At 37.1% G+C, this 257,504-nt stretch overlaps 3 protein-coding genes across 13 annotated transcripts; 1 reads left to right on the plus strand and 2 right to left on the minus strand.

The window, feature by feature from the left end:
* Positions 1-2,057: 2,057 nt before the first annotated feature.
* Positions 2,058-161,739, minus strand: PPP2R5E (protein phosphatase 2 regulatory subunit B'epsilon). 7 transcript variants are annotated; one of them, XM_072629421.1, is made up of 14 exons: positions 161,609-161,739; positions 159,090-159,253; positions 80,383-80,579; positions 42,632-42,733; positions 39,593-39,685; positions 28,681-28,811; positions 28,505-28,564; positions 27,361-27,469; positions 24,788-24,841; positions 24,638-24,688; positions 23,392-23,511; positions 16,690-16,817; positions 13,878-13,979; positions 2,058-6,654 (listed from the first exon to the last, which is right to left on the minus strand). In XM_072629421.1, the coding sequence occupies exons 2-14, from the start codon at positions 159,244-159,246 to the stop codon at positions 6,555-6,557; spliced, it is 1,404 nt and encodes a 467-aa protein (XP_072485522.1). In that variant the 5' UTR covers positions 159,247-159,253; positions 161,609-161,739; the 3' UTR covers positions 2,058-6,554. The 7 variants fall into 7 exon arrangements, with proteins under 7 accessions (XP_072485522.1, XP_072485516.1, XP_072485519.1 ...); XM_072629415.1 differs by having other exon boundaries at positions 159,090-159,250; positions 161,609-161,734; XM_072629418.1 differs by lacking the exons at positions 159,090-159,253; positions 161,609-161,739 and adding an exon at positions 125,269-125,529.
* Positions 161,250-229,791, plus strand: LOC140517833 (uncharacterized). 5 transcript variants are annotated; one of them, XM_072629426.1, is made up of 3 exons: positions 161,250-163,135; positions 223,801-223,992; positions 227,591-229,791. In XM_072629426.1, exon 1 carries the CDS (start codon positions 161,474-161,476, stop codon positions 162,164-162,166), a length of 693 nt encoding a protein of 230 aa, XP_072485527.1. In that variant the 5' UTR covers positions 161,250-161,473; the 3' UTR covers positions 162,167-163,135; positions 223,801-223,992; positions 227,591-229,791. The 5 variants fall into 5 exon arrangements, with proteins under 5 accessions (XP_072485527.1, XP_072485525.1, XP_072485526.1 ...); XM_072629424.1 differs by having other exon boundaries at positions 229,514-229,791; XM_072629425.1 differs by having other exon boundaries at positions 223,805-223,992; positions 229,514-229,791.
* WDR89 (WD repeat domain 89) lies at positions 211,657-213,041 on the minus strand. Its single transcript, XM_072629422.1, has one exon. The coding sequence runs from the start codon at positions 213,039-213,041 to the stop codon at positions 211,872-211,874; it is 1,170 nt and encodes a 389-aa protein (XP_072485523.1). The 3' UTR covers positions 211,657-211,871.
* Positions 229,792-257,504: the final 27,713 nt, after the last annotated feature.

Raw genomic sequence — 257,504 nt, forward strand, 5'->3', positions numbered from 1 at the left:
GTATGGTTGTATTTTTATCCCCAGCACTTTGGAATGTCTAGCACACAGTGATCAATAAAGTTTTTATCTAACTAAGCAGATTAGCTCTGTAAAACGAAGCCCAAACTATCCCAGTGGGGTTCATCTAAGGTTTCCCACATGCCAAGAATATGAGGACCTGTACCTGTATCAAGGTCTCCCACCTCCATCTGCATGACAGGAAATTACAAACATCTACTAGAGAAATAAACTGATATGCCCTGGTGCCAGATCCCAGCCTCATGCCTTGATACTACAGAAACCAAAGGCCATTTTTCGGTTGACTTTTAAAGTATTTTCTAGCCTGCTTTAGGTAAGCAACAGAATACTTCCCCTTCGGACACACAGTATGGCACTCAATTTTAAAAGGTTTTGCCTTAAGAGACAATAAATGGCACACATAAAAACATGTGAACCTGACCCAACTTGATGTCTATACCTTACGCCATCAGCAGCATGTGCAATATGGGTTACAGCATATGGCTCTAAAAAAGGATACCTGGATTTGGCTCTGGGGTTAACTGTTCAAGATAGGAAACATTCTAACTCTGAAAATAAATCCGTTTCTACGATAATCTTTAGAGCCAGAAAAGACCACCAACGTCAGCTGGAGTAACCTCATCATTTTTCAGATGAGAACACAGGGATCCAGGGAGGTGAAGTCACTTGAACAAGGTCACACAGGTCACAAGTGGCAGAGTTGGGATGTGAGTTCAGTTCCTCTGACTCAAAAACACCCCTCTTTTCACATATTATGCTGACTTTAGTAAATTACCTTGCCCTTATGTAAAGTTTCTCTTTTTAAATCACTCCGAGCTGTTGTCATTGAACATTACAAATAGCAATGTCTGAAAACAAATACTTAATAGTTTAGAACTGAACATAAGACAACTTCATTAGTAAGTTTTCTCCTCCCAAATGATTAGACTGAAAACAGGACACAAAAAATATGAAATAGGATTAGTCCTAACAGGTGCCTGTTGGAGCTTGGGGTACAATTAAAATTGGCAAAAAGTCAAGTTCATCCTAAATTGGAAAGAGTTAGAAAGGGAATGAGCAGGTATTAAGCACCATGTGTCAGGCATTGTGCTCATTTTTACAAGTTTTCTCCTTTGAGCCTCACATGAGCATGTATTAAGCACCTGCTGTTTTTCCCAGGAATTGTGCTGAGCACTTTTACAAATATCTCATTTGATCATCACATGAGCATGCAAATAGTTAGGGAACCACTACTAATACAAGCCAGGAGCAGCTAGGTATTGCAATGGATAGGATGCTGGGTCAGGAGTCAGAAAGCAAATCTGGCTGGGCAAGTCCCTTAATCCTATTTGCCTCTGTGAAGGATATGGCAAACCACTTCATTATCTTGGGCCAAAAGAACCCAAATGGTGTCAGAAAGAATCAGGCAGGGCTGAAAATGACCGAACGATGATCAAAAAACGTGTCACACACTGTGCTGAGTGCTTTTACAAGTATTATCTTATGGGACTCTTATATGAACATGCATTAACCACCAACTACATGCCACGTTGAGTGTTATTACAAATGTTTTCTCATTCGATCCTCACATAAGTACGTGTTCAGCACCTACTATACGTTCCAGGCACTGTGCTGTGCACTTTTACAAGTGTTACCTCATTCGAGTCACACAACAGTCATTCGAGATAGGCACTATTATATCCCCCTCGCCCATTTTAGAATTTAGGAAGCTGAGGCAAACAGAGGCTGAAATGATTTTCCCTGGGTCACAAGGCTAAGAAGTGTCTGAGGCAAGATTTGAACTCATGACTCCTGACTCCAGGCCACAAGCTTTAGTCCTTCACTGTGCCACCACCAAAGGTGAGAGTATGAGCTCAGGGCAAGGCTCCCCCCACAAATTTGCCCAACGGTCCCCAGCTAGGTCTCATCTCCAGAGCAACCACCTCACCCAAATCATTGGATCCTGCCATGAGAACATTGCAGAATAACACCCCCCACCCCCGACACACACACATACACACACACAACCTCGTCACACAGGAACAAAACCAGCCAAGCAGTTGGAAACTCGTCATTGCTTCTTTATTTCGATGCACCCACAGTACAGAGCCCTCCACACACGCGTGAAAGGAGAAGGTTACATGGATATTTGGGAGCACCAGTCATTTTGTCCTTGTTACCACCTTGAAGAAAGTAAATCACTTCCAAAGAATGACATTTCGGAATCCCCTGGGTTTAAACACTCAGCTTGCCCTTGGTTGTCAGTCTCAGGAGGAAGTAGCATACATACTTTAGCTGGAGCTGGAAGATTGTTCTGTGGCGTTTTCTATTAACGTTTCATGAGGAACAGAAGATTTTCGCTGTCTGGTCAGGCCAGTCTCTATTTTCATATGCAACTTTTCATATCAAAAAAAGTTTCATTTTATTTCTACCCACAAATAGATGAAGTTTAAAAAAAAAACCTAACAGACCACAGCAATTCTAAGGGGAAAATGAACTTTTGCTGCCCTCTCCTGCTGAAACAATGAAATGCTAACATACCAAAAGATAAAGCTAATGCTAAATCCTTTAACCAAAGCATGAACATGTCATTCTTTATACTACAATCAAAAATAGGACAAGAAATTTATTGATAATATTTATATTTGAAAACTCCTCATTGGTACATGAGGTTTGGATTACAACTTATTTACAGTAAGCAATCAAAAAAAGGAAACCTATATTCATACAAATCATGATATAGGATGTTTGTTTCTAAACAGATAATCGCTGCTTCTACGGACAAAGAAGCAGTCTGTGAACTGACATTCTTTTAAATTGAAATTTGCTCAATTTTGCCTCCACGTTGTACGTCCTTTGAGACTTTCAAAACTAAATATTGAGGAATATAAAATTCATTGCCAATACCTACTAGAAAAATCCTTTGTGGCTCACTTCTTATCTCCATTAGGAGAACTGGTTGAACCAGAATATAAAAATAAAAATATCCATGTGCAAATAAAACATCATTTGATCATGTCTAGCCGTCACCTTCTTTTTGCTATTAGGTGACTGTCACTTTGTGATGACATTGGTAATAGCGTTGAAAGAGAGATAACTCCACTTTCTGGGACAAGTTGATGCACCCAATTTGGAAAATTAAAATTAAAAACAGAAAAAAAAATTAACCTGAACCAAACATGTTTTTACATGCTAATAAACATCCATACATCTTCCCTTGACCCTACCCCACCCCCCACAAAAAAATAAAAAAGCTTTTAAAGCTCTAAATATACTTTTTTTTTCTTTTCATAGTGTGATTGAGCCTGCTCTATACTCAACAGGTACAGCAGGTGCAAATGCAAGCAATTCCTGGCTCTGCACCCTGGACTGATTCCACATATAGAAGGAGGTACAAAATAAATTAAACCCTTCTATTTATGCAAACAAGTCCAAGATGAACTGAATGTAACCCTGCTCGTGAGTATCCAGCGGCATTAAGAGTATTTTTAATTCATTTATTTTTAATTTTTAATTTTATTTTTTACAAAAAAAAAAGCCAAAAAACAAAACAAAACAAGAAAACCAACCCACTCAAATGCTTGGGAGACAAAAACAAAAACAAAAAAAATACCCCAAAGTGACAGGAAAACAAGTGGGAAAAATTGCCAAGATGTGAAAAGGAATGCATGCTTGATTCAGTGTGAGACGGGAATATTCACGGGTATGGTTTTTCTATGCCCACAATCTAATGCCTTTTTATCTAGGCCACAGTCCTCCTCTGAAGACACTCTTAACCCTCGCCCTGAAACCAATATGGTAGGAACAAGGGAGTGAGTGACCACTCGCTAACTACGATATTTGCTCTTTAAAAAATATATTTATATATAGTTCTGGAAATTATGAAGCAAACAAAAGTATGAGATGCGTTCATCACAACTGAGTTGCAGCAAAGATCAGGACTGTGGGAAGGGACAAGGAAGGCTGCTGCAAATGCAGCAAGTACGTCCTTAAGTATGTCACATAGTGCAACAGTCGGGTGACCTCAGTTATTCTGCGTCATTGGACACAACATGACAAAGGTCACATTGTCTCTTTCAGTTTAAAAAAAAAAGTGAAAAGATAGTGTTTCTTCTCAGAAATTGCCCTAGGAGTTTTAGATGTGCTGCCACTTAAAGGCAGCAGGTTAACGTGACCAACTCTTCAGGTAGGTCTAATATTCGGCTCCGGTTTTCTCAGCGTGGGTTTCAACATAGAAAGTTGACACTGAGAATCATCCGTACAAAGTCATCACCTATGGTGCAAGAAAGGTTCCTTGCCTTTTAAAGTTTCAAATGACTGCGTTTCATTTCAGTGGGCAAAGTTTATTAGTTCATTCATCCATGAATGTAACGTCCTCAGTCTTCAAAGGCATGTTAACTGTAAATGTGAGATTACGCTACCAAAAATAATCATAATGCATAGTAGAAATCAAAGGGGTTGAGGGAGATGGTTTGTTGTAAATTTCTTTTTATCTTTAGTATTTGAGCTTGCACCTTTTCTCCAGTATTTTAAAAGTTGTATAATCTTTGGCAGCCTCGGCCAAATTTCTATCAATCTCCCATCAATTTCTTTAAAAAAAAAAAAAACTTCTCTAGTAATCCCATTAAACCATGTTATTTTTGGTGTTGCTAATGACTAGTTCACTGCAATTTCATTTTCAGAATTAACATGGTCAAGTTTTTACAAAATTACTGAGATGACAAGATTCATATGAGGCTGACTCATGTATGAACTATGACCTGATAATCCTGAAACATTTAACCTGGGAGGGAGGATAGGGCTCCCCTCTCCATCCATTCCCCACTCCTTTTTTTTTTTTTTGGCTTGGAAACAAGAAAATTATCTTCTACTACATACTTAAAATGGAGGGAGGAAAATCTACAAGCCCACATTTATACTGTATTCCTATTAAAGGTCAACAGTTCATGTGTTCATGTTTGTAACTATCACAATTAGATGCATGAACACAGAATCTGCTCTATATCATAAATACTGCTGGGACCAATCATTGAGGATTATCATGTTTGTAACAGATCAAGAGTCCTGGAAAAAAAAAAAGTCCTGCAATACATACCTTTAGGTATATATTAATGCCATCGTATTAGCTAAATATATACTGTGCATGAGTCTTATCAGCATTTTACCTACCAAAGATGTAAGATTTCACTTTTAAGTACAAAGCAGACAGCCAATGATGTATACTTTGTGATACAGCCCTCATTTTTTTTGTTGTTATTTTTCCTTAAACAATTTGGTCACAATGCACCTTTGATATAAAAGCATTTTTAAACTTTATTATTAATACTCAGGACATAAGGAATTTCCAGATTTTTTTTCAGTAGCATTTGTAGAACCACTTTTGGTAACAAATACAGTAGTTTAGGAATAAGCATCTGATTCAGAATGCATGTTAATGTTATCCTGAATCCTTTCCAGCTAAAAACAGGGCTGACGCTGGGATGAGAAATTCAACTAGAGTCTACAAAAACACTGTAACATTTTTCCAGAGGCTACATCCTCTTTTGCTGGAATACTTTATAAATACATATTAAAAAGTAAGGCAACAACTCCAAACAGTCCAAACTGTTTGCTCAACTCTTGTCCCAATTAGATCTGCAATCCCTGGAGATCAATTTCACGGTTGTACTGTTTAGTGTTTGTCTTTATTATTTCAAAGTGGTCCAAAAAGATGTATTTCAGTCATTACTAAAACAGCTCTGGTATATGTGTTCAATGATACACATAACTAATACTGATTAGGTACTGAAGTCTGTGGTGTAACAGTGCCCGTTTTCAAAAGGATTCAAGACAATGATTTGGATCCATCATAAACTGACGCATGAATCCAAAATTCCCTTCCCTACCATGTTTATCACCTCTCTGTAATTTACTCCTGATGTGAAAACTGAAGGAGTATGAGGGCTAGCCTGGTCACTGGAAAGATGCTCGCTCACACCAGTCAACGAAACCTTTGCAGGGACCTGTGTATTCACGGCCCTGTTCTTTGTGGACATTCAACTTATGAAAATGTGCAAAAGGAAAAGATGTCAAGTTACAGTAAAGTTATCCAGAGAAGGAGGATGTTACACAAACTTATAAGGAAATGACAGTCTTTGTTTTCCTTTTACTATAAATACATTTAACAACTTAGCAGAAAGACAAGCTAAATTTAAGATTGTTCACATTTGAAAATTGTATCATACTCTCTGCTAATGATAAATAAGGAACTCCTGACAATGGAATTGTAACAGCAATTTTATCAACAGATCTCTGAAGACTGCTTTTAAAGTAGGGTTAGAACAATGATTATGTTTGCAAAGTTCTGAGAAGTCCATCTACTGTCCAAACTTTGGATTTAAGTCCTTATTTTTTTTTCCTTTACTTAGAGACAGGTATATACAGTGCTGTTGTAATAATGAAACAAATGTGAAATCTACTGTAAAGTTGCACAATACAGAAAACTGTTGCTCCATCTTCTACTACATAAATGTGTGACTCCACAGGTTAATAATGCTGTTGTCATCTTGTTGTGGTTGTTAAGTTGGAATTATTCCATCACGTCTAAGACCTCTCTTTAACTCCAGGTCCTCCAGTTTTTTCCACAATTCTTCACGTTCTTTTTCTTTCTTTTTCTCACTGGTAGAAGAAACAGAATTCAGTGTAAACGATGGAGAAGTTTTAAAGACATTAGAATCCCCCACCCTGCCACACATACATACATTTTAAATTCTGAGAACAGTTTGGAATTAAGCTTGTCGTTTCTTGGTTTTCCACACTCAGACACAAAAATAGTATTAACTGAACAAGTAGGAGATGACAAGGATATTTTAAGATTCTTTTTCACATGAATATTCCTCTATGCTCAGTCTCTTAGAGAAACACTGCTATCTAAACTCAGAAAAACAAAGGGGATCATTTGTCTGGATCAGTTGTTCAATAGTCAGGAGCACCTTGGTGATTTTTTGGAGGAGTGTTGGGGGTGGTGAGGATAAGTTTATTCTTATTTAGTCAAAAGAAAATACCACTGCTTTCAAAAGGGAGTCTAGAAATATTCTAAATGCTGAGCTATAGGAAGGCAAAAATATCTAGCCATTCTATCCCTTCATTTTTCTCTCTCCTAACACATATAATATGGTCTGTCTATGAACTTAAGTAAGCAGTAAGCCACATGGTTCAGGATTCTCTTATTTAACTCTGCATATCCTTAAAAAATAAATTAAATAAAGAGCTTCCAATGACTTCTAAGGTTTCAGGTTCCCTGAGTTTACATGGTAGTAGTTTGGATGGACTTTGCACTCCTTATTGCAAATGAAACACTTAATTTCCTCAACAGAAATTCTACTTTTGTTAGCTGCCAATTAGATCACCTAACTATAAACCAGGGAATTTTTCGCCCCAGGTGAAAAAGGGATGTGCCTTTTGGGTCACCTAACCAATCCTATAAGTAACAACTCCTTAGCCACATACAGATAATATACATGGGCTAATTAAAAATTACCAAGACGCTAGTATAATACTATAGCTATGACTTAAAATTTCTTCTATCCTTTTGTATTGCATTGCATAGTCTCTCTGGAAATAACATAGGAATTTAAGGAGTCTTGTTCCTGCTGTATAATTTAGGTTACATTTCCATTTTAATCCAACTATAACAAATATACCTAAGCTGAAGTACTACTTCAATGTATTCAGGGGAATGTTATCTGCATATACCACAGTTTCAGAAAACATCCCTATAAAATCCCGGGGTTAGTTAACCTATTCAGCTTTGGAAAGCCCGTACCTTGGGTCTTGTTGCTTGGACCGTTAAGTGGACATAAACTCAACTAACCTACTAAATCTCTCTAGCCACAGGCCCCAGATACCATCCTCACACCATATAAAGATGTACCATTCCTCCTCCCAACAACATGCACCTCCACCTCCTCTTGCCTGCTCTCAGCACAAAAATCTGATCAGCACTAAGAATGGTATTGGAGTTGGCTTGCTAATCAGCCTCTCTGGGATTCCCCAGACACATCCTTCCTTAGCCACCATTCCTAAACACTATGTACTGTCTTTCACTGTGAGCATGTAAACTTAAAGTGAGGGAATAGCTGACTTTCATATCTGTACTCCCAGAATTTAGCATAGAGCCTGGGACTGGGGACAGGGACAAGGACTGGACACAGGATTTCACCGATTTAGGGAACTTTCAGATGAGGCAACTTCCTACACCAATACAGGTTGACACTGTGTCTGCTGTGGAACCCACACCTGGTACAAAGTAAGCAGTTAATGAATTTTTATTAATTTACCCATAGGTGAAAATTGCATCATACTCTCTGCTAATGATAAATAAGGAACTCCTGATAATGGAATTGTAACAGCAATTTTAGCAACAGATCTCTGAAAACTGCTTTTAAAGTAGGGTTAGAACTATGATTGTTTACAAAGTTCTGAGAAGTCCATCTACTGTCCAAACTTTGGATTTAAGTCCTTATTTTTTTTCCTTTACTTAGAGACAGGTATATATCAATGAAACTATGGAGCCTTGAAGTACTGAAGCAAGTAACAACCTGAAGTTCATTCACTGCTCAATTATTTTATCCTACCCCAGATAAGCTACAGACATTGGTTCACTCAGTTAAGTAGTGACATACTTCCTCAAAACTCATCTACTTCCCTATTCATTTCAACCTCTATCAGCCATTGCCCAGAATCTGGAAAACCAAATTAAATACGAGAACAGCCTAGGCATTTGGGGGAGCAGCACAGTTTAGGAGAAAAGCCACTAGACAGAGTCAGAAGTCCTAGATTTGAATCCTGGCCCTGATCTTTCACTACCTGCTACAACTTTGGGCACATCCTCCTCCTTTGGTCCAACTCAAAATGAACGGTTCATCTAGATAATCTTTAAGGTAGTACTAACTGCATGATCCTCTGACCTTACGGTAGAGATCTCTTACTAATGGCTTCTTAGCAGCCTAAATTAATTCAGTTTGAGACCTGAAAAAATGTTATCTGCAAGTTCCTAATATTGGATTTAATATAACTCAAAATCTATTTGGTGTCTAAAGAACTTTGAACATTGTCTTATGTTTTAAGAGGGCAGAAATCACAATATCATGAATCATGTTTAGGTAAAATGCACAATTTTTATATTTGGGAAGAAGAGTGGAAGAGCCTGACCTAGTGCTTTTAGGATATTCCTAAATCAAAAACAGTTGGAACATCAAGTCAGGTTCATATCTTCCTAATTTGAAATGAAATAAGAAAAGAAGACATTACTAAAACATTCAACTTTATTTTATGCTTTAGGAGCTAATTCATCCTGTCAAATAGTATCATATATATGTCAACTATGGCATTCTCGGTATTGATCCCCAAAAATCTTCTTTTCCAGATATGGAATTAACATGCATTTCATATTGACAACTTTCATTGCCAAATCTCTAAATACTTCTGATATGTTAATGTCACCTACATTCTTCCTCATTATTTCCAACAGGAATATCCCATAGAAATGAATTTTAAAATACTACCAACTTGGGTGCTATCACATTCTCTTCCAGTTCCAATATGAAATAGCACTAATATTGACATATGAACTAACTGTAACCATTGTAAGTGCTTGGGTCATCCACAACTCTCAGCAAGCATTAATTAACCCTTGGCATTCCATGACTGTGGTTCTCCTTACAACCCTTCTTCAAAGACATCAAATATGGCAGAACCAACTTTGTACTCATAATTTGACATATTAATTCCCTTGCTTCCTTACACCTTGTAAGCTCTATTTTTTTCTACGGAGTCTAATGTGAATCAATTCAATAATAAAAAAAAGTCTACTTTCATAAAACTACCTATCCTAGAACCCCAAGGCAAAGCAATGCCCTTCCTTTCCCTAAGGATATTCCTGTCTTTTTTTTATAAGAAGCTATTTGCAATTTGCCCTGTACATTCAGCACATTTCTGAAGCCAAATAGTAATGACGAGGTCATATTTAGTACTAAACTCTTATACTTATAGAATATTAAATCTTTTTCCTAGGCTTTTCCATAAAATAATCCCCTATAGGTTAATATTATTAAAACTTCTGCTGAGGTTGATAACATATTCCATGCTGCAATGATACATCTTAATATTCATATGAATTAAAATTTTTAAACAGCAAGAAAAAAAACTATTTTGTTTATGGCACAGGATATAATCGTAGATTTAAGAGCTTGAATTATTTTAATTCAAAGCACCCTTAAAAACATCATTCAACTTCCTGATATGACAGAGGTTGGCCTCTCCTGACTACAGATGGCAAGAAAACCTATACCAATTTTATAATCAAATTACTTTTCAAGAAACTCACTGTCTTTAAGAGTGAAAATAAATCCTCTAAATTAGGTGGCTCTTTGAAAAAAAAGTTCTCCACTTGATTTTTCTCATTTATAAAATACAATTAACAGAATTAAAATTAAGCAAAGCAAAGCAAAACAAAGCAGGTCATAGTTAAGAATATTCTAATAAAATTTAGGAGACCCAAAGAAACTACAGTTTTATGATACACAGTACTTGGCATTTTGTTTGCAGGGGCCCAAAATGAAACCAAAGGCCCAACGCAATTACTAAAATTAATTAATTACTTGTGTTCAATTACTAAAAGTTCTAAGACTCTTTTTTTCAGTTTTTCCATGTTCTTCTTTAGAAAATTAGAAATTTGGAAAAGAAACACACTCAAATTAGAAAATTATGCATATAAAATGAAAAAACATGTTCCTAGGCCAAATTCAACTACATTTCATTTGGTTCTAATACTCAGATGGTCTTAAAACATATCAGATTTCTTAAATGAGAAACAACAAAGCCTAAAATAACACTTTGATTAGGAAAGTAGGATCATCCATCATCATCATCATCATCATCATCATGAAAGTGTCGTTCAACTAAACAAGGTAGTTTATCAACCATGTCCTTCATCTCATCTTAATTTTATTTCTAAGTCTTATTATATCCTTTAGAATACGGGTATGAAGCCATGTGTTCGTCCTTCATTGCCAAAGAAGACTACGGCATCAGAGAAATAATGACATGACTTGCACTGGACTTTGTTTTGAGTGAGGGAGGGCTGTGCAGGTCACCAGCCTCACTTCTCCTCCAGAGCCATCTGAATGCAGTGACCAGATGGGTATGAAGCCACCCTTTTCACAAAACAAAGTGTTCTGAAAAGCTTCTTCCCATCTCCTCATGTGGAAATAAGCATAAAATCAGCCCAACTGTATAGGTACTAATGTAGAATGAGATAAACTAAGTATTTCATTACACTCATTTCAAGCCAATTCAGTTTAAAAAATAGTTATGAAATGCCTACTACGTACAAAGGCACTGTGCAAGATGCTGGGGTTACAAAGAAAAAAATGAAAAACAGTTTTTGCCTTGAAGGAACTTTCCTTCTAGTGAGGGTTATAATGTGTGAAGAGTTATAAACACAAGATAATCTGAAAATGAAGTGAACATTAACTGGAGAAATCAGAAAAGGGTTTCTATAGAATAGGGAATGCACTCTAGGCATGAAGTGGATAAGATGTGCACTATCATGGAGGAGGGAGGCAGAATTTCAAGTTCAAGGAACACCAAATGGATCACTCTGGTATGAAGTAGAGTGCCTGCAGAGAAGGAATGTTTATTAAGACTGGAAAGGCAGGTTAAAGGGCCTTGAAATTACAAGCTAAGGAGTCTGTATTTTCATTTAGAGTCAATAAGAAGCCATAGGTGGCTCTAGGCTGGAGAAGACTGAGAAGAAATGTTCAGACATGTGGGAGAAAACCAGGAGGCAGAGTGGCACTGTGGAAGCTGAGAAATAAGATGGCATCCAAATGGAAGGGATAGCTGACGTTGTCAAATGCCGCCAGAAGATCAAGAAGGATGAAGCCAGAAAAGGAGGAAATGTTGAAAAGGGCAACATCTGCAAGAAAAAAGAAGGAAATGGAATCAAGAGCATAAAGTAGAGCCTTTGTAAGGAGAAGGACTATCCATCTCAGGAATGAAAGAAATAATGAAAAGGTTGGGGCAACTAGAAAGCTTTTGATGTATGAAATAGATGAGTGAATGGAATTCATGACTAAGGCCTCAATTTTCTAAGTAAAGTAGGAGCTGAGGCAGAAAAGGTGTGTGTGTGTGTATGTGTGTGCGTGTGCACATGCATATATATGTGTGTGTATACACACACACACACACACAACACATACAACTGAAATTAATAATAAATTTGTAGCCTCAGTCAGCAGAATTGTGTGATGTTCCTCATAGGCATTTAGCAGCAAGTGAGTAGAAGCACAGAAAGAAAATGGTGTAGGTTACCATGGTGCAAGTTTGCTGATACGTGGGAGGCAATAGGCCAATGGAACAAGGAAGTTAAAAGAAGAGCGAATTGTAGAGGTGAACTGGTCAACAGTGCCCAGACTGAAGGAAGGAGAGTGAGGTCAGAGCACTGATAGATGAGAAAAAGGATGGGAGCTCTCTGAGGAGAGAGACTGCTTCTGTTTTGTCTTTGTATCCCCAACACCTGGCATATAGCAGGTGTTTAATAAATAAATGCTCGCTGGATTGAATTCAGTTACTGTCACTGAAAAAATTAAGAATAATTTTAGGAAGGGTAAGGCAGAGAAAGAAATGAGAGAATAGGAAGATCAGAAAAGAATTTCAGCATTCTAGAAGAAAAACAGGTGATGGTAAGATCAGGGATATATGACCGCTCCATCTTGTGGCGATAGCAGAACAAACTGTACAGGCAATCGGAGTCTGCTGAACTATGAGACCAGAATGTTTCAAGGAAAATGAATGTATCAGGTCAGAGTTTGAAGCAGAGAAGAAGACAGAGCTAGGTTCCAAACCCTTTGAGAAAAATGGGAGAATGACCTGGGTGTGGCTTAAGAAGTAAGGCAGTGCAATAAGAATATAAACTATGTAATAAATACAGATGGAATAAACCTCAAAGGAATAGTATTTGTTAAGTAATAGAGGCAGAGGGCTCATCTTGAAGTAGCAAGAATTAAGGAATAGGCCTACTTCAACAGTCCCAATGTGTGGGGATAATAGTCAAAGTGGAAGGAATGAAAAAAGGTGTACCTAAAACTGCAGAGGATAGACAAGGATGAACTGAACATCTTCTGGAGAAATCAAATTTCTACGACTGCAAGAGGACAGACTGAGAGGAAGAAGTCTTAAAACAAAGGGAAATTTGTTAATGATAAAGAATAGGGGGTCATAGAAAACAGTGGAAAGGAAAGGGAAGGCAGAGCAACACAGGTAGTCTAAAGGGTAGGGCTGAGGCAGACAGGGATTAGAGAGAAGTGGGTAGTAATGTAAGAAAGGTTTTTTCCTCAACAAATAGCAATTCTGAATGAAAAGGATTTGAAGCCTGTCTATAGGCCCTCAAAAAGGACAGGATGAGGTGCCCAACACCTCAGGGCAGCCCAAGAACCAAACTGCCTGAAACTTCTGAGATGGAATGACCAATATACACAGCAGAATATTACAAAGGGGGTCTATTCCATGGTCATGACCTTGGGGCTAAATGAAAACCTAACAGGAGGGTAGAATTTACTGCATTTAGCTCTCTGTCAAACTAAGGGCTAAAAAAAAAAAAAGCCTACGACAGATTATATATCCGCAAACCTGAGGACAGGTACTGTATTTCATAGAGCATAAAACACATCAATGCATGATATTATTTGACATCCCACAAGTACAAAGCTAATGAACATGCCAAAAAAAAAAGTGCTGCATTTCACTGTAAGTTAAATCAGGCAATCTAAGCAAAGAATAAGGCAAGAACTAAATAGGGAACCTTATGCACAGTTGACAAAAAAGCTTTAAAGAGTTACCGCTGGCGATCTGACTTGTAAGTGGCTGTTAACTCGTCAAACATGGTGCTGTTCATTTCCATAAATGCCTTCAATACATTGTACACTAAAGCCACAATCGCCCTGAAAAATACAGAGGAGAGAGGATTTGTTAATTGGTCTTATTTAATACTGTGATAAATGAATCCAGAGAAATACTTGAATTTGAATGAGCTTTTTAAATTTATATCTCTTTGTCTCCATCACGGGCGCAACTAGAAGTGATCTACAATTCTGCCCTTCCCTATCTGAGGAAAGAACTCACTCATCTAGGAGCTAATAAAATCACCCTACAGACCTGGTAAGTAAGAGAATTTCATGTGTGAGTCCTCCATGCCAAGAAATGGAATGTTCCTAGGAAGACATGGAGTGTAAATCTACACATGTGGGCACTTAGTAACATAAGACAAATACTGACATTAAATAATTTCCTCCGAAAAAAAAGCCTTCAAATAATATTTGCAGAATTTCAAAAAATTAAGACACTCCCATAAAGACAAGATTCAAAAAGATCAGTGAATATGCCATCTCAGTGATGACGGTGCTGACATCGTGTCAGCGGGGTATAAGCATGAGTTTTATAGGGATGGCAATGGATTGGCTCCAATCCACCTGCTCTTGTCTCATCTCCTCCTTTGTGACCCAATGACATATGTTTGTGAGATACCCAGCCAAGATTCAGATTGCTGCCTGTGGTCAGGCAACATTAAGGCTAGCTGGCTTATATTATGTGCTAACAAAATTGGGACCTAAACACAAACAGCTTTAGCATCAATATACAATATCTAAAATAAAATTTCTAAATTCCAACAATAATATCAAAGAAAAATGTACTGCCATAAACTAATCTAGGAAGTTAGCTGGTATAATGGATGGAAAATGGCTGCAGAGACAGAAAGATCTGAGTTAAAATCCTGCCTCAGATATTTACTGTACAATCTTGGGAAAAATGACTTAATCTCTCATAGCCTCAGTTGAATATAATAAAAGCACCTACCTCCCAGGAATGTTGTATCAAATGAGATAATAGATTTATATACAGCACTTTGCAGACTGCTATGTAAATGTCTGCCATTACCATTAATTAATGTGCTAAATGAACGCACCATCCAATTTCGACTTTTTACTTCTAAATGTCTAGGTGCTAAGCTTTTGCTTCTTTGTACTTCAAAGAGACATTAGCTGTCTGGTTCTGAAGAATATTCTAGTCTAGGTCCAGAGCAATGGAGGAAAAGGAACATACATGCGTGCTGCCCCAAACTTATCACTATGATGAACAAGCAAGTATTCAAGGGGAGAAACCAGAAATTCAACTAATTTCTAACAAATTAGGAATTCTGCTCTGAATGTCCCCAGTCCTAAAAGAGGAAGGAAGACTTGAGCTGCAGAACTTGGATAAGCTACTTCATGAGGCCTCACTTTTCTCACTGGGTAAATGAAGTTAGAAAAGATACGTTAGGTTTCTTGGAGCTCTAAAATCCTAAAATGTCACTATAAAAGTGACATGTGTGGATTTTTTTGCTAGCAGAGCACCAGACCTGTAGTCAGGAAGACCTAGGTTCAACTTCTGCCTCAGACACTTACTAGCTGCACAACCCTGGGGAAGTCATTTAAACCTGCCTTAATTATCTCATCTGTAAAATGGAGACAATAAAGTAACCTCTCAGGTCGTTGTGAGGATCAAATGAGACAGTATCTGTAAAGCGCTTTGCAAACCTTAAAGCACGACATAAATGCTAGTGTCACAGCTATTGTTATCTTATAAAGCAAGTTTTATAAATGTAACCTATTAAGTGTATACAAGGGAAAATGGGATTAAGGAAATTTACGTGTGAAAACTCCTAAAGACATGCTATGAACGCCCCAAATGATTTTCTTAATATGTTGATTCTTATTTCTATATATGGTGATTTTCTTTTTTTTAAATGCTATAATTAGTGATTAACTACCACCAAGTGAGATGTTTTCATGGCATGAAATTGGTTTAAATTCAAATATGAAGGTTAATAAAAATCGAACCTGGTTTTTACTTATACCCAACTGAATTTTAAATCTATATTTGAATATTTTACATCATAATTTTACCCCTATAGAATTTCCAAAAGGACTGAATGCAGGAGGCTTTTAAAGTCAATCAAATTCAACAAAAATGTATTAAGTGCCCACTGTGTGCTGAGTATGGTTCTACAGTACTCGGGCAGGGGGAGAAGATGTGCAAGGCTTATATAACACCATCTCTCCCATAACAGAGGTTATTATCTAATAGGGAGACGTGACACATACACAAAAAAACCTCTAATTCCAAACAATACATGACAGACACATGAGAGAGGTACAAAGTGCTTTAAGGGGTGGGAGTGGGAAAAAGGTTATTACTGACTGGCAGTGGGGAGGGGGCAGAAGATCAAGGACATATGTCATGGAGCAATAGAATCCGAGTTGAGTTTTAAAGGATGGGCAGGAACTGAACAGGGAAAAAAGGGGAAGTGAGGGCATCAGAAGCCTGGGAATAATAAGAACCAAGGCAATGAGGCAGGAAAACACAAGCAATGTCCAAGGATAGACAACGTCCAGTGTAGCTAAACCATATAGTAAATGCAGTGGAACAGCATGAGATAAGGCTGGAAAGGGTGGGTGGCACCAGGCTAGAGAAGGAGGGTCTCGAATGCCAGGCAAAAAAAAGATTTTGGACTTTATTTGATAATGGAAAGCCACTGAGTTTTTCTGAGATAAGGAGTAACATAATCAGCTCTTAAAGGAAATGAAAAAAACAAAAGCCTGAACTAAAACTTACGGGTTCCAATGTTCTTTGGAAATCCTATAGAGACTGGAAAACATGATGGGAAGGATGACGTTGGAGTTTTCCTCTATCAAACTCATGATGTATTCATTATTCCAATAATACAATGCCCTCTCTGCCACCTTTGAAGAAAGGGGGAAAATAAAATAAATATCTAAGAAAAAAATCAACTAATGACTTTGCAAAAGACCAGGGTAAAACAAAATGTTATCATTTCTAAGTACTTAAAACATGTCTTAAGTGGTCATTTTCTTTTTCTTGCTAAAAAATCAAATCAATGATATTTAAAGCAGATACAAAAGTAAATATTAACAACATTTTATTTCACTGAGGAATGTATTTTAAATGTCTCTGAAAATTCCTAAATGGTTCCTGAATTTTAGAAGAAAAATAGGATTTTGTACCTATCTTCACATTATCCTCCATGTTATTATTGTGTAAAACTCTTTGGCCTCAAATGCCATTTATCCTACTTCTAAACTCTTTATAATCTTCAAAATAACTCAATTGCACTCTTCAAACTGTTGCCCTGTACTCATTTACCCCCTCTTTCTTACACATCTCTACCCACTACAAGTTGATCACCTGTCCCAATCTGAGAATTCATTTGGGGCAGTCATACTTCATTATCTACACAGTGGAACTGAGTGGGGGAAAAAAAATGCTGACTTCCTGCTCTCATACAAATTAGCGACAACTATCAATATGAACAAAATACTGGGGTGCGGTGGACTAGCAATTTGTTCATATTTCTCAGGCTTTAATGCCACCCTCCTGCCATCTCTGTCCATCTCCCCCACCAGAGTCTAAAGAATTAAAAAAATGTTTTTTAGTATACAGAATCCTGAAGTTATCATTGGGGAATTCGAGGGAGAAAAGAAGAGCCACTAAGACAAAACAGGAAACTAGCAATTCCTTAAGTCTAATTCTGATTACGGTTATAACCTGCAAATTGGCTCTGGGAAAGCTCCTCTGTCTCTTTATTTCCTTTTCTCCACATGGTAATCACATTTGGGCAATGATAATTAATATCTATAAAAGTTCTCTGAAGAAAAAAGGCAATACCTAAAAACTAAGATTAGTAACTGAGAGTATGTTTAAAAAAAAAAAAGGTAACTACCCTCTTGGATCCACAATGTGTTTAACTATGGTATCTGAGGCATTTTATCATTTTCTAAAATAGACATTCTCTCATTCCTTTTCTTTTTCTACAATCAATCATTCCCATCTTTGCATTTACCCAGATTCAGCACTGGACTTGGAGTAAAAAGACTTGGAATAACATTATTTACTGGCTGTGTGACCTTAAGCAAGACACGTAACCTCTAAAATTCAGTTTTCACATATATGCAATAGGGATGATAAAACCTGTACTATCCACATCAGGGGTTTATTGGGGAGAAAGTGCTTTGTCATCCATAAAACGTTATATAAATGTGAGTCATTATTCATTCAACTGAGTATCTACTATATGCAAGGCATTAAATACAGTAAGAACACAGATTTAAGGAAAGTCTCTTGACTTATTAAACTTATGATCTACTAAGGAAGTTAAAACTAATATAAAAAGAATCATATACAAATTAGGACTGCATTTAAAAGTACTAATGCACAGGAGTATATAAAAAGAACAAGATGTTGTATTTGAGATTACTTTCAGCTGCTGTAATCTATGAACATTATTTAAATACATGCCACCCTCAACCGCTACTCTCCAATCCCCATCCCCAGCTCAGATCTCCAAGGATAGAGAGGATCTCAGAGGTCAACTAGTCTAATCCTTATCTGAAAAAGAAATTCCTGTACAATATACCTAAAAAATGTCATCTAGCCCTTTGTTTAAGGACCTAACTCCAGGGAAAGGAAATTCATTAATTCCCTAAGTGGCCAATTAAGTTTTTCTTTACATCAAACTTCTTAGCATCTTCCACCCTTCATTAACCCTAGTTCCACCCTCTTGGGGGACAAGTAGCACTAGGTTAATCCCTCTTCTGAGTGACAGCCCTTCCAACACCTGGATACATCGAACATCTCTCCAAAGTCTTATAATTTTCCAAGCTAGCTATTCCCATTTAGTTCCTTTTAACTGATCACAAAGTGGTATGAACTTAAGAGATTTCACATTCCTGATTGCCCAATTCTGAAGGTTCTCAAAATCATTGATGCTCTTCCTAAAATATAATGTGCAGAACTAACCACAAAATACTACATGTGGCCTGGTCAAGGAATAGGCAAATGTGACTGTGGGTATTCCTGGACACTATGCTTCTTTTAAAATAGCCTAGGATTACAATGACAATCTTGGGGTATCATATTACATTCATGATTCTTAATGAACCCCCAGGGTTTTTTCTGACAAACTGATACACAGACAAGCCTTCTTCATTCTTGTAACTGTGAAGTTGATTTTTTTTACCTAAGCATAAGATTTTAATTTGTCCCTATTAAATTTCTTCCTATTAGATTTGGCCAAACATTCCTACTGACTCAGTCGTAAAACATTAGCTGCTTCTCCCCGTTCTGAATCATCTGCAAAGTTGGTAAGTATACCGCACATGTCCTGAACCAAGTTACTGATAAAAATGTTAAGTATCACACTGTTAAGCCCAGCTGCCCAGGATATTCTACTAGAGACTTCCTGCCAAGATGACATCAAGCCATTAATGATTACTAATTTGACTCTTGCAATTCAACCTATTAAATTCCCCCAACTGTGCCTAGCCTGTATCACTCATCTTCTTCACAAGAATACTTACCATAAGAAATTTTGTCAACTGCTTTGCTAAAATTAGGGAAACTATATTATCCTCTTGATCTCCCTAGTCAAAAAGGAAATAAGGTTTGTCCAAATCAATTCTTTGTGACCACTGCTTCTTTTTCTCTATGTTCACTGATTATCCTTTTCATAATAAATAGTTTCTTTTTAAAAAACTATTTTGTTTTAAACAGTCAAGATCTATCTTTTCACCTTCCTATTTCCCCTTCTAAATGAGAGCACAAGAAAAACAAAACTCTTTACAAACACGTGTAAGTCAATCAAAACAAACTTCCACGTTGGTCATTTTCAAAAAAAATTGTCACATTCTGTATTCTAAGTCTTCCACTTCTCTGTCATGAGATGGGCAGCATGTTTTATAGTAAGTACTTTGGAATCCCAGTTGGTTGGTAGGCTACAAATTCAGCACAATAGTATTCTATCACATTTATCTACCATAACTTATCTGATCTTATGCCCATCTATCTCCTAGTTTATGGGCACCCCCTCAGATTCTCATGCTTTGCCACTTCAAAAAGAGTTATAAATACTTTTATGCATCCTTGGAGTTGGTTTTGATTAGGACTAATCTGTCCCTTAACTCACCATTCCTCTAGTTCCCCCTCTCTCTTTTCCCCTTTCCCTTCTCTTTCCCTGTTAAATGTATTTTTGCTCCCAATGTGTGTTTGTATGTATGTGGGGGTGGGGGGGGTGGGAATTCCTCTTTACCAGTTCAGATGAGATTGAGGTTCAGGGATCAGCTGTTCCCCTCCACCCCTTCCTCCTTGTTTCTACAGATGTCTACTTCTAAATCCTGGTTACTCGGCTCCTGTGTACTTGAATTTTTTTTTTCTGGCTGCTTGCAGCATTTTTCCTTTGATGCTCTGGATTTTGACTATGAAATTTCAGGCAATTTTCAGTTAGGGGTTTCTTTTAGAAGGTGACTAGAGGATTCTATTTCCATTTTGCCTTCTGATTCCAAAAGATCTGGACAGCTTTTTTTTAAGGTTTCTTGAAATAAGATGTCTGGGTTCTTTTTTCCTTTGGTCTTGGCATTCAGAAAGTTCAATGATTTTTAAATTTCTTCTCCTCAATCTGTTTTCTATGTCAGTTCATTTTGTTATAAGATACCTTATATTTTCTTCTATCTTTTCAACCACTTGACGTTAATATATGTTGCCTCATGGAGTCATTGGCTTGTAATTGTTTCATTTTAATTTTCAGGCACTTTGTTACTTGGATGAGTTTTCTTATCTCTTGTGTTAAGCATTTACTTCCCATCCCAATTCTTTCTCCCACAGTTCTCATTTCTAACTTTTTCCTCAAGAGTTCTCACTCCATTTATAAAAACATTCTTAAACTCTTTGAAAACTATCTCTTTCAGGAAGTCTAGCCCAGTGTGTGTCTGAGATGTGTTTTTCTCTGAGGCACTCCTTTGTAGACGTTGTGGACTCCTCTTGTTCATTTGTGTCTTGAGCATCTGTCCCCACAATTCCAGCTTACTTCCTGACTTCAGACCTGATGTTAGGCCTGACCTCTGCCATACTTCTGCAAGGAAGGTCTGGACTGGCCCTGTTACTATTTGTCTTATTCCAGGATCTCAGGGACAGGCTGGGGACCTGTCAGCATTCAATACTTCCAAAGTAGTCTGATCTAGGACAACATCTGATTGCTTGCTCCTCCTCTGCCCCCCATACCTCATCTGAGTCCTGCAAGTTCCTAGCCTGGGCTTGGATCTATGCAGGAGTGGATTGCTGCTACACTCTAACCCTATTGGCTGGAAAGCTCTGTTGGTTCAGAGCAGTTCTGTGTGCTCCCCTTTCTTCTCGAATTCCTGCGTTGGTTATTCTCTGCAGCTTGAGTTAGATGCTTTAAATGAAACCCCGCTCTACACCTGTCTGAGCTACATCACGGCTTCTGCTGTTGGTTTCAGAATTTCCTCCTTTCTCTGTACACAACTCAGGGTCTCCCTAATTGGAACATCACTTCTCTGTGAAGTCTCCTTCTGACCACCCTGGATCTGTGACCCACAACTGGATAATGGGTGACAAAGCTTCACGTTTATACTTGTCCATCACAGAGGCCCAGTACAAATCTGGAAGTGCCTTTGGAAAGAACTGGGCCTCCCTTTGTTCTAGTGCACAGCCTCTCTCTTGGTCTTGGAGTATTTACACGTGGACTGATCCCATTCTCAGTCAACAGATCCCTCTTCTGTTTCACAATGCTGGGCTGTACGCACTGTGACTTTTTTTGGATTTCCCCATCAAGATTCAGTCTGGTACATTTTCTACATCTGTTTGAAGAAGAGTTTCTAACACTGGTTCCTACCATAATACTTCTTAGAATTTTTCCATGAATTGAAGTCAAATTCAATGGCCTACAGTTTGCTGACTTCATTCTCTTCCTATTCTGAAAGTAGGGTATTTACCTTTCTCTAATCTTACTGTATTTTCCCCAATCTCTACAGTCTTTCAAAGGTTACTGGCAATGCTTCAATAATAGCATCTGTCAGTTCCTTCAATACTCTAGAGATGTAGTTCCTCTGAATCTGGTGACATGAATATGATTGGCAGCTAGATATTCTCTTATCACCTACATTTCTTGAATACTGACATCCTGCTGGCCATTTTTGTTCTGCCTCTACCAATTCAAAGACTGTTCTCCATGGCAAGGAGAAAGGCAAATATGAATTAAACAACTCTACCTTCTCTTGATGATCAGTTTCATCTATACCAAGTAACAGACTTCTTCCTTCTTTGATCCCCTTCTTTTACCCCAAAATGAAGGGGGGAAAATCAGTAATACCTCCCTTCCCCCTCACCAACTGGCTTTCTTATTGTCCTTTTTTTCCTAACAAACCTCAAAACTAACTCTGAATGTTAGTCCTCTAGACACTTGCACTAACAGATAGCTAACTCATCTACAGATGTAGTAGTACTCATAATTCTGACAAAAACTGAAAAATTCTGTCCAAAATCCAGATTTATAATCTATACAGCCACATATCTGACAAATCTATTTTCATCTGGATTATTAGGTAGACCAGTATTATTATACTGTCCCTATGCACACCTTACTATTGTGCTATGATCTTATCATAAGATGGCATAAATACACTGTCTTCTGAGTACCCCAATGAAAAATAAAATTCTAATTGTTAATTATAATACCTCCAATTTGGGAAGAATGGTAGAAGTTAAAGAAAAGAGAATCTCTCTTAGAGCTGTTATGCTATGAAACAAATACATAATTAATATGATTTATAAAGGGAGTCAATCTTTGTCAAGTTTGTGAGTTTGAAATATAAGTGTCTTTTGCCCAATTTTAAGGCAGGGCAAAGTAACAGAAAGAACACAAGCATCAGAGAACACCAGGACAACCTAGGTTTGAATCCCTCCCCCACTTCTGTTTCTTAACTCTCCAGATAACCTAGATCACTTAACCTGCCTGGGAAGGTTAAGTCTCCTAAACTATAAACAGAGTGAGGAATAGAAAATGATTTCTAAGGTTTCGCTTAGCTCTAAATTGTATGAAATAAGCAACAAAGCCCAACACTTTATCAGTCAAGAAAGAACTTTATCACAAATCTGTTTTCCAACAATATTCTTTGTTCAAACTAAAAGCCTAGATGGCGCTCTAGTAAGTTTCTATTGCTCTCCATTCCCTAGCATATGGCCCCCCAAAGATTTTAGTAAGTGTTGTTTTTCCTACTGAATGCGGCTATATACTGTATGAGCTTTAATTGATCTTTTCACTGATCTAACTGCCTACACAGACAAAAAATGTCAATCAAATCATTTTTTAAAATTTATTCTACTTCTATCTAACAGAAGGGAAACTTAACCAAAACAATTCCACTGTCTACAGGTCACTGGATATTATGGCTTGTTGTTAAAAACAAACAAACAAGAAACAAGAAGTGGGTCCTGTCCATCACTGACCTGAAAGTGAGGGCTAGATACACACTTGGCAATTTGTTTAAACAATGGTTCTTGAATTTTAACAAACTGTGAAGGTTCAATAACATCCAAAATTTCTTCCAGCTCCCCAAGGAACATGACCTAGAAAACAACAAGTACAGGCTAAATACAAAATTTCAAGATCTTTATATTGAATCTTACTAGATGTTGAGAATGTAATTACACAAATGGTCTGTTTAAGAAAATCGTATGTATTAAAACTTTTGTGAAAAAAAAGAAAAAAACACTAAAGCATATGACATGTGTATTTTACTTTACAAAGTATTTGACATAGGATGCCTTTTCAAATTAGGCTAATACTTTGCAAATGATTTGCCAGAAAAAAGAACAATATGTGAAACATTTCAGTGGGCACACACTGCCAGAGGACCTTTACTAGCTGTCATCACATCATCTTCTTTTGTCACCAGATCAGGGCACTACAACATGTGGCATGTATGTGTGAATTATCATGAGGACATTTTTTGAGAGGTGCTAGACAGTTTTAAAGGAGGCTGCTCTAAGGAATGAGAAATGTATACATACATTCATATAAACTCTGAAAGGCATTAAATCTAGTAAAAATATCTACAGTCTGAAATACACACACACACACACACACACACACACACACACACACACACACACTGAGAATTTGCAGTGGTCAGTGAGTCTCCTAGTAGTAGCATCACATAAGCTATGTATTTGTACTTATTCTGTATACATATATATATATATATATATATATATATGTATATATATATATATATATATATATATAAGCACGTCTCCCTCAGCAGGGATCCTTTCACATGTTTGTTTCTGTATCTCCCTCACCAAATATAGTGCCTGATCCATGTTAGAAACTTAATAAATGCTTGTTGATTGCTAAACTATGCAAAAAGGCACTTAGATACTTAGGTACAAAGATAACTGTTAAATGACATGAATTAGACATCTTTAATATAACTTCAAAGGAAAATATGAAATTACTTGAAAGGGAGAGTAAATTAAAATGTAATGTCTATGAGAATCCTTTCATTATGACATAACAAATTTTCTGCATATTTGTGAACTCTTTTTGAAGGGGGACATATACTTCAGATCCTATGGTAACATTAAGAATTCTGTCAAAAAAACACACCTACAAGTAAAGGCAAAGCCATCACAGATATGTCATAAGGCCTGACTTAGGACTATGAAACTTACATTACTGATAAGAACTTACCTCCTTTTGACTACATGTTTTGGGCCAGAATTTCATTAACCCTCTAATAACCTAAATGGGAGGAGAAGAAAAAGAATACTTCATTTTTCAAATCCACAGAAATCAAGAAAAGGAATTTCAAATTGCCAAAAGTACCAAAGTAATATTTACTGGCTCTGTGAGTGAAGGATCTTTCTCCAAAAACTGTACTATGCAATATGCCAACTGAAAGAAAAGGAAAAGACCAGATTACAAGTATTCTTTACTAAGAAATCCACAAAGTTCTTTTTGAGACTTAAAAAAGTACACAGTTCATGCTCTGTTGACTAAATTTTACCTTAACTCAATATAGGAAAATTCCAAAATGAAAACCACTTTTAAAAACAAGACACTTTTATTACTAGACTTTAGTAGAAAGAAAGTTATAGTCATTTGCATCTTAAGATAAGAAGAAGACTTATAAATATCACTTTCTTTTACAGATAAGGAAACTGAGATCCAACACAGTGGAACAAATTAATGAGTTTGTGGCAGAAAAAAAGGACACGTATACAAGCCTTACTAATTTCCAGGCCACATGATAGGTTCAATCTTTCCATCTACAAGCATGTATTGAGGACCTACAATATGAGTGCTGGGCACTGTGCTATGTGCAGGAAACATAAATACAAAGTATGGGATGATCCCTACATTTTAACTGGACAATCAGCATGTAAATATGTAAGTATTAACAAATTTAATACAAAGTAGTTAAATAAAAGATTGAGAGAGATGTGGAAGATGGTGCTTAGGCTGTGTCTTGAAGGAAGAAAGGGATTCTATAATGTAGAATTCAGGTATTGCATTCTAGGCAGGGGGGTCATTCAGTGCAAAGGTGCAGAGATGGGAGATGTAGCATTATGTATGAGGAATAGACAGAAGGCCAGGTGACTAATCACAGAATTTGAGATGAAAAGAGGAAGAGTAGTGTCCAATGTAGGCTAAAAAGAGGATCCCTATGGTCCTCCTATTTGTGCTTAAGGATAATTGCTTTGATAGCAGTGTGTTAGGATGGACTGGGGCAGGGAAAAGTTGGAAATAATTAAAAAAAAAAAACTGAACCAAAATGGTCACTATGTAAGTGGAGAGGAAGGGTAGAATGAAAGAAATATCATGGAGGTAAGATGCAACAAGATCTGAAAACTAACTGGATATGACAGGTTAATGCTAATGAGGAGTCAATACAGAGGTTACAAAGCTTGAAACACTGGAAAAATGGTGATGCCCTTGACAAAAATAGAATAGTGTGGAATGAGAGGAGTTTAAGCCTACAAGGGCAGGGAACCTGCAGCCTCAAGGGCTGGTAGGAGGAAACACCGTAAGTTGTTTTGAACGTGCCAAGTTTGAGACGTCTCAGGGACACACCATTTGAAATATCAAATAAGCAGGTCTGAAGCTGAGGGGAGACTGAGGCTAGGTAGATACTGAGTCATCTAAATCAAGATAACTAAACCCATGGCAGCTAATGTGGTCACTAAGAGAAAGTGCAGAAAGAGAAGAGAAGAGGACCCAGGACAGAGCTTTAGGGAGCATCTATAATAAGGGTACTGGTTACAGTTTATGTAATAAAAAAAAGAAAAAGAAAGTCATATTCCAGTTAATTTTTAAATTCTCTGAACTTTATCTGAGAGATCTTTTTAGAACAAAGATTCTGCAACAGTGCCCCTTTGCTATCTCTGGCAACACCAGCAAAACAGTAATTTGTTTTGGTACCAAAATAACATGATAGTAATGGGAACTTGCTAAAAATGTCACTGACCAACATAAGCAAAATTCTATCCCACTGGTATGCAGAAAAACGAAGCATAGATAGAACCTGACGAGATCTTGAGCTCTGAGTCTGAAGTAAATTCATTTAGGGTAAACATTCTTTTATATGCTTACTAAATGTGATTTTATGTTCCAAAGACAAAAAAACAAGATTTGCAGGAAGGGCTTATAAAAAATTTTGGAAAGCAAACATCCTTGTGAAACAACATTTAAAGATATATTAAAAACACATAGGGGGCTAGAATTTCCTTGATATAGGGGTTTAAACATTTGAAGAAGAAAAGTGCTTGGAAAAATGTATTATATATTTAGTCAAACTCAAATATGGGGGAGGGGGAGAGAAAGTAGAATTTTGATACAGAATTAAAATGCTACTAAGATTAGCAACCCCTTTAGTGACATGCTGAGTAGGAAAAATTGCTTAGGAAATAAATTAGAAGATGTAGAAGACAGATAATGAGAGGAGGTGACTTCTGAAAGTGATAAAAGTAGGACAAAAACGAGAGGGAGACAGACTGAAGATCAAAGAGCATTTGTGGCTGCAAACGTCCTTGCAGAGAGGAAGTGAAATAGTTAGGTAACAAAAAGGTAGGACAGAAACACATGCTGAAGAATACTATTGGGGCATTTAAGACTGAGAGATCCATTTATGCACACAAGTTGTAATATGACAGTCTCAGTGTTTAATAAGCAACTGTATGACTTCAAAGATCACAATTACTTACTCTGTTGTCTCAGTGTCTTGCAAAATGAGGGAACTGCACTAGGCCATCTCTCAGGTTCTTTCAAAGCACTAAAAAATTCTAGGATTCCGATATAGCTACAACTAATTTTCCAGTAAAATTTTAGCAAGCTTTTTAAGTGACCGCATTGTTTTTTTAAATTTCAAGAAATTCTTTTGTAACCACATGAAACACCACTTTAAAATATTTTACCTGTGCATGGAAGAGAGATAAGCTCCTTACTGTATGTAAAGGAATCAACACCTTCACCAGAAACTGTTTATGTTCTGCCTTAAGAGGTAAAGCAAAGCCATTGATAATACTAGGAAAAAAGGAGAGAAATAAAAATTAGCAATGTCACCACAACAAATTAAGTTATCTACCAAATAATAAGAATGAATCAGTTTCATTTGTAAAAATACAAACAATGCAAAAAAAAAGCACTAAAATTCAAGATTAAGCAAATTCTTCTTCATCAGTAAGAAAGACTCATATAGAATAAAAGACAATGATTTGTTCTTGATTCTACAGAAAAGTTTCTCTATCTAATTGCTAGATTCCAAATGTTTTTTTCACCAAAAGATCCCTTATTCCCCATTTACCTTCCCCATTCCCTTCCTTCAAAGAATGACTTGTGTTGCTCATTTCCCCTCTGATTCTGTCCCTCTCAATTCATACTTTCTCCCTCTTTCACACATCCTGTTGTTTCCTCTCTTTCCATCTCATTAATACCTTTACTGTTCATGGGTCACAGTGGGTAACAAGACCTCAAACTAAAATAAACCCCACATTAGACCACACGTATTTTGTCCTAATGTGAATGGGAAAAGTCAATTATATTATCCAGTTTAAAAACAACAACAAAAACACAGATAAAGTACATTGATATGCTTTAAGAAACCTTTTTAACACCTGTAATTAACAAATGCATTCCACAACTGCGGACAGCTGTTCAAGAGCTACTTGTGGGCAGATTATTCCTTTGAGAATAGCAATCTTTTTTATTTTTTTATTTATATGTGACCTTTAATTTCTCAACGAATGTGTCAAGAGAAAAGCTAGCCCCAAAATTAACAAGAATAAGATGCTCTTTGACAAATAAAGAGACCATTGGTTAGATAGCTGTCACTACAATAAAGTAAAATACCTGTTTTCATCACTCAAGTGAAATTATCATCACTAAAACTGTAGGGCAAAGTGATTAAGAAAAAATATTTGATATTAGTCAAGCTTAATACAAACAAGAAGTAATTTACAGCAAGATTTATCTAAATCAGCACTTCAGTTTTGCCACTTGACTCTAATTTTTAGAACAGCTATTCAACTGAGATTAGCAATTAAATCAAAAAGTGCTTACCTTCCTAATATTTCCAGCAGTTCAGCTACTCCATTGAAGTGTTCAGTTTCATAAACAAACCTACAATAGAAAAAAAAATACCATTCTTAGGCTAACTAGCTAACTGTGTTAAGTTTACTTAACAGTTCTACTAAAACCCTAAACTCTTCTTCCTTCTCTTTCCCCTTACTACTTACCGTAGAAAAATATTGTTAATCTGTTTTCGGATAAATGCTCTAAGACCAAGAAACTTGCCATAAATTCTGTGTAAGACTGTTTTTAGGTAGTCTCGTTCTCGAGGGTCTTCACTGTCAAATAGTTCCAAAAGCTATTGTGGAAAACACACAAACATATCACACATGTTATTTAACAATAAATAAAAATTCATGCACTAACTTAATTTCAGGAAATGCTGATGAGCTGAACCATACTCATGTCTAAAGTCTACATCACCACTCTAAAAAAAAAGCACTAACTGGTATACCTTTCTGAGAAAGTTTTCAGGCAAATAAAATAATCAAAAGTATTAAGTAAAAAAGGCACAGATTATTTATTTGCAAGGGAGTATTATAGAATCTTCATACATGATCACAGGATTCAGGGCCAGGCAGACTTAACAATAATCTAGTCAAATCACCATTTACTAATGAGAAAACTGAGGCCCAGAGTAGTAAATTTAACTTGATTTAGGTCGCAGAGATTTTTAAGTAGCAAAACGAGCAAAATGAGGAACTGAAACCAAGGCTTCTAGTCTAGCCCCAGGCTACTGACTATTTTTAATCTGGCCAATGATATTCTTTGAATACTTTGAGGCTAACATATTTGAAGGTTTTTGTATGTAAGTCTATAATCTGTGAACAAACCTAATTAAATGTGCAGGGGTAAAATCACCAGTTCATCCATGACATGATTACATTTTTCTGGCCAAACCAACCTAGGAAAGGTACCCCAATCCAAAAAAAGGAAAATACAAAATGGCTAAAGTGTTGAAAAACCTAAACATCTGGCCAGATTTAATTGTCTGAGACTACCCTAGCTAATCAAAAGCTGGTAGCCCTAACAAAATTTCAGTTGTCATATGAATACAATGGTTTTTCCTCACTTAACTGAAAGGTTAAGGTTATCATTCTTGTTGTTTGAGTAAAACATTAAAGAAATTTTCATTCTCTTACATGTATAATATTAGAAAGGCTAGAAAAAACAAAGTCAATATCACATAATATGACATAATCATGGAATACTTGAAAAGATCATCTTGGCAGAAAGCAATCGAAACAGGAAGGTGTGATTTTTGGTGTAGCAGTGGCAGTGTCACAGACATCAAATGGTGCCATAAACAATGGTGGCAACTGCAAAACCAATGCAAGCAAACGGAAAAAAGAACAAGTGGCATTCTCTCTCTTCCACACAAACACACACAGGTAATAAACGATATTATTAGCCACTGCATCTTGAAATATAAAAAGAAGCCACAAAGCTATGTTCACAAAGTCTGAAATACTGTTGCCCAGGAATAAAAACTACTCCACGGGCAAGTACGCTCTTCTTGCCTCATCCTTTGCTCTGTGATTTGTATACTCTGCTACATACTCACACTTGTATTAACTCCATCGATCTATCATATTACTCATTAATAGAAAGAACGGATTTTTCCCCTCATTTTTGGTCCTGTTGCTATTTTAAGTCTTATAAAGCAGTTTCATGAGTAATTCACAATCATGCATAAAGGAAGGCGGGGGAGGAGGTTATAAAGCTTGAGTCAACAATGGTTACATATGGTTAATCATGAAACCAGTTCATGAAAACCTAATCATTAACTAATGGTTGGAGTAGACCCTCAAAAATAGATGACCGGGTGCCTTCCTTTAGTCCTATGGGAAGATGTATTTTGAAAAATACATCTTTTAGAAAAATAAAATAAAAAAATGAATCATAGTTCAATCAGATGCTTTTCATCTGCTTGATGAAGCAAAAAAGAAGAATTAAGGTACATCTTAGGGTAGCCTTTAACGTAACGAAGAGATGAAGATAAAAGAGTCACAGACTAGAACAGACTTTTGGCATCATTTAGTCCAATTCGTTCATCTTACAGATGAGGAAAATGACCCAAAGGAAGTAAGTGATTTGCTCAAGATCACAGAGGCAGTAGTAACTGGCAAAGTCAAAATTATGTATCTAATCAGATGGAAAAAATAAAGAACAGTGACACGTGAAATAAAGTAACTGCATATCTACACACATACAAAAGGATTGAGAAAAATGATTCCACTTGTTTAAATGTAGAATACAGAAAACAGATAGGCTACTGTCAAACCAGGGATAGCTAGGTGGCACAGTGGATAGAGTGCTGTGCCTGGAGTTCAAATCTGGCCTTAGACATTTACTAGCTGTGTGACCCTGGGCAAGTCACTTCAGTTTCCTCATCTGTAAAATGAAGCTGGAAAAGAAAATGGCAAACCCCTCCAATATCTTTGGCAAGAAATTACTGAAAATGACTAACAACAACAAACTGTCAAACTAAAAACATGATCAAGCTGCCAAGGTGAATACAGAATAGAATGATCTGTCAAAGTGCTAACCCCAAAGTTAACATTAACTTTAAAACTTTAAAACAAGGCTAAAGAGTTTAATTAAAAGACCCTGTTCTGAATCTAACAGAATAAATCTAAAGTGAAAGTGGTATAGAATCAAAAATCTAAAGTAAGGCCCTTAGCTGCAATCTACCACAAGAGAAAGAAATATTTTCCATTTATTGCTAGATTTTAGTGAATGTTTGAAGAAAAAATTTATTAGATTCCACTGACCCCTGCCTTGACCAGCATAAAAGACTTGAGACTGGACACCTGCCTTGTTATACACTGCCATGTATACACTTCCACATTTTCCCCCAGGACTAATCATCAAATTAATGTTACCTTTGCTACCACGAAGGAGATAAGGGCTTACTGGGCCTCCAACTCAGGATCCCTGTGATTTTGAGGTATAACCTGTCCAGATTGAAGCCCCTTTCCCTGAACACCACCACTCCTTGCTCCTTTATACCCAGCTATGTACACTACATGCCTCTTGTGTTTCTATTTCAATTCTTATTTTTCTGTTTTGGCCTCTGGAAACTGTTCTATTGCTAATAAACAGCCCTCTATATTAAATTGCTTTGTATATATTCTATATATTGTATTTGGAGAGTATGAGATATTCAGGAAGACTAGCTCATTTGGTGTGACGGCTTACTGAGATCTTTTCAGGGCTATTCATCTAACTTAGATGTCCATCTGATTCATCCAACTCTCACCTGTGGTTCCAAGAAGTTGTAGCATGCCCAACAGCCACACATTAGGGGCTAAACCAGATTAAGGGTAACCAACAGGTTTCAAAGCTGTCAGTGAATTAGGGGGAGGTTTACCTCAAGCATATAAGGAATTAGGGAAATATCTACACCAAGCACGTGAAAACTTTCCCTGGAAGAATGGATAGATGAGAACAATTTGTTCCAACGGCCATGAAGGTGGCTGAAGCCAGTGCTGTGGAGCTCTTATTAGAGACTAGTCAGTCATCAAAGACACCAAGGTCATCCACTTTAGCACAGACCTCTGCCATCCGTCTTAACTTTTGTCCTGCCACTGGACTTCAATGACTTAAGAAGAGAGAGTGAGGCTGATAACTTTGTGCAATTCGGCTTCACTTAAATCCAATTCACATGCAGGTCAAAATATGACCCAGGATGTCACTGGTTCTTTTTGAAAATGAAGGATAAACAACAATATATTGTGTTTACTTATAGAATTTTTACTGCATGTATCACTTTCCTCCCAATAGGATGTTAGGGCACAGGCTATTGTTTCTTTGTATGCCGAGTGCCTGGCAAAGTGCCTTGAACATGAGAATAGGTGATAATAAATACTTGTACAATTGAGTTAAAGAAACTCAAGTGGAACCTTTTTCCACTGCTGTCATAAATCTTCACAGAGGCCTAACTGCTGGTCCACACATAGTGTTTGTGCAATACGAATTAATCAGTCAAATAAATGTTAGCTTTAAGTAAATCTTATCCTAATATTAAATAATGTTTACAATAAGTTAATGTGAAGAAAACAGTTTAATACCAAATAAGGTCAAAAATAACCAAAACCAATCCTTAACTTCCCTAATTAGCTAGCATATATGATGTATTACCCAATAAGGTTTTGTCACACATGAAAACAAAACACAGAAGAAAAAAAAGACTGATTAGATTTACGACCACAAATATCCTAGCAATCAGTTATAAGACGCACCTACATTTTGCATCTCTACAAGGAACTAATTGCCTCATCAATGTTTGTTGAACTGTACTCAGTTTCAGATCTTCCTTCTTCTTGAAGGATGCTCTGCAATAAGGCCCAACACTGTGGGGGAGTCAGGTTCTTAAGATGCCTGGTAATTTCACTCTAGTGCATAGTATTTAAGAGGGGTCATATGGGAAAGGGTAAGAAACACATCCCATCAAGGCAGAAGGGTATTATTTGAGGAGGTAGAAAAAAGGAAAAAAAGGTATGGTTATTGTCGCTTTTCCCAGGGAAGTTGGAGGACAAACATTTAGACAAGATATGTGGAAGCCAAAGCAGACATCTACTCCCTGTGCTTTATCCCAATCCAGGAAGCAGCATCCTGCTCAGGCAATTTTTTTCTCCTATGGTACGGTCTCTTCTATCTCAACAGGTAAAGAAGACTTCAAATGCTACAAAATATATTGTGTGTATTTAAAATATGACATTTTATGTTCATTTTTAGATAAATATAAACTGTACCCTTTGCAAGTAGCACATGAGAATTTTTGTGTTCCTCTGTGTGTGCAGGTGAGTGCACATGCATGTGTATGTGTATTTACCACTGTTAACATTTAATACACTACCTAAAAGCTGAAAAATTTACCTCACGCTTACATTTTTTCATCTGCTAGATGCAAAGTAAATTTGTTTTAGAGATTCACTTATAAAGTAATTTGGTAAACTTTAATAGATGATATTTACTGTGCTGGGATGGTCTAAATTAGACTAATAATTCACTAAGACTGAAGTTATCTATCTCTTTAATTATACAATCTATAAACCTTTAAGGTTGGTTTATTTATAAATGTAGGCAATGCTCAGCTACCACCATATTGTTCAGATTTTTGAACATTACTTTTTAAATATGATTGAATTATCAGTGTTATTCAATGTTAATGTAGACTATAACCTTAGTTCCTTTACATTCAAACAGGAAAGGGTTTTATATCCCTGGTATGAATGGGAGAATGTGGTTGAAAAAAACTTCTGAGGAGACTGTTCAATTCATATCACACAAAAGAGGAAGTAAAGGGAAAGTGCAGGCTGAAAATAGAACCTGACTAAATTTCTTCTCTTCATTAACTTTTGGAATATACTACACTGGGGACAAAGATATCACTATGATTTTTCCGCTTTCTAATATTCAGTTACAGATTGTTCAAAGTCCCTTCTGTGGCTTGCTGATGCACTGAATTATCCCGATTACATTATCTGAGGAATGGAAGGCAGCAGCTATCTTAATGGATAAAGAGACAGAGAATAGGACTTGTAGTTAAGAAGATCTGAATTCACATTCTGCCTCAGACCCTCAACAACCCTGTGACACTTGGAAAGCTATTTAACTTCTCTCAGCCACAGTTTTCTCATCTATAAAATGGGTATAATAGTAACATCTACCAACCAGAGTTGTGAGGATCAAATGAGATATTTGTAAGGCACTTTGCAAACCTCACAGTGCTCTATAATAGCTAGTTATTATTGCAATTTATCTTAGGGACTTAGGGATTCCTACAGGAATCAAAAGAACTTATATCTTCACCAACATTAGGAAATCTTCAGGGCTCTAAATCAGGCAATGCACAACTTTACAGTTAACATTTTCCAATATTTCTCCCCAAATTACACCTTTTGCCACTTTAACTCCAGCAAGCCAGTTGACACACAATTTTTCTGCTTAATTCCAGTAAGACGCAGCATGAGACACTGGAAACAACCCTAGATCTGGAGTTAGAGAGTTTATGTCCAAAACCCTAAATAGGGGAGTCACCTGGGTGACGCTGGAAAAAAAATCACTCTAACCGTAATGATAATAGCTAGCTACTTTTTGTGATATCAGGAAACTAAAAACCAAGCAGATGGCCATCAACTGAGAAGTAGCTTAACAGACTTCTGTCCAACAAAGTGATGGGATATTGCTGTGCTAGAAGAAATGCCCAATGTAATAACTTCAGAGGCCTAGAGAGATGGAATGAAGGAGGCAGAGTCAGGAGGGCCACATACACAAGGACAGCAGCAGGTGAAAAGAGCACATACACACAAATCAAAAGTGAGAGTTTCAAAGATGAAAAGAAGAGGCATCTCTACAAGGAAGAGATAAGAGAAGACACTCCCACGCCACTCTTTGGCAGATACAAGACATTCACAGATGTGATACACTTCATGTTTCCAAACTTTTTCAATGTAGTCATTAGTTCTGCTGATTTCTTATTTTTTTTTCTTTAAAAAATGCAATTTGTTATATGAGATGGCTCTCTGGGAAAGGGAGGAGGTAGTATATTGGGAGAATATGTGTTAATATAAAAAAAAAAAAAAGACCAATAAAAATTTACTTAATCAGAGCTAACATTGATATAGTACAACAAGGTTTGCAAAGATTTTTACAAATAATGTCTTACTTTATCTTCAACAAACCCATTAGTATTCCCATTTTACAGATGAGGAAACAGACACACAGAGGTTATGTGGCTCACCCAGGATAACACAGCTAGCAAATAACTGATGCAGAATTTAAACTCAGGTTTTCCTTATATGAGCCCAATGAACCCTATCTACTCCACCACCTAGCCGCTTCTGGGATTCTTCAGTTTCATTATCTGTAAAATGGTTGGACTAGATTGACTACAAAATCCATAAAATCTATGATACTAGGAAATAACTTTGTTATTAGAGTTCTTTCTTTCTTTTTTAAACAAATCATGAATTCTGTCAGCTGCCCATGAAAGATTAAGAGAAATGAACGTTATGCTTGAACAAGGATGAAAGGGATTTGGTGAGTTTGCTTTTATGGGTGGAGTAGCGGGAAGAAGTTTATTTAATTAGTAATGATTATCTGATAAGTTCCATATAAGAATGCATCAATTTTTAATTTGCTCTAGGGCCCTTTTATACTCTTAAAAAATACTGAGGAGCCTCCCTCCACCAAGATATATTTTTAGTGGCCATATTCAAAATTAAAACATCTTAGTATAAAGAACAGCTAGGTGGTGCAGTGGACAGAGCCCTAGGGCTTGGAATCAGAAAGACTCATCTTTGTGAGTTCAAATCTGGCCTCAGATACTTAGTGGGTATGTGACCTTGGGCAAGTTACTTAACCATGTTTATCTCATTTTCCTCACTGGTAAAATGAGCTGGAGAAGGAAACACTACAGTTTCTTTGCCAAGAAAACCCCAAATGAGGTCACAAACAATCAGACATAACTGAACAACAAAATAGAATGAAAAGTTTTGACTGCCCAGACCTTCAGAAAGGGTCTCACCTTCAGAACTGTTACTCTAAGTAATACCATTCTCAAGGACAAAAGGCAAAATATTTTAAGAAGTATTGAATGATTTTGAAAATATTTCTTCTTTAAAGCTGGAGTATTTATGATCCATTTCAAGTCAGAACCTGAAATGCAATGGTTGATTTCTATCTTATCTAATACATTTTGAGGTTTTAAAACATAATAACAAAAGGTCACTTATAAGGATAGGCCAAGTGATCTGCATAATTTGCATGATAATTATGGCACCTTTTTGCTAAATATAACTTTCAACGTGAAATACAAATTACTAAATAGCAATCCAAAGCAGTAGATATGCTTACGGGGGCACTTGAGCAGTATGTCTCTTAGCAACCACTAGCATTCTAGCCTTGCAGACTTGATGAAGACAGTCTTTAGAAATACTTTAAATGTATTTAAATGTACTCTTACAACAATAAAATCCCTAGTGATTAAAAAAAATGTGCTGCCAAACTTGCATCATTTAAACTAATACAGAATAAAGTCAAAATAAAGGATAAACTAATTCATATATTCATACACAAAAAGTACTGCTGAAATTCTCTCCATTCTCCTCCATATGGTTTTCCTTCATCTTCTCAGTCAGAAATGATTCTTCTACCCCGTGAGCTCTGTGGTCTCTCTATCTGTGCTTTCATGCACAAATTTTCTATGCACAGATTTATATGTATAGATGTGTACAAATTTTGAAGCACTAAATAAATGTTCCTTGAATTCAAATGAACTGCACCCTGCCATAGCCAGAAAATTTCCCAACCTCAAAAGTCCTAAAAATTTTGCTCATACCTATCCTCTGCATCTGTCATATTCAACCACGTATTATAATTATTTGCATATATATATTATGTGTGTGTGTGTCTATACTTATTAAAGATATGGGTCCATTTCCTATTCATTTAATGTCCTTAAAGGAATAACAACAGAATCTAACGCAAAGGCAGTTTAGTTTTATGCTCATGGGAAATCAATAACCCAGGTTGGATCGTAAGCATATGTATTTCACTTTATGGGAGGAGAAACCTGCATGAAGAAGTGGTTCATTAGTACTGATCCTTGATTCTCCGCTAAACTGTTTTTCAAAAAAGATTCAAGCTTTTTTCCTGGAAGAATGAACAAGTTCCTTCAGGTCAGTACTTAAAAGGTGTGTCTGTGTCTGTGTGTGTATGTGTATGTGTGTACATGGACATATTTAACAAATGATTTTGGTTTGGTCTAGATCTATGATTTAATTCATGCAGAAATCTCCCAGGATAGAAATTCCTATCAATGCAGAACTGTTCTGAACTTCAAGTCTTAAAAGAGTTGCACAGAAGCACTGAGAGGTGAAGGAATTTTCAAGGCCACCAGACAACCAGTATGTTTCTAGATGAGCCTGGAACCCTGATCTTCCTGATTCTGAGGCAGTAATAAAAACAGCAGTAAACTAAGGTAACATGATCCCCATTTTACAAATAAAGAAAGTGTAGGTCTGAGAGTAAGTAAATCCAACTCGACATGTCCAAAAGTAATTCAGTATCCTTCCTCCAAAACCCTCCTCTCCTCCACATATGTACTTTATTCAAAAGCATCACTTTTCCATTCTCCTATGTTCACAACTCAGCATGCTCCTCAGCTCCTCAATCTCTCTCACCAAATACATGCAACAAATTGCCAAGTCTGGCCATTTCTACCTTTACAGTATCTCTCCATCTCTACCCCCTTTCTCTCTACTCTCAAAGCTACCATCTTAGTTCAGGTCCTCCTCACCTTTCACTTATATTAATGCAGCAAACTCTCTGCCTTGAATTTTTCACCAATCAAGTCTATCCTACACACTGCTGCCAAAATAATTTTCCTTAAGTGAAGATGTGGCCATGTGTCTCTCCTACTAGATCAACTCCAATGGCTTCCTACTGTGTCTAAGATAAAATAGAAACTTTGCTGTTTAGCTGCTAAAGCTCTACACAACTTGGTTCCAACCTATCCTTCCAGTCTTCATGGCTGTCACTCATAGACACCCCACTCCCAACCTCCAAGCAATCTGTAATGTAGAGACAAGTATCTCTTGTGCCTGTGCCTTTGCAGGGTTCAGTACTTATGCCTGGAAGGTACTCTCTCCTTATCTTGACCTCAGAGTCTTTCTCTTCCTTTAAGATACAGTTTAAGCACCATCTTCTACATATTTTTACACACACACACACACACACACACACACACACACACACACACACACACACACACACACACACTCTTTCCCCTTGGGAGCTCCTCAAGAATAGGGATTGTTTCATTCTCTGCATTTTTGCCCTCAATGCCTAACATAACAGACGCTTACAAATATTTGTTTACTGTTATCAAGGTTTGTACATATAAAATTCTGATGCTTTATAGTGAAGAGTATCTGTTCTTTTCTAAATACTGTATCCAATTTGCCCTTTTTCTAAGAGGAGAAAATTATTTACAAAGGACCTCACTATAACATAAATGACACTTTTTGTTAGGCAGGGGCCTAAAATAAAATAACTGGCCCAGAACTGTTAAGAGTACCAAGATAAGGATAAATAGGAAGAAATAGCCTGAAGTTATAGGACCTGGACCCCAAAAGTCTGCAAAAATGCAATCTAAAATTTTTAAATAGTTTTTCTGAAAAAAATTTATTGATATTTTTCATTTTATGTCATGTTTGTTTCCAAGTATATCCCATATTCCTCCCCACCCAGTGGGCCTCCTCTTATAATAAGGATTAAAAAAGGGAAAAAAATTCAGCAAAGCCAACCAACACAATGAACATGTCTGACAGAATATACATTATCTCATTCCCACAGGCTCCCACCTTTAGGTAGGGAGATGGATTTTCATAACTCTTCTTTGGAGCCAAACTTGGTCATTATAATTTATAAAGTATTAAGTTTTACAGCCAAAGATTTCTAACCGCCCAAGTGAGGGTTAATCCCTCCAAGGAGACTGCCAAAGGTTTATAACTTTGCCTCCTACCAGGAAGGTGTGCTGCTTCCTAAAAGGAAAAAGGAACTTTACTTATAAGGTTTAGCACAGCTTCAACTCCTATTATAAGACCTTTATTTATGCTCTGTAGTCAAACATGGAAGATCAAATGTTGAGTTTCAAGGGACCCACATAAAAGCACTTTAAGAATCCTTATTTGAATAACAGGTTTTAAAATAACAAAGGTCCATGAGAAACTAGAGCTGTATGTGAGAAATTATAATTAAACAACCTATACAAGAATACTGCAGAAATTCAAGGATTTGCATTCTCTACTGGCCATGAGTTAGAGGAGATGCCACAATGAATAGAATATAATGGAAATTCACGTGTGTGTGTTTATATATACACACATATGTATATATACAGATACATATGTATGCATGTATGTATGTACTGAGGTAGAATAATTAGTTGATATCCCCCTGCCTGTCCTTAATAAAATTTTGACTATTTACCCATACAAGATAGCAAAGAAATAAAACTCAACTGAGCGACAAATACATATAATCAATCTGAAGAAATAGTTTTCTTACCTGTAATACAAATTTCTGATCTATGTATTTTTTGGCAATGCTGGGTTGGAATTCTTGGCTTTCCAAAAATCGTATGAAAAATTCATATACAAGCTGCAACAGATAGAGTACAATGAGTTCTGAAATAAGATATACTAAACAAAGAAAAATGTAAGCAGCACGGCACAATGAATGAACTGAAACTGGAACTGGGATTTAGAGCTCCAAATATGCTGGAAGAGGATCGCATCGTTTTTTTTCTTATGATTGGTTTTCTTACCAGCACAGAAGTGACATTAAATCAACTCCTCACAAAGCTGCTCTGTGAGGGATCTAAGACACACACAATAAATTGGGATTAAGATGTTACACTATATTCTGAGGTGTTTAACATTCCACTACAGCATCTGTGATTTCTGACTTTGTTCAATTAAAACCTATAGACAGGCACACAGCCACCCATGTTTCCAGCTCCCTTTCCACACGTGACTAAGAGCAGTAGTATCAGTCCTGACCTGGAAACAAGGAAGGGAGTTTTACAGCAACTTGCAGTATTCAGGAGTCTTAAGGAACTTAAATATTGTACTAATATATACACATGGAAGTCTTATTCTATTTTGGCAACAAAATCCAATTTTCCCCTATCTCCAATTTTCCATAAGTTAAGAGCTTCTCTCCTAAGCTCCTCTTCACCACCACCCCAGTAGTCTAGGCTTTTTTGTCCGAATGTCGTCATGCTAATATACAAAAATGCCTCCAGGTCTCAACACTTCAAAGGAAAAAACATTCTTTGATTCATTATACTATAATCTTTGAACAACTATTAATTATGCAAAAATAAGTCAGCCTGTTCAAGTGACCCTAATAAGGCCAGTTTCATCGTTTGCCAACTCCCACGCTCTCATCTTGTAACGTTTACTCACTGGTTGGTAAGGCTTTCTAGTATAATTGGAAATGCATTCTCTCGGCCCTCTGGTTCCCTGAAATCAATTATGATTTTTAATAGTTTGGTGGAAGGTTGGCTATATTTATTAATACATACAAAAAAATATTTGCACTTAAGCAGTAAAAAAGGTGCCTAAGAACCTCAAAAGCAAATCTTCATGTTTTCAGACAGAAAGACAGAACCAAAAAATAAATTATGTTTTCAAAGTACCATATGAATATTCCATGCCAAACTAAGAGAAAGACTCCAGGATCTCTTAGTCTTAATCTTAAACCTGAACCAGAAAGGGCTCGCTTAATTAAGTGTAAGGAGAAGTCATTCAAAAAATTTTTTACTATTTGAAATGCTAAGCCCTATTTAGCACAAGACTCTAATTTGCAAACTTAGTCTCTCTCCTCGGGAGGTGGAAGAGAGGTGGGGACAGAATGGAAGAAGGAACACACACTCAAAATGCAAACTACCTAGCCAAAGAAAGAAATCTTCTCATTTCTTTTAGCCTCTGTCAACACATTAGAGAGCAAGTTGGCTCAGCAATTTGTGAACCTGTTTCAAAAGTGGGAAGGATGAGAATCATTTTGAAGTCATTAATTCAGAGGAATATTTAAAAAGCTGAGCAAAAGGAACACACAGGACTTCTCTGGAGGAAGAAAAAGCTATAAAATAAAGCTTTCCACTTCAATGCAGTAAAAGGAGCTGTTCCAATCTTAGTTCCAATCTTCATTCTTCTTAATAGCTGTGGGACAATGGGCAAAATATTTATATGCTCTGGGCCTGTTTCCTAATCCATAAAACGGAGTGGGAGGACTAAGTGACCTCTAAGGTCCTTTCCAGTTTTAAATCTGCAATCAAGATTCTTCCCAAAGGATTAGCCTTTTAAAGAAGTCCTTTCCAAAGAAAGTAAAATAGGAAAGCAGTACAAAACATCAGACTGAGACTTGGCAAAAACAATAACAAGAATAATAATATCCCCCTGAGACCCTAATACACATGTACCAGGCACCCCACTTAGGGTTTGTTTTTTTTTTTACAATTCAGGAAGCACCTATGGAAAAGGCTAGGAAGCCCAAAGGGTATCTCTCTGGAAATTTTGTTATTACTGGGAAAATAATATGGCTGAATTCTTGCAAAAAAATATGAAACTTGTTCAAAAGAGACAGATATGTAAATTTATGTAAAAATTTATTAAATTAAAAGCAGCAATATTCTTAACATTTTTCTTTCTCTAAATTTTTAAGTACTTCCCAAACAACACATCAGGACTTTTTAGGTCACTATGGAGGTGTCTTAACAGCATCTTAATTTCCTTACTCCATGACTTTTTGTAAATGTAGAAGGCCAAGGAAACCAGGATGGAAAAGGAATACAGAATGACTGGTATACATGTACACATATAAGCTACACCAACATATAATGTGGGGAAATATGCTATCTGAAAGAGGGTGAAAGGGAATATACTGGAGGGGTAACATAATGATTCAGTTTTAGTATTGCAGACTGAAAAAGATTAGGAAACACTTCCCAAATGGTAGAAAAGAGGGAAGAGAACTCATATATCCTGTTGTCACTCATTTCTTCCTCTTTCTAGTGAGACTATGAAAGGAATACCACCAGGATCTGTTAAAAAAAAAATAGTCTAGAGATCCCAGAAAGCAAATTTCTTTACGATTTTTCTTTAATAATTCGGGTGCACCTGTGGTAAAAATGGATTCTATGACCTGTGACATTTAATGAATACATCTTGTCATGTTCAAATAAGTGCTAATGTGAAAATAGTTTTATTCCAATTTGAGGCTCTGGTGCATCACACTGAGTCACTTGAAAACAAAATGCTTAGAACCTACAATTTGATAATACTGAAGCTACTAGAGCAGAGAGGTTTTTGACTCACTCTGCAAGAACAAGAAGACTCAAACTATAGTCCTGAAAAAAAACAAGAAATATTAATTTTATTCTCTTAGAAATCTTATTAAGAATGAAAAACAAGTAAATAATCTACCTGTTAAATGAACAAGCAGTAACTAAATCTTGATGAACAAAAACTGAAAAGGATATGGATATTCATCAACTAAAGAAATAACGAACCTGCTCCTATATCTTTTTATGCAATGAAATACCTGTAAATGTGGCCATGATGCCTCAAGGGTAGGTTCATCTTCTTCTGGATCAAATTCATTGCTGTCACTAGGAGGGAGAGTTCTGAATATATTGCAAGATACCTTAAAAAAAAAAAATCAGTAAAGTAAGTTAAAAACAGTTTCCAAAAGAGCTCTGTACATACAAACTTGGCACTGGATAGAATGTCTACTTTCCAAAGATTAGTTTGCTTAGGTTCAGAAAGACCTGTGGATCATAGCAAATCATGGAACAAGGAAAATATAAAATGGCCCTCAATCCCATGCTGCTCCGTCCTGTTTCTACAGTGGTAATAAAATGGCCAAAAATGGGTCAAAGTGTGCTAAGAACTGTGTGATTGATTTTTTTGACTATCTCAGCATTAATTTAGGTGTTGGTAATATGCAGGATCCTGCTGCAACATCCAAGAAATAAACATAATACACAAAGAATTGAATCAAATAAATTTTGACATCCTCACTATAAATGAAACCAAAGAAAAAGGAAGCCATAGGAAAGAATGGAGCCAAAATGGCAAGAGTGGACAGAATGATCACAGGATCTCTTCAGAGAAGCAAATGACACTGTCATCAGTGCTCATGTTATTGTGTATCCAAGAGCAACAAGAAACATCATTTAAAATGACAGTGATTGGTGATCACACTCCGCAGTGCACATGATAAGTATTTTCAACAGACAACTGTAAAAATAACTGTTGCTTATGCACCCGTGTCTGTTGGAGAGAATGAGACAGTAGAGAAATTCAAAAAAGAACAAGAAAAGGCCTTTTCAAATGAAATCAAAATATATTTTGATACTTGGCAACTTCAAGTCAAGTATAAGGGAAGATGGTGAAAAATACTTTTAAAAATATAGCTCAGAAGTAAGAAATACAAGGCCATAGATTACTCTGAAACTCTTCACATAAAGGGAGGTGTTGGATATATAGTAAACACCAAATAACATCACAAAAATAAATTAGTTATATTTCAACAGGAAAAAAAATGACTAACTATTGACGTAGAAGCTATTTCCAAACCAGGCATGTATACAGTTAGGTAACAGAGCAAAGAACAAAACTGATACCAATATTAGAATAAAAATGAGAAAATATGGCCCCCAACTGATACAACTCCAATATGATACAAATCCAATCAGCAAGGTGATGATGCTAAAAAAAAAAATAGATATGAATTTTTAAGACTTTAAGATAGTCTATCACCATTTCCTGAGCACATTAAACATTTAAAAATAAATTATTACAAGAGACAAAAAAGACCTACAATCAGTTAACAAAACTTGGATTTCCTTACCCAAGTAGAGAATTATGAGAAAATATGAATTTAGAATATTAATTCATTTATAAAGCCTTATAAAGGAGCATGGTTAAAGATGATAAAGAATATTAACACATAAAATTCTCCAATGCAAGTGGCATGGAGAAAAAAAGGGAATTTATGAAAAATTTGGTGAGAAACTCCAACTAACCAAACTCCTCTGGAGGAATTTTAAAATTGAAGAATAAAAGGAGGGTAATAAATAAACCACAAATGTAAAAGATTTGTGTTAAGATTTTCATTCACTCTTATTTTTTTTGTCATCAATTACAGTGTGGAGCTAAGAAGAAAACGACCTAGATTTTGAGAAAGCATTTGATAAAGCAATTTCACATTAGTCTAGAAAAGATGGAGAGAGAAACTGGAGGGTAATACAATTAGAAAGATTCAGACTTTCCTGATGTCTGGACTCCAAAGAGTAATCACTAATTGTGCAATATCAATGTGGCAGGAGGTGTCTAATGGAATATCCCAAGGATTTTGTGCTTGACTGTGTCCTATTTAACATGTTCATCAATCACTTGGATAAAGACGTAGTTTGTGTGCTTATCAAATTCTTAGAAGATATAAGGCTGAGAGAAGTGGCTTATACACTGAATGACAGAGTTAGGATCCAAAAAGATCTTGACAGACTAAAAAACTAAACTACATATAGAAAGATGAAATTCAACAAACACAAATGTAAAAACATACTCAGATTCAAAAAATCAACTGCACAAATACAGGAAGGGAGGAGACATTCAGACAACAGTCTGTTCAGAAAAAAAAAAGTTAGGGATTTTGATAGACTACAAACTCAATATGTAAAGCAGTGTTCAAACATTTGCAGAGTCTATCATGTAAGAAAGATTGCAGTTGTATCACTTGTTCTGTTTGGCCCCAGAGGGCAGAATCACAAGCAAAAGACAGAAGCTGTAAAGACAATAATTCCTACACAAAAGTAGAATGGGCTGCTTTGGGAGTGATGGACTGTCCATCATGAAGGTCTTTGAAGAGAAGCTAGATGATCATTTGCTATATATGTTATAATAGAAATTCCTTCTAGTATGGATTGAATTAGATAGTTCTACAGTCCCCTTTCAATTCTAAAATTCTGTGATTCTGTGCAATTCAGTAACAGAAAAACTTTGTTTGAAGACCCTCTGACTTATAAGTCATAAAACAGAGAGATACAGGTTTACCAATGGTGAGTGCCACCATTACACAGGACATCCAGAACAGGGGTCAGGAAGATTAAATAACTTGCCCGTGGTCACAGGGGTGTCAAGGGTCAGTGGTGGGCTTTGCTCTTTCCACTGTACATACTGTCTCAGTATATGTCCTGGACAGAAACTGAAAATGTACAATGTACAATAAACCAGTGACCCAGAAATGAACAAATGGATGAACAGAAGCTGGATTACCTTTGAGAAACTGTTCAGTACTTTAAAAAAAAAAAAAAAAGACTGGGCCCCCTATACTGTCCAGGCTGGAAATGCAAGGATTACTCACAGGCCCCATCCCAGGTTGACTGTACTGAAGCTTTGGCCTTCTCTGTTCTGACTTGGGCCAGTTCACTCCTTTTCAGGTCAACTGGTGACCTTGGGAACTCACTGTATTAAAGTCAAGCTTAATTCAGACACAGAATCAATCTCTCCTGAACTCAAAAAATTCTACAGCTTCAGCCTCCTGTTAGCAGGATTATATACATGTACTAGGCCCACATTACAGTACTTTTAATGACCTTAAAATTCTCCTTGAAACAAAACTACAACTTTTTAACATGGATGTTCTTTTGATGATGTTTTAAGGCTGCAAATAATGGAGTACCACAGTTCCTATGCCACTAGAAGTTGTGCATCATCCTAAGGACAACGGAATTGAACAGGAGAAGCAGTGTAAAGAATTCTTCAGAGAAATGCATGAAAGGTAGGGGAAAAAAGAGGCACAAGACATGGAGTGACGGCGAGAAATAACAGATAGCCCGAGGCTCCACTGATATCCCTGTAATATCAAGAGAGGGAAAGGATGGCCCTGGGTAGATACTCTGTATTAGTTTTATGACAAAACTGTCCAGTGTGTCCAAACTGAACTCATTATTTTTCCTCCTAAACCCTTCTCTCCTAACTTTGCTATTACAGTGGAGGGCAACACCACTCTCCCAGTCCCCCAGGCTCACAACCTAGGTGTCATCCTATACCCCATATCCAACTTGATGCAAAGACCTGCTGATTTCACCTTTGCAACAACTCTCCAACACACCCCACTTCTCTGACACTGCCACCACTCTAGTACAGACTCTTATCAACTCAAACCTAGACTACTGCAATAGCCTGCTAAGTAGAGTCTGCCTGCCTCAAATTCTCTCCCTACTCCATTCTCCATTCAGCCATCAAAGTGATGTTTCTAGGGCACAAATCTTGATCATATCCCTCCACCCCCAACTCAACCAATAAACTTCAGTGGCTAACCAGAGCCTTCAGGATCAAGGACAAAATATTCTACTTGGTGTTCGAGGTCCTTCGTAACCACCCTCTCTCCTACCTTTCTAGTTTTCTTATATCTTATTCCCTAGCAAGTATTCTTCAATCTAGTGACACCAACCTACTTGTCACTCTTCAAATAAGACACTTCATCTCTCTACTCCAGGCATCTTCTCTGGCTGTCCTTCGGGGCCTAGGATGCTCTCCCCCCTCCACATCTCTGCCTCCTGGCTTCCTTGGCTTCCTTCAAGCACCAACTAAAACCTCATCTTCTCTAAGAATCACTTACTAACCTTTTTTTAATCCTAATGCTTTTTCTCTTATAATTATTTTTTATTTTTCCCGTATAAAACTTGTTTCTATGTACTTGTTTGCTTGTTGTCTCTGCCATTAGATTTTAAACTCCTTGAGGGCAAGGACTATTTTTTGCCTCTTTTTGTATCTCCACAGTTTATTTAGCCTGGTACCTAGCACACAGCAGGTGCATTATATATTTTTGTAACTACCCATCCATTTTTCTTATATCCTCAGTTTTCTGGGCATATAGCATATATCAAAACGAAACAAAATCTAATATTTATTGACTAACTGATAAAACAAAGAAGAGGTTCATGCAGGTCTGATTAGACTGAGATTTGCATTGTTGAGGAAGAACAAACATCAGTGAGGTCACATACTCATCAAAATACCAAATAAGTTATCTGCCACCAACCTCTAAATTCAACGCTGCTTTACTTTGGGGGTGGTGCAGTGGATAGAGCACCAGTGCAGGAGTCAGGAGGACCTGAGTTCAAATCTCACCTCAGACACTTGACACTCACTAGCTGTGTGACCTTGGGCAAGTCACTTAACCCCAACTGCCTCATCCTGGGTCATCTCCAGTCATCCTGATGAATATCTGGTCACTGGATTCAGAGGGCTCTGGAGGAGAAATGAGGCTTTCCCTCACTCAAAACAAGGTCAAGTGCAAGTCATGTCATTATTCCTCTGACGGCATGGTCTTCTCTGGCAACGAAGGACAAACACACACTAACCTGGCCCAAGAGGGTCACATTTGAATGTTCTCTCTTTGACTGGTAACAACATGACTTGCTGTGACATCTCCTTTTTTGTGCTTTCAAATGAAAATGGGAAAACTTGTAACTACTCAAATAATTCTAAATCTATTATCTCCCTGCAATCAGGCATCTACAATTCAGGCAGATGAGACTGCAAAGCTTCCTTCTCCTGAATTTCTTCTCTATGTAGTATTACAGGATTATCTACACCAGAGGCGGGGAACCTGCAGCCTCAAGGCCTCATGTGGCCTTCTATGTCCTTGGGTGTGGTTTTTTGACTGAGTCCAAGTTTTACAGAACAAATCCTTTTATTAGGGGGATTTGTTCTGAGAAGTTTGAATTCAGTCAAATGGCCACACTTGAGGACCTAGAGAGCCACATGTGGAACTCAAGGTTGCAGATTTCCCACCCCTGGTCTATACCAAGAAAGGCCCTAAAACAGTCTGGAAGAATGACCAGGATTATAAAATACAATGAGAATATTTACAAAGAAATTAAGTACCTCATTTATCCAAATATTTCAGGGACTGAGATGAAATGTTAACTAAGTATTTAGTTTGTAGTAACAATCTTAATCTAGACATCTCAATCACCTGAAAATTCCGTTCTGACCCCTCAGTTGTCAGTCTAAGAATCCTTTCTGCCAATTAACGCATCCTAAGATCCACTAGCTTCAGCGAAGAGCCTCAGAGACTGAATGACACCTGTTACACAACAGAGGAACTCACCCTAGGACACATGATCTTTTAGCTCTGCTCCCAGGGCACAAGCCCCTCCGTACAATAGTGAGGCAGAATAAAATATAAGTGAGGGATTATTGGATTGCCATCCATCCAATAATCTAATACACACTCCCATCTATAGAAAGTACAACTAGGAGGTTTGCCAATTCAGGCTGCACAAAGGAGAGGCCCTTCCATGGGCAGAAATAGCTAGAATGACTTGATGGTGATCACAACTACAACGAATGAGCACCAAAATATTTTTCAAAGTTGTATGTACAGCTTGCTCTAACTTATTCATGGCTGATGTACTGGATCATGTTTATCTCAGACAGGTATACTCATTTGTAAAGGGCTCCAGTTCCCTTTGTCATCCTGAGTATAAAAGTTTAAGCTCAAGCAGCTTCTCAGGTGAGTCTTCAGTACTGTGAGAGGTGACCAGCTCCCAAGTGGACCTCAAGTATGTATGACGAGGTGACTGTGTCACAGATTGCATCTGTCCTCATGTACCTTTCTTTTAATATCAAGAAATTCTAAGCACCTTCCCTGTGAAAATCAACTGTGTTTCAGGCCCAGACCAGATTGCTATCCATCTTACATAAATGCAATAGCAATTTAAATTTTTGGATCATTTTATTGCAATATGCCATTGATCCTTGCAGCACATCGTATTAGGGTAGAAAGTACAAGTATTATTATTTCATTTTACAGATGAGGAAACCGGAACATAAAGAAATTATGTAAACTCAAAGTCACAAAGCTATTAAGTGTTAAAGCTCAAACCCAAGCTTTTGGAACCCAGGTTTTCTGATGTCAAGTCTGACATTCATTCTATTGCCTTCTGCAGCCTCTATAATATTATATCTTTGGTTTCAAGATAAGGTCTGTGCTACCTGAAAACTATTTTACAAAGACAGCTAAGGACTATTATCCAACCTGGCCATTTGTCAATCAATAAAATGAAATTAAGTGAACGAAAAATAATTAATTTTGCTGTCTAACCAACAATCTAAGTGATAAACTTGTAGGTACTGCTTCTTCCTCTATGAAACCCTGTTCTGTCACTGTTGGCTGCCTTTGATTTATATCTCAGGTTTAAGTGGATTATCAAATAAGTAATGACAGCTCTGTGCTTATCCAGGATGTATGATCTCAACCCCTCCCCCTTTCTACCCTAAACCTCTCTATTCCTGACCCTCCCTGGAGTTCATTAAGAGACAGATGGCTAAGATAAAATGAGAGTTGAAAGCTCTTACCCTTTTAGCTGATCATTTCAGGGGGGGAAAAGTATTACCAGAAATAAATAAAATTTTCAAAACAAATTTATAATTATATTTTCAATAATATTCATAAAATAACCAAAAACAATTCAGAATAGAGAGGACTTCAGAGATCACTTAGGACATATAAAATTCGAGAAGCAGTGTGGTATTCAAGAAAAAGTCATGAACCAAAATAAACAGATCCTAGGGGGAAGCCCTAGTTCTTCCACCTACTAGCTGTATAACCTTAAACAAATCACCTAACTTTTTGGTGTCTCTGGCTCTTCATCTGTAAATTGAGGGGGTTAGACTAGACCCTTTCAAAGTCTCTTCCAACTCCAAAAAGTATGCAATTCTATGCAAACCAAATGTAGCACCAAAATTATAATTGAAAATGGCTTTCAAAAGCTATCACAATTTTTATTTATATTAAAGGTTTTGTAATAAACAGCAGAGAAAGATAAATCAAGTTAAAGGTGAGAACTGCAATGTGCACCAAAAAGTTAACTGCCAGAAAAATATAAAAACAAGAAAAAATGGAGACTAGAAATATTAATGGGGTATACAGTAGAAAAGTAGCAGATGGTATTTTTATTATCACAAGGGGGCGCAATTCACTGTACAGACAGAGGCAACCATCACTTGCCACTGAGTTTGCTCTTAGAATTTCAAGGTGATTTAAGATTAACAGAGTTTGAAGGGGTCTCAGAGATCATTACCACTAACACCAGCCTACAGAAAAGGAAACTGAGGCACAGCACACTTAGAAGACTTGCCCAAAGTTACACAGCTCTAGAGGTACAGTCAGATCCCCTGCTACTAGTTCACCATTCTTTCCTTTACACCATGTTGCCTTGCACTGAGAAAAGTGTCATTAATTTGGCTATTCCCCATATATTTCTTTTATGTTTCTAACAGTTTTATTTCTACACTGCAATTCACCAAACTAGGCTCTGGAAAAAGATATAAAGATAAATTAAGACAGTTCTTGACTTTAATTCCATTCAACTTCAGTTTCCTTTGTACTTTTCACCTCATAGTGAGGTTAAGATCATGGAATCTCAGAATTGGAAAGAACCTCCCAGGTTGGCCAGTTCAATCCCCACTTGGAACGAAACCTTCTTTACAAGCAGACATCCGGGCTCTCCTGGAAGACCTCATTAATGATGGGGAACACACCAACACTTGTGCCTTCCAAAATTCTTGTTATGTTTTTCCTCATACAGAACAAAATTTGCCCCTCTGTAACTTCTACCTGTTAATCCTAATTATATCTCCTGGGACCTTAGTCCACTCCAAGGGTGGAGAATCTGCAGCCACGAGGCCACATTGTGACCCTATAGATCCTCAAATATGGCCCTTTGACTGAACCCAAACTTCACGGAACAAGCAAACTTCTATGAAGTTTGGATTCAGTCAAAGGGTCACAGTTGAGAACCTAGAGGGCCTAGAGACTGCAGGTTCCCCACTCCTAGTAATCACCAAAGCTAGAGATATGCCTTGGCAAGCAACAGAAAAGGCATCCTCAAATTAACTTTTTAAAGTTAAAAAAAAAAAAATGAGTTGGGGTGTAGGAGAGTGGAAGGTGGGACTCAGACTTCAGGGCACAAGTCCCAGCCCAGAGTGGCCATGGATACCAGCCCTTGTTACAGAAGCCTCCTAAAATGACTGAGGTCACCCCTAGACAGGGAGGATGGTAAGGCTAGGACAGGTAAGAACATGGCATTGGATAGCTTTCTATTTTAAGGAGCTATTCTTGTTAACTAGGTGCTAAACTCAGTTGTTTCTACCTGCTGATGAAGCACAAATCCTGTCAAAGACCTAAATTTCAAGGAACCTTGGTGTTTTAAACCCAGTTGTTCTACCTTACTGCTCTAATTCCTCTTCCAAATAAAAGCCTTTCAAACTATAAACAGCGAGAGAGAAAAAGCAAAAAGTATATTCTGAAGAGATTTTGGAAATTACCTAGTTCAGTCTTTCACTCTAGAGGTGACCTGCTAGTGAATGACAGACTGAAACCCCTGAAACGTAAGGAGTTGAGATCATACTACAGGTTAGGGGGTCAGCAAACTAATCCAAGTGCCAAACTGAGACCAATTTTATTTAAAAATGTAAAAATCATTTTTAGCTTGAAGACCCTACAAAGGGTAGAAAATGAAAAGATCTCTTTCATTTCACAGAGGAAAGAATTGAAACTAAAGAAGTCAGGGGGCTTATTCATACCGTAATACATTTATGACTGCAGTCCAACTGGCTGAATGAAGCAAACTCTCTCTCTCTCTCTCTCTCTCTCTCTCTCTCTCTCTCCCTCCCTCCCTCCCTCCCTCCCTCTCTCTCTCTCATTCTCTCTCTCCCTCTCTCTCATTCTCCCTCTTTCTCTCTCTTCCCCTCTCTCCTCATATTTTAACATTTTCTTTATCCTCTAACTCCTTTCCCCTTTTCCTAATCCCCTTTTCTTTCGCCTAAGCTAAGGAGCCAACAGTAACACTCAGTGACATTAAAGGATCTGCGCAATTAGCCAAAGAATGACAGAATTTAGAGCTGGAAGAGAACTTAGAAATCATCTAAACCAGTTCTCTCATTGTACAAATAAGTCAGATGAAGTTGGAAGGAATAAAGTGACTTGCCCAAGGTCGCACTGGTGGTCTCAGAGTCAGGATTAGACTTTAAGGTTCTCAGAGCCCAAATCTTTTTTTTTTTTTTAAATACATCAAACTGCTTCAAGAGGGAATAAGGACTTGGAGAGATAAAGACTCTAGAGGACCCCACTAGAGGACACCATGAGTATAAAGTCTGTGGTTATCTATTCTAAATCAACTTTAACTGAAACTACAGGCATCAACATAAATTAAAATTTGTACAAATGGGGGAGGGGGAGAGAAACCAAAAACATATCTAGAGTTTATAAAAAGAGAAGCATTTTGCCAAAATCCAAATTTCTATACAATTCACCTAGAAGAAAAATATACTTGCTCTCCCTCATGATAGTAATGGTCATTTTTAAGGCCCTTCATAAAAAACTTCTTTGGTCCAATCTCTACTAATAGAAGAAACAGGAAAATTACATACATGTAGAGACCATGTAACTCCTGGCCCATGATGAAGATAACATGTGTATAGCATTTCAAAGTTTGCAAAGAGTACTTCTAGGTCATATGACAAGATGGAGGACTAGACATTCTTTCTACTCCTCATGGCCTCTCAAACTTTTCCAAAATAAGAATTAATGTATCAAAGGAAAAGCAACTGCAGCTTTCTCCATGGTTGAACCACATTAAGAACCCTACTGAGGTAACAATCGATGAATATCAAAATAAGACTTAGCCCTCTAGTGTTCGCTCCATACCCCTCCCCCACCAGCTCCCCCATCCTGGCAGGGCAGCTCAATCCACTTCATGAGCTTATGCTCTGGGATCCACTGAGCAATTCTCTGACAGCTGATTAGAGTCTCTGCCAACTAATCCCCACCCCCCACTCTGGCTCCCACTCTACCATTCTGAGGCAACAAGCAACAGAACTCAATTGTGCCCTCCCCAACTTCTAAGCCTGTGCAAGGGAAGTAGAGGCAGAGGAAAGTAGAAGCAAGCTCTGGCAGGGACAGCCACGTCCCTAATGTGGCATAGCAGTATTGAACCAGAGAAATAACAACAAGAAGGAATGAGGCTGACTGCCATAGCATTGGGGGTGGGGGGTGGGGGGGGGGGCGGGGAGAAGAGTTAAACACTTTGCTTAAAGAGAAAGGGACTGGTGCTGACCTAGCTTTGAGGCACAACCCTTACGAAACTATCATGAAAGTGGATTAAGTAAAAAGTGAGCAAGGAAATCTAAGGGAAAAAAAGATTGGAATTACCAAAGATCTCAGTTAAAAATCTTTAGTACAAGCCAATACTTATTATATATCAATAGAAAAGGCATTAACAGAGGCATAACATTATGGTCTCCATATCATCTAAACAAGTCCAACCACCTCTGAATAAATATTGTAAGACAAAGAAAAATGAATTAATTGCTGAAAATGGAGAGGATCCTATGGATCCCCAAGAGAATATGGAAACTCAGCAAGATGTTCCCATCAAAAGAGAAATAAAAATTGTCAAAGAAGAATTTATCACCTTCACAGCAAAAATAATCAGCAGAAGAAAAAACCTTAAATATATGGAGGCAATTCTTACTAACAAAACAAAGGAGAAAACAACTGATTGGGAATATGAAGGCAAGCTAGAAAAAGAGAAGCAAAAAAAGAATAATGTTAAGAGAAAACATTGTCTCTGCATTGTTGCAAAACACGTTGATCTTGAAGGCAGGACACAACTTAAGGAGTTTAGACATCCAATAATGCAAGAAATAATGGCACAAAACTGTTCAGAACTTCTGAATACAGAATATAAAATCAAAAGAACCCACAGATCACCTACAGAAGAAAACCCTATGCCAGAAACTCCAAGACACACAGTGGTTAAACTGAGTAATTCTGAAAACAAATAACAACTTCTATAAGAAACCAGGAGAAAGACCTTCATATATATAAGGAATGGAAATTCAACTGACACAAGCCAATTCTATACCCCCCAGAAACCTCAGAAGTGAAATGGAATAATATATCATGACTTGACAAGGAGCTCAAGCTGCAACTCAAAAGTGACATACTCGCAACCCTGAGCTTAATCTTAAATGAAAAAAGATGGACACTCAATAAAAGGCATTTGAAATATTCCTAAAAGACAAAGACTAAAAACTAATTTTCTCTGCAAGCACCCTGGGCAATAGAAGGGTAAACAAATACAATAACTAAGGATATCACAATTAATGAAATACCACAAATTAATGAAATCCCCCCAAAAAAGGTGAGAAAAAAAATAAGAACAGAAACACTGACAACAGAGGGACTATTAAGAGATAGCTTTCAAAACTGGAAAAGTACATTATATGTATTATTTTATTTAATCTTCAAAACTCTATGAGATAATCCACATTGTACAGATGAGGAAACTGAGTCTCTGAAAAGTAAAATGACTTGTCCATAGTCACACACCTAGCAAGTATCAGAGGCAGAATTTGAACTTGAGTTTCCATGACCCCAAATGAACCATCTATCCACTACTTCATGTTGCTTCAGATAGCACATATATCACTTTACAATTCTTGAGCATTTTATATACATTCTTTCATTTTATCTGAACAACTCTGTAGGGCAGTTTTATGATCCCCCTTTTCAAGATGAGGAAACTTAGCCTCAAAGATCTGAGATCCATTAACTTTACAGCTCTAAAGCTTCAAGGGATCCCGGAATCCTTTAGTCCACTGAAACTCAGGGAAAGATAACAATTTGTCCTAAGATGCACAGGCCATTTGTATCCAAGGTGGGATTTAAACCTAAGGTCTTGACGCCAGAGCTGGTGCTACTTCTACTGAACCACAAAGCTTTGTTTGACTGAGGTCACAGAACTGACTGGTTTCAAAAACTACAATGTGAAAACAAAACTTCTGATGCAAAGTTCAGTGTTCTCTCAACTACACTAATTATTGTAATAATGACTCAATTGACTGATTCATCACTTCTGCATTAGGCAGCAGGTTTTTAACTGACAAGGTTTACATCTTTCTTAAAACAAGGCAGAAGATGGAGCAGCTGACTTCAAATCTACTCCAGCCAATGTGCCTCAAAAATGATTATTTCTTGAAATCATACAACAGAGCAGATCAACTGAGAATATATCAAACTGTTACCATGGCTTCAAAGTGCATTATTTTTTAAACAAAGAAAATATGGAGTAGCACAATATATGAAGAATTGTCAGAAAAGGGAGGAGTTCTAATTACTCTAAAGAAAGCTGCATACCAGGACCTCAACAACCTTATCTATCTGCCTAAGTTTCACCATCTAGAAAAAGGAAGCTATAAAGAGAACATAACAGCACTTAAGAGAGCTTACTCACTCTCTCTCACTCTCTCACACTCTCTCTCTCTCTCTCTCTCTCTCTCTCTCTCTCTCTCTCTCTCTCTCTCTCTCTCTCTCTCTCTGATAGAAACAAGTACTACTCAGCTAGCTAATAGGAAAAAGAAATTCACCAAATAATAATGTAGAACTGTGGTAACATGGGTGAGCAAGTGAATGCTCCCCTTTCATCACCGCAAAAGAGCAATAAATGAAGCTCCAAAGTGAAAGAAATGCTTACAGTGAAACCTTCACCTGGAAACCCTCACAGGAAAAGTAAACAGAGAAGGTAAAGAAATGAATAATCAAAAAAAAAAAAGAAAAAGAAGCAGCAGCAGCCCCCATATGGTAATTAAATGCCAAGGAGTAAAACAAAGCAAGGCAAAATCTCCAGAAGAAAATAACAGTAACTTTAAAAAAAAAAAGAGAGAGAGAGAGAAGGAACTTTACCATAAGATTCTCATGTGAATTAGAAACACCAGAGACACAAAAGAAGAACTGGCATCTTTAAGTATGGAAATGAGATTTTTGGAAGAACAATACAAAAATATATATGAAGATCAATAGCTTGGACAAGACAGTGGAAAATCTCAATAAATCAGTAGAGTAGGTTCTCTGAGAATTGGAATGGTCCAAATGGGAATACAAAAATGCAAGAATGACAAAAAAAAATTTTTTAAAGCAGCATAACTGGAAGATGACTTCAGATTTCTGCGAAACAAAGTAACAGAACTAAAGACCACAGCTGAGTAAGATGATCTGAGAATTTTTTGGTCACCCAGAAAACTATGAAGAAACACAATCTGAATAACACATTACTAGAAAATCAAACAAGAAAAATGCCTGGTAGTATTGGAAACAGAGAGTAAAGTGCAAATCTATAGACCCCCTAAGACACCAATTTTGTGGAATACTGAGCTTAACTTAACCAAATTTGCAGTAATCAAATTTCAGAGCTTAAAAAGAGAGAATCTTTCAAACAACAGAGAAGAAAAACAATTTATATCAAAAAAACACAAATTTAAATCACATCAGATTATCCAACAACAATAAGAAATAAAAGAAACAACCTAGAATTTGGTATATCAAAAAATAAGGGAAATCAATTTAGTTTATCAAATTGCCTATGATACAAAAATTGAATATAATACACCACAGGAAAAGAACCATAGTTAAATCTCATGTAAGGAAACTACACATAGATGCCACCAACAGAAACAGTTGGGAATGTATACTGATTAACAACACTCTATATAAATAAAAAACATCAACACGAACTCTTATGCTCCAAATGGTATAAGAACTGCATAAAGAACGACAATAAGGACTTAAATTAGGTAGTGTTACTTTATCAAAACCTGACAAAACAAGTAAAAAGATAAACAAGGGAACTGCAGATGTCAATAAATTTGAAAAAAAACTCATCTGATTGTTCTATCAGACTAATGAATGAAAATCTTTGACCATATAAATTATTTTTCAGGTTCATAGTTTAAAAACTGACAACATACAAGGGCATAAAAATTCATAAAGTAAAATGCAAAGAAGCAGAAAATAAAAAACTGGTCCAACCATTCAGGAAAATAAATTGAATGAAAGTATATCCTTCACTCAATAACCCTAAGGAGATATAGAATCATTGGTACAAATATGTTCACAGCAGCAACATTCATAACAGCAAAAAATGGGAAACCTATATGTACAAAAATTGGGGAATAGCTGAGCAAAATGCAGTTTTTGTCTGTTGTACATTTTCCTCTGTCATATCCCCTTATACTGTTTCCTCTTTTCTTCCTGGCACTGTCTTTACAAAGAAAAGGAAGCTGATCCACACTACTGTTGCAGTGGTCTGTTCCTTCTCCTTTTCTCCCTCCTTTCTTTACTAACTTCAGATCCTGATTGGTTTCTTACACTTCTTACTCTTTTTCTTCTTCCCTTTTTCAATCAACATTGAAATTGAAATGTATCATGCTTATGCCAAATCATTCCCTGACTCTACCCTTTCTCTTATACTTCATCTCCCCCTTCCCTTCTCCAGTTCCTGGTCATTTACTGCATATCTATGCCAAATTGGTCCGGGGTGGGGAAGCTGTGGCCTGGAGGCCACGTGACAGCCCTTTTATTGAATCCAAACTTCACGTAACAAATCCTCTTAATAAAAAGTTCTGGAAAACTTGAACTCTATCAAAAGGCTGTACTCGTGGACCTAGGAGGTCAACTCATCTTTATCAAGTTCAGATGAAAGTGAGGATGTGAGAAACTCTTCCACCAACGCCTCTTTCCACCATATTTATAAACTTACTGCTCTTCTAGCACACAGTATTTAGGCAAAAGGTTCCTCTTCTTCCTTATCTCTTCCTTTATCTCTTTCTCTTTTCTTTCTTAAATCCAACACACAAATCAGTCCTCGCTATGTCTTATTTAGCTACCTTTATGAACTCTGAAGACAAAACATAATGAAGGGACATTTGTCTCTTCTTCCCATATTATAATGTAAGAATTTCATCATCGTTTAGCCCCTTTCAATTGCTCAAATCTATTTACCTTTCTAGGGTTTCTCTTTAGTCCAAAGTTTCTATTCAACTCTGATCTTTTCATTAGAAATGCCTGAAAGTTCTCTTTATTATTAAAGATCCATTTTTTTTCCCTGTAGGATTATAGTCAGTTTTGCAAGGTAAGTTATTCTTGGTTGCAAACTTTAATCTTTTGCCTCTTGGAATACTATATTCCAAGATTTTCTTTCCTTTAGGTAGCTTCAGCATAGCCTTTATGTGATTCTCTCTGTGGCTTTTGAGTATTTAAACTGCGTGAAATATTTTTCCTTTGATTTGGAACCTCTGGATGTAGGCTATGACACTCCTTAGTATATTCCTATAAGAAAGTGATGGGTAGATTCTTTCTCTTTCCACTCTGCCCTCTGATTCTAAGCTTTCCCTTATGGTTTCTTGAAATATGCTGTCCAAGTTTTTTGTTCACTTATGGTTTTCAAGAGGAGTGTGATGAATTTTAAATGGCCTCTCCTCAAACTAGTAGACAACCTATATTCTAATTTTTTTAAATCATGTGACTTGATTCTAATATTCCTTATCTAATGAAGTCACTGTTTTTCAGGCAGTCCCCTACTTGGATAGTTTTCCACTTTCTGTTTTAATTTATTAATTTTACTTTCATTTTTTCCCTGTCTCATTCCTCATTTCATTTTTTATCTTCTCTTTAATGTCTTTCAGTTACTCCTATAATACTTATGGCAACTGATTGCCCTCCCCCTCCAAAGCATTGCTTGTAGCTGTGGAAGTTACATTTTTCTTCTGTGTTTTATCCCTTTAGCTTCTCATCCCATATTCTTTTTTTCACTTTGGTGTCTTCTGTTTACTCATATTTTCAGTTTGGATTTGGATTCAGTTTGGGGATTTGGATTTTAAGTTAGTCTCCTCTGGGCTTAGGTGGGTCAGATAGGTCTTGTTTGGTCTTCTCCCTTAAATGTAGATGTCACTGCCATTGTTAATCTGCATGGGGTGGTTAGAATTAGGCTCAATCTTTCGCCGTAATACCCAGCTTCTGCCTCAGTCTCTTGGATTACTACAGGTTCAGGCCTTGGCTACACTCTTTTTCCTTCTTTTTACATGATCCAGTCAGGAATTGGATCCCTCCTCTGCTGTGGCCTTACCAGGCCCTAAAAAGATACTGGGTTATTAGACCTCCTACACATTTTTCCTGACACTGACTCTTAGGAGATGAGTTGAACTTGTCTCCTGTGAACCTCTAGTGTCTTGAGAAGTACAGTTATGACCTATCTCTCTGTGAAGTAACCTATCAGGGTTAGTCCTATACCCTATTTCTGTTCTGACAGGCCAGGGTTGGGATGACTTCAGGGACTCTATTATTAGAACTGTTACGGTCTTGTGATACCACTGTCCAGAGTACTGAAAGTTTCAAGTCCATTTTCAGAAGTCTGCCCAAGCTTCCTCTCTATCCCATCCTCTGTTAGCTTTCGGTCCAGATATTAGAGTGGATAGTTCAACCTCTTCAGCAGCCTTCATTGTTTCTAGGACTACCTGAGCTGGCACTGATTTCCCTGGTCTGATCACTCTACCCTGTTCTGGACATCTTCCTGTGCTGGACTAAATGAACGAACTTCATTCTATGTCTTTTTTCACCAGATTTCTTTAGCACTGGTCTTTCTATGGCCACTTTAAGATATACTTGGGGGTTTCTGTGTGAAAGGTGGTGGCTGTTATTCTTCACTCTCGAAGAGAACCAAAATGACATCACCATGATAAAGCCCAATTTTAGTGTGTTAGTGTGTTCGACTGTGGCTGATCAGATCAATGTGAACTTGGAATGCTCTACCACAGATTGGACACAGATAATCCATATGAACATTTGGGGTGGTTACTCCAAATGTGCGCATCCTTTCCTTTGTGCTGTCTCAATTCTGCTTTGCTCATAGAGCACAGCACCCTTTCTGATGTGGGCACACCATGCTAAGTGGTCCTGTGCCAGTGTCTGTCATGTCACACAATCAAATCCAAACTTCCTGAGACCTTGAAAGTGACCTTGTATCACTTCTTCTGACCACCACGTACCTGCCCCATGTGAATTCTCCATAAAATAGTCTTTTTGGTAAGGGTACATTCTGCATTCAAACAACGTAATCAGTCCATCAGAGTTGTGCTCTCTGAAACATAGTTTGAATGCCTGGCAGTGTAGTTCCAGCAAGGACCTCAGTGTCTGGTACCTTATCCTACCAGATAATCTTCCTAATACAGTTCAAATGGAAGCAATTCAGTTTCCTGGCACGGCGCTGGTAGACTGTCCATGTTTCACAGGCATATAACAATGAGGTCAGCACAACAGCTCTGTAAACTTTCAGTTTGATAATCAGTCTAATACCGGGCAGCTAGGCAGTACAGTGGACAGAGCACCAGTGCAGGAGTCAGGAGGACCTGAGTTCAAATCTCACCTCAGACACTTGACACTCTCTAGCTGTGTGACCTTGGGCAAGTCACTTAACCCCAACTGCCTCATCCTAGGTCATCTCCAGTCATCTTGATGAATATTGGTCACTGGATTCAGATGGCTCTGGAGGAGAAGTTAGGCTGGTGACCTCCCACTCACTCTAAACAAAGTCAAGTGCAAGTCATGTCGTTATTTCTCTGATGGCATGGTCTTCTTCAGCAATGAAGGACGAACACACACAGTCTAATGCCTCTTCTCTTCCATACTTTTCTTTGGAGCCTCCCAAATACTGAGCTAGCTCTGGCAATGCATGTGTCAATCTCATTATCAATGTGTACACTCCTGGAAAGTACACTAAAAAGGTATGTGAACTTATCCACAGTGTTCAAAATTTCTCCATTTGTTGTAACCGATGGTTTCATGTATGGATGGTGTGGTGGTGGCTGATGAAGCACCTGTGTTTTCTTGGTATTAATTATTAGGCCAAAATTAGCACAGGTAGCAGAGAATTAATCCATACTTTGGAGAGGTAGACAGTTCGACAGCTTTCCAATTCAACCTGAAGTTCCCCTTAATTTGTTTTGATAATAATTTTAATCTAGCAAAAGACAGAAGTAAGGAGGGAAACTAGTATGCTGGTCCTGACTCTAACCAAAAACAAAAAAAACAGGTCACAGAGAAAGAAATAACTAGAACCTTGAGAAGTGACTGGGCCATCCTAGAGTTAGTGATAGATAAGGAAAGGAACACTAAGCACATCTGATTTGCAGTCAAGATTACAGAAAAAGATTTCTAAGAGTTCAGAAAAAGAATAAAGTAGTATCGTGTAGTTCAAAATTCTGTAGCACAGATAACCAGCTCAAGAGGGATGGGAATGCACTTCTGGGCATATATCCCAAGGAAATAAAAAGCAGAAAGATCCTCCACTTACCAAAATATTGATAGCAAGTAGAAACAAAGTGGGTGACTACTGATTGTAGGAAGAATGAAGAAACTAGCGTAGGAAGACAATAGCAGATAGTTGCTCTGAGAAGAAATAACTAATATAAGGAATTCAGTTAGCATGAGAAAATTTGTATAGACTGACAAAGATTGAGTTTCTACCCTTCAATCTGGGAAAACATTATGTGCCTAGTAAGAATTTTTTTTTAAAAAAAGGTAATTTGTGGGGTGGATGTCAGTCAGGCAAGAGGGGACGAGACAAGAGAGAAAGATCTCATATAGAATTTTGTGGCTCTTGGGGGGAGCTTTGAAGAAAACAAGAAATTCTAATGGCCAAAGGTAAGAAAGAAATGCATTAGAGAAGTGGGAACTACCCAGTTACAAAGGTTGAGAGATGAAAGATGAAGCAACATACGTGAAAAGGGCAAAATGGTCAATCTGGCTGAACTGGGATAAAAGAAAACGTATAAAATATTAGAAAGGATGATTGAGGTCAGATTGTGAAGAACTTTAAAAAAACAAACAGGTTCATAGTGGATAAAGGTAACGGGGAGTTACTGTAGTTTACTAGAAAGAAGAATGCTTTGCAAAAATCACTTTAGCAGGTATGTGAAGGACAGACTGGAGTAAAATAGGGTGCTGGCTCACCAGAACCTAAGAGGAAATCTGGAGAATGTAGATTTTTTTCAGCTGGTTGAATATTTGAGGTGAGAAGAGGTGTATCATTCATGAGACTAGTTTTAGGACTTAAAAGAAGTGACTCCAGAAGCAAAAGAACAAACTGATTCCAATTTTACAAAGTGGAGAATCAGACCAACAAATACTTATAAATCATTCTGATCTAGAAAGTGTCTCAGAAGTAACCACTGTGCCCAAGTCCTTGTCTTTTTTTTAATGTTATAAGAAACAGTAGCCTAAAGTAAGGCAGAGATAAATGATGCATTTGCATTCAGAGACAATGACTCCAAATTCCACATTCTTTCCACAGCCTCTTGGGAGTAACATCCATTGCCTTCATAACATCTAAGCTCTAGAGCTGAAAGAGCCCTCAGTGGCAATCTAATGGCAATCAATTCCTTATTTTACTTGAGAAAACTTGGAACCAGGGAGTTTTTAAAGAACTTCTGACCCAAGTCACACAAGATGGAGGAATAAGAAGCAAAATTAGAATGCATATCCTTGGACTGTAGGGGCAGTGTCCTTTCCTTCTCTGCCTGTTTAACCATGGGAAATTCCCTTAATCTTTTCATGCCTGAGCAAATCTCAAAAACTATAAATCATACAGCAGTTGCTATTTTGCATCAGTAGAGGAAGTTTCTTCATTAGGAATCCTCTACACCACTGAAATCACAAGTACAGAAATGACCAAAAAAAAAGGAAAGTAAGACTAAAGGAAGGTATAGTTAGCCATATTTGGGATTCACTGAAGGAGAGCTCTGATCAAGTATGACAAGACTCAATTATATTCAGCACTTCTGCTTATGAATTTTTGTCATCGTTTTTCATTCATTTCAGTTGTGTCCAACTCTGTGAATCCATTTGGGGTTTTCTTGGCAAAGATACTAGAGTGGTTTGTCATTTTCTTTTTCAGCTCATTTTACAGATGAGGATCTGAGGCAAACAGTCAAGTCAGGCAAGTACAGCTTTAACAATAGACATACAAACTCTTACGTGATCTGTCCCTATCTGCTAGCTATATCTCTTCCTTTTTTGTGGTTAAACATGAGAAAGCTATGTATAATAGGTGCCTCCACTTTCTTTCTTCTCATTCTCTTCCTTAATCTCTCCAAGCTGGCTTTTGATCTCATCATTCAACTGAATTTGCTCTCCCCAAAGCTAAGTCATCCCTTAATTGCCAAGCTTGGGGGTCTTTTCTCAATCTTCAAACTTCTATATCTCTCTTCTGCCTTTAACACTATCATTCAATCTCTTCTCCTTGATAATTTCTTCCCTCTAGGTTTTCATGACATTATTCTTGTTCTCCTCCTCTCTGACTCTTCTTTCTCAATTTCCTTTGCTAGATCTTTATCCAGGTCATGTTTGTTAATGCTCACTGTCCCCAAAGGCTCTATCTTGGGTCCTCTTCTCTTCAAATACTACAGTGTTATACTTGGTGATCTCATCAATTCACATGGATTCAATTATTATCTCTCTACTGAGAATTTTCAAATCTACTTATCCAGCCCTAACCTTGTTGCTAACCTCCAGACTAGCCATCTTCACCTGCCCATTGATCATCTGGATTGGATGTCCTACAGCCATTCTAACCTCAACATATCCAAAACAGAATTCATTATTTTTCCCCCAAGCCCTCTTCTCTTCCTATCTTTTCTATTACTGTTGAGGACATTACCATTCTCTCAGTCACCAAGGCTTTCAACCTTGAGTGTCATCCTTGACTTTTCTCTCACATTTGTACCATTCTCTCACATTTGTACCATTCTCTCCAATCACAAATCTACATCTCTAGTTCAAGAATTCATCACTTCACTCCCAGACTTCTGTAACAATCAACCTGCCTCAAATCCCTTCTCACTGCAATCCATCCTTCCTTCCGCTGCAAAAGTGATTTTCCTACAGTATAGTCTGTCTCTCTCTCTCTCCTACTCAAGCTCTAGTAGCTCTCTATCATTTCCAGGATGAAGTATAAAACCCTCTGTCTGCCATTTAAAGCGCAAGTTTACTACCCTCCACAAACTCTAAATACAGTTGTAAAATTGATCTACATACTGATCTTCAGACATATCCACTCCATATCCTAATACAGTGCCTTTAAACTGGTTGTCCCCCATGCCTGGAATGTTTTCTCTTATCACTTCCATCTCCTGGTTTCCTTCAAAACTCTGCTCAAATTCTACTTTCTTTCCCAATCTTTTCCCATCCATCCATTTTTACACAGCCTTCACTCAATATTACCTTATATTTTCATTGTATACATCTTGTAGATATACAGAATTTTTGCACGTGGTATCCCTCATCAGAACATAAGCTCCTTCAGAGAATTCAGAATCATGTTCAAGAAGGCAAAGAATAAACTTAAAGCCAAGAAAAAAAAATCAACTGGACGAGTACAGAAGGCATTGCTAGACAAAAATTTACATGTAAAAAACCAGGGATATATAATAGATTGCAGACTCCAAACGAGTCAGTATTGGTAGTCCAACAGTCCAAAAAGCTAATGGAATCAGGTCGTCTTATAGCAGTACTTATTTAGAAGAAGCCTGGCATTCAAGGTGCTCCACATTTCTAGGCTTATTTCAAAATACTTCATCTCACAAACTATATGTGCTCCAACCAAATCAATCAACAAACATATTATTATGTGCCCGGAAGTATAAATACAAAGACAAACATGAAACAACCTTTATCCTTAAGTAGTAGGGCAGGAGGCACAGAGATACATGTCATTATCATTGTTGTACAGAGATATATATTATTGTTGTTGTTACCACTGTTGGGTGATTTCAGTCACGTCTGACTCTTTGCGACCCTGTGGACCTCTATCTATGAAGCTTTCTTTGCAAAGATACTAGAGTGATTTGCCATTTCCTTCTCCAGCGACAAACAAAGGTTAAGCGACTTGCCCCATGTCACAGAGCTAGGAAGATTCTAAGGTGGATTTGAATTCAGGTCTTTCTGATTCCGAGCCCAGCACTGGATCCATTGCACCACCTAGGTGCCTCAGAGATATATGATATGCACATAAGTAAGGACAAATAAAATATAGGAATAGGTATGGAAATTTAGAGAAAAATTTAAAGTGTACCTGCATCACTCTCCTTCCTCACCTTCACATTGGGGAATCTTTCTCTTCAATTAAGCTCAAGTATTTCCTTCTTCAAGAAGCCCTTCCTGGTTTTCCTAGCAGGTAGTGCCTCCCCTCTGAAATTACCTTCCATCTACTCTGCATATGTAAATTCATGTAATTCATTATATGCTACTCCATCCACAAAAGAGCAGGGGCCACTTCTGCTTTTGTGTTCCCAACATTTCTACAGTGCTTGTGTTACACATTTTATTTGGTTTTTTCAAAACTACCTCTTCCATTCTTTGACCATGTGTCTATCGGGGGAATGGCTTTTGTTCTTACATATTTGAATAAGTTTCCCTCTATATCTTAGATATCATACTTGTATCACATAATTTTGTAAGAAAAAATGTTCCTTCTCTCCAATTTTTAACTGTACCAGTTCTGTTTGGGCAAAATTTGCCTATTTTATCACCAGTGATTGTTATATTTTTTAATATTTAACTCTATCAAAGGTTTTATTCTGTAACAACTAACATAATATGATTGTTTTTTTATTATTAATATGATCTATTATGTTTTCCCAATACTGAAGTAACGCAGCATTCCTAGTTTAAATCCAGCCTGGTCATACTGTATAATCCTTTTGGTATGTTGCTATAAAGTCTCCAACTGGTACCAATTCAATATTTTTGTGTCAATATTGATTAGGAATATTGGGCTATTGTCAAGTTTTTATACTATATTTTTTTCTGTAAGTATATTCAAGGAATAATAAGATTTATTGCATATTTGAATATGTTTAATAAAAGGATCAATTATAATAGGTCTCCTGGCTCTAAGTTCAAATACAAATTCCTATGATTATTCAAAGTCCTTCACAAGCATGGGCCATGTCCAGTCATCCTGATCTCTATCTGGCCACTGAACGCAGATGGCTTGATATAACATCATTCAACCTTGTTATTAGTCCTATTCCCTCCCTTTCCCCACCCCCACAAAACAGACACTTAATAAATACTGCTGACCAAGTCTCATCCTGCCATAACTTTTCTTCATGTTTTTCTACAGAGAGAAGTACATCTACTAGTAATATCAAGTGACTACTTTACAAAACGGTTTCTTAACCTGGGGTCCATGGATAGACTTCAGGGTTAAAAGATTAACTTGAGTGTAAAAAAAAAAAAAAAATTACACCTTTATTTTCACTAACCCACTAACTGAAACTTAGCATTTCCTTCAATTATCTAAAAATATTATTGTAACAGTCCAGAGGCTTTACTAGGCTGCCAAAGGAGTCTACAGCATACAAAACGATTAAAAAATCCTACCTTTGGACATTATTACTTTGATAATTATTTGGAAAAATGCATAATTCATCTTTCCATTGCTATTCAAAAATTTATTCTACAGACTTAGTAAATACTTATTGAAGTAAAAATGTTGAAGAATGAAGCTTATCTCTTAAAGAATTTTATTCTAATAACTTCCCCCCCAACAAGATAGCTTCTACTGATATGACAGGTGTGGTATTTGGTAAAGGAGGTTATACCTTTCAAAGATCCGTCTTTACACTGTCCCTTGGGTCGAACAAAGATGCTTTTTTGCTTTCTCCCTATTCTGTAATCCATGATGGATCAGTCCTCTTTCTTCCCTATAGCCTAAAGAAATTGATGTGTTGTGGAGAATTAAATAGGGTAAATAAGGAGAAGATCTGGGAAATAAAGGAAGTAAGAATATAAGGGCTTAATCACTTATGTGAATAATACAATTGAAAAAAAAATTATTACTAAAGAAAATAGTAGTCAGTTCTCAGCCCTGACAAGAAAATGCCCACAAATACACTCTATTTTGGATATTCTGCTGTCCCTCAAACTCAACATGGTTGAAACTAAACTCACTCTCATTCTCTCTCTCTCTCAGGAATTTTCTTCTTCAAAATGTTTATTCATTCATTCTTTGGCATTTTCTCAGCTATACTACCTTGGTATGAGCCCTTAGTTTACAGTGACTGGTTAATTCAATAGTCTTCACTTCTTACCTAAAATCTAGCCCATATGTGGTTGCTTGCCAGATTAAGAGAACATAATTTTAATTATGCTCAAAACCCTACAAGTGCCTACAGGCTAAAAGTTAAACTGCACAGCCCTGCTTCATAATCTGAACACACTGCATTGTCCCCAGTACATTACCACTCACACTATCTATTCAAGCCAGGGCTGTATGTCCGGTTTCCATTTTAGGAACAAGAATTTCATTCATGTACACACACACACACACACACACACACACACACCACATGCACACACATATGCACATGCGCATATACACACAGCAAATAGAATTTCAGGCAATTTCTACCGGTTGAGAAGATGACAACTAATTCCATAAAAATAATTTCTCTTTCTAGTCTGTTTTCTCAGTACAGAACCATCAGGGAAGCATTACTTCACATACACAAACAATCTTAAAGCAACTGCATCCAAAATTGGAAATAGAGCAGTGAATCCAGCACTGATGTTTGCAGATATTAAATCCTAGAGTCCAAAAATAGAGGTGTAAACTCTGTAATAGTCATGGCACTACTAATACATCTAGATACTACGGGGCCCCTTCAGGGTAGCTTTTGGAGGAAAGGATCATACACTGACTTTACAGAATAACCATGCAATACCAGGATTTTATGTGCATTGAATTCAATTCAATCATCTCTCAGAGAAGATATAGTTTGAATCATTATTTTATACAAATTCATGTAAAAATAAATTATTATGAAACACTATCCAAATATTTCTTTCCTCACAGATAATTAAGTTTTAAATAAAATCATTGCTGCAATTAAGGTATTCTGAATGTAATAAAATAGCCTTTGAAAAGTCATGTTTCAGTCCCTGTTCTGGACATGTTTTTAACCCATCAGTTGATGTGATTTCACTGTGAGAAATTATAAGATAAAACTTGAAAATTTCCATCTCAAAAATAAGGACATGTTGATTATAATTACAAAGATATTAAGAGAAAAATGTACACTCCACCTAAATTTCAAATTTAAAAAAAACTTAAACCTCCTGTATTTTATACAGGTATTTTATATAAGGTAGGTATTTTATATAAGATTCAGAACATAACCAAAAATTAATCAGAACAATAAAAGTGCTTTTCTTTTTGGCTGCTATTCTTTGTGAAGACTATTCTATTCACAGTGACCCTTTAATAGTATAACAAATCCCCAGGTTATATGACAAAGCAACTAAAAATAAAACTCACTTTATCCACGTGTGTTCTATGATCCTATGAGGGCGTTTGCCATCTGTCTGTATATAGTTATCATTCCTTGCCCCTGATCAGACTATTTCACAATAAGCTGGATAACTGTCCAGGATGGAGTTCCTGGCAACAGGCCAGGCAGGGGTGGCTTTCTAGTTTACCAGGCTATAATGAGCCTAAAAGGTATGTTTTGTTGTTCTGTTTTTGAACTGGTGTTATTGACACTGATTTGGAGAAGGGTAGAGAAACAGAGTGAGGGCACTCAAGTCAAGAAGCTGACCCTCAAATCCAATAATTGGTATTTTTTTTAAAAGTAAACTTGAGTTTCTAAACATCTGAACACTTTCAGTATAACATTTGACCCAATTTTCCCCCCAAATAAGCAAAACAACTAGTCCTCTAAAAACAAAAAAGTTTATCCACTTTGGTATTAAAGACCAATCTTAAACTGATTTCATCTTTACTGCATCTGAGGTTATTGAATTTTTATCCAGATTTTTTTTAAAAAAAAAAAGTTTACTACGGAAAAATTCCACAAGATACAGAATTTTAGAAATGGAAGCTATCTGGATCATATCCTTATCCTCTGGGTCACACTGTTCCAAATTCAACTTACACCTTAAGTTATATCTAGCCTTCTCTTTCCGCACTCCCCCCCACCAAAAAAGCCCCCAGCATTCCTTATTCCTCAGTCATACTTCCTTCAAAAGACTCCAGACTCCTCATCTTATCCTCACTCATTTCCACTGACTGATGTTTTTCTTTTACCAACTCAAAAAACAATCTTCTTTCCCTCTCATCACATAAGTAAATTTTACTTGCTATTGTATATATAACATATATATTACACGTGTACATATGTAGATATATATACACAGATATACACACACATATATGTACATATGTATAACATAATCTGATTGGCATTTATTTCCTGAATTGGTCAATTGTCAACAACCCCATTAGAGGTTACCTGCTCTCCTTTTTCCCCTTCCAATTTTCTATTTTAATAATCAATGTTTTTATGAAAAATATATGCAAGACATTATCATTTTCTCCACTTTCTTTAGCTGACAGCATCTTCTGATACCATAGTTTCTTTCAGAGACTAAACTCACCAGGCATCATTCATATTGTTGACTCAACAATCATCTGAAAGCCATGTGCAAACCAGTATTTAACCCAACGCCTGGTAATTGGTAGGCACTTAATAAATGCTAGCTGACTGACTGACTTATGATATGGACTAAGACATAGGTCAAATAGATAACAAAGTTTCACATTCTGGAAAACACTCCCTACAATTCTGCACATCATTTTTTTTTTTTCAGTTATTTGAAAAATGTTTTGCTCTAGAAGCTTTCTATTACACTCAAGTCCTCCAAATATCTCTAAATGACACTTTCAAAGAGTGAGAGAGACAGACACTAAGGGCTTCAATTGAAATACTGTAACAGATCTGATTAAAATTCTATTGCCAGCTAGTGGAAAAAAAGTATTCACATTACAGCGAGATGAAAGATACTATTGGACAGTTATATATCATAGGCAGAGAGGTCACAGCTGTCAACATTTTTAAGTACACAGAAAAACCCAGAAAAATCTTTCCAACAGTTAAGCTGTAAGCCTAGGTTTGCAAATGAAGTAAATGGCATTACAGCTCAATTGTTCCCTGGATAAACACTATACTTTTCTTAAAAATCAGAACTGAAGCAAAATCTCTAGATGAGATTGGATATGAAAAACTCATGGACAGAGAAAACTTCTTAGGAAAACAGCAAATTGCGGACATGTGCAAATGGTCATCTTATGCAGAAAAAATGATCAAGAGGGAAAAATTAAGAGTTTAAAGTACAGCATCTGAGAATTAATGGTTTCATTTCATGTCCTTTTATAGATTCAAAAGAACTTTTAAAAACATGTCATGAGCAAATAAAATAAATTATCACACTTCCTGATTAATCAACAATAACATGAATAATATGAAAGTTGGATAAACTATATATCTGATACAAACAAGTTTGCCTAGTATGAGAAAGGTTTTAATGAATAACCACAGTGTAATTTTATGATATAAAATAAACAGGTGCTAAGTTTAATAAAGAGTTGCCTTAAGAAGTCTTCTAGAAAAAGATACAGGTAGTTTCTGAATTAGTTGACTAACCAAACCAAAAAGAGCGGTGATTAACAGATAATCATAGAGCGTAAATATCTAGTGGCATACCAGGGTTCTGTGCTATTCAAATTTTAGTAAGTGACCTGTATGAAAACACAGATGGCATGCTAATCAGCTTTTCAGATGATGCGAAGCTGAAAGGTATGGATAATACATTGGGTGACAGAATCAGGATACGTAAAAATTCTTGATAGAATGACAGTGGGGGTAGGAGGGCAGTTAAACCTAACAAGACAAAATTTGACAGCATTAAACGTTAAATCCTAAATTGAAGCTTCCAAAAAAAAATAAAATCTATACAAGTTCTGGATGGGAGGGATGTAACTAGAAGGCAGTTAATGTGAAAAAGGGCAGGTAATTTGAGTAGACCACAAACTCACTAAGTGTGACCTATACCACTATGCCCCCAAAAAGCCAATGAGATCTTAGGCTATATCTAGAGTAAGAATGGTGGTAGACAACATCTAGCGCAATTTCTAGTTCTGGAAATTCGGGAAAGGATAATGAAAATCTAGAACACATTCCAAGTCAGGTGATGAAGATAGTGAGGTTACCTGAAAATATGCTACATGAAGGAGAATAGAAAGAATTAGGAACAGAACTGAAAACAAAGAAGTGACTAATCATGAATTGAGGAAGGGTTGAACAAATTATCGCATATGAATATAATGGAATATTACTATGCTATAACGTGGGAAAACCTGTATGAATCTATAGATAAAATGAGCAGCTACACCAGGAGAACAATTTACTCAAACACCACGAAGCAAAACAACTTTGAAGAACTTAAGAACTTAGTTTAAACCCTGATAAAAGCAATAAGCAAGCATTCGAGAACTATTTATAAAGCTCTAACCTCTCTACTGACCTCTAGTCTAGCATGTAGATAGTCCCCTAAACAGCTAGATGGCGCAGTGGACAGAGTGCCTGGCCTGGAATTAGGAAAACATCTCTCTGGGTTCAACTCTGACCTCAGATAACTTCCTAGCTATATGACTGCATGACTGTAGGTTAAGTCACTTAATCCTGTTTGCCTCAGTTTCCTCAACTGTAAAATGAACTGGAGAAGGAAATGGTAAACCACTCCAGTATCTTTGCCAAGCAAACCCCAAATGGGGTCAAAGAAGAGTTGGATGTGACCAAAAAAGAACGAACAAGATAAACTCAACATGTCCAAACTTGAACTCATTATCTTTCCCCCAAAAACCCTTCTATGCTTTCCAAACATTTCCCAGACTTCCCTTTTATTGTAAAGGTCACCACCATCTTCCCAAGTCACCCAGGTTCATAGCGCTGAAGGGTTATCAGTCCAAATCACTCCCTAAAGCCATATGCTCAAACCGTTGCCAACTCCTATTGATTCTACCACTGTAATATCTCTTGTATATGTTGTCTTCTCTCTCACATGGCAACTACCTTGGAACAGGTCCTAATCACTTCATGGATGCATTATTACAATAGCCTCCTGGTTGTCTTCCTGCTTCAAGTCTCCCCACTTCAATCCATCCTCTACATGGCTAACAGTGATCTTCCTAAGTACAGATCTAATGTCACAGTTCCCCCAAACTCAGTAAAGTTCAGTGGCTCCCTATTACCTCCAGGTTCAAACATAAAATCCTCAGTTTGGATTTTAAAACTCTTTCTAACCTGGCTCCTTCTTATCCTTCCAATCTTCCAATCTACTTTACTCTCCCCCATGTACTCTGATCCAGTAACCCTGGCCTCCTTGCTATTCTTTGCACAAAGCACTTTCTCTCCTCACTCTGGCTGTCCCCCATGCTTTGAAAGCTCTCCCTCATCATCCTGGTTTCCCAGGTTTCCTTCATGTCTCAACTAAAACTCCATCTCCTGCAAGAAGCCTTTCCTAGTCACCCTTATAGCTTTTCCCTGTGAGAGTGTACCTTGTTATTTATTTGCACGTTGTCTCTTTGTCCATTTGGCCTTTCTTTATATCTCAGCACTTAGCACAGTGCCTGGTACACAGTAGGTGCTTAAGAAATGCTTGCAGACTGGCTGACTCTAGAAGACTGATGATGCATATATACCAACTCTTGGCAGAAAGACAAAGCATAACGTAACAGGTTTTTACATTGAACTATGAATTTTTTTGCTTAGCTATATTTAACTGTTAAAAAGTAGGGGTTTTATTTTGAGTGGGCTAGGGATACAGAGTGGAGAGTGTTAATAGAGGAAGTAGTGAAAGGAGAAGCAATAAAAAAATTTTTTTAAAGATTGTCAGTGAAACTTTTCTAAGAATGCAAAAAACAAGAAATTTCAAAAGGTGACAGAAAGCACGTCAGTATTACATATAACATTTAACATATTACTACTATACTAAATATAATATGTACTGAAAAAGAAAACAATCTATATGTAATAAAATTAATGGATTAAAACACAATTTTTTCTTTTCCTTCTACAGGAAAAATAAATGAACAGGCATACTCTGCATTGTAGGTACATGTGCCAGAAATTTATTTTTTATTAATTCTAAATCTAAGCATTGTTCAACCTGATAAAGAAACCTATAAATTGGAAGATGTCCCTCACAACCTCAGACAATTCTCTCTAACAGAAAACATTTCTAAAGTAACATTTATGGGAATCTTGAGCAAGAAAATTTTGACAATATTATGAAATGTATTTACACAACTGAAGGTAAGGCAAAAATGAACATTCTGCTCTACCAATTCAGAACAAGTCACTTAATCTTGGAGAATCATTTTCCTAGGACTATTCAATTCCTCTAAGACTACTCCCCTCTAGGCCTCTTCCCTCCAGTTAGTCATAAGTGGCCAAAAGTAATCAAAAACATGCTTTTTCTCCCTTAATTTGTATCGTTATCCCAATTCCTTCAAAGCATCAGGAAAAAGTCTTAAGACTTAGGTGGGTCAAAATCCCTTTACTCTGATTCTTATCCAATCACCACCTAATTAATTACTCTAAAAGAGGAGTGTTTTCCGGGTTGATTATATCCTAGTCATTTCTATCCACTGGGAGAAGGGAGTCAGAGAAGAAAATAAGGTTTGCGATACCTTCTAGGGGGAGCGAAATAAGAGAATAAATAAGAGAGGGATTAAAGGACTGCTTTCTATTATGAAGGAGCAGTTATGGCTGGTTAACATAAATTCATAATATCTAAGATGTCCAACAAGTAGATGGGGTTGCAGGACTAAAGATCAGCAAAGAGATCTGGCAGTCGTATGAATATAGATAGCAATAAAACTAAATAGTATTTGATGATGTTCCCAAGAGAATAAGTATAGATGGCTAGAGCCATAATTAGGAGACATAATATAGTTGATGAAGCCGGAAAGATGAGGTTAGACAGGAAGAAACAAAATCATGAAGGAGTAGTATCAGAAGAACAGAGAGAGGAGAGGATATCCATAAAGAATACCCATAAAGCTGGTCAACAGTATCAAATGCAGGTCAAGCAGGATGAGAGCTATAAAATCAACCAACCAACCACGTCAGATTTGGCAAATACCACAAGAGATCACTGGTAACTTTAGAGAAAATTATTTCAGTTGAAAATAAGTTTGAAGACCAGATTGCCAAGGGATTGAGAAATGAATGAGAGAAGTAAAGGCAACAAGTATAAATGACTTTTTCCGGGAGTTTACATGACAACAGCTGATAACAGAGTCTTGTAAAGGTTGTTCTAAGGATGGAGGGGGTTGAGGTGGGGGATGGGGGTTGGGAGAGAGGAGACTTGGGCAAGTTTGAAGAGGGTAGGAGAGGAAGAAGTAAAGTGGGTGAGCTTGAAGATTACAGGTTGGGGAGGACCCAGGGGGCAATCTGTTTGAGAAAACAGGAGGACATGGGTTGAAGGGTACATGTAGTTTTTGGGAGTTTGCTTTGGTAAGGAAAAGGGACACCTCTTCATCAGAGACTGAAAAGAGGAAAAAGTGACATTAGGGAGTTTTGAGAAAAAAGGGCCAGGGAAGGGAAGGAGCATCACTGGGAATGTTTTCAATTTTCTTAGAGAAGTTAACAGCAGATCCTCGGGAAGCAAAGTAGGATCTTTTGCTGTTTTGGTTTTAGTATAATCAAGAAGTATAATGCCTCTGATTGAATCTTGCCTTTATCAACCAAGAGTCTTTACTAGGAGTAAAGTACAGAAACAAGAGTTTCTTTAATTAGAAATAATATATGTATTTGCATTGTTAATGTGATCAAAGATCTTCCCCACACATTAATGGGCCTGCCCATTAAGCGGAGTTTGATTAAGGAAGGTTTGTAGGAAAGCCCACACCTTTTGTTAACCAGGTACTGGTTCTCAAGGGTTGGGATGTCCTCTGGCTCTAAAAAAGGTATAAATACTCTGAGGGTGAGGTTTTACTTTGGGGCTTAATTTTTGGAAGAAAGTTTGTGTGCCAGATGAGACTCTGGGAAGCTGACAAGCAGCCACCCCTGCCCCCATCAGCTTTGAAAACCCAGATGTTGGTGCTTCCCTCTCTGGCCACTATGGTCAGACAGTTGGACCAGCCTGTTGATTTGTGATATATGTACTGCTTATGTGAGACAGTTTGGAAGAGCTGTCTGTTAATTTCTTGAATTAAGTGAATGACATATGTGCTTGATTAAAGGAGATTGTTAACCCCTCAAAAGTTGCCTTTCCTTTTATAAATGCAGATATAAAAACCTGTGATAGCAGGCCCCCCTGTGTATGTTGAGGTGCTTACTGTTACAATCCTATGCAGAAAAAGTAGAAGAAAAGGTATCAAAGGCATGAGGAGAGAAGAGACTTGGAATATTTAGCTTCTATGAGAATGAAAAAGGGAATCTATAGGAGAGGAATAAAAGGATTGCCATGATGCAGTGAGGCCCCATTTGAAGTTGGACAACAATCAATTTGTATGAAAAAGCACTCTGCAAACTCTAAAGTGGTATGAAAATGTTGGCTATTATTATTTTTGTTAGAGGGAAAAGATCCTATGATAGATTCAATGGTTCTCAAAGCAAGATCCACAGACTGCTCTCTTTTAGCACTAATGTTCATAATATGTCTATTTGTTGTTCAATCATTTCAGTTATGTCCAACTCTTCATGATCTCATTCTGAGATTTTCTTGGAAAAGATACAGGAATGGTTTGCCTTTTCCTTCTCCAGTTCATTTTACAAATGAGAAAACTGAGGCAAACTGGGATAAATTACTTGCCCTGAGTCACAGAGCCAGTAAGTGTCTGAGGCTAGATTTGAATTCATGAAGATGAGTCTTCCTGATTCTCAGCCCAGTGCTCTATCCACTGCACCACCTAGATATCCTTGGGTCTATGACATGGATAACATTTAACATAGACCGGACAACAATTCATTGGTATTTCATTGAAAGCTGCATCATTTTACCCAGGTAAAATGGTGGCAGTTGCTGATTGTGAGAAAGATAAGAATCTAGCTTACAATCATTGTGCAAACAATGTTCTAGACTTTGCCAATAACCAATTTAACATATAAACCAGATAAGGTACTTCTCTGTGCCTCAATTTTCCTCTCTAAAAAATGAGACAGTGACACTTTCTTCACAGAAGGACGTCAGTACTAAGGCAACATTATGTAAACCACTTTGCTGCCTAAGGAAATGTGTCTTCATACCAGTAGGAAGCTCCATTTTCTCAAACTGGGAGGTGGAAAGTAGAGGAGAAGCTGGTGGAGAATATGGTGGGGGTTGGTATGTTAATCCTAAATAGAGCTTACCATCTGAGGAAAGACAGAAAACAAAAGAAAGAACAGAGCACAAGAAGTGCTTAGGTGATGTGCTCTGGTCATAACCAGTTCCATCCTTCCCATTTTAGGAAACTTTCATAATGTAATGGCACTACTGTTTTCTTTTTCTTCTTTCCAAGTGTCTTAGCTCTCCTAAGTATTTGACAAAAGCAGTAGAGTTCACATATAACATTTTAAGGCTTATCATTCACGTTTTTCTCACAATGTTCCACTTAAGTGTACAGGGAAAGCTTTATATATCCCGATTTTACAGAGGAAGTACTACTGTTCTGAGGAGTTAAAGTGACTTGCCTGCCCAGGTATGGACACCTTACATGTGAAAAGACCAAAACTGGAACCCAGGTCTTGTGACTCCAAGACCAATGTTTTTCTATGACACCATGCAGCTCTTTGATTTATCTAATAAAAAAATGCATCATACATTGGAGACCACTACATTTAAGTAAATAAATGAATGGCATAACTCCCAGTAGTAGCATCAGGTCTCTAGGTACCTCCTGGGAAAGATCAACTATATTAAAAAGGGAAGCAACGTGGCAGAGCAGACAGAGCAGTACCCTAAAAGGTAGGAACTTGGATTTAAATTCCATCTTTGACACTTACTGTTACCTCAGGAAACTCATGAACTTCTCTCAGTCTCCATTTCCTCATCAGAAAAGTGAGATAAAAATGCGTATACCTTCTACTTCCTAGGGTTGTTGTGGTAAAAGCATTCTGTAAACCTTAAAGCACTCAACCAATGTAAGTTATTTTTAACAAAAACTGCATACACACACATGCCACTGGTCAAAACTTATTTCTTCTCTTTCCTTTCTAAAAAGAAATTGTTCTCTTTTCTGCTGGAGTTCCTTTTATATCAAAGGCAAAAGAATAATCATATTTTGGCGGTGCTAAAATGATAAATATGAAAGTTTGGATGCAATCACAGTTTTCAGCAAACAATTTGAACCTGAAGAATCTTAAAGATAATTATCTTCCCACGAAACTGAAAGCCAGAGAGGGGAAGGAATTGGAACAGAAAAATCAGGAAGTGAATCCAGTTCTTTTGACTCCAGACCCCTTCTAACCATACTACACTTACTTCTGTCAACCTTTCAAGTAATTAGCTTCAGTATCTGAGGATTTGAAGAACAATTTCAAGCTCACTCTATTCTCACATTTCAAAATGTTTTTCACTTGGATGGTAACTCCTCTCTGCCTATCATTTCAACTTTTTTCCTCCCTATCGTTAGATGTTTCTACCATGTTTCTTACCTTCTCAAGAATCTTCACTGTTTCTACTGCTCTGCAATAAAATATAAACTCCTTAGCTTGGGACCTAAAATTCTTTTCAATTTAGATACAGCCTACTTTTCCAGGTATACCACCCTATTCATTTTCTGTTCCCAAAATTTAATAACTTATTTCTTGCTGTGACCAAAATCCAGCATTTCATGACTTCGCACTGTATCCCCCATGCCTGGGATACAAGTCTTGCTTACCTCCACTTTTTACAATTTCCAGCTTCCTTCAAGGCTCAGGTCCTTTCCCCTGTGTGGTCCTTTCCCCAATCAGGTCCTGTCCTGTCTTCTCCCAAAACCTTAAACCTACTGCACTCTGTAGCTGGGATGCCAATGGGCCCCTGCCTAAGGGCTCCTCTTGACCCTCCTAGCTTTAGAAGAGAGATTATCAGTGGTAACTTGCTGTTTCCCTCCCAGCCTGAAGTCTTTCTTTTTCTGGGCCTCATTAAAGGGGCCATGCCCTGGCTACTTCTTAAAGAGACCTATTCACTGAATGGGCGTTACCTCACCCTAAGTGAGTACCTGCATAGACCACGGCCTAAAGGGCCCAAGGTCTCCTAGTGCATTCTGGGTCATCTCCAGTCATCCTGATGAATATCTGGTTCTTGGATTCAGATGGCTCTGGAGAAGTGAGGCTGGTGACCTGCATAGCCCTCCCTCACTCAAAACAAAGTCAAGTGCAAGTCTGAAGGACAAACACAACAACAACAATCATTCCCTCTGGGGCAGTTAGATGGTGCATTGGATAAAGCAATGGCCCTGAAGACAGAGAGACCTGAGTTCAAAACTAGTCTCAGACATTTAATAGTTCTGTGATCCTGGGCAAGTCATGTAACCCTGTTTGCCCCAGTTCTCATCTGTTAAATGGGCTGGAGAAGGAAATGGCAAATCACTCTGGCATCTTTACCAAGAAAACCCCAAATTGGGTCATAGAGAGTGGGACACGACTGAAATGACTCAACAACAAAAAATTATCTTCCACAGTAGAAAGTTTTTTCTGACGCCCTAATTGTTAGTGATCACCTACTCCTCTGGAACTGATTGCCAAATACTTATCAGTTTAAATGCTGTATTGCCTCCTTTTTCCTGTGTTTTTCTCATATCTTGTGCATAGTAATTGTCTGATAAATGCTGGTGGGATTGGATAACTCTGGAGATAAATAGCTTGAAAGTCGCACAAATCAGTAACTAAAGAGGGAATTCGCCCATTCGTTCAATAAATACTTATCAACTGCTACGTACTTATTGTTATGCTAGAAGTTATGGTAGATACAAATATAGGGAGTAAAGGCATGGTACTTATCCTATGGGAACTAATGATTTGAAAGGCTTTTTTTTTTAATTCCTTAACAGCAAGTTAAAGAATGAAAAGTAGTATATGAATAAGTTTCAAATAAATAGTACAAACAGAAAGTGCTACAGTCCTGAAGAGGAAGAGACTACCCCGGGCTAATGTGCTTGGAGAAGGTTGTATCTGAAGTTAGGCCTTGAAGGATAGGCATAATTTAGACAGGGAGAAAGCAGGAGGGTATTTCAGAAAAGGGCAGGTACAATCTCAGCAGTCATAAAGATAGCAAAGAGCAAGGAATACTCAAGGTCAATGGGGAGACCGACTTAGTTGAAGCACAGGTTTTTTGCTGAGCTAGAAAGTTGGATGATGATCCTTGAATGCCAGATTAAGAAGCATCTTCAACAAGTAAATTCTTAAGGTTATGATTATAAGAAATGTAAATCACTGATCCCACAGATAAGTTTTTAATAACTTTTCTATGGACTAGCAACAAAAATAAAATATAGTAGGATGGAACTTAAATTTTATTGACTGAGATAACCTTCATAAATCACCCACTGCCTCTTCAACTGTGAGTGACAGAATCATCTCAAACTAAAAACACTTTTAAAACCACACCTTCACAAACTTTTTCTCCTCCTACACCCTTTTATTATAAATGTATAATCTAGATATTTGTAAAATCTAAGTACATATTTAGAAGTAAATCTTTGGTCAATATCCACAAAGCACAGTGGGTCAGATCCTCCCAATGGTGTAAAATCAGCTACTTTTATAAAAGGTATATTAAATCCCTCAAGCCACTGCAGTATCACTTCAAATTAGTTTAATTAGAATAACATGAGTGTACGGTGCCTTCTTGAGTACCAAGGAAAGCACTAACTCTATAGAAATCTACCAAAGAAACAAATATTGACAGTAGTTAAATGACTGTTTATGTCATGAAGTAGCCGATATGTTAATTACTTTTGCTTCACTCTACTTCTTTGTTAAATGGGCCCAATGAGATCAGTGGGAAGTAACAGCAATAATTGGTAAGAAAAGATTAAATAAAACTTTTTTTAAAAAGCTCATGACAGTCAGTTCAGTGACTATAAAACTAACTGATCACAAAGGTAGGATTTTAGATTCCCCAAATTAGAATTTTATTAAAAACTTAAAAATGCTTTCCTTCTCCGCAATTAAGAGAAAAAAATAAGATATCGAAAACTTGGAACATTGTTCAAATAAAGACTTAAAATGTTCAATGGTCCTCCTCTCCTTGCCTTTTCTTTAAAAACACACATTTATACACACACACACACACAGCCGTGCACATACATACACATACAAACATGGTACTGGAAGTCGTGGTTTCAAATGTAAAGTTATTAATCTTTCATCACTTTTATGGTATAAGAAGTTGTGGATTTTATCCTCATACAATGCCCTTCAGATATCACAGTGACTAGTTTTGCTTAGTTACAGAGAGAGAAGGATGTATCTAATTTTCGGAAGCAACTTCACTGCTTACACAATAAACACCTGTGGATAACTATGGAAGGAGCTGAAGAGTGTCCGCGATGTGGAAAAAAAAAAACTCACCATTCTAACTACTTCAGGGTAAGTCTGTTCTGTCAAACAGCCTCTGCTTATTGTAATGTAGTCCACCAGTTCATTAAGAGTGGAGCGCTTGTATTCTTTCATTTTAAGATCTGATAGCGTGTCCATGAAGTCAAAAATTACACAGCACTGCTGAAGTTTCTTTAGGAACAGTTCAGGCTGCTCTGAGGATGGAACGTCTAAGAAACAAAAAAGGAAATGTAAGTCTGTCATCAATTTCCAGGTAACAGGAATTCTCTGTTAAAGTTAGTTATTTCAAAAGAATGCTCAAAATAGAGTTCATATGAAACAGTGGTTTTGTAGTGTTTAAAAAAACCCAATTAGACATTTCTGGGACATCTTATCTACTATGTGATTTATAACTTCGGCAACAATATTGTACCAATAACAAATTTATATCATTTCCTATTGAAAAGTAAAAGATTTAACAAACTCCCAAGAGCAATTAGAAAGTTTGAATACATTTCAACCAAATATATACATCTTCATCCCCGATGCCCAAATTTTAACATGGGTTACATAAACTGAGCAATTCAACTTTCAACAATATAGAAGGGCAAGAAAGTTTCACTGTTGTTTTAAAATTAGTCCCACTAAAAAAAAAAATTTAAGCAAAAATGTTGGTCCATTCATGTTAATCCATGCTTACATCCTTGGTATTTAAATCAAATGTTTTTTGGCTTATAGCCTACAAAAGTCAGATTTCAAAAGATTGAAACAATATCATAATTCAAAAAGAAAAAAAGTCAGCCTGGGAAAGCATATATACTTCACAAAGATTCTAAACATTACACAGAATTTTCAGGTTCATCAATTCTACACACAAAAATGGAATCTGGTACTCTATAAAACAAATCAGCTTCCCAAGAAAGGCTGACAAAATTGCTGCTGTCATCCAAGGAGTTTAACTCAGTAATTGTCAAATCATCCCTCAAAAATATGCAGATGATATTATCATTATTATTATTCTCCTCTTTACAAGTGGAAAATTAAAGTGTCATTAAGATCATACAATGAACTAAATCTTTAGCCACTTGACCCTCTGCATTACACACAAAGGATTCTAATATTCTATTTTCAGTCATTTTAACCATTCTCTCAGTCATGCCCAGTAATCACACAGAATGAGGTCAACTGATCATTAAAGTAAGAGAAACATGTTAATGACTACTTCTGTCTTTGCTACTATCAACATCATTATACACAAAAAAAAAAAAAGATCAAGAAAAAACTGATAAAAAGAGGAATTCCATTTGTAAAAACAAATATCTTTAAAAAAACATGAAGAATTAACCTACCTACATGTAACCAATATAATACATATGACCAATAAAGACAACTATATAACTATCATGATTGAAATCAAGGAAGCTCTAAATAATACTGGAGGGGCATGGACGGGTCACATTAACACAGTAAAAATGACCACCCTCCCCAAAGAACCTAACATATTGAATGCAGTACCAATCAAAACACCAAGGAGTTTCATTACGAAACAGGATAAAATTATAATAAAATTTTTATTACATATTTTTATATACTGATATACTTTTAAAAATCGGAAAATTCAAAATAACTAAAGAAGGTATAAAATATTTCGGAGTATATCTACCAAGACTCACCAAAGAAACATATGAATCCATGTATAAAACACTCTTTGCAGAAATAAAGACAGACCTAAGTAACTAAGGATAGACTGACAGCTCAGTGACATTAAGCTAGTATAATAAAAATAGTGATACTCCCTAAATCAATTTAATTATTCACTGACATGTCAAACAACCAAAGGATTCTTTTATAGAGCTAAAAAAAATTTGTAACAAAATCAATGGAAGATACAAGGTCATGAATGGTAATAATAAAAAATGGAAAGAAAGAGAGCCTAGCAGTAGCAAATCTCAAACTAAATCATAAAACAGTAATCATTAAGACAATTTAGTAGTGCTTAAAAAAATAGAGAGGCTGATCAGTGGAATCAAAATTTAGAAATTTAACTTTAAAAAATATAGAAGCAAATCAACAGAATAGGATAGTGTTTGACAAACACAAAGGTTACCAGGTACCAGGTAAGGACTCGCTATCTGACAAAAACTGCAGGAAAAACTAGAAAGTAGTTTGGCAGAAATTAGGTATAGATCAACATCTCATATCATATGCTAAGATTAATGATAAGTAGATACAGGACTTAGATGTATAAGGTAACATTGTAAGTAAATTGTTGGAGCAGGGGAAGAGGTCAAGATTAAATAAGCAAAAGAGAGGATCATGGAAGGTAAATAGAAATACTGATTACATATGTTTAAAAAGATTTTGCACCAAGTTTCTCTGATAAAGATCTCATAAATACATGAGGAACTGATTCAAGTTCATTAGATCAAGAGTCATTCCCCATTAGATAAATGGTCAAAGGATTTCCAAGCTAACAACAACCATATTAAAAAAAAGTTCCAAAGCACTAATAGAGAAGTACAAATGAACACATCTATGAGGTTCTTCTACCTCACACCCATCAGACTGGTGAAGATGACCAAAGAGGAAAACGACACATACTGGAAAAACTGCTGGAAAATAGGCGCCTGTCTGCTCTTTTGGTAGAGATCTGAAGTTATGGTATTATCATTATTATTATTCTCCCCTTTACAAGTGGAAAATTAAAGTGTCATTAACCTAGCTATCCTGAAAAGCAATTTGGAACCATGCCCCCATATTTGTCTTTAACACAAAGATACTACTAATAGGCTTATACCTATAAATACCACCTGTAAGGACAATACCTGGCACATAGTAGGAGCTTTGACTAGAAAAGGACCTATATGGAACAAAAATATTAGCAGCCTCTCTTTTCACAATAACCTCAAACTGGAAAATAAAAATAAATCCACCTATTAGGCATGGTTAAAAAAAAACTACATAGGAGTATAATAGAATATTATTGTGCCCTGAGAAATGATGAAATGGACAGTTCCAGAGGAAAAGTGGGGAGACCTGTACAAACTAATGCAGAATGAGGGGAGCAGGACGAAGACAAGATTAATATAAAGACAACAACTTTGAAAGCCTTTAGAACTATGATCAATACAATGATAAACCATGAGCACAAAAGACTGAAGATGAAACAGGTCACCTACCTCTGGCCAGAGAGAGGATGAGCTCAAAATGTACAACAGGACAAACTCTTTAGACTTGGCCGACGTCAGAATTTATCTTGTTTACCTATACAGAGTTTTCTTTTTACGGTTCAAGAGGAAGAGAGAGGAAAGAGGTGTGGCAATAGGAGGGAGAGATAAGTAATCACAAAAGTAAAAAAAATGGGAGGGGGCGTGGATAGCTGGAGAGAATGGTGAGCCTGGAGCCAGGAAGACCTGGGTACAAATCCTGCCTCAGACACTTATTAGCTGTGTGACCTTGTGTAGGTCACTCAACCCTGTTTGCCTCCATTCTTCAATTGTAAAATGAATTGGGGAAGAAAATGGCAAACCACTGTAGTATCTTTGCCAAGAAAACTCCAAAGGGGTCATGAAGAGTCAGACATGACTGAAAACTACTAAACAAAAATAAATTTTTAAAAACAAATAAGTAAGAACATAAAGTAACACCATGGGGTGAGGATGGAGGGAAAACTGATGAAGGTTAATTAGTACTTCCAAACTTCAAAATATATTATGAGTAGTTAACCTCAAAACTAATGGACATTAGCATGTTTTTTTTTTTAAAAAGCAACAGAAAAATAAAAAAACAAGAAATGGATTGACAGAAGAAAAGAGAAATACCAGAAATGCAACCAAATAACTCCAAAAAAAATCAACTTAGAGAATATGAAAACTGGTGAAAAAAATCATTATTTAACAAATATACTGGAGAACCTGGTTAGTACTGGATGGGAAATTAATTTTAGATCTATACCTCATACATATATCAGTGGGTTTTAGCTGCATATTGAACTCAAAATATACAAAGTACATAATAAACGCGAAGAAATGAAATGATTATAATCTCAATTATGGAAAGATGACTTTTTTCTATTAAGGAAGTGTAATTTTTAGGGACATGATAAGTGTGCTAGACAACAGTGATGAAAATCTCAGCGATAGCTAGCAGAACTACTACTAGCCAGCACTATCTTTTTAGAAAGCGATCAGAAAAGAAACAAAGTTGAAAATTAAATCATACTACTTAACATTATCATTTAATTATTTGCAGTACACCCTGAAAAGTCTTTATGTTAAAAAGCTATCTGTTCAGAAGAATTTTATACCAACTTCTGTAACTGAGAACAAGTTATAAGCCACTACAACATTACACAATAAATGGTTTAATAAACTGGGGCACTTTAATGTAATGGAATACATAATTGTTTATATTAATTGGATTAAGTAAATAAATCATGAAATAATACCCCCCAAAAAAGCAAAACGGGAAGAACAAAGTATAACTAAATACAACTTCATAAAACAAAATTAACAAAGACAACTGATGGAGTCATGACATTTTATACAATGAAATCCACAAATAACTTTAAAGCAAATTTAATTGATCTACAGATCACAGAATCAGAGATATAGAACTCGAAAGACCCTTTGAAAGCCATATAATCCAACACCTCATTTTACTTATGAGGAAACTGAAGCCAAGAAAGGCTAAGGAATTTGCCCAAAGTCATAGAGACAGGAAGAAGGAAAGATTTAAATCTATATCCTTTGACTCCAGACCCAATACTCTCTCCACTAAGTCATACTAAATGTGATGTTTAATATTAAGTTTATAAAAACCTCTTAGGTGAAGCATTTTTAGCTCTTTATGTCTCAACTGTTATTTTATGCCACTGTAGAGCCCCACCTCCACACACATACTTCTACCTCATCATTCAATGCCAGTCAACATTATTTGAGGAAAGGAAACTAAGGGGATAGAGACTGGACCTGTGGTTGTATAGGTATAGGGAATTCCCAGGTGAGGAAAACTTCCTCTACCAATGTAAAGCACTGGAATAGGAGTCAGGGAGAGCTAAGTTCAAATCCCTCCTCAAACACTAGTTAAATGATCCTGGGTAAGGCATTTCTCTCCCTGAGTTTCTTTATCTGTAAAATGGGGTATTTATAGCACCTACCTTGCATGGATATTGTGAGGATCATGTAAAAACATTTTGCAAACCTTAAGGAGTCATATAAAGATAGTTATTGTTAGGAACTTTTGATAGAGTTCCGTCATGGGCTCAGAGGTTGTGTCACACACAGTCACAAGGCAAGTTATATGTCAGAAGGAGACTTGAACCCAGGTCTTCTCGGCCCCAACAACAGCTTTCTATACACTATGCCATTCTCTCTCTTTCTCTCTCTCTCTCTCTCTCTCCCTTTCCTTCTCTCCTTCCAAGCTTCTCCCCACACAGATAAAATGAAGCACCAATATGTGAATCTGATTTCTCAAATGAAATCATGAACACCATAAAATCCAAGTAAATATGGGCCTTGTGACTTCTTCTAATAGTAAATGGTCCCTCATAATAATAACCACTAATGTTTAGTTGTTTAACTTTAAGGTTGATCTCATTTGATCCTCACAACCACCCTGGGAAATAGGGTCAATGATTATTCCCATTTTACACAGGAGGAAACAGAGGTTAACTGACTTGCCCATGGTCATTTAACAATGCCTATAATTTATAAATTTTATGAAACTGAATTGGTCTGTAGTAAAGAGCCAGTACATAAAGCACAAAGAACACTAGACAAACTAAGAAAACATGAATATGAGCCCTGAATGCAATCATTACCTAGCTACCTGACTGTTAGCAAGTAACAACCATTTTCACTAACTGTCTCCCACACCTAAAGTACTTTTCCTCTTCATCTCTAATTCCTGGATTCTCCGTCTTCTTTCAAGAATCAACTAAAATCGGGGCAGCTGGGTGGCACAGTGACTAGAGCACTGGACCTGGAATCAGAAGGACCCGAGTTCAAATCTAGCCTCAGACACTTGACAATCACTAGCTATGTAACCTTAGCCTTGGGTTAAGTCACTTAACCCCAAATGGCTTGGCCTTCTCCCCTTAAAAAAAAAAATCAAGTAAAATCCCAGCTTTACCCAGTATCCCTGCTTCCCCTTAATGCTAACGCATTCCCTCCACTGATTACCTCCAATCCGGCCCATATATATCTTGTTTGCTCACAGCTGTTTGCCATGTTCTCCTCCACGAGAACATGAGCTCTTCTAGGTCAGGGACTGTTTTGTCTTTCCTTAAATAACAACAATAACAACAACAACTTTTATGCAGTGCTTACTACAATTATTATATCATTTGATCCTCAAAATAATCCTCTGAGGTAAGTACTGCTATTATCCCCTTTTTATAGTTGAGGAAACTGAGGCAAGCGTGGCTCAGTGAATTGCCCAGGGTTACCCAATCTAAACTCCTATCTTTCCAGCTTCAGTTCTGGTGCTCTATCCACAGCACCAACTCGCTGTCCCATACTGGTGCTTAATTAACAGGCTTCCTCTGCCAATTTTCTCACCTAAAAACTAAAATACTATTTAATACTACATACTTACCCAAGTTTCGGTAAAAAATCCAACAAAATAATATATGTGGAAACTTTATGTACAACAGGTGGTAACAGACATTAATTTGAACTTCTCTAAAATAGCTGTGTAATTACTACTCTTCCTCTTCTACTTCATTCACCATCTTTTTTTTTTCCCCAAAGGCTTATATCTACATCACGCTCTACTAGTATGCTCTTTAAAGTTTGTATATTCTATGGACTTCAAGCTTCCAAATTCAGATGTGTATGGTAGAATGGAAAAACACTGAGAAACATTCTGCTGGGGCCTTCACAGCCCAAGAATGCAAGAGTCAAAAAGAGAAAGGGGTCCAGTTCATGTTAATGAATCATTGCTGGGCCTCTCAAAGGCAATATACATGCTATCGGCCAATGAAAAACATTTTCAGGCTTAAAGATGTTTGTTTTAAAATATGCAAAACAAAGCTTACTCTATTTTATTCATCAGCTTCAGTTACTCCTGAACTAACCACAGTAAGAGAGTCATGGCCCTGCCATGTTGTAAAGCTTTTCCAAAGATAACACCTGAAAACTTTGGGTCTAGAACTGTACATCAAATTTGTCAGAAGTTATGAACAAATAAAATGGCATAAGGCAAAGATAAGATAACAAATGTACTCTTTAAACATCTGAAAGTGTTCAATATTCCAAGGTCCTATAAATAATATAAAATACAATACACTCTAAAAGCACACAAAGTTGTACTCGTGTATTCAAAGAATAAAACTGGATGCAAAATGAATGTTATTTATAACATTAAACAGCTATTATTGATAATTTTGTTTAACTTCTTAGAATGGTTGAGGAGGAAAGAGATAATTTGGACAGCCCAGGTCATAACAAAAGAACTGTCTGAAGAAGCATGATTTGACAGCATCTTTTTCTCCTGATAAATGCTCACAGAGCAGAGATATTCAAAACCTGACCTCAAAGACAAGAACTGATAAAAGATTCTTCCCCTTCATTTTCCCCTCCCTCCTGAGTTTATTCACTCAGTTAAAAACCATTTATTAAATGCCTGTTATGTGCCAGCCAATAAACAGCACCTCTAGGTAACAAAGTGTTGCTAAACCATTCTTTCAGATTTTACTATTTCTTGGAAGTAAAACTTTGACCACAGAGAGCTCTTTATTAGGTTTAGCATATTTTAAAAGAGCTTTTATCTGTCAAAATTGCTGACAGGTAACATATGTATTCAGATTATACCCTTACGGTGTGGTTGTTAGTGTTATAAACAGACACTACTGAATCAAAATTATTGAATTATACCAAGTAGATAAGAGAGGAGAAACAGGTTCTTGAGGTTTCTCCCTGGGAGATTGGTGGGAGAAAAATGGGAAGATGAAAGAAGGCCTTGAATAGAATAAGGAGAACGAAATTATGTGGGTTACTTGGAGAAGTCTGAACTAATTAAGAACGTCAAATTGAATTTGGGGAGGCAAAATCTGACAAAATTTTGGAGAAATGGAGGAAAATCCAAAGAACAATTAATTACCAGGCCCAGATACTGATCAGGTTTCTACTTCTGGTAGAAGGGTCAAGGAGAACTCTGGAATAGAATATGAAAAGGTACTAAAATGGAGAAGGATAAGATAATTGGCAATATAAGGCAACATTAAGTAAGAAATAAATGGGGAAAGTGAAACAAATACAGGGTTAATCAAATAGAATGGTTGGAGAAGACAAATTGGTGAGACAAAGAGGATGTTAGTGAAAGGCAGAGGGGAAGGTGGGTGTGATTTTTGATGAGACAAAAGAAAAGGAATTCTTAGGGGACTCAAACTATCAAGAGGTGCTAATTGACTGTAAAAATTTAACCAGATGATTAGGGTTAAGGTATAACAACCTGCAAGTAGTTCAAAGAAATAAGGCTTAAAATCTCAAGCATTATGAAGAATAGAGGGAATTGTGCAGCGACGCATCTTGCAAAAAGTTTGTGTTCTTATCATATTAGGGTAAGTGTTATCTGCTCTAAATTTAAAGTGATCTCTCTCCTAGAGGAACTGGTGAGAGAACACTTCTATACAGGCCAGGCTGTAAGACAAAGGAGAAGGGAACAACGTGCCAAGCACTGTGCTAAATGCTTTGAAAATATTTCAGGTGATCCTCACAACAACCCTGGGAGGTAGAGTGCTATTATAAACCCCATTTTACTGTCGTGGAAACTGAGGCAGACAGCTGTTAAGTGACTTGTCTAGGATCAAACTGCTTCTAAGTGCCTGAGGTGAAATTTTAACTCAGAACCAGTCTTAATGACTCTATCCCCTGTACCACCTAACTATAAGGAAGAATGCAGTGTTCCCAGAGTAGTTAACCTTTTTTGTGTCATGGACCCCTTTGCAGTCTGGTGAAGCCTATTCTGAACTAGTTGGCTGGCCAGTTTGAAGAATCAGCTAATGGTTCAATGTCAACGAGGCTAGAGGTTTGCTGTGGAATGTAACAGGGATCTGAACTATTTATTTAGCCTTTTTATCACTGCCTTGGATAAAAACATAAATGGTATGCTAACCAAATCTGCTGCTGACAATCATGTAGGGAGGGCTACCTAACAGACAGAAAGAAAAAAAATCAAAATCCAAAAGGATCTTTATGGCTAGTGCACTGGGCTGATGAAGAATCTGAAGAAGATAAAATTCATTAAGGATAAAGGGAAATTCTTTCATGTGGGTACAAAAACAGCTTTATAAGTAGAAGATGGTGGAGACATGATTAGACAGCAGTTGTTCTGAAAATGATCAGGAGTAAAACTTAGTTCAATGAGTCAACAGTTTGACATGGCAGCCAAATCAGCCTAATGCAGGCTTGCGCTGCATTAAGATGGGGACAACTTCCAAGAATAAGGGAGGTGATTGTCCCTTGTCAGATCTCATCTGTCATATTGTGTTCAATTATGGGTACCATGCTTTCAGAAGGACATTGATGAGAGTGTTCAGAGAAGGGTAAGCAGAATGGTTGGCGAAGGGCCTTAAACTAATGTTGTATAGGTATTGGTTGAAGGCACTCAGCACGTTTAACTTGGAGAAAACTCGGAGGGAATATGACAACTGATTTCAAGTATATGTTAAGGCTGTCATGTGGAGAATTTTTTCTGTTTGTCTCCAAAGGATAGATCCAGAGTCAATGCATAGAAGTTGCAGAGTCCAATTCAGACTTGATGTCAGGACAAAAACTTTCTAGAGCAAGGCAACAAACATTTACCAAGCAATTACTATATGCTAGGCACTATGTTTAGGGCTGCAGGTACAAATACAAGCAAAAAAGACAGCCCCTGCCCTCAAACAGCTTACATTCTAATGTGGAAACATAATACCTAAAAGGGAGCTGAAAAGCTAAGTGGAAGGAAGGGAAAGGGCCCTCACAGAGAGGCATGATAGCAAAGTCTAGATAAGTCAGAAACACAGCAAGTAGGGGAATGAAACACGACCATCCTGAGCTCATCTTTAAGACAAAGTCCTAAATGGCAAACAGGCTGCCTCAAAAGGTAGGGGAGTCCTTCTCTTTGGAGGTCTTCAATCAGAGGCATTCTGATACTTGGTTGGATATCTTTTAGTGAGCATTCTTCTAGTCATATACTGGGATAGTCATATCTAGTCATAACTCAGGGATGTATTGGAGGCTTCTAGGCCTACCTCAAGAGAGTCAATTATTAAATTCTCAGTGTACCCTGGAAATCAGTAAATCATGAACTGATTTATTATTTTGTTGAGAGTCTACACCAAGGGTCAGCAAACTACAGTTCCTTAGGCTAAATCCAGCCTGTGCCTATTTTTATACAGTCTGAAGTGTTTGGATTTTTTTTTTTACATTCTTTAAAATAAAGTTTTTGTTGTATTTAAAAATGTAAGAAACTTGTACTCCTCCAAGGACATACAAAAATATGCCTGATTTGGTCCTCCACCCATAGTGTGCTAACCCCTGGTCTAGATTTACTAAAGTGGGAAAATGTTACTAATGTATATCCAACTTAAAAGTCTACCATATGTACATATTCCCCCTCCCCTGAGAGACAGTTGTAAACGTTTACTGACACACTACTAGTTGGACTGGATGGTCACTCAAGTCCCTTCCAACTCTCAAATTCTGTGACTCTGAATCAGTCTATGAAGATCATAACACTCCAGAGCCAAGAGGAAAAGTTTTCACTGTCCTGAAGAAAAAAGATTTGTAGGAAAAAACCCATTGATACCACCCTAAAAGTTTACTACTGACGACCTTGGGGTATTGAGTAACTATATCCTTGCTGGAGAATTTGAGGAGAAAGAGGGAATTACACTTTATAGTTCTATATATGGATGCAGAAAATGTTTTACTATTTGATCTCCTCCCATGCTATCTATATTGTGTCAAGACTTAAGTAAATGATTGTGTATCAGAACAAAAAAAGTTGAAGAATTATAATGTACTTAATATTTCCATATCAAAATCAACAAACAACAATTACCAAATTCATTAATTAAAGCTGTGTTTACACATGCACTGTCAAGGGTAATGATTTAGTTGTTTTAGATCAGATTTGTACCAGATGTAAATGAAAATGAGCAGAATTTTCTACAAGTGTTATAATTAGGATCCTGTGTTTCATAGTAAGATACCTCAAATCAATATAGAGTATCACAACTCATGAATTCTCCAACTGTTCTTTCCAGTTCTGACTATCAGCACTTGTGATTACTATTTTATATGGAGCTCTATTCTGGCTTTTCTCAAAAGCTGACAAGTATCTCTCTCAGGCTTGTATGTAAGGTATACATATCAATCTGCATATGTGCCATGTGTAAATCCAGCACAAAGCACACTATCTGGCACATAGTAGGTGTTTAACAAATGTCTGTGGACTTGGGTAGACTAGATATTTTGGTAACAGTAAAATTACATGATTTAAGGTTTAAAATTATTTTATTCCATTTCCTACTGAAGATGGGGGATGAGGGTAACGTAGAAGAGAAAACCAACTTTTTATTTTAATTTAGTGATGCATTTTGCTTTGGTACAATAGACTTCATCCAGCAAATACTCAAATCTGCAAACACATGTCCTAAAAACAAAAGACTGCGTATCAACAGAAAGGATACGTTCTCTGACAGTATACTAACAATGTATTGATTTTTACCAGAATTTTATTTCCCTTCATCTTCACTTTATTTGATTATGGCAGTCATTGCATACAGACTCTTTTTCCTCTACTTTCTTCTCTGCATCATTTTATATACATTTTCCTGTTTTTTTCTAAAATGTTCATATTCATTACTTCTAATGACAAGGTAATATTCTATAACACTCACAAGCCACAATTTATTCAGTCATTCCCCAATCATTTGGCACACATTTTGTTTCTAGTGTTTTGTTATTATTAATAATGCAGCTAGGAATATTTATCTGTGGTACATCTTTTCTTGCTGTTAAACTCCTTGAGATGGATACTGATCACCATAGAGAAGCTCCATGTATCTAAAATGAGTGTTTATAGAATTTATAAATCAAGGAACTGCTTTTCAAAATGTTATACCTAAAACTGACACTTTCTCACTATTTAGATAAATATTCCAAAATTATATGTCTCTATTAATTCATTCGTATAGCTTTCTGAGTTGTCTCTGCTGGATATCTGCTGCTTCTTTCAGCCTCAAACAATCTGTTCATTTCTTAAAGCCTGTATTTTCTGCAAAGTGTTAGACTACAAGATGTGAACACCCAAAGAAAGAATATTATTTTACCGTAGAATCCTGCAGTATTGATGGAAACCAAGTGACTTTTTCATAAGGTTTGTATTGTTCAGTTGACTGTTATTGACTTTTCTTTTTGCTAATAAACTTATTATAAGCAAGTAAAATATCCCTAACTTCTTTATATTGAACGATTAATTTTTAAAATCGTCCACCCTACTCTGATACTCCTTATGGTATGAAAGTTACCCAGGGTTCTTGTGGACTATACCTATGTAACATCACATCACAGGCCTTTTCAAATATAAAAATACTTTTCAAAGTATGCTACTGGAATGGAGTCTTAATATAATTATTCAAATGGATCTGTGATCTTAATGATTTACAAATTCCCTCCAATCATGTAGATGCTGTGCAGGCTTACCCATCAGTATCTACATTTACATTAACATTTCTTATAAACATACAATAGCCATAAAAATAGCTCCAAGAAAATCAACTGTAAAGGCAAGTATATATCAATATTACTAGCAAAATTATGTCCTAAAATAAGTGATTATCAACAATTCATAAATATGTGATACCAGTATAAGATAGTACAACTTTAATGAACTAGAACTAACCTAATTGAAATTCTTTAAACAATCACAATATTTTTCCAAACTAGATTTTTAGCGGGGGGGGAAAAAAAGAAAATCATTAGTAAGTTAATTTTTTTTTTAATTTTAAACAAAAACCTTTCAGAATATACACTCAGATCACAAGGGACATCCAGCGCTATAAGAGCAATGAACAAGGAAGGAGGAGGTAGACCTAATTCCAAACTGGATCTAAGGCCTTACTAGTCACACAATCCTCAGTTTCCTCTTCTCTAACAGGATAATAATAGTATCTGCTTCACTGAGTGGTTGTAAGACTCAAATGAGGCAAAGCATTCTAAGACTTTTCTAAATGTAAATTATTTTCAAATTTTGAAAAATTAAATCATAGCTGTATTCTACTGCCACTGAACATAACCTAATAAGTTTTTAAACTTTTCCTGATTTCACTTTTAAATACCGGTATCACATTCATTTTTAAAGTATACCTTCCCACGTCCCACACCTAGTAACTCCTCCCTTGTAATAAAGATTTCAAAATAAAAACATTTCAAAAAATAATCTCATCCATGACAACCGATTTAACATTCCAGTCTACCTAATAAAAGGAGGAAAGGTACATTTTTCTCATCTCTTCTCTAGTGCCAAACTTGTTCAAGTTAGTGAATTTTAGAAAGACTTTTAATGGCCAATAAAAACAAAAACAAATTCTACATATCTTTTCAGTTAAGCAGAAAATTCAATGAACAGAATACACATTTCTCAAGGATGAGGCAGCTAGGTTACCGCAGTAAATAGAACACTGCGCTTGGAGTCAGAAAGCCCTGAATTCAAATCTAGCCTCAGAAACTTACTAGTTGTGTGACCCTCAACAAGTCACGTAACCTGTCTGCCTCCATTTCCTCATCGGTAAAATGGGGATAATAATAGCACCAGCACTGCAGGGTTGCTGTGAGGATCTGATGAGATAATGATTGTCAAGTGGTTAGCCCTGTGTGTGGTACCTAGTGTCATATAAATATTAGCCTTTTGCGTTTGTTTTCAATCAGGCGGTAGGTAGTGTGGTACAGTTGAAGAGCTCTGGCTATTGAGTCAAAGAATTTGGGCTCAAATCCTGCCTCAGACAACTTACTACCTCAGTAACTAGCTTTCACTGTCCTCGTCTGTAAAATGATTAGGGTTGGACCGACCACAATAATTCCCTGCTTTCTTCAATATTCAAGTTTTTATTGTAACTACTAAAGGGATAAAAAAAAAAAAGTTCACTTCGTATTTATTTTCAGGACCAACACTGACACAATTAAAATTCTGAATCAACTAGCAGCTATTTAATTTCAGCTCTACCTTCACATCATCTCTCTTCTACATTCCCTTCCCTCCACTCGCATAAGCACAATCCTCACAGATGCCCCTCATCACCTATGCCTGGACTATTCTGAAAGCCAGCTGCACACTTCTCCCTCTAGCCCATCCTCCACCCAGCTGCAGCAGTGATGTTCCTGGCACTCAAGTCCAATCACATCACCCTTACCCAATACTTCCCAAGGGCTTCCTACTATCCACAGAATCAAATGTTTGGTTTTTATAGCCCTTCTTTACTACATCGCTAGCCTTCTTCCATATAATGTATGAACCAGCTTTAGCTAGACTGAGGTTCCCACGGGACACTCCATCTCCTGATTCTGGATTTTTTTACTGGTTGTCTGTTCCTCATGGCGGCAATGCCAACCCTCCTCACTTCCACCTCCTCCTGGCTTCCTTGATTTTCCTCAAAACTCAGTTCAAATACCACCTATTGTAGTACGCTTTTCTAAGTATCCCACCCCTCTTTATGGCTCTGTTTAAAATCTCACATTTTATATGTACATAGTTCTTTGCAAGTAGTCCCATATAGTAGAATGGGAGCTTTTGAAAGATGGCACCACGGTTTGTTTGGGGTTTTTTGTCTTGTTTTTTGGGTTTGGGGTTTTTTGTTTGCTTGTTTTTGTTTTTTACCATGTTTTATACTTAAGGTTAGCACAGTTCCTGGAACACAGTAAAAGCTTACAAACTGTTGGTGATTATTGTTGATTTTAAAGACTCACAAACATTTACTACTTAATAAGGGGCAAAAAAATCTGACTTCAGGAACATTGTACCTTGTAATTGATGCCAAAACACTCAGGAGAAAAGTTAATACAGTTATCCCTTCTATATCATGACTTTCACCATTGTAGTTTGTCAATATATCACAAGTTGGCATAAAAAATAAAATAGAAATTTGGGAGGGAGTTTGGCAGAAATCATAGATGACATCTGAAGACCAGCTGGTGACATAAAGACCAGAAGACATGATCAAATACTTAATCCAAATTTTACAATAAGGTACTGTAAATACCCCATGAAAGAAAAAGAAAAAATTCCGACTTCTTCTTTGGTATAAAGGGAGGGCCAAAAAATTTTACTTGGATTTTCCAGATCTCAGAGGCGCCACACCACTAAACCCTGGTGATGTGGGATAACTGTACTGCATAACTAAAAGATACCAAACCTGTTTTTAAAATGTTATTTCTGAATCTCAGTTGGGCAATTTTAATATTGGATCCCAAATTCTCAAAACAGTGAACTAAGTAGATGGTCTGTGAATCATGTATGTAATTAGCACCCTGGTTCACATAGTATGCACAGAAATTCATGATACTGAGAACTGAAAAGGCCTTTAGAGATCATTTAACCCAATCCCTTCATTTTACCTATGAAAAAAGTGAGATCCAAGTCAGTCAAGTCAAATGTTTGTCAACTGACTACCAAAGATCGCACAGCTAATAAGCCAAAGAGTCAGGCTTCCAAATGACACCTTCTGACGCAAAGTACGATCTCCTTACCACTTTGGTACTTCTCTCATTTTCTTTACAGTAAATAATAACATTTTATACAAAATAAACAGGGACAACTAGGTGGTGCAGTAAATGGAGTGCTGGCCCTGGAGCCAGAAAGACTCATTGTTCAAAGCTCAAATCTGTCCTCAGATACTTCCCAGCTGTGTGACCTTGAACAAGTCACTTCACCCTGTTTACTTCAGTTTCCTCATCTGTAAAATGAGCTGGAGAAGACAACGGTAAACCACTCTAGTAACTTTGCCAAGAAAACCCCAAATGGGGTCGTGAAAAGTCAAATAACTGAAAAACGGCTGAAAACAAAATGAATGCTATTTCAAAATTACACTGAAATGAATGTAAAAACAAACTAGATATAAAAATTCTGCACACATAATTTGTACATATTATGTTAGCAATATGTTCAATAAAGAATAATCACACTTAAAAATCAAAATTCAGTTTCCCTTAGAATCCCTACAGTATCTCCTTAGGGAATTCTACTTCCCAGTGAGCCTAACGATAATACTTTATGTGATACTTTAAATAAAAGTGATTATAAAGTATATTTATCCCAAAATCCCAACAATCTGCTGTGCATAAACATATACATGCACATACACATAGTCCCATAACATTACATACATACATACATAGACATATTTTGTAGTTATGCCTCAGTTTCCTCATCTATATAATGAAGACAATAATTGTTATATTTTTACATTAAAAGATTTTCTAAATCTTTTCATCTAAATCTTTAAAAAAGATTTTTCTAAAAAAAATTTTCTAAAACTTAGCTCACAACACATAGATCTTGCAAACTTCAAAGTACCACAAAAATATCAGCTCTTAATCTTCATATTCAAATAGTCAAGAGTAGCACTTTATTATTCTTAAAAAATTAGTGCAGCATTGGGGGGATGGAGTGGACTTTGTTCGAAGAGACAGAAAAAAATATTTCAAGGCACTGGAGTTACAAATGAATTTGGATTTTTTGCTATTTTATGTTAACTTTTATGAGCTTTATAACTATAAAAATAAGTATTCCCTTCCCATCCTTACTAACTTCCTGATGATAAAAGGTTATTTGAGCACCAGGGCAAGGTAGAAAAGATTTATTGGCAACCATTTATATAATGTAAATAAAACCAGGTATGTACATACTGAACGTGAGGTTTCCACACTCTTTGATCAGTATCAGTAACCCAGTGTTCAACTACGCATGCTGCTGCACATGCAAAGGTCTTCTTTTTAAAACGCGCTTTCAAAACTGGTTTTGTTTCTACAAATGCCTTGCATAACTGTACTTTCTCCTTAAAGTACATCTTATTCGACAAATAAGATCTGGCTTCAGAAAGTACAATACAGTGACTACTAACTGGAAAACAAAGTTTTATATTGCAAGTTTTTTAGTTGCAATTCACCAATAATGTCACAAGCCGAAACATAAAACAAAGTTACAGACAGACGTTGCCAAACATGCCAAGCTATCATATACCATGTCAACTAAAAGCAAAACAGCTTCAAGGTTATTCTCAAGGGTGTAAAGAGCATATAAATTTAGTATATGAACTATAAATAATCAAATATAACCACAAAAACTCACATCACCTGTGCTCATAAGGTTTTTTTCTATTTTTTGGTTTATCCAGTTAGTATATGAATTAATCACAATAGGACAGATTAACTTTCAGCAAAAAGCTTATGAAAACCCTCAATAATCTAGAAAAGTAGTTTCAATACAGAGACAAGCCTGGCTAACAATAAAACACTCCTAAAATAATCTGGGATAAGCACACTGAAGAAAGCAGGTTAGCATGTAAGTCAACACCCAATGAAATCAGGGTTCAACAATGGCAAAAGTATCCACTAAAATGAGGGAGCTGTACTAAATCAGCAGTCTCAAACTCAAATACAAACTATCTGTTCAGGCTCTATATGGCCTTAGAAAAACACAAATTAACATTATCTATGTTGTATTGTATTTATTTGGTTAAACACTTCCAAATTACATTTTAATCTGGTTCAGACAGCACTCCACAGCAATAAATTTGACACCTCTTTATTAGATGACCTTTACCACTCTAAATCTGTGATACTCTATAGGATTATCTTCACTAGAACATCCTTCAAGCACTGTACTTTGTCAAAATATTTTGCAAAACTAAATTTTAATTTCTTTAAAAATTAAAGACCTGAAGACCTCACTACTAATGCTATAAATTTTTACAGGTCACTCAAGGTTTCAAGCTTAATATAAAAGAACTGATTCTCTTAATTGGGTAGAACCAGTTTTGAACTCCCCTTAATCCTGTGGTCATCCTCCTAAGGCCACCAATTAAGCAGCACAGCAGCTATTAAGCACTACAAAGGATAAAGGAGAAACAGAAAATATGGCAACTGCCCTCAAATAATTCCCAAAGTAGGAGGGAAGGAAAACCATCTCATTAAAACAATATAGAAAAATAGAAACACAAAGGAAGACAAGAGGGTACAGTGGGAAGATTGCTGAATTTGAAGTCAAGAGAATTTAGATTCAAATCTCACCCAGCTAAAGTTACTTGGGCAAATAATTGAGCCTTTTTAGATTCTGTTTTCTTAACTCTGAAAGGAGGAATTAGAGCTCTTTAATCCCTTCCGACTCTACATCTATGATACCAAGAGTAGATTGTGAATATTAAGTCAGAAGGAGATCGATGAGGGCTGAAGCAATTATAAAACAAGCATTAATTAAACATCCACTAATTAAACCTCATGCACGATGGATACAAAGACAAAAAGGAAGTAATCTATGTTCCCCAAAAGCTTCTGTTCTATTACAGACTAACATGTGTATACATAACAATACACTGTATATATCTGTGTACATGTGTGCATGCGTATGTGCACATACGCATGCACACATACATACACACAAGATAATTATCACAAGGCAGTTACTAACCTCTGAGAGGAAGGAAAAGAATCCAGAAAGGCTCATAATACTGAAAATGACATTTAAGTTTACGTTCTGAAGGAAACTAGGGATTCTAAAAGGTAGAAGTGAGGGAGGCCATTCCTGGCATAGGGAGCAGTCTGTGAAAAGGGTCAGATATTCGAGTTGGAATGTCCTGTGTGAAAACTGCATGAAGGGTAGTGTGTTTAGATTGCAAAATGCATAAAAGGGACTGACATATGCATAATAAACCTGGAAAAGTAGGTTGAAGTCTGGTTGTAAAGACCTTTACCTGACAAAGAGAAGAGTTTGTAGCTGATCTTAGGGACAAGGGGGAGTGACAATGCCTCAGGCCTGCACTGTGGAATAGCACTTGGGCAGCTCTATGGAGGATATTTAGGAAGGAAAGAGATTTGAAGCAGTTAGGCCAATTATGAGACTGTAACATCGGTCTAAGTGAAAGGAAATCACAGCCTGAACTAAAGTGGTAGCTGGTCCAGGGAGGAGAGAGAAGATGGACAGAATGGACTTTGCAAAAGTATAACTGACTTTGGCAACAGACTGGATTGTACGGGATGAGAAAAAGTGAAGAGTGCTGAATGACTACGGTTTTCAAATCTATACCAGTGAAATTATGAGAGAAAAGGGGGAAGAGAAGTATCCTAGGAAAAACCTATATAATACTAATGAAACTTAGAGGCCATCACTATAAGACAGCTACATAAAGATAACACTTCCTCAACAACAACAAAAAATAAACAGGTCAGAAGACTACAGATATGCTTTTTGAATAAGCACAACTCACTTTAGCAAGCATTAGTAAAGGGTGATAATAGGTATACACAATTGGATTTGTTAAATATAACTGTAAGTGGCTTAACTCCAGGCAGAGCCTAAGAAACAGTGGAATCTAAAGGCTGTCCATGTACAACATTCACTCAAACTCAGCCAAGAATATGTCAATAAAGAAGCAAACCAGCAGGTGAGTCACACCAATCTGTTTTTGGAAAGAGAAAGGTTTATGATGGTAATTCAGCAAAGATCATTGCACCAAGGAATAGTAAAGGATTATAACAGACGTGATTGATTTAGCAAATGTAACTGAAATTGGTTTAACTCTGGTTGAAGTCTATGAAATAGTTAAAGTCCCAAATGTGGAATCTATGATGGGACTCATTATTTACTAATGCTTCCCTGATATAACTTCTTTCCTACCACCCATAACATGTGATACACCCAGGTCTCTCTTCCTTCTCTCCTTTTACAGTGATTAAAAGGAAATAAAATTGTCCCTGGGACCAGACAGGCCTCACCTTCCCCATTGTGACTTCTTAGGCGCCTCTGGGCACAAAAAGTCCAGTAAGCCTCTGACTGTGCATTTCTAAAGGCCACTCACCTCATCATATCCTGCCCAAATGTCCAAAAACATTTGCATATGGAGATGAGAAGAACCACTGTATCCCCATGGCATATCCTTGCTGTGTTGGGCAATGTAAACCTCTTTTTGTTAACTGTTTAATGACTTGCAAGTGCCTCATTTTGTCCCAACATTGTAGCTGAACAATGTTCTGGCACTAGAGCCACCTCCAAATCACTCTGTGGATAACATCCCCAAGATTTTAACCCATATGTTCACAAAGAAGCCGCAAACAAACGATTCATACAGATTTCCAGAAAACGAGGGGTTTGTGAGAGAACTCATGATCAAGTCAGTACCACTAGAAATTACAGGAGGGTTTAAGAAGCCCACTGTGCAACATAGCAGCAGGGTGCAAAATTTAGCAACTGCCAGATAACTAAAAAGACATGATAAGGTGGCTAGCAGCTAACGACACCAGGCACTTGCTATCCTTTATTAATGAAGAGATAACAAATTCCTATACTATAAATTTTGTTGTGTTGTTGTTGTCAACAAAATGTACTGGAACTGAAGCATCATTATAAACAAAACTGCTGCTCACAACTACTCACCCAGACATAACACGTCAAAAAAAATTTAAGAACAATACTTTTAATTGATGTCATCACACCAAATACTCATAAATCTACAAACTAAGTGGAATAAAAGGCTTTCTAAATATGGAGAACTAGTGAAAGAAATTAAAACCATGGGGGAATATGATAAAATATATAGCATCATTACTGTCTTGTCTGCTACTATAACTTTCCTGATGGTGCTTTCAGTATGCCTTCAGAAGGCAAATTTGTATCTAAATATTCTTATGTAATTACAAAAATCATTTTTTATTCACCTGTGCAATAGCTTACATAACATTAAATAGATAAGATAGAGAACAATGGAAGTCCAACTTATCCTAGACCATATCTACCCGAACCTCTTCAAAAAAGAAGACTGAGAAGAGTGAGCGTAACAGTCTGGTGTCACTCCAACCAGACCAGCCACCACATGACACAACGCCACCCTATATATCTAAGGAATGGAGAGGTGACCCAGTAGGCTGACCTTACTCAAAATCATTGTTGACAATCAGTTTAGCCCGAACAACAGCAAAGTCATTTGTGTTCCTTAGGTTCTGGTACCACCAGAAGGCAAGATACAATAATTTAACAGACATGCTAATATCCCTACTTCCTGAAAATGCATGTGTTCAGATACTCTTAACCACTAAACTGAGGCACACTGTAAGTGAAATGTACTGCTTTATTTATGTACCAGTACCATATCATAATAAAATTGGAAACGCTTTACCGGCTATAGCCAAGGACTTCAGATCTCTTTTTGTACATAATATCCTTAGCTCCAAGTTACAAAATAATGTATTGGAGATCAATGCTGGGAAATCGTAGGAAATTACTATATTCTGAAATTAAAGTGGAAATTTAGGAAATACTTACATCCAAAGAGGAAAAAGCTGAAGAGGCACTGAAATTTTATATTTACCGCATTACTAGGTACAAGTGTTAACCTAATAATGAAATGGATGGTAAAAAATGCCATTGTGTAGAATGACTTAGAAAGGAGATGGACATTTTAAAAACATGTCAAAAAAAAGGCTCTTTTTGAGTTTGGAGACATAAATCCAACTAATAAACCAACACTATCAACAAAGAATAATTTTTCAAAAGCTGACATCAGCAGTAACCATAACAAAGAAATACATTATCCCACGATATTTGACAAAGAGTCTACAAACTTTTCAGGATCTGCACACGTTTAGCTATGTTGTAGTGAAGACCATAGAAGAAATGCTGTAGTGATGACTCTTAAAGACAGGTATCAAATAAGGTCAGGAGTCAAATAAAACTGTGGCAAAAGCTACTTGAGAAAACTACTTAAGACCTAAAGACACTGGAAATAATTACAGCTGGTAGGTGCCATAGAAACCCAGATCACCACCCCACCCAAATAAAAGCAACCAAAAAGATACCTGTAGACTGGAATCCAGAAAACAGTTGCTCAAAAATACTTGATATATTTAATCAACAACTGACCTCAAAGAGTTCGTAGTCCTAAAGGGGAAGATCTACAAACAACTCTGAAGTATCTACAGAGTATAAATGGGAGTTAATCTCAGAGAAAGGCAAAAGAACTAAAACGAACCAGAAAAGCCCTCCAGCAGAAGGTGGGTTTTGAGCTGGGTCTTGAAGAAAATAACCAGACGGTTAGGATGAAAACAATGTGAGAGCACTGTCACAAAAAAAAACTAGATTAAAAGGTAATTAGTGCTAAAGTTTACAGAGAGAAGTCAAGAAGAATGAGGACTGAGAAAAAGCAAGTAGATCACTGGTAACTTAATGAGTGAGTAGCAGTTTCAGAAGCCACTACACAGGATTTAAAAGAGGGTGAGAGGAAAGAAAAGTGAAACCACTGGTTGTAATTCCACTTGGCTATAAAAGGGTTAAGACAACAGCTAGTCATGCTGTTTAGAGTAAGTGAATGTTTTTTAGGGAAATGTGGACTTGTTTGTAGGCAGCAAGGAGGCAGCCAGTAGACTGGAAAAAAACTGAGGATTAGAGAGAAAGTGAAGAGGACATTTAGTCACTTTCGCAGCACAATTCTAAGCTGCTTTCCAGAATGGCAGGATGAAGTCACAGGTCTAACAATACAGAATTATACTGCCCATCTTTCCACAATGTCTCAACACTGACCACTAATCATATTTTGTGATCTTTGCCTATTTGCTGGAATTTTTTATTTTGCACTTTTCTTTTTAGTAGTATTTGGAGCATACTTTCATATAGCTGTGAACAGTGTGCATCCTTTTGAGAACGGTTCATTCACAATCCTTTGGGGCTTATATATTTCTGCAAATTGCCTTTATATCTTGGATATCAGAGATAGTTGATTTATATTTCCCTACTGACCACTTCCCTTCTTAGTATAAATGCATTTTATTCATACAGAAGTTTTAAATTGCACACAGTCCTGATTATCTATTCTATCAATTCAAGAGTTCTCTCCAAGATGGAGGCAACTTATCCAGGCCTACTAATCCTATCCAAAATTCTCTACAAAAGTGCTGCATGTGTTCTACCCAACATCCTAGAGACCTTCCTTGCTTTCTCCTAACATGCTAGGGTCCCACGTGGAGTACACTGGTCACTCTAGCCCAATGACCAATTTATCCTCTTTCTGTCAAACAATTCTTTGATGATCCTGTTCTTCCAAAATCCTCACTGGTTATATGCTGCAGTCTGCTCCCATCTACCATGTGCCTTTCTGTTGCTCTTTGTGTGACACTTAACTTTAGTTCTTCAGAGGCAGTGATATTCCAGGTCTTGCTAACATTTGCCAACCTGTAAAATGTCTGTATTGAAAAGATGGGCTTTGGCTTTTTACCTGAAGTCATTAAAAATATTCCGCAATTTTCCAAAAGCAATCTACCCCACTCTCCTCCTTTTCAGCTCATTCCCCATCTGGGTCTTTCCCAAACATTTGAACAAACTCTCTATCTTGTCCATTCAGATACATGTTGAAATCTAGACAGAAATTTTTTATCTACATGGACTTTCCTGAGGGGATAGCGAGGCCAAATGCCTTTGAATAATTATAGAACTCTTCAAGGAGGCTCTGCAATGTTTTAGAGCTTGATGTAATCAACACAATATTACCTGCAAATGAGAGCATCTGGAGGACTCCTGTAGATGGTAAGATCCTTCAGATGTTTCCATTGAGAGACAACAATGTGTTTCGGAGGATTTACATTTTAAAAATGGAAAGGGAAAAGAATCAGGGGAATTAACAGGGACTAAAGAAATGATAAACAAGAGACAAAGGTAGATGACATGACAGTTAAGAAATGAATGAGGACTAATACCTCCATTGCTATAAAAGGCAAAGCTGTATGAAAAATTTTTTTTAATAATTTCCCTATACATTAGAGCATTTTAAGAAACATCCTCAGTGAAAGAAGGAAATTCCTCGGTGTCTCAACACTGAACGTCTTCAAGTCCCCCAAACCACTACCCACTTACTAGAACTGTTCTATGACATCCAAAAGAGTAAACATCTGATTTTAGGCTAATAAAACTTGACATGTGGTTTTAATTGAAGTATTCTAGCTTTGCCCAATATTAAATTTTAATTTGTAACATTTTAAGAACAAATAATGAAAACCAGACCCAAGTTAGAATATTAAAAACTAAGCATCAGTGACAGGATGATACCTGCCAAGGGCTCTACTGGTTCCAAGAACATATTATCACCTCAAAAGAGCCACCAAGAGTACCCTCAGCTCAGTGCACTCACTAGAAAGTATCTCCCATGCAGACCAAATGTCTCATCCTATATGAGATAACAGTTCCAAGGATCTTAAGCGATATGAAAATCACAAGGCAGAATTCATACTAAGGTCCCTCTTGTTCTAAAAGTAGATCACAACAGAACACTACCTTCATTTCAAAAAGTTTGTAATTTCATTTGCCTGGATGCTCCTTCTACCCACATAAAACCCATTGCAAATCATAATAAAATCTTATTTACTGTGCTGACTTATTGTGGCTAAAGAAATTCACCTCATGGTGGTCAAGCCAGAAACGTTGAAGCTCTATCAATTTACATGAGATGGGCCTTAGATGACAAACATGCAGCTCATCCACAGTATCACACATGAGGCCTTTCAGGCTACATAGGGTCTGTCAGAACTTCTGTCTCATGGGAGCCTCTGACAGTTCAAAATATCTCATGTCACATTCAGGTAACATAAAAGAGGCTTATGAAAACGAATATAAGCAACTCTCAAAACTTTTTGATAAAGTTTTGTAAAATACATCAATAAAGGCACATAAAATATCCTCCATCCTTTCTCCACTGGAGAAACAAGGGGAAAAAAGCATCTCACCAAAAAACATTCAGATTCTATCACTGTGAACCAAAGCAAAGCTAAACTGAAATTTGAAAGCATCCAAAAGAAAGTTAATAATGGAAATTCTGACAGTCTTAACTGTACTATCAAGAACAATACTGCTCTCATATACATATGGCTATAAATCTAGACACAAATACACACTTCATTTCAGTCTAAAATCATAAAAACCCTTTATTAGATATTGATTTAATGTTAAAGAAACCAAAAACGAGTTTTAAATAAGGACTATATTGTACTGCCCAAACCAGAATCTTACATTCCAAGTTAGATGTAATAATAATAGAAATGTGTGTATACACACCCATACACACACACACACACACACACACACACACTCACACACACGGTACCATTCCAAAATGTGTTCACATATATGTTAGCTCATTTGATCCTCATAAAAACAACTGACTAGGGTTTCTAGTTACTATTAACAGTTACTATTCACCCCATTTTAGAAATGGAAGAAAATGAGAAACAGAAAGTTGAAGCAGCTTCTATCTGCTATCACGAGTAAATAGTAAAGCAAGAACTCATCTCTCAAGCCTGATTCCTAATCCATGCTCCTTTCACTATACATGGCTAATATAATAAATATACTAAACTATATAGAGTTTCTAAGTCACCGAAACGATTAATCCAACTTTATTCTGATTTCTAAACCAGATGTAGTAACTCAGGCAACAGAAATACTAGAATTGTCATTGTTTCTACCTGCTCACTACCAAAAAGATCAATCAAGACAAATCAAATCATTCATGTTTCCCAATGGGAAGACTAAAGCCATTAGATAATTCTATTATGTAATGTACCTCCCTCCCAGGGTGGTTGTAAAGATCAAAGGAAATCATATTTGTAAAATGCAGAGGACAGAACCTGGAAGATAGTAAATGCTTAGTAAATGCTCATTCCAGCTTTCTTCCCTATTATTCACGGTCTTCTTCCTTTCTAAGGAGCCCCAAAGCTGTCAAGTCCATTAAGAACTGAGAGCCATGAAACCAATGAATGTTACTTGCTCGAGACTACAAATTCATGTAATTAGAAAACTGACTGGGAAGTCAATTATTCAAATGTTTCAAATTTTACCTGACCAAAACAACCTCAAGACTAAGGCAAGGGTGGATCATTTTGAGACAGCTTTAGAATTCTTATTTCCTTAGAATGTTTTTGATTGGGACATTGCAATAAATAAATCTCTATTCTTAAATCTCAAATTATTTCCACATTAGTGATATTTATAGAATCTCTTTACTTGATCTAATGTGCCTTGAAATAAGCATGACTTTTTAAAAGGTTACTTTAACAAACATTTTCCAACGACTGCTTTGGATATTTTTATAACAGAAAAGAATCTGTATGTTAGAAAGGACTTTAGAAATCACCTAATCTAACCAATAAGTGCTTAGAAAACACATATTTACCTGACTTGATAAAGTAGAATGAGCAGAACCTGAGGTTAAGTCACCACCTAAGTCGACATTTCCTCACCTATAAAAGGGAGATAATATTTGCACTACAGACCTCACAGGGTTGTTATAAGAAAAGTGTTTTGTCTAAGAATCTTAAAATACTAGTATGTTACATTATTTCCAAAATGAGGAAATGAAAGGTCAAAGAAGTGAGTCCACTTGAAAGGACGTAAATATCCCATGCCTCCTGTTTCCCATTCCAGATGATTTCTGATAATGTAGCTTCCCCTTAAGGCAAACAAACTTAAAACATGCTGAAAACATAGAAGATGGGATTGTTTAGCCAGAAGAAAACAAAACTATAAAACGTGGGCGTGGGAAGGATAGGATCATTAAGTTCAAGTGTTTGAAGAGTTTTCATGTGCAAGAATTTGACTTATTATGGTCTCAAAAGGAAGAACGAGGAACAGTAGGCAGAAACTATGAAGAGGAAAACTTAGGTTTGGTGTCGGGAAAAACTTCATAATAATTAGAACGTCAAAAAGTAGAATACCTGGTAGATGTCTGAAGGTGTGTGCCTGTAGGTGTACATGTATGTGTCATGTGCATCCTATGCAGCTCAATTCAGCTATGTGCAGTTTTCCACGTACACACAGTTTCTCATAGATGAAATCATGCATAAACAAACTCCAAATTCACCTTATACTCAAACTGTTCCCTGATACATCAATAGTATTAGAACAAATTTGAGTTCAAGAACAAGTGTTTTGGCAGAATTGACAAAAGGTATTCCAATACCACTCCCTGTATTCACAGAGCCACCATGATAGTTCAGGCCCTCACCACCTCTCAGCTAGGCTATGACAAGAGCCTTAGAATCAGTCTCTCCCTACACCAGTCCATCTCTATCTACTCTGCTGCCCAAAAAATTATTCTAAAGTTTAAGTCTGACTGTAACACTGCCTTCTCAAGAAACTCCGCTGGGTCCTTAGGAATTCCAGGATCAAATATAATTATGTCCTTGGCTTGGCATTTAAAACTTTTCAAAACTGGGCCACTTCTTACCTTCCTATTCCTATACTTTACTCTCCTCCACAAACTCCACAACAACAATAGCTAGCATTCATGTAGTAGTTTGAAGTTTGCAAAGCACTTGTAACATGTTATTTCATACAATATACTTACTCTAAGGTCTACACTTCTTTATGCACACTATTCCATCTCCCATCTCTGTGGCTCTGCACTGCCTGCTCCTGGTAACTGGAATGATCTCCCCCCTCCCTTTCACCTCCTAAGTTTCCCTGACTTCTTTCAAATCTCAGATCAACTCTCCCCTTCTCCAAAGGCCTTTCTCACCAACACCCCAACCCCACATCCCCAGCTGCTAGTGCCTTCCCCTTTAAGATTACTCTATATTTATCTCTTGTATATACCGAATTATTTTCATGTTTGCCTTCTTCATTAGAATAGTTCGTTGAGGGTGGGAACTAGTTTTTGTCATTCTTTGTATTCCTAGTGCTAAACATCATGGTTGGCACACAATAAACGCTCCATGAACATTTACTGACCATGACCAAGCACAATTCTAGAACTCTTATGATGAAGCATGCTACCCACTAACTGACAAAGAGTTAAAGGATTCAAGGTGCAAAATGATACGTGCATTTTTGGATGTGATCAAAATGGTAAATTTGTTTTGTTTCACTATGCATGTTTGTTACAAGGATCTTTTTTTTTTTTTTTTTTTTGCCAGAGTACGTTAGGGAGAAGGAAGGGAGGGAGGAAAGGGGGGAGGGAAAGAGAGAAGGGGTCAATGAAGCATTTCTCAAATTACACAAAAGGGAAGAGGGGAGAAGGAAACCCAGAGAAGCAAGCAGGGCAGCTTTGAAAGCTGCATGCTTATTTCATTAATATAAGTGAGCTGTATGCAATGAGGTTTGAGGTCTCATGTATAATCCTCTTTTTCTGTTCTACTTTGTATATGGAAATACTCATTGTATTTAACATTTATTTAATGTTACGTTTGGGAAAAAAAATATTTTTAGAAAAAAAAATTTAGCTCCTGACATCTAAAGCAACCTCTTATATTCTAAATAACCAAACACAAGTTAATTTGTTTACCATGGCCTCAAAAGAAACCTACAAACAGAAAATAGCAACTACTTGCTAAACTCTCTTTACCTGCTACATCTGAAAAATTTATATTGACTAATATCACTACAGTTCACAAAAGGAAACTGTGCTCTGGGCAAGTTTTTTATTTTAATTCTTTTTTCCAAAGCATTTAATTACTTTACTTCTGAATGAAAAGTACTGTTAATTTCTTTAAATATCACTTGTTTTGGTAAAACTATGCAGAACAGGACATCTTTTCCTTTCACACAACTTCAGCCTGATTTCTCTCACAGTCACAGCAGAAATGGTCTATTTTAAAAAGATATAAAGGTTATACAAAGGTATAAGAAAAAAAGGAAATCCACAGCCTCTTTACTGTTTATTTTCCAGTTTTTATGGGGAGAAAAAAGCCAAAAATTCTACAAATCTTTTCATTTTTCATACTATGTAACTTTGTGTTCATTTGTTAGTCTATGTGGCTCTACATACAATAGCAAACTGATAAGTCTTACCCAAAAAAAAAAAATGCTTACCAAAATACTTATTTTTATCCCTCTCTCAACTTTACTCCACCACACACAAAACATTTCCACTAACTAATATTTTCTCTGTGACACACAGAAACATTTACACAAATGGTGGGTTGCTCTTACACTAACTTCTTACCAAAGAATTAAAAATCACCAAGGTATCATGGTACATGAAGTATTAGATCTGCAGTCAGGACAACCTAAGTTCAAATTCTGACTATCACACTTTACTAGCTGTGTGACCCACCTGCCCCCAAACACTAACTCCTTTGAGCCTCTGTTTCTTCCTGTATAAAATGGGAGTTGTAACAACTCTAATAATTTCAAAGAGAACTATTGTGATGACCAAATGAAAAGTTAAAGTGTTCTGCAAATTTTTAAGTACAACATCAGTTATTATTACTGATATTTTCTGGAAAAAATGGTTACATGAATAACTAATAATTTTCTTGCTTATGAACACAAATTAAATTTCAAAAGTCAATTATATAGAAAGCCCTGAAAGACCATGAATATTTTTAATCAATTTAGTTTTAATTTTCACACTCATTTCTATAAAATTTTGAGTTCTAAATTTCCCCCCCCTCTACTCTCCTCTCACCAAGACAGCATTCAATCTGATATACGCTATACATGTATGATCATATTAAACATATTTCCACATTAGTTGTGTTGTAAAAAAGAATCAGAACAAAAGAGGAAAACCATAAGAAAGAAAAAACAAAAAACAAAAGAAAGAGAAAATAGCATACTTTGATCTGCAGACTCCAAATTTTCCATCCTGAGTCTTTTAAGATCTTAGATCACTGCATTGTTCAGAAGAATTAAATCTAATAAAGTTGGTCATCACACAGTGTGGCTGTTATTTTGTACAATGTTCTGCTCACTTCACTGATCATCAGTTCATGCAAGTCTTTCCAGGATTTTCTGAAGTCTGTCTGCTCACCATTTCTTATGGAACAACAGTATTCCATTACATTCATATATCAGAACTTGCTCAGCCATTCCCCAACTGACAGGCATTCCCTCAATTTCCAATTCTTTGTCACCACAAGAAAAGAACTGCTGTAAATATTTTTGTACATGTGAGTCCTTTTGCTTTTTTTTATTATTTTTTTGGCACACAGATCTAGTAGCGGTATTGCTAGATCCAAGTATGTGCAGTTTTATAGCCCTTTGGGCATAGTTCCAAATTGCTCTCCAGAATGGTTGGTTCAGTTTTACAACTCCATCAACAATGCATTAGTGTTCTAATTTTCCCACATCTTCTCCAACATTTATTATCTTCCTGTTTTTGTCATGTTAGCCAATCTGATAGGTGTGATGTGGTACCACAGAGTTGTTTTGATTTGCACTCTTATCAACAGTGATTTAGAGCATTTTTTATATGATTATCAATAGCTTTAGTTTCTTCATCTGAAAACTGCCTGTTCGTGTCCTTTGACCTTTTATCAAATGGAGAATGACTTCTATTCTTATAGATTTGACTCAGTTCTCTCTATATTTTAGAAATGAGAGCTTAATCAGAGATACTGGCTGTAAAATTGTTTCCCAGCTTTCTGCTTCCCTTCTAATCTTGGTTGAATTGGGTTTTTTTGTGCAAAAATGTTATGTAATCAAAATTATCCATTTTGTATTTCATAATGTTCTCTTATCTCTTATTTAGTCATAAATTTTTCCATTCTCCGTAAATCTTACAGGTAAACTTTTCCTTGCTCTATTAATTTGTTTATAGTTGGACTGTTCATGTGTAAATCATGTGCCCATTTTGACCTTATCTTGCCATACAGGGTAAAATGTTGAAGACAATGAATTTTAATTCCAGAATTTCAAGTCAGAAGGAATTTTAGAGGTGATTAGCAAAGTCTGTAGCAAAATAGGAATCCTCTTTACAACATCCCAGAGAAGTAGACATCTAGGCTCCCATAGAAGACCTAACAAGGGGTGGGGAACCTGCGGTCTTGAGGCCATGTGTGGTCCTCTATGTCCTCAAGTGCATCCCTCTGACTGAATCCAAACTTCACAGAACAAATCCTCTTAATAAAAGGATTTGTTCTATAAAACTTGGACTCAGTCAAAGCCATATTCCAAGGACCCAGAAGGTCACATGTGGCCTCAAAGACGCAGGTTCCCCACCTGTGAAATCAACTACTTCCTGAACCAGCCCATTCCACCAGTTAGTTCTATCTGTTAAGAAGCTTTTCTTTTTATCAAACTTAGCTCTGACTCTACAATTTCTTCCCCACTACTGCTTGGATGTTTATTTCTGGAACCAAGCTAAAGAAATCAACCTCTTTTTCACACTGCAACTCTTGAGAAAATAAGTACTGATAGAAGACAGTGTAGAATGTTAAGAGTTGGAAGAGACTTGAAAGAATAACTCACCTAGTTACATACAGACGTCATGTGTGACTACTTAAGAGAACTAGGCCAAGATTACAGGTCTTTCCAAAAGTCTTAATGAGGATTTAAAGTTATCAGAGCTTCTATATTACTTTATCATTACTATGATCATCAACACTTCACAATTATATAGCATTCTTTTAAGTTTACCAATTTAAATGCTTTCCCTACATATATTTATATATCACACACACACACATATATACATATATGTGTATACAGACTTCAAGCTAAAAGTCCATGGTTATATGCCCAATGCCCCATTTTTGCTGTAAAAATTATAGACAGATATGTTCCTTGCCCTCAAACACCTGCAGTAGAATAACATTTAATTTGTTTTTGCAACAAATGTTTTACTTAGTAAAGAGCTTACTAAAACATAGATACTCTTAACAAACACAAATCTAGCAAATGAAGAAATCGGAGAAATAATCTGTCTAAGATAACTAACAGTTAACTGTAAAGCCAATAGCTGAATACATTTTCCCCGGATGGTTTCCAAGTGATGCCCAAAACCTGGCATATGTAGTTCAACGATGAAAATAGGCAATATCCCACATGACTAAACCTTTGGAAAGAAAACAAAACGAAGCAAAACCATGTAAACCTAGTGTTCATGAGGCTATGAAACCAAAATGAATATCAGGCTGTGGAACTAAAATGAATTTCCTCGACTAAACTTTTTTTTTAATCCTCCACTTCATCCTTGTCCAGAACACTTACATGTGTTTATTAGAAGCAGCCGTTGTTCTTTCTCTAGCTTAGTGTTAAAGGATCGAGGTAAGGATAGCTAGAATGTCAAGCCTCCCTTCCTTCTTTGCACACATATGGATCATTTCACATACTTTCTAACTTAGTAGATAAGTTGGTTAGTTTACCTGAAATACTTTTTTTTTTCCTTTCCTTTTTATTCTTTGCTATAAGGGATGGTTTACTGGGCAGGGGGGAGTGAGGGGAAGCAAATATATATTCAGAAATGAATGTAATATAGTATCACTAATAAAAACTTTTTTAAAGAATGCAGAGCAGTAGCTTGGCAAATATGGCCAAAATTTTTTTAGTACATCTAATATATTTGGTGGGGGGGTTAATGATATCCCTATGCTTTGGGGAATCTTTACATTTGTGTTTTTAAATAAAACAAAAAATAAAGGTCAGATAAGATGCAAGCAAATTCTGACAGAGCTTGCTAAAAGAATCCAACCTTTCTACCACCCATCTAATTTCTTTTTTAAATAATTATTATAAATTTCATCCCATTTGCTACAGAAACAAACAAAATGAAGGAAAAACGGAACCACAAATTCTATGCTACTTACTTTTTGACAAAATCAAAAATAAACTTTAATACTTTGTTTATTCTGTGTATCCCTCCAATTTCTTTTCTGTGTTCTTCAAAGACATTTTTTTGGTTTTTTTTAAAAATTGGCTTACTTAAATAAGGACATATGTTGTAGTCTACATTACTTTTTATAGATCTTCTATAATTCTTTCTGATTTTCATATGTTTCTTTTTTTATGGGGCAGTAATTGTCCATTATATCAATACGCCCAGATTCATTCAGTCACTCCCCAACTGGAAGCATAAGCTGTTTCTGGTTCTTGCTATTACAAATATGGCACAGCAGAGGATGCAGTGGTTATGTGGGACCTGGAGTCAGGAAGACTCATCTTCCTAAGTTCAAATCTGGTCTCAGACACTAACTAGCTGTGTGGCCCTGGGCAAGTCATTTAACCCTGTTTGTCTCAGTTTCCTCATCTGTAATATGAGCTAGAGAAGGAAACGTCAAACCATTCCGGCATCTTTGCCAAGAAAACCCCAAATGGGGTCATGAAGAATTGGACAAAACTGAAACAACTGAACCACAAAAGGTGCAAATATAGCAACTATAAATATTGTTTCATAAATGGGTCTTTCTCCCCTTTCGTTAACATCCTTAATAAACATCTTTAGTAGTGGAATAATGGGGTCAACAAACAGGATCAGTTTCTAATCATTTAATTATAATTCTCTCATTCAATTGTCTCTGATTCACTCTGTATATATAAATTAATACATGTCAGTGTTTTCATGGCAGTTTCAGCCTCAGGTCTCATCCCATTTTCATTCCTTTCCAACACTTGCTTTCCCTCTCCACATCACCCCTTCTCATCTGTACATTCCTTTTACCCTCAAATCTTAAGAGTTTCCTCCGCTCTCTAGGTCAATGGTTCTCAAAGTAGGAAGGAACTTGGGTGAAAGGTCTAGAGCTCAAGGTCAAAACTATTTTTATAATAATACTAAGATATTTTCATGTCTAATACAGTAACTATCAATAGCTATAACCCACATAAACCAAAGTTTCTGGGTCTTCAATAATTCTTAAGAGTATAAAGGGCCCAGACACCAAAAAGCTTGAGCACTACTGCTCTAGACAAATACTTCCTCTGCTTTTAATTCCATTCTGAAAAACTTCTAATAAAACCTTTAAATGATAACATACCTTTCTTCTGTCTCTGGCTACCAAACACAAACCAGAAACATCTTAGATTTCTGGCTTGTGCATTAGTGCATTAGTGCACTAATTGTGCATTAGTGTACTGCAGATTTGACCTGTTGTCAACCATAAAACAAAGGCAGGTCAATAACATTTTTATGTTTTCTACAGCATCGAAAACAACATCAACATTAAACAATAAAATTCTTAATTCTAGTCCAGTTTCTTAATGAGAGTAAATCTTATCATCTACATTAAGCAAAAAAAAATTTTCTTTTTTCTTTTAAAAAAAATGGCATTTTCTTGGTTATATCTCATAAAGAACACATTTTCATTACACTTAGAAGATGAGTACTAGTCAAAGCAATGAACTACAATGACCTGAAAACACTCAGGTAAATCATATTTCTAATGCAAGGTGATATCACAGACCAGCTAATCAAATGAATGTTTCCATTTTCAATAAAAAAATAGCAGAATACACTTTTTATTCTTCCCTCAATTGTCCATACTTTTCTTGGACATTTCATTGAATTTGTGTTCTCATTAATATAAGTTTTACCTCTCCCACAGATTAAAGCCCTTCCACTCCTACTCATTCTACAATAATTCTCATCCACATCCTTCCATTAATTCCCATTAAAGGATATAACTAATGAATTACAAGGCTTTTCTCTAGTTCTTTTAATAACTTGTGGATTAACTAGTCATACTCAAGCTGGCTGACTGTCTACCTGATATCCCTTATTCTTCCTTCATGCCTACCTTACTTTCTTTTCAGGTCATAGAGGATACTTCTAGCATGCAAATCTTCACTGCCTATGTATTATCAAGGCACTCTTGTAACTAACAAAATAAAATAATCTTCTATTAAACTGAAAGAAAAGTGGAAACAGATGATCTCACCCCAACACTGAGGTTTAAGAGTCAGCACCAGAAAAACCTAGACCTTCTGACCTCTGAAGCTTCATAAACTCTCATCAGGAAGAAAAAAAAATGTATGTATATTATATATATATATATATATATATGTCTTCATAATACAGCCTCTGAAAAATCATTACAAAATAAGCAAAAAAAAAACTGGCAAATTTTAACTGCAACCTGACTGAAATTATTCATGTGCTCCATAAGAGTAGAGATAATAAAAACTGTTTTGACAAGGAGCGAGAAGTGGATAATCTCTCGTTTTCCAACTGGGGTTTGCTTTTATCCCAAAGAAAATGCTATCATAATGGCCTTTTCCCCAAACTACTTTTCTGGTGACATAGGAAATTTGATCAAATAGAATGGTCTTTTAGAAAGGCTCTTCTTTCAGCAGAAAAGATGGTCAATATTTTGGCTTGGACAAAAGTTCCTAGAATGATTATAAAAAATCTAAATAACTCCTGTTAGCAATATGAAAAGAATCTGATAATTTTAAAGGACAATTCTAACAACGTAATAACTAAAAGCATTCCTCTGGGTTTTCTCACCTCCTTTACTCGTAATTCAGGGAAGACCGTCCTACACCTTCAGGTTCTTTTTATGCTAGTCAATTGCAAACTTGAGAAATGAGTCCAGGATAACTTCTTTTAGGCCCTCCCTACCTAATTTATTTTATATCTGTATTTTTAGTGGGAAGGAGGTTGTTTTATTTTTAACCATTTGTTTAATTTAAATGATGGATGGAGCCAAGGCTTTCTAAGCTAGAATCCAAAGCAGAAGTTTCACAAGAAGCATACACTGTGAACAACCACAGGGTAGCAACAACAACAGGATACCAGAATATATCTGTCTGCCTTTCTCACTTCTGATTCAATCATGCAAGAAGGGAGTGGTAGCAGCCACACTGAGCCTCAAAAAACACTAAAGGCAGCCAGAAACACCTATTTGTCACCATCACCACAAAATGTTGGCAAAAGGAAGGCCAGCCTAGCATGCAGCAATAACAAATGGGGTGGGCCTATTTAAACAAAGTGATCAAGCACCTTGCCAAGTCAAGAAGTAGAGCTACAAAAGCCCAAGAGAAACCTGAAAACTGCTGCTACAGCTATTAAGTGAGAGTCTTAACAAAGATTAGAGGCTTTTAGAAAAGGCAGGTGGGCCTACCTAGACCTATGAATAGAAACATCCATCATTAACTTCACCTTCGGATATGGATGCCAGATGCATGGAATATTCGGAGGGCATTTAACAAGACAGCCTCAAGGTGATATACTGGATGGGTACAAAAAGAGGTCATACTTTCCCCCAAAATATGACATGTAGAAAAATCTTAATCTTTCAGTCTAAGCTTAGACATTTTTTTCAAAGCTCTCATTTCAAGGTAATAACCTACATTCAGACCAATACAGTAGTTCTCCCTTGCTTCATTCAGGCAATGGTTTCATTTGTAAACATTTTTAATTTCTTTCCATTCAATTTTCTTTGCTAGCTTAAAAAAAATTATGATAAATTATTTACAGCCTTATAATTCCTAAGTTGTCCTCCAAATTATTTATCTAAATTAATAAAATAAAAAATAAAATTTTTCTTCACCTGTACATAAAATGTCAGACTTTTTGCCGTGTTAGCTTCACTGAACTGTTTTTCTACTTTCTTATTCTTCATTAAGAGACAGCTCTCTGGGAGAAATGATTCATACACACAGACAACTACAAAATACGATAACCACATAAAAGACTGCTATGTGGAATTGGGGAGGAGAGGAGATCTTGCAAACTTGAGAGTAGGAGAAGCTTCCTGGAGATTGTGGCATTCTGCATTGGGTTTTAAGCAAAGAAGTCAATCTTTCTTATTCCTAACTTTGTGGACATACACATGCAAAACAAAGCATAGGATCAGGTCCTCAGAGTTAAGTAAGAGCTCCGACCTTCAACAGCTCTAACTAACTTACCCATTCTTAAAGAGAATATAGCAAACAGCTAAGAACAAATTACATCTAATTTCCTTCTGCTGTTTTTCTCCCTTTTTCATCATTGTATCTTTGACCTCTTTTAATGTATTCACTTTTACAAATGTGCAACACTCATATAATATACTTCTAAATGGAGTTGGGGGTAACCTCATAACTGAGGAGTTCGACATGTTTCTTCTCTTTGAAAGTTAAAAAGAGTTTAAAAAGTTAAAAAGAATTAGATCTTTGGACACCTAGTATCACTCTAATTCGGTACAACTAAGCCTAAATAAAAAAGCTGACATTTTCCTTTGTGGCTACAGAGCCCTATCACTAACCATATAGTTACTCCTCATAATAACAAGGACTATCATACTTAATGATTAAACTATTATATGTGGGCCTGAATTAACAGACTAAGAAAGTATCAATAGTTTAGGCTATTAAAACTTCTCATCACACACTGAAGTCCATCTCTTTTCACAAGCACAAGTGCGGTGATTCTGGTAGAAACAAAAAAGTTAATATTTCCTGCCTAGAACCATCATTCACTGGATGTGCCATAAACATTTCATGTGTTTTCATAAATTTTATTAAAATGTTTTCTGAAATTATAACAACTGCTGGTACATATGGCTTTATCCACACAGGTCATCATGTGTATTCTTCAACCCCACAGCAGTCAAATGTGTGGAATTTCGCACTTTGAAATCTGGCTTGACATTTAGAATACACTTTGATGTTTACCAACCACTTTGAATACATTAGCTCATCTGATCCTTACAAACCCTGTCAGGTAGATACCAGAGATAGGATTTGCCCCATTTTACAAACAAACTGAAGCTCACGAGGTAAAATAGTTTTTCTCTGGCCTGCACAGTTACTAATGTTTAGGATCTGAACCCAAGTCCTGTGCTCTTTCCACTGTAGTGTTCTGCCACCTTTCACCCTATCAATCAAGTGACTGACAAGCATTTATTAAACACCTATTGTATGCAAGGCATTAAACTAAGCTAAACTAAACTAAGAGAAAAGTGAAACAATCCACTACCAAAGAGCTTACATTTTAATTGGAGATAACATATACGTACATATGAGCATGTATGCGTATATACATATATTTTATATGTACACAGAGAGACATACCCTCTTAGTCTTAGCTCCTCCACCTCCACACTAAAATTCTAAAGTAGCTGCCAGCAATCAAGGGGTACTTTCTCCTCCCTGAAACAGAGGGTGTGAACTTACTACCCTTGGTCAAATAGAATAAATTCAACAAAATCAGGGCAAATAGATGTAAGACATAGGGGAGGCAGGTTTCAGCCTAACATTGTTCTTTCTAAAAATGAGTATTGTCCTAAAAGTTGCCTTGGGAAAGTAGGATCCTAAATGACTGAAGGTCTTAATGTACAGTGACTAAATGACCTGTCAGGGATGTTATACGATTTTAAGCTTCTGTTAGGATACGATCTAAATGACCTCCAAGGCCCTTTCTGAAGCTAAGAGTCTGACACAGTATAATACAAGATGATTGTAAAGTAACAGTTATACAAAAGAAGCTAAGAAGGAAATCTGAGAGATGCCTGAGAGAAACTCACTGTAAGATAACCCACTCTCCCCTACTGTATTTCTCTTGCCTAAAGCTACAATACTGGGAAGCCTGACACTAGGCAAGCTCACTTCTATAGTTCTGATAAAGTATCCAGTCTGTGTATCTAATGTTGTACCTTGACTACATTGCCAAGTATCGTCAGTCAATACACTTGGTGACTATATTAGAAATGAAGTTTAGCACTTCTTTAACAGTTCCCTTATTAATGACAAAGAAACATGCTTTGTGAAACCGTATATCCCAACCCTATTTATTATTAAGGGAAAAGTGAAGGATAATTTGTATTACTGAAGCTATACATTTAAAAAAATCAACTCTAGATGGTTCTTCTAGGCATCTAGGTCATAAATTTCACTAAGTGTTGGACACATGGGGAACACCCAACATGGCTACTTAAACAGTGAAATTCCCTGAGGTTGGCAAGATATCTTAATGAAGAAATGTTGTACTTTAACATATAATCACAGAATTATAAAATCAGAGTACAAGGAGACATTAGAAGTCATTCAATCCAGCCTCTATCCCAATACAACCAAATCTTGAGGCTAAACTATGTACCGATATTAAATTACACACCTCTGCTTTCAAATGAATATCACAAGAAAAAAATGTACTGATTGTCCATTTCACTAACTTCTTGCAATCTCAAAGAATAGTAAATATCCCAACATTATATAATCAAAAGGAAAGAACGGCTGGTGTTGAACTGATGGGTCAATTATCATTTGTTGTATATCAGGAACCCATATTTTTTCCTGTGAGAACACATATCTAAATTACAATAAAACAATATCTTATCAAAAATTACCACATATAAGTATCCATATAACTTTCTAGAAATGCATCTAATTAAAAAAGATGTAGAACTACACACATGGACAACTTACACTTAAACAATTGATCAACAAGAATTTATTAAACATTTATTAAGGGCCAGACACTATGCTAGCACTGATGATACAAAGAAAGGAAAAAACAGTTTCTGTTCTCAAGAAGCTCACATACCATTGAGGGAAATAACATGTAGACAAACAGGTACACACAAGACCCACAGAGTAGATGGAAGGTAACATTAGAGGGGAAGGCTCCAGTAGCGGCCAAGAGTAGTGAGAAATAAATTCTAATGCTACAAACCAAGATTAATAGCAACTTCAACCACAACAGTTTTTAAAATGTTATTTGTATTAGAATTAGCCAACATTTAAAAAAATGTCACTTTGTGGAAAATGCTTCAAAAAAGTTAAAAGAACTTTATCAAATCAATGGCTTCGCGCTGCTCACTTTCCAGGTCTTATTACAACACTCATATCCACCCATATAAACAGAAAAACAAGTCCTTTCCATGTTTTATGTAATCTGAAATTGAAGGAATCAAACAAAAGTTTAAAAAGCACATGCATAAAGAGAACTGAACAGAATCAAAAGAGTGAGCATTTAGTACAAGGACACTGTGCCGGGTGCAGCGCAGGATGCGAAAAGCACGAGATAATACTGCCTGCTCTCAAGTTTACAATATAATTGTAGGAAAAACAGATGTGGAAAACAAAAAGTCAACACAAGTTATTCTAAAAGTACTAAATAATTGGAACAGTGAGTAGTATGAGGTCGGTCAGTCAGTCAACAAACAGGTACTGTGCTGTGCACTAGAGATAACAAAAAGCAGCAAAAGATAGTCTCGGCACTTGGGAAGCCATAATCTAAAGGGAAATAAGCTGTATAAAGGATAAGTGGGAAATAATCAACAGAGGGAAGGCAACAGAATTAAAAAAGAATCAGGAAGGCTTCCTATAGAAAGCAGGACAGCACAGAACTTTAAGGAAGCCAGGAGGCTGAGATGGGGAAGGGCAGCATCATAGGTAAGGGGCAGGGCCGTGCAGCCAATAAAAATGACCAGAGTCAGGAGATACAGTGTTCCATCTTATTCCAAGAAGAACAAAGGAAACCAGCATCACTGAGTTAAAGAACGTGTGTGTGTATTGGGGGATGGAGGAGCAAGTGTTGTGTCTTTTTTGGGGTGGGGTGGGGAGTAAGTATGGTATAAGAAGACTGAAAAATTGGTTGTGCAGGCCAAGTCATGAAGGGCTTTGACAAACACAAGATTTTATATTTGAATAGTGTAGATGTGAGGAAGCCACTGAAATTTATTGAGTAGCAGAGTGACATGGTTGCTTCTGCACTTTAGGAAAATCATTTTGATAGCTGAGTGGAGGTTGGGTTGGCCTGGGGAGAGACTTGGGGCAGGAAGGTCAACCATCAGGCTACTGAAATAGTACAGGTGTGAAGTGATGAGGGCCTGCACGTCACTGAGGTGCAAGAGGTGTAGAAGAGAAGAGGAGGGTATTCATTACTAAGGTAAAATCAATAGATTAGATATGGCAAGTGAGAGAAAGTGAGGGGTCAAGGATGACAACTTAATTTGTGAGACTGGGAGGAGGGTGGTGCCCCTTGACAATAATAGAGAAGTTTGGAAGGGGGAAAGGTTTGAGTAGATAGTCAGGGTAGGAGGCACAGAGGAACTAAAATCTGAAGGACAGACAGGTTTCAGACAGAAGAGATAAGGTACTCTAGGCTAGGTAAAAGAGAACTTAGTAACCAACAATAGCATATTCAAGGCTGCAGTGAATAGGAATGCGTGGGAGGCACAGAAGATGAATATTGAAGAACAGAAAATGATAAAATTAAAGTCAAATTATAGAAGATTTTGACTGCTAGCCTTAGCAATTTAAATTTGTAGGCAATGGGGAACCATGGAAGATTTTTGGACACAGGAATAACAATTAAAAAGGCAAAATAAAATATTCTAAAATCACTATTTAAGTACTGTACTTTTAAAAGATAGTTTTAAATCTCAACCTTGAAGGAAAAAAATCATCTCATATCTTACAAGTTTAATATATACTTAGAAAACTAACTCATTCATATATTACAGTTTACAAAGTATTTTCCTCATGACCACTCTAAATATGGACGAGTATTATTATCTCCATTTTAGAGATGAAGAAAATGAGGCTGTAAGGGTTAGCTTATAGAATATAAAGATTAAAACGGATAGAGGTGAAGAAGGTGTTAGAAACTAGGGGTGAAAAATTTAACTCTAAACCAAAAGAATGTTAAGAATATTTTACCTCAAAAGGCAACAGTTGGTTGGAAAATTCTGAGGTCTGGATTTATTTACTCAGCAATACCAAATTTACATGTCAATTACCACAGATCAGGGAAGGCTCAATTTCAAAATGCTTTTTATATACCACAACCTAATAAATAATAAAATGCTTCCCACTTCTCTTCCAAAATGAATGGTGACAGCATAATATAATGAAATGACGATTGGATTTGGAGCTGATGACCTAGTAAGGGCTCTCACTAATTGTGCAACTTTGAGCAAGCTAATTATTTTCTCTTAGTCTCAGAATCTTCATCTAGCAAAACTGAAATAATGATAAAAGAATCTGTCATAAGGAAAGAACTTTGTATACTATAAAACATAGGTATCACGATAGGCAAATACAGATTATTTTCAACATGCAACTTTGATTAGACGCTATTTTTAGACAATAATTTGATCAGACAATAGCATAATGATCAAATGGCTCATTTCTCTATAAACCTCCTCAGTTTTTTCTTGGCAAAGAGAGTTCTTAAAAGTCAACAGATCTCCACTGACGCAATTAATATTATATTTGTTGAGCACCCACAATGATCAAGTAACTGAGTTTGGGGCTGTCTCTGCGTATAGAGAAAATATGTGTTTCTCGCCCTCTTGGGTCTGTAATTTAGTCCAGATCAGAAGACAAACACAAATGAAATGACATCAAAGTATGTGATTTCTTGAATTAAAATCCCATGATATATGAGGGAAAGATCCCCAAGTCTGAAGCAATCAGAAATCCAACTCCTCTGCATCTTCTACCTATGGCACCTAGTACTAACCATGTCTAGTAACTCTTTCACATGACAGCACTTCACAAATATGAAACTATCACTAGCACTTCTTAAGGGCTGTTGTTGGTCAAGTATGGATTGGATTAAGCTTCTAAAGCCTTTACAAGTCTGACATTCGCTGCACTAAGAAGGTGAGATTTTTCTCAATAGAACTTTAAAGCTGGACATCACCTAAGACTTTTCAACCCAAAGGTCTAAAAAGGGAACAAAAGTACATTCAAATACATAGAATCCTAGAAATAAAAGGAATCTTGGGAGTCATTTGGTCCAACCCACACTTAAAACGCAAATCCACTCTACAATATCCCCAACCAGGGGTCAAATCTTTGCCTAAAAGGCCTCCAATGACAGGGAAATTCACTATCCCCTAAAATTCTCATTTTAGATAGCTCTAATTATTATGGAAATCTTCTTCCTTTGATCTTCTAACTAGTTCTGCCTTCAGAAACCCAACTATCTACTACATAAGAAGAGACCTTTTTTCTCCTTAACAACGCTTCAAATATTTGAAAACAGATTGGTAGTTCCTAGAGACTTCTCTCTGGTTTCTTGGCTAAATAAAAAACCCCAGTCCATTGTATGGCACTGTTTCAACCCTCCTCACCATATTGGTCACTTTTTTTTAATCAATACTCCAACTTATCAATGTCTCTCCTAAATGAGGTACTCAGAATTGTAACTCTAGATCTGGTCCAACTAGGGCAGAATATAGCCAAACTACAACCTTTCTCATTCTAGATTTTTATCTATATATACAAATATACATATTTTTTAAAATTTATTGTGTCACCTCTGCACCTTCATCTCCTCAACCAGAAACACACAGGTCCTCATCACCTCACAGCGATATTACTTCAGTATCTTGCTGGTGCTCCGCCTGCCATAAGCCTCCCCACTCCAATCCATTTTAAAATCACAGTCATTTTCGAATATATTCCTCCTGATTTCCCTACCTATCAAGACTTCCTTTACAACAAAGATTTTTTTTTTAAATAAGAAAAACAGTTCAGCAAAACCAACCAATACTTCCACCATAACTGACCCATTACACACTATTCCATATCCAAAGTTGCCCACCTTTGCAATGAAGAGAAAGAAGTATATTTTCTCAACTCTTCTCTGAGGCCAGCCTTATAAATGCCATCTTTTTATTAACATGACCTATATATGCATTACCTCTTTTTGGTTATCACATCCCACTGTTCATTTGTCTTGTATTTTTTGTCTTCTAAAGCCCGTGGGTCTTTTTCACATGAACACTACCCTCTCAGTGCTTAGGTTCAAAAACTTTAGGTACAGAGATTGAACATTTGTCTCTATACAATTCCATCTAATTAACTTATACCCATCATTCTCATCTCTAGAGATATCTCTGGATCCCAAGTATGTTTCCTTTAACCTTTAAAAGGATGCCCTGTGGTCTGTTCCATGCTGTTCAGTCTCCCTCCCCCACACCCTTTATGTCCCAGGAGGCCAAATGGAAAAATGGCAACAGCAGTCAATAACTCCATGGAGACAGAGGTTACACAGGGCTGTGATTGGAGGAAGTGCTCCCGATGTAAAAGGGGTTAATCTTGGAACCAGCCTCTCTTCCTTGGATTATCCCCTATACCAAAAAATGCCTTGCACTCTGCTCATCTCAACATTTAGACAAGAGTATATATTTTTCTGAGGATCTTTATGTAGACCCACAGCAGCCCATATTTGGGTTGCAACTTGAGGGAGAAAACCAATTCTCCAGCCCAACACTGTCATTTTACAAATGAGAAAATTGAGGCCTAGAGAAATATATAATGGGATATTTTATTCAAGGTCATACAACAGTTAGTAGCAGAGTAGGAACTGGAAATAGGTCTCTTGGACCCATTTTTTCTACTATATAACGCTAAAGATTGGGTAGGATTTTCAAGAGTTAGAAAGATAAGGGACCTCTAGACAAAAGAGCCAAAAGAATAAATATGTATGAAATGAAGTGAACAGATGGAACTGACTAAAGCATAAAGCTTTGCAGATAATAGTGTGAAAAAGTAATGGATATAGAAGAATAAGTCCAGATTATGAAGGTTTCAAAAGTCAGGTAGAAGAACTTAGACTTGATATGATGGATTGGCAAATGGGAACCAGTGAAGACTTGAGGAATAGGGCTGACATAACAAAGGCCACTCCTGGAGTCAAGAAGAACTAGATTAAATTCTGCCTTTGACACATTATGTGACCATGGGCAAGTCACTAAACTTCTCAATGCCCAAAGAGACTTCACTTCTCGAAAAATAGGAATACTCCCCTACAGAATTATCACGTATGTTAACGATGAATTTTTTTTCATTTTTTTTTATTTTTACGTAGGCAGTGTGGTATAATGGAAAAAGCTCAGGAAAGATAAGGGTTCAAGCCCTGCCTCTGACATGCTACAGAACAGCACCATGGTTTTTAAGAGAAAATTATTACAGTTATAGTCAAGAAGACTTAGATTCAAATCATGCCTATGACAGTTGGTAGTTGTATCTCCACAGTCAAGTTAATATCCTTATCAGTAAGAAGAGAATGATACCTGTAGTACATACCTCATTAGGTTGTTGTGAAGCTCAAATGAAAATGTCTAAAAAGCATTATATAAATGTCCACTATTATTAGTATCATTATCTATGTAACTCTGGGCAAAAGCACAAAGGGCTGCTATGCTCCATTGTGACATGGAGATGAACCTGGATTCTTGAAGGGTATGGGAGAGGAACACACACTCTGGAAGGCCCTCCAATGCTGGCAAGGCTTGGAGGTCCATCCTAGCAATAGTCTATGTCTGCCTTCCAAGGACCAATCTAATTAAAGCCAGAGAGGCTCATCATCACAGTAGGATGGACACTTAGGCAAAATCTTGGCCACTGTAACTCATGAAACCAAAACAATAGACATAAAATAGTCCACTCACAATCCTATGGGGCATCCTTTCACTTCAACAGTAACTGCAACAATGTGCGTTAAGAACGACTGTTCCAAGTTGGCTGATATAACCCTAAAAGTTGGATCCTTATTAACACAAACTAGCATAATCCTAGAGAAACTGAATTGTGTCAATCTAAACATAAAATTAATCATAATCTAATCATGAAAAACAAAATACTAACTATATAAAACAAATTATAAAAGAAAGTAATGCAGGAGGAGAGGAAAAAAGGAGCATTAGAAGAAAAATTTTACATCAAATATCTGACCAAAAAAATGTTGTTATAAACAAAACCAGAAGAAAAAAGGTGCAGATAAATTGAAATTATTGAATAAAGAGTTTAGTAGCAATGGTAATATCCAATAACAACAAAAAACACTAATTTGTGGAGAACCTGGTCATCTCCTATTCTGGTGCTAATGGTAAGCATTTGTTTAAAAAAAACTCACAATGAAGATAATTAAAACTTAAGCAGAGGATGAGGAAATAAAACAAATTCTACAAAAAATAGGACCTCCAAATTAAAACAACACATTTAATACTCTGACTTCTATTCAAAGATAAGCATCAGGAATATGGTAATAAAGAAATAAATGAATGAATGAATGAATAAACAAACAAATGAGTGAGTGAATGAGTGGATAATTAAATAAACTGAAAATATGGTTCACGAGTAAGAAATATGAAAGACCAGAGACTTTGCAGACTACAAGAAAGCTTCATAGCCATATGCAATGAATACTTTCATCAAGAAGAGATAAGGGCTGCTAGTCATGAAGAGCACTGAACATCACCAAAAAATAAAATTGATATTTTAAATAAATGGGAAGTAATGAGTTAGCAATCTGAGAGTAATTTCTGACTTAGCCACCCGTGTACAATCAGACCATCAACATCCTAGAGCAGAGACCAAACTATAACCCAATTAGAAGAAAAGAAAATAGAAGCAATGTCAGTAGTGTTATTAAAGACAAGAGGAGGAAAAAGAGTATCCTGGAGGAAAGGGTAGTCAAGCAGAGGAAACAAGCCCAGGAAAGTAAAGAACTTGCCACTGATTAGCAAAATTAGGATTTGAACCCAGACCCTCTGATTCCAGATCCAAATGCAGAAGATAGGTCAAGAAGGAGACTAAGAAAAGACCATCAGATTTGGCACTAGCAACTTTGGAGAGAGCAGTTTCGGTTGATTTCATGATGAGGTTGGAAATGGAACTTCAAAGAGTAAAGCAAAGGGGGGGCAGAATAGTGAATACAGATAGTTTTATCTAGACATTTGACTGAAAAAGAGAAGAGAGATACGTGACAGCTTGAAGTGATGGTAGTTTTTTAAAGATAGGAGACACTTGGCCATGTTTGAAGGCATCAAAATCACTTTGTGAGAAAGGTAGTAAGTTAGTAAAATTATGATTAACTCCATTTTACACTAAAGAAAAATTATTTTCTGAAAGGTTAGGTGATTTGTTCACAGGTATTGTATTAGTAATTGGCACATCAAAGATATGAATCCAGGTTTTCTTATTTTAATTACTGTTTCTTCTTTAAGGAAAAAAAAAATTTAGTCTTTTTTAAATATTATTTCCCTGTGTTTTTTCTACCACATCATGTTGACTCTTCAGGACCAAGTGGGATTAATCTGGTAAAACTTTGTCAAGGATAATGGGAGGGTTATGAGTGAGAAGAATGGAGAAAATGTGACATCTCTGAAGTAGCAAAAGGAAGAGTGGGGGACATCTGCCCGCCTGAAGTAAAAAGTCTAAGCTGAAAATATATAGTGTGTAAGGGTGGAGAAAAACGGTGTTGACGCAGAGTCAACAGTCAACATGAGCTTCCATCAGTGATCAGGAGTTGCTACAGATTCTTAAAATAACACCACCTGAAATCATGCTTGAGGAACACTCTTCTTTGATGTTAAATACTGTGATAGGACAAATGAAAAAAAAAAACTTCAGGAGGAAAAGTCATTATTGCATTCATCCAGGTATATGGTAATTAAGGTTGAGACTTTTACAGTAATGTAAGCACAAGATGGGTAGTGTTGTAGATACACAGGGGATGAAAGACATTCAATATGGGAGAAAGCCATGTGCTTTTTTCTCACAGCAAGATAGAGCCTCTTTTTCCTGTCCTACTCATAATCATTCTCAAAGGTGATATTTATATAGCATTTTAAAAGCATTCAGAAGACTTTACACATATTGTCTCATCTGAACCTCACACTAACTCTGTGAAGTACGTACTCAAAGTACTTCTTATCCTCTTTTTACAGAGGGGGAAAGGTTCAGTGACTTATCCAGGGTCACAGAGCTATTATACACTACTGGAGATATGAGCATACGTTCATATGATCATAGATGGAAAGTGTCTTTTGAACTCATCTGGTCCCATCTTCACTTAAGAAGCAGAGGAAACTGAAGTCCAGGAAAGTAAAGAGACTTGCCACTGATTAGTAGAATTAGGATTTGAACCCAGGTCCTTTGATTCCAAAACCAGCACTCTTTGCCCTGAAAGAACTTTTTGGCATTCTGACTCCTGCACGATACTATACTTCACTGCCTTTACTTTTTATAAGCCTTAAGTTTTTGTGGGGGTTTTTTGACAGGGAAACCCTTTTATAAACTCCACGAAGGGCTCTTACTTTTACCCAATGTTCATAACTAATTTTCCCTGGCTTCACTCCCAGCTTCCAGTAGGGGAAGGAACAAGAATGGTGACTCACTGGGCAACTGGATAAATTATGCATGTTTGTTTTGCCCCCAACAATGCTAATTATACATTTACTTTTTCTTCAATTTCTTGACTAATATGTGGTATTAATCAACCTAATAATAACGTTCCACTAAAATCCTACTGCCATACCTTATTACGGCATGGAGGTTAGTGTCAATAGAGCCATAGCTCTTGGCTTGGCCTACAAAGCTGAAAAGGTTTCCAGTATAGGCCAAGCAAACTGTTGGGGGTGTGGGAGAGGCTAGGAATGGTTGTATATTTTGTTGATCAAAGCCTAGCAAAAATCTGAAGGGCTCAATCCCCATAAGGCTGCCTACCAGGTTATGCCTAACCCTGCCCATAAGGGTTGGGTCTTCTCAATTCTCAAAAGAAATTCAGCTAAGGAGACATTTGTTGATTGTTGGATGACCAAAATAAACACTGGCAAAATGAAACCTCAAAGCACTATATCAATTAATCCCCTCCAATTTCTGACCTTTTCTACCTAATAGAGTATGTGTGTAACAACACATTTTCCCTATTTGGGAAGGGGAGCACGCGCACGCACACACACACACACACACACACACACACACACACACACACACACACACACACACACACACACACGGTTTCTTCTTTGTTTGTTTGAATTTGGTGAAGAACCTTTCCAAATGTATCTGATCTAGAACAGCACAGCAGAAAAACACCCCAACCCTGGAGTTTGAATCATGGTTGTGTCACTTACTGTCTGCGTGACCTTAACAGCTTGAGAACTCTTTGTGTCCCAGTTTACTCAGTTTTAATATGGAGAGATAACATCAGGATTACTGTACAAAAAGAGTGTTGAACTTAAAATCAGAAAGACCTGGATTCCCCAAACGTGACCACATGCATCTATCAACCTGTCTGCAATCCAGACAATAAGATATTTCTTTTCCCAACCCCTCTTAATTCTAGTGCCTTCCCTCCGTTAACTGTCTCCTATTTATCCTGTACATACCTTGCTTTGTATATATTTGTTTGGATGTTGTCTCCCCCATTAGAATGTAACCTCCTTGAGGCAGGCGCTGTCATTTGCCTCTTTTTGTACCCCCAGCACTTAGCACTATGCCTGGCACAGGACAGGTGCTTAACATATGTTAAAAGATCGATTGCATCACCATCCAGGAATGGAAAGCATTCACATAAAGACAAATAACATCCTTTATGTGATCCTTAAATCAGAGTTATGAGGCTCTTAAATCTAATGTACATAAAGCACTGAAACAATAAATCATAGTCATATCACAAATCAACCATGAATGTCACTTATCATTTGTCTTAGCAAGGCTAATCAGTAGCCAGAGTGTGAAACTGACCTGCCCAGAAAGTCTGCTATTTGATTAAGGCTTGCCAGATCTTAAGTTCCACTGACAGAAACTTAGAGAAACTGGGGTAGCTTCCATACCATGAGGAGGTGTTGGAATAGGAACAACAGGTCGCCAAAACTTACAATTATTCTATGGAGCTCATAAAATTTTATGTTTGTATAGAAATAAAGTTTTTATTAAAACATAATGAAGTTTCAAATGTCCAAAGTTTTAAAAACCGCTTTCACAGGTCTACTCTATCTCCCTCCACCCCCCAAAATAAAATAAAATAAAATAGATAAGCCATATTCTATTTATCAAGGAAGACTAAATATCATTCTAATGCTTTCTAGTAGGTGGAGCTAAAAATCCCTACTAGTTAGCAGGTGGTAGAATAGGGAAGAATGCTATTCTTTCCTTCTCAAACAAGGGTCCCAACTCCTTAGCCAAGCAGTGGGTAAGTGGGAGAAAGGTAAAGCTAACTGATCTCAGGCAAAGAACCTTTCTCCAACGTAAGCATCACTTCTGAGATTAGTTTCTGTCTTTATAGTGCAATTCTTAAGACATCTGTTGATTATCATGCAGCCCTGATTCCCCAAAAAGCTGAACTAGAGGCAGTAATATTCAGGCATAACATAACTATTTCTGGGACTCCTTTAGGAAAAAAATCCCTGTACCTAGCTCTGCTGAACACTGTGTGACTCAATACACATAGGAATGAATCATACCAAACAACAAGAATTTTTTAAAAGGTAGTTCTGAAAAAATTTACACCAAAAAAAATTTAACTGTTCAATTTCCTGTGCACTATTTGAAGGTGAATGAAGTACTGCCCTTTTTCTATTCACTTTGAAAAGCAAACATCCCCTTACTCCAGAAACAGAGAGTAATTGTCTCCCTTAGCAGAAGGTTAAAACCCCAAGCTCAATCAAAAGGCTCAAAAAGCTTGACAAAAACATACCAAAATATATTTAGTGTCTTGAGGATATATTTTACTGAAGGAATGATATGAATATCCCTCAAACTACACAAGAGGAATGGTTAGAAAAATATCTATTATATTCATTTCCTTATTTCCCATTGCCCTGGAAATCAGTGGTTCTAAAACCTATCACTTTCATTTTTTAAAAGCCTGTCAATTCATGTACAGAAAGTACCTCCTATGTGAAAAGAATGGGAGACTCAAGGATGAAAAGTCAGTCTCTGCTCTAAAAATAGCATAGAAGAAAAGACGTAAACACAAATAACTATAACAGATGTTAGGAAATAATTAAGCAAACAGAGTACTCAAAGAGATATACCTAAGAGATACATAAACTAGCTAGATAGTCCAATGGATAAAGCACTGAGTCTGGAATCAGGAAGATCTAAGTTCAAATCCAGCCTCAGACACTTAATAGCTGTATGACCTTGGACAAGTTACTTATCCTCTGTTTGCCTTAATCTCCTGGAGAAGGGATTGGCAAATCACTGCAATATCTTTGCTAAGAAAACCCCACAAACAGTATGGTTCACAGGTCACCAAGAATCAGACACAACTGAATAATAAGAGATTCAAAGAGAGTGAGAGAACTCTTCTAGCTAGGGAAGAAGAGCTGGAAAGTTGGGGAAGGCATCTAAAAGTAAATGGCAGAAAACCAGGAGCTTTAAAGAAGATTCCAATAGAGAGATGGAAGGGTGTCCATGGAGAAGACATGGAAAAGACATACAAAAATACAGAGGAGAGAGAAAATATATAAGATACTTAATATGCATGCAGCATAGATGGCTCAGTGGCTAGGTATTTAAGTGTCACTAAAAATCAAAAGCAAACAAAAGATTATATAATCAAGCAACCCTCCTACTGCTCTTTAAGTTCAATAAAGTATAATGTTGGCCAAATCTGACTTTTTGCAACTTCCAAATACTTCCCCTAGTTCTGTCCTCCAATGGCCAAGAAATACAAGCCTAATCTCTCTACTTCTTGATGGTCTTTCAAATAATCAGTACTAGAAAACGATATAAAACAGAATTTTAGAGTTAGAAGAGAGCGTCTAGTTCAATTTCTTCATTCTCTATTTAAACAGGTGAGGATAAGTAACTTGCTAGTGACAACTAAGATTATGATCATATAAACTAACATTAATATGACGCTTATGTTTACAGTATGCCTTCCTCAAAACAACCCTACAAAGAAGGTGGTGTAACATAGGTATTATTATCCTTGTTTTATGATTTGAAAGACAGAAAGATGAAGTGACCTGTCCACAGTTTCAGTCAAAATCTCCTGGGATTCAGTCCAGTGCACCACACACCACAGACCTGTGATGCTTGTCTTTTTTTTAAGTATTGGCCACCCATCTTTTCTAATGTCTTCAACTGCTAGTTTCCTCCCTCTCAAACTACCTTGTAGTTGACTGCTTTGGGTTTATTTTTTATTCATTCTGATTATATTTATTTTGTTTTCTCTCCTATTAAAAAGTAAACTCTTTGTGAGTTTTTGTGAGTAAGATGCAAACTTCCTACAAAGTATCCCTACTTTGTGAGTAGGGATTGTTTCATTCACTGTATTTTTATGCCCCCCCCCCCCCCCACTTCTAGCATATTCAAAAGGGATTTAATAAGTGCTTGCTGATTGATTTAAAAGAGGTCAGATTTAGTTGAGTGGCCTTTTAGTTTAAGCCGGTCAATAAACAAACATGGTTTTGGAACTAGGAGACATAGTGCAAATATCAACTCTACAACTTACAATCTTTATTTACTTACTACCCATTTCTTCACCACATTTTAAAAAAATAAGACAATTAGACTAGCTGATTTCTCAAGTGCCTTTCAACTCTAAAATAATATGATCATGAATACTTGAGGTATTTTTTTAGTATTTCCTAGGGAGAAAAAACAAATAATGCCTTTACTTTCTTTACCATCCAGTCTTTCCTCACTGTCCCCTCCCCCAACTTGGCAATCTGACTTTCATTCGTACAACCCAATTCATTAATAATTTTGAAGAAATAGGCAGAAGAGACTGCCAAATCCAACGGTCTTTTTTCAGGTCACATTGCTAGCCTATAACATTTGATGACTCCAAACATGTGTTCCTTTTGGATACTCTTCTGTTCCCTTAGCTTTTAAAAGATACCCCCATTCTCCTTTTTCCTTAGTGATTGTCTCAGGTCAGCAGATAGCAATCCTTTCTCCTCTACAAGCAATTTGGGGAGCAGGGGGGAAATAGCAGCTAATACTGATGAGAGTGATGAAGGAGATGGTATCATAGGAAAGACAGGTTCCAATTACAGCCAGGAAGTGAGAAAAGTTCATGATAACAGAGGCAGGCAGCTTCAGAACAGAAATTCTATACTGGAATTAAGCATAAGATGACAGGTGAATAAATTAATTTTATTCTCTAGCCTACATTAACATTGAAGGCTAAATTAATGATTATGTATTATTTCTGCAGCTATCACTTGATCAAACAGATATTAACCCAAAAGGGGCACTCTAATTCTCCAAAGTGGGGCTATTAACTGTCACATAACACTGAGGTATCAGTCACATCTGCAAACACTATTTCTTAACAACAGAAAGAAGAAAATGTGTGCAGTCTTGCCCGTGCCTGACTACCTAGAGGGACCACAGCCCACTCAGAAACCTGAGCTTTGGTAAAAGCTACAACACCTTTTACTTACTGCTAAATAACATGTACCTTAGCCTACAGTTTAATATATTAACTATTTAATATTTAATATATTAACTATTTAATATTTAACTCTACAGAGTCAAAATCCTACCCTTTCAAATTTATCTTTGAGGACAGTATTAGAAAACATTAAATACTGGTAATATGTAGGGGTGTGTGTGTGTGTGTGTGTTATATGTGCGTGTAGATGTTACACATACACACATACACACAGAGGTCCCAAAAGTCTTGGTGCAGTTTTAAGCTATTAAAGTTTATTAAGCTTTTTAAACTATTAAAGCTTAAAACAACACTAAAACATTTGGGACTCCCTGTATATTTGAAAAGAAATGAGAATAATAAAGTCATGATATAAAAAGGCCATTCACCCCTCTTGTTTATATGAATTCCTTCTTCTGGCCAGGTCTGGTAAGGGAGTTGGCATATAAGTTCCTGTTCTTATTCTTCAGTCATTTGGTCATATCCAACCCTTTGTGACCCCATGGACCATACTTAGCACCCCAAGCCCTTTTATCCTCCATTATCTCTCAAAGTCTATCCAAGTTTACATTCATACTGGACACCTTCCAACCTGAGGGGCTCATCTTCTGAAGGCATCTTTTTTATCATTTTAGTACTAACCATGGGGTTTTCCTGGCAAAGATAGTGGAGTGGTTTGCCATTTCCTTCTCCAGTGGATCACCTCTGTCAGAACTCTCTACCATGACTTGTCTGTCTTGGATTAACCCTGGTTGGCATAGCTCATAGATCAATTGAACTATGCAAGCCCTTCAGCCACAAGGCAATAATCCAGGATGGGTTATATAAGTACCAAAATTATTTCTCTGAGAGTTGTTTGTTGGAGGTGGGAGATAGGGGATGCCAGAAATCAGCCATCGTCAAGCGTTAGTATTTTGTTATTAACCTGGTAACACCTAAACCAGACACATGCAGAGCCAGCCAAAGAGAGAACTGGAACAAGAGAATTCTGGATCCTAGTCCCAGCACAATTCATAGGTACACTAGCAGGTTCTTATGCCTCAATTTTCCTATCACTACCAATCTGGAACATAACTACTAATAAAAACTTTTACAGTTTACGTAGCACTTTCATAGACATCTCGCTGCATATTTTTATGCTATTAAATTGAAAAGAATTTATTTTATCTAAATGGTTTATGAGAAGAAATCACTATGGTAATAATTTCCTTGATAACAGAAACAGAAGACATAAGAAAGATGACATTTTTACCAATGTAATAAATATACAGCCAACACAACGAACCATGTTGGTACCAAATAATTATATCTGAAATATGTTTTCTTCATTTCATTTCATGGTAAACTCCAAAAGTAGAAAGCAAAATGCAGAGTAGTATCAGTCCCGGACCACTCTATTTAGGCAGTTTTGCACTTTGAAAGGGAGGGAAGGAAGACAGTTGTCTGGGTGTTCCTTGGGAAGTGAATGATGTATGAAAAAAAAAGAATTTAAATGAATGATTAAGATACTCATTGTAATTCTTGATGAAGAAAGAACTAAAAACATTTTTAGATAACTAACCCTGAAGACCATATTTTAGCATGTTTGTACAACAAATCCATATTTTCTGAATGTAATTTTGTAACTTCTAAGAGATAAGAATCTAAGAGAAATTTCTAAAACCATAAGACATTCAAACTCCAACCTGCTTCTATAAATAACATTTTTTCAGCAAACTCATTTTGATTATTTTCAGATCATTCAATCCATCTACTTAATCACAGGTCCCAGGATCATAGGTACTTTACATATCCAACTAAATCTTTAATTTTTGTCCAGGTAGCATCTGCCAACCTCCTAACTGCATTTAGTAACCACCCACCACAAACTGTGAAAAGCAGACTCTCTACTGATGCTTCACAGCGATGACGGTTCAGTGTCATTACCCCTTCTGGCTGACTAATTCACCACACATGGCTGTAGAACACACAGGTACCACACAATGCATTAAAAAAAAAAAATCCATCTTAATGCAGCTAACATTCAAGAATCTAACAATATATGGGAAATTATGTTGGAGAAATCATGCAACCTGAGTCTACTACAAATACGTTATCTAATTTTAACTAGTACCTCACTGCTGCAAGCAAACCTTTTACTCTTCTCTAATTGGCACTCTTTCAATTCCCCACAATTACTTGTTCCACACATCTCTTCAAGGCTCATACACCACTCCCACCCATTCAGCAGTGAACCTAGCTTCATCCTTCACAGAAAAAGTAGGTCATTCTCCCAGTGAGCATCCCTCCACTGCTCCCATACTCTACAACTGAAAACTCATCATCCTTCTCCTAGTCTTTCCTCCTTTACCCTAAATTTTCTGATTAAGAGGTGACCCTTCTCACCAAGTCCAAGTTCTCCATAGGTAGCTTTCATCCTATCACCTCCCATCTCCAGCACACTGCCTACCTCATCACCTTTCCAATCTTCAAACCTCTTGCTATCCATTGTTTCTTTTCCTGTGGCCTACAAACATACCCAGATCTCCCAATCCTTAAAAGTCTTCATCCGACCCTACCACTCCTTCAAGCTATCTATCCACCTTTACCTTTCCTTCCTTTCACTTCCAAAGACCGACTCCTCTTCTCACTAACCTCTCAAATCTTACAATTGGGCTTCTGACCTCACTCAGATGAAACCACTCTTTTTCCAAAGTTGCCACTACTATCCTGGTTGCACATTCCAAGTGCTAGTTTTTCTCAGCACCCATCCCTTTTTCCTCTATGCAGAATTTGAAGTTTGACCATCCTCTCTACCTAGATAAGATCTTGTCTCTGGATTTTCAGGATACTACCCTCCCCCTGGTTCTCTGATCTTGCCTCTCCTCCATTTCCTTTGCTGAGTCATCACCTTATCACATACACTAATTCTGGATTATGACAGCTGGGTCCTCTCATCTCTCTACCCTCTAATTCTTAGTCTTATATGCTACCATGCATTTAAATCATCTCTCATCTGACTTCCAAATCTATATTCAGACCTAGTCCTGAAAACTCAGGACTTTCAGTTAAAAGGGAATGAATCTATTCCAGGAGAGGTTAAAGGTACAAGAGAGGGAGATGAAAACTACCGATGGAGCTAGAATCTAGAGGGTGTGGGATTAAGGGCCCAAATTAAGAGCTATAGCTTTGGAAAGGAAGAAAATGCACAGTGACTAAATAACTATACTACACAACTCTAGTAGTATATTACTATTGTGCTGGGAGAAATAATTCATGTGAGAAATTCAGATAAATGTGGGAAAATGTGTATGAACTGATGCAAAGTTTAAAAAAGCAGAACCAGAAAAATAAACATATAAAATGACTACAACAATGTAAAATAAAAGATCATTCAAAGAAAGCAGAACTAAACGCAACTCAATAATGACTCTACAGAAAAAAATCATGAATCATAACTCTTTTTTAGAAAAGAGACAGAGGACTATATATATGAGCAGTCACTGGATCATTTCTTTTTTCTGAAAAGTTTTTTCATTGCTACAAAATAGAGAATGCAATTCCAAGGAGGTAGTGGTATACCCAGAAATTACTGTGTTGTAGAAATAAATGAGGCATTCAAAAATAAACCTAGGGAAGAAAACCCAGTTTTCATTTCAATACACAAAATAAAGGAGATTTGAGATACAGAGGGAAGGAAGTTGAGGGAGCTGATGAGACAGCTGTGGTCTTCAATATAGAAGGTAAAAATGAAGAATAAGGTTGTGCTTTGGAGCTTACAGAAAATAGTAACAGTTTGGTACAGTAGTTATGAGAAATTCTATAAACAATATATAAAATTTTTACAAAGCAACAGAAGTAGCAACAAGGACTCAGCCAAGATTGCTAGGATAAATCCGGTAAACTCAATTAAGAGTTTCATGACATGAGCAGTGGCCATTCTAAAAATCATTATGAAGTTATTTAACAAAGTAGTCAGTTTACGCAAGTAATCAGATAGCCCAATTCTACAGCCCTTTTATTTACTTTGCTAGTACACATGTTGGCATTAGAGATAATGACAGATAATGTTGAAGATTAAGTAAATATTGTGTCATTCTTATGTAAACCATCACAACTCTCAAGGTCTAAGCAAGCACTGATACTAAGTGAAGCTGGTCACTTTACACAACTTTACTGACCCACAGAAAATGGCACAGATAATTCTCATAAATTTAAATCTCACTGTACATATGTGATCTATACTGAATTACTTGCTCATCTCAAGGAGGGGGGAGGAGAGTGAGGGACAGACTTGGGAAGGCAAAACTTTTTTTTAAAGATGTTACAATTATTTTCATATGTAATTGGGAAAAATAAAATGTCAAAAAATGTTTTAATTTAAACCACAAAAGGTAAAGAAACTTTAAAATTGGTGACAAAGAAGTAGATTCAGTTTAATGTATCAGTGTTCTCAATGATTTATTTAAGCAATCTCCATAGCAAGCAATGAATGACCAATGGTTAATTAATTTAGCTAACCTGTGGCTTCTCTGCTACTTTGCCTTTTAAATTAATGAACTTCAATTAATGTTGTTAATCTAGTTCTCAGCTTCCAAAATAACATCTTATTAATTATGCGATCTTAGGCAAATCAATTAAGCTCATCTATAAAAATAAAGGAGATTAATTAGATCTGGGGTTCTGAATCTGGGATCTGACAATAGATTTGAAGGGGTCCATGGACTTGGAAGGAAGAAAAAAATTATATCATTATTTTTGCTGATCTCTAACTGAACTGCAGCATTTCTTTCAATTATGAAAATTTTAATTTAAAAAAAATTCTTCTGAAAAGGAGTTCATAAGCTTCACCATCCTGCCAAAAGTTTCTGTGACACAAAAGGAGATGAGAAATTCTCAAAAGAAAATTTACCAAATTCTATGGTAAATTTGAGAATTGGAGATTATTTAACACTCTGGAACAAGAACAATAATGTACATAGCCGAATGTAGAGATAAAGTACTGTTTTCTATTCTGAAAGAATTTGAGGTATTTTTAAATTTACTTACATTTTAAATAGCAAATGTTACGTTTTATGTTTTAAATAGCAAAGCTACAGGATAAGATATTAAATGTTAAGTGTCAGGAAAGGACTAATGAATAGATTGTGGATTTCCTGAATCTCCTTTGATAAAGTATGTGAGCGTACCTCCAGGCTCTCTCTTGTCCCAAGTCCCCCTTCACTTTTCTATACACTCTCACTTGGTAACATCATAAACTCTCATGGGATTAAATTATCATTTCTATGCCACTGGACCTGGAGTCAGAAAGTCCTAAATTAAATTCAAATCCCAATTCACACACTTACTGGCTGTGTGACCCTGGATAAGTCATTTAACCTCAGTTTGCCTCAGTTTCCTCAACTGTAAGATGGAAACAGCATCCCTGACTGTGTTGCGAGGATCAAATGAGATGACTGTAAAAAGTTCTTAGCACAACGTCTGGCACACGGTAGGTGCTATATAAATGCTTTTTCTCTTCCTTTCTCTATGCCAATGACTCCCACATGTACATATCTAAGCCCTACCTAGTAGTATCTCTCTTGAGCTTTAGCCCACATTACCAATTGCCTGCCTAATCAAGATTTCAAACTGAATGTAACAGTACATCAAGCAAGTCCAAAATTGGACTGTACAAAAATATTTATAGCAGCTCTTTTTATGGTGGCCAAGAATTGGAAATTGAGGGGACGCCCATCAATCAGCAAATGACTGAACAAGTTGTGGTATATGAATGTAATGGAATGCTATTGTGCTATAAGAAATGATGAACAGGTGGACTTCAGAAATACCTGGAAAAACTTATATGAACTGATGCTGAGTGAAGTGAGCAGAGCCAAGACAACACTATACAAAGCAACAGCCAAAGTGTGCGAAGATTGTTTTTGATATACTTAGCCCTTTACAGCAATGCAAGGACCTAAAACATTTCCAAAGGACTCTTGATGCAAAATGCCATCCACATCCAGAGAAAGAACTATGGAGTTGGAACACAGAATGAAGCAGACTATTTTCTCCTTTGTTATGTTTTGTTTTTCTCATGGTTTCTTCCATTCCTTTTAATTCTTCTATGAAATATGACTAATGTGAAAATATGTTTAATAGAAATGTATGTATAGAACCCTTATAAAACTGCATATCATCTTGGGGAGGGAAGGGAAGAACATTTGGAATTTGTGGAAGTGATTGTTGAAAACTGAAAACAAATAAATAAACAAATTTGGGGGGAAATTTTTTTTTTAAATTGGAATGTATCTTTCCCCCAAAACACACCCTGCTCTAGAACTTCCCTATTTCTGTCAATGGTGCCACCATTCTTCCAGTATTTCAGGTTTGTATCCTGAGTTACAGTGTTTTCCTCAACTCCTCACTCCCCCTCACCTCACATACTGAGTAAGCTGCTAAATCCTGTCATTTATACCTCTACAATGTCCCTTGCATCTGTCCCCTTCTCTAAACTCAAACAGCCACAATTCTAGTTCAAACCCTTAATATCACTTGTCCATAACATTACAATAACCTCCTTATTGACCTCCTTGACTCAAGGTTCTCCCACATGTAGTCCATCTTCCACACAGCTGTCAAGATCTTCCTCAAGCACAGATGTGTCCAGGTCATTTCCTTATTCAATAAGCTCCAGTGATTTCCTGTGGCCTCTAGTATATAATATAAACTCCTGTTTGACATTTAAAGGCCTTCAAAACTTGGTCCCAACCTCCCTTGTCAGTGTTACTGCCCATTACATCCCTTTATACTCGTCATGGTCCAATTTAGCCAGCCTTCTTACTATTCCTCATTCAGGGCACTGAATTTCTCAAATCTGTCACCTAGGACTATAATGTAGCCTCCTCCTCACCTTTATCTCTTGGAATTCCTAGTCTTCTTCAAAGTTTAGTTTAAGTGTTACCTTCTATGTGAGGCCTTTCATGATCCCCCTGACCAATCACCTTGTTTATATTTAATCTATATTTGTGTGCATGCATATGTATGTGTATATATATATATATATATATATATATATATATATATATATACACATATATATAGTATGTGTATATATGTATGTGTATATCCATATACACATGTATATGTATGTATACACACATATATGAACATGTTGTATAGTTGACAAAGTATAAGCTCTTTTTGTATTCTCAATACCTAGCAGAGTACCTGGCACACAGTAGGCATTTAACAACTGTTGGCTATCTTTTTTCACTAGTTCATCTTCCTTTACTTTTCTCTCCACGTCAAAAAAGTCAGTATTCCTCAAGCCTATTCTTAAGTTTATCTTACTTAAGCTCTCTCTCTAGAAGAATTTATCATAGCTTAAATATCTCTATGCAGATAACTCTCAAATTTTTAACTCCTACCCCAGGTACCACATCCAAAACTCTTGTATATCCCTACCTGGGTGTTCTACTTATACCTCAAACTCAACATGCCTAAAACTAAATTTATTCTCTTTCTTCCTAAAAGTAATTTATAGATGAAAAACACCAACCATCTCAGGTTTACTTGGATCACATAAATTAGAGGGTCTCTGCATTATATTCAAGTCTTTCGATTGTCATTCTGTACATTAGGATCATAAAATCAAGGATTTGGAGGTGGAAGAAACCTTAGAGGTTGAATCCTACTCCTTCATTTTATAGATGAGGAAACTGAGAAAAGATAAGTTACTTGCTCCCAGGGTCACACAACAACCAAAGAATGACAAATGTTTAACTAACTTAGGGTCTGAGGGAGAATCTGAATCCAGGTTTTCCTGATTCCATGTCCAGGACTCTGATCAACTACTCCAGGCTGCTACACCAAATATAGATCATACCCACATACAGACTCTAAATACCATGATGCAGAAGTGCTACAACCAACATTCTGTGCACCCATGCCAAGAAGCAGCCCCTCCTTTGTTTTTCTTCTCACCTATTATCAGCCTAAAACACCCAGACTTCGGTGGGAAAGATAAAACAATTCATGAAAAGAAAAACTGTATTAATAATGCAACCATCTTCAAGGAAGCATTACATAAAGCAATTTCACAATCATCAGAATATGGCGTAGCTTTGCAGGCCTAGCTATACCTAAATCTGTCTAGCCTTCCTATTTTAGCAGTATAGGGTCTTGGAGCTAAGAGGACACTCAGCTATCATAAGGACGAAGCTAGGTGGCAGAGTAGACAGAGTACTAGATCAGTAGCCAAGAAAATCTGAGTTCAAAACCAGCCTCAGATACTTAACAACAAATCACAACCTCAGTCTGCCTCAGTTTCTTCTTCTATAAAGTTGGGACATTTAATGGCAATTTAAATGGGAAGATCTTTCCCATTCATTAATAGGTCCATGTGACTTGCTTAAATCACATAGAAGCCTAAGTCACATGTGGTGGGAGGAGCTTGCTGAATGGGTGGAACAGGAAGAGTGGAGCAGAGCTGGGAGGAAGTTGGTCAGACTAGTCAGAGCTGGGAAGGACACAAGTAAACAGGTAGAGCTAGTCTTATGAGTGTTTGTGGAAAGAGGGGAGGCGGGGAGAGTCTGGGAAATAGCTTTGTCCCTTGCAGTGATAATGTGTATTAACTTCTTGATTACTATGAAGGATTTGGCTTTTGGTGTTGGGATTTGGCTTTCTGGTGTCTGAACAAATGTTTTTCTTCTGCATTCTATTTGGAGAGTCTGTTATACTTTATGATTCAGAACTACACTAGCATATTCATGGCTGCCCTCGGTGCTGGGAACATTGCCTTGGCGATACAGGATATTGTGAGGCTAAAATGAAATAATATTTGTAAAGTGCTTTGCAAATCTTAAGAGCTTTATAAATGCTAGCTGTCACTGTTATTGCTATTCTAATCCCAGCAGTATCGAGTAAAGTAAAAAACCACAGGGTAATAATCCTCGGCAAAACTGTGAAATAGGCAAAATCTTTCGACTCTTTCCCCACCGTACCAGGGTGTTTATTACTTTGGAATCATCCTCCTTGGTTATTGCCCTATATTCCTTCAAATTCTGTCTAAAGTTTCCCCTCCCTGAAACTTACCTGTTCTAAATAACATTTCCCCAAGGCAACTTGGCTAATCCACACCAAGCAGAACTGTTCCTACTAACACATACATTTTGACTGTCAGTCTTTAGGACCAATGGCCATATAACTCCCAAAAAGTGCCTCTGATAGCAATTTCAGGCCCATGAGGAAAGGAATGTAGATCATCAGTAGGTCCCCTTCAAAATAACTTATACATTTTTGGTGCTTTATATCTTTCAAAAGCCTTTTCCCCATATATGATCTTATTTCATCCTTGTAACAACAAAGTGTGGATGGTGTCGTTGATGGAGCAGCAAATGTGGAATGAAGGAAGTCCTAGCTTGATTCTTCATATTTTGTATTCTTGTTTCTTCTCCTTTCACTTTGCATCAGCTCATAAGTATCTTGCCAGGTTTGCCATCTTCAGACTAATTGTTTATTAAGATCCTGTGATATTCCATTACATTCACATTCCACAATTTATTTAGCCATACCCTAATCGATGGGATAAAGTAGATGCATTATTTCCAGCTCTCTGCTACTAGAGAAAACCTACTCATACATCCAAAATCAGGTTTATGGAAATTTTATGTAAATAATATCAGAAATGAGTACTAGAATTAATGTTAACCCCTTTCTACATTATTAGGGGAAAAATAAATACAACAGTACTTTGGCTATCCAGAACTTTTTTTTAACAACTTTTTTAAATTCAAATATTTCTTACATGTTGTATGCTTTGCTGCCCTCTTAAGACAGATGGTATTTAACATAATTAAACCTTTTCTTCATAATACAGGTCATCATTATGAAACAAATTATCACCACATGCTATAGATATAGTAATAGAGGGAGATGTATAAGTTGTAGGTCAATGGATACTAATCCCTACAGTCGACCTGGAATTTTGTTTCTTGGGTAAAGTCTAATATCAACTTTCTTCCATTCTATTCACCCTTATTGCATCAACATGAATGAAACATTGATATTAGCCTTAACTTTTCACCCTCCCTCATCCCATGTATTTTCTTGTCAATTCTCTGCACATCTCTTCTATCTGTCATTACCTATCCACCTACATGGAATTCATTCAGACTCTTACTACTTGGACTGTTGCAGTAGACTTCTAATTGGTTTCCTTGTTTCATCCCTCTTTTCTCCATCCTTCTCATAGCTGTGCCATTCCTATCTAAAGCACAGATCTGATCATGCTCCTCTAGCAGCTGAGATCCAGATTTTTCAGTTGCACATTTGAAGTTTTTCACAAAGTGACTCCAGCCCACCTTTCTAGGCTTCTTAACTAAAATTCTCCTTTCCTACATGCAGTGTTGGTAGTTCACTGGGAAGTTCACTTTGCTACAAAACTAATCAATGAAACCCTTTGAAAAACTTACCACTATCTCTGACGCTATCAGTGTCCTGTTATTTTTTAACCATTTCAAACATCATCACTCTGTATCATTATGATAGTAGACTGTACCTTCAGTACAATGTACACCCCTCTTTTATATGATTTCTCTGAATTTACACCATTAAAAACTAATCTATTTCAAGTGCTACTGTATTTTGGGGAGGGCTTACTACAAAGTTTATAAACTGCTCATCAATGTTTAGAAGATGACATTTCTGCAGATCTTTTCTCTAAGTCCTCTTTGATGTCTGGCTGACATGCGCTTCAGCAAAGTTATTATATACCTACATATACAGTCTGGCCATTCACAACCCTGGAATAGTTCTGGATCTGGTAGTAGTTGCAAACAGGGAGAAGAAAACCTGGACAGTGAGGAAGAAGCTGCCCCTAAGTACCAATCAACAAATAAATGGAATCAACAAACTAGCACAGTCTGGTGCCTATGTTCTAGGTGCCAGGAAAGTAAAGATAAAAATTATAAATGATCCCTACCCTCAAGGAATTTACATTCAGTCAGAGAAATCAAACAGAAGCAAATATTCTGGTATGCTACAAAACCTCTATGATGTCATTTAAGGGTGCAGATAATCAACAATCACCTCTATAGGAGGAAGCAATTAAAGTAAGCTTTTGAAAAAAAAAAAAAACCTGGGGATTCTAAGAGGCAGAGGTGAGGAGGGAGCAATTGTAGCCAAGGAGGACAGCCCTGGCACCCCACAATCACAGGAGATGTACTCTGTACACAAGGAACCAGCAGGCAAAGGAAGGCCTCAACACAGCATGTAGGAAAGGAGAATTTTAGTTAAGAAGCCTAGAAAGGTGGGCTGGAGTCACTTTGTGAAAAACTTCAAATGTGCAACTGAAAAATCTGGATCTCAGCTGCTACAGGAGCATGATCAGATCTGTGCTTTAGATAGGAATGGCATAGCTATGAGAAGGATGGAGAAAAGAGGCATGAAACAAGGAAACCAATTAGAAGTCTACTGCAACAGTCCAAGTGATAAGTCTGAATGAATTCCATGTAGGTGTACAGGTAATGGCAGATAGAAGAGATGTGCAGAGAATTGACAAGAAAATACATGGGGTGAGGGAGGGTGAAAAGTTAAAGATAATAAATACCAAGGTTGTGAATCTGGGTAATTAGAAGGATGGTGGTGCCCAAGACAGAAATAGGGATGTGAAGAAGTGGGACAGCTTTGGTTTTTGTTCGGGGCATCATGAGTGGAGAAAGGAGATAAGTCGTGTTTTGTACATATTGAGTTTGAGCTGCCTATGAGACATTCCATTCCACCACAAATGTCCAATAATTAGCAATGATGTGAGACAAGTTCTGAGGACACACTGCAGCTAGATATAACACAGATCTGAGTGTCATGTACAGAGATGATCACTGAATCCATGGGAGCTGATGAGATCACTGAAAGAGATGAGGGCTCAGGATACAAACAAGGTGAGCTGAAGATTCAAAAACCAGACTTGGCACATGAATCCCCTGAAGTCCTAATCTTCAGCCCAATCACCAACTCATTACAGTGTGGAGGTAGCCCTGCATCTGTGACTGCTAGTCGTGACTAGTCTCCCTCCACTCCAACCCATTCTACACTCTAACTGATCTTCCTAACACACAGGCCTCTCCCCTAGACAATAATCTCCAGTGATTCCCTCTCACCTTCAGGTTCAAATATAAAATCTTGTTTGAAACGGCATTCAAAGGTCTTCATAAACCAGACCTTTCCTGTCTTTCCACTCTTTTTACATCTTAGCCCCATCTCCATACTCTGAGGTCCAGTGACACTGGCTTCCTTCATATTCCTCATTCCCATCGTGCCAACTCCAAGCATTTTCACTGGCCATGCCCCATTCCTAGAACACTACTCTTGCTCATCTCTCCTTCCTAGCTGGAACTGAACATAGATCTTCCTGATTCCAAGTATAACATACCATTCTTTATACTATATTACACTGCCTCATTTAGCTAACTTTAAAAAAGAAAAAGAAAGGAGAAGAAATTACACTTGGCACATTTTGATCTTCCACTCATCTTAATTGTGTGAGGTGTATTTTAATTGTATGCAATGCATATTGGGCTTGGGGTCAGGAAGATCGAGTTAGAATCCTGCCTCAGATACATCATACCAGCTGTCTGACCTTGAGGAAGTCACTTAACCTTGTCTGCCTCAGTTTTTTCACCTGTAAAATGGGGAAAATAATAGCTCCTACCTCGACAGTTGTGAGGGGGAAATGAAATGGTTGCAATTGCTTTGCAAACCTTAGAGCAATATAAAACTACTAGGTGTTGTTTTTGCTGCTGTGGTTAACACTGGTTGCTGGGTACTCAAGGTCTGCTTCTTCAACAAATGAAGTCTCCCCAAAAACCCAACCCCCCCATTACGTCCAGGTCTGGAGTCAATCCAGAAGCCTGAAGGTTCAAGGCAAGATTGTGGATTGAAAAGATTTCATCATATTAGACGTTCCTCCTCACATTCAAATCCTGGCTATCCTTTAAACTCAACTCAAATGCCACCTCCTCTACCAAGCCTTCCCTGATTTCTACCATCAGTAGTGCTCTTCCCTCACTAAGGTCTCACATAACATTTTATATGTCTAATGCATTTATCATGTGTTGTTTTCTATTAGTTATTTGTGCATACACTATATCCCCCTACTAGATTATAAACTCCACAAAAAAAAAGGACTTAGCCTTATTTACTCTTTGTTTCTCCCCCAGTGATGGGAATGGGATGATCCCAAAGACATGCTCTTTTCTTTTTGAGGGTTCAGATCCCATCCCCATCACCAAGGCCTACAACAGTACTCTGCAGTCTAAGAATACTTACTTGTTGAATACATCCAAATTTACACCTTAAGAGGGCTTATTATTATCCAGCTTAACTTTCCAAGAGCACTGATGAAAAATTTCCAAGCAATAAAATTGGCAACAAATTTTTTTTAATTATCTGATATAAAAAGAGATTTTAAAACATGAAACCATGAAACTAAATTGAAGCAGACTATAAAGTAAAAGAAATATCCTTGGCCATGAGGGACTCTGACCAGTAGGAGAGACCAAAAGGGTGCATAACAGGAAGCTCTTCCTTATCTATCTTCATCCCTCAGGTAAGAAATAAAAACTAACCACCTAAAGCTTCACTTACTAAGACTGAGGGAGAACAGGCAATAATTACTATTCTAGTCTTGTGTTCAACATGAATGCCTTTACAAATCCATACCCAGAAAAGAAGAGTGCCAGAGAAGGAGGGTTCTCACATTTTTTTCCCTCTCCGGCATGAAACAAACCACCAGAAAATCCCCATAGCTCACTTGAACTTATTCCTAGCTCACTATTCAACTCAATCTCAAAACAAATCTACCCTCCAGACGACAGCTTCCAAAATAATTATATTTAGCAGTGGTCAACAGATGGGATTTCCCTCAAATATAATTACATTATTAACCAATTTAAAAATTTCCTCCTTGAAAAGTCAGTCCCAAAAATTGTTACACTTAAATATGTCAACCATTTCCAATACTCTGCTTTAACAACAGTCTAACAAGGCCTCCAAATCCCACATCTTTCTTAAGTAGGAGTTTACATTGAACTATGAGGAGGCAGTAAGGAATGAAAACCTAGTTCCAAATATTAGTAATCATCTCATCTTATATAGATTTTTCTCATATGCACAGACTGAGAAATTACAAAAATGTATTTTCAATGAACATGTTATACATGAAAAATTAAGAATATATTTGCTTTCATGCCATCTTCAAAAATACAAAAGAATGCAAAGAAGATTTCAAAGTAAAGTTATAAACTAAATTAAGTAAGTACCTCCATCTTTTAAAATACTATTTATTAAATATTAATATTTTAATCTACTTTGCCTTAGAAATTATCATGACAAAAAAGGATGAAAGATTCATTAACTAAAAACAAAAGTTTTGAAAGTGATACCTTCAACTACTCACATTTCTGTAGTCCTTTAACCATGAAAACATGGTTAGCCCAAAATGAATGAATGAAAAAGCATCTGTTAAATGTTTCCTATGTGCCAAGCACTGTATAAGCACTCTTTTGGCACTATAAATGAGGTTCCACTGTGTTTTGCATAAAGTTCAAGTTATTAACTCAGGGCTTCAGTTATTAGTTACAGACAGTGCTTCAAGTAAGCTGCACTTAAAAACGTTTCCCTAACTTAAGAACTTAATTATAGAGGTACATATAAGTAACACTTATGTAACATAAGGATTTTTCAATATTTGTTGTTTCTTATCCATGTAAACATCAAATACATTGCTGTCCATGAAGTTCACGTCCATGGCTACAACAAGGTCAATCTGACTTTGAACTATGCCATCCTGAATGGGCTGCAGGCAAGAAAGACCCCACAAACAAAATCTAGAGTATGCAGACTGCTTTATAGTTTAAACTGGCTTCTTGGCTAACTAGGCTGGTGTATATGTTCACCAAACAACTTAGCAAAGTTTTGAAAAAAAAAATAATAACTTAACATTCAGTCTTTTAGATAGAGAGGAAGGGCATTCTAAGTGCTTTTTAACAGATGAGATAAGGCACAGATGCTGGCAGCTACCCTGTTTTAATCAATAAATAAATGAGAAGCACTGCTACCTGTAATTACATATGGACTGCGTAATGACTCTATTGGAACGTTTCTGCTACACATAAAACAATAAATATTCACATTTCAAAATGAACGAAAAATATCTTAAAGATTGCTTTCATTTTTCCACACACATAAAATAGTCACACTTTGGAATTCAATTTTACCAAAATCTTATAATTACTTCCTAAGAAAACACGACACTGGTTTCAAAGGCTCCAGAGTCACCTGGCAGCTAACATATTCTAGTGCAAAAAGTAATTTGCTGTTCTCGTGCTTAGTAACTTTTCTAAAACCCTATGCTTAGTTAAAGGACAACGACCATAAAACCAAGGTACCCTTGACATCGAATGGCAAGGCATCAGCTGGAAATAACATCTCCTTCCCTCATGTAAAGATGTGAAAGTTGAAATAAGATAATTATATAAAATATATTTGAGAGCTAGTTTTTTGGGAGGATTAGGGACCAAAAGAAGTTTATAACTACTACTAATGGTTTTTCGAAAATATTTTAGAGGAATTTTCTTCAGTTTCTATTCTTTGCTAAAAAATATAAGAAGCGGTCCATTTTAAATTACTAGTATTCTAAGACTGCTCAAAAACCCTCTAAAAACCAAGCAAAAATAGAATAAAACTACACTGCAAATATGACAAGAGAGGTAATAAACATAAAAAACTTCAAAGGGGAATTTAATTCTTTTGGATGCTATTCCAAATACAAAATATATTTTGGATTATAGAACAGATTCATGAAAATTTTGGCACAAACGCAACACAATGTGGCTTCCCTGCCGCACCAAAGCAGTTGTTACCAAAACTGTGTCAAAGATGAATGAGAAAATTTACCCCTCTGGTGAATAAAAGGAATTATGATGCCAAAAAAGCAATTTTGAATTGAAAAATGCTCTTAAAATATTGTCAGAAAGACTAAAAACAAAACAAAATAAAACATGATCTACTCTCTTGTGTTTTCAATTAAATAAAAAGGGAGAGATTATGGAAAGAGCGTATTTAGGGTTAGGGTTAACTCTCTGATTAACTCAAAGAGTGTTATCAAACTAAAAAAAAAAAAAAGAGTTCCTAGTGTCTGTAGATTTCGGTTGTTACAGGTTTCTGACTAGGCTTAGTAAATAAACATCCAAAAATTACCTCTAACATACTCCCAAATTACAATAAACACTCTACAGTAATAAGTTATGCTACAACCCCAGCTTGCTGCCACATTCATCATGTCCATTTTCAGAGGACTAATATGTTCTTAAATAGCCTACAATATATGTCTTGAAACATTTTCTGAACCTAAAGCTGTATCAGGAAGAAGAACAACCCTACTGGTTAAAATTATTTCCAATTCTACCCACTGTCAAAGGTCCTTATGTGTAAATAATTTAGTTTGGGTATCACCATTCATCAAATTAACAAGTTGTGTTTTGTATGGAACTGTATAAGTCATAATTAAACAATGACAAACAGAGCAGCAGAGAGATGGTGTGATCATGTTGATAGAGGGTCAGTCTTGGTGCCAGTAAGAGGTTCAAGTTCAGCTTCAGAAAGACACTAGTCTGGTGGTCACAAGCAGGTCATTTAACTTCGTACCCCCAGCCAAGACTCCTAATTACAATAAAAAAGAGGTACGATCTATATTGGCCCAGACAAGAGTTCCTCCATTAATGAAATTCCACAAGGGGGACCAAAAAAATCCCACAAGGGAGACCAGGAGCTGATAAAGGTCCACCACCACCATCAGCTGTTCATAGCCTCATTACTTTTTTTTTCCTATCAGCAAGGACAGGTCTTCACACATTGTTACCACCCCTTTGAAGTTTTTCCAAAGGCACCACCTCCAGTACTTTAGGAGATTCCCTAAACCCACAACTTCCTGCAACCCCACCCTTTACCCTAATTCCACAACAATAACAGTACTAAGGTGATTTGAAGAGAAACACTACCAGGAAATATGATGGGGACTTTAATCAAGTTTCCTATCTTGTTTTTATCAAGGTTCCTATCTTGGGCAATCCTCATCCTCAGCATCAAATACTAGACAAGCAACTAACTCTCCTTAGCTGTGTCCTGCCCAAATTTCTTAAAGAATCTGGCCTTTGGATTAACTCAGCTCTAGTCTGGATGCACAGATATGATTTCCCAGGGCAACCATTCCAGTTCTCTAAAACTTTAGGCAAAGATTCTGCCCACCAGGATCCCTGGCCCCATTTCCCACCCAACTTAGTTACCTGCATTTATTCCTTTAAATAAGCATTAAATATTAAATGACCACAGTGTGCAGAACCCTACAAATAAAATGGTTAGATATTACATGGTGCCTGCCTTCAAGGAACTCAGTGTTATGAGGATGAGACAAGCAGAGAATTATAATGCATACACACATACATAAGAAAAGTTCAATCCTGCATGAGGTTCAAAAAGGAAGATTTCTATAAGGAAAGCTGGGGGTTAAATCAGAGAAGGTTTCATGGAGTTGGTACTTGAACTGGACTTTTTCAAAATGGGCAGAACCACTATTCAAGGGAATAACAAGGACCCATGCTACCTCTGGTTTTGTTGTGGTGTGTCCTTCATTTTGCAAGAGGACCAATGACATAGTGATGTTGTGTCAACTCCTGTGTGAATTGGATTTAAATGAGGCTGAGTTGCACAAAGTCAGCCTCACTCTCTCCTCCTGAGTCTCCGACACTGGTGATGGCTCTAACCCTGGTATAGTAGTGATGGAATATAGTGCAGAATTAGACATACATTTTCAGACTCTGGTAAAGGTGCAGGTTTGTTTTGCTTGACTCTGCTATTTGCTATAAGGCTTAGGTTTTTCCCTTTTTTATTTTCAGGGATGACAAACTAGCAATAATGTCCCTCCCTTCCCTCCCCAAAAAGAAAAGAAACAGAAGAGGGTCATTGAAACATCTTTAAAAATGCAGGAAGAGAAAGGAAGGAGTTAGAAAGAATCAGACAAGCAGGATTACTAAACGATTACATACTTTTTAAAAAAGCAAATTATAAAAAAAAGGATTTCATATAATCCTCTTTTTTACCTTCTCCCTTTTTAGTGTTCATTAAATTCAGGGAAAAAAATTACTTTAAAAGAAAAAAAGAATGGGTAGGAATCTGACAAAGAGAGGGAGGGGATAATAATATTAGAGAAACCTGAAAAGACACACTGGTATCTAATAACTCATCTTTGGCCATGAGCTAGAGAATATTCCCCTGCCTCCTTGGACTTCCAATAAGAAAAGACTTCCCTATTTGGGTCCAAAAGCTATTCCTTCCCCTCAGTCCTCTGCAGCTGCAGGTCTTGGTACCTCCTTCACTATTATAAAGAGACCTCTATGCATCCGACTTTTTGGAAGTTACCTACCTTCCCACTTTGCCCCACTACTGTTTTGACTGGATTTCCTAAAATAGATACAATTTCCAGTCTGTTGTTTTTTCAGCCAGTTCTACTCTTAATAGTCTATTGACACCCTGCCCCCATCACTGCTAGCGTCTATCTAATACCTTGTATTTCTTTTCTTTATATACTCATATATGTACTTGGTGTCACTCCCATCAGAATACAAGCTCCTTGAGAGCAGAAACTTTTTCATTCATTGTATTTGTATCCCCGAGTTTAGCACAATGCCTGACACATAGCAGGCGCTTAATGAATGCTTGCTTGTTGATTGATTCTATCTATACCACAGGATTTTCCAGCCTTCATGGCCTCACACTCAAAGAATTGGCAAAGCTGACAAAAGATAAATGATGGAGGGTCTATGGGAAAATAACACACACTAATACGTTAGACTGTGAATTATGCTTTAAAAAAATGAGCACATGTCCATAGCCTTTGACCAAGCAATTCCACTGAAGGTCAAAAACAAAAGAAGGTCTCATATATATCAAAATATTAATTGTGGTACTTTTGTGGGAGAAAAGAACTAGAAACCAAGTGCCCCTCAGCTGGGAAATGGTTAAACAAATTGTAGTACATAAGTGTGATGGAACATTACTGTAAGAAATTAAAATATGAAGAATTCAAAGAAACATGGAAAGACATGTCAACTGATGTAGAGAGAAGTAAACAGAGAAGTAAGTGGTTTAGAGGTGCAGAATGGGATAGACGTTTTCAGACTTAGACGCTATGTTGATTTGTTTTGCTTGACTACACTAATCTGTATGAGGAAGAGGAGGTGGTGGGATCCCAGTATATCTGCAGGAAGTAACACTGATGGAATATTTTTAAAATGAAAAGAATCAATAAAACATTTTTCAAAAGTCAATATGTATATTTGGTTGTCAAACAATTTAGATTTGGGTTATTAACCTCAAATCTACCACGCAGTCATTCTAAGCTTAGAATCCCGATATTCCTAAGTGGAAGGAAAAATGTTAAATACAAAAATATTATGGAGTGAAAAGACTTCTTTCAATTACTTTTCATACCTGCAGCCTACCCAGAATGGCTCTCTAAGCATTAAAACAAATACATCTTAAAGTGGTATAAGTATCTGAATAAAAGTTTTTAGTGATGACTTGTACACAAATAGCTACATAAAAGATAACATGCCAGAAATATATGACCAGAAATGAGAATGAATCAGTTGTGTAGTGAGAGTCTCTGTATCAGGATAGCCTACAGCCAAAGTGCTGCACTAGTATCCACAAAATATTAAAAGAACTAGAGGAAGATCTCCAGCACCTTAAGTAGACCTTCTATAACGAACTGGTGGAAAGATACAAATGGGAATCACTCAAGACAAGGAAGTAGGGAAGGATTGCATTTACATCTGTGGAAAAGTGGCCATGCCAGTGACATCACTGAACCAGTTTAGTAAATTAATAGATGGTTAAGTGATGAGGGCAATAGTAACGGTACCTTGAACAGTAGAGTAGGTGCTTAATACACATATGAACAGCTGAACAAATTATCATTATGCATATACACAGTGTAATTGCACCAAGGCTCAAAGAAAATAAGGATTAAACCATCAAATCAAACACCTGAAAATCAACAAGCCTAATACAACAAAGTTAGAAAGCTTACCAGTGAATTTTTTTACCAGGACCAACACCTACTACTATAACACAACTTTTAACACATTAGGAAAATTACACTCTCAAATCTTTCCTCTAAGTGGTCTGATCTACCTTTCCTTCAACTTAGTAGTAAATCCTAATAGAGCTGTAGATAGAAATATTTTTTATACAAATAAGGAACTGATTACTGGTTACCACGATAAGAGAATCTACCATCATTGGGACCTAGCGCTTACTATTTCTAAAGTCTGCTGTTGATGAGGTTACCATGAGGTACCGTTCCCCAAAGGCATGCAAAATCTGAAGTGAGATTTAATATAATTTAATTTAAATTTTTATTAGAGAGTTCAAATGTGTGAACCTCTATACATTAAAATAAACACACTATTGCACCAATCTGGAGGTGTAATAAGGTACGTCATACATTTCTAAGAACATGCTCTTGAATGTACAGAAAACTATAAAAACATATGCACAAATAACAGTGCTTGCAGCACAGTACCTGACACATGGCAGGTACTTAATAAATGTTTATTGGTTCATTACTGATTGATCAAACTGTACAAAGACTCTCTACATAGGTTACCATGCATTTCCCAAAAAAAAAAAAAGAGCAAAACATAATTACTCACACTGACAACTGACTTGATACACAATAGTCCTTGATTAAAAATAATAATAAACTTCCTATATCCTTCTTCTGATGCCTTGACAAAAAGCTTCTTACGGAAAAAACACTGGCTCTGGAGTTAGAAGGTATAGGTTCAAATTCAATCTCTTTGATGTACACAACCCCTAAAACCTTCAGTAAGTCACTTAACCTCTTTGAGATCTAGTGTCCTCATCTGTGAAATGAGTGGGTCACAGCAAACAGCCTCAAAGGTCCCTTCCAGTTCTAAATTTATTCTCCTACACACCTGTAGTAATAGAAAATTTCACATTGCTTTCTAAATAAAATATCGCCATCAATACAAATTTTAAAGCCATATGATGTTAGCTGAAGAGATAAACCAAGCTGTTTAGTTCCCTTCCTTTTAGTTTAAGATTCTGAGATGGAAGAGACAGATAAAATGCCAAGTACTAATGAAGTATTATTTATTTAAAAGCCTGTCACAGTCTAGTGTTATGATATGACATAAGGAAAACTCTTGGCAATGCACATCCAAAAAGGACGGGAAATCATAAAATCACAGATTTAGAGCTAGAAGAGACCTTAGCTTAGAGTATCCTGTCTTAGGAAACATTATTCTGAGTTTCCCGATTTTTGTGTTTTTAAAAGCTAAAAAGTTACTAAGCAAAGTTTGCCAAGTTTACCCATTTTTTAGTGAACAGTGTTAGTGAACGGAAAACAAAGTTCTCAAACATTAAATCTATACTATTTTCCCTGTTTTCAAGGCCCCTGAAATAACAGGTTTAATAAAAAGCCATAAGAACTTTCATTTTGTCCATTCCGTAAGGGATGCTCATCATATTCAGTCATAATCTGTTTGCTGTTTAGCCATTTTCAGTCACGTCTTACTCTCTATGACCCCTTTCGGGGTTTTCCTGGCAAACATACTGGAGCGGTTTGCCATTTTCTTCTCCAGCTCATTTGACAGATAAGGAAACAGAGGCAAACAAGGTTAAGTGACTTGCCCAGGGTCATGCAGCCTTTAAGTGTATGAAGCTAGATTTGAACGGAGGTCTTCCTGACTCCAGGCTTGATGATCTATCTTTCCACTGTGTTATCTAGCTACCCATAATTTGTACAGGATCCTTAATAAAATTGTGACTAAATATTCTATTTTGTTCAAAATAACAGCATAGAAACATTAAATCAATGGCTATCATTCAGAATACACAAAAGTTTATTTAGTTGTGATTTCCTATAGGCCAAGGGTTCTTAAATCTTTTTTTATGCCACAGACCCCTTTGGCAGTCTGGTGAAACCTATAGACTCAGAAAATGTTTTTAAATAATTGAAAGAAATGCAAAATTTTAGTTGGATGTAACTTTTTTCCCCTATCCAAGTTCACAAATCCCCCCCAAATCTAATCCGTGAACCCCAGGTTAAGAATTCTGGCAGTTGACATTGATTTCCTCTACAATTTCCCTTATATAGGTTTTCAGAAATATCATTCTCATCTGGTTCTCCTACCTATACGACCACTCTCTTTCTCAGTCTCCTTTGATGGATCCTCATCCAAGTCATACCTGAGTCCTCTTCTCCTCTTCATTTATACTACTTCACTTGGTGATCTCATCAGCTCCCACAGATTTATTTATCATCTCTATGCTGATAAAAATCTACATTTCCTGACATAACCCCTCTGCTGACCTCCAATCTCACATATCCAATTGCCTCTCAGATGTCTCCAGTAAACCAGTAGATCGATAGGCCCAACAGACCTGTTAAACTCAACATATCCAAAACTGAATTCATTCTCCTTCCCTCTAAAATCTACCCCCTCCTAACTTACCTATTACTGTAGAGGACAACACCATTCTCCCAGTACCTCAGGCTTGCAACTAAGTATCATCCTCAATTCTTCACTATCTCTCACCCCTCCCCCCCAATATTCAATCTATTGCCAACACTTGTTGATTTCACCTTTACAACATCTCTTGAATATGCCCCTTTCTCTCCTCTGATAGAGTCACCACCTTGGTACAGACCCGTATCACCTCACACTTGGAATACTACAATAGCGTGCTGATGGGTCTGTCTGTCTCAAGTCTCTCCCCATCTGCAATCCATCCTCCTTTGGCTGCCAACGTGATTTTCCTAAAGCACAGGTCCAATCATGTCACCAGCCCAATCAACAAATTCTAGTGGTTCCTTACTACCCTCCAGGATCAAATACAAAATCCTCTGCTTGGTGTTCAAAGCCCTTCATAACTTAGCCCCACCCACCATCATTACTTTTCCAGTCTTCTTTCACTTTATTCCCCCACCACATATTCTTTGATCCAACATCATTGGCTTCATCACTACTCCTTCAACAAGACACTCCATCTCTTGACCCCAGACATTTTCTCTGATGGTCCCCCATACCTAGAATAGCTCTCCCTCTACATCTCTGCCTATAAGTTTCCCTGACTTCCTTCATTTCTCAACTAAAATCCCATCCTCTATAAGAAGCATAGCCCAATCTCTCTTAGTTCTAATATCTTCTGTCTTTTAATTGGTTTTTATTTTTCCCTATATATAACTTATTTATACATATGTGTTGGCTTGTTAGTACCTTCAAGATAAGGACTGTCTTTTGCCTCTTTCTGTATCCCTACTGCTTAGCACGATGCCTGGCATATAATAGGGGATAAATAAATGCCTACTGACTGACCAGCAACAATTTACCACATAGAAATTATTCCTTAATCTTCATTATATCCTAAGTTATTACTAAAAATTGATGATCAAGCAATAAGCTACAACCAATTTATCTCAGAAGAAACATGAAGCTTCCAGGAGTGTCTCACCTCCCCAAAGAACTCTTATTAAACAGAATTACTCTCAATAAGTTGGTCTGAAATTGAGCTTTGTGGCATACATATAATACTGTGTTGTCAAACTGTCCTTCCTATTTAATTCTTCTAAGCTGGCAAAATGTTTTAAGTTTGGCCCCCCTCCCAAAAAAAAATTCTGTTCTTGAAGAAAAGAGTTTTTGAATGGTTTTCAACATAATCAGACTATTCTTAAGAACTGAGCAGGGGAGAACAACATAATATACCCATGACTCTTCTCACAAGCACCTCTTCAATATTCAACCAGCCCCTAAAAACTATTTCTCCATTCAAATTTCAGTATTGTCACCATGTACCTCTATTCATTTTTCTGGTCTAATGAGGATCAAAATTCTTTCTAATCCTCAAAAGCTAAATAAGGTCTTCAGGGTTATGCTTAATTTTAGGCTTGTCAGCCTTTACATTGTCCTTTGTCAGACTTGAAGGTAATGGGAACATCTTACATGTCTGCTTCAGATTAAATAAATTACTACAGAAGCCAGGATTCTTCCCAACCTTTGTCAGTTCAGTCGCTATGATTAGTTTTATCTCCAAATAGGTTATTCTTCACTTCTCTAACCAACTGAATTTCATTCCTATTGAGAAATATTTTTAACCCAAATTGTTTAACTACAGCGTTTCTATGAACTCTCAGATATATTAACAGTCTCCTTATTAAGTAGGAGAGAATATTCTTTCCAGCAATCAGTGGTGACCTTTTTTGGTTCAGACCTGTGATTTCATCAGGGGAGGGAAATCCCAAGTATAGAAACTCCTGTCAATGATGCAGCAGAGCCACTAATATGTAACTTTAGTCTTAGAGTTGTCTGATGCCCTGAGAAGTCATGACTTTCCCCAGGGTAACACAGCTAGTATGTATCAGATACAAGATTTGAACCCAGGTCTTTTGAGTTCTAGGATGCCGTGAAGGAGATAGAGGGTCACTGGCCCTCTAGTAGTCATGTGGGACTTCCAAATCAGATTTTTTAAAATCATCAGTTACACACTTTGGAATTTTAATTTAATCCCCACCATTTTACTCTCTTTTTAAAAAAATTAAAAGCCTAAGATGTTTTATATCATGTTTGAGGCTTTTTGCTATCAAAAGCCCAATTTTTCTATACTAGCTTCTAGTATACAAAGATGTACAAAAAACAAAACAGACAAAAAAAATACAGAACTAAATGTGGAGTAACAAATTAGCAAGGCAAGTTGCTGAGTTTCTTTAAAACCACTTGCATGTGTAGTATTGTCCATATTCTTCATCCTTTTATTCATGAAAGTTCAGTTGACTGATAAATTTCTTAGAAGCTAGACTGATGTACTACAATATAGTGGGAGCTGGAGTCTGATAAATTTGAAAACAATGACTGCTCATAAACACAAAACAAACAGAGGGGAAGGGAAAATAAATTTAAAATATTTATACACCAAAGCACAAAGGTGAGGAGCTTAAAAATTAGTACAATACTCAAAAATTCCTTCATACAATATCCCAATGACTTCTTTCTAAGAAAGACATGGCAAGGCCAAGGCAGGGAAAGTGGAAGGAGAACTGTGATTATATCTATCTTTAATAATGTAATACCATGAACTTAAAATACTTGTAATTCATCAGGGTGACTAAAACTTTTTTACTTTAAAAAGTTATCCTTTCCCATACCCTCTTCATATAGCATCAACTCCTATAGGATTATCTATTTCCTGTAGCCAAGACTGCAAAAATGCTAGTCACTGGCATACATACAATAAATCAATCATAATGCCCATAGTTCAAAGCTTTCACATTATGAAAAAGGGAGGCCTAGACAGTTTGGAATAGTTAATGAATATTTTTTTTGCACTCAATTTTTCCACCTGCAAATCTAGCACATTCTCCCTAGAGTATCAGCTATCCTTCCAATGGTCACTAGTGATTTGTATAAAAAAACAAAAAATACTTCTTAAAAGAGTGGAGAGGAGAGAAATAGATGACTAGTCATGTGAGTAGCTAACTACAGGCTTACTTCAATAGTATACCTAACTATTCCCAAGTCTGTCATACTGGTTTAATTTGATAATCCTATTACTTTTCATTCAAGACTTTTTAAGAAGTGATGCATTCAGATGGGGAAAATTATATACATGGATATAAACATCTTACCTTTCAGCAGAGGCAGAGGTGTTAACTCAATAGGCTTGCCCTGAGACCTGAACTGTGAGGAGCTTTGCGACCTCTTCTGTCTGGCTTTCCTGACGGACTTCCGAGAAAATCCGTCTACTTTATCCACTGATGGAGGAGTGGTTGGTGCTGAGGACATATCCCTACTGAAGAGAAAGTAGTATTATAAATAGAATCCCAAAGCAAATGCAAAAAGATGCTAAGCACAGGTTAAACATTAAAAATCACCTAAATGATGCCTATAAAATTAAAAATAAATTGGTAGCATACTACAAGGAAAGCATGAAAGAAATAAACAATATTAGAAGTTTGATCAATTACTCTGCTATGCTGTTTTTCTCTAGGCATAGCATTTCTAGATTCTAAGATGCTTCTTATGGAGTCTTACTTCCTAAAATAATGTTAAAACCACCAAATCACATTTATAAATTAAAACCAGGAAATCTTAATACATTTTTCCCAAATATTTAAAACTATGAACGACATCCAGATTTTTCCATTTTTTTCACTCTAAGCAACTATATCATTACTTTACCAAGAAGTGAAACAAAATTGTTGCAATTATCTAAGGATGACTTTTAATATGTTATCTCTGATAAAAGGTCCCACAATGCAAATGGTGACAGGTTCAATTACTTTGCAAAGAACACATAAAAGGGCATGATTAAGATTATTTCAAAGATGTGGCTTCTTTTTGAATGAAGCCATCTTACATTATTAAAGCTGAATATAACAAACTATGATGAAATCATGCAGTAAACACAGCTGAACTCAAAACAAAATTCATAGCCTTCACAGACAACCAAATTGAATTCCCCTGATGTTTAGGAAATGAAGTTCATCACCACCTAACATCAATTTTCATGCCTTCAACTGAGAGGTTCTTCCCTCTCTCAAATTAATTAAAAAGTATGTACCCTAAAAGCAACAAGTCTTATACTTGTTTTCATTCAGCAGCTGAAACTGATGCCACCATCTCCATGGCACTAAGGCCCCAATGCAAGATTAATGGTAGAGTAGGACAGAAATATCACATATGGAGATATGCTGAAATACAATAACTCATCTGCTCTTTCAATATATAAAGCAAGGGTTTTTACTGGAGAGTAAGGAACTTTCTCCTTGATTTTACATTCCAAAAAATTTTTTTTAAAAATACATGCTCACATACACAATATTGAGGTTTGGATATTTTAAGAATCTGTTTCATTTTCTTCAAACAGTGTTTTCCAGCTGATTACAGTATCTAAACTTTCTTTAAGAAAAAAATCTATCCATGTGATCTTAAATATAAACATAGGAGCTAAAATGGAATTGCACGCTATTAAAGAGTGCAAGTCACAAGACATCACTTAAAAATTTCAGGATACACTTTTGTGCTGAATTTAGGAACAGCCTCTCTACCCTAGTTTATGAATTATTGCCTTCTAATTGTAACTCAACAAGACTTAAAATTTCCTAAATCCTATGTTTCACTTCCCTTTTCCACTCTTCCTCCCCCATTTCCAACTTTCAATCTCTGGTACATGACAGATACCAAGAAAGAGTTTATAAAAACAGAGAATTCCAATGACTTGCTTCTTCTGTCCAGAGTAAAAATGAATGTCAAGAATGCCAACCCCAAGGGGCTGCAGCATACTTGACATCTATCAATAGATTTGTATGCAAAAGCAATGAAGAAACAGGTTCACTAGATTCGAGTTTAAGGAGCCTTTTATTTTCCACTGGGCAGAAGGCACTGGGTATTTTTCAGGGAGTTAAAATCCAAAAAGGAAGGAAGGAAGGACAGAGATGCGGATGGGGAAGAGTTAGAAATGGGAACAGAAAAATGGGAAAGAGGAAGAAGGGGAAAAGAGATGGGAATGGGGAAGAGGAAAGGTTGGAAAGGTAGCGAAGGGGAAAGGAAATGGAGAAAAGGGAAGGAGAGAGGAAGAGATGGGGAAGGAAGAAGGAGGAAGAGATGGACAAGATGAAATGTAGAAAGGGAATGAGAGGAAGAGAGATGGGGATGGATGGAGGAGACGAAGAGATAGGGACAGAGGAAGCGAGGAGGAAGGGGAAAGGAGATGAGATGGGCAAAGGGAAGGGGGTAAGAGATGGGACAGAGGAGGAAGAGAGAGGTGAGAATGGAGGAGAGAGGAAGAGAAGAGGTGGGGAAGGGGAAGGGGGTCTGTCAGTGGGGATGCCACCCACTCCTCTCCCTTCCCCGCCCCCCGCCCCCCCCGGCTCAAACCTCTTCACCAAACCAGCCCAGGCCGCGGGTGGGTGGAGGGCGAGGGGAAAATGTGACCCCGATCCCGGAAGGAAAGGGAAAGGGGTGGAAGAGGGTTAACGAAAAGAGCCGGGACCATTTCCAGGTAAATCCGATGAGTGGGGCGCGCTCGGGCCGGGCCTTGCCTCGGGCAGGGCCGAGTTGCAAGCAGGTTTCTTCCCCCGGAAGGCGGGCTGAAAGATGCCAGCCGCGGGCAGGACCGGGCCGGGCGGCATGGGGGCGAAGTTACCTTGAAGCTCCTGAGAGAGAATCCGGAGATGATCGGTGGTTCCTGGGTGAGGGAGCGGGGCCGCGGGGTATGGAGGGAGGCTGGCGGCGGCGGCTCCGGGAGCGGCTGCGGCGGCGTGCGGCGGCGGGGAGGCCGGGGGACGGGAGGCAGCCCCAGGCGACGGCAGCCCCGTGCGGTGTCTCTCCGGCTAGGCTCGGCGGCTGCGGCGGCGGGAGAGGCGGCGGCGGCGCCTCTAGGCCTCACAGCGGTACCCAAGGGCTCCGGCTCCAACAGCGGCGGCGGCAGCTTCACGATCCTCCCCCGCGGGCCCGTCCCATCAAATCGGCATCTAACCCGCTGCGGCCCCGGCGGTTCCTCACTCACATTCCCGGCGGGCGGCGCCTTTGCTCGTTGCCCAGGACCCGGCGGCGGCGGCAGCGACGACGTGGGGAGGGGGGAAAGGGAAGGGAGGGAAGCTGGATCCGCCGCAGCAGCAAGAGGGAGGAGGAAGGAAGAGGAGGAGGAGCCGCAGATGCTGGAGCCGCAGCTGCCGGAGCCGCTGATCGGTACCCGCGGTAGGTTTCAGTCAATGCCCCCTTTCTCTCTCCTATTGTCAATATCACCGAGCCGCTGAGTCCATGGCACACGCGCAACCGAACATGCTGGCGACCACCACCCGCCCCCCGCAGCTGCCCACTGGAGCCTTTAAAAGGGAAGTGCTGCCCCATTGGTCCGCGTGCGCTTTCACTCCTACTCCATCAGGTTAGGCTGAGAGCTGCTCAGGGATTGGCGGTGGGGGGGCGGGGAGACAGCAAGGGTGGGAAGAAAGGAGGCTGCTGATTGGGCTGGCTAGTGTTGTTACCCGGATGCAGCGGGGGTCTCCGGCCCCACCGTTGCTGTTTCCGGCACCTGCCTTGACTCGGTTGCTAATGACCCGCAAGACGGCTTAAGACTGTTTGAGACTCCTTGCACCTGGCTGGTGTGGAAGGGGTGCTGGGAGACAAAGTGTTTCGGTGTCCGTCGTCCATGAGACCGAGGAAACGGCGACCCCTGGTGAGGGGACCCCGTGGGAGATGTATGGGGAGGCGCTGAGGAACCTTCCACCCTTGCCACCGCTAGAGCTGCTCTGAGCTGTCGCCTCCCCGGGTGTCTGGTGACCCTGAAAACGCGAGCGAAGCCTCCCAGAGTGCGCCTGCAGCCCACTTCCCAGCCAGCTTGATTTTGGTGGTCGTCGTCCATCCAGGATTTCTCTGCCTTTAGCCCGCCCTCGCCACTGGCTCCGGGCAGCCGTCCGGCCCGGGGACGCGAGCCCAAGGTCCTGACCCAGGAATCTCCCAAGGATGCTCCGATTCCCCGTCTAACTGTCGTACTGTTGTCTGTTCTGTCCTTCCTCTCCCAGATCAATAATCCTTTTCTACTTCATTTGCACGAGTTAGGAAGGCAGTCACCGTGAAGAAACGTTTATTATAGTTCACGTAGACCTAGGATCGTTCGTTTGGAACTTGAAGGAGACTTAGAGTTCGTCCATCCCAGCCTCTCCTTTGGCAGGTAAGGAAGCGGAGACCCGGAGAAGTTATATAACTTGTCCGAGGTCGCACAGGTAGGAAGTGGCAAAGCCAGGATTCAACCCAGACTCCAAGTACAGCCTGCTTTCTGCTGACCCACAGTACTTGACACCGTACCAGGGAAGGGAGAATGGTATAACTAACCGGTGGTCAGAAGACCCCTGTCCTGGTCCCGTGTTGGGAACTTTTTATGAGGTTACTCCTCTTCCCGTAGTTTCCTTATCTATATAATAAGGATAATAGTACCTGTCCTTGCTACTTCACAGGTTTACAAGGCTGAAGTAAAATAAGGTATGTGAAAGTGCTTTTAAGTCCCATACAACCAAAATTAAAATGTAGTATGGCCTCCACAAAGAGTTCTCTCCCTTATCTCTGCCTTTTAGAATTTCTGGGTCCCTTTAAAGTTTTCACTCAGGTGCCCCTGAATCCTTTCATGATCAATTGCTGACCCCTCTCCCTACCTAAAAATTAAGTTTTACTTAATTTCTGTATAGTTTGTATTTACTTTTCAATGTACATGATCTCTCCTTGCTATCCCCCAGCAAGTTCCTTGAAGGCAAGGACTGCTTCCCATATTTGTTCTTTACATTTCTATTACCTGCTTTGCACAGTAGTACCTAGCACATCTATGTGTTTAATAAATGCTTGTTGACTTGATCAACAAAAAATATTTATTAAGGAACTATATGCTGTGGGCTGTGATTACAAACTTAAAAGCAGAAATCTGCTTTCTAGAAACTCATACATCTTATATATAAGATATCTTATATGTTATATAGTCCTAAAAATGTAAAATACTGTTATTATAAAATACCCATCTATAGATGAGGATATGAAAGAAAATAAAAATGTATAATGTACCTTGAATAATGCTAAATTCTCTCCCACTACTTCAACCCATTCCATTAACATGCAGTTATGTTTATGAAGAATAAAATACAAATAATAGCACAATTCATAATTGTTAAGAACACTATAAGAAGAACCACTTAATTTTAGCAATACTCTACTGATCGTTAAAGGTTAAATAACAGTGATCTTAACTAAGGGCTATCTATTTTTCAGTGACTCAGCATATCAGTTTAGTATTTATTAAGTTCAAATACACTGGAAAAAACAAGTGCATGAAAATCACAAGACTACATCAGGTAGCTAGATGGAGAATCCATTAGTTGAGACCATTTATATGGATGGATGGATGGATAGTCACTGCAGATGTAAAATGAGCTAGACTTAGAATTGTCTAGGACAAGGGAGGGAAACCTGCTCAAGGCCACTACTAGTCCTTAAGTGGTGACTGAGTCCAAGCTTTACAGAACGAATCTTTTTATTAAGGGGATCCTCTCTGTGAAGTTTAGATTCAGTCAAAGGGCTACACTTACGGACCTAGATGGCCACATATAGCCTCAAGGCAACAGGTTTCTCACCCCTGGTCTAGGAGATTAGATAGGGGGAAATATATGGGAAATTTGACTGCTTTCAATGATGTTTAAATCCTCAGAACTCCATTAATACCAGTGTTTTCAAAAGCTATATGACTGAATCATGAAAGATCTTAATCTTGAAAGAATCAATATTTTAAAAATCCAAAGAGCACTACAAACATACAAGTGCATATAAATAGACTACAAAATATTACAGAGAATAACATCTACTCAGAAGACATCAAAGATTTTGACAAAAATGGCAACCCATGAACAGTCTAAATGGTACATTGGTGCTACCAGGATTATTAAGTTGACTATAATACCCCTTGCTTGTTGAGTGTGTACTCAATAGAAAATGTATGAAAAAAGATGAAATAAAAATTGTAAAGGTTACAGTGTGATTGCATTAATGGAAAGAATGAGAATCCACATCAGCAAAATCTCGTATCTGTCAAGATATTTAGAACCTACTACATGATAGACATGGGGGAAAAATACAAAGAATTTTGAGACATGGGACCGTACTTTCAAGAAGCTTAGAATCTGGGAAGAAATTTGTGGAAAAAAAAAGTTTGTATGAATTATAAAACAAAAGGAAACAATTTAAGAGATACCACAAGACAGCATATAATTGCCAGAGTACTATGTAGTTTAGTTAGACATTTCCCCTAGAGGAAAGGTGAGGGGAGAAAGGAATAGAAAAGGGAGTTGGCAAACAGAAAACAGTAATAATGATAAAGTGTATGAGGACAGTCTCTCAACACCAAAGGAATTTTACTAATTCTAATGTACATCTTTTTCTAGCTTACTCCTGGATGGTATAGTCTGTTGCCTGAAGTCTGTTTACCATACTTTATAAATTCATGACATTCATAAAGGGCTCTAATTCCCTTTGTTTCCCAAAATATAAAACTTAGTCTTGACCTTCTTGGATGTCTTGTAATGAGCCTGTAGTTCTGGGCAAGACTAGCTTCATGAGACTTACACTGGATATTTCATTTCTCAGGGAGCAAAACTAGATGGCAATGAAGTAGATTAGTGTCTATCTCCTTATAGCCTTTCTGCTTGTGTGTATCACTTGGTTTATACACTATTAATAAACTCTATTGTTAGATCAATTGAGGGTGGAGCTATATTTCTGTTGCCTAAAGTCCTGAAATGAACTGATGTAGCATTGCACAGGAAATAAATAATTAGGAATTCAAAGGATGGACACACCACTTAGTAGCTGGACAAGTGTAGGAAGCTATAAAATCTTATTCTTACTTTACAAATGGTTTACAGATGTAATAGAACTAAAGATCAGCCTTAAGAAATATGGGTATGAAGAAAGAAAAAGGGCAATTCTGATAGAAGGATAACATAAGCAAAAGCACAAAAGGAGGAAAAGTAAATGAAGGGAACATCAAGTAGACTAATTTGACTAGAGAATAGGGTTCATGTTGATGAGTTGTAGAAAATAAAGCTGGAAAGGTAAATGGTAGCTGGATGTTGAAAGCATCAAGTACCTAGGAAGTATAGACTTTAATTCTTTTAATTTGTAATTTTGTTTGTTGACTTATTTCAGTTATGTTTGACTTTTTGTGACCCCTTTTTGGACTTTTCTTAGCAAAGATACTGAAGTAGTTTGCCATTTCCTTCTCCAACTCATTTTACAGATGAGGAAACTGAGGCAAACACGGTTAAGTAGTTTGCCCAGGGTTGTATAGCTAATTAAGTGTCAGAGGCAAGATTTGCACTCAAAGGATGACTCCAGGACTAGCACTCTATCCGCTATACCACCTGTTTGCTCCATTGTAATTTTGGGTAGGAGTGTTTATTTAACAAACTTTTTAAGCTAATTGTGTTACATGCTATTGATACGTGCAGCAAATAGCCTGTTTTCAGGAAGCTCATAATCTAATAGTAGGAAAAGGCACGCACACAAACAATTAAAACACAAAGTAACATAAGGACAAAGTATAGGTTCACACGAAAAAAATTGAGATGCTAAAGAGAGAAGGGGAGAAGACACAGAAATGGGAGAAAAAATTAGAATGGAATGCCAAGTAGTCCAGTTCTTCTAGAACTTAGAGTATATGAAGGATGTAAATTAAATATGACTGAAAATTTAAGATACAGCTTAACTTACAGCAGCATTATTCATAACAAATATGGAATACTCATGTGTCCAATGACCAAGGAATTACATTGTGATCTATGAGCATAATAGCACTAAACCATAAGAAATTAGAAATATCAGAAGGCATAAAGTGATACAGAGTGAAGAAAGCAGAATCAGAACAATATTATACACACTAATCATGTAATGATAATAAAATTGGGGAAAATGCATGAGGAAATGTTCAGGAAAGGACATGAAAGTAAATAATGTTTTTTAGAGTAAGTTTTGGAGTGTATAGAATTGCGTACAATTTTTTTGTCTTCATTTATGTGTTTGAATGTTTTTGTTGATGGTTATTGTGTTTGCCGAGTTTAGAATACAATTTTTTAAATCGTAAAAAAACTGCTCCAAAGTAGTGAGCTTGAGTAACTAGGTGGATCAAAACAGAAAAGTTAGCAAGAGGGGCAGTTTTTAGGAGGATGGTAAGTTCAGTTTGGGAAATATTGAATTTGAGGTACTAGTAGGAGATTCAGGTGGAAATTAGAAATTTGGAACTCTTGGGAATAGGGATGGAGATTTGAAAATCATCTTCCTTAAGGTAATCACTAAAACCATTGAGTGGATGGAACTATATGTAAAGAAAGACCAAAGGATGGAAGGAGTTTTCACTGAAATATAAATTTTTAACAAGTCTATCGTTAGCTATCACAAGAGATTCAAGAAGGATGAACACAGGAAAAAAGACCTGGATTTAGTGAGGAAGTCATTAGTGACCTTTGAGAAAGATGTTCTGGTAGGATGGTAGGATTAGAAGCTAGATTAAGGATTCAAGGTACAAGTAGGTAATGAGTAAAAGTAGTAAGATCACTTTTTTATAAAAATTTGGCAGTGAAGGTGAGGATGGGACAGAAGCTTGAAGGAATGGCATGGTCAAGGGAAGGATTTAATTTGTTCCAGAAGAGGAGACCAAAGCATGTTAGCAGTCTGAGAGGAAGTAGCAGTAAGAAAGGAAAGACTGAAAATGCATGAGAACATACTCTGCGTATACAGTGAGTTTGCTTCATTTAATTCGGTGAGAGAAAGATATTCACGTGTCATAAAGGAATCTGGGTATATAGAGACCCCTCCTTAATACCTTGGGACTATTTTCAAAGGGCTGGAGAAAGGGTGACTGAGATCAACTCCCAGATGTATTTGAGTACATAGAAGGGACTAAATGCCTACATTCTAATAGCAGAAGGGACAAGTGTCAGAATTCCACTCTGAGATTCACAGAGAGTGAAGAAGACAAAAGAAGAGACTGATTATGGTTCTGTTCTGTTTTGCTGGTTATAGAAGAGGAGGGAAAAGGATACACTAGGGAAGAAATCAGTAGTAAGAGAGATGAATTTATTATTGCTAATAATTGGAGTGCACCCAAACAGAGGTGAAAGTGAGGCAAGAAGAGTGACTCATGAACCTCACTTTTACTGGAACTGGGCAAAGGAGGATAAAAGGAAGCAAGGCAGTGCAGTGGATACCAGCACTCAGCCTGAAGTCGGGAAGACCTGAATTTAAATCCAGCAGCAAGCACTTACAGTGTGACCCTGGGCAAATCACTTAATCCTGTTTGCCTCAGTTTCCTCATCTGTAAAATGAGCTGGAGAAGGAAATGACAAACCATTCCAGTATCTTTGTCAAGAAAACCCCAAATGGGGTCAGGAGGAATCAGACACAAGTGGAACAAATGAACACAACAAAGGAGGGCTAAACCCACATATGCCCTGAGTGAAGTGTAGAAATAGAAAGAGATGGGGGGAGATTTCTAAAATGAAGGTAGAGAGTGAATGGAATGAACTCACCCATTAAATGGGATTGAATAACAGAATGGATTAGAAAGCAGAATTGCAAAGTATGTTGTACATAAGAAATACAACATAAAAGAATCACACAAAGTTAAAAATGAGTGGATCTAGCAGAATTGTGTATGCATCAGATGAGTTCAAAAAAGGAAGGGCAATAATCATGAACTCAGACAAGGCAATGACATGAATAGACCGGCTTAAGAGAAATAAGCAGAAAAGGCACACTGGGTTTAAAGGGAACATAGAAAATAAAATAATATTCATATGTATATATATGTACTAAATGGCATAGCATCTACAGACTTAAAGGAAAAGCCAGTTGAATTATAGGGGGAAATAACAAAATTTAACAGTTGGGAACCTCAAAGGGTCCCTTTCAGATCTAGACAAATCTAGCATTTAAAAAAAAATTGAGGTCCTGAATAGAATTTCAGAAAAATCTTTGCAAATTTCAGAATGGGAATAAAAAGGAATATACATAAATCTCAGCTGTGCATAACACAATTACAAAAATGGAGCATGTTCTAGGTTTGGGAATCTAAAATGCAGAAAAACAAATGATGATCATAATGCAATAAAAAGTATTATTTGAGAAAGGACATTTAAATAAAGGACTCAAATGGAGACTACTAAATAATATAATCCTAAGGAATAATTAGGTGAAAGAAAAATCATAGCTAGATGGCACAATGGATAGAGTGCCGAATCTAGAATAAGGAAAGCTTCAAGTCCCATCTCAGACATTTACTAGCCATTTGACAGGTTACTTTAAGAGTCTATCTCCAATTTCTCTTCTGTCAAACGAGGATATCTTTAGGGGTTGTTGGGAGAATAGAATGAATATTTGTAAAACACTTTAAGAACATCAAAGTTATTATTACCAATAAAAATGACAATGAAACAATAAAAGCTTTAATTAAGTAGATTACCATGTGCCTAGGACTATGCTAAATGATAGGGATGTAAAAGCAAGGTAATCCCTCTCTCTCAAGAAACAACATTCTAATAGGGGAAGAAGGGATATAAAGGAGAATGGAGGCCCAGGAAGATTTGCAGTTTTTATTTTTTTGTCAAGTAACTGGAATGGTGAGTAGAGTCTTAAATAGATAGTTTGACATCAAGTCCAGAAACAACAGGGTGGATTTGATTGTTCACAGAGTAAGAGGTATGGGTAGGTATGTCACAGAGCAATTAACTCTAACATTACATAAACTATTTGGAAAAACAGAGAAAGAAGGCATCTTACTTAGTGAAACAAATAGAGTCCTAATAGACAAACCAGGGAGAGATAAGCAAAGCTAAAAAATTTAGGATAGTATAACAAATATAAATATGTAGGATAAAACATTATTAAAGAAATAGCAATATATTAAAAAGATTATACTATATAATTAGGTTACATTTATAGTAAGAATACAGGGTTAGTTTAATAGCAAAACTATAAACATAGTAGACCATTAATGACAAAAACAATAACAAACTCATAATTATGTCAAGATACGCAGAAAAAGCTTGACAAAATATAACAAGTATTTTTTTTTAATCCTTGTATTAAATAGAGTTTAATGTGGTATAGTAGGAATGTCTTATGATCCAGCCCATAAAGTTTAGACTGGTTATTTCTTAAAACATAAGGAAGTCAAATCAAGATTTGATTGACTCAAGGGAATAAGGCTTAGGTTATTAAAGTGGCTCCCTAGTCAACTTAATACAAAAAGCCACCAAGAACTCCAGATGGGCCCTGATACTGGTACATCACTGTGAACAACACAGAGGCAAGGGATTGGTCATCTAAATAAATTTGGTCCCTCATTTAATATCCTTTCTTAGCTATGACTAAGTAAATCTCTTTTTGTTCACTATCTTATATATGAGTGTTTCATTTCATTCCAATATTGAACCTAAGGCAATTAACCAATTTGATCAGCCCTGGCCTACATCATTTGGTGGTGTTAACAATTTTAGAACAGATTGATCTACTTTAGACAAATGTGAATATGTTTAACCATCTCTTTAAAAACTATATCATGAAGAGAATTACAGTAAAGTGCTACTAATTGATTTTTGCATAATTTTTGTATTTTAGGGTAATAGTCATCTACAAGCCCACCAGTATGGCTTCTCTCTTCCACCTAACTATAATTTGGGGATATCTTGAATAAGTGTTCAAAGAACTACTTGGGAATTTTTGGTTAGCATTTAAGAGGCCACTGGAAACCGTACCATCTGTATTTTGTTAACAAAGCTTTGAAAGAGTATTCTAGTTAGGCACTTGAGAAGACAATGGTTGATTCTCCCCAAGAGCCCTGAAATATCTCTAGAATTGAGGATATGGACAAATGTACTCAGATTGGTGGGGTTGAACAGCTTCAGTTTAAAACAACTTCCACTCCAGAACCTGGAACGGGAATTCTGTTTCTTCTCCTCTTCCTATCCCTATCTCTGACTCTCTCCCTTTCCCTCCCCTTTTTTTGTGCCTAAGCCTTTGAGACAACTAGGGGGCTAGAACACTGAGCCTGGAGTCAGGAAGTAACTCCTGAGTTCAAATTTGACCTCAGACATTTAATAGTTGTGTGACCCTGGCAAGTCACTTGACCACTCTCTGCCTCAGTTTCCTCAACTGTAAAATGGGAATAATAGCACCTAACTCACAAGGTTGTTGTGGGGAATCAAATTAAACAACATTTGTATAAAAGAACTTAGTGGGGCAGCTAGGTGGTGCAATGGAGTCCAAAGGACCTGAGTCAAGAGAATCTGAGTTCACATCTAGCCTCAGACACCAGCTGTGTGACCTTCAGCAAGTCACTTAACCTCAATTAGAGGTTAAGAAAAAAGAAAAGCACAGTGCCTAGCACATAGTAAACACTACATAAACACTTCTTCCCTTCCCTACTGCCTACTTAAACCTCTCCCTTTCCTTTCTTGCTTGCTCCCATTTGATGGGGTTCAGACTCTGGGAGCCTCCTTGAACTCCCCTTGAATCTTCTCACCTAATCTAGTCTTTCTACCCAAATCTAATCTTCCCATTTGTTCGGGCAGTCTCAGGAAGCCCAATGACTTTTCGTTATCCCAGTGCTCAGCTCTCTGTTGCACCCCCCACCCTAGATCCCATCAAAACCCGGTTCCCCAGGCTGCTGACCACTCCCATCAAGATCTGTGTTCATTCCCATATGGCCCCTATCAAGATCACTGTCTGGATTGCCCCACCTGCTTCCCACTCAAGCCCTCCATTGTCTGATATCTCCTGATTGCCTCCAGCTGTTTCCAACTCTTGACCAGTAACCCCTTCCTTGGACTTCTCCTCAAGACCCTCCCTAAACCCCTCCTCCCATCACCCTGGACTACCAGGCCACTCCCCCAGATCCCTCCTACAGTCTTTTCTGTATTTAATGTCCATCTCGCCTCCATGAAGGGGCTCAGATTCAATCCAGCTCAGATTCTGTCTACCTATCTGGCCTGATTGTGAATACAAGCGTTACAAATGCTTAGGTTCCCCAAGAGTCAATCCAATTTGGCGAATCTTTAATAAACTTTGTTTTCTTTGGCTTTAAGAAGGTTTGAGTAGAATTCATTCGAGCAGGACCCAGCATGTCAGTATGTCGAGGTCCCCAGCACCCCTAAATCTTGTCACCATTGAGGGGTGGACTTTTACCTTTACCCTTTCCCACCCTGGCAAAAATGGAAGCTGCCTAAACATCACTGATAGAGTGCAAGAATTGGTCTAATGGAGTCTGTGGCTTTATTCCTTTTTTGTTTTTATATTGTGTCTTTTTCCTTTAGTGTAGGTGGTCAGTCCTGAACTAAAAATTTCTAGCCCGGGTAGCACCCTCACATGAGTTTGCAATGTTAAGAGCTGCTGGGTCTTTCGGTTGGGGCTGACTGGCCCCCATTCACGTTAGGCTGGTTTTTCCTTAAAAGAAATTAAAACTGTCCTAGAGGTTTAATTGGCTCAGAGGGCTAAGGCCCAGGCAGTTGACATGGATTGCCAGTCTCCAGAATATAAAAAGCCAAGAGGATCTCCAGCTGGGCCTCAAAGAATGCTTGACCATTGGACTGCCACGCACAACACAGGAATGCTGCACTCACCTAACATCAACATACTTTCCTTATTGAGAATCCTTCTGCTGTGGCCAAAGTAAATCTTTTTATTAAGTCAGATCTTCTATAAGTATTTCTTTTCTTATACTTTTTGAGTATAGAACTCAAGGTACTACTGGCTTAAAGAACATCTTTACATGTGGCAAGCAGCATCTATCTAAAATCAGTAGCCATAATTATTTGTAATAGAGAAAGGTCAGAGACTTTTCCAGTAATATCAGCAGTATAGCAGGATAGCCATTCTCACCACTATTTGATATGGTGCTAGATTTGCTAGCTGTATCAGGAAGACAAGAAAAATAATTGCAAGAATAAGCATGAGGGATTTAGAGATTCAACTAAAAATTAATTGAAGTAACCCAAGTAAAGTAAAAATTACAAAAATCAATTATTTTTCTGTTTATCACTGATAAAACCCAATAAGAGGTAGAAGTCACAGAATAATGTATGTGCACCTGCCAAATCATAAGCAGAAATTATAGAAATATATAACTACAGAACACTACAAAACACTCTTTAAATAAAGAAGTAATTAAATGGAGAGAGATTAATTGCTTATGGTTGGATTATACTAATATAATAAACTAAACAAATTTAGCACTATCCCACTCGAACTACCAGCAGGTTATTTTATAGAACTAGACAAAATAACTTAATCTGAAAGAACAAAAGGTTGAGTCATAAGGAAAATAATGTGGGGATAGTGGGAAGGAAAGGCATCTAGTAAGTATTTCATCTCAAACTATACTGAAGAAATAATCAAATGTATCTGGTACCAGTTAAAAAACAGAAAAATTGATCAATAGAGCAACTAAATGTAGTAATATAATGTTTAGTAAACCCTAAAAATCACTTACTTAGGTAAGAGTTCACTATTTGGTAAAAATTGCTGGAAAAAAAACTAGAAATTAGTTTGTCAGAAATTAGATTTAGACAAACATTTATACCATATTAGTACAATAAGTTCCAATGGATGAATGACCTAAATGTAAAAAGTTATATCATAAATTAGGGGAGCAGGGAAGGAGATATACAACTATGGATAAGGGGAGAATTCTTGATATACAACTATGGATAAGGGGAGAATTCTTGATAGAGATGATCATAAAAGAAAAAAGGGGCAATTTTGAGTACAAAAAAGTTGAAAAGGCTATACAAATAAAAGTGATAGAATTAGAAGAGAGACAGTTAACTACAAAAAATATTTACAACAAATTTCTCAAAAAAAAGTTTGATATCCTAAATGTAGGGAATTGATGTACATATAAAAGAACAAGAGCCATTCCCCTGTTGATAGTAACCAAGGGATACAGTTTTCAAAAGAAAAACATGCTCCAGATTACTGATAAGACAAGTGAAATGTTAACTCAGATTCCAAATAACACTCATTACTTTGACAAAAATAAGGAAAACAGCAATTATTTGAGGGGGCTGTGGGAAGACAAGTGCTTTTGATAGAGCTGTAAATTGTTTCAATCTTTCTGGAAAGCACTTTTGAACTATCCCCCCAAAGTCACTAAATTGTATATATTCTTTGATCCAATGAAAGCAGGACTTTTTGTTGTAACAAAAAATACAAAAATAAGTAGTGGCCCTCAATCATGGAATAGTAGCATATTAATGTAATGAAATATTATTGCAACTATAAGAAATTACAAAAGAAGCAGATTCAGAAAAATCTAAGAAAACTTGTATGAACTGATACAGAATGAAGTAAGCAGAAGTAGCAGAACTTATACCACTACAGTAATGCTTTAAAAAATAAAACTTTGAAAGACTTACAAACTGAATATAGTGACCCAATTCCTCAAGACTGATCATTTAAACTACTACCCAACTATTGGCAGAGCGGTGATAAAGAGGTTCAGATTAAGACATTTTCATAAAGGGTCAATATGTAAATTTGTTTTGGTTCACCCTACTGATTTGTTATAAGGGAGTGCTATCTGGGGTGGAAGAGATATTTGTCAGGGGAAGATGGGATACTATAAGTGATGAAAAAAAGAGAGAAAATAAAGAGCATCAACAAATCAATTTCAAAATAACAGAAGACAGCAGAAGAAAGTTCAGAAGGGAATATAGAGAAGCAAAACTACTATCAATTACTATTACACTGAGTTTAAAATAAACTTTTTAAAAACTAAGAAATAGAAGTTTACAGTTTCGTGTATTTAATTTTTTTCTTGGTAGCACAGTTCCTTGCACATAGGTTCTTGGTAAATTTTTGTTGATGAGATTGAAATATTTGTGTTGTTGATGTTTGTTGGGTTTATAATAAACAATTTTATTAAGTAAACAAAATTTTTAAAGGAGGGAGAAGAAATATGAGTAGCTTGAGGAGATGGGTGGGACAGGTGAAGGCTTTTTTAAAGGATAGTGGTATCTGCACATGTTTACAGGTAGCAGAAAAATTGCCAGTTTCTAAGAAAAGATTAAAGAGAGTGATGAAATGGTCAAGCTCCTGGAGAATGCAGGAATAAATGGGATCAAGGGCATAAGTAGAGGTGTTTTAGTCTTAGAAAGGAAAAGAGCCAGCTCTTTCTCAGAAATGGGAGTAAAGGAGAAAAAAAATGAATAAAAATGTAGGAATTTTGAATTGCTGAGTGGATGAAAGGAGATAATTTATGCCAGCTGGCCTCCATTTGCTCAGTAAAGCAGGAGGCGAAGTCTTCTGCTAAAAGTGAATGGGGAGAGGATGACTTGAGGAGCTTGAGCTAAGATTGTACCAGTCACTAAAAAGAGTGAAAAAGTAACTGTCTCCTTTGGGCAGGGACTCTCTTCTTGTCTTTATATCACCACCTAGCGCCTAGCACATAGTAGGGGGTTTAACAACTTATTGAAGTAAATCAGGGAAAATTTACTGCAGCAGTGAGGACCTAGATGATCTTAGATACCTAAATTGTAAAGAACTTAATAAGCACAGTTGTTAGAGAAATATAGGAAACAGATGGTAGAAGCAACCTAGTGCTGGGATTTTGCAGAGTGCCATTGGCAATAGGAAAAGCAGGAAAGGAATTCTTTTTTTAATTCATTTTAAACTTAAGTACAAAATGAGAAAAGAAAAATTTTTCCACGTACACAACAGAACACGGGAGGATTCAATATAAAACAATTAGTTTCCATTTCTGGAAAACCTATGTAATAAATCCTACACGTTATTTTCAAAGCAACCCAGCTTTTTGGTATTCCTTCTAGGTTTTCTTCTGTTCTCTGCTATGCATTTTTTTTCTCCTTCCTTCCCCACAACCTAGAGATGATTTCAATTACACACAACTAAATATACATATACATACGTATGTATAAACCCATACATATATATATACATATATGTAAGACCATATAATGCATATTTCTATTTATCAGTTCTTTCTCTGGAGGTGGATAGCATCTTCCTTCATAGATCCGTGTCTTTCCATGTTCCTCTAAATCAACCAGCTCATTTCTTATATCACAGCAGTATTCCATCACAATCACATACCACAGTTTGTTTAGCCATTCCCCAGTTGAAGAGCACCTATCATTTTAGTCAATTTGATAGGTATAAGATGATACCTCAGTTATTTTATTTACATTTCTCTAATCAATAATGATTTAGAGCATTTTCTCATAATTATTTATAGTCTTGATTTCTTCATCAAAAATAGCCTGTTCATATCCTTTGACCATTCATCAATTGAGGTATGACTTATTTTATACTATCTAGTTATTTTAAATGGTCTTAAAAAATATTGACTAATATTGGTGATAACAATCTAGCTTCTCTATTTTTTCTTTTAATTAAATCCATTTTAGCTTTAACTCTCTGAGATCATGACTACTACTCCTTTTTTTACATAATAAATTCTACTCCAGTCCTTTACTTTATCTCTGTGTATATCTCTCATTTTTATTGTGTTTTCTGAAAGTGACAGATTGTTGAATTCAGGTGTTTAACCCATTCTGTTATCTCTTTCCATGGGTAAATGCATCCCATTCACATTCTAAGTTATTATTATTTGCATATTTCCCTCCATTCTCTTTTTCCTAACTATTCTTCTCACCCTGTTTACCCTATCTCTTCTCACTAGTCTAGGTCAAAGGAGCTAGGATTAATACCAAGAATCACCTACCCAACAAAACTAAGTGTAATCCATGAGGGGAAAAAATTGATATTCAATAATATAGAGGAATTTAACACATTCTTGAGAAAAGACCAGAGCTAAATAGAAAATTTGACTCTCAAATACAAGACTCAAGAGAAGCCTGAAAAGGTAAACAGGAAAGATAAATCATAAAGAATTATTAAAGTTGAATGTTTACATTCCTATATGGAAAGATAATATATGTAACTGAGACCTTTTTCATTATTAGGGTACTTGGAGGGAATATAGATAGACATAGGACACAGGGTAAATTGCATATGAAGGGATGATATCTAAAAAATAAAATTAAGGGGTGAGAGAACAATATACTGGGAGAAGAAAGGGAAAGGTAGAATAGGGTAAATTATCTCACATAAAAGAGGCAAGAAAAAGTTTTTACAGTGGAGGGGAGAGGGAATAAGTGAAACTTACTCTTATTGGAATTGGCTTAAGGAAGGAATAACATACTCAATTGGATGGAAATCTGTCTTACCTTATGGGAAAGTAGGAGGGGAAGGGGAGGTGGCGATAGAAGGGAAGGCAGATTGGGGGAGGGGGTAATCAGAAGCAAACACCTTTGAGGGAAGACAGAGTGAAAGGAGAGAATAGACCAAATGAGGGGCAAGATAGGATGAAGGGAAATATAGTCTTTCACAACATGACTATTATGGAAGTGTTTTGCATGACTATGCATGTATAATCTATATAGAATTACTTGCCTTCTCAATGAGGGTGGGTAGAGAGGGAGGGAGCGTGAGAATTTGAAACTCAAAGTTTTAAAAACAAATGTTAAAAATTGTTTTTATATGTAACTGTGAGGCAGTGGAGTATAGAAATTTATCCTACCCTACAGGAAAATAGAAGGGGATACGGAAGGGGTAAGGGTGGAGGAGGGGATGATAGAAGGAAAGGCAATTTGGGGGAAGGAGTAATCAGAAGCAAAACACTTTTGAGGAGGGACAGGATAAAAGAAGAGAGAATAAATGGGGGTAGGGCTAATAGGATGGAGAGAAAAAAATAGCAATAGTAACTGTGAAAATAAAATTTGAAGCAAGGTTCTCTGATAAAGGCCTCATTCCTCTAACATATAGAGAACTGTGTCAGATTTATAAAAATAAGAGCCATTTCCCAACTGATCAATTATCAGAAGATATAATCAATTTTCAGATGATGTGATTAAAGCTATCTATAATCCATATGAAAAAAAGTATTCTAACTCACTACTCATTGGAGAAATGCAAGTTGAAACAATTCTGAGGTACTACCTCATACCTATTAGATAAGGGAATAGGATTATTGTGTTTGTCTTTCATTGCTGAAGAAGACCATGCCATCAGAGAAATGATGATATGACTTGCACTTGACTTTGTTTTGAGTGAGTGAGGGCTGTGCAAGGTCACCAGTCTCACTTCTCCTCCAGAGCCATCTGGATCCAGTGACCAGATAGTCATCAGGATGACTGGAGATGACCCAGGATGCACTGAGAGACCTTGGGCCCTTTAGGCAAAGGTCTTTGCAGGTACTCACTTAGGATGTGGCAAGACCATTCATTGAATTGGCCTGTTTAAGAAGTAGCTAGGGCATGGCCCCTTTAATGACGCTAAGAAAAAGAAAGACATCAGGCTGGGAGGGAAAGAGCAACAGTTACTATTGATAATCACTGTAAAGCCAGGAGAGCCAAGAGGAGGCCTCAGGCAGGGACCCATTGGCATCCCTGTTTCGGAGTTCAGTACATTTAAGGTTTGGGGAGAGAACAGGACAGGACAGGACAAAACAGGGGGGAGGGGAGAGGGGGAAGGGAAGGGTTCATTGTTGTCCTTCCTCTTCGAAGAGGACCAAAATGACATCACCATTGTAAAGTGAAATTGCAGTGTGTCCAACTGTGGCTGATCAGACCAATACGAGTTCAGAATGCTCTACCACAGGTTGGGCACAGATAGCCTGTATGAATATTTGGGGTGGATATCCCAAATTTGCGCATCCTGTGTTTACTTTGTGCTGTCTGAATTTTGCTTTGCACTTTGGAACTGATTGTGTGACATGGAAGACAGTGGCACAGGACCGCTCAGCATGGTGTGCCCACATCAGAGAACATGCTGTGCTCTATGAGCAAGGCAGAATTGAAACAGTTCAAAGGAAATGCAGGATATGCAAATTTAAAGAATCCACCCCAAATATTCACACAGACTATCTGTGCTTGACCTGTGGTAGAGCAATCTGAGCTCATATTGGTCTGATCAGCCACAGTCAGACACACTGAAAATTGACTCTAACATAGTGATGTCTATTTGCTCCTCTGAAAATAAAGGACAACTTAACTAACCACCTTAATCTACCTAAGAATTTCTTCCTTGTCCCTTCCCCCCTCCCAATTCTTATTCTATACACATTTCTAAAAGTCTCTCCCTTATCCTATCCTTTGACACATTTACAATGATAGAAGGATATTAATCTCTTTCCACACAGTTGCGTTTTTTAGAATCACCCCATCATACACATCTCAGCCCAAGCCTTTCTTTCAAACTACCCAAATAATGATAGCAGTCAAAAATGTATCAATAACATTTTCACCTGTAAGAAGTCAATAGTTATTGAGTCCTTTATAATTGGTCTTTAATGTTTACCTCATATTTCTCTTGGATCTTGCATGTAAAATTTTCCATTAAGTTCTGCTCTTTTGGTCAGAGATACCTGAAATTCTTTCAATTCATTAAATGTCCAGTTTTTTTTTTTTCCATTCAGGATTACACTTAACTGTATAAGTTACCTTTAGTTGTAACCCCAGCTCTTTTGCCCTATGAAATATAGTGTTCCAAGACCAATGGTACTTCAATGTAGAAGCTTCCACACCTTGTATAATCCTTATTGTGGCTCCATGATATTTAAATTGATTTTTCTTGTTGCTTGCAGTATTTTCTCCTTAACCGGGGAGCTTTGAAACTTGGCTGTAACACTCCTGTAAGATTTTTTCCTGGGATCCATTTCAGGGGGTGATCAGTGGATTTTTTTTTTCTATTTCTACTTCACCTTCTTGTTCTACAACTTCAGAGCAATTTTCCTTAATAATTTCTTATAATGTTGTATCAAGATTCTTTTTTTGATCATCCCTTTCAGGTAGTCTGATTATTCTTACACTGTCTTTCCTCAATCTGTTCTCTACATCAGTTGTTTTTCTAATGAGATGTTTCACAGTCTCTATTTCATTCTTTTGATTTTGTTTTATTATTGCTTGGTGTCTTATAACATCTTTAACTTCCCTTTGCCCCAATTCTAGTTTTCAAGGAATTATTTTCTTCCTTAAGTTTTTGATTCTCTTTTTTCACTTGGTTGATTTTCTTTTCATAATTTTCTTGATTTTCTTGTATTGCTCTTATTTTTTTTCCTGTTTTGTCCTTGATCACTCTTCTTTGATTTTTAAAATCCTTTTTAAGTTCTTCCAAGAACTCTTTCAGTTGACATTTCTCCTTGAAAAAAGGACTGGTTTTTTTAGCTCCACTGTCTTTCTCTGAATATGAACCCAGATCTTCTCTATCCCCATAGTAGCTATCTATAGTTGGGTTCTTTCTCCTTTGCTTACTTACTCATTTTTATTTTTATTTTGTTTTATTTTATTGTTGGCAGCTTATTATTATAATGATTCTAGTTCTGAGATGTGGAGAATGATGCCCCAGGCCTCAGGTTCTTCTTACTGTTATTTTCTGAGCTCCGTCCAAGGGTACAACCTTGGACAATCCTCTCCAGCCCTATGCCAACATTAGGACCCCCAGCCATGGGGTCCCACAAACACTTTTGCTCCCTGTAGCTCTTGCAGTGACTGAAAACTTCAACTGCCCTCTCTTCTCTAGAACTGAAAAACAGGAGCTTTTGTAAGTGCCCACCCCTCTGCTACCACACTCACTAGCCAAGTGCTAGTTCCTCCTCTTCAACAACTGCAGCCCAGAACCACTTTTGGTCAGCACAGCTGTGCTTGATGTCCCTCAACAGTGGAAGGTCCTTCAATATTCTCCTATTCAGAGGTGGAATTCCCACATTCTCTGTGAGGTGACAGTTCCTGAGGCTGCCTCCCAACCAGCTGTTCCCCCATCCCCCTTGGTGATTCAGTTGAGTTAGCCTAGAGGTATTTGTACTTCATGCAGGTCCAGCCTCTACCCCGGAGGTTGGTCAAGTTGTCTTAGGAGGACAACTACTTTACTCCCATTTTTGTTTATTTCTACTGCTCTTGATTCACTTTGAAGCCATATTCTTTGTTTTTGTGAGGAAATTTGGAAGGCCTAAATTTTTCTAACCTACTCTAACATCTTCCCCTCAGGCAAATAATTCAGAGAGTATATATGAAGGGAAGACAGTGAAATTGGAACAGGGATGATGAACTTGGAGGCCAGGAAAGAGAGGAAAGATTGTATTCTCATAGTACCAAGAATATATTCAGGAAGAATGAGGTGGGCAAGAGATTGAGTGATCCAAGATGATGACCTGAAAGAAAAATTTTTAAGATCAAGATCACAGAGTTATTCATGATGATGAAATCGAGAATATGTTCTTCCCCCTGGATAGCTATCGTTGGGTTATAAAGATGGAGGTCATGGGAGTTGAGAAAGTTAGTGAAGGCCAAGGTGTTAGCACTGCACAATGTGTATATTGGAGTCACCATGCATAAACACTGAGTTTGAAGAGGAGAGAGGACTGAGCTGGGAACTGAATTCCTTTGAAACTTGTCTATGACTATAATGAGAATCTGGAAAGATGATAGAATGGACAAAGTGGCAGAACAGTGATTATTAAGACATATTAAGATATGTATTTTCAAGGAACCATGTGTGCAAAAAAATTAGCTTTCTGTTGTGGCAAAAAATTGGAAACTGAGAAGGTACCCATCATTTGGGGAATGGCTGAACACAGTTTTGGAATATAGATGTAATGGAATGTTATTGTGCTATAAGAAATCATCAAGGGGATGGTTTTAGAGAAACCTGAAAAGACTTGTATGAACTGATGCAGTAAACTAAACAGAAACAAGAGAACAATTTATAATATAACAGCAATATTTTAAAGACAAAGAACTTTGAAAGATGATAAAATCAATACAGTGACCCTCAATAATTCCAAAGGAATCATGATGAAACATACTACTCACTGCAGAAAAAGAGGGAATGGTCTTGGAATGCAGAGTGCATGCACGCACACACAGAGATATAGCAAATGAGGGAATTTCTTTTGTTTAACTATGCCTGTTTGTGCAACAAGTTGTTTTTTCTTATTTTCTTAATGGAGGGACTAAGGAAGTAAAAGAGAGAATTCAGAGCTGAAAATTTAAGAATTTTTTTTTACTTCAAAAGACATTCTCAGAAACAATGTATGAATATGTTTTGCTTAACTATACTTATTTGTTACAAGGGAGGGTCATCAAATACAAGCCAAAGAGAAGCTAACTATCCCTAACTTTCATGTCCTATTTTCTTATCCTTATCCTTAACCCTACCCTGCTCATGTCCCATTCCAATCCTGCCCACCTTTACCACTGTGCCCTCTGGAATTCCAGTTCCATGGTGAACAAACTTTCCTTCATTTTGAAGCTCTTTCTATACTTTCCATATATTAGCCCCTATTTAGACCTGCCTCCCATTATTGACATTGCATCCCTAGATCTTCTTTCCAGTATGGACTGTATCTTCATCCACAGCTCCCCTAGAGATCCTGGAAGAGGAGTTATAATATTCCTTTTTCCTCATTGTCTCTTCTAGACTCTCCCTTTATTGCCACCACTCAGCAGCCTTTCCTCCTTCAAAGTTCACTCAAAATTTTCAATCCAGTCTAGATCATGATGACTGTTGTATATTAGCCCTTGTTCCTCAAGGAGGAGTTCAGCAATTAGAAGGCTGCATGTAGAATTTAATATAGTCTTTCTTATATAGTATTTTGTTTTTCCCCAGTTATGCGTAAAAACAGTTTTCAACATTTGTTTTTAAAACTTTGAGTTCCAAATTCTGTCTCTTCCCCTTCCCTACTCTCCGTCATTGAGAAGGCAAGCAGTTTGGTATAGGTTAGCCATGCAAAACATATCCATAATAGTCATGTTGTGAAAGAAAACAGAGACAGAAAAAAAACTCAAGAAAAATAAAATTTTAAAAAGTATGCTTCAGTCTGTACTCAGACACCATCAGTTCTTTTATTGGAGATGGATAGCATTTTTCATTATAAGTCTTTCATGTTTGATCATTGTATTGCTGAGAATAGCTAAGTCATTCACAGTTAAGCATCTTAAAATATTGTAACAACTTTGTACACAGTACATTTCACTTTGCATCAGCCCATGCAAGTCTTTCCAGGTTTTTCTGAGACCACCCTGCTCATCCTTTCTTATAGAACAATAGTGTTCCATCACAGTCACATGCCACAACTTGTTCAGTTATTCCCCAATTGAGGAGCAACCCCTTAATTTCTAATTCTTTGCGCTCAGAAAAGAACTACTATAAATATTTTTGTACATATAGGTCCTTTTCCTTTTTGTTTTTTATCTCCTTTGGGATACAGACCTAGTAATGGTATTGCTAGGTCAAGGGGTATGCATGGTTTTATAGCTCTTAGGTCATAGTTCCATATTGTTCTACAGAATGGTTTAATCAGTGCACAATTCCACCAACAGTGCATTAATGTCTCATTTTTCCCATAACCTGTCCCAACATTTGTCATTTACCTTTTCTGTACTATTAGTCTAATAGGTAAAAGGTAATACCTCAGAACTGTTTTAATTTGCATTTCTCCAATCAATAATGAGAGTATTTTTCACAAATCTATAGATAGCTTTGATTACTTTATCTGAAAACTTAAATCTTTTGATCGTTTGTCAACTGGGGAAGGGCTCTTATTTTTATAAATTTCACTCAGTTCTCTATATGTTTGAGATATGAGGCCATTATCCAAAAAACTTGCTTCAAAAATTTTTTGACAGTTGCTATTGCTAACTGTATTTTCCTCCATCTATTTCCCCTTCCCCATTTATTCTATTCTCTCTCCTTTCACCCTGTCCCTCTTCAAAAATGTTTTGCTTCTGAATATCCCCTCCCCCAATCTGTCCTTCCTTTTATCATATACCATCTCCCCCCTTCTCTTATCCCTTTCCCCTCCTACTTTCCTGTAGGGTAAGAGAGATTTCTATACCCAATTGAGTGTATATGTTATCCCTTCTTTAAGCCAATTCTGATGAGAGTAAGGTTCACTCACTCTCCCTTACCTCCCCCCTCTTCCCCTTCACTGTAAAATCTTTTTCTTGCTTATTTAATGTAAAATAATTTGCTTCATTCTACCTTTCTCTTTATTTCTCCCAATATATTCCTCTCTCTCACCCCTTAATTTTGTTTTTTAGATATCATTCCTCCATGTTCAACTTACACCTGTGTGTGCTATCTATATATCTTCTATATATATATACCATAATAATAAGAAAGGTTTTATGAGTTACAAATATCCACTTCCCATGTAGGAATGTAAACAGTTTAACCTTCTTAAGTCCCTTATGATTTCCCTTTTCTATTTCCCTTTTTCTACTTCATGTCAAATTTTCTATTCAGCTCTGATTTTTTCATCAAGAATGTGTGAAAGTCCTCTATCTCAGGGCTTCTTGAACTTTTTCCACTTGTGACCTCTTTTTGCCCGAGAAATTTTTATGCAGCCCTGCGTATGTAGGTATTTAAAACAGGTATACGAAATCAAACATTTACTGATGATAAATCATAAAGAAATTTATTTTAAAACACTTCTTTGGTATACATATAATTTTAACATTTATTATAAAGGAAAGCAGATTTGGACACTAATAAGATGGGTGTACCTGTTTATTTTTCATAAAGAAATCTTGACAGAATATTTGATACTGCAGAATGCAGAACATCTTCAACATTTTTCAGAGTTGGTTGATATTTTTATTTTATAATCATCAAAGGCCATTTCAGAAACTGTTGGAAATTCTGTCCTAATCCCAAGCCAAATCCCAAGTATTCCTGAAACTTCAGGTACTTCAGATGATCAATTATAACTCTTACAATTAAATCTTTGGGAAGGTTATTTTCAATTATAACTTTAAAGTATATTTCAATATAATTTTCAATTATGAAATTATCTGTAGCTGTAAATATTTCTAAAGAAACATTTTCCACCCTATTCTTCCATATGTTAACATTTTAAGTAAAATTTTTAATTTTATATTTAAACATAAATGTTATAATTTTTTCTATGAAGTGACATGTTTAAGTCACTGAGTTTTTTCAAAAATATCTGACAAATAAAACAGTTTTGAAAACCATACGTCATTATGAAAAAAAATTAACAAAATCAGTTTTCTGCTAAGTCAAAAATATAACAACTTCATCTTTCAATTTCAGTAATCTGTTTAAACTTTGCCCTCTTGACAGCCACCTTACCTCTGGATATAGCAATAAGCTTTTGTCATCAGACTCCATGTCTTTTCAAAGGTTTGAAAGCAAGTGATTATTAAGAGCACAACTTTTAATGAAATTAATGATTTTTGTAGTATCGCAAAGCTCAATATCTAACTCTGGTGATTTTTTTTTTTTTTGGAGGTGCGAGTGCCTCTTGATGGATCATGCAGAGAGTAAAAGTGGTATTTGTTGCCACCAGCTTTAACTTTAGCTACATATATAATATTCTTGCCCATCATTGCTCTAACACCATCTGTACAGACTCCAATGAAGTTTTTCCATTGTAAACCTTCATTTCCTAAAAAATACATCAACTTTAAGATATATATTTTTCCCTCTTGTGTGCCCTTCCAGAGGGTAACAAAACAATAATTCTTCAAGTATGCCTCCTTCATAAATATATCTTACATAAAGTAACAAATGTGCCATGTTAGAAATATAAGTTGTTTCATCTAACTGAATTGCAAACTTTGGGTTGCCCTTAAGCCTGGTAATAAGTTGCTGGAATTGATCATTATTAATTTCAGCAATTCTTTTTAAAACAATATCATTCAATAAAGGAATTTTATGAATTTCATCCCCATATTTTTTCCCATGAACTATTTCTGACACTTTAATAGCAGCAGGTAACATAAAATCTTCTCCTATCACATAGGGCTTTTTAGTTTTTACAATTAAGTAAGAAATTCCATAAGATGCCAATAAATGCTTTTTGTTGACAGCAACAAATTTCTCAAAACATTGTTTTTATTTATTTGAAGATTTTAAAAAGTCATTCAAAATATTCCTTTGGTATATCGCAGTATGCTGCATGCTTGGTAGTAAGATCTTATTTTACTTTGACTGATTTCATGCTCTCTGCAATCAAAACTTCATTACAAATTAAGCAAAGAGGTTTTTCTACACCATCATCATTATTAGAAGTAAATCCATATTGCAAAAATGATTCAACCTATTTTCTTTTTCTTGTCAATTTAGATGTACTACAACCTGGTAGTGAAAATTCTATTGCATTGTCATTGGCAATTTTACCTCTTCTGTCTAAATTTAACCACTGTCTAAAATTAACCATAACCAAAATATTTTTGTCCTAAAATATAAATAAATATTGTTGATAATTTCTTAAATAAATACTGACTTTAGTTTATGAAATTACATTTGTTCGTATTTACTTGGTGCTCACACATACAGCAGCTATGGTGGACAAATATTATTAAAGGGTTTTTGTTTTTACTTACTGCAATTAAACACTTATGTTACTTTTACACTTCTGTAAAAGAAGGAGATAAAAGCAATTTTAAATATCAAACATTCTAAGTGCATAGTAGAGAACAAAAGAAAATTTACAAGGAAGCAAAGAAAAGTTGAATAGCTCTCAACACAATACTCAGTAATTGTTATATAGGCTTTCTTGAAATAGAAATTTATTGTTATACATTTTGAATCCTCTGTTACATTGTGCTGTGCATATGACATTTTTTCTTTTCTTTAGTTTGTATTTAAGTTTTAATATTTAAGTTTAAAATGTTTCTTTTTCTTATTGTATATTTAAGTTTCAGAAAAATAAAATTAAAAAAACTAAAATTCTAACACAATTCAATCCAAAGATATACTAATATGATACTTACATGTTGAGGAATGATAGTAGGAAAATATTAAGTCTTTATTTTCCATAATTAAACTATTATGTTTATGTAAGAGTGAAAACTTTGAATGTACAGTAAAAACATTGTAATTCATAATATATAGTATATCAAATATAAGTTTAAGTGTTTCTGGCAGCATTCATTGGCATTACATGGCTTGATATCATTCACAGTAAGAAGTGCAAATGTTGTGTTTTCAGAACCAAGGTTGCAGTGAAGTTGTGTGAAGCAACATGGGCAAGCACTGCCCGAAACACCTCAAATTCATTGCACATTTGATTATGAATTAATTTTTGATAGTTGCATATTTAGAAACATTTTCCTATTGCCAGATTTTTTGCGACCTCCACATCCACTTACACATCCTATATGGGGTTGCAACCCACAGTTTAAGAAGCACTGTTCTATCTCATTGAATGTCTTTTTTTTTTCCTTAAGGATTATACTCAGTTTTGCTAGGTAGAATTTTCTTGGTTGTAATCCTAGCTTCTTTGCTTAGAATAGCATATTCCAAGCCCTCTGATCCTTTAATATAGAAGCTGCTAAATCTTGTTATCCTGACTATAGCTCCATAATACTTGAATTATTTCTTTCTGGCTGCTTGCAATATTTTCTCCTTGACCTGGGAACTCTGGAATTTGGCAATAATATTCCTGGGAGTTTTCATTTTGGGATCTCTTTCAGGAGGTAATTGGTGAATTTTTTCAATTTCTATCTTACTGTCTGGTTCTAGAATCTCAGAGCAGTTTTCCTTGATAATTTCTTGAAAGATGATGTCTAGATTCTTTTTTGATCATGGCTTTCAGATAGTCCAAAATTTTTTAAATTATCTTTCTTAGTTCTGTTTTCCAGGTGAGTTTTACCAATGAGAGGTTTCACATTGTCTTCTATTTTTTTATTCTTTTGGCTTTGTTTTATTATTTCTTGATTTCTCTTCCATTTGCTCCATTCTAATTTTTAAGGAATTATTTTCTTCAGTCAGCCTTTGGACCTCCTTTTCCATTTGGCCAATTCTGCTTTTTAAAGCATTCTTCTCTTTATTGTCTTTTTGGACCTCTTTTACCTACTTTGTTTGTTTTTTTTAGGTATTATTTTCTTCAGTATTTGTGCGGGGGGTGGGGTGGGGGGGGGTGTTTCCTTAACCAAGCTGTTGACTCATTTTTCATGATTTTCTTGTATCACTCTCATTTTCAAATTTTTCCTCTACCTGTCCCAATTTTCAAAATCCTTTTTGAGTTCTTCCATGGCCTGAGTCCAGTTGATATTTGTCTTGGAGGCTTTGGATACAGGAACTTTGATTTTGTTGTCTTCCTCTAAATGGGTGTTTTGATCCTCCTTGTCACCATAGGAACTTTCACCATAGACTATTTTTCTATTGTTTGTTTGTTTTCCCAGCCTATTATTTGACTTTTAACTCTTTGTTAAAGTAAGCCTCTGCTTCCAGGATAGAGGGTGTATTGTCCCAAACCTCAGAGGTTCTGTATAGCTGTTTTCAGAGATACTTCTAGGGACCTGTAAGTTTTCAGTTGGCCTGTGCTTTGGTCTGTGAACAACCACAAGCACTCTTTTTCTGTCCTGGAACTGTGAGGAGAGTCCAACCTCCACTGTGGCTGCAAGCTCTGCTATGCTAGTACTCCTCCTTGCCTTGGGACTGCAACATAACTGTACCTCGGATTGGAGTGTGGGCAAAGCAATAGAGTCCTGCCTCAATGCTAGCAAAAAGATACCTGCAATCTTCTTCTGACCAATTGTTCGACTCCATTACTGTCTGTGGGCTGAGAAGTCCAGAAGCAGCTGCTGCCACTGTCACTGCTGATTCAGTCACTGCCAAGGCCTGCTCCTTTTTTTGTGACGAGTTGTGTGGGTGCAGACTGTGCTGAACTGCACTCCACTCTCAACCAGGTGCTACAGACCTTTCTTGTTGAAGTTCTAAATTATCTTTGGTATCTGTGGGCTGAGAGGTTTGGAAACCACCAACTCTTGCCAATGATTCAGTAGCCCCAAGGCCTGCTATACCTTTGCAGGGACCAGATCTATGACCTTCTCTCACCCTGGTGCAACAGATCTATCCTGCCAACCTTCCGAGTTGTCTTGGGTTGAAAATTTTTTCACTTTTTTTTGGGTTCTGCTGTTCTAAAATTTGTTTGAAGTTATTTTTTAAAGGTATCTGGAGCGGTTTGGGGGAGAGCTCAGGCTAATCCGTACCTTTACTCTGCCATTTTGATTCTACCTTACAGAAAAACTAGACTTTCTTTAAGAAAAAAAAAAAAACCAAGAGATGTGAAATTAAGATTCAAGTTTTCATAATAAAAAAAAACACAAAACTCTTCTGCGTTGTTCTGTGTGTGGAAATGCAATTTTTAGTGTTTACACTGAGAATTTTTTAAATAAAATTGCAAAACCAGCATTATTCATTTCATTTCAATTCAACAAACATTTCCACAGCACGTACTAGGTGCTTAACATTGCATGTTCTGCTTGTGTAATCTCTCACATCCATCCCTTCATTTCTGTTCCCACTTCAGTCACTCTAGTACAGGCCTTCATTACCACTTGGCCTACTATAATATCTTCCTACTAAGGCTTCCCTACCTCTTCAAACCATTCTTCATATAGCTACTAGATTAATCATCTTTACACATGGATCTGATCATGAAGTAACTCCTCTGCTCAAGTCTTCAGTGGCTCCCAATTGCTTACCAAATAAAGTTCAGACTTCTTTGCCTACCATTCAAGATCTTGCATGAAATGACATTACCCTACTTCTTTAGATTTTATATACATACACAAATTGGACTAATTGCAATTGATATTCACCTTGCCTTTGCTCACCCTATTCCCTATGCCTGTAGTCATCTCTTCCCTTCTTTACCTGTTGAATTCTTAGCCCTCCTTTGAAGCTCATACAAATGCTAACTCCTCCCTGAAGCCTTCCCTGACTTTCTCAATCCTAGACTTCACATAGTACTTATACATCTTTAATATACTTTCTATTTTTCTTTCTTTTTTATTTTATTTAAGTGACTTGCCCAGGGTCCCATAGCTAGTGAATGTCAAGTGTCTGAAACTGGATTTTAATTCAGGTTCGCTTTACTCCAGGGTCAGTGCTCTATTCATTGTGCCATCTCACTGCCACTAATTAATTTTGTATTATAATTATTTGTATATGTGTCACATCATCCCACAGGGTCAAAGACCACACCTAATCTAATTTTTCCCTGTTGCTAGAACCACCCTATTTTTAGAAATCTTCCCTGATTCCTACCATTACCATGCTTAAGTCTTAATAAATGTTTGTTGAACTGAACCCTATTATATATTACTCCCTTTCTTATACCCTATGATCCAGCCAAATTGGTCTCTTTTATATTTCTCACACAACCATTTTGTTTGTTGAATTGCATAATGGGATACAAGAAGCCCAGTGGGTCAGGAATAGCTGCATTTTCTTTCATTAGGGGAATCATATGGTTCCATGTCCAGCATGGTAGCACCACCCCAATGTCCATATTAGTAGAGGGCCCATATCACAACCTCTTCTTTTCTTGGAACAGATCCAGCTGGTTCTTTAGTATATGATGTCTCTGATGCGGCTGACATGCCTCACAAACAACCATGCAGTGGGAGGCATCAGGAAAATTCTTCCATTGGTCTTGACACCAAAGGGGAGAATCTAAGATTATCCAATTCTCTGTTCCCCAAGCCCCAGACCACCTGACCAATCCCATGACCACCACCCTGAAATCAGTCACTCAACAAGCATTCATTAAGCACTTACCATGTGCCAGGCACAAAGAATGACAGCAGATAGTCCCTTTTCTCAAGGAGCTCATAAACTAACGGGGGAGACAACATGAAAACAATTACATACAAACAAAATATATACAGGATAAATTAGAGATAATAAACAGTAGGGAAAAAAAGCCTTCCTATAGAAGATATGATTTTAAATTAAATTTAAAGGAATCCAGGAAATGGAGATGAGGGACAGCCAGTGAAAATGTTTGGAGCTGGGAAATGGAGTGCCTTATGCAAAGAACAGCAAAGAAGTCAGTATTACTGTATCACAGAGTATGTTTGGGGGAATCAAATGTAAAACTGGAAAGGTGAAAGGAAGCACATTAAGAGGGGCTTTGAGCACCAAACAGAGGATTTTATATCTGATCCTGAAAGTGATAGGGAGCCACTGGAGTTTATTGAGTTGGAGGTAGGGAGGGGCTGATATGGTCAGATTTGTGCTTTAGGAAGATCAATTTGACAGCTGAGTAAAAGATAGAGTGAGGTGAAGATAGACTTGCAGAAAGGAGACTCACAGTTATATAGATATGTAGTTATGTAGTTACACGGTGATAAGGGCCTGCACTAGAGTGGTGATTGTGTTAGAGTAGGGGGTATATATGAAAGGTGTTACGGAGATAAAATCTACAGATTGAATACGAGGGGAAGGAGGTAGAGCAAATGAGAGAAATAGAGGTTGAAACTTAGGTTACAAACCTGGGTGATGGAGAGGCTAGCAGACCCCTCAACAGTAATGGGAAAATTAGGAAAAGGAGAGGACTTGGGGAAAGGCAGGGAATAATGAGTTCAATTTTGGATATGTTGAGTTTGAGATGTTCAGTAGACCATTGGAAATACCAGACTGGAAGTCAAGAGAGAAATTCGATTTGGGAATCTACCTCCCAAGACAAACCTAGGAACTATATGAACACAATTACAAAACACTTTTCATACAAATAAAGTCAGTTCTAAACAACTGGAAAAACATCAGTTACTCATGGGTAAGGCAAACTAATATAATAAAAATGACAATTCTACCTAAATTAATTTACTTATTCAGTGCCAAACCAATCAAACTACCAAAATTATTATATAAAGCTAGAAAAAATGATAACAAAATTCATCTGGAAGAACAAAAGGACAAGAATATCAAAGGAATTAATAGGAAAAAAAATCCAAAGGAAGGGATCTAACTGTACCAGATCTAAAACTATTTTGTAAAACAGCAATCATCAAAACTATCTGGTACTGGCTAAGGATAAAGCGGTGGATCAGGGGAATAGATTAGGCACATAAGACACAGTAGCAAATGACTATAGTAATCTACTATTTGATAAACTCAAAGACTTCACCTTCTGGGATAAGAACTTACTATTTGACAAAAACTGCTAGGAAAATGAGAAAACAGAATGGCAGAAACTAGGCATAGACAATATCTCATATCATAAACCAAGATAAAGTCAAAATGGATGCATGATTTACACATAAAAAGTGATACCACAAGCAAATTAGGAGAGCAAGGAATAGTTTACCTATCAATAGAGAAGGGAAGAATTTATGACCAAATGAGATAGACAATGTTATGAACTGTGAAATGGATAGTTTTGATTACATTAAATTAAAAAAGTTTTGCATAAACAAAACTAATACATTTAAGATTAGAAGAGAAGCTAAAAACTGGGAAACAATTTTTACAGCCAGTAGTTCTAATAAGTACCTCATTTCTCAAATATATAGAGAACTGAGCCAAATTTATAAGAATACCAGTCATTCCCCAATTGATAAATGGTTAAAGGATATGAACAATTTTCAGATGAAGCAATCATAGACATATGAACAAGTGCCCTAAATCACTTTTGATTAGAGAAATGAAAATTAAAAACAACCCTGAGGTACCACCTCACACCTAAGGAAAATGATAAATATTGAAGAAGATGTAGGGAACCTTGGAATGTGAAGTTGGGAACTGATCCAACCATTCTGGAGAGCAATTTGGAATGATGCCCAAAGGGCAACCAAACTGTGCATATCCTTTGATCCAGTAGTACCACTACTAGGTCTGTATCCCAAAGAGATCATAAAGAATGGAAAATAACCCTTTTTGTGTGATGGCAAAGAATTGGAAACTGAGGGAGTGCCCATCAGTTGGGAATGGCTGAACAAGTTATGGTTTATAAATGTAATGGAATACTATTGTGCTATAAGAAATGATGATTAGGTAGATTTCAGGAAAAAAAAAACCTGGAAGATTTACATGAACTGATACTGAGTGAAATGATCAGAACCAGGAAAACATTGTAAAACCATGAGAAAAACCAAACCAAAACAAAACATAACACAAGAGAAAAGAGTCTTCTTCATTCTGCATTCTGATATCATAGTTCTTTCTCTGGATGTGGATGGCATTTTGTCTCAAGAGTCCTTTGGGAATGTTTTAGGTCCTTGCATTGCTGTGAAGGGCTAAGTCTATCAGAAACAGTCCTCACACACTGTGGCTGTTACTGTATATAATGTTCTCCTGGTTCTGCTCATTCTGCTCAAGCAACACTGTGATGATCAACTATAATAAACTTAGCTCTATTCAATGATACAAGGATCTAAGACAATTGCAAAAGACTAATGAAGGAGAAGACTCCACATCCAGAGAAAGAACTATGGAGTCTGAAAGCAAAATGAAGTATACTATTTTCACTTTTTTTGTTTGTTTTTTCTTTCTTGTGGTTTTTCCCTTTTGTTCTGATTCTTCTTTCACAACATGACTAATGTGAAAATATATTTAACATGATCGTACATATATAACCCTAGAGAGAAAGAGACAGACAGACAGACAGAGACAGGGATTGGTTCTGGAGAGGTAGATCTGAGAATCATCAGCATAGGGATAATAACTGAATACATGGGACCTGATGAGCTCACCAAATGAAATAGTAATAGAAGAGAAGAAGAGAGACTAAGACACCCACAGTTGGGGGACACCCACAGTTGGGGGACACCCACAGTTAATTAGCATAACCTGGGTGAAGATCTAGCAATGGAGACTAAAAGAATGGTCAAACAGGTAAGGGGAGAACCAGGAGAGAGTAGTGTCACAAAAACCTAGAGAGAAGAGAGTGTCAAAGAGAAGGTGGTCAACAGTGTCAAAAGTTGAAGAAATATCAAGAAGGAGAAGATTGAGAAGAGTATCAGATCTGGCAACTGAGAGATCAGTGGTAACTTTGAAGAGAGTAGTTTCAGTTAAATGATAGGATCCAAAACCAAAGTGCATACTTAAGAAGAGAGTAAGAGGAAAGTAAGCGGAAGCACCAATCTTAGATGTTTTCCCAAGGGGCTTAGCCACAAAAGAATGAGGGGTCTGGGATGATAGCTAGCAGGGATGAGCAAGTCAAGCAAGAATTTTTTTAAGGATGGGGGAGACATAGGCATGTTAGTAGGCAGTAGGAAAGCAACCTGCAGACCAGGTGAAATTGAAGATAAGTGAAAGAGTAGGAATACCAGAAGGGTATTTGACTGAAAAAGAATGTAATCACTTGTGCATGTAGGGAGGGGGAGAAGAGCCATCTCTCCACGTGAGACAAGTGAAGGAGGAGATAATGCTGGAAAGTATATAAGGAAATGAGATGAGAAGGGAGAAAAGGAAGCTCTTGGTGAAGCTCAGTTTTTTCAGTGAAATATGAGAGAAGGGTCTTGGGTGAGATGGTGGGGACAGGTGGAACAATGGGAGATTGAAGGAAGGGTGAAAAGGTTTGGGAAAGTCACAGTGGCAAATGGGACAATGAGTTAATTAGAGAAATGTAAAAGAACTTCCTTGATGCAGTGAGGGCACAGTTGAGATTATGTAACTTTGTAGTCACAAAATCATACGTGGTTTGGTGATTTTTTTTCCAGCTTCTTTCAGTAGCAACATGTTTATAGGGACAAAGGCATGAAATGATGAGCATATTCCAAATTGAGCCTTAGGGGGCAAGGGACTCAAGAAAAGTGTAGAATTATATCTCCCATGTCCAGCAGTGGGGATTATCTTGCCTTTGCCAAGGGAGGTCCAAATGATGTGCTGTCGGTCCAATCAAAAAGAAGACCCATGTAGGTTTAAAAGTCCCTGTTGGAAATGGACTTCAGAAAAACCTTCAAAGGCTTATATGAACTGATGCTTAGTGAAATGAGCAGAACCAGGAGAACATTATATACAGTAACAGCCACAGTGTGTGAGGACTGTTTCTGATAGACTTAGCCCTTCACAGCAATGCAAGGACCTAAAACATTCCCAAAGGACTCTTGAGACAAAATGCCATCCACATCCAGAGAAAGAACTATGAAATCAGAATGCAGAATGAAGAAGACTATTTTCTCTTGTGTTATGTTTTGTTTTGGTTTGGTTTTTCTCATGGTTTCTCCCATTTGTTTTATTCTTCTATGCAACATGACTAACGTGAAAATGTGTTTAATATGAACGTATGTGTAGAACTAATGTAAGATTGCATGCTGTCTCGGGAAAGAAGTGGGGAGGAAGGGGGAGAAATTTAAAACTTATGGAAATGATTATTGAAAACTGAAAACAAATGAATTAAATTTTTTTAAAAGTCCCTGTTGGCCTTCACTTGAGGTCTTTGATAATTGAGAGAAGCCTAACTAATAAATTGATCATGCTCAGACTATTGTCTCTCAGTTTGCCATAATTTCCAAATTCTCTCTCTCTCTCTCTCTCTCTCTCTCTCTCTCTCTCTCTCTCTCTCTCTCTCTCTCTCTCTCACACACACACACACACACACACACACACACACACATCCAATGAAAAGGAAAAATGAGAATTATTTGAAGAAATGGACATGGATGCACAGAGAACTCACCAATTAACCTAGATTTTTAAAAGAAATATATACATAATAATAGCTATTGCTGCTACTAGAGACCTGGGACATTCACCCATTCTCTTTCCACTAAGAGACCTCTCCCAGATGAACCCTGGATCAGGATCAGGTTAACTACTAACTAACGTTAACTACTAACAAAGAGTCAAGTTTGTTGTATGTTTTTTTTTCCTTGAGAGCTCCAGCAAAAATTACTTAAAGCTTAGGTTTAGTTCATGTTTAGAGCCTTCCAAAAATGTAATAGTTCTGGTACTATGGTCAGACTGCATCTAGATCATTGTGTTCACTTCTGGACACCATAATAGGAAGGACTTTGATGAGCCAGAGGATGTCCAGAGGAGAGGAAACAGAGTAGTAAAGGGCTTTGAGAGTATAAGAAATGAAGATCAATTGAATAAACTGTGAATGGTTAGCCTGGAAAAGTTGTTTTGTTTTGTTTTTGCGAGGAGAGGGGTGGGGATTGAGCCGGGGGTTCAGCGTATGATGTCCTTCTTCAAGTATTTGAAGGACTGACATATGGAAAGGAGATTAGACTTGCTTGCCTCTAGGGAGCAAAAAAGAAATGGATTGAAGCTTCAAAGAACCAAATTTAGATTTGACATAAGGAAAAACTTCCTAACAGAGCTATCTAAAAATAGAATGGACTCCCTTGGGTAAGAGGAATTGGGTATGATGTAGTAGAGATTCTTCTGTAATGAGAAAATTACAAAAACTGAACATGTATCAATTCACTATAACAAGTATATTTAGAATAAAATTGTTTTTGTAATCTGGAATAGATTAATAGAAATTATTTTCTGCATGTAGAAGATGCTCAACAAATGTGTCGAATGATTGATGAAATGTGGAGGGAAGAAAAACAACCAGAAAAATTATCTTTCCAACAATCGTACCTGAAAAGAAGAATTACAGATATGAGGCTGTAAAGTCAGGATGCAATCACAAGTTGTTAATGCCATCCCTTTAAGAGGTGTGAGCCTTTCTCTGATTGAATCAAGAAGGGTACTATATGATTGGTTGAGAAAAGAGAATAACCCCATGAGACAGTCAAGGCTTGGAGCAGTTGAGAGACCCCTGCAGATGTGGAGAAAGGGCTTCCTCTTTTTCCCTCCTGTCTTCTTTCACCTCAGCTCCCTCATTCAACATTGTATCTAGCAGTGGAGTGAGAGACATTTGCTCCAAAGTTCAAGGGAGGAAGAGAGAGCAAAACGGGAGCAACCCAAGGAAGAGACTCCTACGGGGATAGTCTTGGGGGAGTTTCTCTTCTCCAAATTGGCTACTTGGTCTAGCAAAGGAACTATTGGGTGGATAGGGGAGGCAGTGCATCCAGTAAGAAGTAAGGAAACATACTGCAGACACACATGGATAGAAACTAAAGGGAAAAAACATATTCAAGGAGCTTGACTCCCATTTATCAAGATTGGGACTATGGAGTGGAGCAGATCACAAAAATCCACAGCGTGAACTTTATGAAGAGATAACCTTTGTCATTTGCTTTAAAGTCAGATACCAATTAGGTGGTTAATAGGGTAAGATATGCTATGATAAACAGAATGACATTCCCAATCAGAGAGCTAATTCTTAGGATCATAGGATTTAGAGCTGAAAGGGACCTTAGAGATCAACTGGACCAAACCCTTTATTGAAATGACTTGTCCAGAAACAGTAAGTAGTAGAGACAAGACTCAAGTTCAGGTCTTTTGGACTCAAATCACACAGGCTAGCATAGATGGCAAGATGGTCTGAGTGAACTCCGATCAATGCAACAATTAACTATGGCTCCAGAGGACCGGTGATGCAACATGTCCCATCTCCCAATGTTTCATCCACCCGTCTCCTGACAGAGGGGTGATGGAGTCAAGGAGCAAAATGAGACACACATTTTTTTGTTCAAGGTAAAATGTGTGGATTCCTTTTGCTTGACAATAATTGTTTTTTGGAAAGATTTTTATTGGTATTGTACGTTATTACATTGCTTAGATTTCCTCCTGTATTCCTCCTCCCTCTCCCCCATAAAAGCCATCCCTTATAACAAAGAATGTTTTATAGAAAGAGGAAGAAAGAAATAACCAAGATCAATCACTTTTTTTTTAAATCAGATAGCCCATGCAATGATCCACACCTATGGGCCTATTACCATTGCAAAGAATTTGGGGGTACTATCTTCTCATATTTCTTCTTTGGAGCCAAGCTTGTTTTTTCTAATTTTGTGACATGTGTTTTTGATTGTTTGGTGACGGTTGTTCTTCCATTTAAATTGCAGTCATCATTTTTATTGTTTTCTTAGCACTGCTTACTTCACTTTGCACCAGTTCATTTTTGCATGCTTCTAGACTGACAGCTCCTGACCTCCTCACTTAGTATTCTGAAAATTTTCAGTTCTTTTATATGTGTAATTTTCTCTATTAGAATGTAACCTCCTCATCAAAAGGACCGTCTTTTTCTGCTTTGTATTTCCCTTCCCAGTGTTTATCAGAATACACTCAACTCTGGTACATGTCTGGTACATAGTAAATGCTTAGTAAATACTTTGCCTAATCTTTTGATTTTAGATAATTTTTATATTAAAAAGATTCCTCCACACCTTGTAGAATTTTGTTTTTTAGCATATGTTATACTTCATCAAATGTTTTTTCTTCTTCTACTAAGATAATTGTGTTTAGAATATTTTTATTTCCAACATGTTGATAGGTTTTCTTAATTTCAAACCATGCCTTCATTCCTGGCACAAATTCAATTTAGTTATAATAAATAGTTTCTTGGATAAAATGGTTGTAGTCTGTTTGACAAGATTTTAAGTCAATATTTATTAATGATCTTGGTCTATACTTCTCATGTGTTTTACCTTTCCCTGATTTAGATATTAGGATTATATTTGTTTTATAAAAGGAATTTTATTTCTTTTTTAATTTTGAGAATTTGTGTAATATTGTTACTAATTAACCTTTAAAAGTTTAATAGAATTTTCCTGTAAATCCACTGGGATCAAGAGTTCCACTCCCTCTCCCTCTTTTCTGTCCCCTGCCCATCCCCACTTCCCCAGCCCTTTATGGTCTTATTTCCTTTTCAAAGATTGGATTAGTTAAGATCTCTGGTTGATGTTCTATTAGTTTGGATATTTTATATTTTCAAGGTAGCCCTATATTTTATGTTTTCAGTTTTATTGGCATAATTGTGCTGAATGGGTCTTAATAATTTTTTTCTTCTGGTTTTCTTATGATTTTACTTTGTTCACTTGCTATTTTGTTGATTAAGTTTTCTTCAATATTTTTATTAGTTTGACTAAAAGTTTATCAATTTTGTTAAGTCTTTTCCAAGAATGAGCTTTTAATTTTATCATTCCCCTTGTTTTCCAGTTAATTTTTTTCAACATTTCTTCTTTTATACTTCTTTTGGGTTTGTTTTCAGTTCATAAACCTTTATCATTTTGTTCATTTGCTTCTTAAGGATGTAATTTTTTTCTCTGACTGCTTTAGCTACATTCCATGAACTTCAATGTGTTCTCTGAACATTATTATGTATTTCACATAATTCTTTTTACCCATTTAATTATTAGGATTTTAGTATTAAGTCTTTATTTAGATCTCCGCCTTTCGTTTGTGCTCCTTAAATTCATGACTAGTTTTATTACATTGGGGTCTGTAAAGAATGTTTAGTGTTTATATTTATTTGCAATTTCTCTATGCCTTAAAATATTATCACTGTTAGCAAAGGTTCCAGGCAGTGCCGAGAAACATGTAATTCTTTAATTATTCCAGAAGATACTGTAAGTACTCCAGGAATTTGTTCAATTCTTTATTTTTTATTTTGGTAATCTTTGTTAGATTTAATCCAGCTCCAAGAAAGGAGCATGCAGGTCTTCTACTATTATTGTTTTCTTCTCTTATTGTTATCTATGACTTCTTGTAATTCAGTTTTTCTTTATGAATTTAGATGCTATGGTATTTAGAACATATAAGTTTAATATTGATATTGGTTCATTGTCTGCAGTTCCTTTTTAGCAAAATGTAATATCCTTGTTTATGTTTATATTGTGAATTTTTATTTTTAGTTTGTCTGATAGCATGACTGCAAATCCTGCTTCTTGGATTCACTCAATGCAGAATAAATTTTGTTCCAGGCTCTCATTTTTATTCTATGTATGTCTTTGCTTTTTAGATAGGTTTCTATTAAACAACAGTCTGTATGCCTTTTCCTTCTATACTATTTCACTTGTTGGTCTCATTAATTACTATGGATTCAGTTATTATCTTTGTGCAGATGATTTTCAGATCTATTTAGCCATCCTTAATCTCTCTCCTAACCTTCGGTCTTCATCCATCTCTTTAACACCACAAACTCAGCAAGTCTAAAATTGAACTCGTTATCTTTTCTATAAATTTTCTTCTCTTCCTAATTTCCCTGTCTCTGTTTAGGGCAGCACTAGTCACACAGGCACAAAACCTAAGTTTTATCTGCAACTTTTTACTCTCTCCTACTCCCTGCATCCAAACAGTTGTCAAATTCTGTCACCTCTACTTTTGCAACATCTCTCCTACATGACACCTTGGACATGCCATCTCACTGGTGCAGACCCTCATCACCTCACTCCTGGACTTGTTGCAGTAGCCTTCTCATTGATCTTCCCGACTCAAGTCTTTCCTCACCCCAGTCTATCTTCCACTATGTTGTCAAAAAAGTACAGATCTGAGTATGTTATCTCTACACCCAACCCCTTCAAGTCAACTCCAGGGGCTCTCCACTAACTCGAGGATCAAATATAAAAATCTCATTTGACTTTCAAATCCATTATAATTTGGTCTCTACATTTCCAGTCTTCTTAGCCCTTACTCTATGATTCACCATTCCATCTCCTGACTTGGGGAACCTGTGACCTCAAGGCCACATGTGGCCCTCTAGATCCTCAAGTGCAGGCCTTTGACGGAATCCAAACTTCAAAGAACAAATTCCTTTAATAAAAAGATTTGTTCTGTAAAACTTGAACTCAGTCAAAAGGACCTAGAAGGCCACATGTGGCCTCGAGGCCACAGGTTCCCCATCCCTGTCCTGATTCCTGGCATTTTCACCAGCAATCTCCTACGTATGAAATTTGATTTCCCATCTTCATCTTCTGGCTCGGCTGAATCTGCCTCTAAAAGAAGTCTTTTCTGGTTCCCCCTTAAGGTTAATGCCTTTCTTTGGAAATTCTCTTCAGTTTATCCTATGTATGTAGTTTGTATATAATTCTTTGCATATTATCTCTACTAATAGATTGTAAGCTTCTTGGTAAAAGGGACTATTGTACCTCCAGCTATTAGCACAATACCTGGCAAATGCTTGTTGACTTTTGCCTTCTTATCCAATTTACCATTTAAAAAAAAAATGGAATTATTTATTCCATTCCCATTTAAAATTATAAATTGGGTTTTTAATTTTATTCCTTTTTTGTCCCTAGTACTTTTTCCTGAACTAGGATCTTTTTTTTTTGTCTCCCTCTTTGAAGTCAGTTCTTTGTCTCTACAATAATTTTTGCTTATTCTGTTTTAAGGCAGTGCTATTCCAACAGGCTCTCTTCCCCTCACTCTTAATACCTTTCCTTCCCCATCCTGTTTGCCAACCCTTTCCCTAGTTTTGAAGTTTTATTTTTTTTTCTTCCTTTTATTTAGCTATAGAATTCTTTCCCTTTTGATTCAAAATTTCCCCTCCACTTCTTTGGAGTTTCTTTGCTAGGTTTATTTTTTTTAATCTCTTGCCTTTTTATAGAGATTTTTAAAAACCTTGTTCTTTTCATTGCTTCTCTTCTCTTTCTATTCTAATTGATGGCCTATATACTTATTTATTCTTTCCTTAGCCTCTTTGTGAACCTCCTGGAATGAAAACTTATGAAGCATCAAGTTTGTTTATCCTCATCTGGCCAATTTGTTATTGCCTTTTTAGATCTCAACTCCTGTCCTTTGCCCCGTTGTGCCTCATTCTTAGAAGTATCAGCTCATAAAGGAGATAATGATAGAAATATTGTCCCATGGTAGAAATATTCCTGTGTCCTCTCTCTCTCTCTCTCTCTCTCTCTCTCTCTCTCTCTCTCTCTCTCTCACTCTCTCACTCTCTCTGTCTTTCTGTCTCTGTCTCTCTCTGGGTCCATTCCCTCTCACCTTTCTGGATACCAGTTGTCTCCAAGAGCTGATTTCCCTTCTCTTGAGGCAAAATATTGCCCTCCAGGAGCTAGCTAATTGATTTCCCTTGTCTTGGGGCAGGCAGGTATAGAGGTACAACACTCTCATAGGAAGGGGTTTCCCTTTGCACCAAATGATTACAAAGTATTTCCTCTCTTGGAATTGGACTTCACTGGGGCCTCCTCCTCTCATTGAATCAAGATCTCTCACTTTCTTTTCCCCATTTTAATCCATCTCTTTGCCACCTCATCCATTCTCTTGAAGACCCCCTTCATAATGCAAGTACGTTGTTTACCATGGACTCAACTACTCTTTCTTTCCACCTCCTCTCTCCCCTTATGTACCCTCACATTCTGTAATTTAATTTTTTAAAAAATGTATTTGTTTTCAGTTTTCTACAATCACTTCCATAAGTCTTTGATTTTCTCTCCCTCCCTCCCTGAGAGAGTATGCAATCTTATATGGGTTCTACACATACATTCTTATTAAATACATTTTCACATTAGTCATGGTGCATAGAAGAATTAAAATGAATGGGAGAAATCATGAGAAAAACCCAAACAAAACAAAGTACAACACAAGAGAAAATATTCTGCTTTATTTTGCATTCCAATTCCATAGTTCTTTCTCTGGATGTGGATGGCATTTTGCCTCGAGTCCTTTGGGAATGTTTTAGGTCTTTGCATTGCTGTGAAAGGCTAAGTCTACCAGAAAAATTCCTTGCACACTGTGGTAGTTACTGTGTACAGTGATCTCCTAGTTCTCCTTCTTGCACTCAGCATCAGTTTATATAAATCCTTCCAGGTGTCTCTGAAGTATTCCTATTTGTCATTTCTTATAGCGTGATAGTATCCATTACATTCATATACCACAATTTGTTCAGCCATTCCCCAATTGATGATCAACCCCTCGTTTTCCAGTTCTTGGCCACCACAAAGAAAGCTGCTATAAATATTTTTGTTCTATAATTTAATTTCACAAAATATACTGATTTTTCAGGGTTTAGTCAATGTTGTTTCAGGTCTGGTCTTGTTACTTTTTCTATTTATTTAAATTCTACTTTCATCTGTTGTAGACATTTTAAAATTAATGTGTCTTTCTCTTGCTATTTTTTTTTCTTTTATTAGTCTAGTAATGGAGTCATTTCATTACTGACTCTTTCCTTGATAATTGTCTATTTGCTTTTCTTATGTGTTTGTATTGTTTAAGGTTTTTGCAAGATGAATAATCTGCTCACTTTTTTTGTCCTAGAAATGTTTCAAATGCCTTTGTTTTTATTGAGTGTCCATTTTCATGGATTAGGCTCAGGTTTGTGGGGTATGTCATTATGGTTTGTATATTGAATGTCTTTGCTTTTCAGAATATTGGTTTTTGAACTCTGAGGCAAATCAGAGTTCAATGGGACACATCACATCTATCAGATTGGCTAACACTGACAAAACAGGAAGATTATAAATGTTGGCGAAGATGTGGGAGAGTTGGAACACTGATTCGTTGTTGGTGGAGCTTCCAGCTAATCCAACCATTCTGGAGAGAAATTTGGAACTATGCCCAAAGGGCTACAAAAATGTGCATACCCTTTGACCCAGCAGTATTGCTTCTAGGACTGTGTCCCAAAGAAATCATAAAAATGAGAAAGTATCCCATGTGCACAAAAATATTTGTAGCAGCTCTCTTTGTGGTGGCCAAGAAATGGAAATCGAGGGGATGCCCATCAATTGGGGAATGGCTGAACAAGTTGTAGTATATTCTGAATATAATGGAATATTATCGTGCTACAAGAAATGATGAACAGGCAGACTTCAGAAAAGCCTGGAAGGACTTATATGAACTGATACTTAGTGAAAGGAACGGAACCAGGAGAACATTGTACATAATAACAGCCACAGTGTGTGAGTAATTTCTCTGGCAGACTTAGCCTTTCACAGCAATGCAAGGATCTAAAACATTCCCAAAGGATTCTTGAGGCAAAATGCCATCTATATCCAGAGAAAGAATTATGGAATTGGAATGCAGAATGAAGCAGAATATTTTCTCTTGTGTTGTGTTTTGTTTTGTTTGGGTTTTTCTCATAGTTTCTCCCATTCATTTTCATTCTTCTATGCAACATGACTAATGTGAAAATGTGTTTAATAAGAATGTATGTGTAGAACCCATATAAGATTGCATGCTGTCTCAGGGAGGGGAGAGGGAGAGGGAGGAAAATCTAAAACTTATGGAAGTGATTGTAGAAAACTGAAAACAAATTAATTTAAAAAAAAAAAGAATATTGGTTTTTGGTGGGAGCAGAATAGTCTTGTGTTATTTGGATCTTATTTCCATTACATTTAAGGACTTTCTAATCACTTGCAGAGCCTGTTTATCATGGAACTGTTGAATTAACCATTATGTAGCTTGGATTTGAAGCATAGAGTTTTTTCCCTGTAGTTGATCAGTGGATTCTTTTGATTGGTGCTTTATTTTCCACATGCAAAAGTTTGGGGTGGTTTTCTTGTATTGTTTCTTCTATTATGGTATTAAGAATTTGTTTTATTTGTCATGTTCTGGGAGGTCTATGATCCTTAAGCTGTCTTTATGCTTATTGTTTTTAAGATCGCATGTTCTAATATTATTACTTTTTATGTATTGATGTTTATTTCGTTGAATTCTTTGAGTTTTTAAAAAATTATTATTATTCTGCTAATTATTTTGGCTATGCAGGCCAGAAATTCTCCATTTGTACCTTCTTTCAAGACTTTAAGTTCTCTTAAACATAATGGAACATCCTGCTGTAGTGCCATGCTTTCCTTGGGAATCCAGTGTTTTTACCAGACTTTGGTTTCATTTACTTTGTATTGCAATGTGTTTGTAAATATAATTTTGTAACATCTACTTGTATAAATTTGTCAAATTATAATAAGTGTACAATTTGGTTGATGTTTTGGCATCCATTTTTCCCTCTAATTTTATCTTCTCTGTTCATTTATCTGCTTGTGATCTAAATTTTTAACTAAATATTCTTTTTCTTGAGATATTTGTGGCTTTAGCCTTTTTTCTCTTTGTTAGGCAAAGCAAAGTAGGATTTTTGTTGTTGTTTTTGTTTATACCAAGAAGAAAAATGCCTCTGAATAATGTGATTAAGAAGGATCTCTCCTACCATTGTTAGGCCTGCTCATTGAGGGAAAGTTGATTAGGGGAGTGGTTTTGTAGGAGAATCAGAAGTACCTTTTGTTTTTTCTATTGAGGCATGGGGTCAGAGAGTCATGCCCTCTGGCTCTGGAAAGTGTATAAATACTCTGAGGGTGCGGTTTTACTTTGGGGCTTGGTTTCTGGAAGGTTTGTGTGCCGGAAGTGACACTCTGGGAAGCTGCTAAGCAGGCCCCCCACCCCCACTTTGAAAACCCAGATGGCTGTGCTTCCCTCTCTGGTAACTATGGTCAGACAGTTGGACCTGTCTGTTGATTTGTGATATATGTATTATGGTCAAACGGAGGAAGTCATGCCTGTTGAGTTTTGATTTCTCTGAAGTTCAGGGTGCTGACTCTCCTGAACTAGGTGAATGATATATGTCCTTGATGAAAGTGCCTGTTAACCCATCAAAAGTTGCCTTTTCTTTTAGAGAAGAACTTTCGTAGTAGACCCTCCTATGTATGTTGGAGTGCTTACTGATATGCTCTTATAGTCTTGTTTCACACTTTCTTGTTCCTCTCCCTTTGATGGATTGATTTATCTGATTATATTAAAGGTCTTTGAGTTTTCTGAAATATTTGGCAATTTCCATCTTTCCCCCTCCTAATTTTCCCCTATTCACTGACTCTATCCCCTCTGATGAGTTTCCTAGAGGGATGGACCTCAAAGCATCTCAGCCTCCTCCTACACTGTGCATTCATGGTTCACCAGCCTAGGTCTCTGTTCCAAGTGTCTTTTGAGAGGTCAGAATTGATGCTATACCCCTTCCCTTAGGTTTAGTGGAGTGCTGCACAGCTCTCCCCCTACTCCTAACATAACCATGCTCGTGTCGTGTGCTAGTCCTTCTGGGCAGTTCAGAGAGCTGACAAACTGATGCCATGGAGTTGTCTGGCATAGTCCCATTAGTTCAGAGCTTTGCAGTGCTGTTGCTACAAGGTTGTGGGCCCCAACAGACTTTTGCCCCTAAAGAGTTGCCACCTCAGCAAACTCCCCCAGCCTAGACTGGGGGTCCCAGCAGCATTAGAAAGGGGGGGGTTGTAACTGAGGCATGGGGTTGGGTTTTGTTGCAAGCCCCTACCTGTGGGTCAGGTCCTTGGATCAGCAAGTAGTAGCAGGAGAGATGAGGAAGGGGTACTGAGTGAGCTCAGAGTCAATGAGCATCAATTCATGGGTTGCTTGTTTTGATTTTGAGTGTCCTATACCATGGGGACAGCCAAAAAAGCTTTGTCTTTGGCATTTTTTAGAGGGATTTGAGAGGCCAGTTGGGCTTCACTTATTTTTTGACTCTTTGGTGTTATTTCTTCTGTTTACTCATATCCATAGCCTGCTTCTGAATTGGGACTTTGTGGTAGTCACTTTCTACTCCCTCCCAACTGCTTTGACATACGACAGGTCCTGTCCTCTCTATAGTCTGGATGCCACTGAAGTTCTGGACTGGGTGACTAGTACTAGGTTCTCACCCTCTGCTGGAATGCCTGGTTTCTGAACCTGTCTCTTGGTTGCTCATGATGGGTTTTGGGCTTCCCCCATTTTCTCACTGGCTGTCCCCTGCTACCACCCTGACAGGCGCCAAATGGATATCATAAGGTTTGCTGCCTTCAGGCCTTCTTCAATGTCCTCATTCAAGGGCTGTCCGAGCACTGTGCTGGCCCAATATTTTGTGGTGGCTCCACCAAGAGCAGTGGTTTCAAGCCTCTTGGAGGACCAAGGGTACTAGAGCTGCCCAATCATGGTGCCAGTCCTGTCTCCTCTTAGGGCTGTGATATGGGTTGTCAGGGCACTAGATCCAAAACTCTGGCAAGGGCTAAGGTGCATGCATACTTGCCTGGTCCTGTTTCCTTGATGCAATGACCTATTGTGGTTTATATCTTATATTGCTCTAACAAGCCAGAGCTAAGGTCCCACTTACCTCTTCCTGCCCTGGCTTATCTTAGAATGTTCTCAGGTCTCTGGAATTTTCTAGTGTTAATCTTTGGTTGGTCGGCAGAACTTGCTATTTAGCTACACATTTCTAGAACATTGCTAGAGTGCTTGTGTGAGAGTGAGGCTCCTTTAGACCTTTTCTATATTGTCATCTTAGCTGAGAGACTACCACTTTTCCCCTAGCAACACTAGCAAGAAATAGATCTGTGCTAATTTTACTTGCTAAAACTAATGACAAAGTTGGACATATGTGAAAAGCATCTTACTTGGGGCTTATACTCGTTTTAAAATTTTTCATTAATTTTTCTAACTACTACACTTTGAATCAACCAACATAAAAATTCAGTGACTATTGCAAAATATGTTTTAGCTCTTCCATTAGCATGGTGATTCTGGACAAAGAAACTCAGAAGAGGTAAAATGATTTTCAAAATTACAATAAAAAGCACGTGTTCGTCTTACAGTATTATAGTATGTCCAAGCATTCCATCTTAGCTTTTGAGGACTGATGAAACACGTTTATTATTCTTTTCCTATTTCTTAAAACTTGAACTGTTTCACCACCCTCCCCCTGGCTCTACCCCCAAAAGGATCTCTATCTTTTTGGGACAGAGGTAACATTTATCGATGTATGGATTCTTCTAACAACTTTTCTAGGAAAAGTGACAACTAGGCTACGTAATCAAAGAACACAAGGAAATAGAAGAGCGACAACAATCTTCAAAATTTCAAAAATGGGTATGTGACCAGCATCTTCAACAGACTACTATAAACTTACCACGCATATGGTCTTCATCATTTGCTGTGATCGAAAAAACCAACCCCAGTCTCTTGGGAGTCACCCAACCCTCAGAAAATTAGTCTTGTTTAGAAAATAAGCCTAGGCTGTATCTCTAATGACAGACAGTTCACTGCTGTGTTTCTACTTGAAATCTTTCCAGCTTGCCAGGACCTGCGAATTTGCACACTGGCATAGCCTTTGAGAATCTAGTGTTACCTACAGAAGGCAGTAGAATGAGGCTTTAGTGGATAAAACATAAGATCATGAAAAGTAAAACAAATAAATATGTCACCTGGATAATTACATTTATAGACATGAAATGGAAGAATCACTCCCTCCTCAATCTTTTAACAAGAATTATGTATTTTGAATATTGCATGCTATGTGTAACTTACCTGTAGAGGACTTAAATAAGAAAGTAGATAATAAATTAACCATCTGAAGGTCTATATATTGTACTGCTAGTATTCATAAGAAAGTGGAGTTTCTCAGATCTCAATTTGCTATTTAATATTTTTAATAACCTAAAACATCCATTAAAATGTTTTATTCACTTCAAAAGCTGAATGCAAAATTGTTAAAGTTTCCAAGTTCTTTAAATGCATTACTCTCATTTGATATTTATAACTCATTATCTTCATTTTACAGATGAGAGACTGAGGTTCAAAGAAGTTAAGAGACTTCACTGAGGTCTCTGTTAAGCTGGTGGTGCTGTTCAGTGCTCCAGTCCAAATTACAAGCTGCTGAAAGTGACTAACAGAGTATTGAGGTTTGAGCTCCTTGAGGGCAGGTACAGTCTTTTCCCTCTTTATAGCCTCAGCATTTAGTACAGTGCCAGACACATAGTACATGCTTCATAAATGTTTACTGATTGATATTTTCTGGAAATTGCATAGGAACAGGTGAAAATCAGCAGCTCTGAGGACCATTCTTCCCAGGTCTGAAGTAGCAGCCTTATTCAGCATAGCAGCTTTCTGTACTCTGGAAGGGTGTTGTGGGCCCCATTAATCAAAGGGACAAGCAGAACATTGCCCCAGTGCTAAGCTAGTTCATACCTCACTCAAAGGAGAGGCTTTTATGTACCAGAAAAGAGCAGAATGGAAAAATACTAGCAGTGGCCTCATGCCTTATCTCCTAAGATAGTCTTATACAAAGCACTTCAGGAGGAAGCAAGAAATGACAGACATGCCTTTTCTCTGAGACATGGGCTGCAGAACTCAAGAGAAGTTAATTTTTGGCAAAAAGAAACTTAAGTAGACAAGCAAAACTCAAGGCAAGAGAGTGACTATCACACAGGTAGTCAAAGATGTTTTATAACAGAGGTGCTGTCCCCCACAGGTAAACAACTGCTAATTGTCAGGGATGCGATTTCAACTCAGGCATCTCTGGACTCCACACCATAATTTCTTCTTTTTTTTTTTATAGTATTTTCCCCCCAATTACATGTCAAGACAATTTTTAACATTCGTTTTTACAAGATTTTTGAGTTCCAAATTTTTCTCCCTTGCTCCCTCCCCTCTTCCAAAAAAAGTTGGGAATTTGATATAGATTATACATATGCTATCATGTAAAACATATTTTTGTATTAGTCACAGTTGTGAAGGAAGAAGCAGATCAAAAGGAAATAAACTACAAAAAAGAATCAAGTGAAAAAAAAACATGTTTTCATCTGCATTCAGAGTCCATCAGTTCTTTGTCTAGATGTGGATAGCATTTTCCCTCATGAGTCCTTTGTACTTGTCTTGGATCACTGCATTGTTGAGAAAAGATGTCATTCATTGATGATCATCATACAATGTTGCTGATACTATGTACAATGTTTTTCTGGTTCTGTTCGTTTAATTTTGCATCAGTTTGTACATCTTTCCAGGTTTTTCTGAAATCTGCCTGTTCATTAGTTTAATTCCTTCTTAAAAACTTCTGTCCCATTCCACTGTCATCAAAATGTTTAATTCAAAACTATTCCTAATCCAATATTCTATTTCTATTCCAAAGAACAGTCACTACTGGTTCAAAATCAGCTTCAGAGATCACGAAAAGGGTGTAAGGATCTATGTTTGGCCCTGCACTGTTCAATAATTTTATCAATGATTTGGATGACATCTTACTATCTAACCCAGGGTTAAATCCCTAAGCCTCCCTATGCCTTCAATTCTCTCATGTGTAAAATAAGAGAAATTGTACTAGACCAGAGGTGGGGAACCTGCAGCCTCAAGGCCACGTGTGACCCTCTAAGTCCTCAAGTATGTATGGCCCTTTGACCGAATCCAAACTTCACAGAACAAATCTCCTTAATAAAAAGATTTGTTCTATAAAACTTGGACTCAGTCAAAAGGCCGCACCTGAGGATTTAGAAGGCCACAGGTTCCCCACCTCTGAACTAGATGATCTGTAAAGTTACTTCCAGCTCTGTCAAATTTCTATTTTTAAAATTATTATTATAAATCAAAATAGCACTTTTTAAAGAGATAAAGAATATATACTCCTGTTTGGAACCCAAACCTGGACTGAACCATCCTTACTGCTGAGTGCAAACTCATTTAGCCTACTGTATCTGCTTAGCTCCACTCCAGCAACTATGTATGTTTCATATTCCTTCTAACCATCTATTCCCCTACCTTAGCCATCTTCTTGTCATCTACTTTGGTGCTATTTTTCCATTTAAAATATAGAAAATTCAAATAATTACTTTAGAAATTATAAGCAAATTAGAAGAGTAAAAAATAGTTTATCTGCCAGATCTATAGAGAAGGGAAGAATTTATGACCAAACAAGAGATAGAGAACATTATGAAATACAAAATGGGTAATTTTGATTATCTTAAATTAAAACATTTTTGCACAAAGCCAATGCAATCAAGATTAGAAGGAAAACAATAAGCTGGCAAACAATTTTTACAACAAGAATCCAAGTCATTCCTCAACTGATAAATAGTCAAAAGATATGAACAGGCAGATGTTCAGTGTTCAACAGATGAAGAAATTAAAGCTATGTATAGTTACATGAAAAAATGTTCTAAATCACTGTTGATTAGAGAAATGAAAATTAAAACTCTGAGGTACTACCTCATACCTATCAGACTGGCTAATACGACAGGAAAGGAAAATAATAAACATTGGAGATGTGGGGAGCCTTGGAATACCAATGGATAGTGGAGTTGTAAACTGATCCAACCATTCTGGAGAGCAATTTGGAACTATGCCCAAAGGGCAACCAAATTGTGCATATGCTTTGATCCAGCAATACCACTACAAAATCTGTATCCCAAAGACATCATAAAAATGGGAAAATGGCCCACATGTACAAAAATGTTTATAGCAGCTCTTTTTGTGGTGGCACAGACCTGGCCCATCAATTGGGGAATGGCTGAATAAGTTGTGATTTATTCTGAATATAATGGAATACTATTGTGCTATAAGAAATGATGAACAGTCAGATTTCAGAAAAACTTGTAAAGACTTACATGAATTGATCATATGAAGTGAGGAGAACCAAGAAAACATTGTATACACAGTAACATCAGAATTCTATGATGATCAATAGACTTAGCTCTTCTCAGCAATACAATGATCCAAGACAGTTCCAAAACACTCGTGATGGAAAATGCTATCCCTATCCAGAGAAAGAACTGTGGAATCTGAATGCAGATCAAAGCATGCTATTTTCACCCTTTTTTGTTTTTTCTTTCTCATGGTTTTTCCCTTTTGTTCTGATTCTTCTTTTACAATATGACTAATGTGAAAATATGTTTAATATGATTGTATGAGTATAACCTATATCAGACTGCTTGCAGCCTTGGGGAGGGGGGAGGAAAGGGAGAGAGGGAGAAAAAATTGGAGCTCAAAATCTAATGAAAGTGAATGTTGAAAACTAAAAAAAAGTTCAAAGAAAGACTTAAAAAAACCTTTTACTCATTTTGAAAAATATGTATTTACATTTATTTTTTAAAATTCAGTTCTATTTAGATTGCTACTGTTGATGTAAATAATAGAGAACAAAATACGCATATTAAGCAGTAGCTGCTCAATGCATAATTTAATTCAGGGCTAAAAAAAAAAAAATTGATGTTAAAAAAAAAAAACCAAAAACCTTAGCTTTGAAAACTCCTGAATATAGAAATCAGTCAATAAAAGTGTCATTAGTTTCCTAACTCAAGAATAGGCTTGCTTTTAAAATTAATTTATTTTAAAAATACACCATTTAACAAGTTTTAAAAAATTAATGGTATTCAGACCTTTCTTTTGAATTCAGAAGTGTTTCATTTTATGACATTTCAAGTTCTATCTAGATTAAAGCTTTCTCTGTACTTCAAAAAGCTTATTTATAAATCAGTCTATTTCTGCATAAAGGCTGTAATATATAGTAGAAATAGTATATTTTAACAACTATGCTTTTTCTTACTTTTGTAAGAATCATTACTGTGAACTCTCACACGTTTCTGCACAGAAGAAGCTATTTTCATGTTATCCTTCTTTGCAAGAGTCCTTTCAGTAGCTCCAGGTTTCCAAAGTAACAGTTGTGCATCTTCTCCACCAGTTAGTAAAGAATCATCCTGTGTACTCCAATAGAAGGAACGAACTGTGGCAGAATGCCCTCCCTCAAGGCTTCTCATGTATGTCAATCCTGAAGAGTCACAGTTTACTAAGTAAATAGTTCCTGTATTTGTACCTCCAACAACCAACAGTTGGTCTGTTTTTTCACAGTATAAGCCACCAATCAAATAATCGAGATTCCCATTTTCCACATTAATTACTTCTCGGACATCCTGGATATTCAAACATGTAACTGGTTGATCATTATCTAAATTGGCAAGATCCCACCAACAAAATCCTTCATCATGTGTCATACAGTAAATCTGTTTATATTCCTTCCCAGACCAACCAACAAAACTTACTGATGAACCAGAGTTACAAGTAGCAATCAGGGCATCTTCTTCATTGTCAATGCTTATGTCAAAAACATTCACAAGTCCATCAGTTGATCCCGAAACTATCATGTTAGGGTTGTCAGGATGAAAACATACCTGGGTTATATCATCACTGTGTGTCTCTGAATAAACACCTAATGGGTCTTTTACAGGGTGTGTATTTTGAGAACTAATTCTTGCATCCCAGAATACCATCAAAGTATCATCACCAACTTTTTCAGTGCCAGCACAAATTATATGATCATTACAATTAATATCAAAACTGATGAAAACATTGGAAGGATAACCTTTGAATACCTGTACTGGTGTTTTGCCAGATAAGCGTATATCCCAACATTTTACAGTGCCATCTGTGCATGCTGAAAATACATGGGAATAGGAATGTGCAAATTTGACTCCTTTAAGGAGTCCAGGCTGTCCACTAAACTCCCTTAACAAACTTAATGTCTCTTTATTATATAGTCTAATTGATCCATTGGAACATGAAACAGCAACTATACATCCATTTTCTTCCTGTACATTTTTTGAAGTGTCTATGTCAAGGAGGTAAGTAGGCTCTTTAGTCACTGCAGAACGTCTAGCGATAGACAAATTTTCAAAATGTTCTTCAATCTTCTCCATACCTATTCAAAGGCAGCTAAAATCTGTAACAAGAACCAAAATGTAAGTTAAACTCAAAGCTCCTCCAAAAATTACAATCAAAACAAAGGAAGCTGGGTTTTTCCCCTGTTCCTGTAATAAGTTACACTAAATCTAAAATCAACCGCCATTCCACCATGATGAATATAATCATAAACATTTTAACTAACCAATAAGAGAAGAGATTTCCCAATGGTTTATGAAGTACAAGTAAGCAGAAGTAAAAAACTTCACACTGGCTACATCCTATGTGTATTTTGCCCATATTTATTACCTCTTCTGTGTCTTTCCATAGTATTCCAGCAGAGGTAGGGAAACAGAATAAAGTAATTATTTCAGTTTGGTGCACCCCTCTTATCCTTCCCCTTTCAATAAGAAACATTAAATTCTAGCTCAATTCTGGCCATTACTTACTTGGTTCCCATTACATTTTGGCTGTATTCAAAGGTCTGGTCATGACCCCTATGGATCTAATCTGCCTTATACAAGTTTTCAGAAGATAATGAGGGGCAAAGGAAGGCTCAGTATTAAAGTAGATAGAGCAGGGGACCTGGAGTCAGGAAGGCCTGATTTTAAAATCTAGCCTCAGAAATCAAGTGAAAAGCACTTATTTTCACCTAATAATTCTGGTTTAAAGAGAAAGTGTGGAATAGTGCAATCATCCAGCCTTGACAATCCTGCTTCTGACACATACTGGGTGGGGCATCTCTAGTCAGTGTCCTGGTCAACTCTTATTTAAGACTAAACTGTATAGAAAGTACCACTGATATACACATGTAAATACATTTACCCCAGCCTTTAATTTATTTTAAACTTGTTAATACTTTGCTACAGTCACTGCTGCCTCTCTAATAATCAGCAATGATAGTCCTCATCTAGGCAGGCAGTCTTACGTGCAGCTAACAATTATTATCATCATCGGCAAAAATTATTTCAATATATAAAAGATTATATATGAACCCATGAACTTTGGTTATGTACATTTTTTAAAGTATATATCAAATTTAACAAAGCAGGAACAAAATTTCCTGTGTCCCTCTTCTGACTTTTCCCACAAACTTTTTTGGAACATACAGTCCATCCTCAGCACTCACATGTTTAATTTCCACAACTTCAAACACCTGCATGATTTCATCAGTAACCTCATTTTTACTTTTGTGTTGGCAACTGCTCATATTCATAGCTATTTGAAGTAGAGAAAAATAAGAGGCACAATGACTGCAAGTTTGTGGAGCAGCTGGTGTCCTACTAGGTGTTTCACTGGTCCTGTTCACCTCCAGGGCATTCTTTGCATATTTTCATTGTTTGCCTTTAAAATTTCAAGTTGTGTGTTGCAATTATACCCCTAAAGTCCAGTGCAAGTCTTTTGGGCTCTAAGGTGACACTGAGAACTCATTAGTCTTGGAATCTTCCAACAGCAGTTACTAAAGTCCAGCAACCTCTCCCTCAGTTTTCAGAGGACAACTAAGGTAGAGAGAGGTTTACGGCAGTAGAATATACCATTAAAACACCCTCACACCACCATCCAACACAATGGAAGATAAGATTCGAGTTTAGTTTTAAGAATCTTATTTGTTATGTAGCACTTATGGTACAGTAGATTTCATGGGTCATGAAAAGTTAATATTGTCCGAAGTCAATGTTTTGGGCGTTTTTGAGATGTTAGCACAAAAACTCAATTCTAGGGAATTAGTTTTGCACTTTACTAATTTTATTTTGTGTACTGCATTTTATGGGTTTTTCATCATTACTTTATTAGGAAATGCCCATTATCAGAATATGAAGAATATATCCAGAAAAGTATATTTTCAGCCATCTCTAGTGAAAGATTATAGTGTGTTGTTGGTTTTTTTCTGATGGTCACAGGAACCTAACATTCAATGTGTCAACATTTGCAAGTTTTACTTTCACACCTTTTTCTAGCAATGTTACCCCCATGCAGGTTGAGGATTGATTGGAACTACAGACTGCAATACCACTGCACAGAGGAATGCCTCCCTCGCCCGTATTTTTTGGGTTTGTTTTTTTTTTAACTCAGTTCAAAATGTACCAACTGAGGAAAATACAATTTTAGAACTGGAAAGAGGCTTTGAGATTATCTAATTTAGGAATGGGGAACCTGAGGCCTCAAGACCATATGTGGCCCTCTAGGTCCTCAAGGGTGGCCTTCTCACCGAATTCAAATTTCACAGAACAAATTCCCTTAAGAAAAGGGAGTGAAGTGTGAATTCGGTCAAAGGGCCTCCCTTGAGGACTCAGAGGGCTGCAGGTCCCTCACCCCAGATCTAGCCCAATGGAGGCACAGAGGGGCTGAGGTTACACAGGCAGTAAATGACAGATTCTGGACTAAATCCTGAAATAAGAGACGCTCAGCCAGACAATTAGAGCAACTCAAAAAGTGCGTTAAGGAGATCACAGTCAGAACGCAGAAGGTCTTAAAGCTCCTCAGCAGAACAGGGAGATTGAGGAAAAAAGGACTTATTTTTGCCTAATAAATAATTTTGATATTAAGAGGTACAGACCAGTAGGATAGTGCCTGCACTTCTAGTCTAGTGTTCTTTCAGCGTAACTGTGTGGCTTGTCTTAAAACCCTCTCCACACACTGCAATTGGAACCAAGAGCCTCTGACATCCTACAGCATCCACTGATTAATGCCATCATCAGATACTATCTTGTGAAACTTCGTACCGAAATGCTACCTTTTTATTGTTATAGAACTGTGTATCTTTTATCACCCTAATTAGATTATGAGCTTCTCAACAGGAGGAATTTTGAAAATTTCTCTGGGTTTCCAATAAGGTCTATTAAAACATGCATGTAGTAAGTGCTTATAAAATAAAGTTCCTTTGGAGGAGTACACCATATCACTTGAGCACTGCAATATTATAACTAAATGATATGAAATACATTCTTGATTCACTGACTTCATAAATCTTTAAATGGGGGGGGAGGTGTTTGGCAAGGCAACAGGGGTTAAGTGACTGGCCCAGGAGTAAGTGTCAAGTGTCTGAGGCTGGACCTGACCTCAGTTCTTCCTGACTACAGGGCCCATGCTGTATCTCCTATGCCACTTAGCTGCCCCTTAAATCTTTAAGGATTTTCAAAAAATAGCCTAAAGATTCACAAATTTCTTTTTTCTTCTCATGAAATCAGATGTCTCTGTCTGGCAACAACTCTGGTTTTAAACAGCAATGAATAGTATTTGTATGTGGTACTGAAGTATCCATAAAGAAGCACTGTGTCCCAATGAGAAGCCAGTGGAATTTTGTTCCAAGCCCAAATGGAAGTAATCATGAGGAAAAGAAAAAGAAGTTAAACCTCCTGAAAAGCCCAAGACAAAACAAGGAAGTATAAGTAGGGATTCAATTATATTAGGAAGGCAATGGCGTTTAACAGAAAAACAAAAAACAATGTATGAACAATCAGGAGATTCCGAGTCCCCACATCTCACAGGGTGATGTTGGGTAACATTCTGTATTTCTATTATTCTCTTTAAAAGTTAGTTATGAATTTGGTTTTCAAATGTGAAAAATTAATTTTGACTTTCAACAAGTAGCCATAACAGGTTTGTCATTACTCCTTCTAAGTCTCTTTCAGTTATCTCTGCATTCATTCCATTTTTGTATATACAGTTTTAACTTAGACAACTGTAGCCAAGGTAGTCTCTCTGGGGCATATGTCTAGCAGCGGTATTGCTAAACCAAAGGCTAGCAGGGTTTAGTGACTTTGTGGGGTTTACTTCAAAATTGCTCTAGAGTTCTACCATGTTTCTCAAAGTGATCAGGGAAAAAGGAAAAGATCATATATAGTGTAAGATATTTATAGCAGCTCTCTGTGGTGACAAGGAAGTGGAAATTGAAAGGACACCTATTAATTGGGGAATGGCTAAACCAGTTACAGTATATGATTGTGATGGAATATTACTGTGCTGTAAGAAATGATGAGCTGCTTGATTTTAGAAAAACAAGAAAGACTTGCAAGAAATAATGAAAAGTTAAATGAAGATAGTCAAGAGAACAGCATATATAACATATATATATATACATGAAAAACAGCAATAGTGTTTAAAGAATAATTCTGAATGACCAAGTTATTTTGATTATAAGTACTCAAGCCAACTACAAAAGATCTATGAAGCTGCTAGCCCCCTCCAGAGAAATAAGTGATAAAAAGAACTATGCACAGAATGATTTTATATACATTTATAAATCTGTGTCAAATGATGGCCTTCTCTAGTATGGCTTGGGGAGGGAGGGAAACACTTTGGAACTTAAAATGTAACAAAAAAAAAATTAAAATTAATTTAAAAGATTCTACCAACATGTGTATGGTATGTTTGTCCTTGAATAGCCTCTTCAAGAATTACCATTTTTCACTTTTGTCACTTCTGCCAATCTGATGAGATAGAATTTCAGAGGTTACTTAATTTGCTTTTCTCTAATTATTAGTAATATATGTGTTTATTGATAGCTTGCCTATTTCTTTGGGGAAATGGCTCTTATTTTTATATTTTTATCACCTATACATCTTCGTATATCACACCTTAAGATCAGATAATTTTCCTATAAACATTTTCCCCCAAGTCTCCTTTCTAATTCTAGTTGTAGTGATTTTGTTTATGAAAAAGTTTTTCAATTTATGTTATCAAAATTGTCCATTTTACCTCCTACAATCATTTCTATCAAATATGTGGCTAAGAACTGTTTCCTAATTCATAGTTGAAAAAGTTATCTCCTATTCTAATTTGTTTACATGACCTTTTATTGAAAACTCTAGGTAAGAGGTTCTTAACATTTTTTGTGTCATACTCTTACAGCTAGTAAATTCTTCCAACAACACCTCATAACAATTTGTTTTTTGTTTGTTTTTGTTGTTGCTCTGCGAGGCAATCAGGGGTTTAATGACTTACCCAGGATCACACAGCTAGTAAGTGTCAATGTCTGCGAAAACATTTGAACTCAGGTCTTCCGGACTCCAGGGCCACTGCTCAATAAATCGTTTTTAAAGACATTGCCAGGCAGCCAAAAAGCTTTTTTAAGAACTTATATGCCAGGCACTGTGCTAGGATCTGGGGATACAAGGAAAGCATAAAGGCAGATCCTGCTCTCAAACAGTACAGTCTAATGTGGGAGACAACATACAAGCAACTATGGACAAATAAGCTACAGAATGAAGTCATCAGACGTCAGAGGGAGAAGAGGATGTATTCCCCCACAGGGGAGTGATGTTTACAAAGGTAAAATTGACATGCTTTGTCAACAGAGTGGATTGAGTGGGAGGAAGTGAGGATTTGAAGATGACAAGTTGTTTGGGAACCTGGGTGACTAGGGAGGATGGTAGTACCTTGGATAATGGGATGGACATTAGGAAGAAGGAAGTGTTTGGGGGGAGTAGGTAATAAGTTCAGTTTTGGACACATTGAGTTTAAGATGTCTAAGGGACATCCAATTCAAGACATTCAATAAGTAGTTGGAGATAAGAAACTCAAGCCCAGGGGAGGATAGGGCTAGATCAGGGGCAGGGAACCTGCAGCCTTAAGCCCACATGTGGCCTTATATGTCCTTAAGTGCAGCCTTTTGACTGAATCCAAATTTTAAAGAACAAGTCCTTTTATTTTTATTAATATATTTTTGTTTGTCTTTTATATTTTATTTTATTTTAAAAATGAACATCACCTTCCCCTCTCAGCGTGCCTTCCATTTACTCAATATTCTTTATAATTTACATGTTGTACCCCCAATGGACTCCTTGAGGGCAGAGATTGTTTTGGCTTTCTTTGAATCCCCAGGGCTTAGCACACAGTAAGTGCTTAATAAATACTTGTTTACTTGAGCTGAACATCAAAGTATCAGTAAGACTGGTAACATTTCTTTGGTGATAATAAAACTTGTAATGACTGCCAAGATTGACTGTAACAGGTCCAAAGAAGAAAAGAAGTATTACAGAGAAATATGGTTAAGAATTTAAATAAATTTAATTTATCCTTCAAATATTAATCAGACTACCAGGTAACAGTATGGTAGCAATGTGCATTCATATGATGAGTTTTTTTTTTAAATAAACGAAAATACTTCTGGAGAGGTATAATCATAAGATTATAATCTGACTACAGGTTACTGTAGTAATAATAAAGTTGTAAGGAAAAAGTACTTTATCATCTCCACAGGAAAATAATCACAACACTGAAGGAACGGTATCAAAACATAAATTATATATAGTTATAAAATAATTGATAAAAATTTCACAAGCCTAATTTGATTCTTATTTTAAAAGACTATATTTTAAGCACTAGTACCTCTCTACACATTTATAATGATAATTTTTATTAGATTTTGTGATTGAACTATTAACCAGACCAATATTATCTCAGTTTTTTTTAACCTATAAAAACGGAGATCTAATTAGACCAAAAGTGACTGTAACTGAGACTTACTACTTTCTGAATCTTATTTTACTGAAGGAGAAAATGGTGAGGGAAAAGGAGGGAGGGGTTGGAGAAGCAAAAAAAGAACATACCTTTCTCCAATTATAGTTCTGGCATTTAGCAGTCCCACTTTGTATTCTCAAAGTTTTATTAACAGAATATATACTTTGCTTTCACTTTTTTGTTGGTCTGACTCTTTGTGACCCCATTTGAGGTATTCTTGGCAATGATATTGGAGAGCTCTGCCATTTCCTTTTCCAGCTCATTTTACAGATGAGGAAACTGAGGCAAACAGGGTTAAGTGACTTGCCTGGAGTCACACACTAGTGTTTGAGGGCAGATTTGAATTTAGTAAGATGAGTCTCCTGACTCTAGGCCTGGCGCCATCTAGCTGCCCAATAGAATATATACTTTTCTTTAATGCTCTACCACCTCTGTGACCAAGTCACACCTTCAAAATAATGGTAACTGCCTTTTAAAATTATCTTAGGCATACTCCATCTGTCTTGCAGAAAAGAACACAAGGTGAATTCAGTTCAGGTCACTAAATGAGTATGGTGATGAATTAAGAAAGTTATGATGGCAAATTTATTTTGAAGAGACCAGGAATAGCAATTGATGCAAAATTATTATAATTTACTGTGAAATAAAAATTTCATCCTATTATCTCTATTTTCTTTGCTTTATGCATTAAAAAAACGTACTGTGTCAACTGAACCAGCTTTGTTCTTCAAAGTACTATTAAATTTCAGTCCTTCTTGGTGTTAGGAAACATAACTAACATTTGCTGACAATTGGCTAAAGCTAAAAAATTGTTAACAAGCATTTGTCAAGAGTTTTCTACATTCCAAGCACTGTGCTAAGTACAGGGGATACAAATAAAGGCAAAAAAACCAGTTTCTGCTCTCAAGGAATTCACCGTCTACTGGAGGAGACTACACGAAAGCAACTATGTAAAATAAGATATGTACAGGACAAACTGATGATAATCAACAAAAAAAGGCACTAACATTAAGGGGCATCAAAAGAGGCTTCTGAAACTGCAACTTGAAGGAAATCAGGGAAGCAAGGTGGTAGAGATGAGGAGTGAATTGCCAATTACTGTATTTCACTGCATAATTGTCACAGATTTTATGTAAAATTTATGCGAAAAGAGTGGAGTGTGAACATTATGTGAAGCTTTTAAAAAATTGTGTGCTGGTATTACTTTAAAGTCATTTATTACTAAACTGTAAACTGTAAAATACTAAACTGTATCACTGGCAGATGAACTGCACAATTTAGGTATTGCGGGAAGATGCAAGTCTTACCACATCATGTGACTTTCTCGTGGCAGCTTCGCCTGCCCACCCACTCCCCTTGCACCTCCAGCTCTTCACTGGTTGAGTGCCCATACCATTAGCACTGCAACACTCTAAACAAACCACACAAGTCGGCTTTTAGAAATACACTGACAATGTGCATGCGCTGAGAATTCTAGGCTCACAACTCACAGTGAGTGAAAGGTAAAGCATATCCATATGCCACTGGTAAATACATTGCTGCTCTGTTTATTAAGTGGCACGACGAACAGAATTATACCATGTGACAATTACACGATGAAAGTTACAAACCAATTTTTGGACTGGAGAAAGACACACAGGGTGTGACGATTACATGGTAAAATATAGCAATTTATAGAATTATTAACTGATTTATTACAACACAGATAAAAGGGGAAAAAATAACCTGGAAGTGGTTCAGCTATTCATCCTTGCTTTCTACCCATCAACTCACTGCACCCAGCTTGTTCAGGGGTAGGAGTGGCTATTATATATTATATTAGTCTGATATGTCATACACATACATACATATATACACATACATGTCATATATACACTATTATATAGTCTGAGTCCATGAGATCTCAGGTTATATGATTAAGGGAGTGGGACTAGTAGGAGAGAGAGAAGGGACAGGAACACCCAATTGTTTTTGGATACCTTCAGGGAAAGACCATGACAGCAACAAACAGTAGAGTAATACTTTAATCATAGTTTAATAAGTGACAGAGAACACAGAGGCAAATGGAATGGGAGGATAGGGTCATGGTGGAGGAGAGTCTAGGGTCTCATTTTTATATAGTTCTGCTAGTAGGGCAGAGACTCTTATCTGTGACACCTTAGGGTTAATTCTTTAACATACCCACATCGCTAAAAATTGGTAACACATTAGAATTAGTTCATTAGCCTAATGTTTTGCTGGTGTTCTACTGCTACTGCACACACTTAGTGTATAACATAGACAGTAAGCAGGACTGCTTCCCTTAATTTAGCACCTAGTCTCAGGATGTGATCTTAGTTAATTTATGAGACGGTTTCCAGTGGCTCCTATGCTCCTCTACTTTATGAGACAGTTTACAAGTAATTTACTCCCCCCTAATTTATGGGACAGTCTCTGAGTTCTAAGTTCCCCTTTTCAATCTTACTTCCTACTACTGTTACATGTATAGACACACACACGTACATACATGTGTATACATATACACATACATATGTATATACATATATACAAATATATTTACTTACTATGCTAACTAGAATGGGGGGGGGGGCAGGAATTTAGTCAGGGGTCCAGAACTATTTTAACAGGAGGTAGAGAATTCCAGGCAAGGGAAAATGTCTGAAGTTGGGAAATGAAGTGTCTCTATGAGGAAGAGTAAGAAGGGCCAGTGTTACTGGATTGTAGAGTGTGTGGAAGAGAGGAAAGTGTAAAAAAAGGCTGCACAAAGAGGAAGTGGCAAGATCATGAAAGGCCTTAAAAGTCAAACAAAAAATTGTATGTATTACCCCAGAAAAGCCACTGGAGTTTACTGAATGGGAGGTGTCTTGATCAGACTTGTGTTTTATGAAAATCAAGATAGTAGCTGAGTGGAGAACGATGACAGTCAGCACTTATATTTACATATACCATTTGATCCTCACAACAACCCTGGGAGATAAATGCTATTTACTCCATTTTACAGATGAAAAAATGGAGGCAGACAGAGGTGAGCCACATAGCTAGTGAGTGTCTAAAGTTCGATTTAAAATCTGGTTTCAGCATTCTATCCACTATGCTTCCTAGCTGCCTTGTGGATGCGTTGGACTGGGGAGCAATTCAAGTCAGGAAGAACAACCAAAAGGCTAACGCAGTAGTCCAAATGTGAAGTGATGACGGACTGTATCAGGATGGTGGCAATGTCAGAGGAGAAATGGGTACACACTAGAGATGTTGTGGAAGGTAACAGATTTTGGCTGCTATATGAATATGGGTAGTAGATGAGAGAGAGTGAGGAGTTGAAGATAAAACCTAGTTTGCAAGCCTCAATGACTGGGAGGATGGCAGTAACCTGGGCAGTTAGGAAAACTGGGAAGAGGAGAGGGCATAGGGGAAAAACAGGAAGATATCAGTTCAAAAGTCACAGAGCAGGGCATGAGGACCAAATGAAGAAATAGATAGCAAATATTACAAGAGTTCAGAAGAAAGATTATGAGATAGAACATCTTTAGATGAAGAAATGTGATACAAATCTTGGAAGATGGACAGAATTTATATAGGCAAGGAGGAAAGGAAGGGAATTTAGAAGGAATACTGAGCTAAGACTCCAGATTGAATTACTGCTGTAGTCCCTCGTGATTTTCTTATGGAATAGCATGGTACAATGGAAAGAGTGCTGGATTTGGGGTCAAAGAACTAGGGTTCAAATACTGATTCTGTTACTGAACAACCCTCGTGTTCTCAGGCAAATCACGTAATTTCTCTTAGCCCTTGGGCTTCCTCTGCAAAATGAGAAAGTTGAACTAGATGACTTCAGAAGTCATTTCCAGCTCTAAATGTATGATTCTATGATCCCACACAGAAGAAATGTGAGGTAGGTAACAGTAGCTGGACAGATTTGTTGTGAGCCAAAGAAAGTAATAGCTGATGTCAACTGGGGGGGGGGGGGAGTGGTTGAGCTAGTCAACATTTATGGACACACCCAGCATAGTGTCCACATCCACTTCCACTTCCACTTCTTATTCCATCAAATTGTTTTAATTACTAATTTACTTTCCTAATTTGTTTTATTTACCTTGCCAACTACTTCCTCTTCAGATCCTTAATCCTCCTTAATCTAGTTCTTTTTCTCCCTCAACTTTTTCTCACATTAGTCAGGCCTGTTTTGTTTCTCCTGTAATTGAGGGAAAGTAGGAAATCAGGGAAAGGAGGAGACTGCTGCCTAGACTGGATAGGACAATGATTAGTGACAAAAGGCAAAGCCCTTTAATTCTTATTTTGCATATTTTCTCTGCTAAGGAAGATGAGAGAAGAATGGCTAATAGAGAATCAATACCCAAGATGATTAAGCAGACAGATAACCTGGCTGTCCTTCACAAGTTCAAATCACTTGATCTGGAAGTTCATCATTCTTGAGAATTGAAAAGACTGACAGATGTCATTGCTGAGCCACCATCAGCAATTTCCGAAAGCTAATGGGGAATACAAGAGGTAAGACTGAGGAACGGCAAATTTTGCCCTGATTTTCCAAAAACTCAAAGAGAACAGTAACTATATGCCAGTTAGCCCAACTTCAATTCCTGGTAAAATTCTAAAATGAATCATTAAAGAGATGGTAGATACTAGAAAAGAAAGTGCTAATTATAAAGAGCTAGTACAGTTTCACTACAAACAGGTCATGCCAGACTAAACTTATTTCCTTTTTTAACAAAGTTATTAAACCAGCAGATCAGGAGAAGGGTATGGATAATTTACAGAGGTTTTACCCCAGCATTTGATCAAATATCTCATACTATTCTTGTGGAAGAAAATATAGAGATGCATACTAGTTAAGTCAAAGATAGTATATCCATCAAATCTGCAGAAAACACAAAGCTGGAAAGAATAGCTACCATGCAGGATGACATCATCAGGATTCAGAAAGAATGTTGATAAGTTGGAGAGCACAGAGGGAAAGTCACATGCTTGTGTCCAAAAAGTCAATTATCACAAGTATAGGAAGAGGGAGGTCCTAATAACAGCAGTTTGTCTGAAAAAGATCCAGGGGTCTGAGTGGTCTGCAGGCACGAGTCAGTAGTATACTATGGCAGCCAAACCAGCAAATGTAATCTGGGGCTGCATTAAGAAAGGCAAAAGCTCCCAGAAATCAGGTGATCTTCTCTCTGAACTGTTCCCTAGTCAGACAATAGCTGGGTCACTTCATTTAGTTCTAGGTACCACAATTTAACAATGCCACCGATAAGATGGAAAGCACTGAGAAGAAGGCAACTAGGAATCCATGTCGTGTGATGATAAGTTAAAGGAACTGGGTATTTTTGATCTGGAGAATGGGGGGAGATGACAGAGGATGGGGAAGAGACAGGAAATGACAGCTATGTTCAGGAAGAAAAATATTAAATTTGTCTGGCCCCAGAAGCCAGAACAGGAGCAATGTGTGGAAATACGGACTAATTCAAGGTTTGATGTCAGGTAAAACTTTCTAACAATTATTGTTCAGTCATTTTTTCAGTTGTGTCCAACTCTTCATGACCCCATGTGGGGTTTTCTTAACAGAGATACTATAGTGGTTTGCCATTCTCCAGTTCATTTTACAGATGAGGAAACTGAGGCAAAAAGGGTTAAATGACTTGCTCAGGGTCACACCGCTAGTAAGTGTTATAAGAAGGATTTGAGTCTGGGAAAATGAGTCTTGCTGCCACTAGGCCAGGTGCTTTATCCACTGTGCCACCTAGCTGCCTTTCTGACAATTAGAGCTATCCAAAAATCAGGATAAACTACTTCAGAGGTAGAATGTTCCCTTTTACTGAAGACCTTCAGGCAAACACTGATGACAAGTTGTTGACTAGGTTCTAATGGCCTCATCCTAAGCAATACCAGGGAGGCTGTATTTCTGTCAGCCTCTCCCTCCAACAAGCATTTACAATTGAGCACTTACTATGTGCCAGGTGCTGTGGTAAGGACCAGGAAAATAAATACAAATAAAAAGACAAGCTCTGGCTTCAAAGAGGGCATTTTAATGGGGAAAGACAGCAATAAAAAGAAAGTGAAAAGCAGGGAAAAGGGAGGGAGCAGAAGGTAATGATGAAAGAAGACTGAAGAGTCAGGAGTATAACTGGGGAAGGAAGGAAGGAAGAAAGGAAGGAAGGAAAGGAGAGAAGCAGGCAGAGGGGGAGAGAGGAAGCAAGAAAGGAAGGCAGGCAGGCAGGCCTGGGGCCATTTCTCAAATCTAAGTTCTTGGAGAAGGGGCAGGTTTCTCCAGCAATTCTGCCTTGTTCACTTTAGTTTTTTGTCACAAATCTAATGGCAAAAAGAGCAGCATACAACATTTTTTGTTAGCTGAACCTAAAAAATAGCTTGCTTTTTTAAAAAAGTTTCCTGTGTGCCCAGCACAGCTGTATCTTCAATGTGAATTGTGCTACCAAGACCTACCCAAGTGATTTTTAATGCACAGCGTGTTGACATCCTTCATCCTCTCCAGATTTTCAGTTCCCAAACCTAACCCAATCCTACTAGTTCTTTGACCCTAGGTCAGTCACTTAACCATTAAACATCAGTTTATTTATTTGTAAAATAAGGGGGGTTGAACTAGATGAGGTCACTTCCTGCTCTAAATCTCTGATCCAGCACCTTTTTAACTCAGAAATTATGTGATTTTTATCAACCCTTTTTATAAATACATGCTCATAATTATTTCAAATGAAACAAAGTGAGAGATAGTTAATACAGAAGATGACAAAATCAGAATTTAAAAAGATTTTAAGACTGGAAATGGGGGGTTCGAACCAACAAGACAAAGTCCAACAGTAGTAAATGTAAAGTCCTATATCAAAATTCAGTTCTGTTAGTATAATAAATAAGGAGGTCTAGACTGAAAACAGTTCATTTGAAAAGGTAACTCAAAGTTTAAGTTGGCAAGTTCAGTATGAACCCAGAATGTGACACTAACAAAGCTAAGGCAAATCCCAACTGAAATAATGCTAGTGTGGTATCTATATTCCAGGGTATAATAGGCTGAGAAGTAAACAATACAACTTGGCTGCCATATTCAGATTTGATTGTTACACAGAGAAAATGCTGGATTTGGTGTCAGTCACCTTAATGTCTTTGGTCCTCAGTTTCCTTATCTGTTAAAAAATGGGAGGTAGGGGGTGGGCAGGGTTGTAACAAATTACTTCTAAGTCTCTTCCAGGTCTAACAGAGAGAGGAATATTGTAGGGAATTATAACAGGTATAAAATGGGTATATAACTAGCATTGTTTCACCTAGAGGACAGAAGGCAGGAGAGGAGAAGTTTGGTATATAACAGCTGTTTTCAATCATTCGAAATGCTAAGATATGAAAAGCTGAATGGGCTTTTTCTATGCTTCTCAAGAGAGCAGAACTAGGAGAGGAAAAAGTTTGAATTGTGGCTCATTATTATATTGTGAACTTGGGCAATTTGCAACTTCTCTAACACTCAGTTTTCTTATTTGGAAAATGGGAATGTTGTATTAGAGAATTCAGGGGTGGGGAACCTGCAGCCGATGCCACACGTGGCCTTCAAGGGCCTTGGGTGCAACCTTTTAACCAAGTCCAAATTTTATAGAACAAATCCTTTTATTAAGCGGATTTGTTCTGTGAAGTTTGGATTCAGTCAAAGAGCCACATTTGAGGACCTAGAGGTTCCCCACTCCTGACCTAGTTCCTGACAGTCAGGTGTCAGAAGTAGACCTAGAACTAGTAGAACTAGACCTGAAATCAGGAAGACCTGAGTTCAAACTTGGCCTTAGACATTAACTAGTAGCCTAACCCTTGTCAACTCACTTAACCTACCTGCCTCAGTTTCCTCATCTGTAAAATAGGTATAAAAACGGAACCTCTCTGGGTTGTTGTGAGGATAAAATAAGATAATATTTATAAAGTACTTACAAGCCTTAAAGTGTTATATAAATGCTATTATTATTATAATGTATAATTAAAATATATTATAGTATACATGTATAATTATAATACAGTCTTTCCCACTCTAACTTATGATACTATTAATCTAAGTTACAAGGAAAAAGATGTTAGCTTTTTAGAACTAACAAAGAAACATGCTGTCTTGCAGAGCAGTTAACTTCTCAAGGCTAAACATATTCAAGACCAGTCAGACCAGTTATCCATCAAAAAACCTCTGGAAGGTGGAGGTTCCAAGTCAATTAAGCTCATCATAAGTCCTTCAAAAATAACAAATATAAACACTAAAAACCAGCAGAGTACCAGAAAAAACGGAGATAAAAGAAACCACATAAAATATCCTAAAATGTGTTCCAACAACTAAAGAACACATTAAAAAAATTAAAAGATAACACCAAAAAAAAAATCACAAGGTCAAATAAGAGACTGAAGAGAAAACAATCTGGGAGAAAAACAACCAAAATTTTAAAATACTGAAAAAATTGGGAAGAAATAGTGAAAATTACCAGTATAGAGACTGTAATAAAAAAGCTTCAACAAACAGAATTAACTGATTCATAAACAGAATGACAGTTAATGAAGATCAATTACAAGAAATATAGACACAGAAAAACCACTGAATTAGCAAGATGATTAAAAATATAGAGAATTATGTGATGGAACAGATCAAACACAACAACCTAAGATTGCTGACATCCTTCCCAAGTTAGAAGAAAAACCCAACAAAACAATCAGTACAAGAAGATAAGTTGCAGTAGAGGAATCTAACGTCCAAAGAAATTAAGAATACACAAAGAAAACAGAGGATCCTGAAAATGAAGAATACAAGATTCTATACCCCTGGATACATTATGAACCTCGAAGATAACATCATAAAGGAAAACAAGGAAAAGGGCAAGTTAGAGAAACAAGAAAAAAATAATGTACAAAAACTGAGAAGTATGGGTCATAAATACACAATTACCTACCCAGCAAAACTCACTATGATGATGAAGAATTAGGATTTTGACACACTGCATGCGACACCAAATGCAAAATCATCCACTACCCAACTGGAGATGTAGTACTAGACCTTAGGAGCTAGAGATACAGTATCTGGTAGTTATTCCCATAAACATGCCAGCTGAAGACCTGCGTTCTTTAAAGGAAGACCTGAGTTCTTTAAAGGAAAGATTATAGAGTTGATAGTTGAAGTGATCTTTATAAATAACAGATATTATTAGGAAATATACTCCAAAAGCTAATTTTCCATATAATTGGAGTTTAACCTTTTAAATGTTAAAACACTGATTTCAATCATTTTTGATGGGACATTTTAGAAAACATACTATCGCAGATGTCAATGATACCACTATTTGACACATACCGCAAGGACGTCAAAATATCCTTTATAGTTATGCTGTTTACAGAAACAAAGAATTGCAAAGAAAGTGGGTGACCCATCAATTGGGAATTCTGGAAAAAGTATATATAGACTCTCACTAAACTACAGGAAATGGTAAACATGAAGATTTCTGAGGAACTAAAGAAGCCTTACATGAACTGATAAGAGAGCAAAACCAGAACAATTTGCAGTATGACCACAAAAAGCAAAAACAGTGAAAGACTTCAGAGCTCTGATCAACGTAGTAACCAAATGAGATTGCCAAGGACTAGTGGTGAAGCACCAATACCCTGCTTATCAGAGAGGTGGCAGAATAGAGGTGGGGAAAGAGATGATTTTGACCATAGTTAATATGCTAATTTCCTTCACTGTACTTTGTTTCAAGGAATAGTTTTATTTAAGGAGAAGTCACTGTGAGCTCTTTGAGAACAGGGCCTGTTTCTTGCCGTTCTTTGCATCTCTCAAGCTTAGCACAGTGCCTGGCACAAAGTAGGCACTTAATTTGAAGTGACTGACTGGGAAGTGACAGAAAGGTAAAAAGCATCAATAAAGCACTTTATCCACTTTGCTATCTAGCCTAAGTTAAATTTCTTCCACTTTTTCACACTAAATGAATTTTGGCTTTCCACTGAGATTTGGATATTACTGATTGCCCCTTCTAACACTGCTCTTTTCATAACATTCTCTCAGCTTTCTCCAGGACGGCCAGTTTTCTACCCTTTCGCCAAGTCAGAAACTTGAACATCCACACCAATAAGCTTTTAACACCTAGTATTGGTCTAAACCAGTGATTTCACTGGCGTATGTTGTTCCTGGTGAGGAAACTCCTTCATCTAATGCTACAGTGGACATCTGCCCAGGATCACAAAGCTAGAAGGTATCGGAAGCAGGACTTGAAGTTCCCCTGTCCTATCTACTACTTCAAACTGCCCTCTCAACTCAAATAATTAAAACATGTTAAATACCCACTATGTAGTTTTCTTTGGTGGCAGAGACTGATGAAGAGGATGGTGCAGAAAGAAGTAGTACAGTCTCTCTCACAACTCCTCTACCAAAGATACAGAGGTTCCCAAAGTGTGTGATACCACCCCCTAGGGGATGCTGGAATGATCCAGGGAAGCAGCAGTAGCCTCTGTGGTATATACTGTGCCAAACTGTGGTAACAGTATGACATGAAAGAAGGCAAATAGCTAAGAATCACAGTTTTTTAGACCATCAATACTTTGACATTTGGTACTCTGCATGTACCAAACGCACAGGTATGGGCGATCTTTGTTCGCTGACCAACAAGGTGACGCTGCTAGACAAGCTAAATCACACCAGCAAGCTGCAGCTAAATAGAAGGACTTTTCCAGGCTCAGCTTGAGTGCCACCCCATTCTAGAGGTCTTTCCCCACTGTTAATGTTATTACTCTCCCCCAGTCCTTTATATTTATTTGGCATATAACATACATACTTATTTGTAGAAATGTATATTCTCCCTTGTGGAATGTAAGCTCCCTGAAGGCACAAGGTCTGGCAGATAATAGGCATTTAAAAGTTTGTAGACTCACTGACTCAACATGGAGAGTACAGTGGCTCATTTAAACAACTTGATTCCCAGAGACTTTGTTGAAGTGATAACCTTTTGTAGGTATAGAAACACTTCTTTCTTTTAAATCAATTCATTCAAAATAGAGGCAAACTCAGTGTAGTAGATAGGGTGCTAGAAGTAGAGAGTCAGGCAAACCTAATTCAACCATGCCTAGTTCAACTATAGGCAAGTCACCTTACTAGAGGCTGGTTATTTCATATATAAAATTTTACATATGGGAAAACACACACATAGATAGATGATAGATAGATAAGATAGACAGACATAAATCTGAATAATACCTGTAAGTGTCTCGTTCACATAGGGGCAAGGCTCAAACCAGATAATATAAATAACTCTTCAAACATTTAAGCACAATTTGTTCTTCAATCATTTCAGTCCTGTCCGACTGTCCTTCCTGACCCCAGTAGGGCTTTCTTGGCATAGACACTGGAGTGGTTTACCATCTCCTTCTCCAGCGCATTTTACACATGAGGAAACTGAGGCAAAATGAGTTAAGTGACTTGCCCAGGGTCACATAGCTAGTAAGTGTCTGAGGCCAGATTTGAATTCAAGATGACCCTTCCTGACACCAGGTTCGGCACTCTATCCACTGCACCACCTAGCTGCCACTATATGAGCACTATATGGACATGAATTGTTATTTGTGAGGTGAAGAAACATTTAAAACACTTCATTGTCCTTTTCCAGTCTATGAATCAAAAACAGAAAATTTTCGTCAAGATGAGCATTCAACAACTTTCACGCTCCTCTTCCCACACACCTAAGTCTTGTCAATCAGATCTCCACAATATCTGACCCCTTCTGTGTACTCACTTCAGGACCTCCTAGACAACAGTTGTCATAACAACAGCCTAATATGTGATCTAAGAGTCTCAAATCCACTCCAATCCATCCAATTTCTCCCAAACTCACAATCATTTCACTCCCCATTCAATAAACTCCAATGCTTCCCTATTACCTCTAGGATCAAATACAAACTGAATTTGTTCTTTATCCTTCATAACCTGGCTCAACCTACCTTTCTAGCTTTTTTATACCTTATCCTTCTCCCTTTCCTACGCTGGTCCACCCAAACTGGCCTTCCCATTTTCATCTTTCCACATGCTATCCCCATTCATGGAATATACTCCCTTTGCCTTAATCAAGCTCCTTATTTCCTTCAAGATTCAGTTAAAAACTCCTTTTTCTACAAGAACCCTTTCCTGATCCTCCAGCCACTAACTAGTGCGTCCCCATACTCTGTATTTATTTTCATTTACATATATATGTATATATATATGTATATGATTGTCTCCTCTTCTCCTTCCCCCAAGAATGTAAGCTCCTGAAGGCAGGATCTGCTTTACCTTTTGTTTTTATTTGCATCTCCAAGATTCAGCAAAGTCTAACACATAGTAGACTTAACAAATGTCTAGTGACTGAACAACCAGGTAGACAGTCAATTTTTCTTTCAAAAACCCATTTAAAATGAAAAATGCATGCTTCTGTTAGGGTGACAGAAGAAAATACAAACTTTTATTGTTGTCATTAAATGAATAAGGATGACCAATTCCCCCAGTTTCTTCTAGGAAAAAAGTATGACCTACAGTTATGGAATCTATTCTGGTCAACATTAATTTCTAGAGTTGAAGAGAGTGGTATCTATTATGGGGGTCAAAACTACTGAGGAAGCAAATATCATCTTGAGAACTCAAAGAAATAAGTCAAGACATTTCAAAACATTTTTGGAGTATAACTTGAGGGGAGAGTCTCTTAACTTGAGGGTACAGTCTTATAACTTGAGGGTACTGTCTCTTAAGATGTACTATGTACACATTTGCTTACTTCATCTACAAAAAGTACACTTTTTTGTCCATGATTAAACTAAACATTCACAGTATCATAATACACCTCAAATATCCAGAAAACACTGATCCAGCAACTTCATTAATCCATATCACAAGAATCAGAAGACAACAAAAGTTTCTAGAGATGCAAAACCATTTTAAAAAAAGCAGCGTCCTTAAATTCATGCTAAAGAACACTTTAGAAAGTGTTCATACCCTAGGCTGAAGACTATTTACTCATATTTTAGACTTTTGTAAAGTTTGATAACCAGGTTTCTCAGTCTGAAGTAAACAAATATGGGAGACAAACTACTAGTGGTAAACAAGAAAATAAGATGGGGGAGAAAAGTTAGCAACACTGAAGCCAAAATGAGAGCCACGTTTCATATGTGTGTATATAGATATAGATAACATATACGATGTACATGCACAGAGAAGTTCATAAGGAAGCACAGAAAAGTAGGGCAGTTTTGAAAGTAATGTGTGAACTTTATCATATACCTGAAAAAGCAAGATAAAATGGAGATTTATGGTTTTATTTTGTACTCTTCTGTGTTCCACTGTGTATTTGGAAATGTTCTTTTCGGGGTGTAAGTTCAAATTTTTGAAATTTTTAATTCTTTTTAAGTATGTGAGGTTTCATATATTTCACATATTTTAAAAAGCGTGTGAGGTTTCAGTAATTACTCCACCATATTCAATTCTGGTAAGACCACAAACAAAAATGAACCGCGAAGACTCTGACAGCTAGATAAAAAAGAAGCAATGGCAGGTGTAGGTGTGTTCGTTTACACAGGTACACAGGTGCACACACACACAGGCCTCAGCAAGCACAGCACTCAGGCTAATTTAGCGCAGAGGACAAACAGACCCTTAGGGTACCCCCCCACTCAAAAATGAAGCTCACAGTCTTGAATCATTAGGAATAAATTATGTCCAACAATTATTGTTCATTTCAAAATGTTAAAAAAGCAGTTTGGGCACTTAAAAGTATCTGCGACACCTGATCCACTGAAAACGTGGGTGAGAGGAGATTACTATGTATCCATAGGCATTTGGTTTTGATGCACAATTTGGGCCCCTTAGCCTTTTCTGGGTCACGGACCCCTTCGGCAATCTGGACTTTTAAATCAGGATGCCGAGCCAATAGCACTGGTTTAATCTGCCTTGCCTTTTTGTATCACAGATCCTCTGGGCAATCTGGTGAAGCCTATGTTCCCTTCCTTCAAAGAATCTTTTTAGATCATAAAATAAGAAATACAGAATTGCAAAGGTGGTTATCTAAATATTAAAAAAGTAAATTCACAAAGCCCAGATTAAGAAGTCTTGGCTGGAAAGCAGCTGGGAGGCGAATCACCTCAAAGCTCTCAGTAAACCACTACAGGCCGATGGGAAGCTCCCCCGAATCCACACCAAAACCCCACCAGGACACCCGAGCTCCCCGTGAATAAGCACCCGCGGGATGAACCGTCTCCTTGTAGTTCCTAGGGAGTCCGCTGGGTGTCACTAACACTCCCTCCGAGAGCAGCAGGCACAGGTAACGTACTAAACTCACCGAGGATCCGCTCCAGCGTCAAGTTACCAGAAAGTCGTGGTCTGAGCCCACCGGAACTCCCTTCCTAGGACCTCCACTCCCTTCCGGGTGAGAGATTTCCTCCCCGCGGGACGCCGGGGTTCGTCCCTCTCCCGGGCGCCGCGCGCACGCTGCCCTCTTTTGTCCCTGGATCCCAGAGATCAATGGCCGCTCCCAGAGGCCTCTGCGCTTCCGCAATCCAGCCTTCCGTCGGCCCTCGCAGCGTGTTCCAATGACCCAGGAGAGATGCGGAACACGCAGGAAATGAAAGCTCCCAACTAACAGACACGAGGACGGCAGCGGGCCCGCGGAGTTTCGAAAGAAGCCACAGCCCCGCCCCTCTTTCTTAATTACCTCCGTCACTGCTAAGGTTCCGCTTCTCCCATTGGGTACAACAAGAAAGGAAGACCAAACGGGATTGGTCAAGGAGAGATGGGGGGCGGAGGAAGAGAGAGCCGCCTGAATGCGGAAGAGGCTGGTGGCCGTACTAAAGATGGCTAGGGCTTGGGTGAAGTGGAGGCTGCGTAAGTTACGATCTTCCCTCCTCCCCACGTCCATTACGTCAACTTTGTTGCTTTAAAGAAGGCATCCTGACTGTGCGTAGGAGCTGCGTTGTTGTGGATGCCCCCTGGCGGCTCCTGGCGGTCCTCGCTGGAAAGCTGCTCTTGTAGTCTCGCTGACTCTCCCCGGAGCTTTGTGCGCAGGGAAAGGCGATCCCAGCAAGGCGTGGAGGCTTTTTTTTTGCCTTTATTATTTTTTTAGTTAAACAGTTTTTTATAGTATCTTAAAAACTTGTGAACTTAAGAAACGGAAGGCTTCTATATACAAAAGGGAAAAGAGAATATGAATATATTACAGCTTTTTTTTTTTAAGTATATTTTAAATTTAACAGTCCTATCAACTGGTCAGGGCAGCAAGTTGGTGCAGCTCGTCCTGAAGTCAAAAGGAGTCATCTTCCTTGATAACTGTTGGAGAAGATGTGGGAGAGCTGGAACACTAAATGCATTGTTGGTGGAGCTGTGAGCTGATCCAGCCGTTCTGGAGAGCAATTTGGAACTATGCCCAAAGGGCTACAAAAATGCGCATACGCGTTGACCCAGCAATGTCGCTTCTAGGACTGTATCCCCAAAGAGATCATAAAAATGGGAAAGGGTCCCACATGTACAAACATATTTATAGCAGTTCTCTTTGTGGTGACCAGAAACTGGAAATCAAGGGGATGCCCATCAATTGGGGAATGGCTGAATAAATTATGGTATATGTAATGGAATACTGTTGAGCTGTAAGAAATGATGAACAGGAAGACTTCAGAGAGGCCTGTTAGAACTTATATGATCTGATGCTGAGTGAAAGGAGCAGAACCAGGAGAACCTGGTACACAGCAACAACCACAGTGTGTGAGGAATTTTTCTGGTAGACTTAGTCCTTCACAGCAATGCAAGGACTTAAAAATTCCCTGTGGACTCGAGGCAAAATGCCTTCCACATCCAGGGAAAGAACTATGGAATTTGATCGCAGAATGAAGCAGGCCATTTTCTTTTGTATTATGTTTTGTTTTGTTTTATGATTTCTTGCATTCATTTTAATTCTTCTATGCAACATGACTAAGATGAAAATGTATTTAATAGGAATGTATGTGTAGAACCTGTATAAAATTGTATGCCTTCTCAGGGAGGGAGTGGGAAGATGGGGGAAGGAGGAGGAGGGAGGGGAAAAAATTTGAGATATATGGAAGCGATTGTAGAACACTGAAAACAAATAAAATAATTTTTAAAAAAGACATCTTCCTGAGTGCAAATGTGACCTCAGACACTTACTAGCTATGTTGTGGTTGTGTGGTTTGTCTTTAGTTTTAGAAGAGCACTGTGACCTCAGGGAGATGATGCCATGACTTGCAGCTGAATTGGATTTAAGAGAGGGAGGGCTGTGCAAAGTCATCAGCCATACTTTCTCCTCAGAGGCATCTGGATCTAGTGGTTAGATACATATCAGGACAACTGGAGATGGCCAAGGATGCAATGGGAGACCTTGGCCTTTTTAAGCTAAGGTCTAGGTTCTCTGAGTGAGGCAACACCCATTCAGTGAATAGTCTTGTTTAAGAAGTGAGTCAAGGGATGCTCCCTTTAATTAAAAAAAAATCAAACTGGGAGGGGAAAACCCTCAAGGTTATTGGCAGAAAGAGCTAGTCATGTGACCCTGGGCAAATCATTCAAACCTGTTTGTCTCATCTGTAAAATGACCTAGAGAAGGAAATGGCAAATTACCCTGGTATCTGCCAAGAAAACCCCAAATGGGGTCATGAAGAGTGGGACAGCAAACTAAAATCAAGACTCCATGGTTGTGCTTTCTGTCTCCATGTCAACAAGCATTTTTAAGTGCCGACTATGCTAAGAGCTGGAACTACAAAAAATGGCAAACTAAAACTCAGTTGAATGGACTTCTGAAATTCTTTGTCTCATACATGTATTTTTATTTTTTTTAATTTTTTTAAATTAATTTATTTATTTGACATTCATTTTAACAAAATTTTGGGTTACAAATTTTCTCCCTTTTTATCCCCTCCCCCCCCAAACACCAAGCATTCTAATTGTCCCTGTGACCAATCTGCTCTCTCTTCTATCATCCCTCTCTGACCTTGTCCCCATCTTCTCTTTTGTCCTATAGGGCCAGATAACTTTCTATACCCCTTTACCTGTATTTCTTATTTCCTAGTGGCAAGAACATTGCTCGACAGTTGATTCTAACACTTTGAGTTCCAACTTCTTTACCTCCCTCCCTCCCCATCCCTTCCCTTTGGAAAGCAAGCAATTCAATATAGGCCAAATCTGTGTAGTTTTGCAAATGACTTCCATAATAGTTGTGTTGTATAAGACTAACTATATTTCCCTCCATCCTATCCTGTCCCCCCATTACTTCTATTCTCTTTTGATCCTATCCCTCCCCATGAGTGTCGACCTCAAATTGCTCCCTCCTCCCCATGCCCTCCCTTCCATCATCCCCCCCACCCTGCTTATCCCCTTATCCCCCACTTTCCTGTATTGTAAGATAGGTTTTCATACCAAAATGAGTGTGCATTTTATTCTTTCCTTTAGTGGAATGTGATGAGAGTAAACTTGATGTTTTTCTCTCACCTCCCCTCTTTATCCCTCCACTAATAAGTCTTTTGCTTGCCTCTTTTATGAGAGATAATTTGCCCCATTCCATTTCTCCCTTTCTCCTCCCAATATATTTCTCTCTCACTGCTTGATTTCATTTTTTAAGATATGATCCCATCCTCTTCAATTCACTCTGTGCACTCTGTCTCTATGTATGTGTGCGTGTGCATGTGCATGTGTGTGTGTGTAATCCCACCCAGTACCCAGATACTGAAAAGTTTCAAGAGTTACAAATATTGTCTTTCCATGTAGGAATGTAAACAGTTCAACTTTATTAAGTCCCTTATGACTTCTCTTTGCTGTTCACCTTTTCATGCTTCTCTTCATTCTTGTGTTGGAAAGTCAAATTTTCTTTTCAGCTCTGGTCTTTTCATCAAGAATGCTTGAAAATCCTCTATTTCATTGAAAGACCAATTTTTCCCCTGAAGTATTATATTCAGTTTTGCTGGGTAGGTGATTCTTGGTTTTAGTCCTAGTTCCTTTGACTTCTGGAATATCCTATTCCATGCCCTTCGATCCCTTAATGTAGAAGCTGCTAGATCTTGTGTTATCCTGATTGTATTTCCACAATACTTGAATTGTTTCTTTCTAGCTGCTTGCAATATTTTCTCCTTGACCTGGGAACTGTGGAATTTGGCCACAATGTTCCTAGGAGTTTCTCTTTTTGGATCTCTTTCAGGCGGTGTTCTGTGGGTTCCTTGAATATTTATTTTGCCCTCTGGTTCTAGAATCTCAGGGCAGTTTTCCTTGATAATTTCATGAAAGATGATGTCTAGGCTCTTTTTTTGATCATGGCTTTCAGCTAGTCCCATAATTTTTAAATTGTCTCTCCTGGATCTATTTTCCAGGTCAGTTGTTTTTCCAATGAGATATTTCACATTCTCTTCCATTTTTTCATTCTTTTGGTTTTGTTTTGTGATTTCTTGGTTTCTCATAAAGTCATTAGCTTCCATCTGTTCCATTCTAATTTTGAAAGAACTATTTTCTTCAGTGAGCTTTTGAACCTCCTTTTCCATTTGGCTAATTTTGCTTTTGAAAGCATTCTTCTCCTCATTGCCTTTTTGAACCTCTTTTGCCAGTTGAGTTAGCCTATTTTTCAAGGTGTTATTTTCTTCAGCATTTTTTTGGGTCTCCTTTAGCAGGGTGCTGACCTGCTGTTCATGCTTTGACTTCATGTCTCTCATTTCTCTTCCCAGCTTTTCCTCCACCTCTCTAACTTGATTTTCAAAATGCTTTTTGAGCTCTTCCATGGCCTGAGCCCATTGGGTGGGCTGGGATACAGAAACCTTGACTTCTGTGTCTTTGCCTGATGGTAAGCATTGTTCTTCCTCATCAGAAAGGAAGGGAGGAAATGCCTGTTCACCAAGAAAGTAACCTTCTATAGTCTTATTTCTTTTCCCTTTTTTGGGCATTTTCCCAGCCAGTGACTTGACCTCTGAATATTCTCCTCACACCTACCTCGCCTCCTGATCCTCCCAGCCAGCGTTTGGGGTCTGAGATTCAAATGCTGCTCCCCAGCCTCGGGGCTTCAGCAGGGGCAGGGCTGCTATTCAGTGTGAGATTAAGTTCAGGTGGTCAGGTCGGGGCAGGGCCGCCTCTCAGGCTCAGTTCCCTCAGGGGGTTTATGCACAGACCTTCAACAATGGATCCAGGCTCCTGCCTGCTTGGGGAGCCCTGGTCTGCCGCTGCCTCAGCTTCTGCCTCCCGAGGGGGCCTGAGTTATGGGGGCACCCCACTCCCCTCTCGACCCGCCAAAGAGACCCTCTCACTGACCCCCGTCACCTGTGGGTGGAGGGACCTGCGCGGCCGCTGGAGATCCTGTCCCTGAAGCCTGCTCGGATCTGTTCCTATCAGTGCCGCGGCCGTGGCAGGGCTGGGCTGGGCTCCGTGTCCGCAGCATGACGGACCTTTTGCGAGAGGTTTGCAGGTCCCTCTGGAACAGAAATCTCCTTCGCTCCACTGTTCTGTGGCCTCTACTGCTCCAGAATTCACCTTGAGTTACTTTATACAGATGTTCTATGGGTTGTGGGTTCAGAGCTATGTGTATGTGCGTCTTTCTACTCCGCCATCTTGGCTCCGCCCCCTCATACATGTATTTTTAAAGGTTTCGCTGATTCTTCATTCATTTTCTTTTAACCACTATTGAGTTGAGTACGCATTTCCACCCCACAACTCTTTCCCAACACCCTTTCTTCCCAATAAAAGCCTTACTTCACAACTAGTATGTTTAGTTGAGCAAAGCAGATACTCTCATTGATTGCAGGTGAAAAGGTATGCCTCATTCTGCATGTACAGTCAGTCAGTCCACCTCTCTGCCAAAGGGTGGGAAGCATGATTCATCATCAGTCTTTGCAGATTGCCTTGATTAGAGTTCTGAAGCCTTTGAAAGTCGTTTTGCTTTATAATTGTATAGTCTTTTTGTAAACTGTTCTAGTCTCTCTTATCCCCTTTTCTGTAGATCAGTTTCACAAATGTTCTTATGTTTCTATGAATCTGTCCCTTTCCTCATTTTGTATGGTACAATAACATCTCATTATAGTCATATGTGATCATTTCTTTTGGGCACTTAATTTCCAGTTCTTTGATACAGGAAAAGAAAAACTACTATAAATATTTTTGTATCTATAGGTGTAATGGTAATTATGAGAGTTAAAGATTTTCCCCACCCATTAATGGACCTGCCTATTAAAGGAAGTTTGATTAGGGGATATTTGTTTTGTAGAAGGGCCTACAACTTTTGTTAATTTCTAATGAGGCATTGGTTCTCAAAGGTTGTGATGCCCTCTGGTTCTGAAAACTGTATATATACTCTGAGGTGAGGTTTTGTTTTGGGGTTTACTCATTGGAAGTGTTTGTTTGGCCAGATGAGACTCGGGGCAACCGCTAAGGAGCCCTCTCGCTTTGAAAACTGAGATGTTGGTGCTTCTCTCTCTGGTAACTCTGTATGTATGGTCAGACAGTTGGATCTGTCTGTTGATCAATGATGTATATATTGCTTACAGCCAGGCAGTTGGAAGCCCTGTCTGTTTATCTTTGTTTCTCTGTTTGTATTTTCTGAGTTGTGGGTGCAGACTTTTTCCTCTGAACTAAGTGAATGATATATGTGCTTGATTAAAGTGATTGTTGAGCGCTCAAAAGTTGCTTTCCTTTTAGAATAGCAGATCTAAGAACCTGTACTGCAGGCCCTGCTGTGTATAACAGGGTCCTTGCTGTTACAATAGGTAGGCCCTTTCTCTTTGCTTTTGATCTCTAGGGTATGTGGCTAGTAGTGCTATTATTGTTTAAGAGAATATACACAATGCATGGACTTCGGTATGACTCCAAATTGCTTTCCAGAATGTGCACATCTCCTCCAACAAAGCATGAGTGGACTTGTTCCCGCGCCTCCCACACAGAGGGAGGAAGAGAGAGAGAGAATTCTTCCAAGAATAACCATTTTCCGTTTTTTTAATCTTTGACAGTTTGACAGGTGTGACAACCTCAGAGTTGTCTTAACCTGCATTTCTCTTTATGAGTGATTTGGAGCATTTAAAAAATATATTGTTGATAATTTGCCCTTTTTCCTCTGAGAATAGCCTGTTCACATGCTCTGACCATTTATTTATTTAGGAATGACACTCCTAATGTATTTATAGCAATTCCTTATATATTCTGAAAATCAGATGCTTATCAGAGAAATCTACTGCAAAACAAGATTTCCCCATTTAACTGTCTCCCTTATGATTCTCACTATATTGATTTTGTTTATCTAAAACTCTTCAATTTTTATCAGAATTATCTATTTTCTCTTTTAGGATCGTCTTTTGTCAAGAACTCTTTCCCTATCTGTTGGGGGACAGCTCTGGACCGGGGTCCCCCGTGAGGACCGTGAGACGCCTGAGGGTCCGAACCTGCCCCCTTGTGGGGTACTGGGATGGCCCTGGTAACAGGCTGGCTCCACCCACGGGGAGGCACTTGGGAGGAGCTCACCCGCCCATGGGAGGTATGGGGGAGGAGACAGGGGATAATAAAAGGGGATGACCACGAGAGCTGGAGGAGAAGAAACGCAATAAAGCTTGCTGGCTGCAACTCCTTTCGGGTGCTCTGCCTGTTTATTCCCCTCCCCCAACCAGGAGAGGGGCCAGAGACGTCCGAAGACCGGGGATAGGTAAGTAGAAGGCGAAGGCCTGGGAGTCGCCCCGGGCACCTATCCATGGTTTAAAAAACTATACCCTTTCGTCGTCCTCCAATTTGTCTATCTAGCCTTTTATATTTAAGGCCAGTGCCAGTGTCCTTGAATTCTTTCTGGCATTTGAAATATCTTTTCTTTGATTTGGAAGCCCTATATTTGGACTATTATATTCATGGATGTTTTCGGTTGGAGTTTCTTTCAGGAGATGGCTATGCTAGTGTAGTAAAAATCACATTATGTCACCCTGAAGGATTAATGAAATATTAAAGATCTTCCCTGTATATTTATAGGCCTATGTGACTACATATGCTGTCCTTTCTCCTTGGAAGAGGAACTGCGTTCCCAGGACTAAAAGGTCCGCTTATACCCAGTTGATTCTTCTTCCTGGAAGAGTTGGCCACCCTTCTAGGAATATATGAAATCAATCCTGTGTCCCTTTGAACACATTTTGCCACATCAATCACGGGTGTCTTGCTTCTTTGATCTCTGGCCCAGTCCACAGCCACAACACATCCTGTGCAAGTCACCATATAGCCTTGGTGCTGAGCCAATCAGGTTCTACGTCACACCACACCAATTTTTTCTTTGTTTGAAACTGGATATAATCTGGAAAAACTGATATATTCCTTTGAGTCTCATTCGTGGGGAAGACACTTCATCGGAGAAATTTTTCCCAGCTGAGACTCTGGGAGCTGGAATCAAGGGACTCCCCAGCATCCAGATGTTGGTGCTTCCCCAGTTTGTTGATGTATATAAATATTTCTCTTACTCTGTTAGGCTTTATATTTCTCTATTTCTTTAATACTGCTTTATATTGTCCTTATGTGCAAAATAAATGTCACCCTGATCCTAATTTGGTATGAAGAGTGTTCATTTTACTGTGCAATCCAATCCTAAAAAGTACTTAAAGAAGCTGTATTTATCTCCTTAACGATACACTCCCTCATGTTTCACTGCACAAGCATGGTGGAGATGTTTTCAGCCTTGATCGTTAGAACTCATATCTAACACCTGGGAACTAGAGATTGTTATGGCTGTGGATCCTGGGAACTAAACCCTGCAAAGTGTAACAAAATCATCCTTATTTATAGGGGGAAACACAAACCCATTAAGATTGTCTATTATGGTGTCTAAGGGTGCAGTCTTCTCATGGAATGAATTCCCAATGTGAGAAATACACTATTCTCATGAAAAGAACTCAGAAACAGAGTAGGCAGAGGAAGGTGATTTATTTGCATGTCCCGGGACATGAGTGCTGCTCACAAAGAACATACACACAGTACAGAAGCAAAAACAAGTTTAAATAGTTAAGGCAGTCATACCTCTCCTCAGAGTCAGGATTGGTCCAGACTTCTCAGAGTTACAGTCTTTCTGACGCTCCCATTACATGCATTTTTCCTCTCCCAGATCATCTGACAACATAGATCCCATGATCAAAAAATGGAGGGATAATCTATGTATGTATGTATAAATTAATATACATGAAGGTTATTAGGTGCGCACAGATGCAAGAGAACTTTACCTCTTGTTTGAATTCTCACTTTTTGAGGGGTTGTCACATCCCAGTTTCTAGCTCCTGTTTCAGACAGGATGTACCCTATTTATAAACTGAGTAAGGGGAAACCCAAGGCCCTGGTGTTTCATCCCCATATTGCTGTGGAAGCAGAACAACGAAATCCCTTTCTCACACCAACATGGATGAAATCTTGAAGCTTTTGAAGTATTTATATGAATAGATTAGTAGATCAGGCAAATACTAAAAACACAGTAATAATTGGATTATAGCAAAGCATTTGGCAAAATGATGTCATGTTACCCTTACAGTGAAATATGAACAAAAGAATGTTGATGGATGGAACTTTCTAATGGAGTACATGGAACTCTGTCTTATTCATTCTTTCTAATCAATGATCTGAATGAAACCAATTTAAAATATGCAGAAGTTACAATGCTGGGCAGGCTAATTAAGATAGATCATAGAATGCTGAAAAATGCTGAGCTGAAGTCAAGAAAATGAAATTTACCAGAAAAATGTAAAACCTTGTATTTAGGCAAAAAAAAATCCATTATGCAACTAAAGGATGAGGGAGACTCAATATAATACAAATTCACATTTTTAAAAATCTGGCAGTTTTAGTTGGTCATTTATTGAATCAATGATATAAAGCAGCTAGTAAAAAAAATATAAATGCAAAAAAGTAAAAGCAATTATAGGGTACATCCAAAGATATCTAATAAACACCACAGAAAATGATAGTACCATGGTACAGAAGAGTTGGTTGACTGTTCTTCATTCTCGGGGAGAATGACGAATGACATCACTATGTTGGAGTCAAGGTATGATGTGTCTGTGCCTGCTAAGACCAAGATGAGCTTGGAAAGCTCTACAACAAGTTGGGTACAAATAGTCCAAATAAATATTTGGAGTGGAGATGTCTCTAAATTTGTGCATCTCATGTTTCTTTGAGCTATTTTTTGCAATTCTGCTTCACTCATACAGCATAGCACAGCACCTTCTTTGATGTGGGTGTGCCATGCTGGGTGATCTTTTGCCAGTATTCCATTTCATACAATCAGTTCTAAAGTTCTTCAGAGAGACTTTGAGAATGTCCTTGTGTTGCTTTTTCAGACCACCATGTGAGCATCTATCTTGCAACAGTCCTCCATAAAATAGTCTTTTAGCAAATGTACATTTGGCATTCAAACAGCATTCATTCAAACAGGCATTCATTCTCTGTAGTAGGGTTAGGATGCTTGGCAGTTTAGTTCAAGAAAGGACCTCAGTGTCAAGTACCTTATCTTGCCAGGTGATCTTCAAAATTTCCCTAAGACAATTCAAATGGAAGCAATTTAGTTTCCTGGCATGGTGGTAGTGGACTGTCCAAGTTTCACAGATGTACAATGATGAGGTCAGCAGAACAGCTCTATAGATTTTCAGTTTGGTAGGTAGCCTGATACCTCTTCATTCTCATACTTTTCTTTAGAGCCTCTCAAACACTGAGCTAGCTCTGACAATACACACATCAACCTCATCATCTAGGTGAAAATCCCTGGAAAGTATTACTGCCAAGCTAAGCAAACCTATCCATACCATCCAAAATTTCTCCATTTGCTATAACTAATGGTTCCATATATAAATGGTGTGATGCTGGCTGATGGAGAACCTCTATTTCCTTGGTGTTGTTAGTTCAAAATTAGCTCATGTCACAGAGAACTGATCCCTACTTTGTTGCATCTCAGGTTCAGAGGCTGCATTGAGTGCACAATCATCTGCAAATGAAAAATCATGCACCAATTCTCCCTCTATTTTAGTCTTAGTTTGTAGTCTTTTCAGGTTAAATAGTTTACCATCAGGGTAGTGGTTCACTTTCATGCCTTTTTCATCCTTGTTGAAGGTTTTTGACAACGTTGCTGAAAACATCATGCTAAAAAGCCTTGTTTTCACTTTATTGATGACTGGTAAAGTGCAACAGCATCATCCATTAACTAGAACCATTAACTGACAGCAAGCATGCTGTCATGAAATTAATGTATAGTACTGATTAACTTTTCTGGACAACCAAATTTTGAGATAATTTTCCACATACCCTCATGACTCACAGTATCAAAGGCCTTGGTGAGATCAACAAATGTGTATAGACCTCTGTTCTGTTCCTGGCATTTCTTCTAGGGTTGTTTGGTAGCAAACACCATATTGACTATTCCTCTGCCCTTTCTGAAGCCACACTGGCTCTCAGGTAAATGATCATCTTCCAGGTGAAGGATCAATCTATCGAGGAGGACTCTGGCAAAATCTTGCCAGCAATGACTCAAAGAGAGACCACCCTCCCCCTCTTCTCTCTGCTCCTTGTAATTGTCACAGGACAATCTATTTCCTTTACCTTTATAGAGCTGGATAATGGAGGCATCTTTGAACTCTTGGTGGATAACCTCCTCTTGCCATGTAAGCTGGAAAATTTCAGTCAGCTTTTGTATGAACAGTGGACCCCCTGCCTTGTAAATCTTAGCTGGAATACAATCAACACCAGATACTTTGTCACAAGAGAAATGCTGAATGGCATTCAAAACCTCTTTTTCAGTTAGAAGTTTGTCTAGGGAGGAATTGACATCGATTTGAGATATGTCATGGCTTCAGCATTGATTGATGAAGGTCAGTTGAGAGCACTATGAGAGTGTTCAACTCATCTCTCTAGGATCATGTCCTTATCACTAATCAATGTGGCTCCATCAACACTGAGTAGCTGAGATGCACCATACTCTTTGGCCCATACGTAGCCTTCAGAGCATCATAAAGCACTTGAGTTGTTACTATAAGTGTAAAACTGAATTTCATCTGCCTTCTTATTGAGGCAAGAATCCTGCATCTCTCTAAGCTTCACTTGTACTTTACAAGTACATAGATGCAGATGAAGTATTTTGCTGACAAACCCTGTGGAGTTCTCATTTTTCATTTAGCAACTTCTGAATTTCCCTATCATTTCTGTTAAACCAATCTTGATGCTTGAGAGTGTTTCTGCTCCAGATGAGTAAATGCAATGCTGTATATCAAATCTCTGAAAGCTGCCTACTACTTTTCTGTTTCAGAGTTGCCAACCAGCAGAGTTGGCTCAGCTTTCCCAGGTTAGCAATAAACTATTCTGCTTGGACAAGCACTCTAATCTGTTGACATTGTCTTCTATCTTGCCTTGGGGCCACTACTTTTGTTGAAAGCAAATATTTAGCTTGGTGAGGATAAGTTTATGGTCGGTCTAGCACTTTGAACCACAGCTCACCTTCCTCATTCTCACATCCTGTCTCTTCACCTTACAGTGATAGTCTATTAAATGTCAATGTTTGTTGCAAGGGTGCCTCTACAAAATTTTATTATGTGTAAGTGTAATACAGTATTGGTAAGGAGGTCATGAGATACCCAAGTCTTCAGTAGTAAGTGACCATTGTATTGCTGTTTCCAACTCCATTCCTACCAATGTCTCCCTTGGTAGTTTGTGCCTGTTCTTGCATTAAAGTCACCCAGAATTATAAACTTGTCTTTTTTTGGCATGTTGATGATGAGGGTGTCCAGGTCTTCATAAAATTTTTCTTTGATCTCATCAGAGTTCATCATGGTGGGAGCATATGTAAACTGATGGTGGTATCATGGAGCTTTCCTGCAGGTAGCAATCATATTATCATAAGTCTGTCATTCACTCCTTTTGGCAACCATACAAGCTTTTTGACTAGATTATAGATTAGTTTTGATTACAAAAGCTACACCAACTTCACAGAGTTCCCCTTTACTCAGCCACTCCAGAAAAATGTGTATCCAGCTCCAACTTCAGTAAGCTGGCATTTGTCAGTCTTGTTTTACTCAGGGCTGCTATTTGGATATGATACCTGCTGAGTTCTTTTGTAACAAGAATTGTTTGTTTTTCAGGTCTACTGGTTTTTGTATTGTGTAAGCATGCACACATTCCATGTACCCATGGTATGTGAATCATATTTGCAAAAATTCTTGTACATTTTTTTAATGTTCTGACCACAGAGTGGGATCCCCACCTGCCATGGTAAGCAGGTCAGAGTTGGGTGAAGCAGTCAATTTTTAGGGCACCAGAACGTGAACTGTGCATATTTAAAAGGCTACTCAGACACCTAAGGTGCTGCCAAATCCCACTGCTGCTTCTAGTGAGAAGATGATCCTATGGTCTGGGCTGCCTGTGTTCAGGGTTATGACTACAGCTCCCTGTATATCCATACCTGCTGCTTTGTCACTTGCCTGTCACCACAGGACTTTGAGATAGGTAAAAAAGGTAAAATGGTATGGATCATATCTTTTGATTCACACATAAATTAGATTTAAGAGAGGTAGAGTTGGACTAAGTCTTTGGTCTCATTCTCTCTTTCAGAATTATTAGTCTAGTAGCAAGACAAAGTCAAGACAACTGGTCATGGCTTGGGATGCAGTGGATGATCTTGGTGTCTTCAATGGCTAACCAAGCTCTAAGTGCCTTTCTTAGCCACTCTCATGGCTGTTAGAACAAATTGTTTTCATCTGCAAATTCCCCCAGAGGAAGTCTTCATGTGCTTAGGGTAGACATCCCCCCGAGTCACTGAAAAGTCCAAGACCCCTTGGTTATCCTCAACCTGATTGAGCCTGTCTGCTGAAATGGTTTACTGAGGTATGGCCGCTGTGTAAGCTATAGCTTCTTGGAGCCACAGGTGAAAGTTGTTTGAATTGGGTGGACACCAAAGGTAGAAAGCAGTCCTGATAAGGACTTGGCAGCCCTCATACCAGAGATACTAGTCCTGCCTGATTACACCCTAGATACCCCACACAGAAGAGTATAAGCAGGATGGTAAAGTTTAGAAACAATGTTATATGAAGAGTAGTGGGAGAAACTAGAGGTGATTTAGGTTACAGAAGACTAAGGGGGAGATATGATTGCTGCCTTTAAATATCTGAAGAATGGTCATGTGAGAAAAAAGCCCTAGTTTTTTAAGAGTATACAACTAAGATCAGTTATTGGAAGTACACTGAGGCAAATTTTGGTTTAATATAAAGACCTTTCTAAAAGAACTGAGAGAATCACAGACTCACAGAATTTCAGAGTTGAGCAGGACCTCTGCAACCCTTAAGTCCAACCCAGCTCCCTAAATGAACCTCCATTATAATATACACTTAATGTAAGGATGTGGGGTTCACTCTCCCAACCACTGCTTTCACTGGCAGGTTAAATCTTTAGAGGGCAGTTGCCTGCTTCTCCCCTCAGAGTTCCAAGGACAAACCTGAGGAGATGGGGTTTTATTTTTTGGTACTGTAGTTCACAAGCCCTCACTGGTGTGGTCCTACTGATTATGTTGATATCAATTAGTCAGCCAGACTTAATTAGTTTTTAGAAATAGGTATTTACTAAAGCAGTATAGGAAGAACTATACCAGAGCTGTACTTAGTACAAAAACAGTCTCCCAAACTCGGGCCAAGTTCTCTCAAAAATACACACAGGGTCTAGGAGAAAGTGGGTCAGTTTAAAGAACACAAGAAAAAGCACATGTGATAAAGAGGTAACTGATAATTCCTAGTTGGAAAAGTTCTTTTCTTCCCTTTGTGGTATCCTGATGAACCCATCTGCCATTTGGGATGGTGTTGCCTTCTGCTAGGCTCCTTTTAGAGTCATGAAACTGTCTAGTTTGTCTTCAGCTTATGATAAATTCTACAATTAGTCATTGATGTTCCAGATATCCTAATAAGGACACTTTATGGGAAGTTCAAAATATTCTGACCTTTTAAACTTCACAAAATGATCTTTTGGTCAAGGGAAGGGGAAGGAAACAGAAACTGTCTCTTTACCCTGCCAAAACCATCACAAAAAGAGCTTCTATAAATTTTCGAACTTATGGACTCTTTTCCTCTTTCTTTGATCTCTTTGGGGTACAGACCTAATATTAGTATTGCTGGATAAATACATAGTTTAATAGCTTTGTGGACCTAGTTCCAAATTACTTTCCAGAATGCCTAGACCATGGGTAGGGAACCTGAGGCCTCAAGGACACATGTAACCCTCTAGTTTCTCAAGCACAGCCCTTTGACTAAATCTAAACTTCACAGAACAAATCCCCTTAATAAAAGGATTTGTTCTGTAAAACTTGTACCCAATCAAAAGGCTGCACCCAAGGTCTCTCTAGGCCCTAGAATATTTCATTTCTCTACCAACAGCACATTATATTTCCCATACTGTTTTCCCATAGCCCCTTTAGCATTTGCCATTTTCTGTTTTTAACAACTTTGTCAGTCTGAAAAGTAAGAAGTAGGATCTCAGAATTGTTTTAATCTGTATTTCTCTGTTAATGATTTAAAACAGTTTTCATGTGACTATGGATAATTTGGATTTCTTCAGATGAATACTGCCTATTCATATCCTTTGATCATTATCAATTAAGGTTCCTTATGTATCTTAGAAATGAGACTTTTATGAGAAAAAGTTACTGCAAAGATTTATTTCTTACTAGTCCTAGTTAGGTGCACTCCATCCTTTGTCAGGAATCTGACATTGATATATTTTAAGCTGTGTTCCATAAGTCCAAATTCTTTTATTTTTAAATTTTAAATATATTATTTTCCAATTACATGTAAAGACAATTTTTAACACTTTAAAAAAAAAATTTTGAGTTCCCAATTGTCTCCCTCCCTCCTTCCCCTTCTCCCTGAGATGACAAGCAATTAGATAGGTTATATATGCACAATCATGCAAAACATATTTCCATATTAATCATGTAAAAGAAAATATAGACCAGGCCCCATTACCCCACCAGACACACAAATAAAGTAGGTGAAAAAGAGTATGCTTCAGTCTGCATTCAGATGCTAACATTTTTTCTCTGGAGGTGGATAGCATTTTTCATCATGAGCCCTTTGGAATTGTCTTGGATCTTTGTATTGCTGAGAACAGCCAAGTCATTCACAGTTGATCATCATACAATATTGCTGTTACTGTGTACACTGTTGTCTTGGTCCTGCTCACTTCACTTTGCAACAATTCATTTAATTCTTTCCAGGTTTTTCTGAAAGCATCCTGCTCTTCAGTTTTTATAGCACAATAGTATTCCATTACAATCATATGCCAATCATGAACAACTTGTTCATCCATTCCAAAACTGACAGGCATCTCCTCAGTTTCCAATTCTTTGCCACCACAAAAAGAACTGCTATAAGTATTTTTGTACAAATATGTCCTTTCCTTTTTTTAAAAAAAAAATCTCTTTGGGATACAGATCTAGCACTGGTATTGCTGGGTCAAAGGGTACAAAGATGTACAGCTTTTTGGACCTTGATCTCCAGAATAGTTGGATCAGTTTACAATTCACCAACAGTGCATTAGTGTCCCAAGTTTAGCATATTCCCACAAATATTTATCTTTTCTTCTTCTATTACATTAACTAATCTGATAGGTATGAGGTAGTACCTTTGGACCTGCTTTAATTTGCATTTCTTTAATCGATAGTGATTTAGAGCATTTTTTCAAATAACTATGGATAGCTTTGATTTCTTCATCTAAAAAGTGCCTTTTCATATCCCTTGTTGACCATGTACCAAATGGGGAATGATTTGTATTCTTATAAATTTGACTAAGTTTTCTGTATAAATGAGAAATGAGGCCTTTATCAGAGATACTTAATGTAAAAAAATTTTTTTACCTGGCCTTCTGCTTTCCTTCTAATCTTGGCTACATTGGTTTTGTTTGTGCAAAAACTTTTAAATTTAATGTAATTAAAATTACACATTTTACATCCTGTAATGTTCTCTCTCTTGTTTGGTCATAAATTCTTCCCTTATCCATAGATCTGACAGGTAAACTATTCTATACGAATTTGCTTATGACACCACTCTTTATGTCTAAATCATGTACCCATTTTTTAACCTTATCTTGGAATACGGTGTGAGATGTTGGTCTATACCTAGTTTCTGAAAACTGTTTTCTAGTTTTCCCAGCAGTTTTTGTCAAATAGTTCTTGCCTCAAAAGTTTGGATCTTTGGGTTTATGCAACACCAGATTACTATGGTTGTTACCTTCTGTGTCTTATGTACACAATCTATTCCACTGAGCCACAATTCTGCTTCTTATCCGGTATCAGATTGTTTTGACGATTACCACTTTATAATATAGTTTGAGATCTGATATGGTTAGGCCATCTTCCTTCACATTTTTTCATTAATTCTCTTGATACTCTTGACCTTTTGTTCTTCTAGTTTTTGCTATTATTTCTTCTAGCTTTATAAAAGTTTTTGGTAGTCTGGTGTGGCATTGAATAAACAAATTTAGGTATAATTGTCATTTTTATTATATCAACTTGGCCTACCCAGGAACAATTAATATTTTTCTGATTGTTTAGATCTAACTTTATTTGTATGAAAAGTGTTCCATTAATTGCGTTCATATAGTTTCTTGTTTAGTCTTGGCGGGTAAACTCCTCAGCATTTTGTATTGTCTACAGTTATTTTAAATGGAATTTCTCTACCTCTTACTGCTGGACTATGTTGGTAATATATAGAAATATTATGATTTATGTGGGCTTATTCTATATCCTGCAACTTTGCTAAAGTTGTTAAACTAGTTTTTTAAGTTAATTCTTAAAGTATACCATCATATTATCTGAAAAGAGTAATAGTTTTGTTTCATTTGTTATTGTTCAGTTGTTCCAGTCACGTCTGACTCTGCATGACCCCATTTGGGGTTTTCTTGGCAAAGATACTGGGAGTGGTTTGCCATTTCCTTCTCCAGTTCATTTTACAGATGAGAATACTGAGACAAACAGGGTTAAGTGATTTGCCCAAGGACATATAGATAGTGTCTGATGCCAGATTTGAACTCACAAATTTGTCTTTCTGACTTTAGGTCTTGCACTCTGTCCACTGCATCACTTAGCTGTACCATTTCCTCATTGCCTATTCTAGTTCTTCAATTTCTTTTTTCTTGTTTTATTGCTTTAGTTAGCATTTCTTTCCCCCTCCAAGATTTTTAAAATAATATTTTATTTTTTTCCCGACAGGTAAAAACAACTTTTAACATTCCATTTTTTAAAATTTTCAATTGCAAATTTTCTCTCTCCTCTCCCTGAGACAAGGAGCAATTTGATATATTTAATTATGAAAACATATTAGTCATGTTGTGAAAGAAGACACAGACCCAAAGGAAAATAAACCATGAAAAAATACAGAAAGTGAAAAATAGTATGCTTTGATCTGCATTCAGATTCCACCAGTTCTTAGGAAGTAGACAGACTTTTTCATCATGAGATCTTTGGAACTGTCTTGGATAATTGCATTACTGAGAATAGATAAGTCATTCACAGTTGATCATTGTACAGTAGTGGTATTAGTTATGTATAGTGTTCTCCTAGTTCTATGTCTCTGGTATTTCCAGTACATTATTGAATAATAGTGGTGATAATGGGCATCCTTCCTTCATCCCGATCTTATTGGGAAAGCTTCTAACTTATTTCCATCACAAATAATGCTTGCTGATGGTTTTAGATACGACTTATCATATTAAGGAAAGTTCCATTTATTCCTGTGCTCTCTAGTGTTTTTTTAAAAATAGGAATGTGTATTATATTTTGTCAAAAGCTTTCTCTGTATCTATTGAAATAATCCTATGATTTCTATTTGTTTTGTCATTGACACGGTCAATTTTGCTAAGTTTTCCTAATATTGCACCGTCCTACATTCCTGGTATAAATACCACTTGGTCATAGTGTATGACCTTCTTCATGATATATTGCTATAATCTTCTTGCTGGTACTTATTAAATTTTTTGCATCAATATGCATTAGGGAAATTGGTCTATAGTTTTGTTTTTGCTTTTCCTGGCTTAGTGATCAGCACCATAGTGATTCACCAACATGAAAAGGAATTTGGAAGGACTTCTTTACCTATTTTTTTCCAAATAGTTTAATATTGTAATGAATTGTTCTTTAAATGTTTGGTAGAATTCACTTAGTCCTAGGGATGTCACTTGGTCCATCTGGTCCTGGGGATTTTTTTTTCTAGGGAGCCCACTGATGGCTTGTTCAATTTATTTTTCTAAGACAGAGTTAAATATTCTATTTTTTCTTCTGTTAATATGGACAATTTATATTTTTGCAAATATTCATTTCATATAGATGGTTTGATTTATTGGCATTTAATTTCAAAGTAACTCCTAATAATTGCTTTATTTCATCTTCATTGGTGGTGAATTCACCCTTTTCATTTTTTATACTGGTAATTGTTTTCTTCTTTTCTTAAATCAAATTACTGAATGGTTTATCTGTTTTACCAAATTCCTTTCTCATTCAGGTATACAGGAAACAAAACCTAGACCCCTGTCAATTTCTTGCTCCAGATTTCCCAATTTTTGGTGATTCTAAAATTTTCTTTTAACAGTATCATTTGTGCCCATGTGAATCACTGGAAGTTGGTAGTAAATTATGTTTTGAAAATTCTTCAAAGTTTCTCTATTATGTCTTTGATACAAGCCCTGTTACTATCAGGTTGTCAAGTAGTTGCCTCTATTCTTCAGAGTAGAGCATCTCCAATAAGCATCTACTCCTTTCTTCTTCCTTGATCCTTACTGAATGACACTCTGTGGCTTTACTCTGTCATTTATAAGAAGACAGGAAGATGTTTCTTTCTTAGAGCATCTAGCTCATTCTTTTCCAAGAGCCTCAAATCTTATTTTGTTTTTGATTCTAATTATACAGTAGCCCTTTTATTATTCTTTTTACTCTGTGACATTCTTCCATTCTCTGACTGGGTAACAAATATTTTCCCCAGCACTACTTTTCTACTTCTCCACCATTGAAGCCCTGCTTCCATTTCTTTCAATTAAGCTTCATGGTAACTTTCACCCTGTAGTGGGCAGTGGATTCGTCTTCTCTAGAAGGAAAACTAGCCTACATTTAGACCCTAGATGGCTGATGGAACTCTCTAACAGGGGAATAGGTTGCCTTCAAAACTGAGTACCCTGCTACCATCTGTCAGTGATGCTATACGTTATTTCTGCATTGGGTGGAAAAATGAATTAGATGGCCTCTAAGATCTCTTCCAGTACCTAAAATTCTGTGATTATTCAGGACATAAAGATTAAGGCAGATAAGTTTTTCTTTTTAAATAAAAGGCATTCAGATAGAAATGTCACATAAACATAAGAAAAAAATGAAAATTTAATTTGTATTTTTAAAATTGGATACTATAGTTATTCCTGCAGAATTCAAATGTGTATTCTCTACATTGACAGAAAGATTGGTCTATGGAAATATATATTTCTTAAAGTTACAAAAATTGTAGAAAATAGTGAGGAATTAGAAGTGCAGTTTCTTTATATCTATTATTTAGGTTTACTACATTTCTATTAAAAATCCAAATTCTAACTAAGCTTAATTTTCATGGAATATTTGCTTGACTATTTTATTTTCTGAGAAAGTGAGATGTCCTTTTTAAAATTACAGAAAAATACAGAATGTGGTTTAAGGAAATCTCTTACCTATTAACATTTACACTGAAGATAAAATTTGAAGCTCCTAGAGATTTAGCATTCATTTTGTCTCCATTTACTAAAATACAGACATAAAATACCATAGGAGAAAGAACACTGGAGTAGGTCAGGAGACCTGGATTCTATTACTGGCTCTATCAATAGGTCACAATGAGATCCTGGGAAAGTCATTTACCTTTTTAAGGTACTTTACTCTATGAGGGAAATTGAACTAGATGAGCTCTAGAGTTCTAATGACCTTTGGGGTCATTTTTTCCCTGTGACTCATCTTGAATATCCTTTTTATTAGACTCCTTATGACATTAAAAAAAGTTGCCAGTTTAGTATTAGGGGAAACTGTAGCCTACTAAAGACAAGTCCCAACTATGGATCCTACTATATTACCTTTCAAACTCAAAAAACCCAAACCAAGTTCCAAAAGGAGCATCTGAAGACAGGACTAATGTTGAGCTTTACGGCCTTAGAGGCCTTTGACTTTGCATGGGACCAACAAAGAAAAAAAAAAACTGGCATCCAAGTTTTGAATTTTTATTGCCAACCCTGTATATTTTCTGTACAGTATTGGTCTTCACTAAAAATTCAAGTCTGAATTGTATAGGACTGACATAGTTTTAAAATGACACGCTAAACAAAATTTTAATTTACATTGAGTAGCTAGTTTATTGCATATTGGTCAATCCCACAAGATTTTATTTTCAATTCAATTCAACAAAGGGATTTAGAAGATTTATGTTATACTTAGTGGAATTGTACAGCTGTATTCCCATATGAATTGAATGCATTTTTCTTTTGTAGATCTGATTTGAACGTTAAAGGAAATAAGCAATATCATAAAACTGATTTGGATACAAACCACACTTTGTGCAATAGATATATTGTACTTCTACATGCAAAGCTTATTTTTAAGTACCTGAATCACTGTCAGCCCTTAAATATTTGCATACTCAAAGTGATAAAAATCTTACATATACAGAATTTGAAGTATTTGTTTACAAACTAAAAATTAGAAAAAGTCAACTATTTAGACTAATGCATAAAGAAAACTCAAATCTGAAAATAAATACTGCTGTTGTTTGTTTTTTTTTTTTAAACTCCCTAGCATGGAGCAAAACCACTTAGATCCTCAACGGAAAAATATCAGAGTATAATAAACAAACTTGAGAAAAACCAAAACACTCTTGTGGGTTAATTACCTTGAATTTCTTTCTTAATTTGTTAATAAAGTATGAGCAATGAATTACCTTATACATATTACAAAAATTTCTTAAAAGTTTAAGCTGTATTTGTGCAACTTTTAAAAAACAAAATGAAATTATAGACAATATGAAACTAGTTATCCATTTTTGAAAAAAAAATTTTGTTCCCATGAAGAAAGTAACTGGGAAAAACAGTTATAGAATTCCCTTACAATTCCCAGAGGATATGTTCTAGAGATTTCCTGAGAACATAGTGCTGAATAGAATTCTGCAAGGGGAAAACAGCTAAAGCCCCTTAAGAAAGATTTAAAAAAGTGTCTAGGTTATTTAATTGGAAACTTTAAGCAAAAATAACTTTCCAGCAAGGAGATTCAAAAAAGAATCAAATAAGATGGTAGTTGTAATAACAGCAAAATTAAGCTTCTGCTTGTCCATACCTTTTAACCACTAGCTGTTTGGTCCCTATGGAAGAAAAGGATAGGTAGTAGCTATGAGGAAGCTGATCCTAGGGCTTATTGGGAGACAAAAGTAACCGGTGACATCTCTCTAACAGCAGATGTATCTCAAGTATCCAAGAGAAGAGCCTTCAAGTAGGTACTTTTTAATATGCACAAGCAGTTTTGAAGAGGGAGAAAGAAGGAAAAAGAGAGCAGCCAAGCATTCTAATATGTAGTTCCACAGTACAAAAACAATCACATTCTTAGTATGTTATAAAAAGTAATGTCATAATGCAATGTACAGTAGAGTCTACTGAATGAAAAAGTATCCAAAGTTAATTTTTTAAGAAATCTCGTTATACTGAATGCGAAAATAATATAACACACTGAGTTCATTTGAAACCCCAGAGGGTTTTCTATGTAGGGTTCTTTAGATCTTTCCAAAAGTGCCCCTTAAAATAGCATATTAATGCTTTTTCTTTTTGTTGTTCTAAATTATTTACATGGAGTTGTAATAGTTTAAAAACTTGACAAACTGTCCAGTTTAGCAATCTGGAAATTTTTCAGATTGCCTCACAAGTTTCTTCAATTTTTCTTAAAATGTCTTCTAATCATGATTAAAAAAAAAAATATTCATCGGCAAGAAGGCCTAGAGTACTACTTCATCTTTAAAGCTATATTTAAAACATTTTTGGTATAAGCTGACCAAAATATTTTTCTACATGTTCATTAACAGGAATAAAAGGGCTTTGAGTAATTTTTTTAAAAAAAGCTTGATGTATTTCTAGTGATAAGCATTAATTATGAACAGCATGTACCAAGTAATTTACGATTTTTGGTTGGATTGAATTAGGTTCACCATCTGCCAAATATTTTGTTGAAAATTTTCATTTTAATTTTGTACAGATCATTGGATCACTGGATTACATTATCTTCTATTGCCCTTAAAAGATACTTGTTATCTTTTATAATTTAAAAGACCTTATAATTTCTCTTATTACGAAGTAGACAAAATTAATAATTTATGTGTGATCTTAATTTGAGTCTTCTGCATTTCTTCAAAAAACACAGGTTCTGGAGTCCTAAGATATAAGTTTGAATCCCAGCTTCGCCTCTTGCTTATTACTGGGTATACTTGGGTAAGTCATAGCTTTTGTGAGTTATCAGAAATAGTTATCAGATTAACTAATAGTTCCATTAGTAAATGGGGATAATACAATTTACATATGCTACCTACCTTCACAGGGTTATTGTGAACAAAGTGCTTTGTAAACCTTAAAAGCCTACTCTGCATTGAGTTATTTTTCAATGATACAAAGAACTAAAATTTTTCTAAGTGCTCTAAAAATCCATTTCATTGTAGCTCATTATGTTTTCAAAAATCATCTTTTCTCAGCATGCTGATTAATTTGAAGCATTCACAGAATGCTAGTAATATCAACTACAAATACCAAAATCACAATTTTGGAAATAAATCTATATTTTTTTATTCCTGTAACTGTTAGTCACAGATCTAACAACTTTTTTAAAGGGTGCCTTTGAAACAATACATATCATTACAATGCAAGGTTATTATAAAAGAATAAAAGGAAGACTCATAGGATTGCTAAGGAAGTGCTTCACTTCCCACCAAAAAAGATGGTTACTCCCTGGGTGACTTAGGACAAATTCATTCACACCCTTACAGGGCTTCAGTCAGGCCCTCCAGTGCTTAGCATA

Source organism: Notamacropus eugenii, chromosome 1, assembly GCF_028372415.1.
Source record: "Notamacropus eugenii isolate mMacEug1 chromosome 1, mMacEug1.pri_v2, whole genome shotgun sequence".
NCBI classification, from domain to species: domain Eukaryota; kingdom Metazoa; phylum Chordata; class Mammalia; order Diprotodontia; family Macropodidae; genus Notamacropus; species Notamacropus eugenii.

What these genes read in the sequence shown, in the direction of transcription:
- PPP2R5E (XM_072629421.1), bottom strand. Translation starts at nt 159,246, where the DNA reads ATGTCCTCAGCACCAACCACTCCTCCATCAGTGGATAAAGTAGACGGA. An exon ending in AAACATGTAGTCAAAAGGAG is followed by an intron (nt 23,512 to 24,637) that starts GTAAGTTCTTAT and finishes GTTGTTTTCTAG; the next exon opens with GTCATGTTCCTTGGGGAGCT. An exon ending in TCCAAAGAACATTGGAACCC is followed by an intron (nt 13,980 to 16,689) that starts GTAAGTTTTAGT and finishes TGTATTTTTCAG; the next exon opens with GGCGATTGTGGCTTTAGTGT.
- LOC140517833 (XM_072629426.1), top strand. Translation starts at nt 161,474, where the DNA reads ATGAGTGGGGCGCGCTCGGGCCGGGCCTTGCCTCGGGCAGGGCCGAGT.
- WDR89 (XM_072629422.1), bottom strand. Translation starts at nt 213,041, where the DNA reads ATGGAGAAGATTGAAGAACATTTTGAAAATTTGTCTATCGCTAGACGT.